This window comes from Pangasianodon hypophthalmus, chromosome 19, assembly GCF_027358585.1.
Source record: "Pangasianodon hypophthalmus isolate fPanHyp1 chromosome 19, fPanHyp1.pri, whole genome shotgun sequence".
NCBI classification, from domain to species: Eukaryota; Metazoa; Chordata; class Actinopteri; order Siluriformes; family Pangasiidae; genus Pangasianodon; species Pangasianodon hypophthalmus.
The window spans coordinates 1,170,935-1,453,066 of record NC_069728.1 but is presented as its reverse complement, the minus strand read 5'-3'; the positions used below and the strand labels follow the sequence as shown (position 1 = coordinate 1,453,066).

The 282,132-nt window shown below is 41.1% G+C and overlaps 5 protein-coding genes, 2 long non-coding RNA genes, 76 other non-coding genes and 1 pseudogene across 85 annotated transcripts; 81 read left to right on the top strand and 3 right to left on the bottom strand.

Annotated features, from left to right (window-relative positions):
• Positions 1-24,619: 24,619 nt before the first annotated feature.
• On the top strand, positions 24,620-26,877 carry LOC117597786 (uncharacterized). Its single transcript, XM_053242346.1, has 2 exons — positions 24,620-26,163; positions 26,308-26,877. The coding sequence occupies exons 1-2, from the start codon at positions 25,423-25,425 to the stop codon at positions 26,875-26,877; spliced, it is 1,311 nt and encodes a 436-aa protein (XP_053098321.1). The 5' UTR covers positions 24,620-25,422.
• A 4,922-nt stretch (positions 26,878-31,799) lies between these two features.
• On the top strand, positions 31,800-36,676 carry LOC128321653 (uncharacterized). 3 transcript variants are annotated; one of them, XM_053241970.1, is made up of 3 exons: positions 31,800-32,442; positions 33,237-33,344; positions 33,489-36,676. In XM_053241970.1, exon 3 carries the CDS (start codon positions 34,232-34,234, stop codon positions 36,440-36,442), a length of 2,211 nt encoding a protein of 736 aa, XP_053097945.1. In that variant the 5' UTR covers positions 31,800-32,442; positions 33,237-33,344; positions 33,489-34,231; the 3' UTR covers positions 36,443-36,676. The 3 variants fall into 3 exon arrangements, with proteins under 3 accessions (XP_053097945.1, XP_053097944.1, XP_053097946.1); XM_053241969.1 differs by having other exon boundaries at positions 31,800-32,511; XM_053241971.1 differs by having other exon boundaries at positions 31,800-33,344.
• A 32,804-nt stretch (positions 36,677-69,480) lies between these two features.
• On the bottom strand, positions 69,481-72,454 carry LOC117596813 (uncharacterized). Its single transcript, XR_008305237.1, has 3 exons — positions 71,833-72,454; positions 71,001-71,108; positions 69,481-70,856 (listed from the first exon to the last, which is right to left on the bottom strand). It is a non-coding gene; the product is annotated as an uncharacterized LOC117596813 (long non-coding RNA).
• Positions 72,455-92,713: 20,259 nt separating this feature from the next.
• Positions 92,714-95,624, top strand: LOC117596742 (uncharacterized protein DDB_G0283697-like). Its single transcript, XM_053241995.1, has 5 exons — positions 92,714-92,851; positions 92,948-94,392; positions 94,476-94,557; positions 94,950-95,302; positions 95,461-95,624. Coding segments are annotated over exons 2-3 (1,386 nt in total). The 5' UTR covers positions 92,714-92,851; positions 92,948-93,008; the 3' UTR covers positions 94,478-94,557; positions 94,950-95,302; positions 95,461-95,624.
• Positions 95,625-109,966: 14,342 nt separating this feature from the next.
• Positions 109,967-110,152, top strand: LOC128321804 (U2 spliceosomal RNA). The gene has a single exon (XR_008305322.1). It is a non-coding gene; the product is annotated as a U2 spliceosomal RNA (small nuclear RNA).
• Positions 110,153-111,164: 1,012 nt separating this feature from the next.
• LOC128321828 (U2 spliceosomal RNA) lies at positions 111,165-111,350 on the top strand. Its single transcript, XR_008305348.1, has one exon. It is a non-coding gene; the product is annotated as a U2 spliceosomal RNA (small nuclear RNA).
• A 681-nt stretch (positions 111,351-112,031) lies between these two features.
• LOC128321803 (U2 spliceosomal RNA) lies at positions 112,032-112,217 on the top strand. The gene has a single exon (XR_008305321.1). It is a non-coding gene; the product is annotated as a U2 spliceosomal RNA (small nuclear RNA).
• Positions 112,218-113,186: 969 nt separating this feature from the next.
• LOC128321802 (U2 spliceosomal RNA) lies at positions 113,187-113,372 on the top strand. Its single transcript, XR_008305320.1, has one exon. It is a non-coding gene; the product is annotated as a U2 spliceosomal RNA (small nuclear RNA).
• A 969-nt stretch (positions 113,373-114,341) lies between these two features.
• Positions 114,342-114,527, top strand: LOC128321801 (U2 spliceosomal RNA). The gene has a single exon (XR_008305319.1). It is a non-coding gene; the product is annotated as a U2 spliceosomal RNA (small nuclear RNA).
• A 973-nt stretch (positions 114,528-115,500) lies between these two features.
• On the top strand, positions 115,501-115,686 carry LOC128321800 (U2 spliceosomal RNA). Its single transcript, XR_008305317.1, has one exon. It is a non-coding gene; the product is annotated as a U2 spliceosomal RNA (small nuclear RNA).
• Positions 115,687-116,667: 981 nt separating this feature from the next.
• Positions 116,668-116,853, top strand: LOC128321799 (U2 spliceosomal RNA). The gene has a single exon (XR_008305316.1). It is a non-coding gene; the product is annotated as a U2 spliceosomal RNA (small nuclear RNA).
• A 982-nt stretch (positions 116,854-117,835) lies between these two features.
• Positions 117,836-118,021, top strand: LOC128321798 (U2 spliceosomal RNA). Its single transcript, XR_008305315.1, has one exon. It is a non-coding gene; the product is annotated as a U2 spliceosomal RNA (small nuclear RNA).
• A 983-nt stretch (positions 118,022-119,004) lies between these two features.
• Positions 119,005-119,190, top strand: LOC128321797 (U2 spliceosomal RNA). Its single transcript, XR_008305314.1, has one exon. It is a non-coding gene; the product is annotated as a U2 spliceosomal RNA (small nuclear RNA).
• A 969-nt stretch (positions 119,191-120,159) lies between these two features.
• LOC128321868 (U2 spliceosomal RNA) lies at positions 120,160-120,345 on the top strand. Its single transcript, XR_008305387.1, has one exon. It is a non-coding gene; the product is annotated as a U2 spliceosomal RNA (small nuclear RNA).
• A 983-nt stretch (positions 120,346-121,328) lies between these two features.
• LOC128321796 (U2 spliceosomal RNA) lies at positions 121,329-121,514 on the top strand. Its single transcript, XR_008305313.1, has one exon. It is a non-coding gene; the product is annotated as a U2 spliceosomal RNA (small nuclear RNA).
• Positions 121,515-122,486: 972 nt separating this feature from the next.
• On the top strand, positions 122,487-122,672 carry LOC128321808 (U2 spliceosomal RNA). Its single transcript, XR_008305327.1, has one exon. It is a non-coding gene; the product is annotated as a U2 spliceosomal RNA (small nuclear RNA).
• A 971-nt stretch (positions 122,673-123,643) lies between these two features.
• LOC128321795 (U2 spliceosomal RNA) lies at positions 123,644-123,829 on the top strand. The gene has a single exon (XR_008305312.1). It is a non-coding gene; the product is annotated as a U2 spliceosomal RNA (small nuclear RNA).
• Positions 123,830-124,798: 969 nt separating this feature from the next.
• On the top strand, positions 124,799-124,984 carry LOC128321794 (U2 spliceosomal RNA). Its single transcript, XR_008305311.1, has one exon. It is a non-coding gene; the product is annotated as a U2 spliceosomal RNA (small nuclear RNA).
• A 969-nt stretch (positions 124,985-125,953) lies between these two features.
• Positions 125,954-126,139, top strand: LOC128321793 (U2 spliceosomal RNA). Its single transcript, XR_008305310.1, has one exon. It is a non-coding gene; the product is annotated as a U2 spliceosomal RNA (small nuclear RNA).
• A 983-nt stretch (positions 126,140-127,122) lies between these two features.
• On the top strand, positions 127,123-127,308 carry LOC128321791 (U2 spliceosomal RNA). The gene has a single exon (XR_008305308.1). It is a non-coding gene; the product is annotated as a U2 spliceosomal RNA (small nuclear RNA).
• A 978-nt stretch (positions 127,309-128,286) lies between these two features.
• LOC128321807 (U2 spliceosomal RNA) lies at positions 128,287-128,472 on the top strand. Its single transcript, XR_008305326.1, has one exon. It is a non-coding gene; the product is annotated as a U2 spliceosomal RNA (small nuclear RNA).
• A 971-nt stretch (positions 128,473-129,443) lies between these two features.
• LOC128321790 (U2 spliceosomal RNA) lies at positions 129,444-129,629 on the top strand. The gene has a single exon (XR_008305307.1). It is a non-coding gene; the product is annotated as a U2 spliceosomal RNA (small nuclear RNA).
• A 969-nt stretch (positions 129,630-130,598) lies between these two features.
• LOC128321789 (U2 spliceosomal RNA) lies at positions 130,599-130,784 on the top strand. Its single transcript, XR_008305306.1, has one exon. It is a non-coding gene; the product is annotated as a U2 spliceosomal RNA (small nuclear RNA).
• A 969-nt stretch (positions 130,785-131,753) lies between these two features.
• Positions 131,754-131,939, top strand: LOC128321788 (U2 spliceosomal RNA). Its single transcript, XR_008305305.1, has one exon. It is a non-coding gene; the product is annotated as a U2 spliceosomal RNA (small nuclear RNA).
• A 983-nt stretch (positions 131,940-132,922) lies between these two features.
• On the top strand, positions 132,923-133,108 carry LOC128321787 (U2 spliceosomal RNA). The gene has a single exon (XR_008305304.1). It is a non-coding gene; the product is annotated as a U2 spliceosomal RNA (small nuclear RNA).
• Positions 133,109-134,080: 972 nt separating this feature from the next.
• On the top strand, positions 134,081-134,266 carry LOC128321806 (U2 spliceosomal RNA). Its single transcript, XR_008305325.1, has one exon. It is a non-coding gene; the product is annotated as a U2 spliceosomal RNA (small nuclear RNA).
• Positions 134,267-135,237: 971 nt separating this feature from the next.
• LOC128321861 (U2 spliceosomal RNA) lies at positions 135,238-135,423 on the top strand. The gene has a single exon (XR_008305380.1). It is a non-coding gene; the product is annotated as a U2 spliceosomal RNA (small nuclear RNA).
• Positions 135,424-136,389: 966 nt separating this feature from the next.
• Positions 136,390-136,575, top strand: LOC128321825 (U2 spliceosomal RNA). Its single transcript, XR_008305345.1, has one exon. It is a non-coding gene; the product is annotated as a U2 spliceosomal RNA (small nuclear RNA).
• A 965-nt stretch (positions 136,576-137,540) lies between these two features.
• Positions 137,541-137,726, top strand: LOC128321827 (U2 spliceosomal RNA). Its single transcript, XR_008305347.1, has one exon. It is a non-coding gene; the product is annotated as a U2 spliceosomal RNA (small nuclear RNA).
• A 961-nt stretch (positions 137,727-138,687) lies between these two features.
• On the top strand, positions 138,688-138,873 carry LOC128321824 (U2 spliceosomal RNA). The gene has a single exon (XR_008305344.1). It is a non-coding gene; the product is annotated as a U2 spliceosomal RNA (small nuclear RNA).
• Positions 138,874-139,835: 962 nt separating this feature from the next.
• On the top strand, positions 139,836-140,021 carry LOC128321869 (U2 spliceosomal RNA). The gene has a single exon (XR_008305388.1). It is a non-coding gene; the product is annotated as a U2 spliceosomal RNA (small nuclear RNA).
• A 965-nt stretch (positions 140,022-140,986) lies between these two features.
• LOC128321892 (U2 spliceosomal RNA) lies at positions 140,987-141,172 on the top strand. Its single transcript, XR_008305411.1, has one exon. It is a non-coding gene; the product is annotated as a U2 spliceosomal RNA (small nuclear RNA).
• Positions 141,173-142,454: 1,282 nt separating this feature from the next.
• LOC128321822 (U2 spliceosomal RNA) lies at positions 142,455-142,640 on the top strand. Its single transcript, XR_008305342.1, has one exon. It is a non-coding gene; the product is annotated as a U2 spliceosomal RNA (small nuclear RNA).
• A 965-nt stretch (positions 142,641-143,605) lies between these two features.
• Positions 143,606-143,791, top strand: LOC128321891 (U2 spliceosomal RNA). Its single transcript, XR_008305410.1, has one exon. It is a non-coding gene; the product is annotated as a U2 spliceosomal RNA (small nuclear RNA).
• Positions 143,792-145,073: 1,282 nt separating this feature from the next.
• Positions 145,074-145,259, top strand: LOC128321821 (U2 spliceosomal RNA). The gene has a single exon (XR_008305341.1). It is a non-coding gene; the product is annotated as a U2 spliceosomal RNA (small nuclear RNA).
• A 965-nt stretch (positions 145,260-146,224) lies between these two features.
• On the top strand, positions 146,225-146,410 carry LOC128321890 (U2 spliceosomal RNA). The gene has a single exon (XR_008305409.1). It is a non-coding gene; the product is annotated as a U2 spliceosomal RNA (small nuclear RNA).
• A 1,288-nt stretch (positions 146,411-147,698) lies between these two features.
• LOC128321820 (U2 spliceosomal RNA) lies at positions 147,699-147,884 on the top strand. Its single transcript, XR_008305340.1, has one exon. It is a non-coding gene; the product is annotated as a U2 spliceosomal RNA (small nuclear RNA).
• A 965-nt stretch (positions 147,885-148,849) lies between these two features.
• On the top strand, positions 148,850-149,035 carry LOC128321889 (U2 spliceosomal RNA). Its single transcript, XR_008305408.1, has one exon. It is a non-coding gene; the product is annotated as a U2 spliceosomal RNA (small nuclear RNA).
• Positions 149,036-150,317: 1,282 nt separating this feature from the next.
• Positions 150,318-150,503, top strand: LOC128321819 (U2 spliceosomal RNA). Its single transcript, XR_008305339.1, has one exon. It is a non-coding gene; the product is annotated as a U2 spliceosomal RNA (small nuclear RNA).
• A 965-nt stretch (positions 150,504-151,468) lies between these two features.
• LOC128321888 (U2 spliceosomal RNA) lies at positions 151,469-151,654 on the top strand. The gene has a single exon (XR_008305407.1). It is a non-coding gene; the product is annotated as a U2 spliceosomal RNA (small nuclear RNA).
• Positions 151,655-152,936: 1,282 nt separating this feature from the next.
• Positions 152,937-153,122, top strand: LOC128321818 (U2 spliceosomal RNA). Its single transcript, XR_008305338.1, has one exon. It is a non-coding gene; the product is annotated as a U2 spliceosomal RNA (small nuclear RNA).
• A 965-nt stretch (positions 153,123-154,087) lies between these two features.
• Positions 154,088-154,273, top strand: LOC128321886 (U2 spliceosomal RNA). The gene has a single exon (XR_008305405.1). It is a non-coding gene; the product is annotated as a U2 spliceosomal RNA (small nuclear RNA).
• A 1,276-nt stretch (positions 154,274-155,549) lies between these two features.
• LOC128321817 (U2 spliceosomal RNA) lies at positions 155,550-155,735 on the top strand. The gene has a single exon (XR_008305337.1). It is a non-coding gene; the product is annotated as a U2 spliceosomal RNA (small nuclear RNA).
• Positions 155,736-156,700: 965 nt separating this feature from the next.
• LOC128321885 (U2 spliceosomal RNA) lies at positions 156,701-156,886 on the top strand. Its single transcript, XR_008305404.1, has one exon. It is a non-coding gene; the product is annotated as a U2 spliceosomal RNA (small nuclear RNA).
• A 1,295-nt stretch (positions 156,887-158,181) lies between these two features.
• Positions 158,182-158,367, top strand: LOC128321884 (U2 spliceosomal RNA). Its single transcript, XR_008305403.1, has one exon. It is a non-coding gene; the product is annotated as a U2 spliceosomal RNA (small nuclear RNA).
• A 969-nt stretch (positions 158,368-159,336) lies between these two features.
• Positions 159,337-159,522, top strand: LOC128321883 (U2 spliceosomal RNA). The gene has a single exon (XR_008305402.1). It is a non-coding gene; the product is annotated as a U2 spliceosomal RNA (small nuclear RNA).
• Positions 159,523-160,810: 1,288 nt separating this feature from the next.
• On the top strand, positions 160,811-160,996 carry LOC128321816 (U2 spliceosomal RNA). Its single transcript, XR_008305336.1, has one exon. It is a non-coding gene; the product is annotated as a U2 spliceosomal RNA (small nuclear RNA).
• A 964-nt stretch (positions 160,997-161,960) lies between these two features.
• Positions 161,961-162,146, top strand: LOC128321882 (U2 spliceosomal RNA). Its single transcript, XR_008305401.1, has one exon. It is a non-coding gene; the product is annotated as a U2 spliceosomal RNA (small nuclear RNA).
• A 1,288-nt stretch (positions 162,147-163,434) lies between these two features.
• Positions 163,435-163,620, top strand: LOC128321815 (U2 spliceosomal RNA). The gene has a single exon (XR_008305335.1). It is a non-coding gene; the product is annotated as a U2 spliceosomal RNA (small nuclear RNA).
• A 965-nt stretch (positions 163,621-164,585) lies between these two features.
• On the top strand, positions 164,586-164,771 carry LOC128321881 (U2 spliceosomal RNA). Its single transcript, XR_008305400.1, has one exon. It is a non-coding gene; the product is annotated as a U2 spliceosomal RNA (small nuclear RNA).
• A 920-nt stretch (positions 164,772-165,691) lies between these two features.
• On the top strand, positions 165,692-165,877 carry LOC128321814 (U2 spliceosomal RNA). Its single transcript, XR_008305334.1, has one exon. It is a non-coding gene; the product is annotated as a U2 spliceosomal RNA (small nuclear RNA).
• A 964-nt stretch (positions 165,878-166,841) lies between these two features.
• Positions 166,842-167,027, top strand: LOC128321880 (U2 spliceosomal RNA). Its single transcript, XR_008305399.1, has one exon. It is a non-coding gene; the product is annotated as a U2 spliceosomal RNA (small nuclear RNA).
• Positions 167,028-168,309: 1,282 nt separating this feature from the next.
• Positions 168,310-168,495, top strand: LOC128321813 (U2 spliceosomal RNA). The gene has a single exon (XR_008305333.1). It is a non-coding gene; the product is annotated as a U2 spliceosomal RNA (small nuclear RNA).
• Positions 168,496-169,459: 964 nt separating this feature from the next.
• Positions 169,460-169,645, top strand: LOC128321879 (U2 spliceosomal RNA). Its single transcript, XR_008305398.1, has one exon. It is a non-coding gene; the product is annotated as a U2 spliceosomal RNA (small nuclear RNA).
• Positions 169,646-170,608: 963 nt separating this feature from the next.
• LOC128321878 (U2 spliceosomal RNA) lies at positions 170,609-170,794 on the top strand. The gene has a single exon (XR_008305397.1). It is a non-coding gene; the product is annotated as a U2 spliceosomal RNA (small nuclear RNA).
• A 980-nt stretch (positions 170,795-171,774) lies between these two features.
• Positions 171,775-171,960, top strand: LOC128321877 (U2 spliceosomal RNA). The gene has a single exon (XR_008305396.1). It is a non-coding gene; the product is annotated as a U2 spliceosomal RNA (small nuclear RNA).
• A 981-nt stretch (positions 171,961-172,941) lies between these two features.
• Positions 172,942-173,127, top strand: LOC128321867 (U2 spliceosomal RNA). Its single transcript, XR_008305386.1, has one exon. It is a non-coding gene; the product is annotated as a U2 spliceosomal RNA (small nuclear RNA).
• A 964-nt stretch (positions 173,128-174,091) lies between these two features.
• Positions 174,092-174,277, top strand: LOC128321875 (U2 spliceosomal RNA). The gene has a single exon (XR_008305394.1). It is a non-coding gene; the product is annotated as a U2 spliceosomal RNA (small nuclear RNA).
• A 1,288-nt stretch (positions 174,278-175,565) lies between these two features.
• Positions 175,566-175,751, top strand: LOC128321812 (U2 spliceosomal RNA). The gene has a single exon (XR_008305332.1). It is a non-coding gene; the product is annotated as a U2 spliceosomal RNA (small nuclear RNA).
• A 965-nt stretch (positions 175,752-176,716) lies between these two features.
• On the top strand, positions 176,717-176,902 carry LOC128321874 (U2 spliceosomal RNA). The gene has a single exon (XR_008305393.1). It is a non-coding gene; the product is annotated as a U2 spliceosomal RNA (small nuclear RNA).
• A 920-nt stretch (positions 176,903-177,822) lies between these two features.
• On the top strand, positions 177,823-178,008 carry LOC128321811 (U2 spliceosomal RNA). Its single transcript, XR_008305331.1, has one exon. It is a non-coding gene; the product is annotated as a U2 spliceosomal RNA (small nuclear RNA).
• Positions 178,009-178,972: 964 nt separating this feature from the next.
• Positions 178,973-179,158, top strand: LOC128321873 (U2 spliceosomal RNA). Its single transcript, XR_008305392.1, has one exon. It is a non-coding gene; the product is annotated as a U2 spliceosomal RNA (small nuclear RNA).
• Positions 179,159-180,440: 1,282 nt separating this feature from the next.
• On the top strand, positions 180,441-180,626 carry LOC128321810 (U2 spliceosomal RNA). The gene has a single exon (XR_008305330.1). It is a non-coding gene; the product is annotated as a U2 spliceosomal RNA (small nuclear RNA).
• A 964-nt stretch (positions 180,627-181,590) lies between these two features.
• Positions 181,591-181,776, top strand: LOC128321872 (U2 spliceosomal RNA). Its single transcript, XR_008305391.1, has one exon. It is a non-coding gene; the product is annotated as a U2 spliceosomal RNA (small nuclear RNA).
• Positions 181,777-182,739: 963 nt separating this feature from the next.
• LOC128321871 (U2 spliceosomal RNA) lies at positions 182,740-182,925 on the top strand. Its single transcript, XR_008305390.1, has one exon. It is a non-coding gene; the product is annotated as a U2 spliceosomal RNA (small nuclear RNA).
• Positions 182,926-183,905: 980 nt separating this feature from the next.
• LOC128321870 (U2 spliceosomal RNA) lies at positions 183,906-184,091 on the top strand. Its single transcript, XR_008305389.1, has one exon. It is a non-coding gene; the product is annotated as a U2 spliceosomal RNA (small nuclear RNA).
• A 981-nt stretch (positions 184,092-185,072) lies between these two features.
• Positions 185,073-185,258, top strand: LOC128321866 (U2 spliceosomal RNA). Its single transcript, XR_008305385.1, has one exon. It is a non-coding gene; the product is annotated as a U2 spliceosomal RNA (small nuclear RNA).
• A 1,278-nt stretch (positions 185,259-186,536) lies between these two features.
• Positions 186,537-186,722, top strand: LOC128321864 (U2 spliceosomal RNA). Its single transcript, XR_008305383.1, has one exon. It is a non-coding gene; the product is annotated as a U2 spliceosomal RNA (small nuclear RNA).
• Positions 186,723-188,000: 1,278 nt separating this feature from the next.
• On the top strand, positions 188,001-188,186 carry LOC128321826 (U2 spliceosomal RNA). Its single transcript, XR_008305346.1, has one exon. It is a non-coding gene; the product is annotated as a U2 spliceosomal RNA (small nuclear RNA).
• A 1,261-nt stretch (positions 188,187-189,447) lies between these two features.
• On the top strand, positions 189,448-189,633 carry LOC128321863 (U2 spliceosomal RNA). Its single transcript, XR_008305382.1, has one exon. It is a non-coding gene; the product is annotated as a U2 spliceosomal RNA (small nuclear RNA).
• A 1,284-nt stretch (positions 189,634-190,917) lies between these two features.
• LOC128321809 (U2 spliceosomal RNA) lies at positions 190,918-191,103 on the top strand. Its single transcript, XR_008305328.1, has one exon. It is a non-coding gene; the product is annotated as a U2 spliceosomal RNA (small nuclear RNA).
• A 958-nt stretch (positions 191,104-192,061) lies between these two features.
• On the top strand, positions 192,062-192,247 carry LOC128321805 (U2 spliceosomal RNA). Its single transcript, XR_008305324.1, has one exon. It is a non-coding gene; the product is annotated as a U2 spliceosomal RNA (small nuclear RNA).
• Positions 192,248-193,225: 978 nt separating this feature from the next.
• LOC128321860 (U2 spliceosomal RNA) lies at positions 193,226-193,411 on the top strand. Its single transcript, XR_008305379.1, has one exon. It is a non-coding gene; the product is annotated as a U2 spliceosomal RNA (small nuclear RNA).
• A 972-nt stretch (positions 193,412-194,383) lies between these two features.
• Positions 194,384-194,567, top strand: LOC128321862 (U2 spliceosomal RNA). Its single transcript, XR_008305381.1, has one exon. It is a non-coding gene; the product is annotated as a U2 spliceosomal RNA (small nuclear RNA).
• A 1,046-nt stretch (positions 194,568-195,613) lies between these two features.
• On the top strand, positions 195,614-195,797 carry LOC128321857 (U2 spliceosomal RNA). Its single transcript, XR_008305376.1, has one exon. It is a non-coding gene; the product is annotated as a U2 spliceosomal RNA (small nuclear RNA).
• A 1,041-nt stretch (positions 195,798-196,838) lies between these two features.
• On the top strand, positions 196,839-197,022 carry LOC128321856 (U2 spliceosomal RNA). Its single transcript, XR_008305375.1, has one exon. It is a non-coding gene; the product is annotated as a U2 spliceosomal RNA (small nuclear RNA).
• Positions 197,023-197,979: 957 nt separating this feature from the next.
• LOC128321855 (U2 spliceosomal RNA) lies at positions 197,980-198,163 on the top strand. Its single transcript, XR_008305374.1, has one exon. It is a non-coding gene; the product is annotated as a U2 spliceosomal RNA (small nuclear RNA).
• A 957-nt stretch (positions 198,164-199,120) lies between these two features.
• On the top strand, positions 199,121-199,304 carry LOC128321853 (U2 spliceosomal RNA). Its single transcript, XR_008305372.1, has one exon. It is a non-coding gene; the product is annotated as a U2 spliceosomal RNA (small nuclear RNA).
• A 1,058-nt stretch (positions 199,305-200,362) lies between these two features.
• Positions 200,363-200,548, top strand: LOC128321858 (U2 spliceosomal RNA). The gene has a single exon (XR_008305377.1). It is a non-coding gene; the product is annotated as a U2 spliceosomal RNA (small nuclear RNA).
• A 968-nt stretch (positions 200,549-201,516) lies between these two features.
• Positions 201,517-201,700, top strand: LOC128321859 (U2 spliceosomal RNA). The gene has a single exon (XR_008305378.1). It is a non-coding gene; the product is annotated as a U2 spliceosomal RNA (small nuclear RNA).
• Positions 201,701-214,175: 12,475 nt separating this feature from the next.
• On the bottom strand, positions 214,176-219,040 carry LOC117599785 (cytolytic toxin-alpha-like; annotated as a pseudogene).
• A 19,691-nt stretch (positions 219,041-238,731) lies between these two features.
• On the top strand, positions 238,732-243,340 carry LOC117599750 (uncharacterized). Its single transcript, XM_053242383.1, has 2 exons — positions 238,732-238,984; positions 239,199-243,340. Exons 1-2 carry the CDS (start codon positions 238,891-238,893, stop codon positions 242,948-242,950), a joined length of 3,846 nt encoding a protein of 1,281 aa, XP_053098358.1. The 5' UTR covers positions 238,732-238,890; the 3' UTR covers positions 242,951-243,340.
• An 8,915-nt stretch (positions 243,341-252,255) lies between these two features.
• Positions 252,256-255,614, top strand: LOC128321735 (uncharacterized). The gene is made up of 3 exons (XR_008305284.1): positions 252,256-252,595; positions 253,835-254,455; positions 254,615-255,614. It is a non-coding gene; the product is annotated as an uncharacterized LOC128321735 (long non-coding RNA).
• Positions 255,615-265,485: 9,871 nt separating this feature from the next.
• Positions 265,486-274,797, bottom strand: LOC128321780 (NLR family CARD domain-containing protein 3-like). The gene is made up of 6 exons (XM_053242345.1): positions 274,721-274,797; positions 274,440-274,561; positions 270,490-270,544; positions 270,118-270,322; positions 268,079-269,829; positions 265,486-265,713 (listed from the first exon to the last, which is right to left on the bottom strand). The coding sequence occupies exons 2-6, from the start codon at positions 274,478-274,480 to the stop codon at positions 265,486-265,488; spliced, it is 2,280 nt and encodes a 759-aa protein (XP_053098320.1). The 5' UTR covers positions 274,481-274,561; positions 274,721-274,797.
• Between the last annotated feature and the right edge of the window lie 7,335 nt (positions 274,798-282,132).

Genomic DNA, 282,132 nt, shown 5'->3' with positions numbered 1-282,132 from the left:
ACAGAAAAACAAAAATGCAAGGATAAGAAGGTGAAGCTCAGCTGTTTTAGAATGAACAAGGTGTGTAAAGCATCAGTAGATACACAAATAAATTATGAAGAGTTACAGTAATGAGGATATTCCATCAATGCAGCTAATAAAAGCTGTGCTCTCTTGAAAAAGCCTGGCTTCAATTAACATTGACTTTCACTGCAGGCTCAAGCCATTCCACTTACATAATTTAGCCATGTCTAGTCAACGTTGACTTTAACCAGGCTTGAATAAGCGTGTATTGTGCTTGTGCATGGAGTACATAAGCAACCCTGTAGAGTTCAGTAAATTTTAAGTCTTGTGTCATGCAGACACTGCTGTTCCTCAAACAAATTGATGAATTGATCCTTTCTTTCCTCCGTCCAAAACTTCGACCAGCTGAAAGTTTAGTAACTTGACCAGCTGACTTGCTGACTGGCTGTTGAAACAGGTGCCATGCCTTGTATTCTAAAATCAGCATCTGGCAAACTGACAAGCTGAGTTGCAGCGACGGCATCAGTCCGCTTTGAGTCGAGCTGAGACGGGGTAGTTGACTTTGCTGCAACTTTTCGCTGCAATGTTCCTAAGCCAGGCTTTTCCTTATCCACCTTGATGGAACATCCCCGGTCTATTTTTGAGAACAAACATACATATGAATAAATTAATTACCTAAATTGTGTTTTCTTCCTCACTGGTGTCTGGACTACTGAGGCCAATTTGATCTTCTGCTTCAACATGTAGAAGGGCAGAGGCCTCAGGGCCTAAAGCAGTCTTGTACTTTTGGAGGACCACTTGCAACCTTTCTGACACCTCTGACAGTCTTCTTCTTAAGAGACAGCGAAGTCCCTCATTTCCCTTGTCTACATCTCAAAATACAAAAGAGATAACATTAAGGACAACTACATATTAAGACTGCTTCATGAGGCCAACGAACTTCAGTGGAGTAAAAATATTTCACCCATTCAAATCTATATACCAGGATGGCTGGCATTTTATGTGTATCATTGTCATACTACCTGGCTACCTTCTGTATAAACTCTGATGGCTCACTGAGGCGACTTTATGCAGCGAGGCCCAAAGCAGCAGAAAAGCGTGTTGCAGCCAATGTCTAATAGCTAACATCTTTCTTCTTCACTACAGTTGTGCTAAAGTAACACCTTGTGTAACATTCAAGAAGTTACATCAAGAAAAAGGTGTGTTTGATGATGCTGTCCAGCTAGATTTTCTATGTTGACTGGAGGAGATAATAATAAGCTTAATCTTGACGTTATGCTAACCTCGTGTAACACACCAGGACACAAATTCTAATTTTCCAAATTATTTTGTTAATTTCAGCTTTCACAACAAATCACAACAAATCTCTCAAGCAAATGTGACACACTTTAAAGCCTTACTGACTTGTTACCATAGTCAACAACTATAGTCCCCTTTTTATTATGTGCAAGCCAAATGACCATGGCAAACAGAGCAATAACTGTTCTACTCCATCCAAGTTCTGTGACTGAGACTGATATGTTTTTTATTTATTTATTTGAAATTCATACTTTAAATGGACAGGGTTTTTATTCAACTTACCCTCCTCAGCTATTTTGTTCTTCAGAACCACTGCCAGGCTCTGCAACTATGTGCAGTGTTGTGCCATCTCCAATACCAAAATGCTTTTTTCCTCTTGCAGTCGCATTGTCAACATCACTTAGTTATGCAGTTGTTTCTTGATTGAAATGTTTGCTAAGAATCAACAACAGTTATATGTATATATGAGACAATCTATACATGAGCATAATAGCATTGCAATGTTTTGTTACTACAAACGTACTTTTTTTAATCAAATTGATACATGAGAAAACTGAAAATGCATCCATAAACTAAATGAACATTACAACACTCAATATGTTACATGCATGTCTTAGTTCAGTGTACTCTATATAGCAGAACTGTAAATAACTTCTTGTGAAGCATCTGAAAACTGACATACCACTGTCATGAACCTCCCACGGCCATATTTGAGACACAGTGCTCTCTCCAGTCAGGGAATGCTCCATCACAGCTACATCAGTGTTAGTGGCAGAGTCTAGTACAAGACCATTGTATTTCTCTATCTCCCGAAGAAGGAGATTTTTGTCTTCTGCCAGCTTCCTTCGAAGGCGGTGGCGAAGTTTGATGCTGTCTAGAAAGACAGGAGGTACAGGTGTAGAGGTTTGTAAAGGAAAGATATATTGCACCCAAAAAAAAAATTAAAGCAAAGCTACAGTAATTGAAGTATGTGAAAATTAAAATTTAGATTTACAAACAGATAACTCAAAGGTCCAGTGTGTAACATTTAGGGGATACACACAGTCCTGAAAATAAGAATTGCTGTGCTTTAATTACTTTAGAATGGGCAGTTTTTATCTAAATACGGTCCCCTTCCACAGAGGCCACCATGTTCCCACAGTAGACCACAATGGATAAACAAACACTGGCTCTAGATAGGACCACTCACTTTTTCTCGTCTGCCACAGTAGTTCTACTACAGCTTGGAAAGGGAGAGGTGAGGGGAGTTGGTTGCATCTACAACCTCACCGCTAGTTACCACTAATTCCTACAGACTGGACATTTAAAGCACAGAACTCAATGATTAAGCTTAGCTGCTACTGAATTATGTGTTAATTACATGTATTTTTGGTGGAGTAGGATGCATACAATAGTTTGAATATATTGACCTATTATATTCTATAGTTATACCATTCTGATGGTAAAGGGTTTGCTTCTGCTGCCTCACACTAAGGTAAAGCCCCTCAATTGACTGCTGAAGTCCTCTGTGTGTGGTGCCTTGACTGGCATGAGATGTATCTGGTGTCTCTGTAGAAGTAATAGTAAAAGCAAATTCACTGTGAAACCAGCATAGAACTGTTTCAGTGTTTGAATTTGTATTTGTATATAAAACCCCTTCACTGAACTTGGTGATGAAATCTAGCTTCATTGAACTTGGTATGTGCACTTCCTGCAGGGAAACTGAAATACCCAACATAAATGTGGCAAAACATCTGATGTTGACATGTAGTTTGCTGTAATCAATAGATGATCAGCCTATTATCTTTAGCTGCTCTTTAATATCAAACTTAAAATTTCAGATAGTAGTGGAAAAGGATATTTGCTGTTTCTTTTATCTGGTCATGCTTACCACCAGCTGCCCATTCCTTCAAATCAGAAAGCCACTGTGACACCAATTCATCTGTGCAAACCAACTCAGTTTTTAGTTCAGCTAGCCTTGCTGTTTCATCTTGGAGTCTCTGACAAGTCTGATAAACAGTGTTATACAATAACAGGGTTTCTGCACACTTTGTAAAATCATATTTAAGACTTTTTAAGACCTTTTTAAGACCCAAACCAAGAAAAATTAATACAGTTTTTGCACAGCAGAACAAACAGCCATTAACACAGTTTTAACGTATGTAACATTTTTATTCAACAAAGCAACATAAAAACTGATACATCTCAGCAATATATTGTTTGAAAACTGATTCAACTCAGCAATATATTGTTTGAAAACTGATTCAACTCAGCATTATATTGTTTGAAAACTGATACATCTCAGCATTATATTGTTCGTAGCTCAGAAGCCCTTCTCTGAATTTCATTATCCAATTCATCTAGCTCCTCTCTCTTTTCCTTATAGCGTCTTCTTAGTGTGTTAGACTTTGTAATCAGTTCTGCCATCTTCGTCCCTGCCATACTCTCAGCTTTTTCGGCAAAGCTGTCTGCATCTTTTTCTAGGGTTTCACATACACTTTGGATGGTTCTTCTTTTCTTCCGCAGAGCTTCAAGTTCATCTCCAGCAGCTTTTCTTTTGGTGATCTGCTCATCCTTTTCCTTTTTCCTTTTTTCCTCATCAAGGTGCATTCTGTACCTGGTCCGTGCAGTTGCACAATAGTTTAGCAACTCTTTTGTCAGAGGTACTTGGCTTCACCATACACTCTCACATAGTCACAGATAAGTCTTTGGGCAACAACTGTTTCTTCATCCATGTTACATGTTTCTACCTCTTTGTTGACAGAGAACCCATGCTCTACTGTTGCTTGGCCATGGGAGAGCATCAGGAGCTTCTTCATAAAACTCCAGAGCTCAGGGGAAGAGGTGCTCATGTGCTGATGTAAAAACATGTCAACTCTGGAGTTTGGTTCTGTGGGACTGAAGTTCTTGAAGCTTTCTGCTCTGGCATCATTAAAGAGGAATGTCTCAAACTGCTGTGCAATCACATCACCTGTATTTGAAAAAGAAAAGTTAATATTGGCAGTTGCTCATACATCAGACCTTATTCTGATGTAGTCTAGCTGTGTGGTGGTGCCTGTTTGACAAGAAATTCTACCCACTGCCTGTATTTAATTTTTTCTGAATTTTAGATATTTCCTGAATGTTTCCACTGCTGGCAAATTTTCCAGCCAGCGATGCCCACAAAAAGGTAGGGGAAATTTTGTGGACTTTGTCACTAAAGTGAAGTCTTGCCGCCTTGCAGGGGCACAGTGAAAACGGTAGTGCAGGGCCTTAAGAAGCTTCTCTACTTGCCACACTCCAAAACCACTCTTGATAGAGTTGTGCATGATGTGAAGACCACAGCTTAACAACCACAGTCTTGGTATCCAAGTTTTCTCCCACCCCAAAACACATGCATCCTAGCCTATAAAGCAGGGCACTGAGCATTAATTTTCAGCAAGCCTACCCTGGGTAATTAAAGTTTATCATTAATGAAAACCAACCTAATAATAGCAGGCTCGTGGCAAAGCCAACACAAGGGATGACCAACAACCTCTTTTACAATAAGGCATTTTAGGTGGTATGGTCTTGCTTCTTTCCAGCGCTCTGAGGCTTTCTGCTGCCGAAAAGACCATGTTGATGCAGAGCTTCAGAGCTCAGCAGAAGGATATTTCACATTATTAATGTGCTTATAAACATTACAAATGTACATATGATGCCAAAATACCAAAATATCAGAAAGCCTCTCCATATTTTTTTCTGTAAAGAAAATACAAAATAAAGCTGTAAGACAATTTAGATGAGGACCAATTAAAAGTCAACTGATCAATATTTAGAATAAACACACCATGATTCAGTATCAAACTAGCCTAAATCTTTACTAAATTGTGTTCTTAATCCATCTACTGCACTGGCAGTTTTGTCTAAGGGGATTTTCTTTAATTACTTTTCTTACACATGGATTTTAGATTTAAACTTAAATTCATCACTTTGATTTACCAAATTGCTGTTTAGGATTTAGTTCTGCTGAGGGTACAGTAAGTGGAACCTCCACACTGGATGACAGGGGGCACTCAACCGGGGTGTGTGTGACTGTAAAAAAGTACATAGAAGAATAAAAACATGTTAGGCTATCACTGCATGTTTTTTTTTTTACCCCAAACTGAACAATTTATTAAATCAGACATACTTCTGTTAAGTACTTGGTAATGTCTTCTACTATAATGCCACTGAAAGGTTTATGTACTTTTTAATGTCTTTTTAGATAATGGAATATTACAGTGTTCTAATTTGATTTGGACCAACATTTACATAGTAAATTCCTACAAATATAAAATAATTCAGATATAACCTGTAGCTGAAGCTAACCCTAACCCTAACCCTAGCCTCCCCTTGGCTTGCCATGTCCTAAAAATTCCCTTTTAGAGGTCTGTGGAGGGTCTCCTACAGAGCGTGGACGTTTCCTCTCCACAGCTGCTGTCTCTGTGTTGGAGTGAATATTTTTTGTAAGACTGATGTTGTTAAAGGTACTGGATCCAAAAGACAGGTGATTAGTGAAAGGAAAACACAACATAGTGTGTTAGTAAGGTGTTGAATGGCTTAAATAAGCCTTGCCATAGATTCTCCAAGTCTCTGTAACTCAGGGGAATGGAGCTCCATTTTTCCAAAATATATTCCCTCAGTTACACATGCCAAAGAGCATTACAGGATGTTAATGCATCATGCAGTGTACCTGCATGTAATCTCCTGCACTCATCCTTCTTCTACATTCATCACATTTTTACTTTAATTTGTCACCCATCCGCATGTTCAAGCATAACATGATTGAGGTATATAAAAACTCTTACCCTGGCTTCAGCTAGAACACGGTCTAGTTTCCGTTCAAGAGCCATGTGTCTCCCCTCTTGGTAGTGGGGATCCTGTGAATCAAGTTTATGTTTGGTGGCCATTGCAACGCAAACAGATACAGACAGACAGATGAACACACAGCCAGCCAGACAGACACAAACAGACAGAAGTACTGTATACACAGAGGTTGCGAGAGTTAGACAGAGATAGATAGATAGATAGATAGATAGATAGAATGTTGTGTAGAGTAGTTATGTTAAAATAAGGTTTAAAAAGTGTACCCCAGTAGTGAGAGGTTCCCATTTTCTTATAAATACTTCAGGTAAATTAATAAAAATTCAAGATTTTCCAATTTCCTGTATGACAGTTAAAAGGCATGTAACATGCTTCTGGGGTTTCTCATTCCAGATTTAAAGGAAACTTTATGTACAGTAACTTTAGCCAAAGTTATATTGTTATTACTGACACATTACAGTGAAGTTGTGGGTGAACCACGATGATTGAGAGAAAATGACATCATCTAGAGCTCACACAATAATGCAATGCTCCATGCTAAGTTACCCTTCATCTGATATAACTTAAACTACACTTAGCTTTTACTAGTAATCATTACTAGTATGATTGGTTTTTTTATATTTTTAATTTGTGTAGGTCCCCCTGTAATGGTTCTTTTCTTCCAACTTCACTGACTAATTATATCTACACCTGTTAATTATACGCATACTCTGAGGAAGGCCAAAATGCATCAGTGTGCAGTGTTTTAGTTATGTTTCTATTAATAGTGATGATGGCCAAGAAGTGAATAAAGGCATTTAACTTTTTTGTACCGAAAGAAGTGCCTTGGATTTCTTTCTATTAATAGAGTTAGCTTATACTGAAGTTTAGCAAGTATTAGCCCCGTTTAGCAAGCGTAATTTCATAAGTGTTTTTTTTTTTTTTTCGCTGATAAGGAGTAAACCATTGGTCGGGTTTTAACTGTTGCTCTAACATTTAAACCATGTGGGTTTAATGGCAAAGAAAGGCATCAATTACAACATTTAAACAAAACGTGATCAATGAGCTCGTGACTTACCTGGACAGTGGTTTGAGCGCAATGAGAAGATGTATAGTATATTTGACTGCAAGGAACCACTGACGATGGTTTATAATAGCGAGTAGCTTACAGAATATAAAGCAATAAAAACAAGGATAAAATCTCCTGATTAAATGTTGAGTAATAGTGCTTGAATATAAAAAAAATTAATAACAAATCAGGAAAAAAAATACAGCATCTGTGGTACCCAGTGGCAAAAAGAAAAACGTGGTGGAGGGCACGAAATATATTTCCTACTGAAATACATTAGATGGAAAGTCGTGCTGAGTGATACGAAAAAAGAGGGAAATTCGTGTCCATGAACACGAATCAATAGATTACATTTCGTGACTATATCACGAACTGCCTTGAGACTGGGTTGGTTTGCTTTTTGGCACACACTTCAGCTGTGTCTCTGCTGCATTGCCTTCATCCTTTCTTGGTCGTATGACAAAAGATGGTTTGTGCCGGAAATGCCCCTGTTAAAAAAAAAGTGTAAAAATGTGAATACTGTCAATGCAAACAAGTGGCCATGAAGTACCCTCAGTTACTGAGGGACTCTATAACTGAAAGAAGCAGTCTGTTATTACAGACACTATAATAACAATAATAATATAATGGAAGGAACACTGTGCCATTTGTATTTAGCAGGGATTAGGAACAGGACAGTGTTACACTGTGCTGAACTTTTGAACACACACCGCAGATTTATGTCAGTACTCACTCGTTTTCTCTCTGGTCCCGGCAGGAACAGCAGTGTGTTTTTGAGCCAGACGCAGCCAGATGTCAGAATCATCTGCAGAGAGGAGGCAAAAAAGCGTACCAAGCTTTGTATGAACTTTACATGCATTTCTTCAGCCTTGAGGAATTCTGGCAGCTAGTTGACCCTGATGCTGCTCATGATGTTTCGTGTGTGGCTTCTTGTTACATGGCACTACTTACAGACTTCCATAAGCTGTGGTGCGCAATTTTCATAACCAGCGTCATTTCTGGCCTGGCAGTGGTACTCCCCTGCATCTTCTTTCCTCACTGCTCTGAATTTCTGAAAAGAATAATATGCAGAGTTTAATACTTGAACCAGGAGAGGTCACTGCTGGTCAAAAAAAACTTGAATGGCACCTCCTATTTAATATTTTTAGTTTCAGACAAAAAAAAAAAAAAAACCAAAAGTGTCCAAAAGTTTTCTGTGGCATTCCTAAAAAATATAATAAACTGATGATAGCTACTGATGATAGCTATATACTTGTCTAATGTTAATTAAGTCAAACATACAATGGTAGAATTTATTTTGATTTTAATTATTCACCTTGACACAAAATGGACAGCATGTGAGACAGGAAAGAGAAATTTGTACACCTGCACAAATTGTTCCAGATTCATATGATAGTTGGCTCACTTCCCGTTTTACTGGGAAGAAAAAGTGATAACTCAGACGTGCATAATCTGATGTTAAATTGCAGAGCATCTACAAAAAAATGTGTAAAGTGTGGCAGGTCTGATAATCCAATATAATCGGCATAAACGTCACTGGATGTTGTGACAGTGTAATAACGTGTAGGGGCAATAAAACCGTGTAAGCCTAATTTCTAGCATGTCCATTTATTTAGTGTACACTAGAATGTACCTAGTTCAGTGTGGCTGAAAAATGTTGCTTACTAACCCTAATGTTGACACTAGCAAGTGACAAAGCAACAGACACCCATTCATTTTCTACATTTGTATGTGTGTGACACCGAGCTACAATTTCACTGACAGCAGCAAGCATCAAAGCAACAAATGACATGTGAATGGTGATATTCTCAATTCTATTCCAGTTATGCCAATTAGGTATGATGCAATAAAGAGACAAATCCAAACAATCAGCTGTAGCAAGCAGAATAAACTCCGGCACTGTAGGAGAGGGGGAGCAGTTTGTGTATAAATATAAGTTAATTGTTTTATCTCAACATGTTATTTCTGATGAGAAGTCGCTGGTGTAGTCAGAGAATAGTTGTTCTGTTTTCCCAACATTACTTTATTTGGCAGCGTTGTGATGTATGGTGCCCTTGAGGCCAGTATTAAACAATTTTTTTTTAATAACTGGTATCTTTGAAGCTATCAAATCATTGCAGCTGCCTTCTGTTTCAGACACACTTTGTGCCTTAGAATATAGCATGGCAGTTGATGCCCAGTGTGCTAGTTCCATATGTTGTCATTGTTGTCATGGGCTTTTAATGATCATTTGTTGCATGATAATGCAAAAAGGCCATGTCACTATGTTATGTGTTCACATGAAAAGCTGGCAGTGCTAGTAATCCTGGCACATATTGGGGAACTGATGCTCATTAATGTCATTCTAGAGGTGCTCCTGCATTTAAGCACATTTTAAAGAAAAAAACATACTAAAATATTTGACTTTCTTCTAACGAATCCAAGTATTTAATTTAGTATAACAATAAATCAGTTACAACATTTTCAACTACCTGTGCTTACCAGTGAGCCAGGCTTAGCATTCATGACATATGAGGAGTTGTAGAAGCGGATGCTGGTTTTGGGGTCCTAAGGCAGCTCCTCGTTGTCGCGAAACCACTGAGAGTGAGACAGATGGTAGCCCTGGCTCTTCTTGCACCCTAGTTCAGTAGAAGAGTCTGCAGCAACCGAACTTGGAACGCTGCACTGTGGCACCACCGGTTTCACGGAAAGCCAATCAAAATCAGAGAAGAATTAATATAAAGATGCAGAATTGCATCTATGGTTGTGGTCTTTGTGGAGTCCCCAAAGAAAGAGCCAATGCAAACAATGAGGGATGGCAGAAAAATTACTAGCCAGGGATGTGGCTGTACCAAAGAAAAAAAAACAGTTTAAAAGTGCTTGACATAACCCCGTTAGTAAATATTTGTGCTTTGGGGCAGTTAAATATGGGTTTAAAATATCCAATAAACTTAAAGCAGAAATTCATGGCTTCTAAGGTTGCAAAAAGAAAAGTAGGCTTGATTCTCTCAAAAGCCTTTTCAGCATCCATAGACAGAATAAACATGGGTATATTCTGCTTTTGGGCAATATGAATTATATGAAGGAGCCTTCTGACATTATCAGCTCCTTGTCTATTCTTAACAAAGCCCATCTGATCTGGATGTATTACTTTGGATATAATAGTCTCCAGCCTTAGGGCAAGCAATTTGGTCAGAACATGATAATCCATATTGAGGAGACTTAACGGCCTGTAAGACCCACATTTCTGCCTGTCTTTACCTGGTTTAGGAAGTAGTGTTATTGTTGACAGTTCTAGAGAATGTGGAAGTTATCCTCTCTCAAGCAATTCTTTAATCATGTTTGTTAGGGGAGGTACTAATATATTGGAAAAAGCATTAAACTGTTCTATTGGGAAGCTATCTGGTCCTGGAGCCTTGTTGTTTTCCAGTGCATTACTGGCTCGGAGGACCTCTTACTCAGTTATGTCTGCATTCAGTAGTTTATTGTTTTCATCATAGATCTCGGGAATATGTATTTTACTTAAAAAACCTTTAGCACCAACATTTTCCTGGTTGTGATCAGTTTTGTATAAAGATTCAGAAAAATCCTTAAATAAAGTATTACTTTTCCTCAGGATCTAATATAGAATGAATGTCCCGATCGGATTCTTCTTTTTTGATTTGCCATAACAACATCCTGCTAGTCAGAATCACCTTTATTGCCAAGTACCGTGGGTTTACATGTACAAGAAATTTGTCTTGGTGTACTGGTGCTTAATAATATAATAAAATACAAGAAATAAAAATAATACTGATGAGGTAAACAAATATAAAAATATAAAAATTTAGGAAAATAAAAATAGAGACATTAACTGTACATTAGTGCAGGATGTGCAAAAGTGGGCCAGTGCAAATGCTCACAGTTTGAAGTAAGAAGGTGCAGTATAGCAGTCTGAGTTGTGTGTTAATGTAATGCATATGAAACAGCAAAGTGGGGTTTTTCATTAATGTAATGTGTAATGTCCATGGAGGCAGATAAGAGACCATGGTGGATCCTGGGTATTGTTGATGAGGCCAGTTGCGGATGGAAAGAAACCGTTTTTGTGGCATGAGGTTTTAGTCTTGGTGGACCTCAGCCAAAAAAAGTTTGTGTCCAGGGTGAGACGGGTCAGCCACAATCTTAACTGCCCGCTTCAGGGTCGTGGAAGTATACAGGTCCTGAAGAGGTGGCAGATTTCAGCACATCACCTTCTCAGCAGAATGAATGACACTCAGCTTTTGTCCTTGGCAGTGGCAGCAGCGTACCAAATGCTGATGGAGGAGGTGAGTATGGACTCGATAATGGAGGTGTAGAAGTGCACCATTATTGTCTTCGGTAGGTTGAACTTCTTTAGCTGATGCAGGAAGTACATCTGTTGGTGCGCTTTTTTAATCAGGGAGTTGATGTTCAGCACCCAATTGAGGTCCTGGGTGATGATGGTTCCCAGGAAGTGGAAGGAGTCCACAGTATTTACTGGGGAGTCACACAGGATGTTGGGGGCGGGTGGGGCTGGGTTCTTCCTGAAGTCTAACACCATCTCCACTGTTTTCACAGCATTGAGCTCCACTTTGTTCTGACTGCACCAGGTCACCAGATGGTCAATCTCCCACCTGTAGGCAGACTCATCCCCCTCAGAGATGAGCCCAATGAGGATGGTGCTATCTGCAAACTTCAATAGTTTGACGGACTGGTGACTGGAGGTGCTGCTGTTGGTGTACAGGGAGAAGAGTAGAAAGAACACAGTCTTGTACTGGGCGGAACCAGTACTGATGATCCTGGAGTCAGAGACATGTTTTCCCTGTCTCACATACTGCCTCCTCTCAGTCAGGAAGTCTGTGATCCACCTGCAGGTAGAATCAGGCAAACACAGCTGGGAGATCTTGTCCTTGTCCAGAGCTGGGATGATTGTATTGAAAGCACAACCCCACCTCCACCCTGATATCTTTTATAGCTCCTGCAGAAGAAAAATTGTATTGCAGTACCTCCACGAATGGTGCACCTTCTTAAAATGTTGAAAGAAAGAAGTTGTTTTTTTCTTTGGTGCAGCCACATCCCTTGCTAATAATTCTTCCCCCATCCCTCATTGTTTGCATTGGCTCTTTCTTTGGGGACACCACAAAGACCACAACCATAGGAGTGGCTAGAAAGAAGTAAGGGAAGCAACTCCAACCCCACAGACAGCTTTAGGATGCTTAAACACTGACTGAGTGAGTGGGTGGGTGATGGCTATCTCTATAAATGAATGGGAACTAGTAATCTGGCTCAGTGTAAAGTGACTTGAGCAACCCCATCCCCACCCTGATATCTTTTGTAGCTCCCACAGAAGAAAAAGAGCAGAGTGCCATATGGTACTCAGTAACAGGTTTTAATACAAACTATAGCCCATTGCTAAATCTAATCAAATCCTACACCTATAGCTACTGCTTTGCCTGTTTCCAATAGTTATCAAGGTGACAAAAGAGATTGCCCGGTATCTGTTGGGGGTGGAGTCTGGCTACCATTTTGGAGTCACAGCTTTAGGATGGCTTAAACACTGACTGACTGAGTGAGTGACTGACTGAGTGGGTAGGTGGGTTGGCTGGGTGATGGCTATCTCTATAGGTGATAGGGAACTAGTTATCTAGCTCAGTGTAGGGTGACTTGAGCAACCCTCCCCCCACAGAAGAAAAAGAGCAGGGTGCCAGAATTAGGATTAGGGTTATGGGTTAGGGTTAGTGTTAGGGGTTGGGGTAAAGGGTTAGGATTAGGGTTGGGGTTAGAATTAGGTTTTGGATTAGGTTTAAGGTTAGGTTTAGGATTGGGATTAGGGTTGGGTGTAAGATTAGGGTTGGGGTTAGGGTTGGGGTTATGCTTAGGTTTAGGGTTGGGATTAGGGTTGAGGTTAGGGTTGGGGTTGGGGTTAGAGTTAGGGCTAAGGTTAGGGTTAGGGTTATGGTTAAGGGTTTGGATTAGGTTTAGGGTGTTAGGGTAAGGGTTAGGGTGTTAGGGTTAGAGTTAGTGGTCAGGTTTAGCGTTAGGGTGTTAGGTTTAGGGTCAGGGTTAGGGTTAGATGTAAACACTGAGTGAGTGGGTGGGTTGGATGGGTGATGGCTATCTCTATAAGTGAATGGGAACTAGTAATCTGGCTCAGTGTTAGGTGACTTGAACAACCTCACCCCCACCCTGATATCTTTTATAGCTCCCACAGAAGAAAGAGAGCAGAGTTCCAGAATTAGGGTAAGGGTTAGGGTTATGGGTTAAGGTTAGGGTTAGAGTTAGGTGTTGGGGTTAAGGGTTAGCATTAGGGTTGGGGTTAGGGTTAGGATTAGGGTTGGGTTAGGGTCGGGGTTAGAGTTGGGTTAGGGTTGTGGTTGGGGTTAGGGTTAGGTTTGTTGAATTTACAATGACCCCCCCCATCACAGTACGAAAACTGTGTGGTTGTCTAGGGAGCCAAGGGAATTGCACGGGCCGGCGCCTGTTAAGCACTGCTATAGCTCTGGTAGCTACTGGGTCTTTTCAATTGCCACTGGTGCCGGTTAGGGTAGAGGGTTAGCAGTTAGGTTTAGGTGTTAGAATTGGGGTTCAGGATGGGAGATAGAGGTTGGGGTAGGGAGGGGGAAGGGAAAAAGGCTAGAATTGGGGTTAAAGTGAAGATCTTGGTTAGGGTTAGGATTAGGGTTCAGGGTGGGAGGTAGAGATTAGGGTTAGGGTTGGGTTTAGGGTTAAGTAGGGTTATGGGTTGGGGTTGGGGTTAGGGTTAGGGTTGGGGTTCGGGTTAGGGTCAGGGTAGGAGATTGAGGTTAGGGTTAGGGGTTAGGGTTAGGGTTAGAGTTGGGTTAGGGTTAGGGGGTTAGGGGTTAGGATTAGGGTTAGAGTTGGGGTTAGGATTAGGGTTGGGGTTAGGGTTGGGGTTAGGATCACGGTTGGGGTTAGGATCAGGGTTGGGATTAGGGTTGGGGTTGGGATTAGGGTTAGGATTAGGGTTGGGGTTAGGTTTAGGGTTGGGATTAGGGTTGGGGTTGGGGTTAGGGTTAGGGTTAGGGTTAGGATTAGGGTTGGGGTTAGGGTTAGGATTAGGGTTGGGGTTAGGTTAGGGAAAGATCAAGTCCTCATATGTTGAGTGTATGCTCTTTAGTGCACAGGCTCACTTTATTCTATTCTAGAGTTAAAAAGAACGAGGCCAGACCCGTTTTCTTATACAAATACAAAAAAAAATTTTTTATATATATAAATTGGATCCCTGGGTAAGGGTGATCCTTAAAACAGTGCAAATTTAAAATCCCCAAATGGTAAATGAGTAAATAAAAAATATAAATTTAAAAAACATAAAATATATAAATAAATAAAATAAAAAGAAAGGATGCTTTTTTAAAATATGATTAAGAAAATAAAATCAATAAAGTTAAAATGAGAGAGCTAAATAAAAATACCCACTAAGTTCAAAAGGAACAGTGACCTGGAAAGGGACCAGGAGTCCCCGTAAAGAAAGTAAAAATGGAGGGGGGGGGGGAAAGACAACATTATTTAAATAAAACAAGGAACCTAAGGGACCGGATAGGGCGTGCAGTTTTTCCCAAGTCAGATCCACACCCCATATCCGGCTGAGTGATCAAAGCACAGGATCCCGGGTGAAAGCTCCATTCAATGTCTGCACACTCCCATGTCCACATACAGCTCACATTTACCTGTAGATGTATCCATCTCATGGGGCAGATTTGGGAGTTAAGTTTATATCCTTGGAGCCAGGGTACCCACTCCAGTAGAAGAGCAGGGAAACAAAAGAGGGTCAAGATAGAGAAGGGGGAAGATTAGGGTTAGGGTAGGAATAAGGCTTGGGGTTAGGGTAGGGGGTTAGCAGTTAGGGTTAGGTGTTAGAATTGGGGTTCAAGATGGGAGATTGAGGTTGGGGTAGGGAGGGGGAAGGGAAAAGGGTTAGAATTGGGCTTGAAGTGAAGGTCATGGTTCGGGTTAGGATTAGGGTTAAATAGGGTTATGGGGTTGGGGTTAGGGTTGGGGTTCAGGGTAGGACGTTGGGGTTCGGGTTAGGATTAGGGTCAGGGTAGGAGGGTGGGGTTTGGGTTAGGGTTAGGTAGGGTTAAGGGTTAGGGTTCGGGTTCCGGGTAGGAGGTTGAGGTTGAGGTTAGGGTTAGGGTTCATGGTAGGAGGCTGAGGTTAGGGTAAGGGTCAGGGTAGGAGGTTGAGGTTAGGGTTAGGGTTAGGGTTAGGGTTAGGGTCAGGGTTAGGATCAGGGTAGAAGGTTGAGGTTAGGGTTAGGGTCAGGGTAGAAGGTTGAGGTTAGGGTTAGGGTTAGGGTCAGGGTAGAAGGTTGCGGTTAGGGTTAGGGTTAGGGTCAGGGTTAGGGTCAGGGTTAGGGTTAGGGGGTTAGGGTTAGGGGTTAGGGTTAGGGTTAGGGTTAGGGGGTTAGGGTTAGGGGTTAGGGTTAGGGTTAGGGTTAGGGTTAGGGTTAGGGGTTAGGGTTAGGGGGTTGAGGTTAGGATTCGAAATAAGGTTTTGGAGTTGAGGTTCCGGTCCAACCCAGGTGCGGAATGATGGTTGAGGTTGAGGTAAAAGCTGAGAAATTGTGTGGAAATAAAGTAAAGCATCACAATATTGTGGTTTTATAAAAAGTTATTCAATTTATTTTACTGGATCAACCCATGGCATTGTCCGTCCCAGTGGAAGAAGTGCTGAAACCTAGAAAAAGTGCTGTAAGTGCTAGTAAAAGTGCTAACAATTGAGTCAAGTGAAAAGTGCTAATAATCAAAACAAGTGCTATATAAATACTTTAAACCATATTTACAAAGTGTGTATTTGTACGTGCACAAATCCCCCAAGTTGTGTTTAATCATCAAACCAAATCAAAACAAAACCAAACGCTCCACCGAGACGTCCATTATACAACGGATTGCTCCAGTATCAAGTGCTATTTTTACTCACAATAAATGTGACAGAATGGGTATAAAAAAGAACAAAGAAAAGAAAGGAGAAGAAGAAGAAGGAAAAGAATAGGAAAAGAAGAAGAAAAGAAGAAAAAGAAGAACAAGGTAAAGAAAAAGAGCAGAGGACAAAAGAAAAACAACGGGGGAAAGAAGAGAATACTGTAAAAAGAAGAATGGGTTAGCCCTATTTCCTCTCTCTATATGGGTATCTCTGGTTCCAAGTCTCCAAGTCTAAGATGTTCTCCTAGTATTGAAGCCATGAGGATGGTCTGTGTGCAGTTTACTTATCCAATATGCTTCTCTTCTTCTTCTCTGTTCCCTGTTCCATGCCCTATTGGCCTCCAAACCCGAGATCCTGAGCTTCTGTATCCCAACCCTTGCAAAATGGCATATTAAGTGTGTGTTGCGTGGTCTGTGTTGAATGGAGTAAATGTGTTGTTTCAGCCTTTGTTCCAGACTGTATTCAGTTTCTCCAATATATCTCTTATGGCAGTGTGTGCAAGTGATCATGTAAATGATATTCGTGGTCTTGAGGTTTGTTCTTTGTGGCACTAGGTGTCCCTTGTTTCCCATCTCCACTGACCTGAGCTGTTGAAAATGTGTTGCTAGTATAGGAGGAATCACTCGTCGGTCTGATTTCAAACTGGCCCTGACCAGGAGATCCCGTAGATTTTTATTTCTTCTATAAGCTGATATTGGTTTGAATGACCGAAGTGGTGCGTATAGTTCTTGTGTTTTTTGGAATTGTTGTTTAAGCTTATTGTTGAGGATTTTGGATGTTTCTGAAAAAGTCGTGACTATGGGGATGACATCCTTGGGTTCCGGCACCAATCGTGTTGGGTTATTTCTGAGATCCTGCAACGTGTCTCTTTTAATGGCTCTCAAGAATCTCTTAGAATACCCTCGGGGTCTAAGGGCTTTGAATAGAGTTTGTGTTGCTTCATGGAAATGTTGATCAAATGAGCAAATTCTATGAAATCGGATGATTTGTGATTTGATTACCCCCTTGAAAGTATGTCTAGGATGATAACTTGTTTTAAATAGTAGAGAGTGGGAATCAGTGGGTTTGAAAAACACTTTAGTATGTAGTGTTTTGGAATTATTCTCCGTCGGGATGGCAAAAACTGTAGTGTCTAAAAAGTTAATGTTCTCCGAATTAAGAGTTGCTTTGACTTTAATGTGTTTATGATGGGAATTGGCCAAATTCAAAAAGGTGTCAAAATGTTCCCTGTCATGGTGCCAGACCCCAAAGATGTCATCCAGATATCGATAATACACTGCGGGTAAGTGGGGACACTTTGGAAACAATGTTTCTTCCCACTCAGACATATAAATGTTCGCGTAGGCTGGAGCAAATTTCTTCCCCATAGCGGTTCCTTGAACCTGTAAATATAATTGAGAGTTAAATTCAAAGTCATTGCGGGTTAAATTTATTTCCAACAGCTGAAGAAGTTCTGCATCTGGCCGGCTTGAATCTGGATACCTGTTAAAACATTTCGTTATTGCCTGCAATCCTGCCTCTGTACTGATATTTGTGTAAAGGCTTTCCACATCCACAGTGAATAGGAAGGCCGAGTCTGGAATTGTCATGTTCTTGATTTTGTTTGTAAAGTCATATGTATCTTTTAAGTAACTGGGATGAAGTTGTGAGACAGGATTGAGGAAATAATCAATGTATTGTGCCACATTGTAGGTCTCACTCCCACAATCCGACACAATCGGGCGTCCCTGTGGAACCTCGGAAGGGACTGTCCACGCCTGTGGGTCTTTATGAATTTTGGGCAATAGATAAAATTTCCGCTGCCTTGGTGGGTTTGGACCAATAAGGTAATTAAACTGTTTAGTATTAATGAAGCCTTTCTGTTTTAAGTCCTGTAAAATGGATGTTACCAATGATTGTGTTTCCTGTTGTAATGAGTGTGGAAGTAAAGTGTAATGATTGGTATTGTTTAATTGTCTATTTGCTTCTAGTAAGTATTGTTGTTTGTCCATTATGACGATCGCTGAGCCTTTATCTGCCGGTTTAATTATTATGTCTTTGTTGGTTTGTAATTCTTTGAGTGCTCTGCGTTCTGTGGCGGTTAAATTATCTGCTTGATTGTTGGAAAAATCTGAAAGAGAATTGATAATCATCCTGTTCTTTTTAATCAACTGCTTTATAGGTAAACTGGTCTGTTCGGTGCTCGGTTCCCATCTGGATTTTTCTGTGAACTGTAAGTGTTCTTTACATTTTGTGTATTGGAAGTGGTCTAAAATTTTAAGTTGTCTATTGTAAGCGTGGACATCCCTCCCCAGCTCCCCCAAGTCTGTACCGCATGGCGTCGGGATGAAGGTGAGACCCTTGCTGAGTAAATCCTCCTGCGGACCTGTGAGACAAAACGTTTTGGATAGGTTAATGATGTTGGTGTGCTTTTTGTTGTCTGTTTTATTGCACTTCACCATTCCTAAAAGTTTAACTGATCCAACCAGTATGTAAACATTTGCGAAGCCGTTTCCGTGGTCCAGTGGATAGGGTCCCTCGGGTTCACCTTGAACCTAAGTGGGTGAAGTTCCTGCAGTGGATTACCATGTGCCAGTATATGAGTGTTCAGTTTTGTTAGAGTTTCTTGTTGTCGTCTAGGTAGGATATCTGAGTAGTTTAATAATGGGGTGTAGATCGTGGCATTGGGAAAAACCACTGCAGCAATTCTCCACAGCTCTTGCAACTGTTTTTTTGTTGTACTTTCGAATGTTTGTTCTCTATTATTGATTCCTAATGATAGGACGACTTTTTGAGTATTTGGGTTAGGGGTTAATTTTTGTAACACCTTGGCTATATGTAAAAAGTTGGCTCCAGGGTAACTATCCACCTGAACATTTTCGTCACTAAAATAGGGAATTCTGGACAGGTTGGAGTCCCCTATAAACAAAACTGGTTTCTTTACTTCCAGTGTCCAATCTGCAATCTTTCTAGTGGTGTTAGGATGTCTAGTAGGAACCCAATGGTTCCTCACTTCACAGGTTTTTATTTGGGGCTCCACCCTGTCCGGATGTTCCACATGCAGGGGAGTCAACGAGAAAGAGGAAGGGGAAAGGGAAAGGGAGGATTCAGATCGGGCTTTTCTCAAGGACGTGGTCTTCCTTTCTGTAGACCCATTCATCACCTCCTTCCTCTCCTGCTTCCTATCCCCCTGGGTCGGCTCCCCCTGTGAATCAGCAATAGTAGGTTCTATTAGAACACTAACATTATTTAGGATTGCTGTTCTGTGAGTTGTGGATGGAGTGTTAGCTCTCTGTTCTTGCTGCTTAAGTGTATTCAAAGGAACTTCATGTATTAATACACTAACTACCTTGGTCTTATTGGAGTTGTTGTTTAAAGGCCGAGGTGTTCCATTGCTTTTCGACAAATGCATCTGTGGAGAACTTGCCACAAGGTTTGTGTCGTCTTTACTCGGACTCTGTTTGGAGGAAGAAGAGGAAGAGATTGAAGAAGACAACGAAGAAGAAAAAGAAGAGGCGGCAGTGGAAGAAGGATTAGAGGAGCTGTTTGATACTTGGATAGGCAAACATGCAGTTCCTCCATTTTCTGTTTCCACTAGATTCTGTTCCATTTGTGTTTTGGCCTTTTCTATTATGTCTTCCCTCAATTTGTGTTTGAATCTACCTTTGGCCCATTTAACTGCTATCTGCCATTCTGTTTCCTCCATTTTGTGGATTCGATTCAGTAGTTCTGCTTTCACTTGAACGTAATGGTCTTTGAGGATCTGCATATTTGCCTTCATCCAATTTTGTGTGTTTTCCGTAATTCTATGTAGAGTTTGTTGCTTGGGGCATGCCGGTTTGATAAACTGTGTAAGTTTGTGTGTTTGTTTAGACATGCCCTTTGGAAAAATTTGCGTATGTAGAGCTGTTGTCACAATGTCTTCATGGTGTGTGGCCTGTAAGAATTTAAAATACAACTTCCTCAAATGTCTATCTAAAAATTCCCTGGGTTTTGAGTTGTGTAGATGCTGGTCTGTGTGTAGTGTTTGTTCCACCCCATCTGTTTCCAAAGTCTTCAACACTGTGAATCTGTTTGTTAAGGGAATCATTGTGCCTGTAAAAAAAAACTCCTTTCGAGGAAAAAAAAGGTTAAAAGAAAGGAAAGATAAAAACAAAAGGAGAAAAGTCTTCATTGGTCTTACCCCATGAGTATGCTGATAAGAATCCTTGGGACAAGGATCCTGTAGCTGATTAACAACTCAGTTCCTTACCAGAAGGCCTAAGCGGCCTAGGAGTTCACCAAACAGGAAGTTTTGTAGGCCCCTCTGGCTTGGGTGTTGTACTCCAAAAAGAAGGGGGAATAAAACCGAAAAAAAAGGAGGGGGGAATAAAAACCCAAAAAAAAGGAAGGGTTTAAAAATGTGAGTACTCACAAAACGGTTTAAAAAGGATTTTTCTCCATTAAAAATTTTTTTTGTGTAAAACAGGACACAAAAATTGGCAATGTTTTCCCCGTCCAACAGTATCTTTTTGATGTATCTAGCATTAGGGTTGGGGTTAGGGTTAGGATTAGGGTTGGGTTAGGGTCGGGGTTAGAGTTGGGTTAGGGTTGTGGTTGGGGTTAGGGTTAGGTTTGTTGAATTTACAATGACCCCCCCCATCACAGTACGAAAACTGTGTGGTTGTCTAGGGAGCCAAGGGAATTGCACGGGCCGGCGCCTGTTAAGCACTGCTATAGCTCTGGTAGCTACTGGGTCTTTTCAATTGCCACTGGTGCCGGTTAGGGTAGGGGGTTAGCAGTTAGGTTTAGGTGTTAGAATTTCAAGCCGGCCAGATGCAGAACTTCTTCAGCTGTTGGAAATAAATTTAACCCACAATGACTTTGAATTTAACTCTCAATTATATTTACAGGTTCAAGGAACCGCTATGGGGAAGAAATTTGCTCCAGCCTACGCGAACATTTATATGTCTGAGTGGGAAGAAACATTGTTTCCAAAGTGTCCCCACTTACCCGCAGTGTATTATCGATATCTGGATGACATCTTTGGGGTCTGGCACCATGACAGGGAACATTTTGACACCTTTTTGAATTTGGCCAATTCCCATCATAAACACATTAAAGTCAAAGCAACTCTTAATTCGGAGAACATTAACTTTTTAGACACTACAGTTTTTGCCATCCCGACGGAGAATAATTCCAAAACACTACATACTAAAGTGTTTTTCAAACCCACTGATTCCCACTCTCTACTATTTAAAACAAGTTATCATCCTAGACATACTTTCAAGGGGGTAATCAAATCACAAATCATCCGATTTCATAGAATTTGCTCATTTGATCAACATTTCCATGAAGCAACACAAACTCTATTCAAAGCCCTTAGACCCCGAGGGTATTCTAAGAGATTCTTGAGAGCCATTAAAAGAGACACGTTGCAGGATCTCAGAAATAACCCAACACGATTGGTGCCGGAACCCAAGGATGTCATCCCCATAGTCACGACTTTTTCAGAAACATCCAAAATCCTCAACAATAAGCTTAAACAACAATTCCAAAAAACACAAGAACTATACGCACCACTTCGGTCATTCAAACCAATATCAGCTTATAGAAGAAATAAAAATCTACGGGATCTCCTGGTCAGGGCCAGTTTGAAATCAGACCGACGAGTGATTCCTCCTATACTAGCAACACATTTTCAACAGCTCAGGTCAGTGGAGATGGGAAACAAGGGACACCTAGTGCCACAAAGAACAAACCTCAAGACCACGAATATCATTTACATGATCACTTGCACACACTGCCATAAGAGATATATTGGAGAAACTGAATACAGTCTGGAACAAAGGCTGAAACAACACATTTACTCCATTCAACACAGACCACGCAACACACACTTAATATGCCATTTTGCAAGGGTTGGGATACAGAAGCTCAGGATCTCGGGTTTGGAGGCCAATAGGGCATGGAACAGGGAACAGAGAAGAAGAAGAGAAGCATATTGGATAAGTAAACTGCACACAGACCATCCTCATGGCTTCAATACTAGGAGAACATCTTAGACTTGGAGACTTGGAACCAGAGATACCCATATAGAGAGAGGAAATAGGGCTAACCCATTCTTCTTTTTACAGTATTCTCTTCTTTCCCCTGTTGTTTTTCTTTTGTCCTCTGCTCTTTTTCTTTACCTTGTTCTTCTTTTTTTTCTTCTTTTCTTCTTCTTTTCCTTCTTCTTCTTCTCCTTTCTTTTCTTTGTTCTTTTTTATACCCATTCTGTCACATTTATTGTGAGTAAAAATAGCACTTGATACTGGAGCAATCCGTTGTATAATGGACGTCTCGGTGGAGCGTTTGGTTTTGTTTTGATTTGGTTTGATGATTAAACACAACTTGGTGGATTTGTGCACGCACAAATACACACTTTGTAAATATGGTTTAAAGTATTTATATAGCACTTGTTTTGATTATTAGCACTTTTCACTTGACTCAATTGTTAGCACTTTTACTAGCACTTACAGCACTTTTTTTAGGTTTCAGCACTTCTTCCACTGGGACGGTCAATGCCATGGTTTGATCCAGTAAAATAAATTGAATAACTTTTTATAAAACCACAATATTGTGATGCTTTACTTTATTTCCAGACAATTTCTGAGCTTTTACCTCAACTCCAACCATCATTCCGCACCTGGGTTGGACCGGAACCTCAACTCCAAAACCTTATTTCGAATCCTAACCTCAACCCCCTAACCCTAACCCCCTAACCCTAACCCCCTAACCCTAACCCCCTAACCCTAACCCTAACCCTAACCCCAACCCTAACCCTAACCTCAACCTTCTACCCTGACCCTAACCCTAACCTCAACCTTCTACCCTGACCCTAACCCTAACCTCAACCTTCTACCCTGACCCTAACCCTAACCCTAACCCTAACCTCAACCTTCTACCCTGACCCTAACCCTAACCCTAACCCTAACCTCAACCTTCTACCCTGACCCTAACCCTAACCTCAACCTTCTACCCTGATCCTAACCCTAACCCTGACCCTAACCCCTAACCCTAACCTAACCCCTAACTCCCAACCCTCCTACTCTAACCCTAATCCGCTTACCCTAACCCTAACCCCTAACCCCTAACCCCTAACCCTAACCCCTAACCCTAACCTCAACCTTCTACCCTAACCCTAACCCCTAACCCTAACCTCAACCTCCTACCCTGACCCTAACCCTAACCCTGACCCTTACCCTAACCTCAGCCTCCTACCATGAACCCTAACCCTAACCTCAACCTCAACCTCCTACCAGGAACCCGAACCCTAATCCCAACCCCATAACCCTACTTAACCCTAACTCCTAACCCTAATCTCTCCCTCCTACCCTGAACCCTAATCCTAACCCGAACCATGACCTTCACTTCAAGCCCAATTCTAACCCTTTTCCCTTCCCCCTCCCTACCCCAACCTCAATCTCCCATCTTGAACCCCAATTCTAACACTTAACCCTAACTGCTAACCCCCTACCCTAACCCCAAGCCTTATTCCTACCCTAACCCTAATCTTCCCCCTTCTCTATCTTGACCCTCTTTTGTTTCCCTGCTCTTCTACTGGAGTGGGTACCCTGGCTCCAAGGATATAAACTTAACTCCCAAATCTGCCCCATGAGATGAATACATTTACAGGTAAATGTGAGCTGTATGTGGACATGGGAGTGTGCAGACATTGAATGGAGCTTTCACCCGGGATCCTGTGCTTTGATCACTCAGCCGGATATGGGGTGTGGATCTGACTTGGGAAAAACTGCACGCCCTATCCGGTCCCTTAGGTTCCTTGTTTTATTTAAATAATGTTGTCTTTTTCCCCCCCCCTCCATTTTTACTTTCTTTATGGGGACTCCTGGTCCCTTTCCAGGTCACTGTTCCTTTTGAACTTAGTGGGTATTTTTATTTAGCTCTCTCATTTTAACTTTATTGATTTTATTTTCTTAATCATATTTTAAAAAAGCATCCTTTCTTTTTATTTTATTTATTTATATATTTTATGTTTTTTAAATTTATATTTTTTATTTTTTATTTACTCATTTACCATTTGGGGATTTTAAATTTGCACTGTTTAAGGATCACCCTTACCCAGGGATCCAATTTATATATAAAAAAATTTTTTTTTGTATTTGTATAAGAAAACGGGTCTGGCCTCGTTCTTTTTAACTCTAGAATAGAACAAAGTGAGCCTGTGCACTAAAGAGCATACACTCAACATATGAGGACTTGATCTTTCCCTAACCTAACCTAGCCTGTGCCACTACAAACAAAAGAGAGGAACAGACCATATTCTTAGTACACACCTTACATATTTAGTTATATTTTAATTATTTTAATCTCTTAATCTTTATCCTATTCGGTTTTATCACCTTTTTTTTTTTTTTTTTTATTATTCCATTTTTATCCTTTCCCCCCCCCCCTTTTTTTTCCTTACTATTCTTTATTTCTAAGGTTTTTTATTTTTTTAATACCCACTCTTTTTCCGGTACATTTGTGTTCAATGGCAGTCTTCTTATTTTTGGCTCTCTTCTCTTGCCTGCTGTGGGTCTTGAACCAGGGAGGCTAGGTGTAGGAGACTATTGTCTATACCACTACACCACACAGACTACTGGGAAGACCTGGTGGAAAATAAGAGAACCAAGGTTTACAAAAACAGTTTTAAACTACATTATCCAGGTAAAGTCATTACCCATAAAGCCACACACTTCCTTCAGACTCACAACCAATAGATAGGCAGTTTTGAGACAGACAGGTATAGTTACCAATTATACAGAACCTCCTTATTTTAGCTCCACCCCTAATTTAACCTAGATCCCACCCCAGAGCTTATTTAAGGATATGGATGGGAACAAAAAGCGTATGTCCTCTGAAGAAGCAGGATTCCCTGCGAAACGTTAGGACGTCGAACTCAAAAAGCACCGTGAACTGCACATCAAAAAGATACTGTTTGACGGGGAAAACATTGCCAATTTTTGTGTCCTGTTTTACACAAAAAATTTTTTTAATGGAGAAAAATCCTTTTTAAACTGTTTTGTGAGTACTCACATTTTTAAACCCTTCCTTTTTTTTGGGTTTTTATTCCCCCCTCCTTTTTTTTCGGTTTTATTCCCCCTTCTTTTTGGAGTACAACACCCAAGCCAGAGGGGCCTACAAAACTTCCTGTTTGGTGAACTCCTAGGCCGCTTAGGCCTTCTGGTAAGGAACTGAGTTGTTAATCAGCTACAGGATCCTTTTCCCAAGGATTCTTATCAGCATACTCATGGGGTAAGACCAATGAAGACTTTTCTCCTTTTGGTTTTTATCTTTCCTTTCTTTTAACCTTTTTTTTCCTCGAAAGGAGTTTTTTTACAGGCACAATGATTCCCTTAACAAACAGATTCACAGTGTTGGAGACTTTGGAAACAGATGGGGTGGAACAAACACTACACACAGACCAGCATCTACACAACTCAAAACCCAGGGAATTTTTAGATAGACATTTGAGGAAGTTGTATTTTAAATTCTTACAGGCCACACACCATGAAGACATTGTGACAACAGCTCTACATACGCAAATTTTTCCAAAGGGCATGTCTAAACAAACACACAAACTTACACAGTTTATCAAACCGGCATGCCCCAAGCAACAAACTCTACATAGAATTACGGAAAACACACAAAATTGGATGAAGGCAAATATGCAGATCCTCAAAGACCATTACGTTCAAGTGAAAGCAGAACTACTGAATCGAATCCACAAAATGGAGGAAACAGAATGGCAGATAGCAGTTAAATGGGCCAAAGGTAGATTCAAACACAAATTGAGGGAAGACATAATAGAAAAGGCCAAAACACAAATGGAACAGAATCTAGTGGAAACAGAAAATGGAGGAACTGCATGTTTGCCTATCCAAGTATCAAACAGCTCCTCTAATCCTTCTTCCACTGCCGCCTCTTCTTTTTCTTCTTCGTTGTCTTCTTCAATCTCTTCCTCTTCTTCCTCCAAACAGAGTCCGAGTAAAGACGACACAAACCTTGTGGCAAGTTCTCCACAGATGCATTTATCGAAAAGCAATGGAACACCTCGGCCTTTAAACAACAACTCCGATAAGACCAAGGTAGTTAGTGTATTAATACATGAAGTTCCTTTGAATACACTTAAGCAGCAAGAACAGAGAGCTAACACTCCATCCACAATTCACAGAACAGCAATCCTAAATAATGTTAGTGTTCTAATAGAACCTACTATTGCTGATTCACAGGGGGAGCCGACCCAGGGGGATAGGAAGCAGGAGAGGAAGGAGGTGATGAATGGGTCTACAGAAAGGAAGACCACGTCCTTGAGAAAAGCCCGATCTGAATCCTCCCTTTCCCTTTCCCCTTCCTCTTTCTCGTTGACTCCCCTGCATGTGGAACATCCGGACAGGGTGGAGCCCCAAATAAAAACCTGTGAAGTGAGGAACCATTGGGTTCCTACTAGACATCCTAACACCACTAGAAAGATTGCAGATTGGACACTGGAAGTAAAGAAACCAGTTTTGTTTATAGGGGACTCCAACCTGTCCAGAATTCCCTATTTTAGTGACGAAAATGTTCAGGTGGATAGTTACCCTGGAGCCAACTTTTTACATATAGCCAAGGTGTTACAAAAATTAACCCCTAATCCAAACACTCAAAAAGTCGTCCTATCATTAGGAATCAATAATAGAGAACAAACATTCGAAAACAACAACAAAAAAACAGTTGCAAGAGCTGTGGAGAATTGCTGCAGTGGTTTTTCCCAATGCCACGATCTACACCCCATTATTAAACTACTCGGATATCCTACCTAGACGACAACAAGAAACTCTAACAAAACTGAACACTCATATACTGGCACATGGTAATCCATTGCAGGAACTTCACCCACTTAGGTTCAAGGTGAACCCGAGGGACCCTATCCACTGGACCACGGAAACGGCTTCGCAAATGTTTACATACTGGTTGGATCAGTTAAACTTTTAGGAATGGTGAAGTGCAATAAAACAGACAACAAAAAGCACACCAACATCATTAACCTATCCAAAACGTTTTGTCTCACAGGTCCGCAGGAGGATTTACTCAGCAAGGGTCTCACCTTCATCCCGACGCCATGCGGTACGGACTTGGGGGAGCTGGGGAGGGATGTCCACGCTTACAATAGACAACTTAAAATTTTAGACCACTTCCAATACACAAAATGTAAAGAACACTTACAGTTTACAGAAAAATCCAGATGGGAACCGAGCACCGAACAGACCAGTTTACCTATAAAGCAGTTGATTAAAAAGAACAGGATGATTATCAATTCTCTTTCAGATTTTTCCAACAATCAAGCAGATAATTTAACCGCCACAGAACGCAGAGCACTCAAAGAATTACAAACCAACAAAGATATAATAATTAAACCGGCAGATAAAGGCTCAGCGATCGTCATAATGGACAAACAACAATACTTACTAGAAGCAAATAGACAATTAAACAATACCAATCATTACACTTTACTTCCACACTCATTACAACAGGAAACACAATCATTGGTAACATCCATTTTACAGGACTTAAAACAGAAAGGCTTCATTAACACTAAACAGTTTAATTACCTTATTGGTCCAAACCCACCAAGGCAGCGGAAATTTTATCTATTGCCCAAAATTCATAAAGACCCACAGGCGTGGACAGTCCCTTCCGAGGTTCCACAGGGACGCCCGATTGTGTCGGATTGTGGGAGTGAGACCTACAATGTGGCACAATACATTGATTATTTCCTCAATCCTGTCTCACAACTCCATCCCAGTTACTTAAAAGATACATATGACTTTATAAACAAAATCAAGAACATGACAATTCCAGACTCGGCCTTCCTATTCACTGTGGATGTGGAAAGCCTTTACACAAATATCAGTACAGAGGCAGGATTGCAGGCAATAACGAAATGTTTTAACAGGTATCCAGATTCAAGCCGGCCAGATGCAGAACTTCTTCAGCTGTTGGAAATAAATTTAACCCGCAATGACTTTGAATTTAATTCTCAATTATATTTACAGGTTCAAGGAACCGCTATGGGGAAGAAATTTGCTCCAGCCTACGCGAATATTTATATGTCTGAGTGGGAAGAAACATTGTTTCCAAAGTGTCCCCACTTACCCGCAGTGTATTATCGATATCTGGATGACATCTTTGGGGTCTGGCACCATGACAGGGAACATTTTGACACCTTTTTGAATTTGGCCAATTCCCATCATAAACACATTAAAGTCAAAGCAACTCTTAATTCGGATAACATTAACTTTTTAGACACCACAGTTTTTGCCATCCCGACGGAGAATAATTCCAAAACACTACATACTAAAGTGTTTTTCAAACCCACTGATTCCCACTCTCTACTATTTAAAACAAGTTATCATCCTAGACATACTTTCAAGGGGGTAATCAAATCACAAATCATTCGATTTCATAGAATTTGCTCATTTGATCAACATTTCCATGAAGCAACACAAACTCTATTCAAAGCCCTTAGACCCCGAGGGTATTCTAAGAGATTCTTGAGAGCCATTAAAAGAGACACGTTGCAGGATCTCAGAAATAACCCAACACGATTGGTGCCGGAACCCAAGGATGTCATCCCCATAGTCACGACTTTTTCAGAAACATCCAAAATCCTCAACAATAAGCTTAAACAACAATTCCAAAAAACACAAGAACTATACGCACCACTTCGGTCATTCAAACCAATATCAGCTTATAGAAGAAATAAAAATCTACGGGATCTCCTGGTCAGGGCCAGTTTGAAATCAGACCGACGAGTGATTCCTCCTATATTAGCAACACATTTTCAACAGCTCAGGTCAGTGGAGATGGGAAACAAGGGACACCTAGTGCCACAAAGAACAAACCTCAAGACCACGAATATCATTTACATGATCACTTGCACACACTGCCATAAGAGATATATTGGAGAAACTGAATACAGTCTGGAACAAAGGCTGAAACAACACATTTACTCCATTCAACACAGACCACGCAACACACACTTAATATGCCATTTTGCAAGGGTTGGGATACAGAAGCTCAGGATCTCGGGTTTGGAGGCCAATAGGGCATGGAACAGGGAACAGAGAAGAAGAAGAGAAGCATATTGGATAAGTAAACTGCACACAGACCATCCTCATGGCTTCAATACTAGGAGAACATCTTAGACTTGGAGACTTGGAACCAGAGATACCCATATAGAGAGAGGAAATAGGGCTAACCCATTCTTCTTTTTACAGTATTCTCTTCTTTCCCCCGTTGTTTTTCTTTTGTCCTCTGCTCTTTTTCTTTACCTTGTTCTTCTTTTTTTTCTTCTTTTCTTCTTCTTTTCCTTCTTCTTCTTCTCCTTTCTTTTCTTTGTTCTTTTTTATACCCATTCTGTCACATTTATTGTGAGTAAAAATAGCACTTGATACTGGAGCAATCCGTTGTATAATGGACGTCTCGGTGGAGCGTTTGGTTTTGTTTTGATTTGGTTTGATGATTAAACACAACTTGGTGGATTTGTGCACGCACAAATACACACTTTGTAAATATGGTTTAAAGTATTTATATAGCACTTGTTTTGATTATTAGCACTTTTCACTTGACTCAATTGTTAGCACTTTTACTAGCACTTACAGCACTTTTTTTAGGTTTCAGCACTTCTTCCACTGGGACGGTCAATGCCATGGTTTGATCCAGTAAAATAAATTGAATAACTTTTTATAAAACCACAATATTGTGATGCTTTACTTTATTTCCAGACAATTTCTGAGCTTTTACCTCAACTCCAACCATCATTCCGCACCTGGGTTGGACCGGAACCTCAACTCCAAAACCTTATTTCGAATCCTAACCTCAACCCCCTAACCCTAACCCCCTAACCCTAACCCCCTAACCCTAACCCCCTAACCCTAACCCTAACCCTAACCCCAACCCTAACCCTAACCTCAACCTTCTACCCTGACCCTAACCCTAACCTCAACCTTCTACCCTGACCCTAACCCTAACCTCAACCTTCTACCCTGACCCTAACCCTAACCCTAACCCTAACCTCAACCTTCTACCCTGACCCTAACCCTAACCCTAACCCTAACCTCAACCTTCTACCCTGACCCTAACCCTAACCTCAACCTTCTACCCTGATCCTAACCCTAACCCTGACCCTAACCCCTAACCCTAACCTAACCCCTAACTCCCAACCCTCCTACTCTAACCCTAATCCGCTTACCCTAACCCTAACCCCTAACCCCTAACCCCTAACCCTAACCCCTAACCCTAACCTCAACCTTCTACCCTAACCCTAACCCCTAACCCTAACCTCAACCTCCTACCCTGACCCTAACCCTAACCCTGACCCTTACCCTAACCTCAGCCTCCTACCATGAACCCTAACCCTAACCTCAACCTCAACCTCCTACCAGGAACCCGAACCCTAATCCCAACCCCATAACCCTACTTAACCCTAACTCCTAACCCTAATCTCTCCCTCCTACCCTGAACCCTAATCCTAACCCGAACCATGACCTTCACTTCAAGCCCAATTCTAACCCTTTTCCCTTCCCCCTCCCTACCCCAACCTCAATCTCCCATCTTGAACCCCAATTCTAACACTTAACCCTAACTGCTAACCCCCTACCCTAACCCCAAGCCTTATTCCTACCCTAACCCTAATCTTCCCCCTTCTCTATCTTGACCCTCTTTTGTTTCCCTGCTCTTCTACTGGAGTGGGTACCCTGGCTCCAAGGATATAAACTTAACTCCCAAATCTGCCCCATGAGATGAATACATTTACAGGTAAATGTGAGCTGTATGTGGACATGGGAGTGTGCAGACATTGAATGGAGCTTTCACCCGGGATCCTGTGCTTTGATCACTCAGCCGGATATGGGGTGTGGATCTGACTTGGGAAAAACTGCACGCCCTATCCGGTCCCTTAGGTTCCTTGTTTTATTTAAATAATGTTGTCTTTTCCCCCCCCCCTCCATTTTTACTTTCTTTATGGGGACTCCTGGTCCCTTTCCAGGTCACTGTTCCTTTTGAACTTAGTGGGTATTTTTATTTAGCTCTCTCATTTTAACTTTATTGATTTTATTTTCTTAATCATATTTTAAAAAAGCATCCTTTCTTTTTATTTTATTTATTTATATATTTTATGTTTTTTAAATTTATATTTTTTATTTTTTATTTACTCATTTACCATTTGGGGATTTTAAATTTGCACTGTTTAAGGATCACCCTTACCCAGGGATCCAATTTATATATAAAAAAATTTTTTTTTGTATTTGTATAAGAAAACGGGTCTGGCCTCGTTCTTTTTAACTCTAGAATAGAACAAAGTGAGCCTGTGCACTAAAGAGCATACACTCAACATATGAGGACTTGATCTTTCCCTAACCTAACCTAGCCTGTGCCACTACAAACAAAAGAGAGGAACAGACCATATTCTTAGTACACACCTTACATATTTAGTTATATTTTAATTATTTTACTTTTATTGTTTTAATCTCTTAATCTTTATCCTATTTGGTTTTATCACCTTTTTTTTTTTTTTTTTTTATTATTCCATTTTTATCCTTTCCCCCCCCCCTTTTTTTTCCTTACTATTCTTTATTTCTAAGGTTTTTTATTTTTTTAATACCCACTCTTTTTCCGGTACATTTGTGTTCAATGGCAGTCTTCTTATTTTTGGCTCTCTTCTCTTGCCTGCTGTGGGTCTTGAACCAGGGAGGCTAGGTGTAGGAGACTATTGTCTATACCACTACACCACACAGACTACTGGGAAGACCTGGTGGAAAATAAGAGAACCAAGGTTTACAAAAACAGTTTTAAACTACATTATCCAGGTAAAGTCATTACCCATAAAGCCACACACTTCCTTCAGACTCACAACCAATAGATAGGCAGTTTTGAGACAGACAGGTATAGTTACCAATTATACAGAACCTCCTTATTTTAGCTCCACCCCTAATTTAACCTAGATCCCACCCCAGAGCTTATTTAAGGATATGGATGGGAACAAAAAGCGTATGTCCTCTGAAGAAGCAGGATTCCCTGCGAAACGTTAGGACGTCGAACTCAAAAAGCACCGTGAACTGCACATCAAAAAGATACTGTTTGACGGGGAAAACATTGCCAATTTTTGTGTCCTGTTTTACACAAAAAATTTTTTTAATGGAGAAAAATCCTTTTTAAACTGTTTTGTGAGTACTCACATTTTTAAACCCTTCCTTTTTTTTGGGTTTTTATTCCCCCCTCCTTTTTTTTCGGTTTTATTCCCCCTTCTTTTTGGAGTACAACACCCAAGCCAGAGGGGCCTACAAAACTTCCTGTTTGGTGAACTCCTAGGCCGCTTAGGCCTTCTGGTAAGGAACTGAGTTGTTAATCAGCTACAGGATCCTTTTCCCAAGGATTCTTATCAGCATACTCATGGGGTAAGACCAATGAAGACTTTTCTCCTTTTGGTTTTTATCTTTCCTTTCTTTTAACCTTTTTTTTCCTCGAAAGGAGTTTTTTTACAGGCACAATGATTCCCTTAACAAACAGATTCACAGTGTTGGAGACTTTGGAAACAGATGGGGTGGAACAAACACTACACACAGACCAGCATCTACACAACTCAAAACCCAGGGAATTTTTAGATAGACATTTGAGGAAGTTGTATTTTAAATTCTTACAGGCCACACACCATGAAGACATTGTGACAACAGCTCTACATACGCAAATTTTTCCAAAGGGCATGTCTAAACAAACACACAAACTTACACAGTTTATCAAACCGGCATGCCCCAAGCAACAAACTCTACATAGAATTACGGAAAACACACAAAATTGGATGAAGGCAAATATGCAGATCCTCAAAGACCATTACGTTCAAGTGAAAGCAGAACTACTGAATCGAATCCACAAAATGGAGGAAACAGAATGGCAGATAGCAGTTAAATGGGCCAAAGGTAGATTCAAACACAAATTGAGGGAAGACATAATAGAAAAGGCCAAAACACAAATGGAACAGAATCTAGTGGAAACAGAAAATGGAGGAACTGCATGTTTGCCTATCCAAGTATCAAACAGCTCCTCTAATCCTTCTTCCACTGCCGCCTCTTCTTTTTCTTCTTCGTTGTCTTCTTCAATCTCTTCCTCTTCTTCCTCCAAACAGAGTCCGAGTAAAGACGACACAAACCTTGTGGCAAGTTCTCCACAGATGCATTTATCGAAAAGCAATGGAACACCTCGGCCTTTAAACAACAACTCCGATAAGACCAAGGTAGTTAGTGTATTAATACATGAAGTTCCTTTGAATACACTTAAGCAGCAAGAACAGAGAGCTAACACTCCATCCACAATTCACAGAACAGCAATCCTAAATAATGTTAGTGTTCTAATAGAACCTACTATTGCTGATTCACAGGGGGAGCCGACCCAGGGGGATAGGAAGCAGGAGAGGAAGGAGGTGATGAATGGGTCTACAGAAAGGAAGACCACGTCCTTGAGAAAAGCCCGATCTGAATCCTCCCTTTCCCTTTCCCCTTCCTCTTTCTCGTTGACTCCCCTGCATGTGGAACATCCGGACAGGGTGGAGCCCCAAATAAAAACCTGTGAAGTGAGGAACCATTGGGTTCCTACTAGACATCCTAACACCACTAGAAAGATTGCAGATTGGACACTGGAAGTAAAGAAACCAGTTTTGTTTATAGGGGACTCCAACCTGTCCAGAATTCCCTATTTTAGTGACGAAAATGTTCAGGTGGATAGTTACCCTGGAGCCAACTTTTTACATATAGCCAAGGTGTTACAAAAATTAACCCCTAATCCAAACACTCAAAAAGTCGTCCTATCATTAGGAATCAATAATAGAGAACAAACATTCGAAAGTACAACAAAAAAACAGTTGCAAGAGCTGTGGAGAATTGCTGCAGTGGTTTTTCCCAATGCCACGATCTACACCCCATTATTAAACTACTCGGATATCCTACCTAGACGACAACAAGAAACTCTAACAAAACTGAACACTCATATACTGGCACATGGTAATCCATTGCAGGAACTTCACCCACTTAGGTTCAAGGTGAACCCGAGGGACCCTATCCACTGGACCACGGAAACGGCTTCGCAAATGTTTACATACTGGTTGGATCAGTTAAACTTTTAGGAATGGTGAAGTGCAATAAAACAGACAACAAAAAGCACACCAACATCATTAACCTATCCAAAACGTTTTGTCTCACAGGTCCGCAGGAGGATTTACTCAGCAAGGGTCTCACCTTCATCCCGACGCCATGCGGTACGGACTTGGGGGAGCTGGGGAGGGATGTCCACGCTTACAATAGACAACTTAAAATTTTAGACCACTTCCAATACACAAAATGTAAAGAACACTTACAGTTTACAGAAAAATCCAGATGGGAACCGAGCACCGAACAGACCAGTTTACCTATAAAGCAGTTGATTAAAAAGAACAGGATGATTATCAATTCTCTTTCAGATTTTTCCAACAATCAAGCAGATAATTTAACCGCCACAGAACGCAGAGCACTCAAAGAATTACAAACCAACAAAGATATAATAATTAAACCGGCAGATAAAGGCTCAGCGATCGTCATAATGGACAAACAACAATACTTACTAGAAGCAAATAGACAATTAAACAATACCAATCATTACACTTTACTTCCACACTCATTACAACAGGAAACACAATCATTGGTAACATCCATTTTACAGGACTTAAAACAGAAAGGCTTCATTAACACTAAACAGTTTAATTACCTTATTGGTCCAAACCCACCAAGGCAGCGGAAATTTTATCTATTGCCCAAAATTCATAAAGACCCACAGGCGTGGACAGTCCCTTCCGAGGTTCCACAGGGACGCCCGATTGTGTCGGATTGTGGGAGTGAGACCTACAATGTGGCACAATACATTGATTATTTCCTCAATCCTGTCTCACAACTCCATCCCAGTTACTTAAAAGATACATATGACTTTATAAACAAAATCAAGAACATGACAATTCCAGACTCGGCCTTCCTATTCACTGTGGATGTGGAAAGCCTTTACACAAATATCAGTACAGAGGCAGGATTGCAGGCAATAACGAAATGTTTTAACAGGTATCCAGATTCAAGCCGGCCAGATGCAGAACTTCTTCAGCTGTTGGAAATAAATTTAACCCGCAATGACTTTGAATTTAATTCTCAATTATATTTACAGGTTCAAGGAACCGCTATGGGGAAGAAATTTGCTCCAGCCTACGCGAATATTTATATGTCTGAGTGGGAAGAAACATTGTTTCCAAAGTGTCCCCACTTACCCGCAGTGTATTATCGATATCTGGATGACATCTTTGGGGTCTGGCACCATGACAGGGAACATTTTGACACCTTTTTGAATTTGGCCAATTCCCATCATAAACACATTAAAGTCAAAGCAACTCTTAATTCGGATAACATTAACTTTTTAGACACCACAGTTTTTGCCATCCCGACGGAGAATAATTCCAAAACACTACATACTAAAGTGTTTTTCAAACCCACTGATTCCCACTCTCTACTATTTAAAACAAGTTATCATCCTAGACATACTTTCAAGGGGGTAATCAAATCACAAATCATTCGATTTCATAGAATTTGCTCATTTGATCAACATTTCCATGAAGCAACACAAACTCTATTCAAAGCCCTTAGACCCCGAGGGTATTCTAAGAGATTCTTGAGAGCCATTAAAAGAGACACGTTGCAGGATCTCAGAAATAACCCAACACGATTGGTGCCGGAACCCAAGGATGTCATCCCCATAGTCACGACTTTTTCAGAAACATCCAAAATCCTCAACAATAAGCTTAAACAACAATTCCAAAAAACACAAGAACTATACGCACCACTTCGGTCATTCAAACCAATATCAGCTTATAGAAGAAATAAAAATCTACGGGATCTCCTGGTCAGGGCCAGTTTGAAATCAGACCGACGAGTGATTCCTCCTATATTAGCAACACATTTTCAACAGCTCAGGTCAGTGGAGATGGGAAACAAGGGACACCTAGTGCCACAAAGAACAAACCTCAAGACCACGAATATCATTTACATGATCACTTGCACACACTGCCATAAGAGATATATTGGAGAAACTGAATACAGTCTGGAACAAAGGCTGAAACAACACATTTACTCCATTCAACACAGACCACGCAACACACACTTAATATGCCATTTTGCAAGGGTTGGGATACAGAAGCTCAGGATCTCGGGTTTGGAGGCCAATAGGGCATGGAACAGGGAACAGAGAAGAAGAAGAGAAGCATATTGGATAAGTAAACTGCACACAGACCATCCTCATGGCTTCAATACTAGGAGAACATCTTAGACTTGGAGACTTGGAACCAGAGATACCCATATAGAGAGAGGAAATAGGGCTAACCCATTCTTCTTTTTACAGTATTCTCTTCTTTCCCCCGTTGTTTTTCTTTTGTCCTCTGCTCTTTTTCTTTACCTTGTTCTTCTTTTTTTTCTTCTTTTCTTCTTCTTTTCCTTCTTCTTCTTCTCCTTTCTTTTCTTTGTTCTTTTTTATACCCATTCTGTCACATTTATTGTGAGTAAAAATAGCACTTGATACTGGAGCAATCCGTTGTATAATGGACGTCTCGGTGGAGCGTTTGGTTTTGTTTTGATTTGGTTTGATGATTAAACACAACTTGGTGGATTTGTGCACGCACAAATACACACTTTGTAAATATGGTTTAAAGTATTTATATAGCACTTGTTTTGATTATTAGCACTTTTCACTTGACTCAATTGTTAGCACTTTTACTAGCACTTACAGCACTTTTTTTAGGTTTCAGCACTTCTTCCACTGGGACGGTCAATGCCATGGTTTGATCCAGTAAAATAAATTGAATAACTTTTTATAAAACCACAATATTGTGATGCTTTACTTTATTTCCAGACAATTTCTGAGCTTTTACCTCAACTCCAACCATCATTCCGCACCTGGGTTGGACCGGAACCTCAACTCCAAAACCTTATTTCGAATCCTAACCTCAACCCCCTAACCCTAACCCCCTAACCCTAACCCCCTAACCCTAACCCCCTAACCCTAACCCTAACCCTAACCCCAACCCTAACCCTAACCTCAACCTTCTACCCTGACCCTAACCCTAACCTCAACCTTCTACCCTGACCCTAACCCTAACCTCAACCTTCTACCCTGACCCTAACCCTAACCCTAACCCTAACCTCAACCTTCTACCCTGACCCTAACCCTAACCCTAACCCTAACCTCAACCTTCTACCCTGACCCTAACCCTAACCTCAACCTTCTACCCTGATCCTAACCCTAACCCTGACCCTAACCCCTAACCCTAACCTAACCCCTAACTCCCAACCCTCCTACTCTAACCCTAATCCGCTTACCCTAACCCTAACCCCTAACCCCTAACCCCTAACCCTAACCCCTAACCCTAACCTCAACCTTCTACCCTAACCCTAACCCCTAACCCTAACCTCAACCTCCTACCCTGACCCTAACCCTAACCCTGACCCTTACCCTAACCTCAGCCTCCTACCATGAACCCTAACCCTAACCTCAACCTCAACCTCCTACCAGGAACCCGAACCCTAATCCCAACCCCATAACCCTACTTAACCCTAACTCCTAACCCTAATCTCTCCCTCCTACCCTGAACCCTAATCCTAACCCGAACCATGACCTTCACTTCAAGCCCAATTCTAACCCTTTTCCCTTCCCCCTCCCTACCCCAACCTCAATCTCCCATCTTGAACCCCAATTCTAACACTTAACCCTAACTGCTAACCCCCTACCCTAACCCCAAGCCTTATTCCTACCCTAACCCTAATCTTCCCCCTTCTCTATCTTGACCCTCTTTTGTTTCCCTGCTCTTCTACTGGAGTGGGTACCCTGGCTCCAAGGATATAAACTTAACTCCCAAATCTGCCCCATGAGATGAATACATTTACAGGTAAATGTGAGCTGTATGTGGACATGGGAGTGTGCAGACATTGAATGGAGCTTTCACCCGGGATCCTGTGCTTTGATCACTCAGCCGGATATGGGGTGTGGATCTGACTTGGGAAAAACTGCACGCCCTATCCGGTCCCTTAGGTTCCTTGTTTTATTTAAATAATGTTGTCTTTTTCTCCCCCCCTCCATTTTTACTTTCTTTATGGGGACTCCTGGTCCCTTTCCAGGTCACTGTTCCTTTTGAACTTAGTGGGTATTTTTATTTAGCTCTCTCATTTTAACTTTATTGATTTTATTTTCTTAATCATATTTTAAAAAAGCATCCTTTCTTTTTATTTTATTTATTTATATATTTTATGTTTTTTAAATTTATATTTTTTATTTTTTATTTACTCATTTACCATTTGGGGATTTTAAATTTGCACTGTTTAAGGATCACCCTTACCCAGGGATCCAATTTATATATAAAAAAATTTTTTTTGTATTTGTATAAGAAAACGGGTCTGGCCTCGTTCTTTTTAACTCTAGAATAGAACAAAGTGAGCCTGTGCACTAAAGAGCATACACTCAACATATGAGGACTTGATCTTTCCCTAACCTAACCCTAACCGCAACCTTCTACCCTGACCCTAACCCTAACCCTAACCTCAACCTTCTACCCTGACCCTAACCCTAACCTCAACCTTCTACCCTGATCCTAACCCTGACCCTAACCCTAACCCTAACCCTAACCCTAACCTCAACCTCCTACCCTGACCCTTACCCTAACCTCAGCCTCCTACCATGAACCCTAACCTCAACCTCAACCTCCTACCCGGAACCCGAACCCTAACCCTTAACCCTACCTAACCCTAACCCGAACCCCACCCTCCTACCCTGACCCTAATCCTAACCCGAACCCCAACGTCCTACCCTGAACCCCAACCCTAACCCCAACCCCATAACCCTATTTAACCCTAATCCTAACCCGAACCATGACCTTCACTTCAAGCCCAATTCTAACCCTTTTCCCTTCCCCCTCCCTACCCCAACCTCAATCTCCCATCTTGAACCCCAATTCTAACACCTAACCCTAACTGCTAACCCCCTACCCTAACCCCAAGCCTTATTCCTACCCTAACCCTAATCTTCCCCCTTCTCTATCTTGACCCTCTTTTGTTTCCCTGCTCTTCTACTGGAGTGGGTACCCTGGCTCCAAGGATATAAACTTAACTCCCAAATCTGCCCCATGAGATGGATACATCTACAGGTAAATGTGAGCTGTATGTGGACATGGGAGTGTGCAGACATTGAATGGAGCTTTCACCCGGGATCCTGTGCTTTGATCACTCAGCCGGATATGGGGTGTGGATCTGACTTGGGAAAAACTGCACGCCCTATCCGGTCCCTTAGGTTCCTTGTTTTATTTAAATAATGTTGTCTTTCCCCCCCCCCCTCCATTTTTACTTTCTTTACGGGGACTCCTGGTCCCTTTCCAGGTCACTGTTCCTTTTGAACTTAGTGGGTATTTTTATTTAGCTCTCTCATTTTAACTTTATTGATTTTATTTTCTTAATCATATTTTAAAAAAGCATCCTTTCTTTTTATTTTATTTATTTATATATTTTATGTTTTTTAAATTTGTATTTTTTATTTACTCATTTACCATTTGGGGATTTTAAATTTGCACTGTTTTAAGGATCACCCTTACCCAGGGATCCAATTTATATATATAAAAAAATTTTTTTTGTATTTGTATAAGAAAACGGGTCTGGCCTCGTTCTTTTTAACTCTAGAATAGAACAAAGTGAGCCTGTGCACTAAAGAGCATACACTCAACATATGAGGACTTGATCTTTCCCTAACCTAACCCTAACCCTAACCCTAACCCAACCTTAACCCTAATCTTAACCCCAACCCTAACCTCAACCCTAATTCTAACCCCAACGCTAACCATAACCACGTAGTTTTCGGACTGTGATCGGGGGTCATTGTAATTTCACTAAACCTAACCCCAACCCTAACCCTAACCCTAACCTAACCCCAACCCTAACCCAAAACCGAACCCAAAACTTAACCCTAATCTTAACCCCAACACTAAACCTAACCCTAGCTCTAACCCCAACTCTAATTCTAACCCTAACCCTAACCCTAACCCTAACCCCAACCCTAACCTAACCCCAACCCTAACCCAAAACCTAACCCTAATCTTAACCCTAATCCCAACCCTAAACCTAACCCTAAACCTAATACTAACCTAACCCAAACACTAACCCTAACCCTAACGCTCACCCTAACCCTAACCCGAAACCTAACCCCAACCCTAATCCTAAACCGAACCCAACCCTAAAGTCAACCCTAATTCTAACCACGACCCTAACAACCCTAATCTCAACCCTAATTCTAACACCGACCCTAACCCCAACCCTAATCCTAACCCTAACCCCAACCCTAACCCTAACCCTAACCACAACACTAAACCTAACCCTAGCTTTAAACCCAACTCTAATTCTAGCCTCAACCCTATCCCTAATACTGACCCCAACCCCAACCCCAAACCCAACCCTAATTCTAACCCCAACCTTAACCCTAATCCTAACCCCAACCCTAAGCTCCACCATAATTCTAACCCCAACCCTAACCCCAACCCCAACCCTAACCTCAACCCCTACCCTAACCCCAACCCCAACCCTAATCCTAACCCTAACCCTAACCCTAACCCAACCCTAATCCCTATCCTAACCCTAACCCGAACCCTAATTTTAACCCCATCCTTAACCCTAATCCTAACCCCAACCCTAACCTCAACCCTAATTCTAACCCCAACCCTAACCCAAAACCTAACCTCAACCCCAACCCTAACCCCAACCCCAACCCCAACCCAAATCCTAACCCCAACCCCAACCCCAACCCTAACCCTAACCCTAACCCCAACCTTAACCCCAACCCTAATCCTAACCCCAACACCAACCCCAACCCTAACCCTAACCCCAACCCCAACCCAACCCAACCCTAATCCCTATCCTAACCCTAACCCCAACCCTAATTCTAACCCCAACCCTAACACCAACCACAACCGTAATCCTAACCCTAACCCTTGGGCCTAACCCTAATATCTTAGCATTTAACCTAAAACTAACACCTAACACTAACCTTAACCCCGACCCTAATCCTAATTCTAACCCTAACCTAACTCCAACCCTAATTCTAACACCAACCCTTACCCAAACCCTAACCCGAACCCTAACCCCAACCCTAATCCTAAACTGAACCCAACCCTAATCTCAACCCTAATTCTGACCACGACCCTAATCCCAACCCTAATCCCAACCCTAATCTCAACCCTAATTCTAACACCGACCCTAACCCCAACCATAATCCTAACCCTAACCCTAAACCTAACCCCAACACTAAACCTAACCCTAACCTTAACCCTCAGTCTAACCCAAACACTAACTCCAACCCTAACCCCAACCCTAACCCTAATCTTAACCCTAATCCCAACCCTAACCCTTAACCTAATCCTAACCTGACCCAAACACTAACCCTTACCCTAACTCTCACCCTAAACCTAACCCCAACCCTAATCCTAAACCGAACCCAACCCTAATCTCAACCCTAATCCTAACCACGACCCTAACCACAACCCTAATCTCAACCCTAATCTCAACCCTAATTCTAACACCGACGCTAACCCCAACCCTAATCCTAACCCTAACCCAAACCCTAACCCTAACCCTAAACATAACCCGAACACTAAACCTAACCCTAGCTCTAACCCCAACTCTAATTCTAACCTCAACCCTAACCCTAATCCTAACCCCAACCCTAAGCTCCACCATAATTCTAACCCCAACCCTAACCCCAACCCCAACCCTAACCCCAACCCTAACCCCAACCCCAACCCTAATTCTAACAACAACCTTAACCCTAATCTTAACCCCAACCCTAACCTCAAACCTAATTCTAACCCCAACCCTAACCATAACCACGTAGTTTTCGGACTGTGATCGGGGGTCATTGTAATTTCACTAAACCTAACCCCAACCCTAACCCTAACCCTAACCTAACCTCAACCCTAACCCAAAACCTAACCCAAAACCTAACCCTAATCTTAACCCCAACACTAAACCTAACCCTAGCTCTAACCCCAACTCTAATTCTAACCTCAACCCTAACTCTAACCCCAACCCTAACCTAAGCCCAACCCTAACCCTAACCCTAATCCCAACCCTAACCCTAATCCCAACCCTAACCCTAACCCTAAACCTAATACTAGCCTAACCCAAACAATAACCCTAACCCTAACGCTCACCCTAACCCTAACCCGAAACCTAACCCCAACCCTAATCCTAAACCGAACCCAACCCTAATCTCAACCCTAATTCTAACCACGACCCTAACAACAACCCTAATCTCAACCCTAATTCTAACACCGACGCTAACCCCAACCCTAATCCTAACCCTAACCCCAACCCTAACCCTAACCCCAACACTAAACCTAACCCTAGCTCTAAACCCAACTCTAATTCTAACCTCAACCCTATCGCTAATACTGACCCCAACCCCAACCCTAACCCCAACCCTAACCCCAAACCAAACCCTAATTCTAACCCCAACCTTAACCCTAATCCTAACCCCAACCCTAAGCTAAACCATAATTCTAACCCCAACCCTAACCCCAACCCCAACCCTAACCTCAACCCCAACCCTAACCCCAACCCCAACCCTAATCCTAACCCTAACCCTAACCCTAAACCTAACCCTGTTCAGGTGGATAGTTACCCTGGAGCCAACTTTTTACATATAGCCAAGGTGTTACAAAAATTAACCCCTAATCCAAATACTCAAAAAGTCGTCCTATCATTAGGAATCAATAATAGAGAACAAACATTCGAAAGTACAACAAAAAAACAGTTGCAAGAGCTGTGGAGAATTGCTGCAGTGGTTTTTCCCAATGCCACGATCTACACCCCATTATTAAACTACTCGGATATCCTACCTAGACGACAACAAGAAACTCTAACAAAACTGAACACTCATATACTGGCACATGGTAATCCATTGCAGGAACTTCACCCACTTAGGTTCAAGGTGAACCCGAGGGACCCTATCCACTGGACCACGGAAACGGCTTCGCAAATGTTTACATACTGGTTGGATCAGTTAAACTTTTAGGAATGGTGAAGTGCAATAAAACAGACAACAAAAAGCACACCAACATCATTAACCTATCCAAAACGTTTTGTCTCACAGGTCCGCAGGAGGATTTACTCAGCAAGGGTCTCACCTTCATCCCGACGCCATGCGGTACAGACTTGGGGGAGCTGGGGAGGGATGTCCACGCTTACAATAGACAACTTAAAATTTTAGACCACTTCCAATACACAAAATGTAAAGAACACTTACAGTTCACAGAAAAATCCAGATGGGAACCGAGCACCGAACAGACCAGTTTACCTATAAAGCAGTTGATTAAAAAGAACAGGATGATTATCAATTCTCTTTCAGATTTTTCCAACAATCAAGCAGATAATTTAACCGCCACAGAACGCAGAGCACTCAAAGAATTACAAACCAACAAAGATATAATAATTAAACCGGCAGATAAAGGCTCAGCGATCGTCATAATGGACAAACAACAATACTTACTAGAAGCAAATAGACAATTAAACAATACCAATCATTACACTTTACTTCCACACTCATTACAACAGGAAACACAATCATTGGTAACATCCATTTTACAGGACTTAAAACAGAAAGGCTTCATTAACACTAAACAGTTTAATTACCTTATTGGTCCAAACCCACCAAGGCAGCGGAAATTTTATCTATTGCCCAAAATTCATAAAGACCCACAGGCGTGGACAGTCCCTTCCGAGGTTCCACAGGGACGCCCGATTGTGTCGGATTGTGGGAGTGAGACCTACAATGTGGCACAATACATTGATTATTTCCTCAATCCTGTCTCACAACTTCATCCCAGTTACTTAAAAGATACATATGACTTTATAAACAAAATCAAGAACATGACAATTCCAGACTCGGCCTTCCTATTCACTGTGGATGTGGAAAGCCTTTACACAAATATCAGTACAGAGGCAGGATTGCAGGCAATAACGAAATGTTTTAACAGGTATCCAGATTCAAGCCGGCCAGATGCAGAACTTCTTCAGCTGTTGGAAATAAATTTAACCCGCAATGACTTTGAATTTAATTCTCAATTATATTTACAGGTTCAAGGAACTGCTATGGGGAAGAAATTTGCTCCAGCCTACGCGAATATTTATATGTCTGAGTGGGAAGAAACATTGTTTCCAAAGTGTCCCCACTTACCCGCAGTGTATTATCGATATCTGGATGACATCTTTGGGGTCTGGCACCATGACAGGGAACATTTTGACACCTTTTTGAATTTGGCCAATTCCCATCATAAACACATTAAAGTCAAAGCAACTCTTAATTCGGATAACATTAACTTTTTAGACACTACAGTTTTTGCCATCCCGACGGAGAATAATTCCAAAATACTACATACTAAAGTGTTTTTCAAACCCACTGATTCCCACTCTCTACTATTTAAAACAAGTTATCATTCTAGACATACTTTCAAGGGGGTGATCAAATCACAAATCATCCGATTTCATAGAATTTGCTCATTTGATCAACATTTCCATGAAGCAACACAAACTCTATTCAAAGCCCTTAGAACCCGAGGGTATTCTAAGAGATTCTTGAGAGCCATTAAAAGAGACACGTTGCAGGATCTCAGAAATAACCCAACACGATTGGTGCCGGAACCCAAGGATGTCATCCCCATAGTCACGACTTTTTCAGAAACATCCAAAATCCTCAACAATAAGCTTAAACAACAATTCCAAAAAACACAAGAACTATACGCACCACTTCGGTCATTCAAACCAATATCAGCTTATAGAAGAAATAAAAATCTACGGGATCTCCTGGTCAGGGCCAGTTTGAAATCAGACCGACGAGTGATTCCTCCTATATTAGCAACACATTTTCAACAGCTCAGGTCAGTGGAGATGGGAAACAAGGGACACCTAGTGCCACAAAGAACAAACCTCAAGACCACGAATATCATTTACATGATCACTTGCACACACTGCCATAAGAGATATATTGGAGAAACTGAATACAGTCTGGAACAAAGGCTGAAACAACACATTTACTCCATTCAACACAGACCACGCAACACACACTTAATATGCCATTTTGCAAGGGTTGGGATACAGAAGCTCAGGATCTCGGGTTTGGAGGCCAATAGGGCATGGAACAGGGAACTGAGAAGAAGAAGAGAAGCATATTGGATAAGTAAACTGCACACAGACCATCCTCATGGCTTCAATACTAGGAGAACATCTTAGACTTGGAGACTTGGAACCAGAGATACCCATATAGAGAGAGGAAATAGGGCTAACCCATTCTTCTTTTTACAGTATTCTCTTCTTTCCCCCGTTGTTTTTCTTTTGTCCTCTGCTCTTTTTCTTTACATTGTTCTTCTTTTTCTTCTTTTCTTCTTCTTTTCTTCTTCTTTTCCTTCTTCTTCTTCTCCTTTCTTTTCTTTGTTCTTTTTTATACCCATTCTGTCACATTTATTGTGAGTAAAAATAGCACTTGATACTGGAGCAATCCGTTGTATAATGTACGTCTCGGTGGAGCGTTTGGTTTTGTTTTGATTTGGTTTGATGATTAAACACAACTTGGTGGATTTGTGCACGTACAAATACACACTTTGTAAATATGGTTTAAAGTATTTATATAGCACTTGTTTTGATTATTAGCACTTTTCATTTGACTCAATTGTTAGCACTTTTACTAGCACTTATAGCACTTTTTTTAGGTTTCAGCACTTCTTCCACTGGGACGGGCAATGCCATGGGTTGATCCAGTAAAATAAATTGAATAACTTTTTATAAAACCACAATATTGTGATGCTTTACTTTATTCCCACACAATTTCTCAGCTTCTACCTCAACCCCAACCATCATTCCGCACCTGGGTTGGACCGGAACCTGAACTCCAACACCTTATTTCGAATCCTAACCTCAACCCCCTAACCCTAACCCTAACCCTAACGCCAACACCATAACCCTAACCCTAACCCTAACCCTAACCCCAACCCCTAACCCTAACCCTAACCCCTAACCCCTAACCCCTAACCCTAACCCTAACCCTAACCTCAACCTTCTACCCTGACCCTAACCCTAACCCTAACCCTAACCTCAACCTTCTACCCTGACCCTAACCCTAACCCTAACCTCAAACTTCTACCCTGATCCTAACCCCTACCCTGACCCCAATCCCTAACCCCTAACCCTAACCTAACCCTAACTCCCAACCCTCCTACTCTAACCCTAATCCTCTTACCCTAACCCTAACCCCTAACCCTAACCTCAACCTTCTACCCTAACCCTAACCCCTAACCCTAACCTCAACCGCCTACCCTGACCCTAACCCTAACCCTGACCCTTACCCTAACCTCAGCCTCCTACCATGAACCCTAACCCTAACCTCAACCTCAACCTCCTACCCGGAACCCGAACCCTAACCCTTAACCCTACCTAACCCTAACCCGAACCCCACCCTCCTACCCTGACCCTAATCCTAACCCGAACCCCAACGTCCTACCCTGAACCCCAACCCTAACCCCAACCCCATAACCCTACTTAACCCTAATCCTAACTCGAACCATGACCTTCACTTCAAGCCCAATTCTAACCCTTTTCCCTTCCCCCTCCCTACCCCAACCTCAATCTCCCATCTTGAACCCCAATTCTAACACCTAACCCTAACTGCTAACCCCCTACCCTAACCCCAAGCCTTATTCCTACCCTAACCCTAATCTTCCCCCTTCTCTATCTTGACCCTCTTTTGTTTCCCTGCTCTTCTACTGGAGTGGGCACCCTGGCTCCAAGGATATAAACTTAACTCCCAAATCTGCCCCATGAGATGGATACATTTACAGGTAAATGTGAGCTGTATGTGGACATGGGAGTGTGCAGACATTGAATGGAGCTTTCACCCGGGATCCTGTGCTTTGATCACCCAGCCGGATATGGGGTGTGGATCTGACTTGGGAAAAACTGCACGCCCTATCCGGTCCCTTAGGTTCCTTGTTTTATTTAAATAATGTTGTCTTTTCCCCCCCCTCCATTTTTACTTTCTTTATGGGGACTCCTGGTCCCTTTCCAGGTCACTGTTCCTTTTGAACTTAGTGGGTATTTTTATTTTTATTTAGCTCTCTCATTTTAACTTTATTGATTTTATTTTCTTAATCATATTTTAAAAAAAGCATCCTTTCTTTTTATTTTATTTATTTATTTATATATTTTATGTTTTTTAAATTTTTATTTTTTATTTTTTATTTACTCATTTACCATTTGGGGATTTTAAATTTGCACTGTTTAAGGATCACCCTTACCCAGGGATCCAACCCTAACCCTAACCCTAACCCTAACCCTAACCCAACCCTAACCCTAACCCCTAACCCCTAACCCCTAACCCTAACCCTAACCCTAACCTCAACCTTCTACCCTGACCCTAACCCTAACCCTAACCCTAACCCTAACCTCAACCTTCTACCCTGACCCTAACCCTAACCCTAACCTCAAACTTCTACCCTGATCCTAACCCCTACCCTGACCCCAATCCCTAACCCCTAACCCTAACCTAACCCTAACTCCCAACCCTCCTACTCTAACCCTAATCCTCTTACCCTAACCCTAACCCCTAACCCTAACCTCAACCTTCTACCCTAACCCTAACCCCTAACCCTAACCTCAACCTCCTACCCTGACCCTAACCCTAACCCTGACCCTTACCCTAACCTCAGCCTCCTACCATGAACCCTAACCCTAACCTCAACCTCAACCTCCTACCCGGAACCCGAACCCTAACCCTTAACCCTACCTAACCCTAACCCGAACCCCACCCTCCTACCCTGACCCTAATCCTAACCCGAACCCCAACGTCCTACCCTGAACCCCAACCCTAACCCCAACCCCATAACCCTACTTAACTCTAATCCTAACTCGAACCATGACCTTCACTTCAAGCCCAATTCTAACCCTTTTCCCTTCCCCCTCCCTACCCCAACCTCAATCTCCCATCTTGAACCCCAATTCTAACACCTAACCCTAACTGCTAACCCCCTACCCTAACCCCAAGCCTTATTCCTACCCTAACCCTAATCTTCCCCCTTCTCTATCTTGACCCTCTTTTGTTTCCCTGCTCTTCTACTGGAGTGGGCACCCTGGCTCCAAGGATATAAACTTAACTCCCAAATCTGCCCCATGAGATGGATACATTTACAGGTAAATGTGAGCTGTATGTGGACATGGGAGTGTGCAGACATTGAATGGAGCTTTCACCCGGGATCCTGTGCTTTGATCACCCAGCCGGATATGGGGTGTGGATCTGACTTGGGAAAAACTGCACGCCCTATCCGGTCCCTTAGGTTCCTTGTTTTATTTAAATAATGTTGTCTTTTCCCCCCCCCTCCATTTTTACTTTCTTTATGGGGACTCCTGGTCCCTTTCCAGGTCACTGTTCCTTTTGAACTTAGTGGGTATTTTTATTTTTATTTAGCTCTCTCATTTTAACTTTATTGATTTTATTTTCTTAATCATATTTTAAAAAAAGCATCCTTTCTTTTTATTTTATTTATTTATTTATATATTTTATGTTTTTTAAATTTATATTTTTTATTTTTTATTTACTCATTTACCATTTGGGGATTTTAAATTTGCACTGTTTAAGGATCACCCTTACCCAGGGATCCAATTTTATATATATAAAAAATTTTTTTTGTATTTGTATAAGAAAACGGGTCTGGCCTCATTCTTTTTAACTCTAGAATAGAACAAAGTGAGCCTGTGCACTAAAGAGCATACACTCAACATATGAGGACTTGATCTTTCGCTAACCTAACCCTAACCAAAACCCCAACCCCAACCCTAATCCTAACCCCAACCCAACCCTAATCCCTATCCTAACCCTAACCCGAACCCTAATTTTAACCCCATCCTTAACCCTAATCCTAACCCCAACCCTAACCTCAACCCTAATTCTAACCCCAACCCTAACCCCAACCCCAACCCTAATCCTAACCCCAACCCCAACCCCAACCCTAACCCCAACCTCAACCCTAATCCTAACCCCAACCCTAACCCCAACCCCAACCCCAACCCCAACCCCAACCCAACCCTAATCCCTATCCTAACCCCAACCCTAATTCTAACCCCAACCCTAACACCAACCACAACCCTAATCCTAACCCTAACCCTTGGGCCTAACCCTAATATCTTAGCATTTAACCTAAAACTAACAGCTAACACTAACCTTAACCCCAACCCTAATCCTAATTCTAACCCTAACCTAACTCCAACCCTAATTCTAACACCAACCCTTACCCAAACCCTAACCCGAAACCTAACCCCAACCCTAATCCTAAACTGAACCCAACCCTAATCTCAACCCTAATTCTGACCACGACCCTAATCCCAACCCTAATCCCAACCCTAATTCTAACACCGGCCCTAACCCCAACCCTAATCATAACCCTAACCCCAACCCTAACCCTAAACCTAACCCCAACACTAAACCTAACCCTAACCTTAACCCTCACTCTAACCCAAGCACTAACTCTAACTCCAACCCTAACCCCAACCCTAACCCTAATCTTATCCCTAATCCCAACCCTAACCCTAATCCTAACCTAACCTAAACACTAACCCTAACTCTCACCCTAACCCTAACCCCAACCCTAACCCTAAACCGAACCCAACCCTAATCTCAACCCTAATCCTAACCACGACCCTAACCACAACCCTAATCTCAACCCTAATTCTAACACCGACCCTAACCCCAACCCTAATCCTAACCCCAACCCCAACCCTAATTCTAACCACAACCTTAACCCTAATCTTAACCCCAACCCTAACCTCAACCCTAATTCTAACCCCAACCCTAACCATAACCACGTAGTTTTCGGACTGTGATCGGGGGTCATTGTAATTTCACTAAACCTAACCCCAACCCTAACCCTAACCCTAACCTAACCCAAAACCTAACCCAAAACCTAACCCTAATCTTAACCCCAACACTAAACCTAACCTTAGCTCTAACCCCAACTCTAATTCTAACCTCAACCCTAACCCTAACCCCAACCATAACCTAACCCCAACCCTAACCCAAAACCTAACCCTAATCTTAATCCCAACCCTAAACCTAACCCCAACCCCAACTTTAATCCTAATCCAGCCAGTGCCGCCTGGAGCCATTTCTGGACATCCACCCAGGTCTCTTATTGGGCCAATCACCAGCACCTGGAAGGAAAAGAAAGAACAAAATATTAGATCATAATAACACAATTAATAAATAGGGAATTAACTGAACTAGGACATCAGTGACACACATTTGAGGACTATCATATCCCGGTCTAGGGAGAATCCTCATTGTAAATAATTAATATAGTATATTATTTTATTTTATTATATCATTATCCTATTATTATAACAGTGACATGTTCATTGAATGCTGTAGATAATTTTTAGGCACCATGTTTTCATTGTTAAACTCTCTAATATAAGAAAGTAGCTAAATTTATAAAGAAAAAACATACAGAATTATTTTTCCAAATATTTTCAGTTTGAATTCAGAACCCTTTTTATATTAGCCAATAGTGGCCAAGAGTTTTTTGAATTTGGTCCATTGGAGGAAAAGGGGCGGAGCCTCCTCTTTAAATAGACAGCAGCCTCTACCAGGCACTCATTTGCCAGACCGAATTGTGCAGCAGCTATCACATTGCCATTGAGCCTTTAAGTTTAGAACCCACCCATCTTACTGTTTGATTTAATTGTTTGTCACCATTTTCATTTTATTCAAGATTCATTTGATTTTTTTTTCTTTAAAGAATCTTTAATTTTAGCTTCCCCTTAAAAACCCCCTTTTTTCCCTTTTATTTTTTGTTTAATTTAATTATTTGCCACCCCCCCCTTTTTTCATTCAAGACTCATTTGATTTATCTCATTTAAAGAATCCTTAATTAATTTCATCCTTCTTTTTTAAAAAAAAACATTTTTGTTCTGTATATTTATCTTTCACTTATTTTTCAACTTTTTTCTGAGAGAATAATTTCCATTCCAAAACACTATTTCTTTTAAGACCCATTTGATTTCATTTCTATTCCAAAACACTCTATAAAAAAGTTTTCCTTTTTTTATTATAAGGCAAGTCAATGGCTGATGAAGGTTTGAGATAAACCGAAACGTTCCGCAACTGACTTGCCTTTTCATTTCATTTCATTTAATCCAAAATGTCTTTTTATTTAGGACCAAGGGCTGGTCAATATAGACCAACTTCTAGACCAGCTTCTAGGCCTAATTATGTTTCTCCTCACCCCAGACTAGAACGGCATGAGCCTCTGTCTTTACAGAGGAGTTACAGTGATGTTGTGGCTGGGAGATAAAGACCCCCACATAATACACAAATTTACTCTCAAGTGAGAAATTTTTGGAACCATGGGGATCGCCCCTCCAGGCGATCCCCACAAAGAATAACCCCTTCTTCTCAATGGCTAAGATCTGCACCTAGATCTTTGAGTGCAGGTCATAAGGGTGTGGTTTTCCAGAGACCTAGATCTCTCTCAATAAATTCACACAAAAACAATCCCAACAAAAAGTGAGGTTTGAGAGCATGGTTCAGAGATCCCACAGTAGATAAAATAACAAACCCTCACTTACTCACAATAAACAGGACCCACATTACCAAAAGTTCAGATCGCTAGTTAAAAAAACATTCGAACTTCTTAGGTCACACCACCATCATCAAAAAGTCTTAAGGGACCAAAACACAGAGCCCACTACCTTTTCACAGCTCACACACTACCTTACAGAGGTGATTAAACCAGCTAAAATGACATCCCGAACCAAAACATTAATAGAGGGTAATGCAAAGAACTGGGCCTATACAACCAAGTTGATCTTACAGGATCATTACGCCCAGTGCATTGCTGGGGAGGGAGAGCTTTTGGCTGATTGGATCGTGGATGACCATTGCCGTAAAATGGTATCAGAATAAATTCAAAAAGACACATGGCAGAGCCGATCGAGGAGGTAAAAGCGCTGCTCACCTCACTAGCACGCAAACCTGATCAAGCTCCCCCCACCCACTGACATTGCCCCACAGGGGGAGGAAATTCCAAACGCCACAGAATTTCCACCCCTCGCCCGAAACTGGTACTCCCCTCCACCAAGCCCTGACACACCACCACCTCTGCAACCTAGCTTTTTACCACCTACACCGCTCCCACCTAGGATGCCCAGAAAGCCCAGAGTGGCCGTTAACAAACCAAAACCCCTAAAACAAAATCCGGCAGTAGTGAACGTGGATGACATCTCAGATATGTTCACAATCAGTACATGTCCGACGACCCATGAGGTCACTGTGGCGGCCACTCCAGCAGGTATTCTGAAGCCTCGGAGTGCCACCCAGGACGTACTGTCACAAATTGTAACAGTTCACCACGAAATGCCCAATCCCCAACTCGACCAGGAAACTGATCAGAACCCTCAGACAACTACTGCCGGTGATCTGTCAATAGACTCTCTGCTCTGCATCTCAGAGCGGGACATAGAGCAGAGTCCTCTACGTATGCCCCAACTGACCCCAGTTGTAAAGCGATCCCCATCACCTAGGGTATTCAAAGCCACCAGACATTTGAGCACCTCTAGAAAAATGGTAAATTGGATGTTTACTGCCAAAAAAAAGTGGTGCATTGTGGGTGACTCTAATCTGAGCAGGATCTTTCCTGTAGGGAAATTTAGCTCATTTAGATTAAGCTGATGTATTCTCCACCAATATATGTACGAGATTAGCAGATCAGCTCAGAAGGGGAAATTTGTAAACTTAATCTTTTAATAGCTAATCAACTATTCGTCCAGCGATAAGTTGAAATGAGTGTATTTATTAATTTTGTATGGGATATTACCTCCGTGGCCACCGGCAATAATATCCTAAATATAGTGAAACACTATATTAAGAGCACAGTAACAAGATCGGCAGTTTAAGGAAATAAATTTGAAGCACAGGGACACAAGACACTGGCCTTTATAAAATCAGACGAGACTTTATTACTATTCTAAAACACAGAAACTAATCTAACACACACACACACACACGTAAACGGGGTGAAAATGGCTTTGAAAAGAGAGTGAATGAAATTCCAAGTTACTAGCAGTTTCTCAGACCATGACCTGAATGAACCATCAACTTATGAGTTTGATTTAACATTCGCTTCATTTAGAAGGGCTTTAAACTTGTATTAAATGCACCAGTTCAGTGAGAATCTGGAGGTACTATACTTGCGTTTGTGTTGCCTGGGATTCCCTCGTTGCGTTGTTGTTTGGAAGGAGTTTCCAGCGATGTTGATTGGTCGGCGGTCTGGTTGGCCTTATGTAGCGTCTCGAAAGACCAATGAGGAAAATAAACAGAGTGAGGCGCGAACCCGGCGGAGTCTCGTAGGTGGGTTGCAAAACTTTGAAGAATGGTTCACAGCGGTGCGAAGGCGAGAGTTGGAGGCTTTGCAAGAACCAGTCTGGATGCGGAGTCTCGGAGCAAGGATGATCCCCTCGTGATGAACTTCTAAAGCTCTTGGTTGATGAGACTTCCTTCAGATGTGGATGGAGACTCTTGCAGAGATGTAGTGGATGAGACTCCAAAGATGTGTTGGACTCTCTCAAAGATGGATCGGATGAGACTCTTGCAGAGATGTAGTGGATGAGACTCCAAAGATGTGTTGGACCCTCTCAAAGTTGGATCGGATGAGACTCTTAGAAGATGTTGTGGATGAGACTCCAAAGATGTGTTGGACTCTCTCAAGGATGGATAGGATGAGACTCAGAGTTTCCTTTGTGTCAGGGGGTTTTAACCCTTTCCAGTTGGGCTGACCCCAAAGTGTTTGCTCCAATCAGCAGGATCTTGGGGCAGGGTGTAAATTGTATTCTCCTCCTCTGACACTAATTAACATTCTGGTCTCTGAGTTATGTGCTTTGCAAACTTTGCATAAGGTTAAGTTAGAACTTTGTTAGGGAATTTGGTAACATGCATGTAATACATCGTACTCAACTTTATACATTATACCAACCCTTAGGAAATTCAATAGTGATCACACACATACCAAACATGACATACCTGCTGTTATTGATACACACACAAACACTATGGTCCCTGTTAAACGATCAAAAGGCATCATAATGACTTGGTGGCTATAAGCATGACACACACGGAATGACATTAAAAGAGGCAACAAGTTTCCAAACTATGGTGTATCATCTTAAAAGTCATTGTCCTTATAGGAGATGTAAAGTAGCCTTATGCAGTCTGTTAAAGCTGGGTTCTGTGGAATGTGTGAAGGGTGGTGAACTTTGTGTTCCTGGGGAGAACAAAGGTCTCATTCCATGAGGGTCCTTGGGTAAGTCCCCCCCCCCTTTTCTGTAGTTATCAGTTTTAGCATCATGTTGGGTGAGCCATCTGGTCTTGGCCAGCGATCTAGATCAACAAGTTTGACAGAGGTTCCTCTTGGCTAAGAGGGTTCGTCCTCTGGTCAGGGATGTCCTATCAGTTGCTGATTGTTCACAGGGCAGTTGAAATCCAGCAATCAGTAAACAAGTGGTAATTAACTTGGGTCTGCAAAGTCTGGGAGCAGGATTCCTAGTTTTATGGCTTCTTTGCTTTCCTTGCCTGTTCACTTCAGATCCTACACTCCACATCTGGAGATCTGGAGAACCTGCAAATAGACAGTTACCCGGGGACTTCATTTAGACATGCAGAGGCATTCATATCCAGGGCCAGTATACAAACCGAGGTGGAGACGATAGTCCTGGCCTTCGGTATAAACCACAGGGGTCAAAAGCAGAGGGAGATGGCAGTCAAACAACTCCAGAGGGCCGTAAAGATGACAAAAGAACGTTTTCCTCAAGCTGCCATATGGATCCCTCTGATCAATTGCAGCCAAAACCTGAAAAAGGAAGAAAGAGATGTATTAGCAGGGTTAAATGCACACATTAAAAAAACATGCCATACTTACCTCTGTTACCGGAGGCTCAATTCCAGGTCGGTCAGGACCAGATCCATTGGACGCCGGGCTGTGCTAAGTCAGTGTTGGAACACTGGTGCAACCACCTAAACTTCAAAGCCCTGTAAACCCTAGTTGGGGGCTACAGAGGGGTCTTGAGGTGATAAACCTTTCTAAACACTTCAGACCCACTAAAGACCAATACAGGGTTCTGAACAAGGGCTTAACATTTGTTCCAACACCAAAAATCGATAGGGACATGAAAAAACAACTCGGGGTTGATATGCAGCAGTATCATAGAAGACTGCTGCTAATGTCCCTCTTCCCTTCACTCCAAAAGCCAGTTGGACTCCCAGGCTGTCCCAAGTCCCCAATCAGGTCAGCAAATTAATCAGGGCCGATAAATATGAATTCAAAAGCCTATCGTGGAATCGGTCACAAAAATCTAACTTGAGTATCCCTGAAAGACGGGCGTTAGTCCAGCTCAGAAAAAACGAAAATGTGGTTATTAAACCGGCTGATAAAGGCAGTGCGGCAGTGATTATGGATAGAACTGCCTATATCCGGGAAGCTTATTGCCAACTAAATCAGCAAAACTATTATCGGAAGCTGGACGAACCCCTATTTTTAAAAACAGGCCCAGAAATCAGGAGAATCCTGGAAAATTTGAAAGAAGAGGGTTTTATAAACAAAAAACAGTTAACTTACCTGATGGGATCCGACAATCCACGCCCAAGACTTTTTTACCTCCTTCCCAAGATCCACAAGGATCCCAAATCATGGAGCATCCCATTTGAGATGCCTCCGGGCCGCCCCATTGTCTCCGACTGTGGTAGTGACACCTATGCGACAGCGGAGTACATTGAACATTTTCTGAACCCCCTCAGCACCCGACACCCCAGCTATATTAAGGACACCTACGACTTCATTGATAAAATCCGAACACTGCGCTTACCTGTAGAATGTCTATTGTTCACGATAGACATAGACACGTCGACAGGGCTGGAGTGGTTTACCAGGTACCCGGATAAAAGCAGACCAGACAAACATTTATTAGATTCGTTAGAAATTAATTTGACAAAAAATGATTTTGAATTCAATTCGGAACTCTTTCTGCAAATTAAGGGAACGGCTATGGGAAAGCGATTTGCCCCCTCCTATGCCAATATTTTTATGGCTAAATGGGAGGAGGAAGCCCTGGCAGTCTGGCCTGTTAAACCACTTCACTATTACAGGTTCCTGGACGACATCTGGGGGGTCTGGCAGGGGTCAGAACAAGAATTTGAAAAATTTGTCAATCATCTTAATCACTTCAGCAAATCTATACGAGTCAAATACACACTACACTCATCCGAAGTTAATTTCTTGGACACAGTTACATACAAAGGGGATGATTTCATAGAAACTCAACAATTGTAGGTCAGGGTCTACTTTAAGGACACAGACACCCACGCACTCCTACATAAGGAGAGCTTTCACCCGAAGCATACCTTTAAAGGGGTGATAAAGTCTCAGCTCCTGAGATTCCACAGAATATGCTCCAGGACCGAGGAATTTTGGAGGGCAACCAAAACACTATTTGGGGCACTCAGGAAACGGGGATATTCCCGCTCATTCCTGAGAGGGTGCCTGAAGAGATTCCTGACCTGCATAAGACGGAATGAGCAGACCCCACGAGAGGGCACTGAAATCATCCCCTTTGTGTCCACGTTCTCTGACGGCAGTACAGCCTTAAATAGAAGAATTAAAGAAAATTTCGACAAATTCATGACAGAGGGGGAAATCTTACATAAATACAGAGTCATTTCAGCCTATAGGAAAAACAACAATCTGAAAGATCTGTTGGTTAAAAGCAAATTAAGACCGCTACAGAAGAACAGAACGAGGGACATTACGAGGACCAGATTTCGACCCAAACGCTACATTACTAATCCCAACACAAAAGAAATTTTTACAATTCGGCCAATTTTAAATCTACGGGTCTCCAATTGTGTTTATTTAATTTATTGCAATAAATGCAATGTGCAATATGTGGGGGAAACGGGGAATGCCCTGTCAGTGAGAATGACCCAACACCTCTATAATATCAGGAAGGGGAAGGAGACACACACATGGATCGTGCGGCATTTTCTGCACCATGGCCTGGGAGAACTGAGGTTTATGGGACTCCAACACAACAGGAACTGGTCCTGTAATGCCCGAAGACGGGCGGGAAGGGGACTGGATCCAAAAGTTGGGCTCAAAACATCCGTGGGGACTGAATGAAAAGGGACAATGAGGATGACCAGTGATCTGACACTAGGCAGGCCCGTGCCAAACATTGGTCTCAGTCCCGACTGGGACCACGGTTTGGGGACCCTAATCCTAACCCTAATCCTAATCTAACCTTAAACCTAACCCCAACCCCAATCCTAATCCCAGCCCTAAACCTAACCTCAACCAAAACCATAATCACAACCCTAACCCTAATTCTAAACCCAACCCTAACCCCAACCCCAACCCTAAACCTAACCCCAACCCTAAACCTAACCCCTAACCTAACCCCTAACCTAACCCTGATCCTAACCCTAACCCCAACCCTAATCCTAACCCCAACCCTAACCCCAACCCAAACCCCAACCCTAAACCTAACCCCAACCCTAATCCTAACCCTAACTCCAACCCTAATCCCAACCCTGATCCTAACCCCAACCCTAACCCTGATCCTAACCCCAACCCTGATCCTAACCCTAATCCTAAACCTAATCCTAACTCTAACCCCAACCCCAACCCTGAATTCTAACCTGTTAGGGTTAGGGTTGGGGTTGGGGTCAGTATTAGGGTTAGGGTTGAGGTTAGAATTAGAGTTGGGGTTAGAGCTAGGGTTAGGGTTAGGGTTAGGGTTAGGATTAGGGTTGGGGTTAGCGTCGGTGTTAGAATTAGGGTTGAGATTAGGGTTGAGATTAGGGTTGTGGTTAGGGTCGTGGTTAGGATTAGGGTTGAGATTAGGGTTGGGTTCGGTTTAGGATTAGGGTTGGGGTTAGGGTTAGGGTGAGAGTTAGGGTTAGGGTTAGTGTTTGGGTTAGGGTTAGGATTAGGTTTTGGGTTAGGGTTGGGGTTAGGTTAGGGTTAGGGTTAGGGTTGGGGTTAGGTTTAGTGAAATTACAATGACCCCCGATCACAGTCCGAAAACTACGTGGTTATGGTTAGCGTTGGGGTTAGAATTAGGGTTGAGGTTAGGGTTGGGGTTAAGATTAGGGTTAAGGTTGTGGTTAGAATTAAGGTTGGTGTTGGGGTTAGGGTTGGGGTTAGGGTTGGGGTTGGGGTCAGTATTAGGGTTAGGGTTGAGGTTAGAATTAGAGTTGAGGTTAGAGCTAGGGTTAGGTTTAGTGTTGGGGTTAGGTTTAGGGTTAGGGTTTGGGTTAGGGTTAGGATTAGGGTTGGGGTTAGCGTCGGTGTTAGAATTAGGGTTGAGATTAGGGTTGTGGTTAGGATCGTGGTTAGGATTAGGGTTGAGATTAGGGTTGGGTTCGGTTTAGGATTAGGGTTAGGGTTAGGGTGAGAGTTAGGGTTAGGGTTAGTGTTTGGGTTAGGGTTAGGATTAGGTTTAGGGTTAGGGTTGGGATTAGGGTTAAGATTAGGGTTAGGGTTGGGGTTAGGGTTGGAGTTAGTGTTTGGGTTAGACTGAGGGTTAAGGTTAGGGTTAGGTTTAGTGTTGGGGTTAGGTTTAGGGTTAGGGTTAGGATTCGGGTTGGGGTTAGGGTCGGTGTTAGAATTAGGGTTGAGATTAGGGTTGGGATTAGGGTCGTGGTCAGAATTAGGGTTGAGATTAGGGTTGGGTTCAGTTTAGGATTAGGGTTGGGGTTAGGTTTCGGGTTAGTGTTTGGGTAAGGGTTGGTGTTAGAATTAGGGTTGGAGTTAGGTTAGGGTTAGAATTAGGATTAGGGTCGGGGTTAAGGTTAGTGTTAGGTGTTAGTTTTAGGTTAAATGCTAAGATATTAGGGTTAGGCCCAAGGGTTAGGGTTAGGATTACGGTTGTGGTTGGTGTTAGGGTTGGGGTTAGAATTAGGGTTGGGGTTAGGGTTAGGATAGGGATTAGGGTTGGGTTGGGTTGGGTTGGGGTTGGGGTTAGGGTTAGGGTTGGGGTTGGTGTTGGGGTTAGGATTAGGGTTGGGGTTAAGGTTGGGGTTAGGGTTAGGGTTGGGGTTGGGGTTGGGGTTAGGATTTGGGTTGGGGTTGGGGTTAGGGTTGGGGTTGAGGTTAGGTTTTGGGTTAGGGTTGGGGTTAGAATTAGGGTTGAGGTTAGGGTTGGGGTTAGGATTAGGGTTAAGGATGGGGTTAAAATTAGGGTTCGGGTTAGGGTTAGGATAGGGATTAGGGTTGGGTTAGGGTTAGGGTTAGGGTTAGGGTTAGGGTTAGGATTAGGGTTGGGGTTGGGGTTAGGGTAGGGGTTGAGGTTAGGGTTGGGGTTGGGGTTAGGTTTGGGGTTAGAATTATGGTGGAGCTTAGGGTTGGGGTTAGGATTAGGGTTAAGGTTGGGGTTAGAATTATGGTTGGGTTTGGGGTTAGGGTTGGGGTTAGGGTTGGGGTTGGGGTCAGTATTAGGGATAGGGTTGAGGTTAGAATTAGAGTTGGGTTTAAAGCTAGGGTTAGGTTTAGTGTTGGGGTTAGGGTTAGGGTTAGGGTTGGGGTTAGGGTTAGGATTAGGGTTGGGGTTAGGGTCGGTGTTAGAATTAGGGTTGAGATTAGGGTTGTTAGGGTCGTGGTTAGAATTAGGGTTGACATTAGGGTTGGGTTCGGTTTAGGATTAGGGTTGGGGTTAGGTTTCGGGTTAGGGTTAGGGTGAGCGTTAGGGTTAGGGTTAGTGTTTGGGTTAGGTTAGTATTAGGTTTAGGGTTAGGTTTAGGGTTGGGATTAGGGTTAAGATTAGGGTTAGGTTTTGGGTTAGGGTTGGGGTTAGGTTAGGGTTGGGGTTAGGGTTAGGGTTAGGGTTGAGGTTAGAATTAGAGTTGGGGTTAGAGCTAGGGTTAGGTTTAGTGTTGGGGTTAAGATTAGGGTTAAGTTTTGGGTTCGGTTTTGGGTTAGGGTTGGGGTTAGGTTAGGGTTAGGGTTAGGGTTGGGGTTAGGTTTAGTGAAATTACAATGACCCCCGATCACAGTCCGAAAACTACGTGGTTATGGTTAGCGTTGGGGTTAGAATTAGGGTTGAGGTTAGGGTTGGGGTTAGAATTAGGATTAGGGTCGGGGTTAAGGTTAGTGTTAGGTGTTAGTTTTAGGTTAAATGCTAAGATATTAGGGTTAGGCCCAAGGGTTAGGGTTAGGATTACGGTTGTGGTTGGTGTTAGGGTTGGGGTTAGAATTAGGGTTGGGGTTAGGGTTAGGATAGGGATTAGGGTTGGGTTGGGTTGGGGTTGGGGTTAGGGTTAGGGTTAGGGTTGGGGTTGGTGTTGGGGTTAGGATTAGGGTTGGGGTTAAGGTTGGGGTTAGGGTTAGGGTTGGGGTTGGGGTTGGGGTTGGGGTTAGGATTTGGGTTGGGGTTGGGGTTAGGGTTGGGGTTGAGGTTAGGTTTTGGGTTAGGGTTGGGGTTAGAATTAGGGTTGAGGTTAGGGTTGGGGTTAGGATTAGGGTTAAGGATGGGGTTAAAATTAGGGTTCGGGTTAGGGTTAGGATAGGGATTAGGGTTGGGTTAGGGTTAGGGTTAGGGTTAGGGTTGAGGTTAGAATTAGAGTTGGGGTTAGAGCTAGGGTTAGGTTTAGTGTTGGGGTTAAGATTAGGGTTAAGTTTTGGGTTCGGTTTTGGGTTAGGGTTGGGGTTAGGTTAGGGTTAGGGTTAGGGTTGGGGTTAGGTTTAGTGAAATTACAATGACCCCCGATCACAGTCCGAAAACTACGTGGTTATGGTTAGCGTTGGGGTTAGAATTAGGGTTGAGGTTAGGGTTGGGGTTAAGATTAGGGTTAAGGTTGTGGTTAGAATTAAGGTTGGTGTTGGGGTTAGGGTTGGGGTTAGGGTTGGGGTTGGGGTCAGTATTAGGGTTAGGGTTGAGGTTAGAATTAGAGTTGGGGTTAGAGCTAGGGTTAGGTTTAGTGTTGGGGTTATGTTTAGGGTTAGGGTTTGGGTTAGGGTTAGGATTAGGGTTGGGGTTAGCGTCGGTGTTAGAATTAGGGTTGAGATTAGGGTTGTGGTTAGGATCGTGGTTAGGATTAGGGTTGAGATTAGGGTTGGGTTTGGTTTAGGATTAGGGTTAGGGTTAGGGTGAGAGTTAGGGTTAGGTTTAGTGTTTGGGTTAGGGTTAGGATTAGGTTTAGGGTTAGGGTTGGGATTAGGGTTAAGATTAGGGTTAGGGTTGGGGTTAGGGTTGGAGTTAGTGTTTGGGTTAGACTGAGGGTTAAGGTTAGGGTTAGGTTTAGTGTTGGGGTTAGGTTTAGGGTTAGGGTTAGGATTCGGGTTGGGGTTAGGGTCGGTGTTAGAATTAGGGTTGAGATTAGGGTTGGGATTAGGGTCGTGGTCAGAATTAGGGTTGAGATTAGGGTTGGGTTCAGTTTAGGATTAGGGTTGGGGTTAGGTTTCGGGTTAGGGTTTGGGTAAGGGTTGGTGTTAGAATTAGGGTTAGGGTTAGGTTAGGGTTAGAATTAGGATTAGGGTCGGGGTTAAGGTTAGTGTTAGGTGTTAGTTTTAGGTTAAATGCTAAGATATTAGGGTTAGGCCCAAGGGTTAGGGTTAGGATTACGGTTGTGGTTGGTGTTAGGGTTGGGGTTAGAATTAGGGTTGGGGTTAGGGTTAGGATAGGGATTAGGGTTGGGTTGGGTTGGGGTTGGGGTTAGGGTTAGGGTTAGGGTTGGGGTTGGTGTTGGGGTTAGGATTAGGGTTGGGGTTAAGGTTGGGGTTAGGGTTAGGGTTGGGGTTGGGGTTGGGGTTGGGGTTGGGGTTAGGATTTGGGTTGGGGTTGGGGTTAGGGTTGGGGTTGAGGTTAGGTTTTGGGATAGGGTTGGGGTTAGAATTAGGGTTGAGGTTAGGGTTGGGGTTAGGATTAGGGTTAAGGATGGGGTTAAAATTAGGGTTCGGGTTAGGGTTAGGATAGGGATTAGGGTTGGGTTAGGGTTAGGGTTAGGGTTAGGGTTAGGATTAGGGTTGGGGTTGGGGTTGGGGTTAGGGTAGGGGTTGGGGTTAGGGTTGGGGTTGGGGTTAGAATTATGGTGGAGCTTAGGGTTGGGGTTAGGATTAGGGTTAAGGTTGGGGTTAGAATTATGGTTGGGTTTGGGGTTAGGGTTGGGGTTAGGGTTGGGGTTAGGGTTAGGGTTGGGGTTAGGGTTAGGATTAGGGTTGGGGTTAGGGTCAGTGTTAGAATTAGGGTTGAGATTAGGGTTGTTAGGGTCGTGGTTAGAATTAGGGTTGACATTAGGGTTGGGTTCGGTTTAGGATTAGGGTTGGGGTTAGGTTTCGGGTTAGGGTTAGGGTGAGCGTTAGGGTTAGGGTTAGTGTTTGGGTTAGGTTAGTATTAGGTTTAGGGTTAGGTTTAGGGTTGGGATTAGGGTTAAGATTAGGGTTAGGTTTTGGGTTAGGGTTGGGGTTAGGTTAGGGTTGGGGTTAGGGTTAGGGTTGAGGTTAGAATTAGAGTTGAGGTTAGAGCTAGGGTTAGGTTTAGTGTTGGGGTTAGGTTTAGGGTTAGGGTTTGGGTTAGGGTTAGGATTAGGGTTGGGGTTAGCGTCGGTGTTAGAATTAGGGTTGAGATTAGGGTTGTGGTTAGGATCGTGGTTAGGATTAGGGTTGAGATTAGGGTTGGGTTCGGTTTAGGATTAGGGTTAGGGTTAGGGTGAGAGTTAGGGTTAGGGTTAGTGTTTGGGTTAGGGTTAGGATTAGGTTTAGGGTTAGGGTTGGGATTAGGGTTAAGATTAGGGTTAGGGTTGGGGTTAGGGTTGGAGTTAGTGTTTGGGTTAGACTGAGGGTTAAGGTTAGGGTTAGGTTTAGTGTTGGGGTTAGGTTTAGGGTTAGGGTTAGGATTCGGGTTGGGGTTAGGGTCGGTGTTAGAATTAGGGTTGAGATTAGGGTTGGGATTAGGGTCGTGGTCAGAATTAGGGTTGAGATTAGGGTTGGGTTCAGTTTAGGATTAGGGTTGGGGTTAGGTTTCGGGTTAGGGTTTGGGTAAGGGTTGGTGTTAGAATTAGGGTTGGAGTTAGGTTAGGGTTAGAATTAGGATTAGGGTCGGGGTTAAGGTTAGTGTTAGGTGTTAGTTTTAGGTTAAATGCTAAGATATTAGGGTTAGGCCCAAGGGTTAGGGTTAGGATTACGGTTGTGGTTGGTGTTAGGGTTGGGGTTAGAATTAGGGTTGGGGTTAGGGTTAGGATAGGGATTAGGGTTGGGTTGGGTTGGGGTTGGGGTTAGGGTTAGGGTTAGGGTTGGGGTTGGTGTTGGGGTTAGGATTAGGGTTGGGGTTAAGGTTGGGGTTAGGGTTGGGGTTGGGGTTGGGGTTGGGGTTGGGGTTAGGATTTGGGTTGGGGTTGGGGTTAGGGTTGGGGTTGAGGTTAGGTTTTGGGTTAGGGTTGGGGTTAGAATTAGGGTTGAGGTTAGGGTTGGGGTTAGGATTAGGGTTAAGGATGGGGTTAAAATTAGGGTTCGGGTTAGGGTTAGGATAGGGATTAGGGTTTGGTTAGGGTTAGGGTTAGGGTTAGGGTTAGGATTAGGGTTGGGGTTGGGGTTGGGGTTGGGGTTAGGGTAGGGGTTGAGGTTAGGGTTGGGGTTGGGGTTAGGGTTGGGGTTAGAATTATGGTTGAGCTTAGGGTTGGGGTTAGGATTAGGGTTAAGGTTGGGGTTAGAATTAGGGTTGGGTTTGGGGTTAGGGTTGGGGTTGGGGTTAGGGTTAGGGTTAGGGTTAGGGTTAGGGTTAGGGTTGGGGTTGGGGTTGGGGTAGGGGTTGTGGTTAGGGTTGGGGTTGGGGTTAGGGTTGGGGTTAGAATTATGGTGGAGCTTAGGGTTGGGGTTAGGATTAGGGTTAAGGTTGGGGTTAGAATTAGAGTTGGGTTTGGGGTTAGGGTTGGGGTTAGGGTTGGGGTTGGGGTCAGTATTAGGGATAGGGTTGAGGTTAAAATTAGAGTTGGGTTTAAAGCTAGGGTTAGGTTTAGTGTTGGGGTTAGGGTTAGGGTTAGGGTTGGGGTTAGGGTTAGGATTAGGGTTGGGGTTAGGGTCGGTGTTAGAATTAGGGTTGAGATTAGGGTTGTTAGGGTCGTGGTTAGAATTAGGGTTGACATTAGGGTTGGGTTCGGTTTAGGATTAGGGTTGGGGTTAGGTTTCGGGTTAGGGTTAGGGTGAGCGTTAGGGTTAGGGTTAGTGTTTGGGTTAGGTTAGTATTAGGTTTAGGGTTAGGTTTAGGGTTGGGATTAGGGTTAAGATTAGGGTTAGGTTTTGGGTTAGGGTTGGGGTTAGGTTAGGGTTGGGGTTAGGGTTAGGGTTAGGGTTGAGGTTAGAATTAGAGTTGGGGTTAGAGCTAGGGTTAGGTTTAGTGTTGGGGTTAAGATTAGGGTTAAGTTTTGGGTTCGGTTTTGGGTTAGGGTTGGGGTTAGGTTAGGGTTAGGGTTAGGGTTGGGGTTAGGTTTAGTGAAATTACAATGACCCCCGATCACAGTCCGAAAACTACGTGGTTATGGTTAGCGTTGGGGTTAGAATTAGGGTTGAGGTTAGGGTTGGGGTTAAGATTAGGGTTAAGGTTGTGGTTAGAATTAAGGTTGGTGTTGGGGTTAGGGTTGGGGTTGGGGTCAGTATTAGGGTTAGGGTTGAGGTTAGAATTAGAGTTGGGGTTAGAGCTAGGGTTAGGTTTAGTGTTGGGGTTATGTTTAGGGTTAGGGTTTGGGTTAGGGTTAGGATTAGGGTTGGGGTTAGCGTCGGTGTTAGAATTAGGGTTGAGATTAGGGTTGTGGTTAGGATCGTGGTTAGGATTAGGGTTGAGATTAGGGTTGGGTTCGGTTTAGGATTAGGGTTAGGTTTACGGTTGGGATTAGGGTTAAGATTAGGGTTAGGGTTGGGGTTAGGGTTGGAGTTAGTGTTGGGGTTAGGTTTAGGGTTAGGGTTAGGATTCGGGTTGGGGTTAGGGTCGGTGTTAGAATTAGGGTTGAGATTAGGGTTGGGATTAGGGTCGTGGTCAGAATTAGGGTTGAGATTAGGGTTGGGTTCAGTTTAGGATTAGGGTTGGGGTTAGGTTTCGGGTTAGGGTTTGGGTAAGGGTTGGTGTTAGAATTAGGGTTGGAGTTAGGTTAGGGTTAGAATTAGGATTAGGGTCGGGGTTAAGGTTAGTGTTAGGTGTTAGTTTTAGGTTAAATGCTAAGATATTAGGGTTAGGCCCAAGGGTTAGGGTTAGGATTACGGTTGTGGTTGGTGTTAGGGTTGGGGTTAGAATTAGGGTTGGGGTTAGGGTTAGGATAGGGATTAGGGTTGGGTTGGGTTGGGGTTGGGGTTAGGGTTAGGGTTAGGGTTGGGGTTGGTGTTGGGGTTAGGATTAGGGTTGGGGTTAAGGTTGGGGTTAGGGTTAGGGTTGGGGTTGGGGTTGGGGTTGGGGTTAGGATTTGGGTTGGGGTTGGGGTTAGGGTTGGGGTTGAGGTTAGGTTTTGGTTAGGGAAAGATCAAGTCCTCATATGTTGAGTGTATGCTCTTTAGTGCACAGGCTCACTTTGTTCTATTCTAGAGTTAAAAAGAACGAGGCCAGACCCGTTTTCTTATACAAATACAAAAAAAATTTTTTTTATATATATAAATTGGATCCCTGGGTAAGGGTGATCCTTAAACAGTGCAAATTTAAAATCCCCAAATGGTAAATGAGTAAATAAAAAATAAAAAATATAAATTTAAAAAACATAAAATATATAAATAAATAAAATAAAATAAAAAGAAAGGATGCTTTTTTAAAATATGATTAAGAAAATAAAATCAATAAAGTTAAAATGAGAGAGCTAAATAAAAATACCCACTAAGTTCAAAAGGAACAGTGACCTGGAAAGGGACCAGGAGTCCCCATAAAGAAAGTAAAAATGAAGGGGGGGGAAAAAGACAACATTATTTAAATAAAACAAGGAACCTAAGGGACCGGATAGGGCGTGCAGTTTTTCCCAAGTCAGATCCACACCCCATATCCGGCTGAGTGATCAAAGCACAGGATCCCGGGTGAAAGCTCCATTCAATGTCTGCACACTCCCATGTCCACATACAGCTCACATTTACCTGTAAATGTATTCATCTCATGGGGCAGATTTGGGAGTTAAGATTATATCCTTGGAGCCAGGGTACCCACTCCAGTAGAAGAGCAGGGAAACAAAAGAGGGTCAAGATAGAGAAGGGGGAAGATTAGGGTTAGGGTAGGAATAAGGCTTGGGGTTAGGGTAGGGGGTTAGCAGTTAGGGTTAAGTGTTAGAATTGGGGTTCAAGATGGGAGATTGAGGTTGGGGTAGGGAGGGGGAAGGGAAAAGGGTTAGAATTGGGCTTGAAGTGAAGGTCATGGTTCGGGTTAGGATTAGGGTTCAGGGTAGGAGGGAGAGATTAGGGTTAGGAGTTAGGGTTAAGTAGGGTTATGGGGTTAGGGTTAGGGTTCGGGTTCCTGGTAGGAGGTTGAGGTTGAGGTTAGGGTTAGGGTTCATGGTAGGAGGCTGAGGTTAGGGTAAGGGTCAGGGTTAGGGTTAGGGTCAGGGTAGGAGGTTGAGGTTAGGGTTAGGGGTTAGGGTTAGGGTAGAAGGTTGAGGTTAGGGTTAGGGGTTAGGGTTAGGGGTTAGGGGTTAGGGTTAGGGTAAGCGGATTAGGGTTAGAGTAGGAGGGTTGGGAGTTAGGGGTTAGGTTAGGGTTAGGGGTTAGGGTCAGGGTTAGGGTTAGGATCAGGGTAGAAGGTTGAGGTTAGGGTTAGGGTTAGGGTCAGGGTAGAAGGTTGAGGTTAGGGTTAGGGTCAGGGTAGAAGGTTGAGGTTAGGGTTAGGGTTAGGGTCAGGGTAGAAGGTTGAGGTTAGGGTTAGGGTCAGGGTAGAAGGTTGAGGTTAGGGTTAGGGTTAGGGTCAGGGTAGAAGGTTGAGGTTAGGGTTAGGGTTAGAGTTAGGGTTTTGGTTAGGGTTAGGGGGTTAGGGTTAGGGGGTTAGGGTTAGGGGGTTGAGGTTAGGATTCGAAATAAGGTTTTGGAGTTGACGTTCCGGTCCAACCCAGGTGCGGAATGATGGTTGGGGTTGAGGTAAAAGCTCAGAAATTGTCTGGAAATAAAGTAAAGCATCACAATATTGTGGTTTTATAAAAAGTTATTCAATTTATTTTACTGGATCAAACCATGGCATTGACCGTCCCAGTGGAAGAAGTGCTGAAACCTAAAAAAAGTGCTGTAAGTGCTAGTAAAAGTGCTAACAATTGAGTCAAGTGAAAAGTGCTAATAATCAAAACAAGTGCTATATAAATACTTTAAACCATATTTACAAAGTGTGTATTTGTGCGTGCACAAATCCACCAAGTTGTGTTTAATCATCAAACCAAATCAAAACAAAACCAAACGCTCCACCGAGACGTCCATTATACAACGGATTGCTCCAGTATCAAGTGCTATTTTTACTCACAATAAATGTGACAGAATGGGTATAAAAAAGAAAAAAGAAAAGAAAGGAGAAGAAGAAGAAGGAAAAGAAGAAGAAAAGAAGAAAAAAAAGAAGAACAAGGTAAAGAAAAAGAGCAGAGGACAAAAGAAAAACAACGGGAGAAAGAAGAGAATACTGTAAAAAGAAGAATGGGTTAGCCCTATTTCCTCTCTCTATATGGGTATCTCTGGTTCCAAGTCTCCAAGTCTAAGATGTTCTCCTAGTATTGAAGCCATGAGGATGGTCTGTGTGCAGTTTACTTATCCAATATGCTTCTCTTCTTCTTCTCTGTTCCCTGTTCCATGCCCTATTGGCCTCCAAACCCGAGATCCTGAGCTTCTGTATCCCAACCCTTGCAAAATGGCATATTAAGTGTGTGTTGCGTGGTCTGTGTTGAATGGAGTAAATGTGTTGTTTCAGCCTTTGTTCCAGACTGTATTCAGTTTCTCCAATATATCTCTTATGGCAGTGTGTGCAAGTGATCATGTAAATGATATTCGTGGTCTTGAGGTTTGTTCTTTGTGGCACTAGGTGTCCCTTGTTTCCCATCTCCACTGACCTGAGCTGTTGAAAATGTGTTGCTAATATAGGAGGAATCACTCGTCGGTCTGATTTCAAACTGGCCCTGACCAGGAGATCCCGTAGATTTTTATTTCTTCTATAAGCTGATATTGGTTTGAATGACCGAAGTGGTGCGTATAGTTCTTGTGTTTTTTGGAATTGTTGTTTAAGCTTATTGTTGAGGATTTTGGATGTTTCTGAAAAAGTCGTGACTATGGGGATGACATCCTTGGGTTCCGGCACCAATCGTGTTGGGTTATTTCTGAGATCCTGCAACGTGTCTCTTTTAATGGCTCTCAAGAATCTCTTAGAATACCCTCGGGGTCTAAGGGCTTTGAATAGAGTTTGTGTTGCTTCATGGAAATGTTGATCAAATGAGCAAATTCTATGAAATCGAATGATTTGTGATTTGATTACCCCCTTGAAAGTATGTCTAGGATGATAACTTGTTTTGAATAGTAGAGAGTGGGAATCAGTGGGTTTGAAAAACACTTTAGTATGTAGTGTTTTGGAATTATTCTCCGTCGGGATGGCAAAAACTGTGGTGTCTAAAAAGTTAATGTTATCCGAATTAAGAGTTGCTTTGACTTTAATGTGTTTATGATGGGAATTGGCCAAATTCAAAAAGGTGTCAAAATGTTCCCTGTCATGGTGCCAGACCCCAAAGATGTCATCCAGATATCGATAATACACTGCGGGTAAGTGGGGACACTTTGGAAACAATGTTTCTTCCCACTCAGACATATAAATATTCGCGTAGGCTGGAGCAAATTTCTTCCCCATAGCGGTTCCTTGAACCTGTAAATATAATTGAGAATTAAATTCAAAGTCATTGCGGGTTAAATTTATTTCCAACAGCTGAAGAAGTTCTGCATCTGGCCGGCTTGAATCTGGATACCTGTTAAAACATTTCGTTATTGCCTGCAATCCTGCCTCTGTACTGATATTTGTGTAAAGGCTTTCCACATCCACAGTGAATAGGAAGGCCGAGTCTGGAATTGTCATGTTCTTGATTTTGTTTATAAAGTCATATGTATCTTTTAAGTAACTGGGATGAAGTTGTGAGACAGGATTGAGGAAATAATCAATGTATTGTGCCACATTGTAGGTCTCACTCCCACAATCCGACACAATCGGGCGTCCCTGTGGAACCTCGGAAGGGACTGTCCACGCCTGTGGGTCTTTATGAATTTTGGGCAATAGATAAAATTTCCGCTGCCTTGGTGGGTTTGGACCAATAAGATAATTAAACTGTTTAGTGTTAATGAAGCCTTTCTGTTTTAAGTCCTGTAAAATGGATGTTACCAATGATTGTGTTTCCTGTTGTAATGAGTGTGGAAGTAAAGTGTAATGACTGGTATTGTTTAATTGTCTATTTGCTTCTAGTAAGTATTGTTGTTTGTCCATTATGACGATCGCTGAGCCTTTATCTGCCGGTTTAATTATTATATCTTTGTTGGTTTGTAATTCTTTGAGTGCTCTGCGTTCTGTGGCGGTTAAATTATCTGCTTGATTGTTGGAAAAATCTGAAAGAGAATTGATAATCATCCTGTTCTTTTTAATCAACTGCTTTATAGGTAAACTGGTCTGTTCGGTGCTCGGTTCCCATCTGGATTTTTCTGTAAACTGTAAGTGTTCTTTACATTTTGTGTATTGGAAGTGGTCTAAAATTTTAAGTTGTCTATTGTAAGCGTGGACATCCCTCCCCAGCTCCCCCAAGTCCGTACCGCATGGCGTCGGGATGAAGGTGAGACCCTTGCTGAGTAAATCCTCCTGCGGACCTGTGAGACAAAACGTTTTGGATAGGTTAATGATGTTGGTGTGCTTTTTGTTGTCTGTTTTATTGCACTTCACCATTCCTAAAAGTTTAACTGATCCAACCAGTATGTAAACATTTGCGAAGCCGTTTCCGTGGTCCAGTGGATAGGGTCCCTCGGGTTCACCTTGAACCTAAGTGGGTGAAGTTCCTGCAATGGATTACCATGTGCCAGTATATGAGTGTTCAGTTTTGTTAGAGTTTCTTGTTGTCGTCTAGGTAGGATATCCGAGTAGTTTAATAATGGGGTGTAGATCGTGGCATTGGGAAAAACCACTGCAGCAATTCTCCACAGCTCTTGCAACTGTTTTTTTGTTGTACTTTCGAATGTTTGTTCTCTATTATTGATTCCTAATGATAGGACGACTTTTTGAGTGTTTGGATTAGGGGTTAATTTTTGTAACACTTTGGCTATATGTAAAAAGTTGGCTCCAGGGTAACTATCCACCTGAACATTTTCGTCACTAAAATAGGGAATTCTGGACAGGTTGGAGTCCCCTATAAACAAAACTGGTTTCTTTACTTCCAGTGTCCAATCTGCAATCTTTCTAGTGGTGTTAGGATGTCTAGTAGGAACCCAATGGTTCCTCACTTCACAGGTTTTTATTTGGGGCTCCACCCTGTCCGGATGTTCCACATGCAGGGGAGTCAACGAGAAAGAGGAAGGGGAAAGGGAAAGGGAGGATTCAGATCGGGCTTTTCTCAAGGACGTGGTCTTCCTTTCTGTAGACCCATTCATCACCTCCTTCCTCTCCTGCTTCCTATCCCCCTGGGTCGGCTCCCCCTGTGAATCAGCAATAGTAGGTTCTATTAGAACACTAACATTATTTAGGATTGCTGTTCTGTGAACTGTGGATGGAGTGTTAGCTCTCTGTTCTTGCTGCTTAAGTGTATTCAAAGGAACTTCATGTATTAATACACTAACTACCTTGGTCTTATCGGAGTTGTTGTTTAAAGGCCGAGGTGTTCCATTGCTTTTCGATAAATGCATCTGTGGAGAACTTGCCACAAGGTTTGTGTCGTCTTTACTCGGACTCTGTTTGGAGGAAGAAGAGGAAGAGATTGAAGAAGACGACGAAGAAGAAAAAGAAGAGGCGGCAGTGGAAGAAGGATTAGAGGAGCTGTTTGATACTTGGATAGGCAAACATGCAGTTCCTCCATTTTCTGTTTCCACTAGATTCTGTTCCATTTGTGTTTTGGCCTTTTCTATTATGTCTTCCCTCAATTTGTGTTTGAATCTACCTTTGGCCCATTTAACTGCTATCTGCCATTCTGTTTCCTCCATTTTGTGGATTCGATTCAGTAGTTCTGCTTTCACTTGAACGTAATGGTCTTTGAGGATCTGCATATTTGCCTTCATCCAATTTTGTGTGTTTTCCGTAATTCTATGTAGAGTTTGTTGCTTGGGGCATGCTGGTTTGATAAACTGTGTAAGTTTGTGTGTTTGTTTAGACATGCCCTTTGGAAAAATTTGCGTATGTAGAGCTGTTGTCACAATGTCTTCATGGTGTGTGGCCTGTAAGAATTTAAAATACAACTTCCTCAAATGTCTATCTAAAAATTCCCTGGGTTTTGAGTTGTGTAGATGCTGGACTGTGTGTAGTGTTTGTTCCACCCCATCTGTTTCCAAAGTCTCCAACACTGTGAATCTGTTTGTTAAGGGAATCATTGTGCCTGTAAAAAAACTCCTTTCGAGGAAAAAAAAGGTTAAAAGAAAGGAAAGATAAAAACAAAAGGAGAAAAGTCTTCATTGGTCTTACCCCATGAGTATGCTGATAAGAATCCTTGGGACAAGGATCCTGTAGCTGATTAACAACTCAGTTCCTTACCAGAAGGCCTAAGCGGCCTAGGAGTTCACCAAACAGGAAGTTTTGTAGGCCCCTCTGGCTTGGGTGTTGTACTCCAAAAAGAAGGGGGAATAAAACCGAAAAAAAGGGAGGGGGGAATAAAAACCCAAAAAAAAGAAAGGGTTTAAAAATGTGAGTACTCACAAAACGGTTTAAAAAGGATTTTTCTCCATTAAAAAATTTTTTTGTGTAAAACAGGACACAAAAATTGGCAATGTTTTCCCCGTCAAACAGTATCTTTTTGATGTGCAGTTCACGGTGCTTTTTGAGTTCGACGTCCTAACGTTTCGCAGGGAATCCTGCTTCTTCAGAGGACATATGCTTTTTGTTCCCATCCATATCCTTAAATAAGCTCTGGGGTGGGATCTAGGTTAAATTAGGGGTGGAGCTAAAATAAGGAGGTTCTGTATAATTGGTAACTATACCTGTCTGTCTCAAAACTGCCTATCTATTGGTTGTGAGTCTGAAGGAAGTGTGTGGCTTTATGGGTAATGACTTTACCTGGATAATGTAGTTTAAAACTGTTTTTGTAAACCTTGGTTCTCTTATTTTCCACCAGGTTTTCCCAGTAGTCTGTGTGGTGTAGTGGTATAGACAATAGTCTCCTACACCTAGCCTCCCTGGTTCAAGACCCACAGCAGGCAAGAGAAGAGAGCCAAGAATAAGAAGACTGCCATTGAACACAAATGTACTGGAAAAAGAGTGGGTATTAAAAAAATAAAAAACCTTAGAAATAAAGAATAGTAAGGAAAAAAAAGGGGGGGAAAGGATAAAAATGGAATAATAAAAAAAAAAAAAAAAAAAAAAAAAAGGTGATAAAACCAAATAGGATAAAGATTAAGAGATTAAAACAATAAAAGTAAAATAATTAAAATATAACTAAATATGTAAGGTGTGTACTAAGAATATGGTCTGTTCCTCTCTTTTGTTTGTAGTGGCACAGGCTAGGTTAGGTTAGGGAAAGATCAAGTCCTCATATGTTGAGTGTATGCTCTTTAGTGCACAGGCTCACTTTGTTCTATTCTAGAGTTAAAAAGAACGAGGCCAGACCCGTTTTCTTATACAAATACAAAAAAATTTTTTTTTATATATATAAATTGGATCCCTGGGTAAGGGTGATCCTTAAACAGTGCAAATTTAAAATCCCCAAATGGTAAATGAGTAAATAAAAAATAAAAAATATAAATTTAAAAAACATAAAATATATAAATAAATAAAATAAAATAAAAAGAAAGGATGCTTTTTTAAAATATGATTAAGAAAATAAAATCAATAAAGTTAAAATGAGAGAGCTAAATAAAAATACCCACTAAGTTCAAAAGGAACAGTGACCTGGAAAGGGACCAGGAGTCCCCATAAAGAAAGTAAAAATGAAGGGGGGGGAAAAAGACAACATTATTTAAATAAAACAAGGAACCTAAGGGACCGGATAGGGCGTGCAGTTTTTCCCAAGTCAGATCCACACCCCATATCCGGCTGAGTGATCAAAGCACAGGATCCCGGGTGAAAGCTCCATTCAATGTCTGCACACTCCCATGTCCACATACAGCTCACATTTACCTGTAAATGTATTCATCTCATGGGGCAGATTTGGGAGTTAAGATTATATCCTTGGAGCCAGGGTACCCACTCCAGTAGAAGAGCAGGGAAACAAAAGAGGGTCAAGATAGAGAAGGGGGAAGATTAGGGTTAGGGTAGGAATAAGGCTTGGGGTTAGGGTAGGGGGTTAGCAGTTAGGGTTAAGTGTTAGAATTGGGGTTCAAGATGGGAGATTGAGGTTGGGGTAGGGAGGGGGAAGGGAAAAGGGTTAGAATTGGGCTTGAAGTGAAGGTCATGGTTCGGGTTAGGATTAGGGTTCAGGGTAGGAGGGAGAGATTAGGGTTAGGAGTTAGGGTTAAGTAGGGTTATGGGGTTAGGGTTAGGGTTCGGGTTCCTGGTAGGAGGTTGAGGTTGAGGTTAGGGTTAGGGTTCATGGTAGGAGGCTGAGGTTAGGGTAAGGGTCAGGGTTAGGGTTAGGGTCAGGGTAGGAGGTTGAGGTTAGGGTTAGGGGTTAGGGTTAGGGTAGAAGGTTGAGGTTAGGGTTAGGGGTTAGGGTTAGGGGTTAGGGGTTAGGGTTAGGGTAAGCGGATTAGGGTTAGAGTAGGAGGGTTGGGAGTTAGGGGTTAGGTTAGGGTTAGGGGTTAGGGTCAGGGTTAGGGTTAGGATCAGGGTAGAAGGTTGAGGTTAGGGTTAGGGTTAGGGTCAGGGTAGAAGGTTGAGGTTAGGGTTAGGGTTAGGGTTAGGGTCAGGGTAGAAGGTTGAGGTTAGGGTTAGGGTCAGGGTAGAAGGTTGAGGTTAGGGTTAGGGTCAGGGTAGAAGGTTGAGGTTAGGGTTAGGGTTAGGGTTGGGGTTAGGGTTGGGGTTAGGGTTAGGGGGTTAGGGTTAGGGGGTTAGGGTTAGGGGGTTGAGGTTAGGATTCGAAATAAGGTTTTGGAGTTGACGTTCCGGTCCAACCCAGGTGCGGAATGATGGTTGGGGTTGAGGTAAAAGCTCAGAAATTGTCTGGAAATAAAGTAAAGCATCACAATATTGTGGTTTTATAAAAAGTTATTCAATTTATTTTACTGGATCAAACCATGGCATTGACCGTCCCAGTGGAAGAAGTGCTGAAACCTAAAAAAAGTGCTGTAAGTGCTAGTAAAAGTGCTAACAATTGAGTCAAGTGAAAAGTGCTAATAATCAAAACAAGTGCTATATAAATACTTTAAACCATATTTACAAAGTGTGTATTTGTGCGTGCACAAATCCACCAAGTTGTGTTTAATCATCAAACCAAATCAAAACAAAACCAAACGCTCCACCGAGACGTCCATTATACAACGGATTGCTCCAGTATCAAGTGCTATTTTTACTCACAATAAATGTGACAGAATGGGTATAAAAAAGAAAAAAGAAAAGAAAGGAGAAGAAGAAGAAGGAAAAGAAGAAGAAAAGAAGAAAAAAAAGAAGAACAAGGTAAAGAAAAAGAGCAGAGGACAAAAGAAAAACAACGGGAGAAAGAAGAGAATACTGTAAAAAGAAGAATGGGTTAGCCCTATTTCCTCTCTCTATATGGGTATCTCTGGTTCCAAGTCTCCAAGTCTAAGATGTTCTCCTAGTATTGAAGCCATGAGGATGGTCTGTGTGCAGTTTACTTATCTAATATGCTTCTCTTCTTCTTCTCTGTTCCCTGTTCCATGCCCTATTGGCCTCCAAACCCGAGATCCTGAGCTTCTGTATCCCAACCCTTGCAAAATGGCATATTAAGTGTGTGTTGCGTGGTCTGTGTTGAATGGAGTAAATGTGTTGTTTCAGCCTTTGTTCCAGACTGTATTCAGTTTCTCCAATATATCTCTTATGGCAGTGTGTGCAAGTGATCATGTAAATGATATTCGTGGTCTTGAGGTTTGTTCTTTGTGGCACTAGGTGTCCCTTGTTTCCCATCTCCACTGACCTGAGCTGTTGAAAATGTGTTGCTAATATAGGAGGAATCACTCGTCGGTCTGATTTCAAACTGGCCCTGACCAGGAGATCCCGTAGATTTTTATTTCTTCTATAAGCTGATATTGGTTTGAATGACCGAAGTGGTGCGTATAGTTCTTGTGTTTTTTGGAATTGTTGTTTAAGCTTATTGTTGAGGATTTTGGATGTTTCTGAAAAAGTCGTGACTATGGGGATGACATCCTTGGGTTCCGGCACCAATCGTGTTGGGTTATTTCTGAGATCCTGCAACGTGTCTCTTTTAATGGCTCTCAAGAATCTCTTAGAATACCCTCGGGGTCTAAGGGCTTTGAATAGAGTTTGTGTTGCTTCATGGAAATGTTGATCAAATGAGCAAATTCTATGAAATCGAATGATTTGTGATTTGATTACCCCCTTGAAAGTATGTCTAGGATGATAACTTGTTTTGAATAGTAGAGAGTGGGAATCAGTGGGTTTGAAAAACACTTTAGTATGTAGTGTTTTGGAATTATTCTCCGTCGGGATGGCAAAAACTGTGGTGTCTAAAAAGTTAATGTTATCCGAATTAAGAGTTGCTTTGACTTTAATGTGTTTATGATGGGAATTGGCCAAATTCAAAAAGGTGTCAAAATGTTCCCTGTCATGGTGCCAGACCCCAAAGATGTCATCCAGATATCGATAATACACTGCGGGTAAGTGGGGACACTTTGGAAACAATGTTTCTTCCCACTCAGACATATAAATATTCGCGTAGGCTGGAGCAAATTTCTTCCCCATAGCGGTTCCTTGAACCTGTAAATATAATTGAGAATTAAATTCAAAGTCATTGCGGGTTAAATTTATTTCCAACAGCTGAAGAAGTTCTGCATCTGGCCGGCTTGAATCTGGATACCTGTTAAAACATTTCGTTATTGCCTGCAATCCTGCCTCTGTACTGATATTTGTGTAAAGGCTTTCCACATCCACAGTGAATAGGAAGGCCGAGTCTGGAATTGTCATGTTCTTGATTTTGTTTATAAAGTCATATGTATCTTTTAAGTAACTGGGATGAAGTTGTGAGACAGGATTGAGGAAATAATCAATGTATTGTGCCACATTGTAGGTCTCACTCCCACAATCCGACACAATCGGGCGTCCCTGTGGAACCTCGGAAGGGACTGTCCACGCCTGTGGGTCTTTATGAATTTTGGGCAATAGATAAAATTTCCGCTGCCTTGGTGGGTTTGGACCAATAAGATAATTAAACTGTTTAGTGTTAATGAAGCCTTTCTGTTTTAAGTCCTGTAAAATGGATGTTACCAATGATTGTGTTTCCTGTTGTAATGAGTGTGGAAGTAAAGTGTAATGATTGGTATTGTTTAATTGTCTATTTGCTTCTAGTAAGTATTGTTGTTTGTCCATTATGACGATCGCTGAGCCTTTATCTTCCGGTTTAATTATTATATCTTTGTTGGTTTGTAATTCTTTGAGTGCTCTGCGTTCTGTGGCAGTTAAATTGTCTGCTTGATTGTTGGAAAAATCTGAAAGAGAATTGATAATCATCCTGTTCTTTTTAATCAACTGCTTTATAGGTAAACTGGTCTGTTCGGTGCTCGGTTCCCATCTGGATTTTTCTGTAAACTGTAAGTGTTCTTTACATTTTGTGTATTGGAAGTGGTCTAAAATTTTAAGTTGTCTATTGTAAGCGTGGACATCCCTCCCCAGCTCCCCCAAGTCCGTACCGCATGGCGTCGGGATGAAGGTGAGACCCTTGCTGAGTAAATCCTCCTGCGGACCTGTGAGACAAAACGTTTTGGATAGGTTAATGATGTTGGTGTGCTTTTTGTTGTCTGTTTTATTGCACTTCACCATTCCTAAAAGTTTAACTGATCCAACCAGTATGTAAACATTTGCGAAGCCGTTTCCGTGGTCCAGTGGATAGGGTCCCTCGGGTTCACCTTGAACCTAAGTGGGTGAAGTTCCTGCAATGGATTACCATGTGCCAGTATATGAGTGTTCAGTTTTGTTAGAGTTTCTTGTTGTCGTCTAGGTAGGATATCCGAGTAGTTTAATAATGGGGTGTAGATCGTGGCATTGGGAAAAACCACTGCAGCAATTCTCCACAGCTCTTGCAACTGTTTTTTTGTTGTACTTTCGAATGTTTGTTCTCTATTATTGATTCCTAATGATAGGACGGGTTAGGGTTAGGGTTAGGGTTGGGGTTGGGGTTGGGGTTAGGATTAGGGTTGGGGTTGGGGTTAGGGTTGGTGTTGAGGTTAGGTTTTGGGTTAGGGTTGGGGTTAGAATTAGGGTTGAGGTTAGGGTTGGGGTTAGGATTAAGGTTAAGGATGGGGTTAGGGTTAGGGTTAGGGTTAGGTTTCGGGTTAGGGTTAGGGTGAGCGTAAGGGTTAGGTTTAGTGTTTGGGTTAGGTTAGTATTAGGTTTAGGGTTAGGGTTGGGATTAGGGTTAAGATTAGGGTTAGGTTTTGGGTTAGGGTTGGGGTTAGGGTTAGGGTTGAGGTTAGAATTAGAGTTGGGGTTAGAGCTATGGTTAGGTTTAGTGTTGGGGTTAAGATTAGGGTTAGGTTTTGGGTTAGGTTTTGGGTTAGGTTTTGGGTTAGGGTTGGGGTTAGGTTAGGGTTAGGGTTGGGGTTAGGTTTAGTGAAATTTCAATGACCCCCGATCACAGTCCGAAAACTACGTGGTTATGGCTAGGGTTGGGGTTAGAATTAGGGTTGGGGTTAAGATTAGGGTTAAGGTTGTTGTTAGAATTAGGGTTGGGGTTGGGGTTAGGGTTGGGGTTGGGGTCAGTATTAGGGTTAGGGTTGAGGTTAGGGTTCGAGTTGGGGTTAGAGTTAGGGTTAGGTTTAGTGTTGGGGTTATGTTTAGGGTTAGGGTTTGGGTTAGGGTTAGGATTAGGGTTGGGGTTAGCGTCGGTGTTAGAATTAGGGTTGAGATTAGGGTTGAGATTAGGGTTGTGGTTAGGGTCGTGGTTAGGATTAGGGTTGAGATTAGGGTTGGGTTCGGTTTAGGATTAGGGTTGGGGTTAGGGTTAGGGTGAGAGTTAGGGTTAGGGTTAGTGTTTGGGTTAGGTTAGGATTAGGGTTAGGGTTAGGGTTAGGATTAGGGTTAAGATTAGGGTTAGGGTTGGGGTTAGGGTTGGAGTTAGTGTTTGGGTTAGAGTGAGGGTTAAGGTTAGGGTTAGGTTTAGTGTTGGGGTTAGGTTTAGTGTTAGGGTTAGGATTAGGGTTGGGGTTAGGGTCGGTGTTAGAATTAGGGTTGAGATTAGGGTTGGGATTAGGGTCGTGGTCAGAATTAGGGTTGAGATTAGGGTTGGGTTCAGTTTAGGATTAGGGTTGGGGTTAGGTTTCGGGTTAGGGTTTGGGTAAGGTTTGGTGTTAGAATTAGGGTTGGAGTTAGGTTAGGGTTAGAATTAGGATTAGGGTTGGGGTTAAGGTTAGTGTTAGGTGTTAGTTTTAGGTTAAATGCTAAGATATTAGGGTTAGGCCCAAGGGTTAGGGTTAGGATTACGGTTAGGGTTAGGGTAGGGATTAGGGTTGGGTTGGGGTTGGGGTTAGGGTTAGGTTTAGGGTTAGGGTTGGGGTTGGGGTTGGGGTTGGGATTAGGGTTGGGGTTGGGGTTAGGATTAGGGTTGGGGTTGGGGTTGGGGTTAGGATTAGGGTTGGGGTTGGGGTTAGGGTTGGTGTCGAGGTTAGGTTTTGGGTTAGGGTTGGGGTTAGAATTAGGGTTGAGGTTAGGGTTGGGGTTAGGATTAGGGTTAAGGATGGGGTTAGGGTTAGGGTTAGGGTTAGGTTTCGGGTTAGGGTTAGGGTGAGCGTTAGGGTTAGGTTTAGTGTTTGGGTTAGGTTAGTATTAGGTTTAGGGTTAGGGTTAGGGTTGGGATTAGGGTTAAGATTAGGGTTAGGTTTTGTGTTAGGGTTGGGGTTAGGGTTAGGGTTGAGCTTAGAATTAGAGTTGGGGTTAGAGCTAGGGTTAGGTTTAGTGTTGGGGTTAAGATTAGGGTTAGGTTTTGGGTTAGGGTTAGGATTAGGGTTGGGGTTAGCGTCGGTGTTAGAATTAGGGTTGAGATTAGGGTTGAGATTAGGGTTGTGGTTAGGGTCGTGGTTAGGATTAGGGTTGAGATTAGGGTTGGGTTCGGTTTAGGATTAGGGTTGGGGTTAGGGTTAGGGTGAGAGTTAGGGTTAGGGTTAGTGTTTGGGTTAGGTTAGGATTAGGGTTAGGGTTAGGGTTGGGATTAGGGTTAAGATTAGGGTTAGGGTTGGGGTTAGGGTTGGGGTTAGGGTTGGAGTTAGTGTTTGGGTTAGAGTGAGGGTTAAGGTTAGGGTTAGGTTTAGTGTTGGGGTTAGGTTTAGTGTTAGGGTTAGGATTAGGGTTGGGGTTAGGGTCGGTGTTAGGGTTAGGGTTGGGGTTGGGGTTGGGGTTAGGATTAGGGTTGGGGTTAAGGTTGGGGTTAGGGTTAGGGTTGGGGTTGGGGTTGGGGTTAGGATTAGGGTTGGGGTTGGGGTTAGGGTTGGTGTTGAGGTTAGGTTTTGGGTTAGGGTTGGGGTTAGAATTAGGGTTGAGGTTAGGGTTGGGGTTAGGATTAGGGTTAAGGATGGGGTTAGGGTTAGGGTTAGGGTTAGGTTTCGGGTTAGGGTTAGGGTCCATACCTTTAACTTGGAAATTTTAACATGGGCCGGAATAGGCAATCTGGATTATTTCCAAGTAATCATTTAGCAGCCAATTTGCCCATTCAAAAGTATAAGTACCTTGGAACCAAAAATTTGATCTGGATCAAACTTTTGTCCGGCGACCAGATGGCGCTATGGAGCACATTATTGGATCGTTTTCTTGGAATTACCAGAAATCATCTTTTTGGAAAGGTTAGGAAAAACACTTCTATGATGTCAGAAGCTCATTTGCATATTCCAAGTTAATTCATTAATCAAATCAATGATTTGATTTTGTAATTTGATGGAACTTGTTCATGTACATTGTTCATTGATTGGCTTTGAGTTACTGATCAGAAGGTCGGGAGTTCAAGCCCCAGCACTGCCAAGCTGCCACTGTTGGGCCCTTGAGCAATGCCCTTGACCCTATCTGCTCCAAGGGTGCTGTATCATGGCTGATCATGCACTTTGACCTCAGCTTCCTGAGAAGCTGCAATATGCAAAATGTATATGTGACAAATAAAGGCTTCTACTTAATGATCTGATACATTTGCTTTCACTTTGGAATTTGATGCTGAACTTCTTGTATGGTCCTGACCATACCTTTAACTTGGAAATTTTAACATGGGCCGGAATAGGCAATCTGGATTTTTTCCAAGAAATCGTTTAGCAGCCAATTTGCCCATTCAAAATTATAAGTACCTTGGAACCAAAAATTTGATCTGGATCAAACTTTTGTCCGGCGACCAGATGGCACCATGGAGCACATTATTGGATCGTTTTCTTGGAATTACCAGAAATCATCTTTTTGGAAAGGTTAGGAAAAACACTTCTATGATGTCAGAAGCTCATTTGCATATTCCAAGTTAATGATCTTTTCCCTAACTTTTAAATTTTCTGATTTTTTAAAATCTTTTATTCATTGGTTTTGATTTTTCCTTTTGATTTTACCTCATCTGATTTAATTTTTTTATATTTGTTGAATGCTACCTTGTACATTCTTGCTCTTTAAGGTAAATCTATTAATTTAAAATAAAAAAAAAGAAACACTTCCTGTGATGTGGCAGCGGTTAAAAAACTAACTTCCTGTCATGTGGCAGCTCATTTTCATAATCCAAAATTATTATTCTTTTCTCTAATTTTTTCAAATATTTTCTCTGTCTTTTTTACTTTGACTTACCCCTCAAATGCTTGATTGTACGATTGAGATAAATATAAGTCACTCTGGATAAGGGCGTCTGCCAAATTCCATAAATGTACATTAAAAATCAAAGAATCTTTTGATAATCATCTGATATATTTGTATGTACTTTATAAGCTGATGATTGATTGGTCACGTACATTCCAAATCAATGAACATTTTTCCCTATTCACCTAGACTTTTTGTTTTGATTTTGTAATTTGATGGAACTTGTTCATGTACATTGTTCATTGATTGGCTTTGGGTTACTGATCAGAAGGTCGGGAGTTCAAGCCCCAGCACTGCCAAGCTGCCACTGTTGGGCCCTTGAGCAATGCCCTTGACCCTATCTGCTCCAAGGGTGCTGTATCATGGCTGATCATGCACTCTGACCTCAGCTTCCTGAGAAGCTGCAATATGCAAAATGTATATGTGACAAATAAAGGCTTCTACTTAATGATCTGATACATTTGCTTTCACTTTGGAATTTGATGCTCAACTTCTTGTACCTTCCAAATAAAAGAATCTTTTGATAATCATCTGATATTATTTGTATTGATGTTATAAATGTGACGATTGATTGTTTATGTAGATTCCAAATCAAAGAATGTTTTCCCCTATTCAGCTATACTTTTCTTTCGACTTTGTAATTTGATGAGAAATGTTCATATGATTTCCCTATCAAATAATATTTTCATAATCATCTGATACTTTTGCTCTGACTTTGGAATTTGATGATAACTTCTTGTACCTTCCAAATAAAAGAATCTTTTGATAATTATCTGTTATTATTTGTATTGACATTATAAATGTGATGATTGATTGGTAATGTACATTCCAAATCAAAGAACATTTTCCCCTATTCAACTATACTTTTCTTTTGACTTTGTAATTTGTGAGAATTGTTCATGTACATTTCATGTCAAATAAAATTTTCATAATCATCTGATACCTTTGCTTTGACTTTGGAATTTGATGATATCTGTTCTTGTACATTCCATATCAAATAATATTTTCATAATCATCTGATATCTTTGCTTTGACTTTGGAAATTGATGATAACTGTTCTTGTACATTACAAATTAAAGAATCTTTTGATAATCATCTGATATATGTGTATTGACTTTATATGAATCACTGGTCATGTAGATTCCAAATCTAAGAGTAGTTTCCCCTATTCATCTATACTTTTGTTTTGACTTTCCAATTTGATGAGAATTGTTCATATAATTTCCATATTAAATAATATTTTAATAATCATCTGATACTTTTGCTTTAACTTTGGAATTTGATGATAATTTCTTGTACATTCCAAATAAAATAATCTTTTGATAATTATCTGATACCTTTGCTTTGGCTATGGAATTTGATGATAACTGTTCTTGTACATTCCAAATCAAAAATATTTTCATAATCATCTAATATATTTGTACTGACTTTATATGATCGATCATGTAGGTTCCAAATCAAAGAGCATTTTCCCCTATTCATCTATACTTTTGTTTTGACTTTGTAATTTGATGAGAATTGTACATATACTTTCTATATCAAATAATATTTTCATAATCATCTGATACATTTGCTTTGACTTTGGAATTTTGGGATCATTTTTCCAACCAAGCCAAGACATGCCTCCAACATTAGGGCCTTATTTGGATGTCCCAAATCAATGAAACTTACAGCTATGTTTGGAATTAGAATCATTATTTGCACAAGTGTTATATAGGGTATTGGGACAACTATTGGCTTTTGAAATGAAGGCCATGAATATTAAATGAAGATGAATATTTTTAGAAGAATTGAGAGCTCTTATATGCATAAAGATTAGTATATTGGAATGTTTAGGAGCCAGATTACGTCTTTGGTAGGGCTGGGCTTATGTTCCTCCAAAAAAAAGGAACATTTCTCCTAAGTAACATTTTTTCATTGAATTTAGGGATTTAGGGGCAAATATTGTCTTTTTGGAACTGGAATTCAAAACTTGAAATCTGAATTTACAGTTGTTTATTTATCCTGACAGATTTCATTTTTGGAATTCAGGATGTAAATTTTGGATTCTTCAAATCATGATTTTGCAATATTTAGGGGCAAATATCAAATATTTGGAATTCTAGAGCTTTAAAATGGAAATCGGGATCAAAATCTTGGAATAATTAGGGACAAATGTCATCTTTTGGGAATTGGATCATATTCTTGAATTTAGGGATCGGAATCTTGGAATTGCACAACAGATCTCCTTTTTGGAATTCTGTATCAAGAACTTGGATTTTTTTAGATCATAGTCTTGGAATTATTAGGGGCAAATATCCCCTTTTTGGAATTTTGAGATCATAAAATTGGAAAAAGAGATCAAGATCTTGGAATATTTAAGGACTGAAATATCCCTTTTTTGGAATTTTAAGATCAAAAACCTGGTAACAATCTATATATTTAGGGGCAAATATCCCTTTTTTGGAATTTGAGTTCCAAAATTTAGAACCAAGAACTCAAGTTTTTGAGATGAAAAACTTGGAATGAAGATATTGTGAAAGGCATAAAATATCCCTTTGAAAACAACAGACCATACATTTGGAATCAACTCATCAGAGCAAAATGCAGAATGCAAAACTCTGTAACCATTTACACTTTTAAGTAGCACAGACCCATCTTTTTGTTTTTTAGGAATTTCTATTTATTTTTTGGAATTTCCAACATTAACTAAAGAAAATGCAATTTATTGTGCAAATTCTGAATTGTGCGGTCTGTTTCACCAATATACTCCGTTTGCTCTAGAATTAGTTCACGTGTTCACGGTTATGTGAAGGGCCCCCAAATTGTCACTCGATCCTTTCAAAGGTATTTGGGCCTAAAATAACTTAATGAAAGAGTCGTAAAATGCCAAGGGTGCGACATAGTTCTCCCGAACTTACCTCTTGTCCTAACATGCAGTAAGTCCAGTGCTAAGAATGGAGCACAATTATTCCACAGCTTATTTCTCAGCAACGGACAGACCTAGAGACACCAGGTCGCTTGAGGCAGGAAGCCTGGGTCTCCCTCTGATGCTCTCTGTCGGCGCCTGTTGGGGGCAGGCCTCCGGGGAGTTAGAACCAGTGTTCGGGTTGATTTCTGACATCCTACATAAAATCTGACCGCAGAATTGAACTCCTGGTCTTGGAGAAAGCTGTGACCAGTATGAAAACTTAGGAATTTAGGGATTTATATTTACTTTTGTGGAATTTCCGACATTAATTAAGGGAAATGAATCAACCCTAGGCCTAGTTCATATTTTCACAGTTCTGTGAAGGGCCCCCAAATTGTCACTTGATAACTTGAAAGGTATTTGGGCCTAAAATAACTAAACGAAAGGGTCGTAAAATGCCAATGGTGCTGCGTACTTCCCCAAAACTCGGCATGCCACGTCACCTTGTGGCCTACTTTGGGTATGTCAGGTTTGGGGCCTTCAGGTGCCACAGTTATCTAGCTGGTCCCAGAAACACTTGGCAGGTGTTTCATTGTGTTGTCTGGCTCTATACTAGCTACAGCCTCATGTTGTAAGTCCAAGGCTGAGAACAGAGCACAATTTTTCTACAGCTTCTTTCTCAGCAACGGGAAAAAAAAGGTCTAGAGACACCAGGTCGCTTGAGGCAGGAAGCCCGGGTCTCCCTCCGATGCCGTCCGTCTGTGCCGAAAGGGGGCCGGCCTCTGGCAGTGTTCGAACCCTCGTTCAGGGTGCTTCCCTACAGCCTACATAAAATCCGACCCCAGAATCGAGCTGCTGGCCTTGGAGAATACTGTGACCCCTTCGAAAACTTTTGTTGTTTGGGATTTAGGGATTTTTATTTATTTTTTGGAATCCATGACGTTAACTTAGGAAATGAATTTTATTTTACAAATTATGAATTTGCACCCTGTTTCACCAGTGTACTCTGTGTACTCAAGGCCTAGTTCACGTCTGCCAGGTTTGGGGCCTTCTGGAGCCACGCTTCTGTGAAGGGCCCCCTAAATGTCATTTGATCCCTTCAAAGGTATTTGAGCCTAAGATAACTTGATTCAAGGATCATAAAATGCCAACGGTGCGACGTACCTCCTCAAAACTCAGCAGCCCACATCATCTCTTGGCCTAGATCATGGGTCACAGGGGTGGGGTCTCCAGAAGCCAAGGTATTTGGGCCTAAAATAACTAAACGAAAGGGTAGTAAAATGCCAATGGTACTGCGTACTTCCCCCAAACTCGGCATGCCACGTCACCTTGTGGCCTACTTTGGGTACTTTGGGGCCTTCGAGTGCCACAGTTATCTAGCTGGTCCCAGAAACACTTGGCAGTTGTTTCAATGTGTTGTGTTTCTGGCTCTAAACTAGCTACTGCCTCATGCTGTAAGTCCAGGGCTGAGAAGAGAACACAATTTTTACACAGCTTCTTTCTCAGCAACGGGGAAAAAAAGGCATAGAGACACCACGTTGCTTGAGGCAGGAAGCCCGGGGCTACCTCTTATGCCGTATGTCGGCGCCCGTAGGGGGCCGGCCTCTGTCAGGGTTCTAACCTGCTTTCGAGGGTTTTCCTGAAATGCTACATAAAATCCGAGAGGGTCTCCCTCTGATGCCATCTGTCGATGGCCATCGGGGGCCAGCCTCTACCGGGGTTCGAACCCGCGTTCGGGGTGCTTCCTGACATCCTACAGAAAATCTGACCCCAGAATTGAGCTCCTAGCCTCGGAGAACCCTGTGACCTCTCTGAAAACTTTTGTTGTTAAGGAATTAGGGATTTCTATTTATTTTTTGGAATTCCCAATGTTAACTAAAAGAAATACATTTTATTGTGCAAACTATGAATTGTGCAGCCTGTTTCACCAGTGTTCTCCGTGTACTCGAGGCCTAGTTCACGTGGAGTGGGTTTGGGGCCTTCTGGAGACACGGTTCACGGTCCTTCGATCCCTTCAAAGGAATTTGGGCCTAAAATAACTTAACCAAAGGGTTGTAAATTGCCAACGGTGCAACATAGTTCCCTTGAACTCAGCAGGCCACATCACCGCATGGCCTACTTCACGTGTGTGGGGTTTGGTGCCTCCAGGAGCCACAGTTCTGTGAAAGACCCCTAAAATGTCACTTCATCCCTTCACGGTATTTGAGCCTAAAATAACGTAATGAAAGGGTCATAAATTCCCAAGGGTGCAATGTAGCTCCACAAAACTCAGCATGCCACAGCATCTTGTGGGCTACTTCAGGTATGCCAGGTTAGGGGCTTCCAGGTGCCACAGTTATCTAACTAGTCCCAGAAACACATGGCGGGTGTTTCAATGTGTTGTGTGACTCTATACTAGCTACTGGATCATGCTGAAAGTCCAGGGCTGAGAACAGAGCACATTTTTTCCAATCCAATTCTTTCTCAGCAACGGACAAAAAGGCCTAGAGACACCAGGTCGCTTGAGGCAGGAAGACCGGGTCTCCCTCTGATGCCATCTGTCGATGGCCATCGGGGGCCAGCCTCTACCGGGGTTCGAACCCGCGTTCGGGGTGCTTCCTGACATCCTACAGAAAATCTGACCCCAGTATTGAACTTCTGGCCTAGGAGAACCCTGTGACCTATCTAAAAACTGTGTTGCTAGGGATTTAGGGATTTCTATTTATTTTTTGGAATTCCTGACACTAACCAAAGGAAATGCATTTTATTGTGCAAATTATGAATTGTGCACCCTGTTTCATCAGTGTACTCTGTGTATTTGAGACCTAGTCCAATTGTGCCAGATTTGGGGCCTTCTGGAGACACGGTTCTGTGAAGGGCCCCCAAAATGTCACTCGATCCCTTCAAAGGTATTTGGGCCTAAAATAACTTAACCAAGAGTTGTAAATTGCCAACGGTGCGACAAAGTTCCCCCAACCTCAGCAGGCCGTGTCACCTTGTGGCCTATTTCACGTGTGTTGTTTGGTGTCTCCAGGTGCCACAGTTCTGTGAAGGACCCCTAAAATGTCACTCGGCCTAGTTCACTTAGGGCCACTTCAAGGTATTTGAGCTTAAAATAACATAATGAAAGGGTCATAAAATTCCAAGGGTGAGACCTAGCTCCACCAAACTCGGCAGCCCGCATCATCCAATGGCCTAGTCCATGTTTGCCAAGTTTGGAGCCTCCAGGAGCCATGGTTCTGTGAAGAATCCACAAAATGTCACTCGATCCCTTCATTTGGGCCTAAAATAATGTGAATTAAAGGGTCACAAAATGCCAACAGTGCAACGTAGCTCCACCAAACGTGGCATGCCATGTCATCTCATAGCCTCGTTCACATATGCCAGGTTTGGGGCCTCCAGGTGCCACAATAATCTAACTGGTCCCAGAACAACTTGTCAGGTGTTTCAATGTGCTGTGTGGCTCTGTACTAGCTACTGCTTCAAGTCCAGGGCTGAGAAAGGAGCACATTTTTTCCACAGCTTATTTCTCAGCAATGGAAAAGCCTAGAGACACTACATCTTATGTAAAATCAGGTTGCTTGCGGCAGGAAGCAAACTCGTGTCAAACTCGTGCTTCCCGGCGTCCTGCATAAAATCTGACCACAGAATTGAGTCCCTCGCCTCAAAGAACTTGCCTGAAAACTTTCAGTGGTGAGCTTCTGGTTTGACTCCAAAATACCCAAATTTTAGAGATTAATATTTTAAATGTACAAAGTTATCCCTAGGGTTTAGTCTTATTATAAATAATTCCCTTATATAACTGTGTAATAATTTATATATTTCTGTAAAGCAGCTTTGTGAAAATGACCATTGTTAAAATCGCTATACAAATAAAATTGAATTGAATTTAATATTTCTCTCTGGGAATGTCATAATTCTAAATAGTTTTTAAGATATCATTCCATAACACCAGCCAGAGTAAAGACTTTGAAAGCCACCAGAATTAATTAACTCCTAATTCCCTTACGAACATCTTGGTGCATCTTTGACTGTGCAGGATGAAGTATATTTGCACATATACTTGCAATATAATACAATTACTAAGGACTAAGTCCTGTCTCTGTGTAATATTAATAATTATTAATTATTAATATTGATCACATTTGATACACACTACCCATACTACTACATTGTGTGTAAAATCTGACCCCAGAATTGAGGTCCTCATCTCAGAGAACTTGACTGAAAATCTTTGATGGTGAGCTTCCAGTTTGAACCCACTACCTGATTTTTAGAGATTAAATGTTAAATAGTTTAATTGTATAAATTTATCCCTGATGAGCAAGCCAGAGGAGACTGTGGCAATGAAAGACTCCCAGAGAACTTGAGAAGAACTGACTCGAAAGGCAAGCCATCCTCATCTAGGTGACACCAGATAATGCAATTATAAATAAATCCCTTTTATAACAGTGCACTATATGGTCATAAAGTGCAAAAATGTATATATTTCTGTAAAGCTGCTTTGTGTCCATTGTTAAAAGCGCTATATACAAATAAAATTGAATAATTCTAATTAGGTTTAAGATATCACTCCATGCTGCAATGAGCCAATTTGCAGTTTTAATTGTAATTCTGGTGGCTTCCACAGTATTTAGTGTGCCTGGAATGAGTAGGTAAGGGGATTAGGTGTAAGTACCAAGTTTGTGAACTTTGCTTCCAATTATAGCTTCTTGCTCTTATTGGCTGGTCAATGATAAATGCTAATTTTAGGGAGCGCGTTAATTGGTGCAAACTCCCGCTCTGCTCTGCTTTGCTCCACTCTCCTAATTAGCTCCGTTTTCCCTGCAGGCTGAAGGTAGGCCCCAGGTTATTGCTTTTAGTTTCCAAAAATCTGATATTTACCACTAATCATTCCACAAAATGTATATCAATCCCTAATCCAATCCATCTAGATTTATGCAGTCGTTTTCATTTCTCTTTTCATTATGCGCGATTATTGGAACATAATTTTGAGGCCTTAACTTTGCTGTTACAGTATTTAATGGCGTCACCACCCGAACCGGATAGCACCACTGATCATTTCAATTCTGTAAGTAAAAAATAATTCATACACACAGTCTCTCTCTCACACACACACGCACGCACGCACTAAAGGAATCGCTGTTTTTTTATTTGTTTAGGTGTCTTTAGTCTCGCACGCGCACGCGCACACACACGCGCGCACACACCCTAATTAAATGAATCGTTCTCTTTAATTTGTTTAGGTAACTTCAGACAGTGAAACAGGAACTGTTGCCTTTACAGAAGAGCCAGAGGAACCATTGCTTGTGAGTTAAAATAGTATCTAATATATAATCACACACACACACACACACTGATTAAAGGAATAATTGTTTTTGATTTGTTTAGGTGTCTGTAGACCGTGCTACACACACTGTTGTATTTAAACAAGAGCCAGAGGAACCATTGTCTGTGAGTAACATTATATATCTAATGCATAAGTATATATATATATATATATAAGTTCTGAAAAAACTGGACAGTTTCCAGAAAAATATCATTCTTTATATGAAAACAGTAATTCCACCAATGATTAATGTAGGGAATACTGTTTTTATTGTGGAAAGGCAATTCTAATTTTTTTTTGAAAATCACACATACTAAGAAAATATTTTGAATGATTAAGGTTGATACAGACTCATCAGGCTCAGAGTTTGAGGGGCTCCCACGATACGCTCCATGCCCTGTAAGTAAAACTACAGTGGAACTGATCAATTCTTGCACATGTACATGCTAATAAGTATATTCTGCATAGGGCCAACGCAGGAGACTCTTTTATTCAAGAGAGTTTGATTCCCTGTTGAGACACCACTTTCAAAGAGATTTGAAAGAAAAATTCATAACATACAGGCGAGTAAGTTGAGTTCCTTATGACTGTGCATCCTTGTGGTCGTAACAGAAATATTACTGTATGCTTGCAGTCCTAAACTTTAGTTATTGGCTTCTACACATTTCTTTTTGTTTCAGTTAATACACGTTCTGAAAAAAACCCCAGAGCTAGTGGAGGAGGCCAGACGTCTCCATCTGACAACAGAGAATATAAGAAGTCGGCTGAGGAAGCTGGCTTTCCGTTACGAAGAAGTTATTCGTAAGGATGCCTGGGTTTGAGGTTTAAGTTTTCCAACATTTTGATGTTATAAATAAAGGTTTCTGTGTTTAGCATTTTGTACAGGTTTTGGGGGAAAATAATTAGTCCACACTGTTTTCACAGAATATGTATCGGGCCTCCACCTCCAGTTTGCAAAGAAAGCCAAAAAAAAGTGCACCGTGCCCTCTCTGTGGCGTCTCCTTCCGAAATGTCCGCCAACATCTTATAAAGCTCCATAAAGTACTCAACAAAATGGAGCTCAGGATCTTGCTGCAGTACACGTCTGGCACGTAAGTTGTCTTCTTATAAAATCAGACCTGAATCCTCAACATTTTCAAATGGTATAGATTAACATAACTGCAAATAATAATAAATGTCTTTTTGTCTGTGATTTTAAGGTATAATGGCCTCAATGATTGCCCTATCTGCAAAAGGTCTAACTTTGTGCGTTTAGATAAACACATGAAACTATGCCATTCAGATATGACAGTAAGTATTGTCATTTATAACTTAAGTGCACTAATGCCCTGGGATGATGAGTTCATTGTTTTGAACAATGCACACTTTTTTTTTTTTTTAATTTTTATACCTTTTATTAATGTTGGTTGTGTGTCTGAATATCAGTGACTGATTTAATATCATTCTGGTACGAAATCTGAGGGGAGCTTGTTTCCAATTGTGAAAGGTCAGCTTTCATTATGGTTGTTTTATTCTTCGCTTCAGGAAGTGCAGCAGAAGGAACTTCTTACGAAAGCTAAAAAACAGACAAATCTTTTGGAACTGAAAACATTACGGGCCAAAAATCCATCCCCTCCCTTGGTTAGTACCCTCGATGTGGAGATGTTGGCCGAGTCAGATGATGAAACAAGCTCCCCTCAGCAATTGATTATGGCACAGAAGGACGTCATTACACACCAGGTTGCTCCCCACCAAGGACCAGAGGAAGGAGACACCAGAGAGAGGGAGGACACTGCTCCAACCACACAACCAAACTGCAAGGGCTGCAAGGTACAGAAAGCAGTTGTCAAACAACTGAAAGAAGAGATAAACACATTAAAAAATAAAAACCCTGTCTCTCTTGTTCACCTTGTGATGTCAAGCTTATAATCGTGTGAATTTTCTTTCGGTGCAGAAAAAGTCCTTCAGACCTGGCTTAATCATATTGAAGGCGTCACGTATCGCCAGAACGAGAACGCACGCCAGAGAGTCACACGTGTGCGATCCTGGTTGGCTTACATGAGTGATGGAGGGGTGCCAACCATGGATTTTGCTTTCTTATCAGACCCCAGCAAGCTTGTAAAGTAAGTATAGATTTAACAGGTCAACATTTTAGAATAATTAAGAATTAATGTGCCTTTCTCACTTTCCTTACAGCTGGGCGCACTCTTTGAGGAATTTTGCTGTAACAACACAAAGAATATACATAAGCTATGTGAGGTCTTTCCTGAAATTTCTCCTTGAAGCACGACTGGACACTGTGAGAGCCTCTAAAAAGAAATTGAAGGGGGCAATTTTCAGCCTAGACAGGCTTCGGAGGAAACTAACGAGCAGGCTTGTTGTACACAAACAAGCTGTTAAGGCCAAAAAATCAAGTAATTGCTTTTTGTGTTTCTTCACTTTTTTATATTTCATGGTATGTCACTTGTAATGTAGAATGCTTTTTCATGATGTTTTAATTACATTTCAGAAAACATTCTGGATGCAGTACACATACAGACCTTCCTGGAAAAGGCTAGACGAGCAATACCGAATGCTTTAGGTAAGGACACATTGGTTATGAAAACATTGCCTCTTTTAGGAGTCCCTGTACATTCATACCCTTTGTTTCATCTTCCAGTCACTCTGGAGCAAAATCCCCTGCCACAAAACCTTTACCACCTATTTGGCCTGTTGTCAGGGTTCATAATTTGCCTGACAGGGCACCGTAGGGGAGTCTTGTTGGGAATGGAGGCAGAAGAAGTCCACGCTGCACCTAAAGACAAAAATGGACGTCGAGTTATTATGGTAAGCTTTCACCTTTTACTGAATTGTCCGTTTTCCTACATATAACTTTTATGGGTCTAAAAAGGTAATATTAGTGTGAGATGAAAACATCGGTGTTAATTCCAAAGTATAAAAAAGAAACAGTACTTAAAGTAAATTTAGGGAGTAACATTTTTCATTTGGAATTGCATTTCCAAAATATAAATAGTATCCCCTAAACTGAGGAATTGATGGAATTATTCCTTTTTAAATGGTCATCTTGCTTGTCAATGGCACACGTAGAGAATATCTTTTGGAAACTTTCCAGCTTTTTGGGAATGTTAATGTAGGTATTATTTATAATTTGTCCCTTGCTTTGTGTCATGTCTTTCTTTTCACAGGTGGCAAAACACAAAACATCCTCAAAATATGGCCATGCCCTTGTCCCTTTGGAAAAGGAGGAATATGTCTGGTTTGCCAGGTTTTTATATCATAGGCACAAATATCCCATGGGCGAGTCCAAATTGTTTTTTGCAAACACAAATGGGGGTCCATTCTCCCGCTTAGCAGGCACTTTCCAGGAGTGCTGGAAGGAGTTTGGGCTGCCAGGAAAACCAACATTTGGCCTCATACGAACAAGCATCAGCACCTATGTAAGACTTGTTTCATTTAAAAATTGAACGTTATATCATTTTAATTTTGAGTACTAATTTGTTACCTCTCTGTATTGTGCACATGATGCGTTTCAGGTTGGCCGTGAACTGGATTACAAGCAGAAGGAGCAGGTACGGAAGGGAGTAAGATGAGGACATGCACAGAAGTAAGAAAAGATGCATCTCCAAGACACGCATGAGAAATTACAAAGGTGACAAGAAATATCCCGAAAGTGACATCAAGGACACCAGTACTGAAGACAGTGATGACACCACAGAAGAAACAGAGGAGGAGGATGAGGACAGAATAAGGAGGAAGGTTGCTGGCAAGACAGATGACAAACGTGACAGGAAATATCCTAAAAGAGAGACCAAAAGCACCAGTGTTGACAGCAGTGATGACACCACAGAAGAAACAGAGGAGGATGATGATGAGGACAGAATAAGCAAGAAAGTTTCTGGCAAGACACGCAAGACAGTTGACAAACGTGACAAGAAATATCCTAAAAGAAAGACCGAAGGCACCAGTGTTGACACCACAGAAGAAACAGAGGAGGAGGATGATGAGGACAGAATAAGCAGGAAAGTTTCTGGCAAGACACGCAAGACAGATGACAAACGTGACAAGAAATATCCTAAAAGAAAGACCGAAGGCACCAGTGATGACACCACAGAAGAAACAGAGGACAGGATAAGGAGGAAAGGTGCTGGCAAGACACGCAAGACGGATGAAAACAGCAACAAAGAAATAGTTGTGATACTGGACAGTAACGAAGAAGACCAGACACAAGGCAAAGACAAGAAGGATGAACAAAACAACAAAGATAGCTCAAGTATTCGAAAGGATGACGCAGGACGTAGTACAGATTCATTCCCGTGTTCAGTAATTTTCCATTCCACTAATCCTCCGCCGAGTCACAGGAGAACCAGGAGCATATCCCAGCGAGCTCGAGGCAAAAGGCTGGGGACAGCCTGGAAGGGGTGCCAACCCATCACAGGGCGCAATCGCCGACCCACTCGCACACCCCTTCACACACTACAGAAGATTGGGAAATGTGGGAGAGGAAACCATAGTCATAAAGACAATGACAAAGATGAACAACACACTGATGCAGACATGCCAGGTGAAGGAAAGGACAAAACCAGGAACAGAACAGACACAGCTGATGGAGACATGCCAAGCGAAGGAAATGAGACGGGGCACAGGAAAGACACAGCTGATGGAGATAAAGATGAACAGCAACATGCTGATGCAGACATGCCAAGCGAAGGAAATGAGACGGGGCACAGGAAAGACACAGCTGATGGAGACAAAGATGAACAGCAACATGCTGATGCAGACATGCCAAGTGAAGGAAATGAGACGGGGCACAGGAAAGACACAGCTGATGGAGACAAAGATGAACAGCAACATGCTGATGCAGACATGCCTATTGAAGGAAATAATGAGACTGGGCACAGGAAAGACACAGCTGATGGAGACAAAGATGAACAGCAACATGCTGATGCAGACATGCCAAGTGAAGGAAATGAGACGGGGTGTAAGTATCAAATTTTTGAACTTTGCTTCCAATTTATCGCTCCTTGCTGTTATTGGATGGCCAATTGTATATGCTAATTTCAGGAGTGTGCTAATTGGGGCAAACTCCAGCTCAGCTCAACTCTGCTCTGCTCTCCTATAGCACCATTTTCCCTGCAGGCTGAAGGTAGGCTGTAATTTTATTGCTTTTAGATTCCAAGAATCTGATATTTACCACTAATCATTCCAAGAAATATATATCAACCCCTAATTCTATAATAGGGGTGTCTGATCCACAAAGAGCCAGTGTGGCTGCAGCTTTTCTTTCCAAACAAGCAGGAGCACACCTCATTCTACTCGTTTAATCAGTTGGTCTCAATTATCAAACAATTCATGTGTGATCCTGTTTGTATGGAACAAAAACCTACAACCACACCGGCACTTTGCAGCTAAGATTGGACACTACTGCTCAATACACTTTTAAACATCCTGTGTAATCCTGAAAATACAAAAATAATGCAGGCACAGTCATATGACAATAACAAATGCATGTTGTTTTACTTTGATGTACACATACAGATGTTTGCAAACAACCATCCACCAGCACGAGACCAACACTTGTACACTTTGGTGGTCCGGGGGAGGAAGATGTATGAGCTACTCAGTGGCATCAATGATGCTATGGAGACCCTCGACAAGATTCAAGCAGCCTTTAACAATGTTAATGAAGCCCTCATCCAGAGCATCAATCCTTTTAAGGAGGCCTCTGACGATGGTCGTGGATCCACTGGCCACAGTGCGAGTGATATTATGGAGGCCCCTGACGATGGTCAAGTGTCCCCCGATGATGTTCATGGATCCCCTGGCCACACTCTGAGTAATTGTATGGAGGCTAGGACTGCTGAGAAGGATGGTAACAAAGGTCCATGAAGGTGAGTGTGTTTCTGTTTGAAACATTTGAAACATCAGCTGATACTTTGCCCCCAACATTGCGTTTACATTTGTAATAGAACCATCTCTTTTCTATACCAACCAGTGTGGTGTGAAGATTTACTGAGATTAATTTATTCTTTTGATTTTTTTTCTGCAGAGGAAGCCATGGTAAAGAGTGCACCTTCAGACTGAGATTCATAAACATGCACATACATGTGATCATACACACAAATCATCCACATGTACACCACACAACACTCTCTATAGACAGACAGATAGACACACAGACACACACACACACAATATTGACTTTAAATAAAATCCCAGTAAAGAAATTTTGGTCTCAATGTGTTTATTTAAAAGGTTTCAGCACTGAAAGATGTTCTAAGAGTTTCCATGAAATCAAAAAAGGGATCATACAGCCTAGGATACATCCAGATGTTCATAGGTAGAGGGTGAGGTGGTTAACATAAGTTATATAGGCCTCAAATGAAGACATTTAGAGAACAATCAGCATTCAATCCACAACCAGCAGGCTGAAGAACAGTTTCTACCCGCAGGCCATCAGGATGAATAAGGTGAATAAACTCTAATCCAGTGATTACTCCTTCTTCCACCCTTTTGCTCATGCCTCCATTACCTCCCACACACTGATCCCCTCACTGACAGCTCACAGACACTCATGCACAACCTCTTCGCCTGCTTTTGTCACTTTTGGGCATATTGCAATATTCCTAAGGGCACTATTACCACTTAACTCCTGCTAAGGACTAAGTCCTGTCTCTGCAATATATTGATTGTATTTAATACACACTATGCATACTACTGTATTACCGTGTCCTTATAAATATTTATTATATATGTGGGCAATTTCAATACTTTAATGCCTACATTATGTTTTTATCTTTTTTTTAAAAAAATACTCTCTTTTTTCTATGTAAATTCTATTTTATGTCACGAACAGTCATAAAAAGCATTTCACTACATGTTGCAGTGTGTGTGGTTGTGTGTGTGAGACAAATAAAAATTTAATTTGAATTTTATGAGAAACTGTCCCAATGAATTTCAATGGACATATTAGGGATATTTATTTAATTTTTGGAAATGCATGAAATTAATTTTATTGTGCAAATTCTGAATTGTGTGGCCTGTTTCACTAGTGTACTCCGTCTTCTCGAGGCCTATTTCATGTGTGCCATGTTTGGGGCCTTCTTGAGCCACAGTTCTGTGAAGGGACCCCAAAATGTCCCCCTATCCCTTCAATGGTTTTTGGGCCTAAAATAACTTCTTGAAAGGGTTGTAAAATGCCACCAGTGTGATGTAGTTTCCCCAAACTCAGCATGCCAAATCATCTCGTGGCCTACTTCACATATACCAAGTTTGGGGCCTCCAGGAGCCACGATTCTGTGAAAGGCCCCCAAAATGTCACTCGATCCCTTAAAGGTATTTGGGTCTAAATTAATGTAATGAAAGGGTCGTAAAATGCCATCTGTACTACGTAGCTCCACCAAATTCAGCAGCCCATGTCATCCCGTGGCCTACATCATGTTTGCCGGATTTGGGGCCTCTAGGAGCCACGGTTCTGTGAAGGGCACCAAAATTTTTACTCAATCCCTTTAAGGTCTTTGGGCCTAAAATAACTTAACCAAAGGGTTGTGAAATGCCAACGGTGTGACATAACTCAGCATACTGCATCATCTTGTGGCCTAGTTTATGTGTGCCAGGTTTGGGTCCTCCAGGTGCCACTTTGTTGTTGGTCCGAGAACAACTTGTCAGGTGTTTCACTCTGCTGTGTGGCTCTATGCTAGCTACTGCATCAAGTCCAGGGCTGAGAAAGGAGCACATTTTTTCCACAGCTTATTTCTCAGCAATGGAAAGGCAACAGGTCACTTGCGGCAGGAAGCCCAGGTCTCCTGCTGATGCTGACTACCGGTGCCCATCGGAGCCAGCCTCCGGTGGGGTCGAACTTGCGTTCGGGTGCTTCCCGACATCATATGTAAAATTGGACTCCAGAATCGAGTTCTTCGCCTCAGAGAACTTGTCTGATATCTTTCGGTGGTGAGCTTCTGGTTTGACTCCACAATACCTGATTTTTTAGAAATTAATATTTTAAATGTATAAATTTATCCCTAGGGTTTCTTCTTCTTCAGTTATAAATAATTCCCTTGTATAATTGTGTATTATATGGTCAGAAAAGTGCCAAAATGTATATATTTCTTTAAAGCAGCTTTGTGACAATGTCCATTGTTAAAAGCACTACACAAATAAAATTGAATTGAATTGAATATTTCCCTCTTGGAATGTTTAATTCATAATTCTAGTTAGTTTTTTAAGATATTGTTCCATGCTGCACAGCCAATGATAATTTGCATTTTTAATTGTAATTCTGGTGGCTTCCACAGTTTTTACTGTGCCTGGAATGAGTAGGTTAGGAGATTAGGAATAAGTATTAAATTTTTGAACTTTGCTTCCAATTTATCGCTCCTTGCTTTTATTGGATGGCCAATTGTATATGCTAATTTTAGGGAGCGTGCTAGTTGGTGCAAACTCCAACTCAGCTATGCTCTCCTATAGCACCATTTTCCCTGCAGGCTGAAGGTAGGCTCTAATTTATTGTTTTAGATGCCAACAATCTGATATTTACCACTAATCATTCCAAGAAATATACATCAACCCCTAATCCTATAAACAGGGGTGTCTAATCCACAAAGAGCCAGTGTGGCTGCAGCTTTTCTTTCCAAACAATCAGGATCACACCTCATTCTACTCGTTTAATCAGTTGGTCTCAATTATCAAACAATTCATGTGTGATCCTGTTTGTATGGAACAAAAACCTACAACCACACCGGCACTTTGCGGCTAAGATTGGACACTGCTCAATACGTACAAATGCACACACTTTTAAACATCCTGTGTAATCCTGTAAATACAAAATAATACAAACACAGTCATACAACAGTTACAAATGCAACAGATGCATGTTTTACTTGTTTAACTTGTTTTTGACTCATGTATTTTATTTTTAGTTTGATATACACATACAGATGTTTACAAACAACTGTCCACCAGCACCAGGCCAATGCTCGTGCACTTTGGCGGTCCAGGGGAGGAGGCTGTGTGAGCTAGTCCGTGGCATCAATGATGCTCTGGATTCCCTTGACAAGATTCAAGCAGCCCTTAACAATGTTACCGAAGTCCTTACCCACATTGTGAGTCATTTTATGGAGTCCCTTGATGTAGGTCAAGTGTCCGCCGATGATGATCATGGATCCACTGGCCACAGTCCGAGTCCTTTTATGGAGGCCCCTGACGATGGTCAAGTGTCCCCCGATGATGTTCATGGATCCCCTGGCCACAGTCTGAATCATTTTATGGAGGCTGGGACTGCTGAGGAGGATGGTAACCCAGTCCATGAAGGTGAGTGTGTTTCTGTTTGAAACATTCGAAACATCAGCTGATACTTTGTCCCCAACATTGCGTTTACATTTGTAATAGAACCATCTCTTTTCTATACCAACCAGTGTGATGTGAAGATTTTACTGAGATTAATTTATTCTTTTAAATTTATTTTTCCACAGAGGGAGCCATGGTACACAGCACACGTTCAGACTGAGACTCATAAACATGCACATACATGTGATCATCCACACAAATCATCCACATGTACACCACACAACACTCTCTATAGACAGACAGACACACATACACACAATATTGACTTTAAATAAAATCCCAGTAAAGAAATTTCGGTCTCAGTGTGTTTATTTAAAAGGTTTCAGCACCGAAAGAGGTTCCAAGAGTTTCCATCAAATCAAAAAAGGGATCATACAGCCTAGGATACATCCAGATGTTCATAGGTAGAGGGTGAGGTGGTTAACATAAGTTATATAGGCCTCAAATGAAGACATTTAGAGAACAATCTGTAAGTCCTGCTGTAGAAAACATGGTGTAAGTCCAGGACTGAGAAGGGAGCACAATGTTTGCACAGCTTATTTCTCATCAACGGAAAGGCAACAGGTCACTTGCGGCAGGAAGCCCAGGTCTCCTGCTGATGCTGACTACCGGTGCCCATCGGAGCCAGCCTTCGGTGGGATCGAACTTGCGTTTGGGGTGCTTCCCGACATCGTGCGTAAAACTGGACTCCAGAATCGAGTTCTTCGCCTCAGAGAACTTGTCTGACATCTTTCGGTGGTGAGCTTCTGGTTTGACTCCACAATACCTGATTTTTTAGAAATTAATATTTTAAATGTATAAATTTATCCCTAGGGTTTCTTCTTCTTCAGTTATAAATAATTCCCTTGTATAATTGTGTATTATATGGTCAGAAAAGTGCCAAAATGTATATATTTCTTTAAAGCAGCTTTGTGACAATGTCCATTGTTAAAAGCACTACACAAATAAAATTGAATTGAATTGAATATTTCCCTCTTGGAATGTTTAATTCATAATTCTAGTTAGTTTTTAAGATATTGTTCCATGCTGCACAGCCAATGATAATTTGCATTTTTAATTGTAATTCTGGTGGCTTCCACAGTTTTTACTGTGCCTGGAATGAGTAGGTTAGGAGATTAGGAATAAGTATTACATTTTTGAACTTTGCTTCCAATTTATCACTCCTTGCTCTTATTGGATGGCCAATTGTATATGCTAATTTTAGGGAGCGTGCTAGTTGGTGCAAACTCCAACTCAGCTATGCTCTCCTATAGCACCATTTTCCCTGCAGGCTGAAGGTAGGCTCTAATTTATTGTTTTAGATGCCAACAATCTGATATTTACCACTAATCATTCCAAGAAATATACATCAACCCCTAATCCTATAAACAGGGGTGTCTAATCCACAAAGAGCCAGTGTGGCTGCAGCTTTTCTTTCCAAACAATCAGGATCACACCTCATTCTACTCGTTTAATCAGTTGGTCTCAATTATCAAACAATTCATGTGTGATCCTGTTTGTATGGAACAAAAACCTACAACCACACCGGCACTTTGCGGCTAAGATTGGACACCACTGCTCAATACGTACAAATGCACACACTTTTAAACATCCTGTGTAATCCTGTAAATACAAAAATAATGCAGGCACAGTCATACAACAGTTACAAATGCAACAGATGCATGTTTTACTTGTTTAACTTGTTTTTTCCTTGTGTATTTTATTTTTACTTTGATATACACATACAGATGTTTACAAACAACCGTCCACCAGCATCAGGCCAATGCTCGTGCACTTTGGCGATCCGGGCGAGCAGGCTGAGTGAGCTATTCGATGGCATCAGTGATGCTCTGGATACCCTTGACAAGATTCAAGCAGCCCTGAACAATGTTAACGAAGCCCTTACCCACATTCTGAGTCATTTTATGGAGTCCCTTGATGAAGGTCAAGTGTCCCCCGGTGATGTTCATGGATCCACTGGCCACAGTCCGAGTGATTTTATGGAGGCCCCTGATGATGGTCAAGTGTCCCCCGGTGATGTTCGTGGATCCACTGGCCACAGTCCGAGTGATTTTATGGAGGCCCCTGATGTTGGTCAAGTGTCCCCCGGTGATGTTCGTGGATCCACTGGCCACAGTCCGAGTCCTTTTATGGAGGCCCCTGATGATGGTCAAGTGTCCCCCGATGATGTTCATGGATCCCCTGGCCACAGTCTGAATCATTTTATAGAGGCTGGGACTGCTGAGGAGGATGGTAACCCAGTCCATGAAGGTGAGTGTGTTTCTGTTTGAAACATTCGAAACATCAGCTGATACTTTGTCCCCAACATTGCGTTTACATTTGTAATAGAACCATCTCTTTTCTATACCAACCAGTGTGGTGTGAAGATTTTACTGAGATTAATTTATTCTTTTAATTTTTTTTTTCCACAGAGGGAGCCATGGTACACAGCACACGTTCAGACTGAGACTCATAAACATGCACATATATGTGATCATCCACACAAATCATCCACATGTACACCACACAACACTCTCTATAGACAGACAGACACACACACACATACACACAATATTGACTTTAAATAAAATCCCAGTAAAGAAATTTCGGTCTCAGTGTGTAAGTCCAGGACTGAGAAGGGAGCACAATGTTTGCACAGCTTATTTCTCATCAACGGAAAGGCAACAGGTCACTTGCGGCAGGAAGCCCAGGTCTCCTGCTGATGCTGACTACCGGTGCCCATCGGAGCCAGCCTTCAGTGGGGTCGAACTTGCGTTTGGGGTGCTTCCCGACATCGTGCGTAAAACTGGACTCCAGAATCGAGTTCTTCGCCTCAGAGAACTTGTCTGAAAACTTTCGGTGGTGAGCTTCTGGTTTGACTCCACAATATCTGATTTTTTAGAAATTAACATTTTAAATGTATAAATTTATTCCTAGGGTTTCTTCTTTTTCAATTATAAATAATTCCCTTGTATAATTGTGTATTATATGGTCAGAAAAGTGCAAAAATTTATATATTTCTTTAAAGCAGCTTTGTGACAATGTCCATTGTTAAAAGCACTACACAAATAAAATTTAATTGAATTGAATATTTCCCTCTTGGAATATTTAATTCATAATTCTAGTTAGTTTTTAAGATATTGTTCCATGCTGCCCAGCCAATGATAATTTGCATTTTTAACTGTAATTCTGGTGGCTTCCACAGTTTTTTCTGTGCCTGGAATGAGTAGGTTAGGAGATTAGAAATAAGTATTACATTTTTGAACTTTGCTTCCAATTTATCACTCCTTGCTTTTATTGGATGGCCAATTGTATATGCTAATTTTAGGGAGCGTGCTAGTTGGTGCAAACTCCAACTCAGCTATGCTCTCCTATAGCACCATTTTCCCTGCAGGCTGAAGGTAGGCTCTAATTTATTGTTATAGATGCCAACAATCTGATATTTACCACTAATCATTCCAAGAAATATACATCAACCCCTAATCCTATAACAGGGGTGTCTAATCCACAAAGAGCCAGTGTGGCTGCAGCTTTTCTTTCCAAACAAGCAGGATCACACCTCATTCTACTCGTTTAATCAGTTGGTCTCAATTATCAAACAGTTGATCATGTGTGATCCTGTTTGTATGGAACAAAAACCTACAACCACACCGGCACTTTGCGGCTAAGATTGGACACCACTGCTCAATACATACAAATGCACACACTTTTAAACATCCTGTGTAATCCTGTAAATACAAAAATAATGCAGGCACAGTCATACAACAGTTACAAATGCAACAGATGCATGTTTTACTTGATTATTTCTTTATTCTTTGTGTATTTTATTTTTAGTTTGATGTACACATACAGATGTTTACAAACAATCATCCACCAGCACCAGACCAATGCTCGTACACTTTGGAGGTCCGGGGGAGGAAGATGTATGAGCTACTCAGTGGCATCAATGATGCTATAGAGACCCTCGACAACATTCAAGCTTCCATTAACAATGATATTAATGATGTTCATGAAGCCCTTGGCCAAAGACTGAGTCATGTTATGGAGGCTGAGAGCCCTAAGGAGGATGCCAACCCAGTCCATGAAGGTGAGTGTGTTTCTGTTTGAAACATTTGAAACATATTGTCAGGTTACTGATACATGTCCCCAACTTTGAGTTTACATTTGTAATAGAACGATTTCATCTCTATACCAACCAGTGTGGTGTGAAGACTTTACTGAAAAAAATGTATTCTTTTTTTTTTTTCAGAGGGAGCCATGGTACAGAGAGCACCTAGGGTTAGGGTTATCATACACACAAATATCATCATACACATGTACACACACACACACACACACACACACACACACACACACACACACACTGCTTTCATGTCGTATTTCAGTTATTTTCTGCTCCCACAGGCTGATGGAAATCTTCTTGTTAGTTCCAACTGCCCTCAACGTGTAGCGCTTAATGTAAGTTTTATTGCCTGTTATCAGTCAGGATTACTTTTGATATTTAATTTATTTTTTGACCTTTACAGCGGAATGATGATTATGAGGTAATGGCTAGTATAGAAATTTATGAAGAGCCTTGTTCATCCCAAGAGCCTAAAAAAGAGGTAGGCACAAATTTTAGCAGCACACATCTTATTTTCTCAAGTATCTAGGATGTTTTGATGGAGTTATTTTTATTCTCTGTACGCTCCACAGCGGGATGCCACACACCATCCATCCCAGGAAGAGGTACTATGCATATTTTAACAATCAAAAGGCTCTTATCAATCATCAATATTGTCTCGACTGTTATTTATTTAATTTTCTATCTGTACAGATTTCCGGTAAGCCTGTGAGCGGTAGGACAAAACGCCAACTGATACGTGTGCCCTCAACTGTGAGTGTACATTTGTAAAAGAGCCATCTATTCTATAACCAACCCATATGGTGTGAAGATTTTACTGAGATAATTTTTTTTTTTTTTTTTTGCAGCTGGAGCCATGGTACAGAGAGCACCTTCAGACTCAGACTCATAGAGAGCACCATCACACACACATACACACATATACTTGCAGTTGCAACATAATATAATTCTTAACAGACAATTCACACACGCACACACACACACACACACAATATTGACTTTAAATAAAATCCCAGTAAAGACATTTTGGTCTCAGTGTGTTTATTTAAAAGTTTTCAGCACCGAAAGAGGTTCCAAGAGTTTCCATCAAATCAAAAAAGGGATCATACAGCCTAGGATACATCCAGATGTTCATAGGTAGAGAGTGAGGTGGTTAACATAAGTTATATAGGCCTCAAATGAAGACATTTAGAGAACAATCAGCATTCAATCCACAACCAGCAGGCTGAAGAACAGTTTCTACCCGCAGGCCATAAGGATCCTGAATAAACTCTAATCCAGTGATTTAGTTGTAAAATATCACAATTAGTAAAATAATGGACAATATCACAAATTATGCAAAATTCAAATAAAGAAAATTCCCATGCACCTAAGCCATATTTGAATGATGTATTCACAATAAAGAAAGTCAAAAAAGAGATTAATTCAATACATTAAAAAAAAAATAGACGAATTTTAGGCGATTAGGGAAATAGATCACATTCCAAAAAGGCAATCCGCAAATGAGTGATATGCAAATCACATTTTATTGACCTTTCCAAAAAATTGATCTAATTCCAAAAATATGCTCTTGAGAGTTACCATGGAGCAACAGCGCCATGGCCAAATGGTGAACTGCAACAAAAGTGCAATTTTTGACATTTAATATCTCGAAAACGAAAAGAGATAGACCAAAATTTTTTTTTGATTCTTCAAGAGCTGAGGCAAGACTGTATTATGAGCACATTTGGGGATTTTATTAAAAATTGCAAAAATTCATATTGAATTAGGGATTTACGTCCAAGCTGGCATTCCCTGGGCCCTAATTAGGGTTGGGGTTAGGTTTCGGGTTAGGGTTAGGGTGAGCATTAGGGTTAGGGTTAGTGTTTGGGTTAGGTTAGGATTAGGTTTAGGGTTAGGTTAGGGAAAGATCAAGTCCTCATATGTTGAGTGTATGCTCTTTAGTGCACAGGCTCACTTTGTTCTATTCTAGAGTTAAAAAGAACGAGGCCAGACCCGTTTTCTTATACAAATACAAAAAAAATTTTTTTTATATATATAAAAAAATTGGATCCCTGGGTAAGGGTGATCCTTAAAACAGTGCAAATTTAAAATCCCCAAATGGTAAATGAGTAAATAAAAAATATAAATTTAAAAAAACATAAAATATATAAATAAATAAAATAAAAAGAAAGGATGCTTTTTTAAAATATGATTAAGAAAATAAAATCAATAAAGTTAAAATGAGAGAGCTAAATAAAAATACCCACTAAGTTCAAAAGGAACAGTGACCTGGAAAGGGACCAGGAGTCCCCATAAAGAAAGTAAAAATGGAGGTGGGGGGGGAAAAGACAACATTATTTAAATAAAACAAGGAACCTAAGGGACCGGATAGGGCGTGCAGTTTTTCCCAAGTCAGATCCACACCCCATATCTGGCTGAGTGATCAAAGCACAGGATCCCGGGTGAAAGCTCCATTCAATGTCTGCACACTCCCATGTCCACATACAGCTCACATTTACCTGTAGATGTATCCATCTCATGGGGCAGATTTGGGAGTTAAGTTTATATCCTTGGAGCCAGGGTACCCACTCCAGTAGAAGAGCAGGGAAACAAAAGAGGGTCAAGATAGAGAAGGGGGAAGATTAGGGTTAGGGTAGGAATAAGGCTTGGGGTTAGGGTAGGGGGTTAGCAGTTAGGGTTAGGTGTTAGAATTGGGGTTCAAGATGGGAGATTGAGGTTGGGGTAGGGAGGGGGAAGGGAAAAGGGTTAGAATTGGGCTTGAAGTGAAGGTCATGGTTCGAGTTAGGATTAGGGTTAAATAGGGTTATGGGGTTGGGGTTAGGGTTGGGGTTCAGGGTAGGACGTTGGGGTTCGGGTTAGGATTAGGGTCAGGGTAGGAGGGTGGGGTTCGGGTTAGGGTTAGGTAGGGTTAAGGGTTAGGGTTCGGGTTCCGGGTAGGAGGTTGAGGTTGAGGTTAGGGTTAGGGTTCATGGTAGGAGGCTGAGGTTAGGGTAAGGGTCAGGGTAGGAGGTTGAGGTTAGGGTTAGGGTTAGGTTAGGGTTAGGGTTAGGGTTAGGGTCAGGGTAGGGGTTAGGATCAGGGTAGAAGGTTGAGGTTAGGGTTAGGGATAGGGTTAGGGTAGAAGGTTGAGGTTAGGGTTAGGGTTAGGGTCAGGGTAGAAGGTTGCGGTTAGGGTTAGGGTTAGGGGGTTAGGGTTAGGGGTTAGGGGTTAGGGTTAGGGTTAGGGGTTAGGGTTAGGGGTTAGGGTTAGGGGTTAGGGTTAGGGTTAGGGGGTTAGGGTTAGGGTTAGGGGGTTAGGGTTAGGGGTTAGGGTTAGGGGGTTGAGGTTAGGATTCGAAATAAGGTTTTGGAGTTGAGGTTCCGGTCCAACCCAGGTGCGGAATGATGGTTGAGGTTGAGGTAAAAGCTGAGAAATTGTGTGGAAATAAAGTAAAGCATCACAATATTGTGGTTTTATAAAAAGTTATTCAATTTATTTTACTGGATCAACCCATGGCATTGTCCGTCCCAGTGGAAGAAGTGCTGAAACCTAAAAAAAGTGCTCTAAGTGCTAGTAAAAGTGCTAACAATTGAGTCAAGTGAAAAGTGCTAATAATCAAAACAAGTGCTATATAAATACTTTAAACCATATTTACAAAGTGTGTATTTGTACGTGCACAAATCCACCAAGTTGTGTTTAATCATCAAACCAAATCAAAACAAAACCAAACGCTCCACCGAGACGTCCATTATACAACGGATTGCTCCAGTATCAAGTGCTATTTTTACTCACAATAAATGTGACAGAATGGGTATAAAAAAGAACAAAGAAAAGAAAGGAGAAGAAGAAGAAGGAAAAGAAGAGGAAAAGAAGAAGAAAAGAAGAAAAAGAAGAACAAGGTAAAGAAAAAGAGCAGAGGACAAAAGAAAAACAACGGGGGAAAGAAGAGAATACTGTAAAAAGAAGAATGGGTTAGCCCTATTTCCTCTCTCTATATGGGTATCTCTGGTTCCAAGTCTCCAAGTCTAAGATGTTCTCCTAGTATTGAAGCCATGAGGATGGTCTGTGTGCAGTTTATTTATCCAATATACTTCTCTTCTTCTTCTCTGTTCCCTGTTCCATGCCCTATTGGCCTCCAAACCCGAGATCCTGAGCTTCTGTATCCCAACCCTTGCAAAATGGCATATTAAGTGTGTGTTGCGTGGTCTGTGTTGAATGGAGTAAATGTGTTGTTTCAGCCTTTGTTCCAGACTGTACTCAGTTTCTCCAATATATCTCTTATGGCAGTGTGTGCAAGTGATCATGTAAATGATATTCGTGGTCTTGAGGTTTGTTCTTTGTGGCACTAGGTGTCCCTTGTTTCCCATCTCCACTGACCTGAGCTGTTGAAAATGTGTTGCTAATATAGGAGGAATCACTCGTCGGTCTGATTTCAAACTGGCCCTGACCAGGAGATCCCGTAGATTTTTATTTCTTCTATAAGCTGATATTGGTTTGAATGACCGAAGTGGTGCGTATAGTTCTTGTGTTTTTTGGAATTGTTGTTTAAGCTTATTGTTGAGGATTTTGGATGTTTCTGAAAAAGTCGTGACTATGGGGATGACATCCTTGGGTTCCGGCACCAATCGTGTTGGGTTATTTCTGAGATCCTGCAACGTGTCTCTTTTGATGGCTCTCAAGAATCTGTTAGAAAATCCTCGGGATCTAAGGGCTTTGAATAGAGTTTGTGTTGCTTCATGGAAATGTTGATCAAGTGAGCAAATTCTATGAAATCGAATGATTTGTGATTTGATTACCCCCTTGAAAGTATGTCTAGGATGATAACTTGTTTTAAATAGTAGAGAGTGGGAATCAGTGGGTTTGAAAAACACTTTAGTATGTAGTGTTTTGGAATTATTCTCCGTCGGGATGGCAAAAACTGTAATGTCTAAAAAGTTAATGTTATCCGAATTAAGAGTTGCTTTGACTTTAATGTGTTTATGATGGGAATTGGCCAAATTCAAAAAGGTGTCAAAATGTTCCCTGTCATGGTGCCAGACCCCAAAGATGTCATCCAGATATCGATAATACACTGCGGGTAAGTGGGGACACTTTGGAAACAATGTTTCTTCCCACTCAGACATATAAATATTCGCGTAGGCTGGAGCAAATTTCTTCCCCATAGCAGTTCCTTGAACCTGTAAATATAATTGAGAGTTAAATTCAAAGTCATTGCAGGTTAAATTTATTTCCAACAGCTGAAGAAGTTCTGCATCTGGCCGGCTTGAATCTGGATACCTGTTAAAACATTTCGTTATTGCCTGCAATCCTGCCTCTGTACTGATATTTGTGTAAAGGCTTTCCACATCCACAGTGAATAGGAAGGCCGAGTCTGGAATTGTCATGTTCTTGATTTTGTTTATAAAGTCATATGTATCTTTTAAGTAACTGGGATGAAGTTGTGAGACAGGATTGAGGAAATAATCAATGTATTGTGCCACATTGTAGGTCTCACTCCCACAATCCGACACAATCGGGCGTCCCTGTGGAACCTCGGAAGGGACTGTCCACGCCTGTGGGTCTTTATGAATTTTGGGCAATAGATAAAATTTCCGCTGCCTTGGTGGGTTTGGACAAATAAGGTAATTAAACTGTTTAGTGTTAATGAAGCCTTTCTGTTTTAAGTCCTGTAAAATGGATGTTACCAATGATTGTGTTTCCTGTTGTAATGAGTGTGGAAGTAAAGTGTAATGATTGGTATTGTTTAATTGTCTATTTGCTTCTAGTAAGTATTGTTGTTTGTCCATTATGACGATCACAGAGCCTTTATCTGCCGGTTTAATTATTATATCTTTGTTGGTTTGTAATTCTTTGAGTGCTCTGCGTTCTGTGGCGGTTAAATTATCTGCTTGATTGTTGGAAAAGTCTGAAAGAGAATTGATAATCCTCCTGTTCTTTTTAATCAACTGCTTTATAGGTGAACTGGTCTGTTTGGTGCTCGGTTCCCATCTGGATTTTTCTGTGAATTGTACTTGTTCTTTACATTTTGTGTACTGGAAGTGGTCTAAAATTTTAAGTTGTCTATTGTAAGCGTGGACATCCCTCCCCAGCTCCCCCAAGTCTGTACTGCATGGCGTCAGGATGAAGGTGAGACCCTTGTTGACCTGTGAGACAAAAAGTTTTGGATAGGTTACTGATGTTGGTGTGCTTTTTATTGTCTGTTTTATTGCACTTCACCATTCCTAAAAGTTTAACTGATCCAACCAGTATGTAAACATTTGTGAATCCGTGGTCCAGTGGATCGGGTCCCTTGGGTACACCTTGAACCTAAGTGGGTGAAGTTCCTGCAATGGATTACCATGTGCCAGTATATGAGTGTTCAGTTTTGTTAGAGTTTCTTGTTGTCGTCTAGGTAGGATATCTGAGTAGTTTAATAATGGGGTGTAGATCGGGGCATTGGGAAAAACCACTGCAGCAATTCTCCACAACTCTTGCAACTGTTTTTTTGTTGTACTTTCTAAAGTTTGTTCTCTATTATTAATTCCTAATGATAGGACGATTTTTTGAGCATTTGGGTTAGGAGTTAATTTTTGAAACACCTTGGCTATATGTAAAAAGTTGGCTCCAGGGTTAGGGTTGGGGTTAGGGTTAAGATTAGGGTTAGGGTTAGGGTTGGGGTTTGGTTCAGAGTTAGGGTTGGGGTTTGAGTTAGTGTTTGGGTTAGAGTGAAGGTTAGGATTAAGGTTAGGGTTGGGGTTAGGGTTGGGGTTAGAATTAGGGTTGGGGTTAGGGTTAGAGTTGGGGTAGGGGTTAGGGATAGAATTAATGTTGCAGTTGGGGTTAGGAAAGGGATTAGCGTTGGGGTTAGGATTAGAGTTGGAGTTAGAATTAGGATTAGGGTTGGGGTTAGGGTTAGGGTAAGGGTTAGGATTAGGGTTGGGGTTGGGGTTAGGGTTGGGTTAGGGTTAGGGTTACCACACTCCCACTCTGACACTCAACCTGATAGGTTAGGTATGTTAGGGCTAGGGTTATGGTAAGGGGCAACCCCACCCCCACCCCCACCCCCACCCTGATATCTTTTATTGGTCCCACAGAAGAAAAAGAACAGAGTGCAATATGATACTAAAAAAAAAGAAAATGCTGGTTGTTGCTTCTCGGCCTTTTGGCTACGATCAGTTGTCCTATCTGTTCTTGTGTTTATTGAATGTCTGATACATTCTCTCCTCGAGGACTCTATATTAAATGGATTTTTAGAGCTGAGAGAGGGGCTGGCTCCATCCACTCCACACATCAACCTGGTATTACAGTACCTCCACGGATGGTGCACCTTCTCAAAATGTTGAAAGAAAGAAGTTGTTTTATTTTCTCTTCTTTCACAAAGACCACAACCATAAGAGTGGCTAGAAAGAAGTAAGGGAAGCAACTCCAACCCCACAGACAGCTTTAGGATGGCTTAAACACTGAGTGAGTGAGTGAGTGAGTGAGTGACTGAGTGATTGAGTGAGTGAGTGGGTGATGGCTATCTCTAAAAGTGATTGGGAACTAGTAATCTGGCTCAGTGTAAGGTGACTTGAGCAACCCCATCCCCACCCTGATATCTTTTATAGCTCCCACAGAAGAAAAAAGAGCACAGTGCCATATGGTACTTAAAAAAAGGGAACAGATGTAATTTGTAAATGTTTCAGCTGTGCTTAGTGAGAAAGGAGGGAGAATAACAGGTTTTAATACAAACTATAGCCCATTGCATAAACACTAACTAACTGAGTGACTGACTGACTGGCTGACTGACTAAGTGAGTGGATGGGTGTATGATGGCTATCTCTATAAGTGATTGGGAACTAGTAATCTGGCTCAGTGTAAGGTGACTTGAGCAACCCCACCCCCAGCCCCACCCTGATATCTTTTATAGATCCCACAGAAGAAAAAGAACAGAGTGCCATATGATACTTTAAAAAAAAAAAAAAAAAAAAAAAAAAAAAAGAAGAGATATAATTTGTAAATGTTCCAGCTGTGCTTAGTGAGAAAGGTGGGAGAATAACAGGTTTTAATACAATCTAGAGCCCATTGCTAAATCTAATCAAATCCTACACCTATAGCGACTGCTCTGCCTGTTTCCAATAGCTATCAAGGTGACAAAAGACATTGCCCAGTATCTGTTGGGGGTGGAGTCTGCCTACCACTCTGGAGTCACCGCTTTACTGTGGGGTGTTCTTCAGGCCAGAGGAAAATGCTGGTTGGGTAGACTATGATCCTGCCCCACACTGCTTGTCAGTAGGTGGCAGTAATGTAGCTAAAAGTTGTATGGCATCTGCCATTAAACACCAAGAAGAAGAAAATGCTGGTTGTTGCTTCTCGGCCTTTTGGCTACAATCAGTTGTCCTATCTGTTCTTGTGTTTATTGAATGTCTGATACATTCTCTCCTCGAGGACTCTATATTAAATGGATTTTTAGAGCTGAGAGAGGGGCTGGCTCCATCCACTCCACACATCAACCTGGTATTACAGTACCTCCACGGATGGTGCACCTTCTCAAAATGTTGAAAGAAAGAAGTTGTTTTATTTTCTCTTCTTTCACAAAGACCACAACCATAAGAGTGGCTAGAAAGAAGTAAGGGAAGCAACTCCAACCCCACAGACAGCTTTAGGATGGCTTAAACACTGAGTGAGTGAGTGAGTGAGTGATGGCTATCTCTATAAGTGATTGGGAACTAGTAATCTGGCTCAGTGGAAGGTGACTTGAGCAACCCCACCCCCAGCCCCACCCTGATATATTTTATAGATCCCACAGAAGAAAAAGAACAGAGTGCCATATGATACTTTAAAAAAAAAAAAAAAAAAAAAAAAAAAGAAGAGATATAATTTGTAAATGTTCCAGCTGTGCTTAGTGAGAAAGGTGGGAGAATAACAGGTTTTAATACAATCTAGAGCCCATTGCTAAATCTAATCAAATCCTACACCTATAGCGACTGCTCTGCCTGTTTCCAATAGCTATCAAGGTGACAAAAGACATTGCCCAGTATCTGTTGGGGGTGGAGTCTGCCTACCACTCTGGAGTCACCGCTTTACTGTGGGGTGTTCTTCAGGCCAGAGGAAAATGCTGGTTGGGTAGACTATGATCCTGCCCCACACTGCTTGTCAGTAGGTGGCAGTAATGTAGCTAAAAGTTGTATGGCATCTGCCATTAAACACCAAGAAGAAGAAAATGCTGGTTGTTGCTTCTCGGCCTTTTGGCTACGATCAGTTGTCCTATCTGTTCTTGTGTTTATTGAATGTCTGATACATTCTCTCCTCGAGGACTCTATATTAAATGGATTTTTAGAGCTGAGAGAGGGGCTGGCTCCATCCACTCCACACATCAACCTGGTATTACAGTACCTCCACGGATGGTGCACCTTCTCAAAATGTTGAAAGAAAGAAGTTGTTTTATTTTCTCTTCTTTCACAAAGACCACAACCATAAGAGTGGCTAGAAAGAAGTAAGGGAAGCAACTCCAACCCCACAGACAGCTTTAGGATGGCTTAAACACTGAGTGAGTGAGTGAGTGAGTGATGGCTATCTCTATAAGTGATTGGGAACTAGTAATCTGGCTCAGTGTAAGGTGACTTGAGCAACCCCATCCCCACCCTGATATCTTTTATAGATCCCACAGAAGAAAAAAGAGCACAGTGCCATATGGTACTTAAAAAAAGGGAACAGATGTAATTTGTAAATGTTTCAGCTGTGCTTAGTGAGAAAGGAGGGAGAATAACAGGTTTTAATACAAACTATAGCCCATTGCATAAACACTAACTAACTGAGTGACTGACTGACTGGCTGACTGACTAAGTGAGTGGATGGGTGTATGATGGCTATCTCTATAAGTGATTGGGAACTAGTAATCTGGCTCAGTGTAAGGTGACTTGAGCAACCCCACCCCCAGCCCCACCCTGATATCTTTTATAGATCCCACAGAAGAAAAAGAACAGAGTGCCATATGATACTTTAAAAAAAAAAAAAAAAAAAGAAGAGATATAATTTGTAAATGTTCCAGCTGTGCTTAGTGAGAAAGGTGGGAGAATAACAGGTTTTAATACAATCTAGAGCCCATTGCTAAATCTAATCAAATCCTACACCTATAGCGACTGCTCTGCCTGTTTCCAATAGCTATCAAGGTGACAAAAGACATTGCCCAGTATCTGTTGGGGGTGGAGTCTGCCTACCACTCTGGAGTCACCGCTTTACTGTGGGGTGTTCTTCAGGCCAGAGGAAAATGCTGGTTGGGTAGACTATGATCCTGCCCCACACTGCTTGTCAGTAGGTGGCAGTAATGTAGCTAAAAGTTGTATGGCATCTGCCATTAAACACCAAGAAGAAGAAAATGCTGGTTGTTGCTTCTCGGCCTTTTGGCTACGATCAGTTGTCCTATCTGTTCTTGTGTTTATTGAATGTCTGATACATTCTCTCCTCGAGGACTCTATATTAAATGGATTTTTAGAGCTGAGAGAGGGGCTGGCTCCATCCACTCCACACATCAACCTGGTATTACAGTACCTCCACGGATGGTGCACCTTCTCAAAATGTTGAAAGAAAGAAGTTGTTTTATTTTCTCTTCTTTCACAAAGACCACAACCATAAGAGTGGCTAGAAAGAAGTAAGGGAAGCAACTCCAACCCCACAGACAGCTTTAGGATGGCTTAAACACTGAGTGAGTGAGTGAGTGAGTGATGGCTATCTCTATAAGTGATTGGGAACTAGTAATCTGGCTCAGTGTAAGGTGACTTGAGCAACCCCATCCCCACCCTGATATCTTTTATAGATCCCACAGAAGAAAAAAGAGCACAGTGCCATATGGTACTTAAAAAAAGGGAACAGATGTAATTTGTAAATGTTTCAGCTGTGCTTAGTGAGAAAGGAGGGAGAATAACAGGTTTTAATACAAACTATAGCCCATTGCATAAACACTAACTAACTGAGTGACTGACTGACTGGCTGACTGACTAAGTGAGTGGATGGGTGTATGATGGCTATCTCTATAAGTGATTGGGAACTAGTAATCTGGCTCAGTGTAAGGTGACTTGAGCAACCCCACCCCCAGCCCCACCCTGATATCTTTTATAGATCCCACAGAAGAAAAAGAACAGAGTGCCATATGATACTTTAAAAAAAAAAAAAAAAAAAGAAGAGATATAATTTGTAAATGTTCCAGCTGTGCTTAGTGAGAAAGGTGGGAGAATAACAGGTTTTAATACAATCTAGAGCCCATTGCTAAATCTAATCAAATCCTACACCTATAGCGACTGCTCTGCCTGTTTCCAATAGCTATCAAGGTGACAAAAGACATTGCCCAGTATCTGTTGGGGGTGGAGTCTGCCTACCACTCTGGAGTCACCGCTTTACTGTGGGGTGTTCTTCAGGCCAGAGGAAAATGCTGGTTGGGTAGACTATGATCCTGCCCCACACTGCTTGTCAGTAGGTGGCAGTAATGTAGCTAAAAGTTGTATGGCATCTGCCATTAAACACCAAGAAGAAGAAAATGCTGGTTGTTGCTTCTCGGCCTTTTGGCTACGATCAGTTGTCCTATCTGTTCTTGTGTTTATTGAATGTCTGATACATTCTCTCCTCGAGGACTCTATATTAAATGGATTTTTAGAGCTGAGAGAGGGGCTGGCTCCATCCACTCCACACATCAACCTGGTATTACAGTACCTCCACGGATGGTGCACCTTCTCAAAATGTTGAAAGAAAGAAGTTGTTTTATTTTCTCTTCTTTCACAAAGACCACAACCATAAGAGTGGCTAGAAAGAAGTAAGGGAAGCAACTCCAACCCCACAGACAGCTTTAGGATGGCTTAAACACTGAGTGAGTGAGTGAGTGAGTGAGTGATGGCTATCTCTATAAGTGATTGGGAACTAGTAATCTGGCTCAGTGTAAGGTGACTTGAGCAACCCCATCCCCACCCTGATATCTTTTATAGATCCCACAGAAGAAAAAAGAGCACAGTGCCATATGGTACTTAAAAAAAGGGAACAGATGTAATTTGTAAATGTTTCAGCTGTGCTTAGTGAGAAAGGAGGGAGAATAACAGGTTTTAATACAAACTATAGCCCATTGCATAAACACTAACTAACTGAGTGACTGACTGACTGGCTGACTGACTAAGTGAGTGGATGGGTGTATGATGGCTATCTCTATAAGTGATTGGGAACTAGTAATCTGGCTCAGTGTAAGGTGACTTGAGCAACCCCACCCCCAGCCCCACCCTGATATCTTTTATAGATCCCACAGAAGAAAAAGAACAGAGTGCCATATGATACTTTAAAAAAAAAAAAAAAAAAAGAAGAGATATAATTTGTAAATGTTCCAGCTGTGCTTAGTGAGAAAGGTGGGAGAATAACAGGTTTTAATACAATCTAGAGCCCATTGCTAAATCTAATCAAATCCTACACCTATAGCGACTGCTCTGCCTGTTTCCAATAGCTATCAAGGTGACAAAAGACATTGCCCAGTATCTGTTGGGGGTGGAGTCTGCCTACCACTCTGGAGTCACCGCTTTACTGTGGGGTGTTCTTCAGGCCAGAGGAAAATGCTGGTTGGGTAGACTATGATCCTGCCCCACACTGCTTGTCAGTAGGTGGCAGTAATGTAGCTAAAAGTTGTATGGCATCTGCCATTAAACACCAAGAAGAAGAAAATGCTGGTTGTTGCTTCTCGGCCTTTTGGCTACGATCAGTTGTCCTATCTGTTCTTGTGTTTATTGAATGTCTGATACATTCTCTCCTCGAGGACTCTATATTAAATGGATTTTTAGAGCTGAGAGAGGGGCTGGCTCCATCCACTCCACACATCAACCTGGTATTACAGTACCTCCACGGATGGTGCACCTTCTCAAAATGTTGAAAGAAAGAAGTTGTTTTATTTTCTCTTCTTTCACAAAGACCACAACCATAAGAGTGGCTAGAAAGAAGTAAGGGAAGCAACTCCAACCCCACAGACAGCTTTAGGATGGCTTAAACACTGAGTGAGTGAGTGAGTGAGTGATGGCTATCTCTATAAGTGATTGGGAACTAGTAATCTGGCTCAGTGTAAGGTGACTTGAGCAACCCCATCCCCACCCTGATATCTTTTATAGATCCCACAGAAGAAAAAAGAGCACAGTGCCATATGGTACTTAAAAAAAGGGAACAGATGTAATTTGTAAATGTTTCAGCTGTGCTTAGTGAGAAAGGAGGGAGAATAACAGGTTTTAATACAAACTATAGCCCATTGCATAAACACTAACTAACTGAGTGACTGACTGACTGGCTGACTGACTAAGTGAGTGGATGGGTGTATGATGGCTATCTCTATAAGTGATTGGGAACTAGTAATCTGGCTCAGTGTAAGGTGACTTGAGCAACCCCACCCCCAGCCCCACCCTGATATCTTTTATAGATCCCACAGAAGAAAAAGAACAGAGTGCCATATGATACTTTAAAAAAAAAAAAAAAAAAAAAAAAAAAAAAAGAAGAGATATAATTTGTAAATGTTCCAGCTGTGCTTAGTGAGAAAGGTGGGAGAATAACAGGTTTTAATACAATCTAGAGCCCATTGCTAAATCTAATCAAATCCTACACCTATAGCGACTGCTCTGCCTGTTTCCAATAGCTATCAAGGTGACAAAAGACATTGCCCAGTATCTGTTGGGGGTGGAGTCTGCCTACCACTCTGGAGTCACCGCTTTACTGTGGGGTGTTCTTCAGGCCAGAGGAAAATGCTGGTTGGGTAGACTATGATCCTGCCCCACACTGCTTGTCAGTAGGTGGCAGTAATGTAGCTAAAAGTTGTATGGCATCTGCCATTAAACACCAAGAAGAAGAAAATGCTGGTTGTTGCTTCTCGGCCTTTTGGCTACGATCAGTTGTCCTATCTGTTCTTGTGTTTATTGAATGTCTGATACATTCTCTCCTCGAGGACTCTATATTAAATGGATTTTTAGAGCTGAGAGAGGGGCTGGCTCCATCCACTCCACACATCAACCTGGTATTACAGTACCTCCACGGATGGTGCACCTTCTCAAAATGTTGAAAGAAAGAAGTTGTTTTATTTTCTCTTCTTTCACAAAGACCACAACCATAAGAGTGGCTAGAAAGAAGTAAGGGAAGCAACTCCAACCCCACAGACAGCTTTAGGATGGCTTAAACACTGAGTGAGTGAGTGAGTGAGTGAGTGATGGCTATCTCTATAAGTGATTGGGAACTAGTAATCTGGCTCAGTGTAAGGTGACTTGAGCAACCCCATCCCCACCCTGATATCTTTTATAGATCCCACAGAAGAAAAAAGAGCACAGTGCCATATGGTACTTAAAAAAAGGGAACAGATGTAATTTGTAAATGTTTCAGCTGTGCTTAGTGAGAAAGGAGGGAGAATAACAGGTTTTAATACAAACTATAGCCCATTGCATAAACACTAACTAACTGAGTGACTGACTGACTGGCTGACTGACTAAGTGAGTGGATGGGTGTATGATGGCTATCTCTATAAGTGATTGGGAACTAGTAATCTGGCTCAGTGTAAGGTGACTTGAGCAACCCCACCCCCACCCCCACCCTGATATCTTTTATAGATCCCACAGAAGAAAAAGAACAGAGTGCCATATGATACTTTAAAAAAAAAAAAAAAAAAAAAAAAAAAAGAAGAGATATAATTTGTAAATGTTCCAGCTGTGCTTAGTGAGAAAGGTGGGAGAATAACAGGTTTTAATACAATCTAGAGCCCATTGCTAAATCTAATCAAATCCTACACCTATAGCGACTGCTCTGCCTGTTTCCAATAGCTATCAAGGTGACAAAAGACATTGCCCAGTATCTGTTGGGGGTGGAGTCTGCCTACCACTCTGGAGTCACCGCTTTACTGTGGGGTGTTCTTCAGGCCAGAGGAAAATGCTGGTTGGGTAGACTATGATCCTGCCCCACACTGCTTGTCAGTAGGTGGCAGTAATGTAGCTAAAAGTTGTATGGCATCTGCCATTAAACACCAAGAAGAAGAAAATGCTGGTTGTTGCTTCTCGGCCTTTTGGCTACGATCAGTTGTCCTATCTGTTCTTGTGTTTATTGAATGTCTGATACATTCTCTCCTCGAGGACTCTATATTAAATGGATTTTTAGAGCTGAGAGAGGGGCTGGCTCCATCCACTCCACACATCAACCTGGTATTACAGTACCTCCACGGATGGTGCACCTTCTCAAAATGTTGAAAGAAAGAAGTTGTTTTATTTTCTCTTCTTTCACAAAGACCACAACCATAAGAGTGGCTAGAAAGAAGTAAGGGAAGCAACTCCAACCCCACAGACAGCTTTAGGATGGCTTAAACACTGAGTGAGTGAGTGAGTGAGTGAGTGATGGCTATCTCTATAAGTGATTGGGAACTAGTAATCTGGCTCAGTGTAAGGTGACTTGAGCAACCCCATCCCCACCCTGATATCTTTTATAGATCCCACAGAAGAAAAAAGAGCACAGTGCCATATGGTACTTAAAAAAAGGGAACAGATGTAATTTGTAAATGTTTCAGCTGTGCTTAGTGAGAAAGGAGGGAGAATAACAGGTTTTAATACAAACTATAGCCCATTGCATAAACACTAACTAACTGAGTGACTGACTGACTGGCTGACTGACTAAGTGAGTGGATGGGTGTATGATGGCTATCTCTATAAGTGATTGGGAACTAGTAATCTGGCTCAGTGTAAGGTGACTTGAGCAACCCCACCCCCAGCCCCACCCTGATATCTTTTATAGATCCCACAGAAGAAAAAGAACAGAGTGCCATATGATACTTTAAAAAAAAAAAAAAAAAAAAAAAAAAAAAGAAGAGATATAATTTGTAAATGTTCCAGCTGTGCTTAGTGAGAAAGGTGGGAGAATAACAGGTTTTAATACAATCTAGAGCCCATTGCTAAATCTAATCAAATCCTACACCTATAGCGACTGCTCTGCCTGTTTCCAATAGCTATCAAGGTGACAAAAGACATTGCCCAGTATCTGTTGGGGGTGGAGTCTGCCTACCACTCTGGAGTCACCGCTTTACTGTGGGGTGTTCTTCAGGCCAGAGGAAAATGCTGGTTGGGTAGACTATGATCCTGCCCCACACTGCTTGTCAGTAGGTGGCAGTAATGTAGCTAAAAGTTGTATGGCATCTGCCATTAAACACCAAGAAGAAGAAAATGCTGGTTGTTGCTTCTCGGCCTTTTGGCTACGATCAGTTGTCCTATCTGTTCTTGTGTTTATTGAATGTCTGATACATTCTCTCCTCGAGGACTCTATATTAAATGGATTTTTAGAGCTGAGAGAGGGGCTGGCTCCATCCACTCCACACATCAACCTGGTATTACAGTACCTCCACGGATGGTGCACCTTCTCAAAATGTTGAAAGAAAGAAGTTGTTTTATTTTCTCTTCTTTCACAAAGACCACAACCATAAGAGTGGCTAGAAAGAAGTAAGGGAAGCAACTCCAACCCCACAGACAGCTTTAGGATGGCTTAAACACTGAGTGAGTGAGTGAGTGAGTGATGGCTATCTCTATAAGTGATTGGGAACTAGTAATCTGGCTCAGTGTAAGGTGACTTGAGCAACCCCATCCCCACCCTGATATCTTTTATAGATCCCACAGAAGAAAAAAGAGCACAGTGCCATATGGTACTTAAAAAAAGGGAACAGATGTAATTTGTAAATGTTTCAGCTGTGCTTAGTGAGAAAGGAGGGAGAATAACAGGTTTTAATACAAACTATAGCCCATTGCATAAACACTAACTAACTGAGTGACTGACTGACTGGCTGACTGACTAAGTGAGTGGATGGGTGTATGATGGCTATCTCTATAAGTGATTGGGAACTAGTAATCTGGCTCAGTGTAAGGTGACTTGAGCAACCCCACCCCCAGCCCCACCCTGATATCTTTTATAGATCCCACAGAAGAAAAAGAACAGAGTGCCATATGATACTTTAAAAAAAAAAAAAAAAAAAGAAGAGATATAATTTGTAAATGTTCCAGCTGTGCTTAGTGAGAAAGGTGGGAGAATAACAGGTTTTAATACAATCTAGAGCCCATTGCTAAATCTAATCAAATCCTACACCTATAGCGACTGCTCTGCCTGTTTCCAATAGCTATCAAGGTGACAAAAGACATTGCCCAGTATCTGTTGGGGGTGGAGTCTGCCTACCACTCTGGAGTCACCGCTTTACTGTGGGGTGTTCTTCAGGCCAGAGGAAAATGCTGGTTGGGTAGACTATGATCCTGCCCCACACTGCTTGTCAGTAGGTGGCAGTAATGTAGCTAAAAGTTGTATGGCATCTGCCATTAAACACCAAGAAGAAGAAAATGCTGGTTGTTGCTTCTCGGCCTTTTGGCTATGATCAGTTGTCCTATCTGTTCTTGTGTTTATTGAATGTCTGATACATTCTCTCCTCGAGGACTCTATATTAAATGGATTTTTAGAGCTGAGAGAGGGGCTGGCTCCATCCACTCCACACATCAACCTGGTATTACAGTACCTCCACGGATGGTGCACCTTCTCAAAATGTTGAAAGAAAGAAGTTGTTTTATTTTCTCTTCTTTCACAAAGACCACAACCATAAGAGTGGCTAGAAAGAAGTAAGGGAAGCAACTCCAACCCCACAGACAGCTTTAGGATGGCTTAAACACTGAGTGAGTGAGTGAGTGAGTGAGTGATGGCTATCTCTATAAGTGATTGGGAACTAGTAATCTGGCTCAGTGTAAGGTGACTTGAGCAACCCCATCCCCACCCTGATATCTTTTATAGATCCCACAGAAGAAAAAAGAGCACAGTGCCATATGGTACTTAAAAAAAGGGAACAGATGTAATTTGTAAATGTTTCAGCTGTGCTTAGTGAGAAAGGAGGGAGAATAACAGGTTTTAATACAAACTATAGCCCATTGCATAAACACTAACTAACTGAGTGACTGACTGACTGGCTGACTGACTAAGTGAGTGGATGGGTGTATGATGGCTATCTCTATAAGTGATTGGGAACTAGTAATCTGGCTCAGTGTAAGGTGACTTGAGCAACCCCACCCCCAGCCCCACCCTGATATCTTTTATAGATCCCACAGAAGAAAAAGAACAGAGTGCCATATGATACTTTAAAAAAAAAAAAAAAAAAAAAAAAAAAAAGAAGAGATATAATTTGTAAATGTTCCAGCTGTGCTTAGTGAGAAAGGTGGGAGAATAACAGGTTTTAATACAATCTAGAGCCCATTGCTAAATCTAATCAAATCCTACACCTATAGCGACTGCTCTGCCTGTTTCCAATAGCTATCAAGGTGACAAAAGACATTGCCCAGTATCTGTTGGGGGTGGAGTCTGCCTACCACTCTGGAGTCACCGCTTTACTGTGGGGTGTTCTTCAGGCCAGAGGAAAATGCTGGTTGGGTAGACTATGATCCTGCCCCACACTGCTTGTCAGTAGGTGGCAGTAATGTAGCTAAAAGTTGTATGGCATCTGCCATTAAACACCAAGAAGAAGAAAATGCTGGTTGTTGCTTCTCGGCCTTTTGGCTACGATCAGTTGTCCTATCTGTTCTTGTGTTTATTGAATGTCTGATACATTCTCTCCTCGAGGACTCTATATTAAATGGATTTTTAGAGCTGAGAGAGGGGCTGGCTCCATCCACTCCACACATCAACCTGGTATTACAGTACCTCCACGGATGGTGCACCTTCTCAAAATGTTGAAAGAAAGAAGTTGTTTTATTTTCTCTTCTTTCACAAAGACCACAACCATAAGAGTGGCTAGAAAGAAGTAAGGGAAGCAACTCCAACCCCACAGACAGCTTTAGGATGGCTTAAACACTGAGTGAGTGAGTGAGTGAGTGATGGCTATCTCTATAAGTGATTGGGAACTAGTAATCTGGCTCAGTGTAAGGTGACTTGAGCAACCCCATCCCCACCCTGATATCTTTTATAGATCCCACAGAAGAAAAAAGAGCACAGTGCCATATGGTACTTAAAAAAAGGGAACAGATGTAATTTGTAAATGTTTCAGCTGTGCTTAGTGAGAAAGGAGGGAGAATAACAGGTTTTAATACAAACTATAGCCCATTGCATAAACACTAACTAACTGAGTGACTGGCTGACTGACTAAGTGAGTGAATGGGTGGATGATGGCTATCTCTATAAGTGATTGGGAACTAGTAATCTGGCTCAGTGTAAGGTGACTTGAGCAACCCCACCCCCACCCCCACCCCCACCCCCACCCTGATATCTTTTATAGGTCCCACAGAAGAAAAAGAACAGAGTGCCATATGATACTTTAAAAAAAAAAAAAAAAAAGAAGAGATATAATTTGTAAATGTTCCAGCTGTGCTTAGTGAGAAAGGTGGGAGAATAACAGGTTTTAATACAATCTAGAGCCCATTGCTAAATCTAATCAAATCCTACACCTATAGCTACTGCTCTGCCTGTTTCCAATAGCTATCAAGGTGACAAAAGAGATTGCCCAGTATCTGTTGGGGGTGGAGTCTGCCTACCACTCTGGAGTCACCGCTTTACCGTGGGGTGTTCTTCAGGCCAGAGGAAAATGCTGGTTGGGAAGACTATGATCCTGCCCCACACTGCTTGTCAGTAAGTGGCAGTAATGAAGCTAAAAGTTGTATGGCATCTGCCATTAAACACCAAGAAGAAGAAAATGCTGGTTGTTGCTTCTCAGCCTTTTGGCTACGATCAGTTGTCCTATCTGTTCTTGTGTTTATTGAATGTCTGATACATTCTCTACTCGAGGACTCTATATTAAATGGATTTTTAGAGCTGAGAGAGGGTCTTGCTCCATCCACTGCACACATCAACCTGGTATTACAGTACCTCCACGAATGGTGCACCTTCTCAAAATGTTGAAAGAAAGAAGTTGTTTTATTTTCTCTTCTTTCACAAAGACCACAACCATAAGAGTGGCTAGAAAGAAGTAAGGGAAGCAACTCCAACCCCACAGACAGCTTTAGGATGGCTTAAACACTGAGTAAGTGAGTGAGTGAGTGATGGCTATCTCTATAAGTGATTGGGAACTAGTAATCTGGCTCAGTGTAAGGTGACTTGAGCAACCCCATCCCCACCCTGATATCTTTTATAGCTCCCACAGAAGAAAAAAGAGCACAGTGCCATATGGTACTTGAAAAAAGGGAACAGATGTAATTTGTAAATGTTTCAGCTGTGCTTAGTGAGAAAGGAGGGAGAATAACAGGTTTTAATACAAACTATAGCCCATTGCATAAACACTAACTAACTGAGTGACTGGCTGACTGACTAAGTGAGTGGATGGGTGGATGATGGCTATCTCTATAAGTGATTGGGAACTAGTAATCTGGCTCAGTGTAAGGTGACTTGAGCAACCCCACCCCCACCCCCACCCCCACCCCCACCCTGATATCTTTGATAGGTCCCACAGAAGAAAAAGAACAGAGTGCCATATGATACTTTAAAAAAAAAAAAAAAAAGAAGAGATATAATTTGTAAATGTTCCAGCTGTGCTTAGTGAGAAAGGTGGGAGAATAACAGGTTTTAATACAATCTAGAGCCCATTGCTAAATCTAATCAAATCCTACACCTATAGCGACTGCTCTGCCTGTTTCCAATAGCTATCAAGGTGACAAAAGACATTGCCCAGTATCTGTTGGGGGTGGAGTCTGCCTACCACTCTGGAGTCACCGCTTTACTGTGGGGTGTTCTTCAGGCCAGAGGAAAATGCTGGTTGGGTAGACTATGATCCTGCCCCACACTGCTTGTCAGTAGGTGGCAGTAATGTAGCTAAAAGTTGTATGGCATCTGCCATTAAACACCAAGAAGAAGAAAATGCTGGTTGTTGCTTCTCGGCCTTTTGGCTACGATCAGTTGTCCTATCTGTTCTTGTGTTTATTGAATGTCTGATACATTCTCTCCTCGAGGACTCTATATTAAATGGATTTTTAGAGCTGAGAGAGGGGCTGGCTCCATCCACTCCACACATCAACCTGGTATTACAGTACCTCCACGGATGGTGCACCTTCTCAAAATGTTGAAAGAAAGAAGTTGTTTTATTTTCTCTTCTTTCACAAAGACCACAACCATAAGAGTGGCTAGAAAGAAGTAAGGGAAGCAACTCCAACCCCACAGACAGCTTTAGGATGGCTTAAACACTGAGTGAGTGAGTGAGTGAGTGATGGCTATCTCTATAAGTGATTGGGAACTAGTAATCTGGCTCAGTGTAAGGTGACTTGAGCAACCCCATCCCCACCCTGATATCTTTTATAGATCCCACAGAAGAAAAAAGAGCACAGTGCCATATGGTACTTAAAAAAAGGGAACAGATGTAATTTGTAAATGTTTCAGCTGTGCTTAGTGAGAAAGGAGGGAGAATAACAGGTTTTAATACAAACTATAGCCCATTGCATAAACACTAACTAACTGAGTGACTGACTGACTGGCTGACTGACTAAGTGAGTGGATGGGTGGATGATGGCTATCTCTATAAGTGATTGGGAACTAGTAATCTGGCTCAGTGTAAGGTGACTTGAGCAACCCCACCCCCAGCCCCACCCTGATATCTTTTATAGATCCCACAGAAGAAAAAGAACAGAGTGCCATATGATACTTTAAAAAAAAAAAAAAAAAAAGAAGAGATATAATTTGTAAATGTTCCAGCTGTGCTTAGTGAGAAAGGTGGGAGAATAACAGGTTTTAATACAATCTAGAGCCCATTGCTAAATCTAATCAAATCCTACACCTATAGCGACTGCTCTGCCTGTTTCCAATAGCTATCAAGGTGACAAAAGACATTGCCCAGTATCTGTTGGGGGTGGAGTCTGCCTACCACTCTGGAGTCACCGCTTTACTGTGGGGTGTTCTTCAGGCCAGAGGAAAATGCTGGTTGGGTAGACTATGATCCTGCCCCACACTGCTTGTCAGTAGGTGGCAGTAATGTAGCTAAAAGTTGTATGGCATCTGCCATTAAACACCAAGAAGAAGAAAATGCTGGTTGTTGCTTCTCGGCCTTTTGGCTACGATCAGTTGTCCTATCTGTTCTTGTGTTTATTGAATGTCTGATACATTCTCTCCTCGAGGACTCTATATTAAATGGATTTTTAGAGCTGAGAGAGGGGCTGGCTCCATCCACTCCACACATCAACCTGGTATTACAGTACCTCCACGGATGGTGCACCTTCTCAAAATGTTGAAAGAAAGAAGTTGTTTTATTTTCTCTTCTTTCACAAAGACCACAACCATAAGAGTGGCTAGAAAGAAGTAAGGGAAGCAACTCCAACCCCACAGACAGCTTTAGGATGGCTTAAACACTGAGTGAGTGAGTGAGTGAGTGATGGCTATCTCTATAAGTGATTGGGAACTAGTAATCTGGCTCAGTGTAAGGTGACTTGAGCAACCCCATCCCCACCCTGATATCTTTTATAGATCCCACAGAAGAAAAAAGAGCACAGTGCCATATGGTACTTAAAAAAAGGGAACAGATGTAATTTGTAAATGTTTCAGCTGTGCTTAGTGAGAAAGGAGGGAGAATAACAGGTTTTAATACAAACTATAGCCCATTGCATAAACACTAACTAACTGAGTGACTGACTGACTGGCTGACTGACTAAGTGAGTGGATGGGTGTATGATGGCTATCTCTATAAGTGATTGGGAACTAGTAATCTGGCTCAGTGTAAGGTGACTTGAGCAACCCCACCCCCAGCCCCACCCTGATATCTTTTATAGATCCCACAGAAGAAAAAGAACAGAGTGCCATATGATACTTTAAAAAAAAAAAAAAAAAAAGAAGAGATATAATTTGTAAATGTTCCAGCTGTGCTTAGTGAGAAAGGTGGGAGAATAACAGGTTTTAATACAATCTAGAGCCCATTGCTAAATCTAATCAAATCCTACACCTATAGCGACTGCTCTGCCTGTTTCCAATAGCTATCAAGGTGACAAAAGACATTGCCCAGTATCTGTTGGGGGTGGAGTCTGCCTACCACTCTGGAGTCACCGCTTTACTGTGGGGTGTTCTTCAGGCCAGAGGAAAATGCTGGTTGGGTAGACTATGATCCTGCCCCACACTGCTTGTCAGTAGGTGGCAGTAATGTAGCTAAAAGTTGTATGGCATCTGCCATTAAACACCAAGAAGAAGAAAATGCTGGTTGTTGCTTCTCGGCCTTTTGGCTACGATCAGTTGTCCTATCTGTTCTTGTGTTTATTGAATGTCTGATACATTCTCTCCTCGAGGACTCTATATTAAATGGATTTTTAGAGCTGAGAGAGGGGCTGGCTCCATCCACTCCACACATCAACCTGGTATTACAGTACCTCCACGGATGGTGCACCTTCTCAAAATGTTGAAAGAAAGAAGTTGTTTTATTTTCTCTTCTTTCACAAAGACCACAACCATAAGAGTGGCTAGAAAGAAGTAAGGGAAGCAACTCCAACCCCACAGACAGCTTTAGGATGGCTTAAACACTGAGTGAGTGAGTGAGTGAGTGAGTGATGGCTATCTCTATAAGTGATTGGGAACTAGTAATCTGGCTCAGTGTAAGGTGACTTGAGCAACCCCATCCCCACCCTGATATCTTTTATAGATCCCACAGAAGAAAAAAGAGCACAGTGCCATATGGTACTTAAAAAAAGGGAACAGATGTAATTTGTAAATGTTTCAGCTGTGCTTAGTGAGAAAGGAGGGAGAATAACAGGTTTTAATACAAACTATAGCCCATTGCATAAACACTAACTAACTGAGTGACTGACTGACTGGCTGACTGACTAAGTGAGTGGATGGGTGTATGATGGCTATCTCTATAAGTGATTGGGAACTAGTAATCTGGCTCAGTGTAAGGTGACTTGAGCAACCCCACCCCCAGCCCCACCCTGATATCTTTTATAGATCCCACAGAAGAAAAAGAACAGAGTGCCATATGATACTTTAAAAAAAAAAAAAAAAAAAAAAAAAAAAAGAAGAGATATAATTTGTAAATGTTCCAGCTGTGCTTAGTGAGAAAGGTGGGAGAATAACAGGTTTTAATACAATCTAGAGCCCATTGCTAAATCTAATCAAATCCTACACCTATAGCGACTGCTCTGCCTGTTTCCAATAGCTATCAAGGTGACAAAAGACATTGCCCAGTATCTGTTGGGGGTGGAGTCTGCCTACCACTCTGGAGTCACCGCTTTACTGTGGGGTGTTCTTCAGGCCAGAGGAAAATGCTGGTTGGGTAGACTATGATCCTGCCCCACACTGCTTGTCAGTAGGTGGCAGTAATGTAGCTAAAAGTTGTATGGCATCTGCCATTAAACACCAAGAAGAAGAAAATGCTGGTTGTTGCTTCTCGGCCTTTTGGCTACGATCAGTTGTCCTATCTGTTCTTGTGTTTATTGAATGTCTGATACATTCTCTCCTCGAGGACTCTATATTAAATGGATTTTTAGAGCTGAGAGAGGGGCTGGCTCCATCCACTCCACACATCAACCTGGTATTACAGTACCTCCACGGATGGTGCACCTTCTCAAAATGTTGAAAGAAAGAAGTTGTTTTATTTTCTCTTCTTTCACAAAGACCACAACCATAAGAGTGGCTAGAAAGAAGTAAGGGAAGCAACTCCAACCCCACAGACAGCTTTAGGATGGCTTAAACACTGAGTGAGTGAGTGAGTGAGTGATGGCTATCTCTATAAGTGATTGGGAACTAGTAATCTGGCTCAGTGTAAGGTGACTTGAGCAACCCCATCCCCACCCTGATATCTTTTATAGATCCCACAGAAGAAAAAAGAGCACAGTGCCATATGGTACTTAAAAAAAGGGAACAGATGTAATTTGTAAATGTTTCAGCTGTGCTTAGTGAGAAAGGAGGGAGAATAACAGGTTTTAATACAAACTATAGCCCATTGCATAAACACTAACTAACTGAGTGACTGGCTGACTGACTAAGTGAGTGAATGGGTGGATGATGGCTATCTCTATAAGTGATTGGGAACTAGTAATCTGGCTCAGTGTAAGGTGACTTGAGCAACCCCACCCCCACCCCCACCCCCACCCCCACCCCCACCCTGATATCTTTTATAGGTCCCACAGAAGAAAAAGAACAGAGTGCCATATGATACTTTAAAAAAAAAAAAAAAAAAGAAGAGATATAATTTGTAAATGTTCCAGCTGTGCTTAGTGAGAAAGGTGGGAGAATAACAGGTTTTAATACAATCTAGAGCCCATTGCTAAATCTAATCAAATCCTACACCTATAGCTACTGCTCTGCCTGTTTCCAATAGCTATCAAGGTGACAAAAGAGATTGCCCAGTATCTGTTGGGGGTGGAGTCTGCCTACCACTCTGGAGTCACCGCTTTACCGTGGGGTGTTCTTCAGGCCAGAGGAAAATGCTGGTTGGGAAGACTATGATCCTGCCCCACACTGCTTGTCAGTAAGTGGCAGTAATGAAGCTAAAAGTTGTATGGCATCTGCCATTAAACACCAAGAAGAAGAAAATGCTGGTTGTTGCTTCTCAGCCTTTTGGCTACGATCAGTTGTCCTATCTGTTCTTGTGTTTATTGAATGTCTGATACATTCTCTACTCGAGGACTCTATATTAAATGGATTTTTAGAGCTGAGAGAGGGTCTTGCTCCATCCACTGCACACATCAACCTGGTATTACAGTACCTCCACGAATGGTGCACCTTCTCAAAATGTTGAAAGAAAGAAGTTGTTTTATTTTCTCTTCTTTCACAAAGACCACAACCATAAGAGTGGCTAGAAAGAAGTAAGGGAAGCAACTCCAACCCCACAGACAGCTTTAGGATGGCTTAAACACTGAGTAAGTGAGTGAGTGAGTGATGGCTATCTCTATAAGTGATTGGGAACTAGTAATCTGGCTCAGTGTAAGGTGACTTGAGCAACCCCATCCCCACCCTGATATCTTTTATAGCTCCCACAGAAGAAAAAAGAGCACAGTGCCATATGGTACTTGAAAAAAGGGAACAGATGTAATTTGTAAATGTTTCAGCTGTGCTTAGTGAGAAAGGAGGGAGAATAACAGGTTTTAATACAAACTATAGCCCATTGCATAAACACTAACTAACTGAGTGACTGGCTGACTGACTAAGTGAGTGGATGGGTGGATGATGGCTATCTCTATAAGTGATTGGGAACTAGTAATCTGGCTCAGTGTAAGGTGACTTGAGCAACCCCACCCCCACCCCCACCCCCACCCCCACCCTGATATCTTTGATAGGTCCCACAGAAGAAAAAGAACAGAGTGCCATATGATACTTTAAAAAAAAAAAAAAAAAGAAGAGATATAATTTGTAAATGTTCCAGCTGTGCTTAGTGAGAAAGGTGGGAGAATAACAGGTTTTAATACAATCTAGAGCCCATTGCTAAATCTAATCAAATCCTACACCTATAGCGACTGCTCTGCCTGTTTCCAATAGCTATCAAGGTGACAAAAGACATTGCCCAGTATCTGTTGGGGGTGGAGTCTGCCTACCACTCTGGAGTCACCGCTTTACTGTGGGGTGTTCTTCAGGCCAGAGGAAAATGCTGGTTGGGTAGACTATGATCCTGCCCCACACTGCTTGTCAGTAGGTGGCAGTAATGTAGCTAAAAGTTGTATGGCATCTGCCATTAAACACCAAGAAGAAGAAAATGCTGGTTGTTGCTTCTCGGCCTTTTGGCTACGATCAGTTGTCCTATCTGTTCTTGTGTTTATTGAATGTCTGATACATTCTCTCCTCGAGGACTCTATATTAAATGGATTTTTAGAGCTGAGAGAGGGGCTGGCTCCATCCACTCCACACATCAACCTGGTATTACAGTACCTCCACGGATGGTGCACCTTCTCAAAATGTTGAAAGAAAGAAGTTGTTTTATTTTCTCTTCTTTCACAAAGACCACAACCATAAGAGTGGCTAGAAAGAAGTAAGGGAAGCAACTCCAACCCCACAGACAGCTTTAGGATGGCTTAAACACTGAGTGAGTGAGTGAGTGAGTGATGGCTATCTCTATAAGTGATTGGGAACTAGTAATCTGGCTCAGTGTAAGGTGACTTGAGCAACCCCATCCCCACCCTGATATCTTTTATAGATCCCACAGAAGAAAAAAGAGCACAGTGCCATATGGTACTTAAAAAAAGGGAACAGATGTAATTTGTAAATGTTTCAGCTGTGCTTAGTGAGAAAGGAGGGAGAATAACAGGTTTTAATACAAACTATAGCCCATTGCATAAACACTAACTAACTGAGTGACTGACTGACTGGCTGACTGACTAAGTGAGTGGATGGGTGGATGATGGCTATCTCTATAAGTGATTGGGAACTAGTAATCTGGCTCAGTGTAAGGTGACTTGAGCAACCCCACCCCCAGCCCCACCCTGATATCTTTTATAGATCCCACAGAAGAAAAAGAACAGAGTGCCATATGATACTTTAAAAAAAAAAAAAAAAAAAGAAGAGATATAATTTGTAAATGTTCCAGCTGTGCTTAGTGAGAAAGGTGGGAGAATAACAGGTTTTAATACAATCTAGAGCCCATTGCTAAATCTAATCAAATCCTACACCTATAGCGACTGCTCTGCCTGTTTCCAATAGCTATCAAGGTGACAAAAGACATTGCCCAGTATCTGTTGGGGGTGGAGTCTGCCTACCACTCTGGAGTCACCGCTTTACTGTGGGGTGTTCTTCAGGCCAGAGGAAAATGCTGGTTGGGTAGACTATGATCCTGCCCCACACTGCTTGTCAGTAGGTGGCAGTAATGTAGCTAAAAGTTGTATGGCATCTGCCATTAAACACCAAGAAGAAGAAAATGCTGGTTGTTGCTTCTCGGCCTTTTGGCTACGATCAGTTGTCCTATCTGTTCTTGTGTTTATTGAATGTCTGATACATTCTCTCCTCGAGGACTCTATATTAAATGGATTTTTAGAGCTGAGAGAGGGGCTGGCTCCATCCACTCCACACATCAACCTGGTATTACAGTACCTCCACGGATGGTGCACCTTCTCAAAATGTTGAAAGAAAGAAGTTGTTTTATTTTCTCTTCTTTCACAAAGACCACAACCATAAGAGTGGCTAGAAAGAAGTAAGGGAAGCAACTCCAACCCCACAGACAGCTTTAGGATGGCTTAAACACTGAGTGAGTGAGTGAGTGAGTGATGGCTATCTCTATAAGTGATTGGGAACTAGTAATCTGGCTCAGTGTAAGGTGACTTGAGCAACCCCATCCCCACCCTGATATCTTTTATAGATCCCACAGAAGAAAAAAGAGCACAGTGCCATATGGTACTTAAAAAAAGGGAACAGATGTAATTTGTAAATGTTTCAGCTGTGCTTAGTGAGAAAGGAGGGAGAATAACAGGTTTTAATACAAACTATAGCCCATTGCATAAACACTAACTAACTGAGTGACTGACTGACTGGCTGACTGACTAAGTGAGTGGATGGGTGTATGATGGCTATCTCTATAAGTGATTGGGAACTAGTAATCTGGCTCAGTGTAAGGTGACTTGAGCAACCCCACCCCCAGCCCCACCCTGATATCTTTTATAGATCCCACAGAAGAAAAAGAACAGAGTGCCATATGATACTTTAAAAAAAAAAAAAAAAAAAGAAGAGATATAATTTGTAAATGTTCCAGCTGTGCTTAGTGAGAAAGGTGGGAGAATAACAGGTTTTAATACAATCTAGAGCCCATTGCTAAATCTAATCAAATCCTACACCTATAGCGACTGCTCTGCCTGTTTCCAATAGCTATCAAGGTGACAAAAGACATTGCCCAGTATCTGTTGGGGGTGGAGTCTGCCTACCACTCTGGAGTCACCGCTTTACTGTGGGGTGTTCTTCAGGCCAGAGGAAAATGCTGGTTGGGTAGACTATGATCCTGCCCCACACTGCTTGTCAGTAGGTGGCAGTAATGTAGCTAAAAGTTGTATGGCATCTGCCATTAAACACCAAGAAGAAGAAAATGCTGGTTGTTGCTTCTCGGCCTTTTGGCTACGATCAGTTGTCCTATCTGTTCTTGTGTTTATTGAATGTCTGATACATTCTCTCCTCGAGGACTCTATATTAAATGGATTTTTAGAGCTGAGAGAGGGGCTGGCTCCATCCACTCCACACATCAACCTGGTATTACAGTACCTCCACGGATGGTGCACCTTCTCAAAATGTTGAAAGAAAGAAGTTGTTTTATTTTCTCTTCTTTCACAAAGACCACAACCATAAGAGTGGCTAGAAAGAAGTAAGGGAAGCAACTCCAACCCCACAGACAGCTTTAGGATGGCTTAAACACTGAGTGAGTGAGTGAGTGAGTGAGTGATGGCTATCTCTATAAGTGATTGGGAACTAGTAATCTGGCTCAGTGTAAGGTGACTTGAGCAACCCCATCCCCACCCTGATATCTTTTATAGATCCCACAGAAGAAAAAAGAGCACAGTGCCATATGGTACTTAAAAAAAGGGAACAGATGTAATTTGTAAATGTTTCAGCTGTGCTTAGTGAGAAAGGAGGGAGAATAACAGGTTTTAATACAAACTATAGCCCATTGCATAAACACTAACTAACTGAGTGACTGACTGACTGGCTGACTGACTAAGTGAGTGGATGGGTGTATGATGGCTATCTCTATAAGTGATTGGGAACTAGTAATCTGGCTCAGTGTAAGGTGACTTGAGCAACCCCACCCCCAGCCCCACCCTGATATCTTTTATAGATCCCACAGAAGAAAAAGAACAGAGTGCCATATGATACTTTAAAAAAAAAAAAAAAAAAAAAAAAAAAAAGAAGAGATATAATTTGTAAATGTTCCAGCTGTGCTTAGTGAGAAAGGTGGGAGAATAACAGGTTTTAATACAATCTAGAGCCCATTGCTAAATCTAATCAAATCCTACACCTATAGCGACTGCTCTGCCTGTTTCCAATAGCTATCAAGGTGACAAAAGACATTGCCCAGTATCTGTTGGGGGTGGAGTCTGCCTACCACTCTGGAGTCACCGCTTTACTGTGGGGTGTTCTTCAGGCCAGAGGAAAATGCTGGTTGGGTAGACTATGATCCTGCCCCACACTGCTTGTCAGTAGGTGGCAGTAATGTAGCTAAAAGTTGTATGGCATCTGCCATTAAACACCAAGAAGAAGAAAATGCTGGTTGTTGCTTCTCGGCCTTTTGGCTACGATCAGTTGTCCTATCTGTTCTTGTGTTTATTGAATGTCTGATACATTCTCTCCTCGAGGACTCTATATTAAATGGATTTTTAGAGCTGAGAGAGGGGCTGGCTCCATCCACTCCACACATCAACCTGGTATTACAGTACCTCCACGGATGGTGCACCTTCTCAAAATGTTGAAAGAAAGAAGTTGTTTTATTTTCTCTTCTTTCACAAAGACCACAACCATAAGAGTGGCTAGAAAGAAGTAAGGGAAGCAACTCCAACCCCACAGACAGCTTTAGGATGGCTTAAACACTGAGTGAGTGAGTGAGTGAGTGATGGCTATCTCTATAAGTGATTGGGAACTAGTAATCTGGCTCAGTGTAAGGTGACTTGAGCAACCCCATCCCCACCCTGATATCTTTTATAGATCCCACAGAAGAAAAAAGAGCACAGTGCCATATGGTACTTAAAAAAAGGGAACAGATGTAATTTGTAAATGTTTCAGCTGTGCTTAGTGAGAAAGGAGGGAGAATAACAGGTTTTAATACAAACTATAGCCCATTGCATAAACACTAACTAACTGAGTGACTGGCTGACTGACTAAGTGAGTGAATGGGTGGATGATGGCTATCTCTATAAGTGATTGGGAACTAGTAATCTGGCTCAGTGTAAGGTGACTTGAGCAACCCCACCCCCACCCCCACCCCCACCCCCACCCTGATATCTTTTATAGGTCCCACAGAAGAAAAAGAACAGAGTGCCATATGATACTTTAAAAAAAAAAAAAAAAAAGAAGAGATATAATTTGTAAATGTTCCAGCTGTGCTTAGTGAGAAAGGTGGGAGAATAACAGGTTTTAATACAATCTAGAGCCCATTGCTAAATCTAATCAAATCCTACACCTATAGCTACTGCTCTGCCTGTTTCCAATAGCTATCAAGGTGACAAAAGAGATTGCCCAGTATCTGTTGGGGGTGGAGTCTGCCTACCACTCTGGAGTCACCGCTTTACCGTGGGGTGTTCTTCAGGCCAGAGGAAAATGCTGGTTGGGAAGACTATGATCCTGCCCCACACTGCTTGTCAGTAAGTGGCAGTAATGAAGCTAAAAGTTGTATGGCATCTGCCATTAAACACCAAGAAGAAGAAAATGCTGGTTGTTGCTTCTCAGCCTTTTGGCTACGATCAGTTGTCCTATCTGTTCTTGTGTTTATTGAATGTCTGATACATTCTCTACTCGAGGACTCTATATTAAATGGATTTTTAGAGCTGAGAGAGGGTCTTGCTCCATCCACTGCACACATCAACCTGGTATTACAGTACCTCCACGAATGGTGCACCTTCTCAAAATGTTGAAAGAAAGAAGTTGTTTTATTTTCTCTTCTTTCACAAAGACCACAACCATAAGAGTGGCTAGAAAGAAGTAAGGGAAGCAACTCCAACCCCACAGACAGCTTTAGGATGGCTTAAACACTGAGTAAGTGAGTGAGTGAGTGATGGCTATCTCTATAAGTGATTGGGAACTAGTAATCTGGCTCAGTGTAAGGTGACTTGAGCAACCCCATCCCCACCCTGATATCTTTTATAGCTCCCACAGAAGAAAAAAGAGCACAGTGCCATATGGTACTTGAAAAAAGGGAACAGATGTAATTTGTAAATGTTTCAGCTGTGCTTAGTGAGAAAGGAGGGAGAATAACAGGTTTTAATACAAACTATAGCCCATTGCATAAACACTAACTAACTGAGTGACTGGCTGACTGACTAAGTGAGTGGATGGGTGGATGATGGCTATCTCTATAAGTGATTGGGAACTAGTAATCTGGCTCAGTGTAAGGTGACTTGAGCAACCCCACCCCCACCCCCACCCCCACCCCCACCCTGATATCTTTGATAGGTCCCACAGAAGAAAAAGAACAGAGTGCCATATGATACTTTAAAAAAAAAAAAAAAAAGAAGAGATATAATTTGTAAATGTTCCAGCTGTGCTTAGTGAGAAAGGTGGGAGAATAACAGGTTTTAATACAATCTAGAGCCCATTGCTAAATCTAATCAAATCCTACACCTATAGCTACTGCTCTGCCTGTTTCCAATAGCTATCAAGGTGACAAAAGAGATTGCCCAGTATCTGTTGGGGGTGGAGTCTGCCTACCACTCTGGAGTCACCGCTTTACCGTGGAGTGTTCTTCAGGCCAGAGGAAAATGCTGGTTGGGAAGACTATGATCCTGCCCCACACTGCTTGTCAGTAGGTGGCAGTAATGTAGCTAAAAGTTGTATGGCATCTGCCATTAAACACCAAGAAGAAGAAAATGCTGGTTGTTGCTTCTCAGCCTTTTGGCTACGATCAGTTGTCCTATCTGTTCTTGTGTTTATTGAATGTCTGATACATTCTCTACTCGAGGACTCTATATTAAATGGATTTTTAGAGCTGAGAGAGGGGCTTGCTCCATCCACTCCACACATCAACCTGGTATTACAGTACCTCCACGAATGGTGCACCTTCTCAAAATGTTGAAAGAAAGAAGTTGTTTTATTTTCTCTTTTTTCACAAAGACCACAACCATAAGAGTGGCTAGAAAGAAGTAAGGGAAGCAACTCCAACCCCACAGACAGCTTTAGGATGGCTTAAACACTGAGTAAGTGAGTGAGTGAGTGATGGCGATCTCTATAAGTGATTGGGAACTAGTAATCTGGCTCAGTGTAAGGTGACTTGAGCAACCCCATCCCCACCCTGATATCTTTTATAGCTCCCACAGAAGAAAAAAGAGCACAGTGCCATATGGTACTTAAAAAAAGGGAACAGATGTAATTTGTAAATGTTTCAGCTGTGCTTAGTGAGAAAGGAGGGAGAATAACAGGTTTTAATACAAACTATAGCCCATTGCATAAACACTAACTAACTGAGTGACTGGCTGACTGACTAAGTGAGTGGATGGGTGGATGATGGCTATCTCTATAAGTGATTGGGAACTAGTAATCTGGCTCAGTGTAAGGTGACTTGAGCAACCCCACCCCCACCCCCACCCCCACCCTGATATCTTTTATAGGTCCCACAGAAGAAAAAGAACAGAGTGCCATATGATACTTTAAAAAAAAAAAAAAAAAAGAAGAGATATAATTTGTAAATGTTCCAGCTGTGCTTAGTGAGAAAGGTGGGAGAATAACAGGTTTTAATACAATCTAGAGCCCATTGCTAAATCTAATCAAATCCTACACCTATAGCTACTGCTCTGCCTGTTTCCAATAGCTATCAAGGTGACAAAAGAGATTGCCCAGTATCTGTTGGGGGTGGAGTCTGCCTACCACTCTGGAGTCACCGCTTTACCGTGGGGTGTTCTTCAGGCCAGAGGAAAATGCTGGTTGGGAAGACTATGATCCTGTCCCACACTGCTTGTCAGTAAGTGGCAGTAATGAAGCTAAAAGTTGTATGGCATCTGCCATTAAACACCAAGAAGAAGAAAATGCTGGTTGTTGCTTCTCAGCCTTTTGGCTACGATCAGTTGTCCTATCTGTTCTTGTGTTTATTGAATGTCTGATACATTCTCTACTCGAGGACTCTATATCAAATGGACTTTTAGAGCTGAGAGAGGGTCTTGCTCCATCCACTCCACACATCAACCTGGTATTACAGTACCTCCACGAATGGTGCACCTTCTCAAAATGTTGAAAGAAAGAAGTTGTTTTATTTTCTCTTCTTTCACAAAGACCACAACCATAAGAGTGGCTAGAAAGAAGTAAGGGAAGCAACTCCAACCCCACAGACAGCTTTAGGATGGCTTAAACACTGAGTAAGTGAGTGAGTGAGTGATGGCTATCTCTATAAGTGATTGGGAACTAGTAATCTGGCTCAGTGTAAGGTTACTTGAGCAACCCCATCCCCACCCTGATATCTTTTATAGCTCCCACAGAAGAAAAAAGAGCACAGTGCCATATGGTACTTAAAAAAAGGGAACAGATGTAATTTGTAAATGTTTCAGCTGTGCTTAGTGAGAAAGGAGGGAGAATAACAGGTTTTAATACAAACTATAGCCCATTGCATAAACACTAACTAACTGAGTGACTGGCTAACTGACTAAGTGAGTGGATGGGTGGATGATGGCTATCTCTATAAGTGATTGGGAACTAGTAATCTGGCTCAGTGTAAGGTGACTTGAGCAACCCCACCCCCACCCCCACCCCCACCCTGATATCTTTTATAGGTCCCACAGAAGAAAAAGAACAGAGTGCCATATGATACTTTAAAAAAAAAAAAAAAAAGAAGAGATATAATTTGTAAATGTTCCAGCTGTGCTTAGTGAGAAAGGTGGGAGAATAACAGGTTTTAATACAATCTAGAGCCCATTGCTAAATCTAATCAAATCCTACACCTATAGCTACTGCTCTGCCTGTTTCCAATAGCTATCAAGGTGACAAAAGAGATTGCCCAGTATCTGTTGGGGGTGGAGTCTGCCTACCACTCTGGAGTCACCGCTTTACCGTGGGGTGTTCTTCAGGCCAGAGGAAAATGCTGGTTGGGAAGACTATGATCCTGCCCCACACTGCTTGTCAGTAAGTGGTAGTAATGAAGCTAAAAGTTGTATGGCATCTGCCATTAAACACCAAGAAGAAGAAAATGCTGGTTGTTGCTTCTCAGCCTTTTGGCTACAATCAGTTGTCCTATCTGTTCTTGTGTTTATTGTATGTCTGATACATTCTCTACTCGAGGACTCTATATTAAATGGATTTTTAGAGCTGAGAGAGGGTCTTGCTCCATCCACTCCACACATCAACCTGGTATTACAGTACCTCCACGAATGGTGCACCTTCTCAAAATGTTGAAAGAAAGAAGTTGTTTTATTTTCTCTTCTTTCACAAAGACCACAACCATAAGAGTGGCTAGAAAGAAGTAAGGGAAGCAACTCCAACCCCACAGACAGCTTTAGGATGGCTTAAACACTGAGTAAGTGAGTGAGTGAGTGATGGCTATCTCTATAAGTGATTGGGAACTAGTAATCTGGCTCAGTGTAAGGTGACTTGAGCAACCCCATCCCCACCCTGATATCTTTTATAGCTCCCACACAAGAAAAAAGAGCACAGTGCCATATGGTACTTAAAAAAAGGGAACAGATGTAATTTGTAAATGTTTCAGCTGTGCTTAGTGAGAAAGGAGGGAGAATAACAGGTTTTAATACAAACTATAGCCCATTGCATAAACACTAACTAACTGAGTGACCGGCTGACTGACTAAGTGAGTGGATGGGTGTATGATGGCTATCTCTATAAGTGATTGGGAACTAGTAATCTGGCTCAGTGTAAGGTGACTTGAGCAACACCACCCCCAGCCCCACCCTGATATCTTTTATAGATCCCACAGAAGAAAAAGAACAGAGTGCCATATGATACTTTAAAAAAAAAAAAAAAAAAAGAAGAGATATAATTTGTAAATGTTCCAGCTGTGCTTAGTGAGAAAGGTGGGAGAATAACAGGTTTTAATACAATCTAGAGCCCATTGCTAAATCTAATCAAATCCTACACCTATAGCGACTGCTCTGCCTGTTTCCAATAGCTATCAAGGTGACAAAAGACATTGCCCAGTATCTGTTGGGGGTGGAGTCTGCCTACCACTCTGGAGTCACCGCTTTACTGTGGGGTGTTCTTCAGGCCAGAGGAAAATGCTGGTTGGGTAGACTATGATCCTGCCCCACACTGCTTGTCAGTAGGTGGCAGTAATGTAGCTAAAAGTTGTATGGCATCTGCCATTAAACACCAAGAAGAAGAAAATGCTGGTTGTTGCTTCTCGGCCTTTTGGCTACGATCAGTTGTCCTATCTGTTCTTGTGTTTATTGAATGTCTGATACATTCTCTCCTCGAGGACTCTATATTAAATGGAATTTTAGAGCTGAGAGAGGGGCTGGCTCCATCCACTCCACACATCAACCTGGTATTACAGTACCTCCACGGATGGTGCACCTTCTCAAAATGTTGAAAGAAAGAAGTTGTTTTATTTTCTCTTCTTTCACAAAGACCACAACCATAAGAGTGGCTAGAAAGAAGTAAGGGAAGCAACTCCAACCCCACAGACAGCTTTAGGATGGCTTAAACACTGAGTGAGTGAGTGAGTGAGTGATGGCTATCTCTATAAGTGATTGGGAACTAGTAATCTGGCTCAGTGTAAGGTGACTTGAGCAACCCCATCCCCACCCTGATATCTTTTATAGCTCCCACAGAAGAAAAAAGAGCACAGTGCCATATGGTACTTAAAAAAAGGGAACAGATGTAATTTGTAAATGTTGCAGCTGTGCTTAGTGAGAAAGGAGGAAGAATAACAGGTTTTAATACAAACTATAGCCCATTGCATAAACACTAACTAACTGAGTGACTGAGTGACTGGCTGACTGACTAAGTGAGTGGATGGGTGGATGATGGCTATCTCTATAAGTGATTGGGAACTAGTAATCTGGCTCAGTGTAAGGTGACTTGAGCAACCCCACCCCCACCCTGATATCTTTTATAGGTCCCACAGAAGAAAAAGAACAGAGTGCCATATGATACTTTAAAAAAAAAAAAAAAAAAGAAGAGATATAATTTGTAAATGTTCCAGCTGTGCTTAGTGAGAAAGGTGGGAGAATAACAGGTTTTAATACAATCTAGAGCCCATTGCTAAATCTAATCAAATCCTACACCTATAGCTACTGCTCTGCCTGTTTCCAATAGCTATCAAGGTGACAAAAGAGATTGCCCAGTATCTGTTGGGGGTGGAGTCTGCCTACCACTCTGGAGTCACCGCTTTACCGTGGAGTGTTCTTCAGGCCAGAGGAAAATGCTGGTTGGGAAGACTATGATCCTGCCCCACACTGCTTGTCAGTAGGTGGCAGTAATGTAGCTAAAAGTTGTATGGCATCTGCCATTAAACACCAAGTAGAAGAAAATGCTGGTTGTTGCTTCTCGGCCTTTTGGCTACGATCAGTTGTCCTATCTGTTCTTGTGTTTATTGTATGTCTGATACATTCTCTACTCGAGGACTCTATATTAAATGGATTTTTAGAGCTGAGAGAGGGGCTTACTCCATCCACTCCACACATCAACCTGGTATTACAGTACCTCCACGAATGGTGCACCTTCTCCAAATGTTGAAAGAAAGTTGTTGTTTTATTTTCTCTTCTTTCACAAAGACCACAACCATAAGAGTGGCTAGAAAGAAGTAAGGGAAGCAACTCCAACCCCACAGACAGCTTTAGGATGGCTTAAACACTGAGTGAGTGAGAGAGTGATGGCTATCTCTATAAGTGATTGGGAACTAGTAATCTGGCTCAGTGTAAGGTGACTTGAGCAACCCCATCCCCACCCTGATATCTTTTATAGCTCCCACAGAAGAAAAAAGAGCACAGTGCCATATGGTACTTAAAAAAAGGGAACAGATGTAATTTGTAAATGTTGCAGCTGTGCTTAGTGAGAAAGGAGGGAGAATAACAGGTTTTAATACAAACTATAGCCCATTGCATAAACACTAACTAACTGAGTGACTGACTGACTGGCTGACTGACTAAGTGAGTGGATGGGTGGATGATGGCTATCTCTATAAGTGATTGGGAACTAGTAATCTGGCTCAGTGTAAGGTGACTTGAGCAACCCCACCCCCAGCCCCACCCTGATATCTTTTATAGATCCCACAGAAGAAAAAGAACAGAGTGCCATATGATACTTTAAAAAAAAAAAAAAAAAAAGAAGAGATATAATTTGTAAATGTTCCAGCTGTGCTTAGTGAGAAAGGTGGGAGAATAACAGGTTTTAATACAATCTAGAGCCCATTGCTAAATCTAATCAAATCCTACACCTATAGCGACTGCTCTGCCTGTTTCCAATAGCTATCAAGGTGACAAAAGACATTGCCCAGTATCTGTTGGGGGTGGAGTCTGCCTACCACTCTGGAGTCACCGCTTTACTGTGGGGTGTTCTTCAGGCCAGAGGAAAATGCTGGTTGGGTAGACTATGATCCTGCCCCACACTGCTTGTCAGTAGGTGGCAGTAATGTAGCTAAAAGTTGTATGGCATCTGCCATTAAACACCAAGAAGAAGAAAATGCTGGTTGTTGCTTCTCGGCCTTTTGGCTACGATCAGTTGTCCTATCTGTTCTTGTGTTTATTGAATGTCTGATACATTCTCTCCTCGAGGACTCTATATTAAATGGATTTTTAGAGCTGAGAGAGGGGCTGGCTCCATCCACTCCACACATCAACCTGGTATTACAGTACCTCCACGGATGGTGCACCTTCTCAAAATGTTGAAAGAAAGAAGTTGTTTTATTTTCTCTTCTTTCACAAAGACCACAACCATAAGAGTGGCTAGAAAGAAGTAAGGGAAGCAACTCCAACCCCACAGACAGCTTTAGGATGGCTTAAACACTGAGTGAGTGAGTGAGTGAGTGATGGCTATCTCTATAAGTGATTGGGAACTAGTAATCTGGCTCAGTGTAAGGTGACTTGAGCAACCCCATCCCCACCCTGATATCTTTTATAGATCCCACAGAAGAAAAAAGAGCACAGTGCCATATGGTACTTAAAAAAAGGGAACAGATGTAATTTGTAAATGTTTCAGCTGTGCTTAGTGAGAAAGGAGGGAGAATAACAGGTTTTAATACAAACTATAGCCCATTGCATAAACACTAACTAACTGAGTGACTGACTGACTGGCTGACTGACTAAGTGAGTGGATGGGTGTATGATGGCTATCTCTATAAGTGATTGGGAACTAGTAATCTGGCTCAGTGTAAGGTGACTTGAGCAACCCCACCCCCAGCCCCACCCCCACCCCCACCCCCACCCTGATATCTTTTATAGGTCCCACAGAAGAAAAAAGAGCACAGTGCCATATGGTACTTAAAAAAAGGGAACAGATGTAATTTGTAAATGTTGCAGCTGTGCTTAGTGAGAAAGGAGGAAGAATAACAGGTTTTAATACAAACTATAGCCCATTGCATAAACACTAACTAACTGAGTGACTGAGTGACTGGCTGACTGACTAAGTGAGTGGATGGGTGGATGATGGCTATCTCTATAAGTGATTGGGAACTAGTAATCTGGCTCAGTGTAAGGTGACTTGAGCAACCCCACCCCCACCCTGATATCTTTTATAGGTCCCACAGAAGAAAAAGAACAGAGTGCCATATGATACTTTAAAAAAAAAAAAAAAAAAGAAGAGATATAATTTGTAAATGTTCCAGCTGTGCTTAGTGAGAAAGGTGGGAGAATAACAGGTTTTAATACAATCTAGAGCCCATTGCTAAATCTAATCAAATCCTACACCTATAGCTACTGCTCTGCCTGTTTCCAATAGCTATCAAGGTGACAAAAGAGATTGCCCAGTATCTGTTGGGGGTGGAGTCTGCCTACCACTCTGGAGTCACCGCTTTACCGTGGAGTGTTCTTCAGGCCAGAGGAAAATGCTGGTTGGGAAGACTATGATCCTGCCCCACACTGCTTGTCAGTAGGTGGCAGTAATGTAGCTAAAAGTTGTATGGCATCTGCCATTAAACACCAAGAAGAAGAAAATGCTGGTTGTTGCTTCTCAGCCTTTTGGCTACGATCAGTTGTCCTATCTGTTCTTGTGTTTATTGTATGTCTGATACATTCTCTACTCGAGGACTCTATATTAAATGGCTTTTTAGAGCTGAGAGAGGGGCTTACTCCATCCACTCCACACATCAACCTGGTATTACAGTACCTCCACGAATGGTGCACCTTCTCAAAATGTTGAAAGAAAGAAGTTGTTTTATTTTCTCTTCTTTCACAAAGACCACAACCATAAGAGTGGCTAGAAAGAAGTAAGGGAAGCAACTCCAACCCCACAGACAGCTTTAGGATGGCTTAAACACTGAGTGAGTGAGAGAGTGATGGCTATCTCTATAAGTGATTGGGAACTAGTAATCTGGCTCAGTGTAAGGTGACTTGAGCAACCCCATCCCCACCCTGATATCTTTTATAGCTCCCACAGAAGAAAAAAGAGCACAGTGCCATACGGTACTTAAAAAAAGGGAACAGATGTAATTTGTAAATGTTGCAGCTGTGCTTAGTGAGAAAGGAGGGAGAATAACAGGTTTTAATACAAACTATAGCCCATTGCATAAACACTAACTAACTGAGTGACTGACTGACTGGCTGACTGACTAAGTGAGTGGATGGGTGGATGATGGCTATCTCTATAAGTGATTGGGAACTAGTAATCTGGCTCAGTGTAAGGTGACTTGAGCAACCCCACCCCCAGCCCCACCCTGATATCTTTTATAGATCCCACAGAAGAAAAAGAACAGAGTGCCATATGATACTTTAAAAAAAAAAAAAAAAAAAGAAGAGATATAATTTGTAAATGTTCCAGCTGTGCTTAGTGAGAAAGGTGGGAGAATAACAGGTTTTAATACAATCTAGAGCCCATTGCTAAATCTAATCAAATCCTACACCTATAGCGACTGCTCTGCCTGTTTCCAATAGCTATCAAGGTGACAAAAGACATTGCCCAGTATCTGTTGGGGGTGGAGTCTGCCTACCACTCTGGAGTCACCGCTTTACTGTGGGGTGTTCTTCAGGCCAGAGGAAAATGCTGGTTGGGTAGACTATGATCCTGCCCCACACTGCTTGTCAGTAGGTGGCAGTAATGTAGCTAAAAGTTGTATGGCATCTGCCATTAAACACCAAGAAGAAGAAAATGCTGGTTGTTGCTTCTCGGCCTTTTGGCTACGATCAGTTGTCCTATCTGTTCTTGTGTTTATTGAATGTCTGATACATTCTCTCCTCGAGGACTCTATATTAAATGGATTTTTAGAGCTGAGAGAGGGGCTGGCTCCATCCACTCCACACATCAACCTGGTATTACAGTACCTCCACGGATGGTGCACCTTCTCAAAATGTTGAAAGAAAGAAGTTGTTTTATTTTCTCTTCTTTCACAAAGACCACAACCATAAGAGTGGCTAGAAAGAAGTAAGGGAAGCAACTCCAACCCCACAGACAGCTTTAGGATGGCTTAAACACTGAGTGAGTGAGTGAGTGAGTGATGGCTATCTCTATAAGTGATTGGGAACTAGTAATCTGGCTCAGTGTAAGGTGACTTGAGCAACCCCATCCCCACCCTGATATCTTTTATAGATCCCACAGAAGAAAAAAGAGCACAGTGCCATATGGTACTTAAAAAAAGGGAACAGATGTAATTTGTAAATGTTTCAGCTGTGCTTAGTGAGAAAGGAGGGAGAATAACAGGTTTTAATACAAACTATAGCCCATTGCATAAACACTAACTAACTGAGTGACTGACTGACTGGCTGACTGACTAAGTGAGTGGATGGGTGTATGATGGCTATCTCTATAAGTGATTGGGAACTAGTAATCTGGCTCAGTGTAAGGTGACTTGAGCAACCCCACCCCCAGCCCCACCCCCACCCCCACCCCCACCCTGATATCTTTTATAGGTCCCACAGAAGAAAAAAGAGCACAGTGCCATATGGTACTTAAAAAAAGGGAACAGATGTAATTTGTAAATGTTGCAGCTGTGCTTAGTGAGAAAGGAGGAAGAATAACAGGTTTTAATACAAACTATAGCCCATTGCATAAACACTAACTAACTGAGTGACTGAGTGACTGGCTGACTGACTAAGTGAGTGGATGGGTGGATGATGGCTATCTCTATAAGTGATTGGGAACTAGTAATCTGGCTCAGTGTAAGGTGACTTGAGCAACCCCACCCCCACCCTGATATCTTTTATAGGTCCCACAGAAGAAAAAGAACAGAGTGCCATATGATACTTTAAAAAAAAAAAAAAAAAAGAAGAGATATAATTTGTAAATGTTCCAGCTGTGCTTAGTGAGAAAGGTGGGAGAATAACAGGTTTTAATACAATCTAGAGCCCATTGCTAAATCTAATCAAATCCTACACCTATAGCTACTGCTCTGCCTGTTTCCAATAGCTATCAAGGTGACAAAAGAGATTGCCCAGTATCTGTTGGGGGTGGAGTCTGCCTACCACTCTGGAGTCACCGCTTTACCGTGGAGTGTTCTTCAGGCCAGAGGAAAATGCTGGTTGGGAAGACTATGATCCTGCCCCACACTGCTTGTCAGTAGGTGGCAGTAATGTAGCTAAAAGTTGTATGGCATCTGCCATTAAACACCAAGAAGAAGAAAATGCTGGTTGTTGCTTCTCAGCCTTTTGGCTACGATCAGTTGTCCTATCTGTTCTTGTGTTTATTGTATGTCTGATACATTCTCTACTCGAGGACTCTATATTAAATGGCTTTTTAGAGCTGAGAGAGGGGCTTACTCCATCCACTCCACACATCAACCTGGTATTACAGTACCTCCACGAATGGTGCACCTTCTCAAAATGTTGAAAGAAAGAAGTTGTTTTATTTTCTCTTCTTTCACAAAGACCACAACCATAAGAGTGGCTAGAAAGAAGTAAGGGAAGCAACTCCAACCCCACAGACAGCTTTAGGATGGCTTAAACACTGAGTGAGTGAGAGAGTGATGGCTATCTCTATAAGTGATTGGGAACTAGTAATCTGGCTCAGTGTAAGGTGACTTGAGCAACCCCATCCCCACCCTGATATCTTTTATAGCTCCCACAGAAGAAAAAAGAGCACAGTGCCATACGGTACTTAAAAAAAGGGAACAGATGTAATTTGTAAATGTTGCAGCTGTGCTTAGTGAGAAAGGAGGGAGAATAACAGGTTTTAATACAAACTATAGCCCATTGCATAAACACTAACTAACTGAGTGACTGACTGACTGGCTGACTGACTAAGTGAGTGGATGGGTGGATGATGGCTATCTCTATAAGTGATTGGGAACTAGTAATCTGGCTCAGTGTAAGGTGACTTGAGCAACCCCACCCCCAGCCCCACCCTGATATCTTTTATAGATCCCACAGAAGAAAAAGAACAGAGTGCCATATGATACTTTAAAAAAAAAAAAAAAAAAAGAAGAGATATAATTTGTAAATGTTCCAGCTGTGCTTAGTGAGAAAGGTGGGAGAATAACAGGTTTTAATACAATCTAGAGCCCATTGCTAAATCTAATCAAATCCTACACCTATAGCGACTGCTCTGCCTGTTTCCAATAGCTATCAAGGTGACAAAAGACATTGCCCAGTATCTGTTGGGGGTGGAGTCTGCCTACCACTCTGGAGTCACCGCTTTACTGTGGGGTGTTCTTCAGGCCAGAGGAAAATGCTGGTTGGGTAGACTATGATCCTGCCCCACACTGCTTGTCAGTAGGTGGCAGTAATGTAGCTAAAAGTTGTATGGCATCTGCCATTAAACACCAAGAAGAAGAAAATGCTGGTTGTTGCTTCTCGGCCTTTTGGCTACGATCAGTTGTCCTATCTGTTCTTGTGTTTATTGAATGTCTGATACATTCTCTCCTCGAGGACTCTATATTAAATGGATTTTTAGAGCTGAGAGAGGGGCTGGCTCCATCCACTCCACACATCAACCTGGTATTACAGTACCTCCACGGATGGTGCACCTTCTCAAAATGTTGAAAGAAAGAAGTTGTTTTATTTTCTCTTCTTTCACAAAGACCACAACCATAAGAGTGGCTAGAAAGAAGTAAGGGAAGCAACTCCAACCCCACAGACAGCTTTAGGATGGCTTAAACACTGAGTGAGTGAGTGAGTGAGTGATGGCTATCTCTATAAGTGATTGGGAACTAGTAATCTGGCTCAGTGTAAGGTGACTTGAGCAACCCCATCCCCACCCTGATATCTTTTATAGATCCCACAGAAGAAAAAAGAGCACAGTGCCATATGGTACTTAAAAAAAGGGAACAGATGTAATTTGTAAATGTTTCAGCTGTGCTTAGTGAGAAAGGAGGGAGAATAACAGGTTTTAATACAAACTATAGCCCATTGCATAAACACTAACTAACTGAGTGACTGACTGACTGGCTGACTGACTAAGTGAGTGGATGGGTGTATGATGGCTATCTCTATAAGTGATTGGGAACTAGTAATCTGGCTCAGTGTAAGGTGACTTGAGCAACCCCACCCCCAGCCCCACCCCCACCCCCACCCCCACCCCCACCCTGATATCTTTTATAGGTCCCACAGAAGAAAAAAGAGCACAGTGCCATATGGTACTTAAAAAAAGGGAACAGATGTAATTTGTAAATGTTGCAGCTGTGCTTAGTGAGAAAGGAGGAAGAATAACAGGTTTTAATACAAACTATAGCCCATTGCATAAACACTAACTAACTGAGTGACTGAGTGACTGGCTGACTGACTAAGTGAGTGGATGGGTGGATGATGGCTATCTCTATAAGTGATTGGGAACTAGTAATCTGGCTCAGTGTAAGGTGACTTGAGCAACCCCACCCCCACCCTGATATCTTTTATAGGTCCCACAGAAGAAAAAGAACAGAGTGCCATATGATACTTTAAAAAAAAAAAAAAAAAAGAAGAGATATAATTTGTAAATGTTCCAGCTGTGCTTAGTGAGAAAGGTGGGAGAATAACAGGTTTTAATACAATCTAGAGCCCATTGCTAAATCTAATCAAATCCTACACCTATAGCTACTGCTCTGCCTGTTTCCAATAGCTATCAAGGTGACAAAAGAGATTGCCCAGTATCTGTTGGGGGTGGAGTCTGCCTACCACTCTGGAGTCACCGCTTTACCGTGGAGTGTTCTTCAGGCCAGAGGAAAATGCTGGTTGGGAAGACTATGATCCTGCCCCACACTGCTTGTCAGTAGGTGGCAGTAATGTAGCTAAAAGTTGTATGGCATCTGCCATTAAACACCAAGAAGAAGAAAATGCTGGTTGTTGCTTCTCAGCCTTTTGGCTACGATCAGTTGTCCTATCTGTTCTTGTGTTTATTGTATGTCTGATACATTCTCTACTCGAGGACTCTATATTAAATGGCTTTTTAGAGCTGAGAGAGGGGCTTACTCCATCCACTCCACACATCAACCTGGTATTACAGTACCTCCACGAATGGTGCACCTTCTCAAAATGTTGAAAGAAAGAAGTTGTTTTATTTTCTCTTCTTTCACAAAGACCACAACCATAAGAGTGGCTAGAAAGAAGTAAGGGAAGCAACTCCAACCCCACAGACAGCTTTAGGATGGCTTAAACACTGAGTGAGTGAGAGAGTGATGGCTATCTCTATAAGTGATTGGGAACTAGTAATCTGGCTCAGTGTAAGGTGACTTGAGCAACCCCATCCCCACCCTGATATCTTTTATAGCTCCCACAGAAGAAAAAAGAGCACAGTGCCATACGGTACTTAAAAAAAGGGAACAGATGTAATTTGTAAATGTTGCAGCTGTGCTTAGTGAGAAAGGAGGGAGAATAACAGGTTTTAATACAAACTATAGCCCATTGCATAAACACTAACTAACTGAGTGACTGACTGACTGGCTGACTGACTAAGTGAGTGGATGGGTGGATGATGGCTATCTCTATAAGTGATTGGGAACTAGTAATCTGGCTCAGTGTAAGGTGACTTGAGCAACCCCACCCCCAGCCCCACCCTGATATCTTTTATAGATCCCACAGAAGAAAAAGAACAGAGTGCCATATGATACTTTAAAAAAAAAAAAAAAAAAAGAAGAGATATAATTTGTAAATGTTCCAGCTGTGCTTAGTGAGAAAGGTGGGAGAATAACAGGTTTTAATACAATCTAGAGCCCATTGCTAAATCTAATCAAATCCTACACCTATAGCGACTGCTCTGCCTGTTTCCAATAGCTATCAAGGTGACAAAAGACATTGCCCAGTATCTGTTGGGGGTGGAGTCTGCCTACCACTCTGGAGTCACCGCTTTACTGTGGGGTGTTCTTCAGGCCAGAGGAAAATGCTGGTTGGGTAGACTATGATCCTGCCCCACACTGCTTGTCAGTAGGTGGCAGTAATGTAGCTAAAAGTTGTATGGCATCTGCCATTAAACACCAAGAAGAAGAAAATGCTGGTTGTTGCTTCTCGGCCTTTTGGCTACGATCAGTTGTCCTATCTGTTCTTGTGTTTATTGAATGTCTGATACATTCTCTCCTCGAGGACTCTATATTAAATGGATTTTTAGAGCTGAGAGAGGGGCTGGCTCCATCCACTCCACACATCAACCTGGTATTACAGTACCTCCACGGATGGTGCACCTTCTCAAAATGTTGAAAGAAAGAAGTTGTTTTATTTTCTCTTCTTTCACAAAGACCACAACCATAAGAGTGGCTAGAAAGAAGTAAGGGAAGCAACTCCAACCCCACAGACAGCTTTAGGATGGCTTAAACACTGAGTGAGTGAGTGAGTGAGTGATGGCTATCTCTATAAGTGATTGGGAACTAGTAATCTGGCTCAGTGTAAGGTGACTTGAGCAACCCCATCCCCACCCTGATATCTTTTATAGATCCCACAGAAGAAAAAAGAGCACAGTGCCATATGGTACTTAAAAAAAGGGAACAGATGTAATTTGTAAATGTTTCAGCTGTGCTTAGTGAGAAAGGAGGGAGAATAACAGGTTTTAATACAAACTATAGCCCATTGCATAAACACTAACTAACTGAGTGACTGACTGACTGGCTGACTGACTAAGTGAGTGGATGGGTGTATGATGGCTATCTCTATAAGTGATTGGGAACTAGTAATCTGGCTCAGTGTAAGGTGACTTGAGCAACCCCACCCCCAGCCCCACCCCCACCCCCACCCCCACCCTGATATCTTTTATAGGTCCCACAGAAGAAAAAAGAGCACAGTGCCATATGGTACTTAAAAAAAGGGAACAGATGTAATTTGTAAATGTTGCAGCTGTGCTTAGTGAGAAAGGAGGAAGAATAACAGGTTTTAATACAAACTATAGCCCATTGCATAAACACTAACTAACTGAGTGACTGAGTGACTGGCTGACTGACTAAGTGAGTGGATGGGTGGATGATGGCTATCTCTATAAGTGATTGGGAACTAGTAATCTGGCTCAGTGTAAGGTGACTTGAGCAACCCCACCCCCACCCTGATATCTTTTATAGGTCCCACAGAAGAAAAAGAACAGAGTGCCATATGATACTTTAAAAAAAAAAAAAAAAAAGAAGAGATATAATTTGTAAATGTTCCAGCTGTGCTTAGTGAGAAAGGTGGGAGAATAACAGGTTTTAATACAATCTAGAGCCCATTGCTAAATCTAATCAAATCCTACACCTATAGCTACTGCTCTGCCTGTTTCCAATAGCTATCAAGGTGACAAAAGAGATTGCCCAGTATCTGTTGGGGGTGGAGTCTGCCTACCACTCTGGAGTCACCGCTTTACCGTGGAGTGTTCTTCAGGCCAGAGGGAAATGCTGGTTGGGAAGACTATGATCCTGCCCCACACTGCTTGTCAGTAGGTGGCAGTAATGTAGCTAAAAGTTGTATGGCATCTGCCATTAAACACCAAGAAGAAGAAAATGCTGGTTGTTGCTTCTCAGCCTTTTGGCTACGATCAGTTGTCCTATCTGTTCTTGTGTTTATTGTATGTCTGATACATTCTCTACTCGAGGACTCTATATTAAATGGCTTTTTAGAGCTGAGAGAGGGGCTTACTCCATCCACTCCACACATCAACCTGGTATTACAGTACCTCCACGAATGGTGCACCTTCTCAAAATGTTGAAAGAAAGAAGTTGTTTTATTTTCTCTTCTTTCACAAAGACCACAACCATAAGAGTGGCTAGAAAGAAGTAAGGGAAGCAACTCCAACCCCACAGACAGCTTTAGGATGGCTTAAACACTGAGTGAGTGAGAGAGTGATGGCTATCTCTATAAGTGATTGGGAACTAGTAATCTGGCTCAGTGTAAGGTGACTTGAGCAACCCCATCCCCACCCTGATATCTTTTATAGCTCCCACAGAAGAAAAAAGAGCACAGTGCCATATGGTACTTAAAAAAAGGGAACAGATGTAATTTGTAAATGTTGCAGCTGTGCTTAGTGAGAAAGGAGGGAGAATAACAGGTTTTAATACAAACTATAGCCCATTGCATAAACACTAACTAACTGAGTGACTGACTGACTGGCTGACTGACTAAGTGAGTGGATGGGTGGATGATGGCTATCTCTATAAGTGATTGGGAACTAGTAATCTGGCTCAGTGTAAGGTGACTTGAGCAACCCCACCCCCAGCCCCACCCTGATATCTTTTATAGATCCCACAGAAGAAAAAGAACAGAGTGCCATATGATACTTTAAAAAAAAAAAAAAAAAAAGAAGAGATATAATTTGTAAATGTTCCAGCTGTGCTTAGTGAGAAAGGTGGGAGAATAACAGGTTTTAATACAATCTAGAGCCCATTGCTAAATCTAATCAAATCCTACACCTATAGCGACTGCTCTGCCTGTTTCCAATAGCTATCAAGGTGACAAAAGACATTGCCCAGTATCTGTTGGGGGTGGAGTCTGCCTACCACTCTGGAGTCACCGCTTTACTGTGGGGTGTTCTTCAGGCCAGAGGAAAATGCTGGTTGGGTAGACTATGATCCTGCCCCACACTGCTTGTCAGTAGGTGGCAGTAATGTAGCTAAAAGTTGTATGGCATCTGCCATTAAACACCAAGAAGAAGAAAATGCTGGTTGTTGCTTCTCGGCCTTTTGGCTACGATCAGTTGTCCTATCTGTTCTTGTGTTTATTGAATGTCTGATACATTCTCTCCTCGAGGACTCTATATTAAATGGATTTTTAGAGCTGAGAGAGGGGCTGGCTCCATCCACTCCACACATCAACCTGGTATTACAGTACCTCCACGGATGGTGCACCTTCTCAAAATGTTGAAAGAAAGAAGTTGTTTTATTTTCTCTTCTTTCACAAAGACCACAACCATAAGAGTGGCTAGAAAGAAGTAAGGGAAGCAACTCCAACCCCACAGACAGCTTTAGGATGGCTTAAACACTGAGTGAGTGAGTGAGTGAGTGATGGCTATCTCTATAAGTGATTGGGAACTAGTAATCTGGCTCAGTGTAAGGTGACTTGAGCAACCCCATCCCCACCCTGATATCTTTTATAGATCCCACAGAAGAAAAAAGAGCACAGTGCCATATGGTACTTAAAAAAAGGGAACAGATGTAATTTGTAAATGTTTCAGCTGTGCTTAGTGAGAAAGGAGGGAGAATAACAGGTTTTAATACAAACTATAGCCCATTGCATAAACACTAACTAACTGAGTGACTGACTGACTGGCTGACTGACTAAGTGAGTGGATGGGTGTATGATGGCTATCTCTATAAGTGATTGGGAACTAGTAATCTGGCTCAGTGTAAGGTGACTTGAGCAACCCCACCCCCAGCCCCACCCCCACCCCCACCCCCACCCTGATATCTTTTATAGGTCCCACAGAAGAAAAAAGAGCACAGTGCCATATGGTACTTAAAAAAAGGGAACAGATGTAATTTGTAAATGTTGCAGCTGTGCTTAGTGAGAAAGGAGGAAGAATAACAGGTTTTAATACAAACTATAGCCCATTGCATAAACACTAACTAACTGAGTGACTGAGTGACTGGCTGACTGACTAAGTGAGTGGATGGGTGGATGATGGCTATCTCTATAAGTGATTGGGAACTAGTAATCTGGCTCAGTGTAAGGTGACTTGAGCAACCCCACCCCCACCCTGATATCTTTTATAGGTCCCACAGAAGAAAAAGAACAGAGTGCCATATGATACTTTAAAAAAAAAAAAAAAAAAGAAGAGATATAATTTGTAAATGTTCCAGCTGTGCTTAGTGAGAAAGGTGGGAGAATAACAGGTTTTAATACAATCTAGAGCCCATTGCTAAATCTAATCAAATCCTACACCTATAGCTACTGCTCTGCCTGTTTCCAATAGCTATCAAGGTGACAAAAGAGATTGCCCAGTATCTGTTGGGGGTGGAGTCTGCCTACCACTCTGGAGTCACCGCTTTACCGTGGAGTGTTCTTCAGGCCAGAGGAAAATGCTGGTTGGGAAGACTATGATCCTGCCCCACACTGCTTGTCAGTAGGTGGCAGTAATGTAGCTAAAAGTTGTATGGCATCTGCCATTAAACACCAAGAAGAAGAAAATGCTGGTTGTTGCTTCTCAGCCTTTTGGCTACGATCAGTTGTCCTATCTGTTCTTGTGTTTATTGTATGTCTGATACATTCTCTACTCGAGGACTCTATATTAAATGGCTTTTTAGAGCTGAGAGAGGGGCTTACTCCATCCACTCCACACATCAACCTGGTATTACAGTACCTCCACGAATGGTGCACCTTCTCAAAATGTTGAAAGAAAGAAGTTGTTTTATTTTCTCTTCTTTCACAAAGACCACAACCATAAGAGTGGCTAGAAAGAAGTAAGGGAAGCAACTCCAACCCCACAGACAGCTTTAGGATGGCTTAAACACTGAGTGAGTGAGAGAGTGATGGCTATCTCTATAAGTGATTGGGAACTAGTAATCTGGCTCAGTGTAAGGTGACTTGAGCAACCCCATCCCCACCCTGATATCTTTTATAGCTCCCACAGAAGAAAAAAGAGCACAGTGCCATATGGTACTTAAAAAAAGGGAACAGATGTAATTTGTAAATGTTGCAGCTGTGCTTAGTGAGAAAGGAGGGAGAATAACAGGTTTTAATACAAACTATAGCCCATTGCATAAACACTAACTAACTGAGTGACTGACTGACTGGCTGACTGACTAAGTGAGTGGATGGGTGGATGATGGCTATCTCTATAAGTGATTGGGAACTAGTAATCTGGCTCAGTGTAAGGTGACTTGAGCAACCCCACCCCCAGCCCCACCCTGATATCTTTTATAGATCCCACAGAAGAAAAAGAACAGAGTGCCATATGATACTTTAAAAAAAAAAAAAAAAAAAGAAGAGATATAATTTGTAAATGTTCCAGCTGTGCTTAGTGAGAAAGGTGGGAGAATAACAGGTTTTAATACAATCTAGAGCCCATTGCTAAATCTAATCAAATCCTACACCTATAGCGACTGCTCTGCCTGTTTCCAATAGCTATCAAGGTGACAAAAGACATTGCCCAGTATCTGTTGGGGGTGGAGTCTGCCTACCACTCTGGAGTCACCGCTTTACTGTGGGGTGTTCTTCAGGCCAGAGGAAAATGCTGGTTGGGTAGACTATGATCCTGCCCCACACTGCTTGTCAGTAGGTGGCAGTAATGTAGCTAAAAGTTGTATGGCATCTGCCATTAAACACCAAGAAGAAGAAAATGCTGGTTGTTGCTTCTCGGCCTTTTGGCTACGATCAGTTGTCCTATCTGTTCTTGTGTTTATTGAATGTCTGATACATTCTCTCCTCGAGGACTCTATATTAAATGGATTTTTAGAGCTGAGAGAGGGGCTGGCTCCATCCACTCCACACATCAACCTGGTATTACAGTACCTCCACGGATGGTGCACCTTCTCAAAATGTTGAAAGAAAGAAGTTGTTTTATTTTCTCTTCTTTCACAAAGACCACAACCATAAGAGTGGCTAGAAAGAAGTAAGGGAAGCAACTCCAACCCCACAGACAGCTTTAGGTTGGCTTAAACACTGAGTGAGTGAGTGAGTGAGTGATGGCTATCTCTATAAGTGATTGGGAACTAGTAATCTGGCTCAGTGTAAGGTGACTTGAGCAACCCCATCCCCACCCTGATATCTTTTATAGATCCCACAGAAGAAAAAAGAGCACAGTGCCATATGGTACTTAAAAAAAGGGAACAGATGTAATTTGTAAATGTTTCAGCTGTGCTTAGTGAGAAAGGAGGGAGAATAACAGGTTTTAATACAAACTATAGCCCATTGCATAAACACTAACTAACTGAGTGACTGACTGACTGGCTGACTGACTAAGTGAGTGGATGGGTGTATGATGGCTATCTCTATAAGTGATTGGGAACTAGTAATCTGGCTCAGTGTAAGGTGACTTGAGCAACCCCACCCCCAGCCCCACCCCCACCCCCACCCTGATATCTTTTATAGGTCCCACAGAAGAAAAAAGAGCACAGTGCCATATGGTACTTAAAAAAAGGGAACAGATGTAATTTGTAAATGTTGCAGCTGTGCTTAGTGAGAAAGGAGGAAGAATAACAGGTTTTAATACAAACTATAGCCCATTGCATAAACACTAACTAACTGAGTGACTGAGTGACTGGCTGACTGACTAAGTGAGTGGATGGGTGGATGATGGCTATCTCTATAAGTGATTGGGAACTAGTAATCTGGCTCAGTGTAAGGTGACTTGAGCAACCCCACCCCCACCCTGATATCTTTTATAGGTCCCACAGAAGAAAAAGAACAGAGTGCCATATGATACTTTAAAAAAAAAAAAAAAAAAGAAGAGATATAATTTGTAAATGTTCCAGCTGTGCTTAGTGAGAAAGGTGGGAGAATAACAGGTTTTAATACAATCTAGAGCCCATTGCTAAATCTAATCAAATCCTACACCTATAGCTACTGCTCTGCCTGTTTCCAATAGCTATCAAGGTGACAAAAGAGATTGCCCAGTATCTGTTGGGGGTGGAGTCTGCCTACCACTCTGGAGTCACCGCTTTACCGTGGAGTGTTCTTCAGGCCAGAGGAAAATGCTGGTTGGGAAGACTATGATCCTGCCCCACACTGCTTGTCAGTAGGTGGCAGTAATGTAGCTAAAAGTTGTATGGCATCTGCCATTAAACACCAAGAAGAAGAAAATGCTGGTTGTTGCTTCTCAGCCTTTTGGCTACGATCAGTTGTCCTATCTGTTCTTGTGTTTATTGTATGTCTGATACATTCTCTACTCGAGGACTCTATATTAAATGGCTTTTTAGAGCTGAGAGAGGGGCTTACTCCATCCACTCCACACATCAACCTGGTATTACAGTACCTCCACGAATGGTGCACCTTCTCAAAATGTTGAAAGAAAGAAGTTGTTTTATTTTCTCTTCTTTCACAAAGACCACAACCATAAGAGTGGCTAGAAAGAAGTAAGGGAAGCAACTCCAACCCCACAGACAGCTTTAGGATGGCTTAAACACTGAGTGAGTGAGAGAGTGATGGCTATCTCTATAAGTGATTGGGAACTAGTAATCTGGCTCAGTGTAAGGTGACTTGAGCAACCCCATCCCCACCCTGATATCTTTTATAGCTCCCACAGAAGAAAAAAGAGCACAGTGCCATATGGTACTTAAAAAAAGGGAACAGATGTAATTTGTAAATGTTGCAGCTGTGCTTAGTGAGAAAGGAGGGAGAATAACAGGTTTTAATACAAACTATAGCCCATTGCATAAACACTAACTAACTGAGTGACTGACTGACTGGCTGACTGACTAAGTGAGTGGATGGGTGGATGATGGCTATCTCTATAAGTGATTGGGAACTAGTAATCTGGCTCAGTGTAAGGTGACTTGAGCAACCCCACCCCCAGCCCCACCCTGATATCTTTTATAGATCCCACAGAAGAAAAAGAACAGAGTGCCATATGATACTTTAAAAAAAAAAAAAAAAAAAGAAGAGATATAATTTGTAAATGTTCCAGCTGTGCTTAGTGAGAAAGGTGGGAGAATAACAGGTTTTAATACAATCTAGAGCCCATTGCTAAATCTAATCAAATCCTACACCTATAGCGACTGCTCTGCCTGTTTCCAATAGCTATCAAGGTGACAAAAGACATTGCCCAGTATCTGTTGGGGGTGGAGTCTGCCTACCACTCTGGAGTCACCGCTTTACTGTGGGGTGTTCTTCAGGCCAGAGGAAAATGCTGGTTGGGTAGACTATGATCCTGCCCCACACTGCTTGTCAGTAGGTGGCAGTAATGTAGCTAAAAGTTGTATGGCATCTGCCATTAAACACCAAGAAGAAGAAAATGCTGGTTGTTGCTTCTCGGCCTTTTGGCTACGATCAGTTGTCCTATCTGTTCTTGTGTTTATTGAATGTCTGATACATTCTCTCCTCGAGGACTCTATATTAAATGGATTTTTAGAGCTGAGAGAGGGGCTGGCTCCATCCACTCCACACATCAACCTGGTATTACAGTACCTCCACGGATGGTGCACCTTCTCAAAATGTTGAAAGAAAGAAGTTGTTTTATTTTCTCTTCTTTCACAAAGACCACAACCATAAGAGTGGCTAGAAAGAAGTAAGGGAAGCAACTCCAACCCCACAGACAGCTTTAGGATGGCTTAAACACTGAGTGAGTGAGTGAGTGAGTGATGGCTATCTCTATAAGTGATTGGGAACTAGTAATCTGGCTCAGTGTAAGGTGACTTGAGCAACCCCATCCCCACCCTGATATCTTTTATAGATCCCACAGAAGAAAAAAGAGCACAGTGCCATATGGTACTTAAAAAAAGGGAACAGATGTAATTTGTAAATGTTTCAGCTGTGCTTAGTGAGAAAGGAGGGAGAATAACAGGTTTTAATACAAACTATAGCCCATTGCATAAACACTAACTAACTGAGTGACTGACTGACTGGCTGACTGACTAAGTGAGTGGATGGGTGTATGATGGCTATCTCTATAAGTGATTGGGAACTAGTAATCTGGCTCAGTGTAAGGTGACTTGAGCAACCCCACCCCCAGCCCCACCCCCACCCCCACCCCCACCCCCACCCTGATATCTTTTATAGGTCCCACAGAAGAAAAAAGAGCACAGTGCCATATGGTACTTAAAAAAAGGGAACAGATGTAATTTGTAAATGTTGCAGCTGTGCTTAGTGAGAAAGGAGGGAGAATAACAGGTTTTAATACAAACTATAGCCCATTGCATAAACACTAACTAACTGAGTGACTGACTGACTGGCTGACTGACTAAGTGAGTGGATGGGTGGATGATGGCTATCTCTATAAGTGATTGGGAACTAGTAATCTGGCTCAGTGTAAGGTGACTTGAGCAACCCCACCCCCAGCCCCACCCTGATATCTTTTATAGATCCCACAGAAGAAAAAGAACAGAGTGCCATATGATACTTTAAAAAAAAAAAAAAAAAAAGAAGAGATATAATTTGTAAATGTTCCAGCTGTGCTTAGTGAGAAAGGTGGGAGAATAACAGGTTTTAATACAATCTAGAGCCCATTGCTAAATCTAATCAAATCCTACACCTATAGCGACTGCTCTGCCTGTTTCCAATAGCTATCAAGGTGACAAAAGACATTGCCCAGTATCTGTTGGGGGTGGAGTCTGCCTACCACTCTGGAGTCACCGCTTTACTGTGGGGTGTTCTTCAGGCCAGAGGAAAATGCTGGTTGGGTAGACTATGATCCTGCCCCACACTGCTTGTCAGTAGGTGGCAGTAATGTAGCTAAAAGTTGTATGGCATCTGCCATTAAACACCAAGAAGAAGAAAATGCTGGTTGTTGCTTCTCGGCCTTTTGGCTACGATCAGTTGTCCTATCTGTTCTTGTGTTTATTGAATGTCTGATACATTCTCTCCTCGAGGACTCTATATTAAATGGATTTTTAGAGCTGAGAGAGGGGCTGGCTCCATCCACTCCACACATCAACCTGGTATTACAGTACCTCCACGGATGGTGCACCTTCTCAAAATGTTGAAAGAAAGAAGTTGTTTTATTTTCTCTTCTTTCACAAAGACCACAACCATAAGAGTGGCTAGAAAGAAGTAAGGGAAGCAACTCCAACCCCACAGACAGCTTTAGGATGGCTTAAACACTGAGTGAGTGAGTGAGTGAGTGATGGCTATCTCTATAAGTGATTGGGAACTAGTAATCTGGCTCAGTGTAAGGTGACTTGAGCAACCCCATCCCCACCCTGATATCTTTTATAGATCCCACAGAAGAAAAAAGAGCACAGTGCCATATGGTACTTAAAAAAAGGGAACAGATGTAATTTGTAAATGTTTCAGCTGTGCTTAGTGAGAAAGGAGGGAGAATAACAGGTTTTAATACAAACTATAGCCCATTGCATAAACACTAACTAACTGAGTGACTGACTGACTGGCTGACTGACTAAGTGAGTGGATGGGTGTATGATGGCTATCTCTATAAGTGATTGGGAACTAGTAATCTGGCTCAGTGTAAGGTGACTTGAGCAACCCCACCCCCAGCCCCACCCTGATATCTTTTATAGATCCCACAGAAGAAAAAGAACAGAGTGCCATATGATACTTTAAAAAAAAAAAAAAAAAAAGAAGAGATATAATTTGTAAATGTTCCAGCTGTGCTTAGTGAGAAAGGTGGGAGAATAACAGGTTTTAATACAATCTAGAGCCCATTGCTAAATCTAATCAAATCCTACACCTATAGCGACTGCTCTGCCTGTTTCCAATAGCTATCAAGGTGACAAAAGACATTGCCCAGTATCTGTTGGGGGTGGAGTCTGCCTACCACTCTGGAGTCACCGCTTTACTGTGGGGTGTTCTTCAGGCCAGAGGAAAATGCTGGTTGGGTAGACTATGATCCTGCCCCACACTGCTTGTCAGTAGGTGGCAGTAATGTAGCTAAAAGTTGTATGGCATCTGCCATTAAACACCAAGAAGAAGAAAATGCTGGTTGTTGCTTCTCGGCCTTTTGGCTACGATCAGTTGTCCTATCTGTTCTTGTGTTTATTGAATGTCTGATACATTCTCTCCTCGAGGACTCTATATTAAATGGATTTTTAGAGCTGAGAGAGGGGCTGGCTCCATCCACTCCACACATCAACCTGGTATTACAGTACCTCCACGGATGGTGCACCTTCTCAAAATGTTGAAAGAAAGAAGTTGTTTTATTTTCTCTTCTTTCACAAAGACCACAACCATAAGAGTGGCTAGAAAGAAGTAAGGGAAGCAACTCCAACCCCACAGACAGCTTTAGGATGGCTTAAACACTGAGTGAGTGAGTGAGTGAGTGATGGCTATCTCTATAAGTGATTGGGAACTAGTAATCTGGCTCAGTGTAAGGTGACTTGAGCAACCCCATCCCCACCCTGATATCTTTTATAGATCCCACAGAAGAAAAAAGAGCACAGTGCCATATGGTACTTAAAAAAAGGGAACAGATGTAATTTGTAAATGTTTCAGCTGTGCTTAGTGAGAAAGGAGGGAGAATAACAGGTTTTAATACAAACTATAGCCCATTGCATAAACACTAACTAACTGAGTGACTGACTGACTGGCTGACTGACTAAGTGAGTGGATGGGTGTATGATGGCTATCTCTATAAGTGATTGGGAACTAGTAATCTGGCTCAGTGTAAGGTGACTTGAGCAACCCCACCCCCAGCCCCACCCCCACCCCCACCCCCACCCTGATATCTTTTATAGGTCCCACAGAAGAAAAAAGAGCACAGTGCCATATGGTACTTAAAAAAAGGGAACAGATGTAATTTGTAAATGTTGCAGCTGTGCTTAGTGAGAAAGGAGGAAGAATAACAGGTTTTAATACAAACTATAGCCCATTGCATAAACACTAACTAACTGAGTGACTGAGTGACTGGCTGACTGACTAAGTGAGTGGATGGGTGGATGATGGCTATCTCTATAAGTGATTGGGAACTAGTAATCTGGCTCAGTGTAAGGTGACTTGAGCAACCCCACCCCCACCCCCACCCTGATATCTTTTATAGGTCCCACAGAAGAAAAAGAACAGAGTGCCATATGATACTTTAAAAAAAAAAAAAAAAAAGAAGAGATATAATTTGTAAATGTTCCAGCTGTGCTTAGTGAGAAAGGTGGGAGAATAACAGGTTTTAATACAATCTAGAGCCCATTGCTAAATCTAATCAAATCCTACACCTATAGCTACTGCTCTGCCTGTTTCCAATAGCTATCAAGGTGACAAAAGAGATTGCCCAGTATCTGTTGGGGGTGGAGTCTGCCTACCACTCTGGAGTCACCGCTTTACCGTGGAGTGTTCTTCAGGCCAGAGGAAAATGCTGGTTGGGAAGACTATGATCCTGCCCCACACTGCTTGTCAGTAGGTGGCAGTAATGTAGCTAAAAGTTGTATGGCATCTGCCATTAAACACCAAGAAGAAGAAAATGCTGGTTGTTGCTTCTCAGCCTTTTGGCTACGATCAGTTGTCCTATCTGTTCTTGTGTTTATTGTATGTCTGATACATTCTCTACTCGAGGACTCTATATTAAATGGCTTTTTAGAGCTGAGAGAGGGGCTTACTCCATCCACTCCACACATCAACCTGGTATTACAGTACCTCCACGAATGGTGCACCTTCTCAAAATGTTGAAAGAAAGAAGTTGTTTTATTTTCTCTTCTTTCACAAAGACCACAACCATAAGAGTGGCTAGAAAGAAGTAAGGGAAGCAACTCCAACCCCACAGACAGCTTTAGGATGGCTTAAACACTGAGTGAGTGAGAGAGTGATGGCTATCTCTATAAGTGATTGGGAACTAGTAATCTGGCTCAGTGTAAGGTGACTTGAGCAACCCCATCCCCACCCTGATATCTTTTATAGCTCCCACAGAAGAAAAAAGAGCACAGTGCCATATGGTACTTAAAAAAAGGGAACAGATGTAATTTGTAAATGTTTCAGCTGTGCTTAGTGAGAAAGGAGGGAGAATAACAGGTTTTAATACAAACTATAGCCCATTGCATAAACACTAACTAACTGAGTGACTGACTGACTGGCTGACTGACTAAGTGAGTGGATGGGTGGATGATGGCTATCTCTATAAGTGATTGGGAACTAGTAATCTGGCTCAGTGTAAGGTGACTTGAGCAACCCCACCCCCAGCCCCACCCTGATATCTTTTATAGATCCCACAGAAGAAAAAGAACAGAGTGCCATATGATACTTTAAAAAAAAAAAAAAAAAAGAAGAGATATAATTTGTAAATGTTCCAGCTGTGCTTAGTGAGAAAGGTGGGAGAATAACAGGTTTTAATACAATCTAGAGCCCATTGCTAAATCTAATCAAATCCTACACCTATAGCGACTGCTCTGCCTGTTTCCAATAGCTATCAAGGTGACAAAAGACATTGCCCAGTATCTGTTGGGGGTGGAGTCTGCCTACCACTCTGGAGTCACCGCTTTACTGTGGGGTGTTCTTCAGGCCAGAGGAAAATGCTGGTTGGGTAGACTATGATCCTGCCCCACACTGCTTGTCAGTAGGTGGCAGTAATGTAGCTAAAAGTTGTATGGCATCTGCCATTAAACACCAAGAAGAAGAAAATGCTGGTTGTTGCTTCTCGGCCTTTTGGCTACGATCAGTTGTCCTATCTGTTCTTGTGTTTATTGAATGTCTGATACATTCTCTCCTCGAGGACTCTATATTAAATGGATTTTTAGAGCTGAGAGAGGGGCTGGCTCCATCCACTCCACACATCAACCTGGTATTACAGTACCTCCACGGATGGTGCACCTTCTCAAAATGTTGAAAGAAAGAAGTTGTTTTATTTTCTCTTCTTTCACAAAGACCACAACCATAAGAGTGGCTAGAAAGAAGTAAGGGAAGCAACTCCAACCCCACAGACAGCTTTAGGATGGCTTAAACACTGAGTGAGTGAGTGAGTGAGTGATGGCTATCTCTATAAGTGATTGGGAACTAGTAATCTGGCTCAGTGTAAGGTGACTTGAGCAACCCCATCCCCACCCTGATATCTTTTATAGATCCCACAGAAGAAAAAAGAGCACAGTGCCATATGGTACTTAAAAAAAGGGAACAGATGTAATTTGTAAATGTTTCAGCTGTGCTTAGTGAGAAAGGAGGGAGAATAACAGGTTTTAATACAAACTATAGCCCATTGCATAAACACTAACTAACTGAGTGACTGACTGACTGGCTGACTGACTAAGTGAGTGGATGGGTGTATGATGGCTATCTCTATAAGTGATTGGGAACTAGTAATCTGGCTCAGTGTAAGGTGACTTGAGCAACCCCACCCCCAGCCCCACCCCCACCCCCACCCCCACCCCCACCCTGATATCTTTTATAGGTCCCACAGAAGAAAAAAGAGCACAGTGCCATATGGTACTTAAAAAAAGGGAACAGATGTAATTTGTAAATGTTGCAGCTGTGCTTAGTGAGAAAGGAGGAAGAATAACAGGTTTTAATACAAACTATAGCCCATTGCATAAACACTAACTAACTGAGTGACTGAGTGACTGGCTGACTGACTAAGTGAGTGGATGGGTGGATGATGGCTATCTCTATAAGTGATTGGGAACTAGTAATCTGGCTCAGTGTAAGGTGACTTGAGCAACCCCACCCCCACCCTGATATCTTTTATAGGTCCCACAGAAGAAAAAGAACAGAGTGCCATATGATACTTTAAAAAAAAAAAAAAAAAAGAAGAGATATAATTTGTAAATGTTCCAGCTGTGCTTAGTGAGAAAGGTGGGAGAATAACAGGTTTTAATACAATCTAGAGCCCATTGCTAAATCTAATCAAATCCTACACCTATAGCTACTGCTCTGCCTGTTTCCAATAGCTATCAAGGTGACAAAAGAGATTGCCCAGTATCTGTTGGGGGTGGAGTCTGCCTACCACTCTGGAGTCACCGCTTTACCGTGGAGTGTTCTTCAGGCCAGAGGAAAATGCTGGTTGGGAAGACTATGATCCTGCCCCACACTGCTTGTCAGTAGGTGGCAGTAATGTAGCTAAAAGTTGTATGGCATCTGCCATTAAACACCAAGAAGAAGAAAATGCTGGTTGTTGCTTCTCAGCCTTTTGGCTACGATCAGTTGTCCTATCTGTTCTTGTGTTTATTGTATGTCTGATACATTCTCTACTCGAGGACTCTATATTAAATGGCTTTTTAGAGCTGAGAGAGGGGCTTACTCCATCCACTCCACACATCAACCTGGTATTACAGTACCTCCACGAATGGTGCACCTTCTCAAAATGTTGAAAGAAAGAAGTTGTTTTATTTTCTCTTCTTTCACAAAGACCACAACCATAAGAGTGGCTAGAAAGAAGTAAGGGAAGCAACTCCAACCCCACAGACAGCTTTAGGATGGCTTAAACACTGAGTGAGTGAGAGAGTGATGGCTATCTCTATAAGTGATTGGGAACTAGTAATCTGGCTCAGTGTAAGGTGACTTGAGCAACCCCATCCCCACCCTGATATCTTTTATAGCTCCCACAGAAGAAAAAAGAGCACAGTGCCATATGGTACTTAAAAAAAGGGAACAGATGTAATTTGTAAATGTTGCAGCTGTGCTTAGTGAGAAAGGAGGGAGAATAACAGGTTTTAATACAAACTATAGCCCATTGCATAAACACTAACTAACTGAGTGACTGACTGACTGGCTGACTGACTAAGTGAGTGGATGGGTGGATGATGGCTATCTCTATAAGTGATTGGGAACTAGTAATCTGGCTCAGTGTAAGGTGACTTGAGCAACCCCACCCCCAGCCCCACCCTGATATCTTTTATAGATCCCACAGAAGAAAAAGAACAGAGTGCCATATGATACTTTAAAAAAAAAAAAAAAAAAAGAAGAGATATAATTTGTAAATGTTCCAGCTGTGCTTAGTGAGAAAGGTGGGAGAATAACAGGTTTTAATACAATCTAGAGCCCATTGCTAAATCTAATCAAATCCTACACCTATAGCGACTGCTCTGCCTGTTTCCAATAGCTATCAAGGTGACAAAAGACATTGCCCAGTATCTGTTGGGGGTGGAGTCTGCCTACCACTCTGGAGTCACCGCTTTACTGTGGGGTGTTCTTCAGGCCAGAGGAAAATGCTGGTTGGGTAGACTATGATCCTGCCCCACATTGCTTGTCAGTAGGTGGCAGTAATGTAGCTAAAAGTTGTATGGCATCTGCCATTAAACACCAAGAAGAAGAAAATGCTGGTTGTTGCTTCTCGGCCTTTTGGCTACGATCAGTTGTCCTATCTGTTCTTGTGTTTATTGAATGTCTGATACATTCTCTCCTCGAGGACTCTATATTAAATGGATTTTTAGAGCTGAGAGAGGGGCTGGCTCCATCCACTCCACACATCAACCTGGTATTACAGTACCTCCACGGATGGTGCACCTTCTCAAAATGTTGAAAGAAAGAAGTTGTTTTATTTTCTCTTCTTTCACAAAGACCACAACCATAAGAGTGGCTAGAAAGAAGTAAGGGAAGCAACTCCAACCCCACAGACAGCTTTAGGATGGCTTAAACACTGAGTGAGTGAGTGAGTGAGTGATGGCTATCTCTATAAGTGATTGGGAACTAGTAATCTGGCTCAGTGTAAGGTGACTTGAGCAACCCCATCCCCACCCTGATATCTTTTATAGATCCCACAGAAGAAAAAAGAGCACAGTGCCATATGGTACTTAAAAAAAGGGAACAGATGTAATTTGTAAATGTTGCAGCTGTGCTTAGTGAGAAAGGAGGAAGAATAACAGGTTTTAATACAAACTATAGCCCATTGCATAAACACTAACTAACTGAGTGACTGGCTGACTGACTAAGTGAGTGGATGGGTGGATGATGGCTATCTCTATAAGTGACTTGAGCAACCCCACCCCCACCCTGATATCTTTTATAGGTCCCACAGAAGAAAAAGAACAGAGTGCCATATGATACTTTAAAAAAAAAAAAAAAAAAGAAGAGATATAATTTGTAAATGTTCCAGCTGTGCTTAGTGAGAAAGGTGGGAGAATAACAGGTTTTAATACAATCTAGAGCCCATTGCTAAATCTAATCAAATCCTACACCTATAGCTACTGCTCTGCCTGTTTCCAATAGCTATCAAGGTGACAAAAGAGATTGCCCAGTATCTGTTGGGGGTGGAGTCTGCCTACCACTCTGGAGTCACCGCTTTACCGTGGAGTGTTCTTCAGGCCAGAGGAAAATGCTGGTTGGGAAGACTATGATCCTGCCCCACACTGCTTGTCAGTAGGTGGCAGTAATGTAGCTAAAAGTTGTATGGCATCTGCCATTAAACACCAAGAAGAAGAAAATGCTGGTTGTTGCTTCTCAGCCTTTTGGCTACGATCAGTTGTCCTATCTGTTCTTGTGTTTATTGTATGTCTGATACATTCTCTACTCGAGGACTCTATATTAAATGGCTTTTTAGAGCTGAGAGAGGGGCTTACTCCATCCACTCCACACATCAACCTGGTATTACAGTACCTCCACGAATGGTGCACCTTCTCAAAATGTTGAAAGAAAGAAGTTGTTTTATTTTCTCTTCTTTCACAAAGACCACAACCATAAGAGTGGCTAGAAAGAAGTAAGGGAAGCAACTCCAACCCCACAGACAGCTTTAGGATGGCTTAAACACTGAGTGAGTGAGAGAGTGATGGCTATCTCTATAAGTGATTGGGAACTAGTAATCTGGCTCAGTGTAAGGTGACTTGAGCAACCCCATCCCCACCCTGATATCTTTTATAGCTCCCACAGAAGAAAAAAGAGCACAGTGCCATATGGTACTTAAAAAAAGGGAACAGATGTAATTTGTAAATGTTTCAGCTGTGCTTAGTGAGAAAGGAGGGAGAATAACAGGTTTTAATACAAACTATAGCCCATTGCATAAACACTAACTAACTGAGTGACTGACTGACTGGCTGACTGACTAAGTGAGTGGATGGGTGGATGATGGCTATCTCTATAAGTGATTGGGAACTAGTAATCTGGCTCAGTGTAAGGTGACTTGAGCAACCCCACCCCCAGCCCCACCCTGATATCTTTTATAGATCCCACAGAAGAAAAAGAACAGAGTGCCATATGATACTTTAAAAAAAAAAAAAAAAAAGAAGAGATATAATTTGTAAATGTTCCAGCTGTGCTTAGTGAGAAAGGTGGGAGAATAACAGGTTTTAATACAATCTAGAGCCCATTGCTAAATCTAATCAAATCCTACACCTATAGCGACTGCTCTGCCTGTTTCCAATAGCTATCAAGGTGACAAAAGACATTGCCCAGTATCTGTTGGGGGTGGAGTCTGCCTACCACTCTGGAGTCACCGCTTTACTGTGGGGTGTTCTTCAGGCCAGAGGAAAATGCTGGTTGGGTAGACTATGATCCTGCCCCACACTGCTTGTCAGTAGGTGGCAGTAATGTAGCTAAAAGTTGTATGGCATCTGCCATTAAACACCAAGAAGAAGAAAATGCTGGTTGTTGCTTCTCGGCCTTTTGGCTACGATCAGTTGTCCTATCTGTTCTTGTGTTTATTGAATGTCTGATACATTCTCTCCTCGAGGACTCTATATTAAATGGATTTTTAGAGCTGAGAGAGGGGCTGGCTCCATCCACTCCACACATCAACCTGGTATTACAGTACCTCCACGGATGGTGCACCTTCTCAAAATGTTGAAAGAAAGAAGTTGTTTTATTTTCTCTTCTTTCACAAAGACCACAACCATAAGAGTGGCTAGAAAGAAGTAAGGGAAGCAACTCCAACCCCACAGACAGCTTTAGGATGGCTTAAACACTGAGTGAGTGAGTGAGTGAGTGATGGCTATCTCTATAAGTGATTGGGAACTAGTAATCTGGCTCAGTGTAAGGTGACTTGAGCAACCCCATCCCCACCCTGATATCTTTTATAGATCCCACAGAAGAAAAAAGAGCACAGTGCCATATGGTACTTAAAAAAAGGGAACAGATGTAATTTGTAAATGTTTCAGCTGTGCTTAGTGAGAAAGGAGGGAGAATAACAGGTTTTAATACAAACTATAGCCCATTGCATAAACACTAACTAACTGAGTGACTGACTGACTGGCTGACTGACTAAGTGAGGGGATGGGTGTATGATGGCTATCTCTATAAGTGATTGGGAACTAGTAATCTGGCTCAGTGTAAGGTGACTTGAGCAACCCCACCCCCAGCCCCACCCCCACCCCCACCCCCACCCTGATATCTTTTATAGGTCCCACAGAAGAAAAAAGAGCACAGTGCCATATGGTACTTAAAAAAAGGGAACAGATGTAATTTGTAAATGTTGCAGCTGTGCTTAGTGAGAAAGGAGGAAGAATAACAGGTTTTAATACAAACTATAGCCCATTGCATAAACACTAACTAACTGAGTGACTGAGTGACTGGCTGACTGACTAAGTGAGTGGATGGGTGGATGATGGCTATCTCTATAAGTGATTGGGAACTAGTAATCTGGCTCAGTGTAAGGTGACTTGAGCAACCCCACCCCCACCCTGATATCTTTTATAGGTCCCACAGAAGAAAAAGAACAGAGTGCCATATGATACTTTAAAAAAAAAAAAAAAAAAGAAGAGATATAATTTGTAAATGTTCCAGCTGTGCTTAGTGAGAAAGGTGGGAGAATAACAGGTTTTAATACAATCTAGAGCCCATTGCTAAATCTAATCAAATCCTACACCTATAGCTACTGCTCTGCCTGTTTCCAATAGCTATCAAGGTGACAAAAGAGATTGCCCAGTATCTGTTGGGGGTGGAGTCTGCCTACCACTCTGGAGTCACCGCTTTACCGTGGAGTGTTCTTCAGGCCAGAGGAAAATGCTGGTTGGGAAGACTATGATCCTGCCCCACACTGCTTGTCAGTAGGTGGCAGTAATGTAGCTAAAAGTTGTATGGCATCTGCCATTAAACACCAAGAAGAAGAAAATGCTGGTTGTTGCTTCTCAGCCTTTTGGCTACGATCAGTTGTCCTATCTGTTCTTGTGTTTATTGTATGTCTGATACATTCTCTACTCGAGGACTCTATATTAAATGGCTTTTTAGAGCTGAGAGAGGGGCTTACTCCATCCACTCCACACATCAACCTGGTATTACAGTACCTCCACGAATGGTGCACCTTCTCAAAATGTTGAAAGAAAGAAGTTGTTTTATTTTCTCTTCTTTCACAAAGACCACAACCATAAGAGTGGCTAGAAAGAAGTAAGGGAAGCAACTCCAACCCCACAGACAGCTTTAGGATGGCTTAAACACTGAGTGAGTGAGAGAGTGATGGCTATCTCTATAAGTGATTGGGAACTAGTAATCTGGCTCAGTGTAAGGTGACTTGAGCAACCCCATCCCCACCCTGATATCTTTTATAGCTCCCACAGAAGAAAAAAGAGCACAGTGCCATATGGTACTTAAAAAAAGGGAACAGATGTAATTTGTAAATGTTGCAGCTGTGCTTAGTGAGAAAGGAGGGAGAATAACAGGTTTTAATACAAACTATAGCCCATTGCATAAACACTAACTAACTGAGTGACTGACTGACTGGCTGACTGACTAAGTGAGTGGATGGGTGGATGATGGCTATCTCTATAAGTGATTGGGAACTAGTAATCTGGCTCAGTGTAAGGTGACTTGAGCAACCCCACCCCCAGCCCCACCCTGATATCTTTTATAGATCCCACAGAAGAAAAAGAACAGAGTGCCATATGATACTTTAAAAAAAAAAAAAAAAAAGAAGAGATATAATTTGTAAATGTTCCAGCTGTGCTTAGTGAGAAAGGTGGGAGAATAACAGGTTTTAATACAATCTAGAGCCCATTGCTAAATCTAATCAAATCCTACACCTATAGCGACTGCTCTGCCTGTTTCCAATAGCTATCAAGGTGACAAAAGACATTGCCCAGTATCTGTTGGGGGTGGAGTCTGCCTACCACTCTGGAGTCACCGCTTTACTGTGGGGTGTTCTTCAGGCCAGAGGAAAATGCTGGTTGGGTAGACTATGATCCTGCCCCACACTGCTTGTCAGTAGGTGGCAGTAATGTAGCTAAAAGTTGTATGGCATCTGCCATTAAACACCAAGAAGAAGAAAATGCTGGTTGTTGCTTCTCGGCCTTTTGGCTACGATCAGTTGTCCTATCTGTTCTTGTGTTTATTGAATGTCTGATACATTCTCTCCTCGAGGACTCTATATTAAATGGATTTTTAGAGCTGAGAGAGGGGCTGGCTCCATCCACTCCACACATCAACCTGGTATTACAGTACCTCCACGGATGGTGCACCTTCTCAAAATGTTGAAAGAAAGAAGTTGTTTTATTTTCTCTTCTTTCACAAAGACCACAACCATAAGAGTGGCTAGAAAGAAGTAAGGGAAGCAACTCCAACCCCACAGACAGCTTTAGGATGGCTTAAACACTGAGTGAGTGAGTGAGTGAGTGATGGCTATCTCTATAAGTGATTGGGAACTAGTAATCTGGCTCAGTGTAAGGTGACTTGAGCAACCCCATCCCCACCCTGATATCTTTTATAGATCCCACAGAAGAAAAAAGAGCACAGTGCCATATGGTACTTAAAAAAAGGGAACAGATGTAATTTGTAAATGTTTCAGCTGTGCTTAGTGAGAAAGGAGGGAGAATAACAGGTTTTAATACAAACTATAGCCCATTGCATAAACACTAACTAACTGAGTGACTGACTGACTGGCTGACTGACTAAGTGAGTGGATGGGTGTATGATGGCTATCTCTATAAGTGATTGGGAACTAGTAATCTGGCTCAGTGTAAGGTGACTTGAGCAACCCCACCCCCACCCTGATATCTTTTATAGGTCCCACAGAAGAAAAAGAACAGAGTGCCATATGATACTTTAAAAAAAAAAAAAAAAAAAGAAGAGATATAATTTGTAAATGTTCCAGCTGTGCTTAGTGAGAAAGGTGGGAGAATAACAGGTTTTAATACAATCTAGAGCCCATTGCTAAATCTAATCAAATCCTACACCTATAGCGACTGCTCTGCCTGTTTCCAATAGCTATCAAGGTGACAAAAGAGATTGCCCAGTATCTGTTGGGGGTGGAGTCTGCCTACCACTCTGGAGTCACCGCTTTACTGTGGGGTGTTCTTCAGGCCAGAGGAAAATGCTGGTTGGGTAGACTATGATCCTGCCCCACACTGCTTGTCAGTAGGTGGCAGTAATGTAGCTAAAAGTTGTATGGCATCTGCCATTAAACACCAAGAAGAAGAAAATGCTGGTTGTTGCTTCTCGGCCTTTTGGCTACGATCAGTTGTCCTATCTGTTCTTGTGTTTATTGAATGTCTGATACATTCTCTCCTCGAGGACTCTATATTAAATGGATTTTTAGAGCTGAGAGAGGGGCTGGCTCCATCCACTCCACACATCAACCTGGTATTACAGTACCTCCACGGATGGTGCACCTTCTCAAAATGTTGAAAGAAAGAAGTTGTTTTATTTTCTCTTCTTTCACAAAGACCACAACCATAAGAGTGGCTAGAAAGAAGTAAGGGAAGCAACTCCAACCCCACAGACAGCTTTAGGATGGCTTAAACACTGAGTGAGTGAGTGAGTGAGTGATGGCTATCTCTATAAGTGATTGGGAACTAGTAATTTGGCTCAGTGTAAGGTGACTTGAGCAACCCCATCCCCACCCTGATATCTTTTATAGATCCCACAGAAGAAAAAAGAGCACAGTGCCATATGGTACTTAAAAAAAGGGAACAGATGTAATTTGTAAATGTTTCAGCTGTGCTTAGTGAGAAAGGAGGGAGAATAACAGGTTTTAATACAAACTATAGCCCATTGCATAAACACTAACTAACTGAGTGACTGACTGACTGGCTGACTGACTAAGTGAGTGGATGGGTGTATGATGGCTATCTCTATAAGTGATTGGGAACTAGTAATCTGGCTCAGTGTAAGGTGACTTGAGTAACCCCACCCCCACCCCCACCCTGATATCTTTTATAGATCCCACAGAAGAAAAAGAACAGAGTGCCATATGATACTTTAAAAAAAAAAAAAAAAAAAAAAAAAAAAAAGAAGAGATATAATTTGTAAATGTTCCAGCTGTGCTTAGTGAGAAAGGTGGGAGAATAACAGGTTTTAATACAATCTAGAGCCCATTGCTAAATCTAATCAAATCCTACACCTATAGCTACTGCTCTGCCTGTTTCCAATAGCTATCAAGGTGACAAAAGACATTGCCCAGTATCTGTTGGGGGTGGAGTCTGCCTACCACTCTGGAGTCACCGCTTTACTGTGGGGTGTTCTTCAGGCCAGAGGAAAATGCTGGTTGGGTAGACTATGATCCTGCCCCACACTGCTTGTCAGTAGGTGGCAGTAATGTAGCTAAAAGTTGTATGGCATCTGCCATTAAACACCAAGAAGAAGAAAATGCTGGTTGTTGCTTCTCGGCCTTTTGGCTACGATCAGTTGTCCTATCTGTTCTTGTGTTTATTGAATGTCTGATACATTCTCTCCTCGAGGACTCTATATTAAATGGATTTTTAGAGCTGAGAGAGGGGCTGGCTCCATCCACTCCACACATCAACCTGGTATTACAGTACCTCCACGGATGGTGCACCTTCTCAAAATGTTGAAAGAAAGAAGTTGTTTTATTTTCTCTTCTTTCACAAAGACCACAACCATAAGAGTGGCTAGAAAGAAGTAAGGGAAGCAACTCCAACCCCACAGACAGCTTTAGGATGGCTTAAACACTGAGTGAGTGAGTGAGTGAGTGATGGCTATCTCTATAAGTGATTGGGAACTAGTAATCTGGCTCAGTGTAAGGTGACTTGAGCAACCCCATCCCCACCCTGATATCTTTTATAGATCCCACAGAAGAAAAAAGAGCACAGTGCCATATGGTACTTAAAAAAAGGGAACAGATGTAATTTGTAAATGTTTCAGCTGTGCTTAGTGAGAAAGGAGGGAGAATAACAGGTTTTAATACAAACTATAGCCCATTGCATAAACACTAACTAACTGAGTGACTGACTGACTGGCTGACTGACTAAGTGAGTGGATGGGTGTATGATGGCTATCTCTATAAGTGATTGGGAACTAGTAATCTGGCTCAGTGTAAGGTGACTTGAGCAACCCCACCCCCAGCCCCACCCTGATATCTTTTATAGATCCCACAGAAGAAAAAGAACAGAGTGCCATATGATACTTTAAAAAAAAAAAAAAAAAAAAAAAAAAAAAAAGAAGAGATATAATTTGTAAATGTTCCAGCTGTGCTTAGTGAGAAAGGTGGGAGAATAACAGGTTTTAATACAATCTAGAGCCCATTGCTAAATCTAATCAAATCCTACACCTATAGCGACTGCTCTGCCTGTTTCCAATAGCTATCAAGGTGACAAAAGACATTGCCCAGTATCTGTTGGGGGTGGAGTCTGCCTACCACTCTGGAGTCACCGCTTTACTGTGGGGTGTTCTTCAGGCCAGAGGAACATGCTGGTTGGGTAGACTATGATCCTGCCCCACACTGCTTGTCAGTAGGTGGCAGTAATGTAGCTAAAAGTTGTATGGCATCTGCCATTAAACACCAAGAAGAAGAAAATGCTGGTTGTTGCTTCTCGGCCTTTTGGCTACGATCAGTTGTCCTATCTGTTCTTGTGTTTATTGAATGTCTGATACATTCTCTACTCGAGGACTCTATATTAAATGGATTTTTAGAGCTGAGAGAGGGGCTGGCTCCATCCACTCCACACATCAACCTGGTATTACAGTACCTCCACGGATGGTGCACCTTCTCAAAATGTTGAAAGAAAGAAGTTGTTTTATTTTCTCTTCTTTCACAAAGACCACAACCATAAGAGTGGCTAGAAAGAAGTAAGGGAAGCAACTCCAACCCCACAGACAGCTTTAGGATGGCTTAAACACTGAGTGAGTGAGTGAGTGATGGCTATCTCTATAAGTGATTGGGAACTAGTAATCTGGCTCAGTGTAAGGTGACTTGAGCAACCCCATCCCCACCCTGATATCTTTTATAGATCCCACAGAAGAAAAAAGAGCACAGTGCCATATGGTACTTAAAAAAAGGGAACAGATGTAATTTGTAAATGTTTCAGCTGTGCTTAGTGAGAAAGGAGGGAGAATAACAGGTTTTAATACAAACTATAGCCCATTGCATAAACACTAACTAACTGAGTGACTGACTGACTGGCTGACTGACTAAGTGAGTGGATGGGTGGATGATGGCTATCTCTATAAGTGATTGGGAACTAGTAATCTGGCTCAGTGTAAGGTGACTTGAGCAACCCCACCCCCAGCCCCACCCTGATATCTTTTATAGATCCCACAGAAGAAAAAGAACAGAGTGCCATATGATACTTTAAAAAAAAAAAAAAAAAAGAAGAGATATAATTTGTAAATGTTCCAGCTGTGCTTAGTGAGAAAGGTGGGAGAATAACAGGTTTTAATACAATCTAGAGCCCATTGCTAAATCTAATCAAATCCTACACCTATAGCGACTGCTCTGCCTGTTTCCAATAGCTATCAAGGTGACAAAAGACATTGCCCAGTATCTGTTGGGGGTGGAGTCTGCCTACCACTCTGGAGTCACCGCTTTACTGTGGGGTGTTCTTCAGGCCAGAGGAAAATGCTGGTTGGGTAGACTATGATCCTGCCCCACACTGCTTGTCAGTAGGTGGCAGTAATGTAGCTAAAAGTTGTATGGCATCTGCCATTAAACACCAAGAAGAAGAAAATGCTGGTTGTTGCTTCTCGGCCTTTTGGCTACGATCAGTTGTCCTATCTGTTCTTGTGTTTATTGAATGTCTGATACATTCTCTCCTCGAGGACTCTATATTAAATGGATTTTTAGAGCTGAGAGAGGGGCTGGCTCCATCCACTCCACACATCAACCTGGTATTACAGTACCTCCACGGATGGTGCACCTTCTCAAAATGTTGAAAGAAAGAAGTTGTTTTATTTTCTCTTCTTTCACAAAGACCACAACCATAAGAGTGGCTAGAAAGAAGTAAGGGAAGCAACTCCAACCCCACAGACAGCTTTAGGATGGCTTAAACACTGAGTGAGTGAGTGAGTGAGTGATGGCTATCTCTATAAGTGATTGGGAACTAGTAATCTGGCTCAGTGTAAGGTGACTTGAGCAACCCCATCCCCACCCTGATATCTTTTATAGATCCCACAGAAGAAAAAAGAGCACAGTGCCATATGGTACTTAAAAAAAGGGAACAGATGTAATTTGTAAATGTTTCAGCTGTGCTTAGTGAGAAAGGAGGGAGAATAACAGGTTTTAATACAAACTATAGCCCATTGCATAAACACTAACTAACTGAGTGACTGACTGACTGGCTGACTGACTAAGTGAGTGGATGGGTGTATGATGGCTATCTCTATAAGTGATTGGGAACTAGTAATCTGGCTCAGTGTAAGGTGACTTGAGCAACCCCACCCCCAGCCCCACCCCCACCCCCACCCCCACCCCCACCCTGATATCTTTTATAGGTCCCACAGAAGAAAAAAGAGCACAGTGCCATATGGTACTTAAAAAAAGGGAACAGATGTAATTTGTAAATGTTGCAGCTGTGCTTAGTGAGAAAGGAGGAAGAATAACAGGTTTTAATACAAACTATAGCCCATTGCATAAACACTAACTAACTGAGTGACTGAGTGACTGGCTGACTGACTAAGTGAGTGGATGGGTGGATGATGGCTATCTCTATAAGTGATTGGGAACTAGTAATCTGGCTCAGTGTAAGGTGACTTGAGCAACCCCACCCCCACCCTGATATCTTTTATAGGTCCCACAGAAGAAAAAGAACAGAGTGCCATATGATACTTTAAAAAAAAAAAAAAAAAAGAAGAGATATAATTTGTAAATGTTCCAGCTGTGCTTAGTGAGAAAGGTGGGAGAATAACAGGTTTTAATACAATCTAGAGCCCATTGCTAAATCTAATCAAATCCTACACCTATAGCTACTGCTCTGCCTGTTTCCAATAGCTATCAAGGTGACAAAAGAGATTGCCCAGTATCTGTTGGGGGTGGAGTCTGCCTACCACTCTGGAGTCACCGCTTTACCGTGGAGTGTTCTTCAGGCCAGAGGAAAATGCTGGTTGGGAAGACTATGATCCTGCCCCACACTGCTTGTCAGTAGGTGGCAGTAATGTAGCTAAAAGTTGTATGGCATCTGCCATTAAACACCAAGAAGAAGAAAATGCTGGTTGTTGCTTCTCAGCCTTTTGGCTACGATCAGTTGTCCTATCTGTTCTTGTGTTTATTGTATGTCTGATACATTCTCTACTCGAGGACTCTATATTAAATGGCTTTTTAGAGCTGAGAGAGGGGCTTACTCCATCCACTCCACACATCAACCTGGTATTACAGTACCTCCACGAATGGTGCACCTTCTCAAAATGTTGAAAGAAAGAAGTTGTTTTATTTTCTCTTCTTTCACAAAGACCACAACCATAAGAGTGGCTAGAAAGAAGTAAGGGAAGCAACTCCAACCCCACAGACAGCTTTAGGATGGCTTAAACACTGAGTGAGTGAGAGAGTGATGGCTATCTCTATAAGTGATTGGGAACTAGTAATCTGGCTCAGTGTAAGGTGACTTGAGCAACCCCATCCCCACCCTGATATCTTTTATAGCTCCCACAGAAGAAAAAAGAGCACAGTGCCATATGGTACTTAAAAAAAGGGAACAGATGTAATTTGTAAATGTTGCAGCTGTGCTTAGTGAGAAAGGAGGGAGAATAACAGGTTTTAATACAAACTATAGCCCATTGCATAAACACTAACTAACTGAGTGACTGACTGACTGGCTGACTGACTAAGTGAGTGGATGGGTGGATGATGGCTATCTCTATAAGTGATTGGGAACTAGTAATCTGGCTCAGTGTAAGGTGACTTGAGCAACCCCACCCCCAGCCCCACCCTGATATCTTTTATAGATCCCACAGAAGAAAAAGAACAGAGTGCCATATGATACTTTAAAAAAAAAAAAAAAAAAAGAAGAGATATAATTTGTAAATGTTCCAGCTGTGCTTAGTGAGAAAGGTGGGAGAATAACAGGTTTTAATACAATCTAGAGCCCATTGCTAAATCTAATCAAATCCTACACCTATAGCGACTGCTCTGCCTGTTTCCAATAGCTATCAAGGTGACAAAAGACATTGCCCAGTATCTGTTGGGGGTGGAGTCTGCCTACCACTCTGGAGTCACCGCTTTACTGTGGGGTGTTCTTCAGGCCAGAGGAAAATGCTGGTTGGGTAGACTATGATCCTGCCCCACATTGCTTGTCAGTAGGTGGCAGTAATGTAGCTAAAAGTTGTATGGCATCTGCCATTAAACACCAAGAAGAAGAAAATGCTGGTTGTTGCTTCTCGGCCTTTTGGCTACGATCAGTTGTCCTATCTGTTCTTGTGTTTATTGAATGTCTGATACATTCTCTCCTCGAGGACTCTATATTAAATGGATTTTTAGAGCTGAGAGAGGGGCTGGCTCCATCCACTCCACACATCAACCTGGTATTACAGTACCTCCACGGATGGTGCACCTTCTCAAAATGTTGAAAGAAAGAAGTTGTTTTATTTTCTCTTCTTTCACAAAGACCACAACCATAAGAGTGGCTAGAAAGAAGTAAGGGAAGCAACTCCAACCCCACAGACAGCTTTAGGATGGCTTAAACACTGAGTGAGTGAGTGAGTGAGTGATGGCTATCTCTATAAGTGATTGGGAACTAGTAATCTGGCTCAGTGTAAGGTGACTTGAGCAACCCCATCCCCACCCTGATATCTTTTATAGATCCCACAGAAGAAAAAAGAGCACAGTGCCATATGGTACTTAAAAAAAGGGAACAGATGTAATTTGTAAATGTTGCAGCTGTGCTTAGTGAGAAAGGAGGAAGAATAACAGGTTTTAATACAAACTATAGCCCATTGCATAAACACTAACTAACTGAGTGACTGGCTGACTGACTAAGTGAGTGGATGGGTGGATGATGGCTATCTCTATAAGTGACTTGAGCAACCCCACCCCCACCCTGATATCTTTTATAGGTCCCACAGAAGAAAAAGAACAGAGTGCCATATGATACTTTAAAAAAAAAAAAAAAAAAGAAGAGATATAATTTGTAAATGTTCCAGCTGTGCTTAGTGAGAAAGGTGGGAGAATAACAGGTTTTAATACAATCTAGAGCCCATTGCTAAATCTAATCAAATCCTACACCTATAGCTACTGCTCTGCCTGTTTCCAATAGCTATCAAGGTGACAAAAGAGATTGCCCAGTATCTGTTGGGGGTGGAGTCTGCCTACCACTCTGGAGTCACCGCTTTACCGTGGAGTGTTCTTCAGGCCAGAGGAAAATGCTGGTTGGGAAGACTATGATCCTGCCCCACACTGCTTGTCAGTAGGTGGCAGTAATGTAGCTAAAAGTTGTATGGCATCTGCCATTAAACACCAAGAAGAAGAAAATGCTGGTTGTTGCTTCTCAGCCTTTTGGCTACGATCAGTTGTCCTATCTGTTCTTGTGTTTATTGTATGTCTGATACATTCTCTACTCGAGGACTCTATATTAAATGGCTTTTTAGAGCTGAGAGAGGGGCTTACTCCATCCACTCCACACATCAACCTGGTATTACAGTACCTCCACGAATGGTGCACCTTCTCAAAATGTTGAAAGAAAGAAGTTGTTTTATTTTCTCTTCTTTCACAAAGACCACAACCATAAGAGTGGCTAGAAAGAAGTAAGGGAAGCAACTCCAACCCCACAGACAGCTTTAGGATGGCTTAAACACTGAGTGAGTGAGAGAGTGATGGCTATCTCTATAAGTGATTGGGAACTAGTAATCTGGCTCAGTGTAAGGTGACTTGAGCAACCCCATCCCCACCCTGATATCTTTTATAGCTCCCACAGAAGAAAAAAGAGCACAGTGCCATATGGTACTTAAAAAAAGGGAACAGATGTAATTTGTAAATGTTTCAGCTGTGCTTAGTGAGAAAGGAGGGAGAATAACAGGTTTTAATACAAACTATAGCCCATTGCATAAACACTAACTAACTGAGTGACTGACTGACTGGCTGACTGACTAAGTGAGTGGATGGGTGGATGATGGCTATCTCTATAAGTGATTGGGAACTAGTAATCTGGCTCAGTGTAAGGTGACTTGAGCAACCCCACCCCCAGCCCCACCCTGATATCTTTTATAGATCCCACAGAAGAAAAAGAACAGAGTGCCATATGATACTTTAAAAAAAAAAAAAAAAAAGAAGAGATATAATTTGTAAATGTTCCAGCTGTGCTTAGTGAGAAAGGTGGGAGAATAACAGGTTTTAATACAATCTAGAGCCCATTGCTAAATCTAATCAAATCCTACACCTATAGCGACTGCTCTGCCTGTTTCCAATAGCTATCAAGGTGACAAAAGACATTGCCCAGTATCTGTTGGGGGTGGAGTCTGCCTACCACTCTGGAGTCACCGCTTTACTGTGGGGTGTTCTTCAGGCCAGAGGAAAATGCTGGTTGGGTAGACTATGATCCTGCCCCACACTGCTTGTCAGTAGGTGGCAGTAATGTAGCTAAAAGTTGTATGGCATCTGCCATTAAACACCAAGAAGAAGAAAATGCTGGTTGTTGCTTCTCGGCCTTTTGGCTACGATCAGTTGTCCTATCTGTTCTTGTGTTTATTGAATGTCTGATACATTCTCTCCTCGAGGACTCTATATTAAATGGATTTTTAGAGCTGAGAGAGGGGCTGGCTCCATCCACTCCACACATCAACCTGGTATTACAGTACCTCCACGGATGGTGCACCTTCTCAAAATGTTGAAAGAAAGAAGTTGTTTTATTTTCTCTTCTTTCACAAAGACCACAACCATAAGAGTGGCTAGAAAGAAGTAAGGGAAGCAACTCCAACCCCACAGACAGCTTTAGGATGGCTTAAACACTGAGTGAGTGAGTGAGTGAGTGATGGCTATCTCTATAAGTGATTGGGAACTAGTAATCTGGCTCAGTGTAAGGTGACTTGAGCAACCCCATCCCCACCCTGATATCTTTTATAGATCCCACAGAAGAAAAAAGAGCACAGTGCCATATGGTACTTAAAAAAAGGGAACAGATGTAATTTGTAAATGTTTCAGCTGTGCTTAGTGAGAAAGGAGGGAGAATAACAGGTTTTAATACAAACTATAGCCCATTGCATAAACACTAACTAACTGAGTGACTGACTGACTGGCTGACTGACTAAGTGAGGGGATGGGTGTATGATGGCTATCTCTATAAGTGATTGGGAACTAGTAATCTGGCTCAGTGTAAGGTGACTTGAGCAACCCCACCCCCAGCCCCACCCCCACCCCCACCCCCACCCTGATATCTTTTATAGGTCCCACAGAAGAAAAAAGAGCACAGTGCCATATGGTACTTAAAAAAAGGGAACAGATGTAATTTGTAAATGTTGCAGCTGTGCTTAGTGAGAAAGGAGGAAGAATAACAGGTTTTAATACAAACTATAGCCCATTGCATAAACACTAACTAACTGAGTGACTGAGTGACTGGCTGACTGACTAAGTGAGTGGATGGGTGGATGATGGCTATCTCTATAAGTGATTGGGAACTAGTAATCTGGCTCAGTGTAAGGTGACTTGAGCAACCCCACCCCCACCCTGATATCTTTTATAGGTCCCACAGAAGAAAAAGAACAGAGTGCCATATGATACTTTAAAAAAAAAAAAAAAAAAGAAGAGATATAATTTGTAAATGTTCCAGCTGTGCTTAGTGAGAAAGGTGGGAGAATAACAGGTTTTAATACAATCTAGAGCCCATTGCTAAATCTAATCAAATCCTACACCTATAGCTACTGCTCTGCCTGTTTCCAATAGCTATCAAGGTGACAAAAGAGATTGCCCAGTATCTGTTGGGGGTGGAGTCTGCCTACCACTCTGGAGTCACCGCTTTACCGTGGAGTGTTCTTCAGGCCAGAGGAAAATGCTGGTTGGGAAGACTATGATCCTGCCCCACACTGCTTGTCAGTAGGTGGCAGTAATGTAGCTAAAAGTTGTATGGCATCTGCCATTAAACACCAAGAAGAAGAAAATGCTGGTTGTTGCTTCTCAGCCTTTTGGCTACGATCAGTTGTCCTATCTGTTCTTGTGTTTATTGTATGTCTGATACATTCTCTACTCGAGGACTCTATATTAAATGGCTTTTTAGAGCTGAGAGAGGGGCTTACTCCATCCACTCCACACATCAACCTGGTATTACAGTACCTCCACGAATGGTGCACCTTCTCAAAATGTTGAAAGAAAGAAGTTGTTTTATTTTCTCTTCTTTCACAAAGACCACAACCATAAGAGTGGCTAGAAAGAAGTAAGGGAAGCAACTCCAACCCCACAGACAGCTTTAGGATGGCTTAAACACTGAGTGAGTGAGAGAGTGATGGCTATCTCTATAAGTGATTGGGAACTAGTAATCTGGCTCAGTGTAAGGTGACTTGAGCAACCCCATCCCCACCCTGATATCTTTTATAGCTCCCACAGAAGAAAAAAGAGCACAGTGCCATATGGTACTTAAAAAAAGGGAACAGATGTAATTTGTAAATGTTGCAGCTGTGCTTAGTGAGAAAGGAGGGAGAATAACAGGTTTTAATACAAACTATAGCCCATTGCATAAACACTAACTAACTGAGTGACTGACTGACTGGCTGACTGACTAAGTGAGTGGATGGGTGGATGATGGCTATCTCTATAAGTGATTGGGAACTAGTAATCTGGCTCAGTGTAAGGTGACTTGAGCAACCCCACCCCCAGCCCCACCCTGATATCTTTTATAGATCCCACAGAAGAAAAAGAACAGAGTGCCATATGATACTTTAAAAAAAAAAAAAAAAAAGAAGAGATATAATTTGTAAATGTTCCAGCTGTGCTTAGTGAGAAAGGTGGGAGAATAACAGGTTTTAATACAATCTAGAGCCCATTGCTAAATCTAATCAAATCCTACACCTATAGCGACTGCTCTGCCTGTTTCCAATAGCTATCAAGGTGACAAAAGACATTGCCCAGTATCTGTTGGGGGTGGAGTCTGCCTACCACTCTGGAGTCACCGCTTTACTGTGGGGTGTTCTTCAGGCCAGAGGAAAATGCTGGTTGGGTAGACTATGATCCTGCCCCACACTGCTTGTCAGTAGGTGGCAGTAATGTAGCTAAAAGTTGTATGGCATCTGCCATTAAACACCAAGAAGAAGAAAATGCTGGTTGTTGCTTCTCGGCCTTTTGGCTACGATCAGTTGTCCTATCTGTTCTTGTGTTTATTGAATGTCTGATACATTCTCTCCTCGAGGACTCTATATTAAATGGATTTTTAGAGCTGAGAGAGGGGCTGGCTCCATCCACTCCACACATCAACCTGGTATTACAGTACCTCCACGGATGGTGCACCTTCTCAAAATGTTGAAAGAAAGAAGTTGTTTTATTTTCTCTTCTTTCACAAAGACCACAACCATAAGAGTGGCTAGAAAGAAGTAAGGGAAGCAACTCCAACCCCACAGACAGCTTTAGGATGGCTTAAACACTGAGTGAGTGAGTGAGTGAGTGATGGCTATCTCTATAAGTGATTGGGAACTAGTAATCTGGCTCAGTGTAAGGTGACTTGAGCAACCCCATCCCCACCCTGATATCTTTTATAGATCCCACAGAAGAAAAAAGAGCACAGTGCCATATGGTACTTAAAAAAAGGGAACAGATGTAATTTGTAAATGTTTCAGCTGTGCTTAGTGAGAAAGGAGGGAGAATAACAGGTTTTAATACAAACTATAGCCCATTGCATAAACACTAACTAACTGAGTGACTGACTGACTGGCTGACTGACTAAGTGAGTGGATGGGTGTATGATGGCTATCTCTATAAGTGATTGGGAACTAGTAATCTGGCTCAGTGTAAGGTGACTTGAGCAACCCCACCCCCACCCTGATATCTTTTATAGGTCCCACAGAAGAAAAAGAACAGAGTGCCATATGATACTTTAAAAAAAAAAAAAAAAAAAGAAGAGATATAATTTGTAAATGTTCCAGCTGTGCTTAGTGAGAAAGGTGGGAGAATAACAGGTTTTAATACAATCTAGAGCCCATTGCTAAATCTAATCAAATCCTACACCTATAGCGACTGCTCTGCCTGTTTCCAATAGCTATCAAGGTGACAAAAGAGATTGCCCAGTATCTGTTGGGGGTGGAGTCTGCCTACCACTCTGGAGTCACCGCTTTACTGTGGGGTGTTCTTCAGGCCAGAGGAAAATGCTGGTTGGGTAGACTATGATCCTGCCCCACACTGCTTGTCAGTAGGTGGCAGTAATGTAGCTAAAAGTTGTATGGCATCTGCCATTAAACACCAAGAAGAAGAAAATGCTGGTTGTTGCTTCTCGGCCTTTTGGCTACGATCAGTTGTCCTATCTGTTCTTGTGTTTATTGAATGTCTGATACATTCTCTCCTCGAGGACTCTATATTAAATGGATTTTTAGAGCTGAGAGAGGGGCTGGCTCCATCCACTCCACACATCAACCTGGTATTACAGTACCTCCACGGATGGTGCACCTTCTCAAAATGTTGAAAGAAAGAAGTTGTTTTATTTTCTCTTCTTTCACAAAGACCACAACCATAAGAGTGGCTAGAAAGAAGTAAGGGAAGCAACTCCAACCCCACAGACAGCTTTAGGATGGCTTAAACACTGAGTGAGTGAGTGAGTGAGTGATGGCTATCTCTATAAGTGATTGGGAACTAGTAATTTGGCTCAGTGTAAGGTGACTTGAGCAACCCCATCCCCACCCTGATATCTTTTATAGATCCCACAGAAGAAAAAAGAGCACAGTGCCATATGGTACTTAAAAAAAGGGAACAGATGTAATTTGTAAATGTTTCAGCTGTGCTTAGTGAGAAAGGAGGGAGAATAACAGGTTTTAATACAAACTATAGCCCATTGCATAAACACTAACTAACTGAGTGACTGACTGACTGGCTGACTGACTAAGTGAGTGGATGGGTGTATGATGGCTATCTCTATAAGTGATTGGGAACTAGTAATCTGGCTCAGTGTAAGGTGACTTGAGTAACCCCACCCCCACCCCCACCCTGATATCTTTTATAGATCCCACAGAAGAAAAAGAACAGAGTGCCATATGATACTTTAAAAAAAAAAAAAAAAAAAAAAAAAAAAAAGAAGAGATATAATTTGTAAATGTTCCAGCTGTGCTTAGTGAGAAAGGTGGGAGAATAACAGGTTTTAATACAATCTAGAGCCCATTGCTAAATCTAATCAAATCCTACACCTATAGCGACTGCTCTGCCTGTTTCCAATAGCTATCAAGGTGACAAAAGACATTGCCCAGTATCTGTTGGGGGTGGAGTCTGCCTACCACTCTGGAGTCACCGCTTTACTGTGGGGTGTTCTTCAGGCCAGAGGAAAATGCTGGTTGGGTAGACTATGATCCTGCCCCACACTGCTTGTCAGTAGGTGGCAGTAATGTAGCTAAAAGTTGTATGGCATCTGCCATTAAACACCAAGAAGAAGAAAATGCTGGTTGTTGCTTCTCGGCCTTTTGGCTACGATCAGTTGTCCTATCTGTTCTTGTGTTTATTGAATGTCTGATACATTCTCTCCTCGAGGACTCTATATTAAATGGATTTTTAGAGCTGAGAGAGGGGCTGGCTCCATCCACTCCACACATCAACCTGGTATTACAGTACCTCCACGGATGGTGCACCTTCTCAAAATGTTGAAAGAAAGAAGTTGTTTTATTTTCTCTTCTTTCACAAAGACCACAACCATAAGAGTGGCTAGAAAGAAGTAAGGGAAGCAACTCCAACCCCACAGACAGCTTTAGGATGGCTTAAACACTGAGTGAGTGAGTGAGTGAGTGATGGCTATCTCTATAAGTGATTGGGAACTAGTAATCTGGCTCAGTGTAAGGTGACTTGAGCAACCCCATCCCCACCCTGATATCTTTTATAGATCCCACAGAAGAAAAAAGAGCACAGTGCCATATGGTACTTAAAAAAAGGGAACAGATGTAATTTGTAAATGTTTCAGCTGTGCTTAGTGAGAAAGGAGGGAGAATAACAGGTTTTAATACAAACTATAGCCCATTGCATAAACACTAACTAACTGAGTGACTGACTGACTGGCTGACTGACTAAGTGAGTGGATGGGTGTATGATGGCTATCTCTATAAGTGATTGGGAACTAGTAATCTGGCTCAGTGTAAGGTGACTTGAGCAACCCCACCCCCAGCCCCACCCTGATATCTTTTATAGATCCCACAGAAGAAAAAGAACAGAGTGCCATATGATACTTTAAAAAAAAAAAAAAAAAAAAAAAAAAAAAAAGAAGAGATATAATTTGTAAATGTTCCAGCTGTGCTTAGTGAGAAAGGTGGGAGAATAACAGGTTTTAATACAATCTAGAGCCCATTGCTAAATCTAATCAAATCCTACACCTATAGCGACTGCTCTGCCTGTTTCCAATAGCTATCAAGGTGACAAAAGACATTGCCCAGTATCTGTTGGGGGTGGAGTCTGCCTACCACTCTGGAGTCACCGCTTTACTGTGGGGTGTTCTTCAGGCCAGAGGAACATGCTGGTTGGGTAGACTATGATCCTGCCCCACACTGCTTGTCAGTAGGTGGCAGTAATGTAGCTAAAAGTTGTATGGCATCTGCCATTAAACACCAAGAAGAAGAAAATGCTGGTTGTTGCTTCTCGGCCTTTTGGCTACGATCAGTTGTCCTATCTGTTCTTGTGTTTATTGAATGTCTGATACATTCTCTACTCGAGGACTCTATATTAAATGGATTTTTAGAGCTGAGAGAGGGGCTGGCTCCATCCACTCCACACATCAACCTGGTATTACAGTACCTCCACGGATGGTGCACCTTCTCAAAATGTTGAAAGAAAGAAGTTGTTTTATTTTCTCTTCTTTCACAAAGACCACAACCATAAGAGTGGCTAGAAAGAAGTAAGGGAAGCAACTCCAACCCCACAGACAGCTTTAGGATGGCTTAAACACTGAGTGAGTGAGTGAGTGATGGCTATCTCTATAAGTGATTGGGAACTAGTAATCTGGCTCAGTGTAAGGTGACTTGAGCAACCCCATCCCCACCCTGATATCTTTTATAGATCCCACAGAAGAAAAAAGAGCACAGTGCCATATGGTACTTAAAAAAAGGGAACAGATGTAATTTGTAAATGTTTCAGCTGTGCTTAGTGAGAAAGGAGGGAGAATAACAGGTTTTAATACAAACTATAGCCCATTGCATAAACACTAACTAACTGAGTGACTGACTGACTGGCTGACTGACTAAGTGAGTGGATGGGTGTATGATGGCTATCTCTATAAGTGATTGGGAACTAGTAATCTGGCTCAGTGTAAGGTGACTAGAGCAACCCCACCCCCAGCCCCACCCCCACCCCCACCCCCACCCTGATATCTTTTATAGGTCCCACAGAAGAAAAAAGAGCACAGTGCCATATGGTACTTAAAAAAAGGGAACAGATGTAATTTGTAAATGTTGCAGCTGTGCTTAGTGAGAAAGGAGGAAGAATAACAGGTTTTAATACAAACTATAGCCCATTGCATAAACACTAACTAACTGAGTGACTGAGTGACTGGCTGACTGACTAAGTGAGTGGATGGGTGGATGATGGCTATCTCTATAAGTGATTGGGAACTAGTAATCTGGCTCAGTGTAAGGTGACTTGAGCAACCCCACCCCCACCCTGATATCTTTTATAGGTCCCACAGAAGAAAAAGAACAGAGTGCCATATGATACTTTAAAAAAAAAAAAAAAAAAGAAGAGATATAATTTGTAAATGTTCCAGCTGTGCTTAGTGAGAAAGGTGGGAGAATAACAGGTTTTAATACAATCTAGAGCCCATTGCTAAATCTAATCAAATCCTACACCTATAGCGACTGCTCTGCCTGTTTCCAATAGCTATCAAGGTGACAAAAGACATTGCCCAGTATCTGTTGGGGGTGGAGTCTGCCTACCACTCTGGAGTCACCGCTTTACTGTGGGGTGTTCTTCAGGCCAGAGGAACATGCTGGTTGGGTAGACTATGATCCTGCCCCACACTGCTTGTCAGTAGGTGGCAGTAATGTAGCTAAAAGTTGTATGGCATCTGCCATTAAACACCAAGAAGAAGAAAATGCTGGTTGTTGCTTCTCGGCCTTTTGGCTACGATCAGTTGTCCTATCTGTTCTTGTGTTTATTGAATGTCTGATACATTCTCTACTCGAGGACTCTATATTAAATGGATTTTTAGAGCTGAGAGAGGGGCTGGCTCCATCCACTCCACACATCAACCTGGTATTACAGTACCTCCACGGATGGTGCACCTTCTCAAAATGTTGAAAGAAAGAAGTTGTTTTATTTTCTCTTCTTTCACAAAGACCACAACCATAAGAGTGGCTAGAAAGAAGTAAGGGAAGCAACTCCAACCCCACAGACAGCTTTAGGATGGCTTAAACACTGAGTGAGTGAGTGAGTGATGGCTATCTCTATAAGTGATTGGGAACTAGTAATCTGGCTCAGTGTAAGGTGACTTGAGCAACCCCATCCCCACCCTGATATCTTTTATAGATCCCACAGAAGAAAAAAGAGCACAGTGCCATATGGTACTTAAAAAAAGGGAACAGATGTAATTTGTAAATGTTTCAGCTGTGCTTAGTGAGAAAGGAGGGAGAATAACAGGTTTTAATACAAACTATAGCCCATTGCATAAACACTAACTAACTGAGTGACTGACTGACTGGCTGACTGACTAAGTGAGTGGATGGGTGTATGATGGCTATCTCTATAAGTGATTGGGAACTAGTAATCTGGCTCAGTGTAAGGTGACTAGAGCAACCCCACCCCCAGCCCCACCCCCACCCCCACCCCCACCCTGATATCTTTTATAGGTCCCACAGAAGAAAAAAGAGCACAGTGCCATATGGTACTTAAAAAAAGGGAACAGATGTAATTTGTAAATGTTGCAGCTGTGCTTAGTGAGAAAGGAGGAAGAATAACAGGTTTTAATACAAACTATAGCCCATTGCATAAACACTAACTAACTGAGTGACTGAGTGACTGGCTGACTGACTAAGTGAGTGGATGGGTGGATGATGGCTATCTCTATAAGTGATTGGGAACTAGTAATCTGGCTCAGTGTAAGGTGACTTGAGCAACCCCACCCCCACCCTGATATCTTTTATAGGTCCCACAGAAGAAAAAGAACAGAGTGCCATATGATACTTTAAAAAAAAAAAAAAAAAAGAAGAGATATAATTTGTAAATGTTCCAGCTGTGCTTAGTGAGAAAGGTGGGAGAATAACAGGTTTTAATACAATCTAGAGCCCATTGCTAAATCTAATCAAATCCTACACCTATAGCTACTGCTCTGCCTGTTTCCAATAGCTATCAAGGTGACAAAAGAGATTGCCCAGTATCTGTTGGGGGTGGAGTCTGCCTACCACTCTGGAGTCACCGCTTTACCGTGGAGTGTTCTTCAGGCCAGAGGAAAATGCTGGTTGGGAAGACTATGATCCTGCCCCACACTGCTTGTCAGTAGGTGGCAGTAATGTAGCTAAAAGTTGTATGGCATCTGCCATTAAACACCAAGAAGAAGAAAATGCTGGTTGTTGCTTCTCAGCCTTTTGGCTACGATCAGTTGTCCTATCTGTTCTTGTGTTTATTGTATGTCTGATACATTCTCTACTCGAGGACTCTATATTAAATGGCTTTTTAGAGCTGAGAGAGGGGCTTACTCCATCCACTCCACACATCAACCTGGTATTATAGTACCTCCACGAATGGTGCACCTTCTCAAAATGTTGAAAGAAAGAAGTTGTTTTATTTTCTCTTCTTTCACAAAGACCACAACCATAAGAGTGGCTAGAAAGAAGTAAGGGAAGCAACTCCAACCCCACAGACAGCTTTAGGATGGCTTAAACACTGAGTGAGTGAGAGAGTGATGGCTATCTCTATAAGTGATTGGGAACTAGTAATCTGGCTCAGTGTAAGGTGACTTGAGCAACCCCATCCCCACCCTGATATCTTTTATAGCTCCCACAGAAGAAAAAAGAGCACAGTGCCATATGGTACTTAAAAAAAGGGAACAGATGTAATTTGTAAATGTTTCAGCTGTGCTTAGTGAGAAAGGAGGGAGAATAACAGGTTTTAATACAAACTATAGCCCATTGCATAAACACTAACTAACTGAGTGACTGACTGACTGGCTGACTGACTAAGTGAGTGGATGGGTGTATGATGGCTATCTCTATAAGTGATTGGGAACTAGTAATCTGGCTCAGTGTAAGGTGACTTGAGCAACCCCACCCCCAGCCCCACCCCCACCCCCACCCTGATATCTTTTATAGGTCCCACAGAAGAAAAAAGAGCACAGTGCCATATGGTACTTAAAAAAAGGGAACAGATGTAATTTGTAAATGTTGCAGCTGTGCTTAGTGAGAAAGGAGGGAGAATAACAGGTTTTAATACAAACTATAGCCCATTGCATAACTGAGTGACTGACTGACTGGCTGACTGACTAAGTGAGTGGATGGGTGGATGATGGCTATCTCTATAAGTGATTGGGAACTAGTAATCTGGCTCAGTGTAAGGTGACTTGAGCAACCCCACCCCCACCCTGATATCTTTTATAGGTCCCACAGAAGAAAAAGAACAGAGTGCCATATGATACTTTAAAAAAAAAAAAAAAAAAGAAGAGATATAATTTGTAAATGTTCCAGCTGTGCTTAGTGAGAAAGGTGGGAGAATAACAGGTTTTAATACAATCTAGAGCCCATTGCTAAATCTAATCAAATCCTACACCTATAGCTACTGCTCTGCCTGTTTCCAATAGCTATCAAGGTGACAAAAGACATTGCCCAGTATCTGTTGGGGGTGGAGTCTGCCTACCACTCTGGAGTCACCGCTTTACCGTGGGGTGTTCTTCAGGCCAGAGGAACATGCTGGTTGGGTAGACTATGATCCTGCCCCACACTGCTTGTCAGTAGGTGGCAGTAATGTAGCTAAAAGTTGTATGGCATCTGCCATTAAACACCAAGAAGAAGAAAATGCTGGTTGTTGCTTCTCGGCCTTTTGGCTACGATCAGTTGTCCTATCTGTTCTTGTGTTTATTGAATGTCTGATACATTCTCTACTCGAGGACTCTATATTAAATGGATTTTTAGAGCTGAGAGAGGGGCTGGCTCCATCCACTCCACACATCAACCTGGTATTACAGTACCTCCACGGATGGTGCACCTTCTCAAAATGTTGAAAGAAAGAAGTTGTTTTATTTTCTCTTCTTTCACAAAGACCACAACCATAAGAGTGGCTAGAAAGAAGTAAGGGAAGCAACTCCAACCCCACAGACAGCTTTAGGATGGCTTAAACACTGAGTGAGTGAGTGAGTGATGGCTATCTCTATAAGTGATTGGGAACTAGTAATCTGGCTCAGTGTAAGGTGACTTGAGCAACCCCATCCCCACCCTGATATCTTTTATAGATCCCACAGAAGAAAAAAGAGCACAGTGCCATATGGTACTTAAAAAAAGGGAACAGATGTAATTTGTAAATGTTTCAGCTGTGCTTAGTGAGAAAGGAGGGAGAATAACAGGTTTTAATACAAACTATAGCCCATTGCATAAACACTAACTAACTGAGTGACTGACTGACTGGCTGACTGACTAAGTGAGTGGATGGGTGTATGATGGCTATCTCTATAAGTGATTGGGAACTAGTAATCTGGCTCAGTGTAAGGTGACTTGAGCAACCCCACCCCCAGCCCCACCCCCACCCCCACCCCCACCCTGATATCTTTTATAGGTCCCACAGAAGAAAAAAGAGCACAGTGCCATATGGTACTTAAAAAAAGGGAACAGATGTAATTTGTAAATGTTGCAGCTGTGCTTAGTGAGAAAGGAGGAAGAATAACAGGTTTTAATACAAACTATAGCCCATTGCATAAACACTAACTAACTGAGTGACTGAGTGACTGGCTGACTGACTAAGTGAGTGGATGGGTGGATGATGGCTATCTCTATAAGTGATTGGGAACTAGTAATCTGGCTCAGTGTAAGGTGACTTGAGCAACCCCACCCCCACCCCCACCCTGATATCTTTTATAGGTCCCACAGAAGAAAAAGAACAGAGTGCCATATGATACTTTAAAAAAAAAAAAAAAAAAGAAGAGATATAATTTGTAAATGTTCCAGCTGTGCTTAGTGAGAAAGGTGGGAGAATAACAGGTTTTAATACAATCTAGAGCCCATTGCTAAATCTAATCAAATCCTACACCTATAGCTACTGCTCTGCCTGTTTCCAATAGCTATCAAGGTGACAAAAGAGATTGCCCAGTATCTGTTGGGGGTGGAGTCTGCCTACCACTCTGGAGTCACCGCTTTACCGTGGAGTGTTCTTCAGGCCAGAGGAAAATGCTGGTTGGGAAGACTATGATCCTGCCCCACACTGCTTGTCAGTAGGTGGCAGTAATGTAGCTAAAAGTTGTATGGCATCTGCCATTAAACACCAAGAAGAAGAAAATGCTGGTTGTTGCTTCTCAGCCTTTTGGCTACGATCAGTTGTCCTATCTGTTCTTGTGTTTATTGTATGTCTGATACATTCTCTACTCGAGGACTCTATATTAAATGGCTTTTTAGAGCTGAGAGAGGGGCTTACTCCATCCACTCCACACATCAACCTGGTATTACAGTACCTCCACGAATGGTGCACCTTCTCAAAATGTTGAAAGAAAGAAGTTGTTTTATTTTCTCTTCTTTCACAAAGACCACAACCATAAGAGTGGCTAGAAAGAAGTAAGGGAAGCAACTCCAACCCCACAGACAGCTTTAGGATGGCTTAAACACTGAGTGAGTGAGAGAGTGATGGCTATCTCTATAAGTGATTGGGAACTAGTAATCTGGCTCAGTGTAAGGTGACTTGAGCAACCCCATCCCCACCCTGATATCTTTTATAGCTCCCACAGAAGAAAAAAGAGCACAGTGCCATATGGTACTTAAAAAAAGGGAACAGATGTAATTTGTAAATGTTGCAGCTGTGCTTAGTGAGAAAGGAGGGAGAATAACAGGTTTTAATACAAACTATAGCCCATTGCATAAACACTAACTAACTGAGTGACTGACTGACTGGCTGACTGACTAAGTGAGTGGATGGGTGGATGATGGCTATCTCTATAAGTGATTGGGAACTAGTAATCTGGCTCAGTGTAAGGTGACTTGAGCAACCCCACCCCCACCCTGATATCTTTTATAGGTCCCACAGAAGAAAAAGAACAGAGTGCCATATGATACTTTAAAAAAAAAAAAAAAAAAGAAGAGATATAATTTGTAAATGTTCCAGCTGTGCTTAGTGAGAAAGGTGGGAGAATAACAGGTTTTAATACAATCTAGAGCCCATTGCTAAATCTAATCAAATCCTACACCTATAGCGACTGCTCTGCCTGTTTCCAATAGCTATCAAGGTGACAAAAGAGATTGCCCAGTATCTGTTGGGGGTGGAGTCTGCCTACCACTCTGGAGTCACCGCTTTACCGTGGGGTGTTCTTCAGGCCAGAGGAACATGCTGGTTGGGAAGACTATGATCCTGCCCCACACTGCTTGTCAGTAAGTGGCAGTAATGAAGCTAAAAGTTGTATGGCATCTGCCATTAAACACCAAGAAGAAGAAAATGCTGGTTGTTGCTTCTCAGCCTTTTGGCTACGATCAGTTGTCCTATCTGTTCTTGTGTTTATTGAATGTCTGATACATTCTCTACTCGAGGACTCTATATTAAATGGATTTTTAGAGCTGAGAGAGGGTCTTGCTCCATCCACTGCACACATCAACCTGGTATTACAGTACCTCCACGAATGGTGCACCTTCTCAAAATGTTGAAAGAAAGAAGTTGTTTTATTTTCTCTTCTTTCACAAAGACCACAACCATAAGAGTGGCTAGAAAGAAGTAAGGGAAGCAACTCCAACCCCACAGACAGCTTTAGGATGGCTTAAACACTGAGTGAGTGAGTGAGTGAGTGATGGCTATCTCTATAAGTGATTGGGAACTAGTAATCTGGCTCAGTGTAAGGTGACTTGAGCAACCCCATCCCCACCCTGATATCTTTTATAGCTCCCACAGAAGAAAAAAGAGCACAGTGCCATATGGTACTTAAAAAAAGGGAACAGATGTAATTTGTAAATGTTTCAGCTGTGCTTAGTGAGAAAGGAGGGAGAATAACAGGTTTTAATACAAACTATAGCCCATTGCATAAACACTAACTAACTGAGTGACTGGCTGACTGACTAAGTGAGTGGATGGGTGGATGATGGCTATCTCTATAAGTGATTGGGAACTAGTAATCTGTCTCAGTGTAAGGTGACTTGAGCAACCCCACCCCCACCCCCACCCCCACCCCCACCCCCACCCTGATATCTTTTATAGGTCCCACAGAAGAAAAAGAACAGAGTGCCATATGATACTTTAAAAAAAAAAAAAAAAAAGAAGAGATATAATTTGTAAATGTTCCAGCTGTGCTTAGTGAGAAAGGTGGGAGAATAACAGGTTTTAATACAATCTAGAGCCCATTGCTAAATCTAATCAAATCCTACACCTATAGCTACTGCTCTGCCTGTTTCCAATAGCTATCAAGGTGACAAAAGAGATTGCCCAGTATCTGTTGGGGGTGGAGTCTGCCTACCACTCTGGAGTCACCGCTTTACCGTGGAGTGTTCTTCAGGCCAGAGGAAAATGCTGGTTGGGAAGACTATGATCCTGCCCCACACTGCTTGTCAGTAGGTGGCAGTAATGTAGCTAAAAGTTGTATGGCATCTGCCATTAAACACCAAGAAGAAGAAAATGCTGGTTGTTGCTTCTCAGCCTTTTGGCTACGATCAGTTGTCCTATCTGTTCTTGTGTTTATTGAATGTCTGATACATTCTCTACTCGAGGACTCTATATTAAATGGATTTTTAGAGCTGAGAGAGGGGCTTGCTCCATCCACTCCACACATCAACCTGGTATTACAGTACCTCCACGAATGGTGCACCTTCTCAAAATGTTGAAAGAAAGAAGTTGTTTTATTTTCTCTTTTTTCACAAAGACCACAACCATAAGAGTGGCTAGAAAGAAGTAAGGGAAGCAACTCCAACCCCACAGACAGCTTTAGGATGGCTTAAACACTGAGTAAGTGAGTGAGTGAGTGATGGCGATCTCTATAAGTGATTGGGAACTAGTAATCTGGCTCAGTGTAAGGTGACTTGAGCAACCCCATCCCCACCCTGATATCTTTTATAGCTCCCACAGAAGAAAAAAGAGCACAGTGCCATATGGTACTTAAAAAAAGGGAACAGATGTAATTTGTAAATGTTTCAGCTGTGCTTAGTGAGAAAGGAGGGAGAATAACAGGTTTTAATACAAACTATAGCCCATTGCATAAACACTAACTAACTGAGTGACTGGCTGACTGACTAAGTGAGTGGATGGGTGGATGATGGCTATCTCTATAAGTGATTGGGAACTAGTAATCTGGCTCAGTGTAAGGTGACTTGAGCAACCCCACCCCCACCCCCACCCCCACCCTGATATCTTTTATAGGTCCCACAGAAGAAAAAGAACAGAGTGACATATGATACTTTAAAAAAAAAAAAAAAAAAAAAAAAGAAGAGATATAATTTGTAAATGTTCCAGCTGTTCTTAGTGAGAAAGGTGGGAGAATAACAGGTTTTAATACAATCTAGAGCCCATTGCTAAATCTAATCAAATCCTACACCTATAGCTTCTGCTCTGCCTGTTTCCAATAGCTATCAAGGTGACAAAAGAGATTGCCCAGTATCTGTTGGGGGTGGAGTCTGCCTACCACTCTGGAGTCACCGCTTTACCGTGGGGTGTTCTTCAGGCCAGAGGAAAATGCTGGTTGGGTAGACTATGATCCTGCCCCACACTGCTTGTCAGTAGGTGGCAGTAATGTAGCTAAAAGTTGTATGGCATCTGCCATTAAACACCAAGAAGAAGAAAATGCTGGTTGTTGCTTCTCAGCCTTTTGACTACGATCAGTTGTCGTATCTGTTCTTGTGTATTGTATGTCTGATACATTCTCTATTCGAGGACTCTATATTAAATGGATTTTTAGAGCTGAGAGAGGGGCTTGCTCCATCCACTCCACACATCAACCTGGTATTACAGTACCTCCACGAATGGTGCACCTTCTCAAAATGTTGAAAGAAAGAAGTTGTTTTATTTTCTCTTTTTTCACAAAGACCACAACCATAAGAGTGGCTAGAAAGAAGTAAGGGAAGCAACTCCAACCCCACAGGCAGCTTTAGGATGGCTTAAACACTGAGTGAGTGAGTGAGTGGGTGATGGCTATCTCTATAAGTGATTGGGAACTAGTAATCTGGCTCAGTGTAAGGTGACTTGAGCAACCCCATCCCCACCCTGATATCTTTTATAGCTCCCACAGAAGAAAAAAGAGCACAGTGCCATATGGTACTTAAAAAAAAGGGAACAGATGTAATTTGTAAATGTTTCAGCTGTGCTTAGTGAGAAAGGAGGGAGAATAACAGGTTTTAATACAAACTATAGCCCATTGCACAAACACTAACTAACTGAGTGACTGGCTGACTGGCTGACTGACTAAGTGAGTGGATGGGTGGATGATGGCTATCTCTATAAGTGATTGGGAACTAGTAATCTGGCTCAGTGTAAGGTGACTTGAGCAACCACACTCCCACCCTCACACTCAACCTGATAGGTTAGGTAGGTTAGGGCTAGGGTTATGGTTAGGGGCAACCCCACCCCCACCCCCACCCTGATATCTTTTATAGGTCCCACAGAAGAAAAAGAACAGAGTGACATATGATACTTTAAAAAAAAAAAAAAAAAAAAAAAAAGAAGAGATATAATTTGTAAATGTTCCAGCTGTGCTTAGTGAGAAAGGTGGGAGAATAACAGGTTTTAATACAATCTAGAGCCCATTGCTAAATCTAATCAAATCCTACACCTATAGCTTCTGCTCTGCCTGTTTCCAATAGCTATCAAGGTGACAAAAGAGATTGCCCAGTATCTGTTGGGGGTGGAGTCTGCCTACCACTCTGGAGTCACCGCTTTACCGTGGGGTGTTCTTCAGGCCAGAGGAAAATGCTGGTTGGGTAGACTATGATCCTGCCCCACACTGCTTGTCAGTAGGTGGCAGTAATGTAGCTAAAAGTTGTATGGCATCTGCCGTTAAACACCAAGAAGAAGAAAATGCTGGTTGTTGCTTCTCAGCCTTTTGGCTACGATCAGTTGTCGTATCTGTTCTTGTGTATTGTATGTCTGATACATTCTCTATTCGAGGACTCTATATTAAATGGATTTTTAGAGCTGAGAGAGGGGCTTGCTCCATCCACTCCACACATCAACCTGGTATTACAGTACCTCCACGAATGGTGCACCTTCTCAAAATGTTGAAAGAAAGAAGTTGTTTTATTTTCTCTTTTTTCACAAAGACCACAACCATAAGAGTGGCTAGAAAGAAGTAAGGGAAGCAACTCCAACCCCACAGACAGCTTTAGGATGGCTTAAACACTGAGTGAGTGAGTGAGTGGGTGATGGCTATCTCTATAAGTGATTGGGAACTAGTAATCTGGCTCAGTGTAAGGTGACTTGAGCAACCCCATCCCCACCCTGATATCTTTTATAGCTCCCACAGAAGAAAAAAGAGCACAGTGCCATATGGTACTTAAAAAAAAGGGAACAGATGTAATTTGTAAATGTTTCAGCTGTGCTTAGTGAGAAAGGAGGGAGAATAACAGGTTTTAATACAAACTATAGCCCATTGCACAAACACTAACTAACTGAGTGACTGGCTGACTGGCTGACTGACTAAGTGAGTGGATGGGTGTATGATGGCTATCTCTATAAGTGATTGGGAACTAGTAATCTGGCTCAGTGTAAGGTGACTTGAGCAACCACACTCCCACCCTCACACTCAACCTGATAGGTTAGGTAGGTTAGGGCTAGGGTTATGGTTAGGGGCAACCCCACCCCCACCCCCACCCTGATATCTTTTATAGGTCCCACAGAAGAAAAAGAACAGAGTGCCATATGATACTTTAAAAAAAAAAAAAAAAAAAAGAAGAGATATAATTTGCAAATGTTCCAGCTGTGCTTAGTGAGAAAGGTGGGAGAATAACAGGTTTTAATACAATCTAGAGCCCATTGCTAAATCTAATCAAATCCTACACCTATAGCTTCTGCTCTGCCTGTTTCCAATAGCTATCAAGGTGACAAAAGAGATTGCCCAGTATCTGTTGGGGGTGGAGTCTGCCTACCACTCTGGAGTCACCGCTTTACCGTGGGGTGTTCTTCAGGCCAGAGGAAAATGCTGGTTGGGTAGACTATGATCCTGCCCCACGCTGCTTGTCAGTAGGTGGCAGTAATGTAGCTAAAAGTTGTATGGCATCTGCCATTAAACACCAAGAAGAAGAAAATGCTGGTTGTTGCTTCTCAGCCTTTTGGCTACGATCAGTTGTCGTATCTGTTCTTGTGTATTGTATGTCTGATACATTCTCTATTCGAGGACTCTATATTAAATGGATTTTTAGAGCTGAGAGAGGGGCTTGCTCCATCCACTCCACACATCAACCTGGTATTACAGTACCTCCACGAATGGTGCACCTTCTCAAAATGTTGAAAGAAAGAAGTTGTTTTATTTTCTCTTTTTTCACAAAAACCACAACCATAAGAGTGGCTAGAAAGAAGTAAGGGAAGCAACTCCAACCCCACAGACAGCTTTAGGATGGCTTAAACACTGAGTGAGTGAGTGAGTGGGTGATGGCTATCTCTATAAGTGATTGGGAACTAGTAATCTGGCTCAGTGTAAGGTGACTTGAGCAACCCCATCCCCACCCTGATATCTTTTATAGCTCCCACAGAAGAAAAAAGAGCACAGTGCCATATGGTACTTAAAAAAAAAAGGGAACAGATGTAATTTGTAAATGTTTCAGCTGTGCTTAGTGAGAAAGGAGGGAGAACAACAGGTTTTAATACAAACTATAGCCCATTGCACAAACACTAACTAACTGAGTGACTGGCTGACTGGCTGACTGACTAAGTGAGTGGATGGGTGGATGATGGCTATCTCTATAAGTGATTGGGAACTAGTAATCTGGCTCAGTGTAAGGTGACTTGAGCAACCCCATCCCCACCCTGATATCTTTTATAGCTCCCACAGAAGAAAAAAGAGCACAGTGCCATATGGTACTTAAAAAAAAAAGAAGAGATATAATTTGTAAATGTTCCAGCTGTGCTTAGTGAGAAAGGTGGGAGAATAACAGGTTTTAATACAATCTAGAGCCCATTGCTAAATCTAATCAAATCCTACACCTATAGCTTCTGCTCTGCCTGTTTCCAATAGCTATCAAGGTGACAAAAGAGATTGCCCAGTATCTGTTGGGGGTGGAGTCTGCCTACCACTCTGGAGTCACCGCTTTACCGTGGGGTGTTCTTCATGCCAGAGGAAAATGCTGGTTGGGTAGACTATGATCCTGCCCCACACTGCTTGTCAGTAGGTGGCAGTAATGTAGCTAAAAGTTGTATGGCATCTGCCATCAAACACCAAGAAGAAGAAAATGCTGGTTGTTGCTTCTCAGCCTTTTGGCTACGATCAGTTGTCGTATCTGTTCTTGTGTATTGTATGTCTGATACATTCTCTATTCGAGGACTCTATATTAAATGGATTTTTAGAGCTGAGAGAGGGGCTTGCTCCATCCACTCCACACATCAACCTGGTATTACAGTACCTCCACGAATGGTGCACCTTCTCAAAATGTTGAAAGAAAGAAGTTGTTTTATTTTCTCTTTTTTCACAAAAACCACAACCATAAGAGTGGCTAGAAAGAAGTAAGGGAAGCAACTCCAACCCCACAGACAGCTTTAGGATGGCTTAAACACTGAGTGAGTGAGTGAGTGGGTGATGGCTATCTCTATAAGTGATTGGGAACTAGTAATCTGGCTCAGTGTAAGGTGACTTGAGCAACCCCATCCCCACCCTGATATCTTTTATAGCTCCCACAGAAGAAAAAAGAGCACAGTGCCATATGGTACTTAAAAAAAAAAGGGAACAGATGTAATTTGTAAATGTTTCAGCTGTGCTTAGTGAGAAAGGAGGGAGAACAACAGGTTTTAATACAAACTATAGCCCATTGCACAAACACTAACTAACTGAGTGACTGGCTGACTGGCTGACTGACTAAGTGAGTGGATGGGTGGATGATGGCTATCTCTATAAGTGATTGGGAACTAGTAATCTGGCTCAGTGTAAGGTGACTTGAGCAACCCCATCCCCACCCTGATATCTTTTATAGCTCCCACAGAAGAAAAAAGAGCACAGTGCCATATGGTACTTAAAAAAAAAAGAAGAGATATAATTTGTAAATGTTCCAGCTGTGCTTAGTGAGAAAGGTGGGAGAATAACAGGTTTTAATACAATCTAGAGCCCATTGCTAAATCTAATCAAATCCTACACCTATAGCTTCTGCTCTGCCTGTTTCCAATAGCTATCAAGGTGACAAAAGAGATTGCCCAGTATCTGTTGGGGGTGGAGTCTGCCTACCACTCTGGAGTCACCGCTTTACCGTGGGGTGTTCTTCATGCCAGAGGAAAATGCTGGTTGGGTAGACTATGATCCTGCCCCACACTGCTTGTCAGTAGGTGGCAGTAATGTAGCTAAAAGTTGTATGGCATCTGCCATCAAACACCAAGAAGAAGAAAATGCTGGTTGTTGCTTCTCAGCCTTTTGGCTACGATCAGTTGTCGTATCTGTTCTTGTGTATTGTATGTCTGATACATTCTCTATTTGAGGACTCTATATTAAATGGATTTTTAGAGCTGAGAGAGGGGCTTGCTCCATCCACTCCACACATCAACCTGGTATTACAGTACCTCCACGAATGGTGCACCTTCTCAAAATGTTGAAAGAAAGAAGTTGTTTTATTTTCTCTTTTTTCACAAAGACCACAACCATAAGAGTGGCTAGAAAGAAGTAAGGGAAGCAACTCCAACCCCACAGACAGCTTTAGGATGGCTTAAACACTGAGTGAGTGAGTGAGTGGGTGATGGCTATCTCTATAAGTGATTGGGAACTAGTAATCTGGCTCAGTGTAAGGTGACTTGAGCAACCCCATCCCCACCCTGATATCTTTTATAGCTCCCACAGAAGAAAAAAGAGCACAGTGCCATATGGTACTTAAAAAAAAGGGAACAGATGTAATTTGTAAATGTTTCAGCTGTGCTTAGTGAGAAAGGAGGGAGAATAACAGGTTTTAATACAAACTATAGCCCATTGCACAAACACTAACTAACTGAGTGACTGGCTGACTGGCTGACTGACTAAGTGAGTGGATGGGTGGATGGGTGGATGATGGCTATCTCTATAAGTGATTGGGAACTAGTAATCTGGCTCAGTGTAAGGTGACTTGAGCAACCACACTCCCACCCTCACACTCAACCTGATAGGTTAGGTAGGTTAGGGCTAGGGTTATGCTTAGGCGCAACCCCAACCCCACCCCCACCCCCACCCCCACCCTGATATCTTTTATAGGTCCCACAGAAGAAAAAGAACAGAGTGCCATATGATACTTTAAAAAAAAAAAAAAAAAGAAGAGATATAATTTGTAAATGTTCCAGCTGTGCTTAGTGAGAAAGGTGGGAGAATAACAGGTTTTAATACAATCTAGAGCCCATTGCTAAATCTAATCAAATCCTACACCTATAGCTTCTGCTCTGCCTGTTTCCAATAGCTATCAAGGTGACAAAAGAGATTGCCCAGTATCTGTTGGGGGTGGAGTCTGCCTACCACTCTGGAGTCACCGCTTTACCGTGGGGTGTTCTTCAGGCCAGAGGAAAATGCTGGTTGGGTAGACTATGATCCTGCCCCACACTGCTTGTCCGTAGGTGGCAGTAATGTAGCTAAAAGTTGTATGGCATCTGCCATTAAACACCAAGAAGAAGAAAATGCTGGTTGTTGCTTCTCAGCCTTTTGGCTACGATCAGTTGTCGTATCTGTTCTTGTGTATATTGAATGTCTGATACATTCTCTACTTGAGGACTCTATATTAAATTGGTTTTTAGAGCTGAGAGAGGGGCTTGCTCCATCCACTCCACACATCAACCTGGTATTACAGTACCTCCATGAATGGTGCACCTTCTCACAATGTTGAAAGAAAGAAGTTGTTTTATTTTCTCTTCTTTCACAAAGACCACAACCATAAGAGTGGCTAGAAAGAAGTAAGGGAAGCAACTTCAACCCCACAGACAACTTTAGGATGGCTTAAACACTGAGTGAGTGAGTGAGTGAGTGGGTGGGTGATGGCTATCTCTATAAGTGATTGGGAACTAGTAATCTGGCTCAGTGTAAGGTGACTTGAGCAACCCCATCCCTACCCTGATATCTTTTATAGCTCCCACAGAAGAAAAAAGAGCACAGTGCCATATGGTACTTAAAAAAAGGGAACAGATGTAATTTGTAAATGTTTCAGCTGTGCTTAGTGAGAAAGGAGGGAGAATAACAGGTTTTAATACAAACTATAGCCCATTGCATAAACACTAACTAACTGAGTGACTGACGGACTGGCTGACTGACTGAGTGGATGGGTGTATGATGGCTATCTCTATAAGTGATTGGGAACTAGTAATCTGGCTCAGTGTAAGGTGACTTGAGCAACCCCACCCCCACCCCCACCCCCACCCTGATATCTTTTATAGGTCCCACAGAAGAAAAAGAACAGAGTGATACTTTAAAAAAAAAAAAAAAGAAGAGATATAATTTGTAAATGTTCCAGCTGTGCTTAGTGAGAAAGGTGGGAGAATAACAGGTTTTAATACAATCTAGAGCCCATTGCTAAATCTAATCAAATCCTACACCTATAGCTACTGCTCTGCCTGTTTCCAATAGCTATCAAGGTGACAAAAGAGATTGCCCAGTATCTGTTGGGGGTGGAGTCTGCCTACCACTCTGGAGTCACCGCTTTACCGTGGGGTGTTGTTCAGGCCAGAGGAAAATGCTGTTTGGGTAGACTATGATCCTGCCCCACACTCCTTGTCAGTAGGTGGCAGTAATGTAGCTAAAAGTTGTATGGCATCTGCTATTAAACACCAAGAAGAAGAAAATGCTGGTTGTTGCTTCTCAGCCTTTTGGCTGCGATCAGTTGTCGTATCTGTTCTTGTGTATTGTATGTCTGATACATTCTCTATTCGAGGACTCTATATTAAATGGATTTTTAGAGCTGAGAGAGGGGCTTGCTCCATCTACTCCACACATCAACCTGGTATTACAGTACCTCCACGAATGGTGCACCTTCTCAAAATGTTGAAAGAAAGAAGTTGTTTTATTTTCTCTTCTTTCACAAAGACCACAACCATAAGAGTGGCTAGAAAGAAGTTAGGGAAGCAACTCCAACCCCACAGACAGCTTTAGGATGGCTTAAACACTGAATGAGTGAGTGAGTGATGGCTATCTCTATAAGTGATAGAGATCGTTTAGGTTAGGTTTGGCTAGGGGCTAGGGGCTAGGCCCACCCCCACCCTGTTATCTTTTATAGGTTCCACAGAAGAAAAAGAGCAGAGTGCCGTATGATACTTGTGATATATGTATAAAATTAAATTTTATTTGTACAGCGCTTTTAAAAACGGACATTGTCACAAAGCAGCTTTACAGAAATAAATGGATTCACAAAAATATATTGTAAATATTTCAATTTATCACTGTGAATTTATTTATCCCTAATCAGCAAGCCAGTGGCGACGGTGGCAAGGAAAAACTCCGAGATGATATGAGGAAGAAACCTTGAGAGGAACCAGGCTCAAAAGGGAACCCATCCTCATCTGGGTGCAACAGACAGTGCGATTATAAATAAATCCCTTCTATTATTGTGTACTATACGCACTAATAGTGCAATTGTGCAACCAATAAATTCATCACAGTTTTTGCAAGAAGTCCAGCTGGTTAAAATCTATCCACGGTCCACTGATGGAGTCCTGAGTACAAATCTGCTCCTGGCAACTGCAGCCCCAAAGCCACTACAGCAATCGCAGTCCCAAGCCATTACAGTCCAGCTCCCCATATGTGACCCCCATGCCATCTCCTCAGCCCCCAGGTGGCACCATCCCCAGCAATCCAATTCAGTTCTTCAGGCAGTCCATATGGGGCCACCCCCAGCAGCAGCGAGCGAAATCAACCGATGAGAACTCCAACCAGAAGTAGGGCATCAGGATAGGTCAGGCAGTGAGGAGGAGCAGAAGGGGTCAGAATCACTGGCATCTCTGGCATCTCAGAAGTAGCATGTGTAGCTCGACAGAGAGTTAGGGAGAGAGAGAGATGGAGAGAAAGGAAGAGATTGTTAGGTCAGCTTTTGTCCTCTAATGTTTAAGCACGATGTACTTTGCATGCAGAGTGCAAGCAGGGACTCCGGCAAGACTAGCTATGACAGCATAACTAAAAGGGAGAGCCAGAAGCTAACACAGAGATGAGGGCACCCTGGGACATAAGGCAGCCAGCCACTCCACCGTCAACAAACCTGAGTGAACGTGTGAGATTGGGGGGGGCGACAGCATCCAAACATCCCAGTTCACCACAACACTCAATGCCTGTGAAACCCTCCAGACCTGCCCCTGTACCTAAGAAAACTATTCACAAAAGGCTTGACTAAACAAATATGTTTTTAGCCTAGACTTAAACATTGAGACTGTGTCTGAGCCCCGAACACTAAGTGGAAGGCTGCTCCATAACTGTGGGGCTTTGTAAGCGAAAGCTTTAGCCCCAGCTGTAGCCCGCATTATTCGAGGTACCAACAAATAGCCTGCACCTTTTGATCTAAGTAGGTGTGGCAGATCATAAAAGACCAAAAGTTTGCACGGGTACTGTGGCGCGAGATCATTTAGTGCTTTATAGATCAATAGTAGTATTTTATAATCAATACAAAATTTGATTGGGAGCCAATGCAGTGTGGATAAGATAGTGGTGATGTGGTCATGTCTTCTGATTATAGTAAGGACTCTCACTGCTGCATTCTGGACTAACTGGAGCTTGTTTATGCATCTACTGGAACATCCAGACAGTAAGGCATTACAATAATCCAACCTAGAGGTAACAAAAGCATGAACTAATTTTTCTGCATTGTGTAGTGACAATATATTTCTTATTTTAGCAATATTTCTGAGATGAAAGAAAGTGATCCTAGTGATATTATCTACATGAGCTTCAAAAGAAAGACTAGAGTTGATGATCACACCAAGGTCTTTTACTGCTGCACATGGTGAAACAGAAAGGCCATCCAGAGTTATTATGTAATCAGAAAGCCTACTTCAAACTGCATGTGGTCCTAGTACAAGTACTTCTGTCTTGTCAGAATTAAGTAAGAGAAAGTTAATAAACATCCAGTTTCTAATGTCTTTTACACATTCCTCAACTTTATTAAGCTGGTGTCTGTCATCTGGCTTTGCTGAAACATACAACTGTGTGTCATCAGCGTAACATTGGAAGCTGATACCATGGTTACGAATAATTTTGCCCAGAGGTAGCATATATAAAGAAAAGAGCAGTGGGTCTAAAACAGAGCCTTGTGGAACACCAAACTTTACCTTAGTATGAGAAGTCACCATTTAAATCTACAAACTGATTATGATCAGGTAAATAAGACCTGAGTCAGGAAAGGGCCATTCCCTTAATGCCTACTGTGTTTTCTAATCTATCGAGGAGAATAGCATGATCAGTGGTATCAAAAGCTGCACTAAGGTCAAGCAGCACAAGCAAGGAGACACAACCCTGATCAGAGGCCAGTAGTAAGTCATTTACCACTTTAACCAGCGCTGTCTCTGTGCTATGATGAGGCCTAAATCCTGACTGATACATAGGAGTAACATTCATGAAATGTAAGTATGAGCATAGCTTTTCCTTTTCTAGGACCTGGGAGATAAAGGGGAGGTTTGATATTGGTCTATAATTAGACAGGGGTCAAGGTCAGGTTTTTTTAATCAAGGGCTTTATAACTACTAGTTTAAAAGATTTAGGTACATAGCCAATGTTAAGGGAAGAATTGATTATATTTAAAAGAGGTTTGATTGTTTCAGGAATTATCTGTTTGAAGAAACAAGTAGGTAAAGGATCTAGTATACAGGTTGATGATTTTGATGGTGAAATTAGTTAAATTAGTTTGGTCTCTTCAAGGGGAGTAAAACATTGTAATTGTTGATCTGATATTATATTATCATTTACAGGGTTAGTTATAAAACTGTCTGGTTTTAAATTAATAGTTTGAATTTTTTGCCTGATATTTTCAATTTTGAAAAAACCATTGAAAAAATTCATGAAGTCATCGCTGCTATATAATGATTGTGTGCATGTTTCTATTGTGGTCTTATTCCTAGTTAATTTTGCTACAGTATTAAATAAGAATCTAGGATTATTTCTGTTATCTTCAATTAGTGTGGAAAGATACATTGATCTAGCAGCACTAAGAGCTTTCCTATAGCTCAAAAGGTTCTCCTTCCATGCTATTTGAAAACTACTGATTTAGTTTGAGGCCATTTATGTTCTAGTTTTCGAGTGGTCTGTTTTAAAGTTCGTGTGTGATCGCTATACCAGGGTGCTAGCTTTTTCTCCCTAATTATTTTTCTTTTAAGTGGAGCTACCTTATCTAGCGAGTTGCAGAATGTTGATTCTAAGCATTCAGTTGCCTGGTCAAGTTCTTCGGGATCAGATGGTGATCCAATCATGGTTGATAAATCTGGGGGATTACTGATAAAACTCTGTGCAGTTGTTGACGTGAACATACGTTTGAAACGGTGACTTGGCAAGGTGCATATATTATGATCAAGACACAATTTAAATGAGATGAGGTAATGATATGAGAGTTTCAGACTGTGGAAATGAGACTATATTTTCTATATTTAATCCGAATGTTAGTATTAAATCAAGCGTGTGACCACCACTATGAGTGGGTCCTATTACATTCTGATTAACCCCTACCGAATCTAGAATAGACACAACTGCTGTTCTTAGGAGGGTCTTCTGGATTATCAGAATGAATATTAAAGTCTCCACAATTAATGATTTGTCTAAGGAAACAACCAGGATAGAAATGGAATCCGCAAATTCACATAGGAATTCCGAATATGGCCCTGTGGGTCTGTAAATAATAATTACTGGAATCACCTGGGTAGACTTATTTTTAGTGGCTATGTATGTTATGTTAGTATAAAGAACTTTGAATGCATTGAATTTATGACTAGGTTTTTGTGTCACACCTAGATTATCATTATAGATGACTGCGACGCCTCCTCCTTTGCCAGTTAGACGGGGCTGATGTATGTAACTGTACCCGGGAGGAGTAGCTTCATTTAATGCTACAAACTCATTTGGTTTAATCCACATTTCTGTTAAACACAGTACATCAAACTCCTGATCAGTAATGGTTTCATTAACAGCAAGAGCTTTAGACGTAAGAGATCTAATATTCAATAGTCCTAGCTTCAGATCAACGGTGCTGGCTACACATTCGGTTTGATTTAATTTTATGTTAATTAGGTTACTAAGACAAACTCTGAGTATCTATAAATTTGTTTATCTTGGGGAACAGACACAGTCTCAATTCGATGGAACCTAAGTGACGACTCAGTGCAGCTAGCAGACGGTCAGTTTAGCCTGCTTGTCTGCTCCCTGGCCTTGGCCCTGGATTGTCACCGATTAACTAGGCCAACTGTGTTGGATTTTCCTTTCTTATCTGACCCCAGCAAGCTTATATCACTTACCTTACAGCTGGGTGCACTCTAAGTAACTTTGCTGTAACAATGCAAAGAATATATATGAGCAATGTGAGGTCTTTCCTGAAATTTCTCCTTGAAGCATGACTGGCTGCTGTGAGAGCCTCCAAAAGGAGATTGAAAGGGGCAATTTTCAGCCTAAACAGGCTTAAAAAAAACAAGAAGGCTTGTTGTACACAAACAAGCTGTTAAGGCCAAAAAAATCAAGTAATTGCTTTTACCTTTCCTCACTTTAGTTTTTATATATCATGGTATGTCATCTGTAATGTACAATGATTTTCATGATGATTTAATTGCGTTTCAGAAAACATTCTGGATGCAGTACACATACAGACCTTCCCGGAAAAGGCCAGACAAGCAATGTGACAGGGCAGGCAAAGACGGCCTCCTTGGCCGTGACAGGGCAGGCAGAGGGTTCAGTAGCAGATGCCGCAGACTCGGGAGTTGGAGCGGTCTCTGGAGCGGATTCGAGGACTGGAGCGGTCTCTGGAGCGGATTCGAGGACTGGAGCGGTCTCTGGAGCGGATTCGAGGACTGGAGCGGTCTCTGGAGCGGATTCGAGGACTGGAGCGAGAACAGAGCAGTGTGTAGTCCAAACACACAGGATGGCGACCGCCATTACAGGGAGCACTGAGGATAGAGGAAGTGTCTCTGTGAAGACCAGTGTTGAAGCTCTTGGAGAGCCTGCTGCATGCACCGACATCAACGGTGGGTCTGTCAGACTGGACACCAGCCTCAAATGCCCCTGGAAAGCCTTGGAAAGTCTTCAAACGCAACATCCACGATGCTAGGGAATACTGGAGTGGCATCCGTGATGGCTGAAGCCTGAGGCTTGACATCCATAACAGCTGGAGGCTCTGGACTGGCGGCCATCTTGGGACGAGGCTCTGGACTGGCGGCCATCTTGGGATGAGGCATCACAGAACAGGAAGCTGCAGAGAACACAGGAGTGGCGACCATAATTACAGGACCTGCTGGTGGCTTGATGAGTCAAGCTCTGCTGCTGCCAGAGCTTGCCACTGTTGGCCCCTCCCTAAAAAATTCTTTGGGGTTTCAAAGTCCTCTGCCTCTCCCACAGTAAAAGGAGGGCCACATGACAACAGTGCATAGTCCATAAAGTCTCTTAAACTACAGTTGAACTCCCCTCCAGATGACAATGACTTTGTTGGCTCCTTGAGTCCAAAACAGAACAAGTTCTTAAACAAAATCTCATCATAAATCGTACTTGATATGGCAACTCACAGAATAGATGAACGTATTCCTCATTGGATAGGTCCTTTTGCTAAAGGTGCAGTAGTTGGTCGACTGGGTCCATGATTGGCCTGGAATGCTGAAAAAGCCACTGGATCCAGGTGTGGCTGATTATTCTATAATGTGGAGAGTTGTGACAACAGCATTGGGGATCCAAGTGCAAGGCTTTATTTACAAACGTGGTCAAAACAGGCAGGGTTGAGCACCAGCAAACAGTATAATCTGAGGCAGAGGCAAAAGAGTAATCCAAAACACAGGCAATGATCAGGGCAGGCAACAAACAATCAAAAATGAGGAAAACAGGCCGAGAGTCAAAAACACAGGGAAACATAGGAAACATAGAATGGCTAAACACACAGACAAACAATAATCAGCAACCTAGGAGCATGTGTGAGCAACTTTTATACAAAACAAGGAGAACACATGACAAAACCAACCAATGGGAACAAGACACATGAACCCAAGGAACCAATCAGAACATAACACAGAAACAAGGGTAGCACATGACAAGATCACAGGTGGGGCAAGGAACACATGGGAAATGGAGTCCAGAGAACAATAGCAAGAGTCTGGGGTGGAGTGCCCTCTAGTGGAGTTCGTGGGCACTCCAGCTGGTGATCGTATTACATACGGACAAGCATCAACACCTATGTAAGACTTATGTTACATTTAATTTTTAAATTATATATTATCAGTTTAATTTCAACTACTAATTTGTTACCTTTCTGTATTGCGCTGATTTTGCGTTGCAGGTTGGTGAGGGGTTTTATGAAGCCAACCAAAACCTTACAGATGCCTTCAAGTCCTGCTGGGCCACAGCAACAGCTGTCCAAAAGCAGACCAGCAATCCTAGGGAAGGAAGTGACTAAGATGAGGACGTGCACAGAAGTAAGAAGAGATGTGTCTCCAGTACATGCACGAGAAATTACAAAGGTGACAAAAAATATCTCAGAAGAAACAAAAACACCAGTATTGAAGACAGTGATAATAGTGATGATGATGACACAGAAGAAACAGAGGACGATAAAGATGAGGACAGAATAAGGAGAAAGGTTGCTGGCAAGCCATGCAAGACAGATGAAAACAGCAACAAAGAAATAGTTGTGATACTGGACAGTAATGAAGAAGACCAGACACAAGACAAAGACAAGGATGAACAAAGCAACAAAGATGTCTCAAGTGTTCGAAAGGATGACACAGGACGTAGTACAGATTCGTTTCTGTATTATTAATTTTCCATTCCACTAATCCTCCACGGAGTCACAGGAGAGCCAGGAGCATATCCAATTGAGACAAAGATGAAGAACAGCAACAAGCTGCTGCAGACATGCCAAGCGAAGGAAATAATGAGACAGGGCACAAGACAGACACAGCCAATGGAGGCAAAGATGAAGAACAGCAACACGCTGATACAGACATGCCAAGCGAAGGAAAGGGCAAGATCAAATTTACAAACGAGACTGATGGAATTAATGAAATGGATGTGGGATGCAGCACAGAGCAGACTGATGTAAACATAGACTTGCCAAAAGATAAGAATGAGATTATTTCCTATCAGACTGAACAACACACAGATCAAGTCACCCAACCATCCATACCCCAAAAGTGTAAGAAAACACTTTTGGAAGAATTCAACCCTCCACAAATGTGCCCAAAAAATTTCCAGTGATGAGTCACCTGTCAAAGAAAAGTCATTGGTGTCACCTCACAGACTCTGGAAGAGCAGGTGGATTAAGCCCAGTTGCTGTGTCCAGGATGAATAGACCACTGAAAATACTTGCAAGAAAAAGGGGACAAAAAATTAGGGCCTAAAATAAATTCATTCATATGTTTCTCATAAACTCTGAACATTATTGATGCTCAATAAGAAATTAAAGAAAAACAGAAAAATTTATCAATAATGGTCTGTGATTCTTGTTTTATTTAAAAATTTGGATTTTTTTTAAACTAATTCGGGACAGACTCAGAATCAGAAAACCTTCGTTTCAAAGGAAGTGGTAAATGCTCATTTTCCTGTTAAAAAAAGTTAAATTTGTAATTAAAAATATATATATATATATATATATATATATATATATATATATATATATATATATATATATAATGGTTTTGTATTGGAGAAACAAAAGCAAAAATAAATTCTTTATTTTGTATTAATGTTTTGAAAAGAGTATTATTGTTCTGGCATTTGCTACATTTTAATTATTCAATTTAAAAATATTTAGCTGTAAGCACTGCAGAAATTGTGATCATAGTTCCTGATAATTGGTGGGTGAGGATTATCTTGCATGTCACTGTACTTCACTGACATACATAAATGATGGGAACATTTAGTCCTGTGTCTCAGATTATTAAGTAATTCAGAGGTCAATGGTAATATGCTGGTCTAAGTTGTTCATTTTGTGAACAGTGCATTAGATGTTATAAACTATTTTAGAATTATGATTTAAAGATATCACTCCATGCTGCACACCCAATGCTGCACACGATGTATGTTGGGTAGTTCGCAGTTTTTAATCAAAATCCTGGTGGCTTCTACAGTTTTTACTGCACATGGAAGTAGGCAAGGGGATTAGGTGTAAGTATCACATTTTTGAACTTTGCTTCCAATTTATCGCTGCTTGCTCTTATTGGATGGCCAATTGTATATGCTAATTTTAGGAGCGTGCTAATTGGTGCAAACTCCAGCTCAGCTCAACTCTGCTCTGCTCTCCTTATAGCTCCATTTTCACTGGAGGCTGAAGGTAGGCTCTTATTTTATTGCTTTTAGATGCCAAAAATGTGATATTTACCACTAATCATTCCAAGAAATATATATCAACCCCTAATTCTATAACAGGGGTGTCTAATCTGCAAATGGCTGGTGTGGCTGCAGCTTTTCTTTCCAAACAAGCAGGAGCACACATTCTGCTCGTTTAATCAGTTGGTCTCAGTTATCAAACAATTGATCATGTGTGATCCTGTTTGGTTGGAACAAAAACCTGCAACCACACTGCTGGACACTACTGCTTAATACATACATACACACATATGTTTAGACATCCTGTGAATTTATTTCTGTAAAGCTGGTTTGTGACAATGTCCATTGTTAAAAGCGCTATACAAATAAAATTGAATTGAATTGAATTGAACTGTGCAATCTTGTAAATGCAAAAATAAAGCAGGCACAGTCATATGACGATAACAAATGCATGTTATTTTACTTGATTACTTGTTTTTTCCTTGTGCACTTTATTTATACTTTGATGTACACATAGAGATGTTTGCAAAGAGCCTTCCACCAGCACCAGACCAAAGCTTTTATACTTTGGAGGTCCGGGGGAGGAAGATGTATGAGCTACTCAGTGGCATCAGTGATGCTATGGAGACCCTCGACAAGATTCAAGCGTCCCTTAACAATGTTAACAAAGCCCTTATCCAGAGCATCAATCCTTTTAAGGAGGCCCCTGGTGCTGCTCATGGAGCCACTGGCCACAGTCTGAGTCATTTTATGGAGGCTGGGACCTCTGAGGAGGATGTTAACACAGTCCATGAAGGTGACTGTGTTTCTGTTCGAAACATTTGAAACATCAGTTAATACTTTGTCCTCAACATTGAGTTTGTACTCGTAATAGAACCATCTCTTCTCTGTACCAACCAGTGTGGTGTGAAGATTTTACTGAGATTAATTTATTCTTTTTTTTTCCGCAGAGGGAGACATGGTACAGAGTGCACCTTCAGACTGAGACTCATAAACATTTGCATACATGTGATTATACACACAAATCATCCAAATGTACACCACACAACACTCTCTACAGTCAGTCAGACACACACACACACACACACACACACACACATGCAATATTGACTTTGAATAATATCCCAGTAAAAGAAATTTTGGTCTCAATGTGATTATTTAAAAGTTTTTAGCACTGAAAGAGGTTCCAAGGGTTTCCATCAAATCAAAAAAGGGATCATACAGCCAAGGATACATCCAGATGTTCATAGGTAGAGGGTCAGGTGGTTAACGTAAGTTATATAGGCCTCAAATGAAGGCATTTAGAGAACAATCAGCATTCAGTCCACAACCAGCAGGCTGACGAACAGTTTCTACCTGCAGGCAATCAGGATCCTTTATAAACTCTAAATCTAGTGATTACTCCTTCTTCCACTCTTTCACTCATGCCTCCACTACCTTCCACACACTGATCCCCTCACTGACAGCTCACAGACACTCATGGACAACCTCTTCGCATGCTTGTGTCACTTTTGGGCATATAGCAATATTCCTAAGGGCGCTATTACCACTTAACTGCTACTAAGGACTAAGTCCTGTCTCTGTGCAATATATTGATCATATTTAATACACACTATGCATACTACTGTATTACCCGTTCTTTATAAATATTTATCATATATGTGAGCAATTTCAATATTTTAATGCCTACATTATGTTTTTATAGTTTTTTTTTTTTTTTTTTAAACTTTCTCTTTTTTCTAACTGTATACGAGTAAATTCTGGTCTATGCAAATTCTATTTTATGTCACGGACAGTCATAAAAAGTATTTCACTACATGTTGCAGTGTGTATGGTTGTGTGTGAGACAAAAAAAATGAATTTTAATTTTATGAGAATCTGTCCCAATGAATTTCAATGGACATATTAGGGATTTTTATTTATTTTTTGGAAATGGATGAAATGTATTTTATTGTGCAAATTCTGAATTGTGTGGCCTGTTTCACCAGTGTACTCCGTGTCCTCAAGGCCTATTTCATGAATGCCGGGTTTGGGGCCTTCTGGAGCCACGGTTCTGTGAAGGGCCCCCAAAATGTCCCTCTATCCCTTCAAACGTTTTTGGGCCTAAACTAACTTAATGAAAGGGTCTAAAACTCCAGGGCCTGTATTGACAAAGCTTCCTAAGCCTAAAAGTTGCTCCTAGTGACGAAATTCTAAGAAAATTCTTAGAATTATGACGTTTTCTTAGAATTTCCCCTTAAATTTAGGACAAAATTTTAGTAAAGATAAAACTGATTCACAAAACATCTTAGCCCTAAAAACAGCTCCTAAGGTAAAAATTATTAAGAGTAGAGAGGAGGACTTTTAAGAGGCTTAAGAGTTTCTATAGCAGAGGACAAAATGGTGGAAAGAAGAAATATTCTCCAAACACTCTTCTGTCCATTTGGTTTTCTTGTTCTTTTACTTCCTTCCATCTCTCTTGGATTGTTGGCTACATACCATCCAAGAGTGCAGCTTAAACAGACTGTCCTGCAATCATGTAAACTGGTAAAAGGTGAGCCATTTTGATCACATCAATCTGAAATGGATTACTAATAAAATCAGTATGGTAAATAAATGTAAGAACTTAAATATAGTAACTACTGCGTGGAAACTGGTTGCTTCAAAAGTAGACACATTTTCAACATTTGGCTGTTTTAATTAACTTTAAGATATTTAGCCTATAATAGAAACTTTGCATAAAGTAGCCTGTATTCATGATTATACAATTTCTTAATACAAACATTTTATGATTTCACTGTCCATTCTATTATCATATATTCTATTTTCACAAAGAGCGCATTTTAAGACCTTTACAGATAGATTTTTATCAACCAATCACAGTCCTTGAATTGCTGCGTCATCCCTAGCAACGGGGTCAACCACACCTCCTCACTAAGATAAAGGCTTTTGTACTTTCCTTACCCAGAGTTGCTCTGGAGAATTTCCTAAATCACTTTTAGTCTAGGACTCCCAGCTAGGACTTTTTAGGCTAAGATAGAGCTCTCTGAGAGAATTCTAAGAAGCTTTGTGAATACGGGGCCTGCACAATAGGTCAATATTCACTATATTAACCAAACGCTTTTCACCTGTCTCAACACCTCTTACTGTTTACACTCCGACTGATGCAAGTGAGTAAACTGACAGTGCAATTGTACACTTATTACAGTACATTTTATTCCTTTCTTTTAATCCGTAACAGAGAGCGTGTTGCGCGTGCCTCAAGATCTCTCACTGTTTACAGCCTCCGGACACTGCGACTGACGCACGTGATGTTTAAGGTCACCTTGGCTGTGGCATGTTCTGTGACAGCTGCCCCTAGATAGATCTGACTGGTGAAGTGTCATCTGGGGCAGGCAGAATAGGAGTATCGGCATTTTCTGTTATGTCACGTGCATCAATCGGAGTGTAAACAGACTGACATACTGATATACAGAACGTGTAGATTTGCACTGTTTGTTTGCTTACATGCATCAGTCAGAGTGTAAACAGTGGCAGATGGCGAGACAGGTGAAAAGCGTTTGGCTAATAGTGAATATTGACCTATTGTGCGTGCTGTTGTGGCTCCCGCTGTTAGCAGGGGATAATCGCTGCATTTGGGGTAAAAAAGACAGAATTATTTATTGTGCCAAGAAGGTTTCACTGTCTGTTCGTTCACACACAGACACGAACTGATTGGCAGCTGCCTTTAGCGGAGCCTTTACCGATTACCTCCATTGATCAAAGCATTCGGCACCGTCGTCTCTGAGTGACGTCACCTCCCAAAACAAACATGCCCCATACTATAGTCCCGCCCCTGACAATGATTGGCAGCTTTCAGTGTAGACATCGGAAATTCAAATGCAAAAAGAATAGCGATTCCATGTGAGTTTTGACAGGTTACATGCAGGTTGACAGGTTATTTGACAGGTTATATTGCTATTTAAATATGACAGGCTCATAACTCGTAAGACATGGGAAATACAATTGCAAATGGACTTTGGACTTTAGCCAAGCGCCCGCAAAGGCTTAAAAGGCACTGCTGATGTCTGGCAGTTGAGCCTCTGTTAGAATTTAAAATGGTGATGGTGAGAACAGTGGAAGTCAATTTCCAGTAACAATTCAGAGAAAGTTACTGAGCTGAGTGATGTCATCTTGATTATGCGTTTGTTAGTAAGTAACTATCCCCACCGTGTACCTAATACACCTAATGGGTGGTTATTAATATAGTAGCTGTTCAAATAATGAATATGCTGCTGTGTGAACAGCACAGTTTGGTAGTCACACCTGGTAAATACAGTCTCAAACATAATAATGTAATAAATGTTGACTGTTTGAACATAGCAAATGTTTTGAGTAAATTTTTTAAAAGAAAGAAAGTGTTGATAAAAATGTACAGATGACACTTACTTGAAGAGACTGTAGGGCTGACATTCTCACTGGCTTCAATCACTCCCACTTTACCCACTATCCTGTAGCGGATCAGGTACTGCTTTCCAGGTTCCAATCCAGTCAGCTTGAATTCTTCATCAGCTGTGTCTATAGCAAGCCAATGTTCCTCAGCTCCCCAATCTGCTTTGACCTGCTTGTACTGCACTCTGTACTTCACTGTTTCTCCAGTTGGGGACTTCTGCAGTTTCAGGGTCACAGTTTGCTCCAAGACATTCTTTACTGTTGGTGGGGGCGGCTTGGACACGAGCTGGAACTTTGGGTCTGTCAGTTTCCCATTTTCATACAAATAGATGGAGGAGCCTGGAATGGAGGGATTGGAGATGGCAGAAATAATGAATCGGATACTCTTCTCATCTTTATTGGCCTCTGAAAATCTCTTGAAGAGAGATAAGTTCTCTCTCATCGATGCAATGACATCAGGATCTTTGAACCACTGTCTATCTGATGCCACAGAAAGCGGTTTTTCTTTTTTTATCAAGCTCATTAAACTCTGTAGATTTTAGAAACTCTGTCAGGGTTGAAAGATTTGGGTCTTCATATTTTAGAGATGTGAAGGCCAAGCACAGTACTACATCAGTATCAGGATTAAGAAGGATGGCGTTGAGCCCGTCTGAATCTTTAATGTTGATCTCATTCAGGATCTTGCTGTGATTATTCAATAAGTAAAGTTCAGACTTTACATCATCTAACCATTGGTTAAGCAAGTCATGGGAGTTGTAGTGGATGATCATGATTTCTTCCAGGGATTGTTCCTCCATACCTCCTCCTCGAATGGCAGGCAAGACCCTGGCCAGTGCTTTCTGGAGCACCATCTTTTAAATGCTAAATGAATCCTGAAATGAGTGCAGCCTTTCTTTGATGTCACTGAAAACATTTACCTCTGTTCTTCTGGACAGGTCACTGCATGTCCTCTCTACCTCCACCAGCTCCTCCATCACATCTTCAGTGTTGGAAATCAAGCGTGTGCTGATTTCTCTCACCAACTTAGCTGCTTTTGTATCCAGTAAACTTAGAGGATAGAGCCAGACTTTTATTGGCACTGCATTCTGTGGATTTTCCTTCAGCTGTTTGGGGAGGTTCTTGTACACCTCTAGGGCCTCCATGTACATGGTGGGATTCTGCTCAAGATGGAAGTCACCATGAAATGTGCAGATAATATTCTCAGCCTTTTTATTATCCTCATCTGTCATTTTTAAAGCTCCTTTTCCCTCAATGGAAAATCCAGAGATCTTCTTGACCATGACATTCAGTTCTCCTTCAATCTCCTGCTTGTTTTTATCTTCTGCAAATGACCGATCAAACACCATGAAAGCTTGAGCTCCATACAGCGCAGCCATGACCACATGAGTTGCAGTTTTCTGGTCAAACACCTGAGGGTGGGTGATCTGGCCCAGCTGAGTCATAGTGAGTTGTTCGAATCTTGAGGTTTCACTGTAATGCATTATCACTCTGGACTGTTGGTTGGAGGATTTGTTGTCACGCAGGAACTTGGCAGATCTTCCCACCTCCACCAGCCCTCCCTCAAAAGCTGGCCTTCAGGGAAGCACTTACATCTAGGAGATTGGACTTACTAGAGAGAGAGTCAGAGCTACTGAATTTCACATCTGTCATGAGCTTTGAACGAGTGTCCATATCTTCACTCAGTGATTGCTTATCCCACAGAGTAACACCTGAAATGAGAAATGGTTTGTATGAGTATACAATGTACAACTGAAGTAAAAATGCATCCTGTATCTGTAAGACAATTTTAAACTATTAAATGTAATATTTGTGTGCTTAATTTTATTGTGTCTCGAATTAGTTATATAAGTACTTCTAGTAACACTTTATAATAACTTTCATTATTAAGTCATTAACAAACAATATGTAATGCTCAACAGATCATTAGTTAATATATAGTCATACAGCTTGCAACCAACCACAGTACGGTTACTTTTTTTTATGTTTTTTTTTTTTTGTGTGTGTAGTTCCTCTACTGCACTCTATACTGCAGCCCTATAGTCTGTTTTCCGTTTGGGTATAAAACGTAGGTAGGTAGTAAAGTAACTGTGTTTTCAGCCCTAGTTAGCTCCCCAAAAGCCCAAAAGCAATCAGAATCGTACAGTTTGTTTGTGGGTCCGTTTGTCAAGTCAAGTCAAGTCACCTTTATTTATATAGTGCTTTATACATTACTGATTGTGTCAAAGTTAGCTTTACAGTGTCGAACAGGAAACTTGTTTGTCAATAATTGCAAAAGGACAGTGGACCGGATGTATGACCTGGTATGTATGTATAACACTCTAGCCAATCTGTTATCTTAAGAGAGCCTTGGAGAGCAGTTTATAGTCACTACGAGTCGCCAGCTCTTTATGACAGTCAGATCTCCTTTTTTTTAGGTATGAGGGTTATTATTGCACTACGGCAACTCAATGGCATCATACCTTCTGACAAGCTGCTATTCAGTACTTGCAACAAATCCACTCCCAGCTCTGTCCAGAATGACTTATAAAAATCAACTGGAAGGCCATCAATTCCGAGAATCCTCCCAGACTTCATGCCCTGCAGGGCCTTATACAGCTCTCCCAGGCTCAAAGCACCTGAGAGGGCTGCATTACCCTCTTCAGACAACTGTGGTAGGGAGGCAAAAAAAGCACTCTCTTCTTTGCTCTCCGACTTAAACTTACTTCTGTAAAGGTTCTGATAAAAATTAATTGCTCTCCTTCAGATATCAACAGGATCTAGCAACACCTGCCCATCTTCAGAGCACAAGGCCACAATTAACTGCCTCTACCCATTCTTTTTCTCAAGGCTGAAACTGTATTTGGACGGTGCATCCATCTGAACTATACTTTGAAGCTGACGCTCACAAGTCCAGGGTAAGTATACAGTGCGATACTAACACTCCCACCACCTCTACTCCGGGTGTTTCTCTGCACAGGCCCCGCGCACCCAGGACACGATCTTCCCAGATCTCCTTCACTCCGGCACCGGGACACCACGGACCCTGGGTGCACCAGCAGCGGAAGACGTGAGCCAGCACATCGCCCGCAACGACGATCTTTGTGTCAGGACCACTTCCCACATATCGATGTGGACATGAAAGGTTCAGTAGACTTTTTGCTTTAAATGCATGCTTATTGTCATGGTGTAAAGAACAGAAACTGCTCTTTGTTAATAGTTGGAGTTTTTTCTGGGAGAGACCTAGGCTTTATAGTGCTGATGGCCTGCACCCCAGCAGAGTCGGTGCGGAACTCCTGTCAGACAACATCTCCAGGACACTACGCTCCATATGACTAGTAGGTCAAATCTCAAATAACTGCTATGGTGACTTTTGTTCCACCCACTTAACTGATAAAAGTGCTTGTGTTGTCCAATCTATAGAGACTGTGTCTGTTCCCCGAATAGTGAGATCAAAATATAAATTTAATGCAGGATCTAGAAAAAATCTGATCGTGATTAAACCGGAAAAATGCTAAATAAATGAACAAAAACAATTTTTAAAGCTTGGGCTCCTAAACATTAGATCATTTGCACCCAAAGCAGTTATTGTAAATGAAATGCTCACAGAGAATAGTTTTGATGTACTCTGCTTGACTGAAACCTGGCTCAAGCCAAATGACTATATTGGTTTAAATAAGTCTACTCCACCAAGCTGCTGTTATAAGCATGAGCCCCGTCGGATTGGTCGTGGAGGCAGTGCTGCAGTAATATATAGTGATATTCTCAGTGTTACTCAGAAAACAGGATACAGGTTTAACTCATTCGAAATACTTCTGCTTAATGTTACACTGTTAGATATGCAAAAGAAATCTCTCCTATCTCTTGCTCTGTCTACTGTGTATAGACCGTGTCGAGAAAAATGATAAAAAAAATTCACTTAATTAGCTTATGGGCAGCTTAGTAGCCAGCTTTGACTATATTAGGGGACATAAGGAGTTTATGGTTTGTGTACTCTTATCAGAAATAGGGGTCTGGTACACGGTGCGTGGAAGGGAGAAGAAGTGGGCGGGTGGACAAGTGCAAGAGCAGACAGTTAAACAGAGAATAAAATTAAAATTAAAACCAAGGGAGTATAAATGAGCATTAAAGCTAGCTTTAGGGCAAGATATGTTAGAAGCGTTATCTCTTGGTACAAATTAATCAAACATAGGTGGCCATACAGACCACGCATAATCTAGGAAGTATAAGCAGGAAATATAAACAAGCAAAGATGCATTTTAATCACATAATAGCTGCAGCCATAAAACAACAAAATGAGAGTAAAGCAAAACTCTCATGTAGCAGAAAATAAATCTACGCGTTGTCAATTCGGTATAAAAAGTACAAAATAAAGCGAATAGAGGAAGCGAGGGCTTCTATATAGTAGTTTACTAACTAGGCCAGGGGTCAGGAGACATCCCAAAACAGGATGCAGAGTCTCAGAAAACAGAAGTGTCTGGGTAACTCACCTTCCTTGAGCTCATTGGAACGTGTTGTACTATTTTTGCAATAAAGAAGTTTGCTCCTTCTCATCCAACGACTGGCGATTCTTCATTAAGGCTAATTCTTGAGTGAGTACAATAAGTGAGATATAGGTAATTGGCAGATGTTACAGTCCACCCATTGATGTGTCCACTCACAAGGGGACTCTGAGTTCCGACAACCGCCAGGGCCATATACAGATTTCCTAAAAGAATTTGCAGATTTCCTCTCAGACCTATTGGTTAATGTCGATAAAGCGCTAATTGTCGAAGACTTTAACATTCATGTTGATAATACAAATGATGCGTTAAGACTTGCGTTTACAGACTTGATAAACTCTTTTGGAGTCAAGAAAAACATCACTGGGCCCACTCATCATTTTAATCATACACTAGATTTAATTATATCACATGGAATTGATCTTACTGATTATAGGTATTGTACCTGTAACTGACCACTACCTTGCATCGTGCATGCTGCGTATTACTAATATTAACTAAATGGCTCTGCGTTATCGTCCGGGCAGTACTATTGTTCCAGCCACCAAAGACAGGTTCACAAATAACCTGCCTGATTTACCTCAACTGCTCTGTGTACCCATAAATACACATGAACTAGACGAAATGACTAGCAATATGGTTCGTATAATCAGCATCATGGCCCTACACGACAATTTTTCCGTGCCTACTCATCCTAGTAAGACTGTTAATAAGGACTTTACCATCAAATTTTTTAGACAGAGATGTCTTATTATTCTTTTGTAGTTGATGTCAGGGAATATTCATTCAAATCCCGGGCCACTTGATTGTTCATTTTCTGATAATTTGGTAAACAAATCTATACATTCGTTAACTTTTGACTGTTTTTGTAATCGTAAAAGTCTTGGACTAATGCATTTGAACATACGTAGTCTTCTCCCTAAAGTTGCTGAGCTCACCGCATATGTTCACACTGCAAATCCTGATATTTTTGTCATCTCTGAATCATGGCTTAAGAAATCTATTCCCAATTCTGCTGTCTCCATTCCTGGTTACAATATTTTTCGTCAAGATAGAATTTCTAAAGGTGGGGGGGTTGTTGTCTATTGTAAGGATAATTTACAGTGCTCTGTAATTACCTCAAAATCTGTTGCTAAACAGTTTGAGTTAATACTTTTAAAAATCACTTTATCCAAAAACTTTTTTATCACTGTAGCTGGTTGTTATAGCCGCCTTCTGCTCCTGCATGTGCTTTGACTGTTTTAAGTGAAACAATTGCTCCTTACATCTCCTCTGAGTTTATTATGTTAGGGGATTTGAATTGGGATATGTTTGAGCCTCCATCATCCTTACAATTGCAACTGGATGCTTTAAACTTGGCCCAGATTGTGCAGGCTCCTACAAGATATAACACCAAGACTATGGAATCTGGTACATTAATTGATATTATCCTCACTAATAGGCCAGAGAGGTATACATCTGGAGTGTTCTGTCAAAGCTTTAGTGATCACTGTAATATAGTCTGTGTTCGCAAGGGCACCACCTTAAGAAACCCTCCTGTGCTCGTTTTCAAACGTTTTTTGAAAAATTTAAATGAACAGGCTTTCTTGTATGACCTGGCTGATATGGACTGGTACAGAATTGGGCTTATTCCTGAAGTCGAAGAGGCTTGGGCATATTTTAAATTCTTGTTCAGAACTGTTTTGAACAAACATGCCCTTCTTAAAAAGATTAGAGTAAAAAACCGTCTTAGCCCTTGGTTCAGTCCAAATTTGTCTGAGCTTATTCGCCAAAAACATACTTTATGGCGTAGAGCAAAGACATCTAATAATATATCTGACTGGCAATCATATAGGGCTATGAGAAATAAATGTACTCAGTCTATTAGACAGGCAAAATTGAGTTATTTTAAACATCATTTGACTGTTAATGGTCCTGATCCCCCAAAATTTTGGAATACCATCAAAAAAATGGAAAATCAAAACATTTCTTCCAGTTTGCTTACTGTAATTAAATATGATGGTGTTGTTATCACAGATAAATCCAAAATGGTGGATCAATTCAATAGACATTTTGTCAATGCTGGTTGTGCCTACGAGAATAGTTCTGGTACATCTAGTTGTTCTCCTGTCAACTTGGCATCTGTTATTCATTCACCTGCCTTAGGTCCCCCCTCCTTCTCTTTTCAGTCAATACAGGAGACAGAGGTACTCGAGGAATTGCTCAACCTGGATACTTGTAAATCTGCTGGATTGGATGAATTAGACCCATTATTTTTAAAGAAAGCAGCTTATATTATCGCAGCGCCCATCACTTGCATTTTTAATCTTTCTCTCCAAACTGGTGTCTTCCCGAGGGACTGGAAATCTGCTGCTGTAACCCCATTTTTTAAAGGGGGTGATAAATCAGATTTAAATTGTTATAGACCCATTTCCGTTTTGGCCTGTCTCTCTAAAATATTAGAGAAATTGGTCAACAAGCAGCTTATGCACCATTTGGAGACTTATAATGTCCTTAATCAGGTTCAGTCTGGCTTCAGATCTGGGCATAGCTGTATTACTGCTACACTGAAGGTTCTCAATGACATTATCTGTGCCATTGACAAGAAGGAGTACTGTGTAGCTGCATTCGTTGATCTGGCAAAGGCTTTCGACTCTGTGGACCATGAAATATTGATGGATAGGCTAAGAGGAATAGGACTCTCTGAGAGCTGTCTGGCCTGGTTCAAGAGTTATTGTTCTGGTCATTTACAATCAGTAAGGGTGGAGGGGCTTCTGTCAGATCCCTTGCCCCTATTCAAAGGGGTCCCACAAGGAAGCATATTGGGGCCTATACTTTTTAATATTTATGTTAATGACATTATTCTTGATGCACGTGATTCTCATGTACATTTATACGCTGATGACACTATCATTTATACATTTAATTCTTCCCTGACTACTGCACTATTTTTATTGTGGGCCAGTTTTACTCGCATCCAACATGCTTTCTCTAGTCTTCATTTAGTTTTAAATACAAATAAAACAAAATGTATGGTCTTTAACAGAAATCTTCCACATGTTGAGTATCCGCCTAAAATTTTTACATTGGATGGCTCTGAGATCGATTATGTTGAATGCTATAAATATCTTGGTATCTGGCTCGATAGCAAACTGTCATTTGAAACTCACATAAATGTACTGCTCACAAAGGTTAAAACTCGTATTGGTTTTCTTTATCGTAACAAATCTTCTTTTACGCATTCTTCAAAACAGCTTCTGGTTAAAATGACAGTGCTCCCAATTCTGGATTATGGTGATGTAGTTTATAGGTTTGCTTCAAAAACTCTCCTTCATAAACTGGATGTTATTTACCACGCTGCAATCCGCTTTGTGACTGGAGCTTCATTTAACACTCACCATTGTCACTTGTATTCTTTATTGAACTGGCCTTCTCTTCATTCTCGTAGACAAATTCACTGGTTTTTGTTTATTTACAAAACTCTTATTGGGAAAACTCCGCTATATTTACAGTGACTTCTTAATATTCATAATACAAGTCATAATTTGCGCTCTAGTAGTTTTATTAATTTCTGCATACCTAAAGTCCGTACCTCTTTTGGTCGTTCCTCTTTTCAGTTTTCTGCTGCTGATGACTGGAATCATCTGCAGCAGACCTTAAAGCTTAGTTCATTCATTTCGCTTACTTCCTTTAAAAATTTAATTCAGTCAATAGTACAGGATCATTGTACTTGTTTTTAGTTATTTGTTCGTTTTTATGTCACTGTTTATAATTGTGTTAATTGTATAATGTCTTTATTGTTGTACCTGCTTTTTATGTTGCCTCTTGGCCAGGTTGTCATTGTAAATGAGAACTGGTTCTCAATTGACTTACCTGGTTAAATAAAGGTTATTAATATGGGCACTATCCTCTCTAATACATTAGAAGCTGTTGCCCCCTCAAATTAAAAAAGGTTAGAGAAAAACGTACTGCGCCATGGTACAACAGCAATACCCATTCTCTCAAGAAAGAAACTTAAAACAACTATTCTATTAGAAGAAGGTAGCTTATTATAATAATGATCTCCTAGCTAAAAGGGATACTCAAAGAGAAATCAAAAGGCAAATTATTGTAGAGAAGGCCCTATTTAAACAAAAAATTTAAACTAAAATGTCACAGAGAAATTCTAGACAGGCCTGGGAAGGAATTAGAACAATGATCAGTGTCCCACATACGAGTAAAGGGAAGAAACAATTTGAGGGAAATAACGAAGGAAGTGATATAAATGAAGGAACTTTCATGACATCGACTAGCAATTTTCCTATTGCAGAGGCTGATGTCAAGAAAATTTTTCAAAACTATAATATATACAAGAGTCCTGGGCCTGATGATATTTGCGCCCGTGTGTTGAAAACCTGTGCAGAGCAATTATCCACAGTCTTCACTCAGTTGTTTCAAAAGTCTCGACCAGCATGTTGTGCCAACTATATGGAAAACTTCAACCATAATACCTGTTCCTAAAGTAAACAAAACATTAGAGCTTGGTGATTATCGACCAATTGCATTAACCTCTCTGGTGTTTAAATGCTGTGAAAAGATTGTTAAAAGGTACATAGTGGAAAAAACACAGCACTTATTGGACCCTTTTCAATTTGGTTACCAGTCAAATAAGGGAGTAGATGATGCCATTTGAACATTGTTGCATATTGTTTACTTGCATCTTGAGGGTTCCAAAAATCATGTGAAAATCGTTTTTGCTGACTTTTCTTCAGCTTTTAATAATATTTTGTCATCTGTTCTGGTCAAAAGACTATCTGTAGATTTCTCCCTTGATGGAGGACTGATTTTGTGGTTGCAGGACTTCTTATGTAGTAGGATTCAACGAGTGTGTGTAGGTAGGAGTGTGTGTATTGTCTGGTAAACACATTACGAATGTTCCCAGCAAACACGTTAATGTGGGACCCACATGGGATACAAATGGGCTACAGGGGTACAGAGTGGGCATGGGCTCAAAATGGGCATCTTATCTGGGGCCCACTTGGGTGACCCAGCTAAGACCCACATGGGTGAACCCAGACGAGCTCCCCATGTGGTTCCTAGTTGGGTAATTAAAGGGAAATGTGTGCATGGGCTCACAATGGGCTACACAAGGGACCCTATTTGTTTTATCAAATATACAAGTGCAAACATAATTAATCCCATATAGGGTGATTACATGGATATATACTGCACATATGTGTCTTTAAAATTATTTTTGTTGTTGATTTGACACTTAATTTAATCAAAACCTAAAAATTCCAACACTCATGCATTTGTATCAAAATTTCCACTGACATTTAGCAAAACAAACAAACAAAAAAAACAGCCACTTTAATTGTGCTGACAACTTTCTCGCGAGATCCCATCCCCCACCACCTCAGGCTTGTTCGAGATGCTTTTTTAAAAAAAAATTTTTATTGCAAGACAAAAGAAAACAACACAAAACAGCACTGCATTGACATACAATAACAAAGGGGAAAAGAAAAGAAAAAACAAAACAAAAAAAACAATGACAATCAATCAGTAAGAAAAATATTTTTATAAGCCTTTAAAAAACTTGTTATTCTTATTGTTATTAATGCGCAATAAGCATTATTAATAACTTATTGTTATTAATGTTAACAATAAGCAAAATCTCTGCAAGAAAGACATCAAATCTAGGTAACATATTGACAAATTTGGTTTTATGAATAAAAAATTTACAATGCAAAACAAAAAAAATTAACAACAAGATCGATAGCATGGTCACTACCAGAAAAATACAGAAATATATGTTTCAGTGAAAATTTTAAATCACATTTTATAAAAGTAGATAAATAACAACTTAAGTTCTCCCAAAGAGATTTAACCTGATTACAGTGATAGAATAAATAAAGTAAAGTTTCTTCCTCAACTTTGCAGAATACACATAAGTTAGAGAGATCAAAAAAGAAGCAATTTGAGAATTCGTTGGATAAACATTATGCAAAATCTTAAAATGTACCTCTCTAATTTTATTAGAAATGCAGAATTTCTCAGGGAGTAACCATGCTTTCTTCCAATGAATACTGTCAAAAAAAATTGGTCCAGAAAAATTTACATCTAGGGGAGGTATATACTGAATAATGTAACATTCTCTTTATATATGTACTGTTACATTTTTTAGCAAAAAGACAAACTCCATCCAATAAAGGTTTGGGCATAACTGTTTTCCTCTCATTAAAGCAAAGGTATGTTTTAAATAAATGCACATAACTTGCAGACAAACTTTTGATGACAGAATTGAAAGATCTAGCTGGCAGAGGAAGACTATACAAAGTCATAAATTCTTCATACTCCAGTGTAGTACCATCATCTTTAAATAATTCCACAACAAAGACAATACCTCTGTCATACCACTTGTCAATAAACAAAGAATTTCTTTGTGGGGAGAAAAGTTGTGCACGTAACACAGTTTCCAAGCAAGTAAAGCTTGTTGGTGAAAATTAGAGAGAGAAATCGGCAATTTAGAAGGGGTGAAATCGCATTTTAAAAGAAAATCTAGACCACCTAATCTACGGAGTATAGTATTGGGGATATAGTACCAAATCGAATTATTACTACAGAGCCATCTTTTTAACCAACCAATTCTAAATGAACTAATTAATTCTTTGAAATCTAAAACTTCCAATCCACCCTCAGAACGCCTGTTAGACCAAACAGATTTCCTAATTTATGGGACTTATTCTTCCAAATAAAATTCAGTAACATTTTATTTATATCATCAGCAATTTTGTCCCTAATAAATAAAGATAAAGCAGGGTAAACACAACGGGACAACCCCTCTGCTTTAGATATAAGAACTCTGCCATAGATGAATAGATCTTGTTGAAGCCAAGAATTAAAGATTATTCGAGTTTTCTTTATTTTAGGAGAAAAATTGAGATGTTGACGAGCCAATCTATCTTTAGTAAGGAAATTCCCCAGGTACTTGACACAGTCTTTAACAGGTATATGATGTATTGATGATTGTTGGGTATCATAGAGACAAAATAATTCACACTTTGATAAATTTATATATAAGCCTGAGGCTTCAGAGAAAGATTGAATAATATAAATACTTAAAGGAATTTGGCTTTGATCTTCAAGAAATAAGGTAGTATCGTCAGCAAGCTGAGATATTTTAAATTCTTTACCAAATACAGAAATACCTTTCAAAGTAGGATTTTGTAAAATATCAAGTGATAACAATTCAACAGCCAAAAGAAAAAGAAATGGAGAAATGGGACAACACTGACGCACTCCTCTGTCACAATTAAAACGTTTAGTAGTTTGCAAGCTAACCAAAACTGAAGAATTAATATCATTATAAAGCATTCTCACCATGTTAATACATTTATTTCTGAAACCAAAAACACTAAGAGATTTAAACAAAAATTGGTGCTCTAATGAATCAAGTGCTTTATAAAAATCCAAAAACATTATAATAGAATCTGAATCAATATTCTCTGAATAGTCAATGAGATCAAGTACAGGTCTTATATTGGAACTAATGTGTCTATTCTTCATAAACCCATTTTGCGTTTCGCCAATTATACTATTAAGACCAGATTTTAAACGAGTTGCAAATATTAAAGTAAGTAGTTTATAATCAACATTTAACAATGATATTGCTCTCCAGTTTTCAATTAAAAGTGGATCTTTATCTGATTTGGGGATCAAAGAAATTAGTCCCTGCTTCATTGTGGGTGTCATCTCTCCTTTGTGAATACATTCTTTAAACAAACAATATAAAGGCTGCTTTAAGAGATCCCAAAAATGTAAATCAAATTCAACAAACAGGCCATCAGTACCTGGAGATTTTCCCCTTTTCATAGATTTCAGTGCCACTTCCATTTCAGTAATAGAAAGGTCAGAGTCACATAGTAATTTATTAACACCTCATTAACACCTGAAACTTTATCACAGACACACAAAAGAAAAGAATCACATTTTTCTTGAGAAAACGGAGAAGTATACAGTTCTTTGTAAAAATTGTATACAAAAGTTGAGATCATTCCTGGATCTGTACATAAATCACCATTAATCTTTAGAGCAGAGAGAGATGTTTTTTTTACGATTTCTTTTCTCTAGAGCAAAAAAGGAATTAGTGTTTCTTTCACCCTTCTCGATCCATTTTGCTCTAGAACGTATGAAAGCCCCTTTAGCAATCTCTGTGTACATATTTTCAATTTTCATTTGACAGACACTATATTCTACCTCATCCTCTTTACTGGGATAATGTTCGAGATGCTTCGGCACTTCGCGTCTCAGCGTATGACATCAAACTACCGCGAGATGCAGCCCTGCCTCGATCTGCTTGCAGGATGGATCCCGCGAGATTTCATTCAGCAATTCCCCTCCCCCACGCGGCACACCCTGGATCGCGCCGGCGCCGTTACTCACTCACCGCTTTGCTGTCACTTTCGGGAGGAGGCGTTTGCCGTCAGTGTATCCAAGGTAAGAATTACAGTTTTAAAACTGAAAATGTAGAGCTCCAATGTAACTACATTGTTTACAAACCATAATGTTAACCGAAACACAGTTAGGCTTTTTTGTCACATTAGAATTTAGACATCATACACAGATTGCGCCATATTTTTCCTCTTATTTCTGGCGTTAATGTGTAAACGATGGTGCTGTGTTCCTTGGTGTTCCCTGCGCCCTCGAAAAGTAAAAGACAGTTAAACAAAAAAGCTCATAGTTAAACTGCAGAGTTTGGCACCGGGCTGTGCGCTCACGATGCAGGAAGATTACAGCGCTGATGTCAAACGGCTCATATAGCAGAGAAGCTGGTGTAAATAAGGCAGCCTGGGACAGATCTCCATCTGAAGAGTAAACAATAAGGCTGCTGTACTTTTAACAATACATAAAATACAATAATATCCCAACAGTATTGAATATTTATAATGCAGACAGGAGTTTCTGCCTTATATAAATCTGCATCATTTTGCATTCGGGTGTTATTACAAATCATACAAATTGTTCTGACTCTACAAATGTTTTTGCCGAAATTAGAATTTGAACTTTTTTAAAGTAATAAGCATTTTTTCTTACAGAAGGTAATCGGACGGTCTCGGATTAGACAAGATTCACCTAACGAGTCAACTACCCTAAGTTTGCTCTGCTGTTAATTCTCGCAAAATCAGTTTGTTCTTCGCTGCTATTGGAGACTTTCAGTAAAACATACGGGTAACACTTTAGAACACTGTTTCTTACTTAATCCATAACTAATAAGGAAATCCTGTAAAACTAATAACATGGAAGTCACTGTTATTAATTACTAAGGAATGCATGTTAACCAATCAGTATGTTACAGCATTTTATGATTCTGTTAAATAACAGTTAGGTAATCAAAAACTAATAAATAACTATTCAATTCTGTCATGTCCCCTGAAGAATTACTATTAATTATCTACTAATTCCAGTTAGAAAAATAACTACCAAGTAACCACTAATGAACAGTCATATACAATTTTTATGATGAAGATGCAAGAGTAATAAATACAAATGTATAACAAATTGTATATAAGTTTTTGCCTGTATGGTAAATAATTGCTTTGTGAGTGTGTTCTGCATCCGGAAATTAACTTCGGAAAGGAACCCCACCCCTCCCTCTAAAGCATCCTTAATAATAGGGCACATACTTTATTAATTAGGAACGAATTTTCTGATTTATTTATTTATTTATTTATTTATTTATTTATTTAAACAAGTGTTTTACTTACATTATGTTGTGTTTTAGAGTTAATGGAAATGACCGTAAAAATGAATGGATAATGTCCCGGTCATGAGCTGCCAGTACTTTTCCTGTTATTTTACAGATTTCTTTCTTATTTCTTATTTTACAGATTTCTTTCCTCCCGCGGAATGCCGCTGAATCCTGTGAGCTCGTTGTTTAGAATTGAAATAAATGTCTTGTGCTTCACAGAATATCCACCAGATGGCGCATGGAACAACACACTGTATCTACAGGCCAGAGCAAAATCGCTTATAAACACTTTGCAATTATTTGTCTTGGAGCGATTGTTAAATATGCTTATAGATTATTACAGTACGCTTCATTTTACAAATAGAATTAACATAATTATCATCAGTGTCTGATAAATTATTAACGGCATGTAATGTGATTGTGAGAAAACCTCCACAATAAAATATAAATCATGGTAATAGGTAAATATGGTAATAGGGACATTGAAAACTGTGTTTACACACGACTGCATGAGTGTAAAGCGGATCATTATTTGATGTGCTTTGTAAACAGTTTATTGCACTAGCGCTGCATTTGGGAGATCATGTTTACTGTAGGCTACACAACTAATTGATTGTGTATATTTAACTTTATTCAGCTGTTAAAGTTATTTGAAAAATATCGTGCCTACCAGCTCATTATTTATTATTATTATTATTATTTTGTTGCTGTTTTTGTTCAAATCTAAAGATGCATGCGTGTGCGTGCATAAAGAGAATGTCCTTTTAGCAGTACAGTTTCCATAGTAGTGAAATGTTGTGTATAACTGTAGAATTAGCCTAATTATTAATTTAACCAAAGTTTAAATCATTACTCGCTCCGAAATGAATGCTGTTCATGAAATCATCGAAATATTTGCAGTTATCCTACTGTATGAATAAAACACTATAACAAAATCACATAAACAGTGAATAAACTGTACATGGCAGATGAAGGTATATATGTATACAAAGCATAAATCTTTATTCAGATTTAAAATGAGCACTTTGTCATTTGTAATACATATGTTGAGGATCTCACCCGTCCGATGTTCGCCCATGTTCTTCTGATGTACGCTAATGCATGTAGCTTTTTAATAAACTGGGTAAATTCCCGACATGAAACAAACAGTTTACATGCTTAGGACGTTTGCGCTGTACGAATGTCCAGACTTCTACGGTGACTGGGAAGGGACATGTTCGGTAGTTTTGTCGTGGCCACAGCATTAACTCGTGGGAACGTGATAATACACTATATTACCAAAAGTATTCGGTCACCTGCCTTGACTCACATATGAACTTAAGTGCCATCCCATTCCTAACCCATAGGGTTCAATATGATGTCGGTCCACCTTTTGCAGCTATTACAGCTTCAACTCTTCTGGGAAGGCTCTCCACAAGGTTGAGGAGTGTGTTTATAGGAATTTTTGACCATTCTTCCAAAAGCGCATTGGTGAGGTCACACACTGATGTTGGTCGAGAAGGCCTGGCTCTCAGTCTCCGCTCTAATTCATCCCAAAGGTGTTCTATCGGGTTCAGGTCAGGACTCTGTGCAGGCCAGTCAAGTTCATCCACACCAGACTCTGTCATCCATGTCTTTATGGACCTTGCTTTGTGCACTGGTGCACAGTCATGTTGGAAGAGGAAGGGGCCCGCTCCAAACTGTTCCCACAAGGTTGGGAGGATGGAATTGTCCAAAATGTTTTGGTATCCTGAAGCATTCAAAGTTCCTTTCACTGGAACTAAGGGGCCAAGCCCAACTCCTGAAAAACAACCCCACACCATAATTCCTCCTCCACCAAATTTCACACTCGGCACAATGCAGTCCGAAATGTACCGTTCTCCTGGCAACCTCCAAACCCAGACTCATCCATCAGATTGCCAGAAGGAAAAGCGTGATTCATCACTCCAGAGAACGCGTCTCCACTGCTCTAGAGTCCAGTGGCGGCGTGCTTTACACCACTGCATCCGACGCTTTGCATTGCACTTGATGATGTGTGGCTTGGATGCAGCTGCTCGGCCATGGAAACCCATTCCATGAAGCTCTCTGCGTACTGTACTTGGGCTAATCTGAAGGTCACATGAAGTTTGGAGCTCTGTAGCAATTGACTGTGAAGAAAGTCGACGACCTCTGCACTATGCGCTTCAGCATCCGCTGACCCCTCTCCGTCAGTTTAGGTGGCCTACCACTTCGTGGCTGAGTTGCTGTTGTTCCCAAACTCTTCCATTTTGTTATGATAAAGCTGACAGTTGACTGTGGAATATTTAGGAGCGAGGAAATTTCACGACTGGATTTGTTGCACAGGTGGCATCCTATGACAGTTCCACGCTGGAATTCACTGAGCTCCTGAGAGCGGCCGATTCTTTCACAAATATTTGTAAAAACAGTCTGCATGCCTAAGTGCTTGATTTTATACACCTGTGGCCAGGCCAAGTGATTAGGACACCTGATTCTGATCATTTGGATGGGTGACCGAATACTTTTGGTAATATAGTGTATGTCGTGGTCACGAGTTCATTTTGTCGAAGCAACGACATCCTTTTCTCGTGGCCACGACTTCTTATGTTTGAGGGAACAACTTATTTTTCTCGTGGCCACGAGTTTAATGCGTAAACAAACATGATCCTAGAAACCCGGGATTATTCGAAATAGATATATAGATATATATTATTTTTTTTATTTTCAATGTTTCGTTTCATTTGCATTTTAAAACTATGCAAATGAAATGAAGAACTGCTAGTGTTTTATGGCGTAGTCCTATTAATTACTAGCTGAAACAGAATGAAATATTACAGCCTACACTGTAAAGACCTGCGCTGTAAAATAACAGTAACTTACTGGCAGCTGTGGTTGCCAGCGTTGTACTGTTAATTTACAGCTCTTCATTTTTACAGTATGTTACTGTTATTATACCATGTGGTAACTCATTTCATTTTGGAAACCGATTGCTTTAAACCATTCGAGTTAAAAAAAACTAGTGTTTATATGGTGTTAGTACAGTGAACGTATTTCATTTGAGTCCACTAAGAAGAGATATTTCTTAATATAAAACCGCAAACACTTAAAGTGTAATAATAAAGCAACCAAAACATGACTTTTACTCGAATCTTTGTAGCTCGTCATTAACCAGCAACAGCACACATTTATGTAGTAAAACACTTGGTAAAGAGACTGTCACTGCATCAGCAACTCCACAGTTACTGCTTTTAAATAAAGCAGCAGAACATCAGTGTTTGTGGCTCATCACTGACTGAAGCACAGGCTCTACTCTCCAGCACAATGATGAGCCACAGCACTAAAGTAAACTAACACACCTCTCTTGTGCATTAATACAGTTCAGGTTAATATTTACTCTCCTTAGCAGTTAATGATTTTGCATAAATTTTTCTCTATGAACATTCACTAATATTTTAGTGAAATTAACTTGTTTTGTTTGGTAAATCTGACTGTTATGTTTTACAGTATATTAACGCTAATCTACTGGCAGCTCTGGTTGCCAGCATGCTACTGTTTTTCTACAGTTTGTTGCCGTAAATTAATTAGTTTATTACTGTTAAATTACGTTTCATGCTGTTTTTTTTCCCTTCATCTTACATCTTTAACCCTTTAAACCCCACAGCAAAATGCTCGGTTTAAATGAACACTTATAATGTGTCCACACCACAGAGTGTTAGAGTGACACTGAATCAGTGCTGAAGTTAATGAGATAATTATGTGATTAATTAAGTGCTGATTGAGCGTTAGTGATGAACACCTGCTGAACCTGATGAACACAAGAACTACAACTGACTTGTACTGCAGTGATTTTATTGGTTTTGAGGTTAAAACCAAGGACTAGTTCACAAAAGTAGGTTTTTTAAATAATCTCAAATATTTAATGAACAGTTTGATTGACAGCATTGGTCCCAGCAAAGTTGTTCAGAATGAGGAGATCTATTATACGATATGAAGATCTAGTGTATGTGTGAATATATGAACCTTTTTTTTTTTTTTTTTTGGTAATTTAAGGTCATTTACAACAGAAATATTGTGTTTTTAAAGACTTTTTAACTGTTATAGCGCCACCAATGGTCTGATATCCAGGAAGCTTTGCATGCTTGGTAAGAGTCATCTGACACATGTTTTCCCCAAGTTTCATAAAGTTCAAAGTGCAATCAATCTCCTCACAAATTAATAATGAAAAAAGAAAATCTACAAATGAAGGAAACGATTTTGGATATTCAGTCAAGGAGAGTGAGAGATAATCTCATATTCTCGGGTATTCCTGAAAATGACTCTAATAAGCCAGAATCTACAATTAAATACTTCATGCGCAATGAACTGAAACTACCTGCTGATATGGTAAACAATATTACCTTCCATCATGTGCATCGTCCTATCTGAAAGCTAGACCGCGTCCTAGAATCGCAAAGTTTGTACACTACAAGCAAAAAGAACTGGTCAAGAGCAGAGGAAGAGAGTTAAAAGGCACCGCTTTCGGGATAAACGACCAGTTTCCTCGCGAAATAATGGAGCGCCGGAAAAAACTGAATCCTGTTCTCAAGCAGCATCGGCAAGCCGGGAGCCGTGCTTCACTTGTGCTGGATAAACTATACAGAAATGGCCAATTGTACAGAGATTCTCAAATCACTCCTTGGCTCATCTAAGCTTGGAGTCAAGCAAGGGAATGAACAAACGAACAAACAAACAAACAAACAAACAAATAAATAACAAATGCCTTGGTGTAAAACTCTATCGATCCCTCAAAGCATATGTCCTCCCTCCCTAACCCTATTTGTCTGGTGAACACTTTTTTTTTTTGACCTAATACTCTACTGACTATTCATATTTTCAAAATGTCATTGTATTCAGTTGTCTTTTTTTTGTATTCAGTAGTCTTACTTTTTATTTCCTTCATTGGTATGTCTCACAGAGTTATGTCTTCTGCTTTACTACCCTTTTACATCACTTATATAGTCATTATTATAGGCAATCGGCAGACATCGTTTTTCTTTTTATCAGGTTCTGTAACATCAACTATATGGCTCTAGCCATCAAAATAATTTGATGGAATATAAGAGGAATCAGTTCTCCGGCAAAAAGAACAAAGATTTTAAATCACTTGCATATTTTAAATACAGACATTTGTTTCTTACAAGAAACCCATTTACCAGAAGCAGAATCTCGGAAACTAGCAGCTAAATGGATTGGCCTGACTTTTCATTCTACTTTTCCTCCAGAAAAAGAGGAATATCCATCTTAATCAGACGCAACACTCCATTTTCTCATGAGTCAACATTAACAGATAGTGAAGGTCGCTATATTATTATCAACGGAACTATAGGAAAAGACAATATTACTTTAGTAAACATATATGGACTAAATTGGGACAGGCCATCATTTTTTCACTGATTATTTTCAGAGATACTCACGTTCCCCAATTCAAATGTTATCATAGGCGGAGGTTTTAACACAGATTTGGACCCGAAAATAGACCGCTCAACAAATGCAACATGCAAAATAAATCATTCATCATCATTTATTAAAAGTTACATGTCAGACTATGGGCTGATAGCTATTTGGAGACTTAAGAATCCTAACAGGAATGAATATTCATATTATTCCCCACATCACAAGTCCTATTCCCATGTAGATTACTTTCTGACAATCTGTTCTATAATATCAAAATCACTGACCCAGCTATTCATGCTATTGCTATTTCTGACCATGTGCCCATTAGTATTACTTTTATTGCAGAACACCAGCCACTTTACCCACCCAGATGGCGTTCAAAGCATATTTACTGGTTTATTATACAGTTTGCTTGTGTCAAGTCAAGCACCCTTTATTAATATATTGTATATAGTTAAACATTTTGGTTATTAATGCCTTAAAATATGGTGATTTATTCACATTGTTGTTTATGTAACAGAAATACAAATAAAGAAAATAACATTTTGTAAATCAAGATTTTTTCTGTTTGTTCTCAGGCACTTCACTTTCAGCCTGAGACCTTCAGTATCATGTAATTATGATTAATTATCAATTTGTGATTCTTTCCATGTTTATATGGTGCTTAACTTGTGCAAGAACTTGAAAATATGTTGTGGCCACGAGATCATTTTGTGGAAAGAACCAATGTGTTTCCAGTAGCCATGAGTTGATGCGCAAACAAACCTGTGTGATTATAGCAATGTCAGATTATTAATATTAAAAAGAGATTTTTGAATTGCCAATATTATATTGCTTGTTTTTGTCACAGCAACTGAATGAAGTTCAAATAATTATATTAGGCCTATAATAAATTTATTTCATTGTCCGCTTCGTTTTATGTTTATTCTTACCCAGTTAAAGCCATTTATTGTCTATTTTTAATGAAGTTTTAAAAGTTATAATAGTAATGCAATTTATTTATTAGCAGACAAGTTTGCTACATTTAAGTGATAGGTGACGGTTTGGGGCTTCAGGGTTGGGGCTGCAGTCTGCTGGACGGTAGCTCTCCAGGAGCATGGTTGTAGATGCCTGTACTGGATACACTTAGTTTTTCAGGGAGGTTTGCAGGTAAGTTTCTTCTAGCGTCTTGGAGATATTGCCACAGTTCTTCTGGATTTAGTCAGTGTCAGTTTGTTCTGTTTCTTCATGTAATAATAGACATGACTGAATGATGGTGAGACCAGATCTCCGTGTGGAGCACCTATGTGATCTATTGTCACACTTCTTGTACATACAGAAATCTCACTGGATTATTGAAAATAATGGCAAAAGCAATGTTTGGAAATGTAAACTGATATTTCCTACTGACACACTACTGTAAATGATGTAAATAACTGACTTAAAACCATTTATTGGGGTGAAAATACCGACGTGCCTAAGACTTTTGCACAGTACTGTATATATGCATGTATGTGTGTATATTAATGCATATATATAAATATACACAGTACACACACATTATGTAAACACAGACTTTTATTTTGGATGATTAATCGATTTGCTATTAATCGATTTGACAGCCCTAATAAATAATATGCCGTATCTAATATTGAGAAAATGGTCTATTAGTGATTGTGATTTCAACTTTAGTGAAGTTACATTATTACACCATTAGATGGCAGCAAGGACAGTCTTTATGAGTAAGTAGCATACTTTTATATCGAAAGAGACCAAAACAGGGACATTGTCTTTACTTAAAACAACACATTATAAGACATAATTGACAAATACACTGAACAGTACTGTCATGGGAAATCCCCTTGACTGTTATAAAGATACAAAGATATGGCTTTTGAGTACTGAGTGTTGCATAACCATGGGAAACATCTAAGAGTTAGGAATGTAAACCCAGTTCCCTGAGAAGGGAATGAGACACTCTGTCAGTTGCTGACGCTATGGGCGATGTGTCCCATGGCACCTGGTGTCTGAATATTGTAAAATCACACCAAACCTATTGGCAGACAGCAGTCAGATGGCATCACAGGGAGTATCCTTTCACATAAAAGGGTGACTGTTTTACATCAGGTTTGTTTTTTCTGAATGGAGAAGCAATGGGATGCCTTAGAGAGGGCAACAAGGTGTAGCATCTCATTCCTTTCTTTGGGAACCAAGCTTGCATACAGAACACCTAGACATTCCCTTTTGAGGGAACTCAATGCTGTGTCCGTTGTTGACACATTTATTTAACCATTAATGAAACGGGCCCTTTTGCTTTAGCTATAGGACAGTCTAGAGCTCTTAAAACCATGGCTATCTTGGGAGATTACAAAAAGAGAAACACAAGCGTAATGGAAATGTCTGAAAACAGAGATCAGCCCATTTGCAAGGAGCATAATCGTGCTTCAATACCCAGTGTGATCATTTGGAGCATATCTTATCTTATTGGACGGCCGGAAAAAATCTCACACACTGGAAAAAAAAAACAAACAAACAAAAAAAACATTCAATGTGAAAGCATATATATCAGAGGTGCTCAATTCTGGACCCCGAGATCTACTTTCTTGCAGACTTTATCTCCAACCGTGATAAAATTCACCTACCTGCAACTTTCTAGTTATCCTGAAGTACAGATTGTTTCAACGGCAACAACACAGACAAACGCTTTGTGGCCCAAACTTAACTTCCGGTAGACTTCCACAAAGAATCAATAACAACAGAGTCCCTGTAGAGTTGATTATTTCATTGCAATTATTATAAGCTAAAATATACATATAAATTAAACATAATATAAATTGTTATATTATTAGCCACTAGCCAGACCGATAAACAAACACAGACCGGAAGTTAACTTCAGGCCAGACGCATGCGTCCGATGAAACTGTCTATAGCATCCAGAATATTAGCTTGTTCTGGTTTGACTGAATAGGGATGAAGCGAGACTTTTCTGGCTCAAGGATTAGCAGTTAATTTGGATTTGCTCTACCAGTGATGAGATGATTTCAATCAGTAGCTGTGGATACATGGACTCTAATAATCCAATTGTAATCAGACTAGTAGCACAATCGGAATTAAAAAAGTCACATGTAACCAAGTCAATCGGAATGAATTGCCAAATCCAGTTAAAAATTCAGTCATATTGTAAGGAGTGGTTTATTCCTCTTGTAATCCGATCGACAGGACATGTAAACAGGACATGTAAACACTTTGTATGTCACACAGAATGAGCTGCTGCTGTTGTGTCATTATAAAACTCACCTTTCGCTCAGCGTCTGTGAAGTGGGGAATGAAAATGTCATATCAGTCCTTGTTTCCAACTCTCAAGCACAGACAACAGAAAGGGGTGCTTTAACTGCATGATAAATATAAGCAGCACAGCACAACAGCTCTTGTGTTCATCATCCTCTAATTAGGACACAAAATCAGGGCTCGACCTTAAGCCTTGTCCTTAATACTTGCTCTAGCATGCCCTGAATGACCAATTCACTTGTCTAAATAAAAAAGTTACTTGTCTGGGGAAATATCATTTATTCCGAAGCAGTATTCTCATCAGTGTTCTATCAGCTTTTACATACTTCAGTCTGCTTATTTGTGATATTCACTGCATGGGCATTTTTAACCTTATTAACTGTAATCATCTTTCATCATCACGCACCTTTAACAAAATCACAAACTGATTCTTTGTTGGAAAAAAAAAATCACTTTGTGAACTTTTCAAAATAATTTAACAGTATTCTCTTTCTCTTTCTCTCTCTTCTGACATCACATATCTGAAAACTCGAAATATCTATGTCCATCGAAGAGAGACTCTGAAAATGGGTTCATATTGGTCACAATATCAACAATCCGAAGAGGAGAAAAAAAGAATCCAGGAAGAACTGGATCGAATTAAAAAAAAAGAAGAAGTAGAGAGAAAAGAAAATGAGAAGAAACTGAGAGAACTGGAAGATTTTAAAATGAAAGCAGAAGAAAAAAGAAAAATAGATGAGAACAACAGAGCTAGAGAACAAGAAGAAAAGAAAAGAATCCAAGCAAATAAAAACTGACGTCACAAACCAACACCTAATGTGCAACGACCTAATATAACAGTACATAAGGAGCATTAAAACTGTTATTAATGCAAGATATTTTAATGCAGTATGTTTAATCATCACATGCGATTACTAGTGGTGAATGCAGTAATTTGCTGGACTGCATTATACAGCATTCTTAATTTGATTTCCTTGTTGCAGAAGGATGACAAGTTGTGTATTCTTATCTTCCGTATGCTTCTGTAACTCCTAATTACAAATTAAAATGATTCATCCTTAAGATCTTTAGCAGTCATCTGGATGCATTTCATTTAAAGCATTGTATTTTCTTTTATGATGTGTTAAGCTGTATTGCTGTCAGATAAGAGCCTACCTGTGCTTTTTCCTTGTTGCACTGCTATAAAAACAACAACAAATATTCACCCACTAATTAAAAAACAAATCTTCTGAAATCCAAGTGTGTTTTCTTTTAGAAATTGCTTGTTCTTATTTTGAAAATGTGGGCATGTGGGATTTTATTTGTTGTTTTTCCATTTCTATTTTGGTATCATTTTAAACAGACTCAGAGAAGAGTTCAATTGTAAAAGTGTTACTCATTAAACAAATTCATATTTACACACATATAATTTATGTTCTAGAAAGGGAAGCCATATTTCAGAACAGAGACTACAACCAGCTTCATCAGAAACATGCCTCACTCGGAGACCATTGACCTGGCTTGTCTTGGCCGACCGTTTCAGCTGGGAATGCTGTATGATTGCAGAAAGGATTCTCTCATTCCAGGTATTAAAATCACAATATGCTAATATAGATATGAAATAAAACTATCCAGATAGACCTAAAACAGAGAATGGATGAATACTCTTGAAGCTATTACTAAAACATAAGCCAAAAATGCACTCAAAGTGAAATAAAATCGCATTTACAGTACATGTTCATAGCATGTTTCCATAGTTCTTGGCTTACTATAACAGGCAATTATATACTTTCTTTTAAGGAATAACTCTCTGGGACTCTGATATGCTGCAGAAGAATATTAATGTACATACACAGCCAAACACTGACTTCAAAATCATTGCTTCAGATTCAAGTGAAGACAAAGCAGAAGCTTTGAATGTCTCTGCATCTCTTGAAGCCAGCTTTCTATGTGGATTAGTCAGTGTGAAAGGCTCAGCTGACTATTTACATGACAAGAAGAAGTCCAAAAATCAGTCTCGAGTCACTTTACAGTATCGGACAACCACACGTTTTGAGCAGTTAACTATGGAGCATCTTGGAGTAGGGAACGTAAAGCACAGCCATGTATTTAAAGAGGGTTCGGCCACACATGTTGTTACGGCTCTACTGTATGGAGCTCAGGCATTCTTTATCTTTGATCGTGAGGTTTCATCCAGTGAAAGCCATCAAGACATACATGGCGACCTCCACGCAACAATCAAAAAGATTCCTACAATATCAATTGAGGGCCAGGCATCTTTGACCATGAAAGAACTGGACAAAGACAAAATAGACAAGTTCAGCTGCACTTTCCATGGAGATTTTGCTCTGGAAAATAATCCAGTTACTTACGTAGACGCCATCAAGGTGTACTCAGAGCTGCCGAAACTGTTGGGGGGAAAAGGAGAGAATGCTGTGCCCATGACCGTGTGGCTTTATCCTCTGAAAAAACTTGATTCAGCAGCTGCTCAGTTGGTCAGGGAGATCAGCGTTAGCCTGGTACGACGAGCACAACGGATCATGGATGGACTGGATGATTGTGACATTCGGTGTCAAGATCTGATGAGGGACAATGTCGCCATCCAGTTCCCTGAAATCAAAGCCAAGCTCAAAAACTTTAAGGACCTCTGCTCAGAGTACAAAGTCATTTTTCAGAAATATCTCTGCAGGCTTCTTCCATCTATAAGGGGTGGAGGAAAAGAAGAACAGGAGCTTTCAGATTTTCTGAACAGAAAAGAAATGTCCCCATTTCAGGGTGTTCTGATAAATAAGTACCTAAATGAGCGAGAGCGGGAGATCACTGTGGTTGGATCTTACCTCGACATCATGAAAGACATCCCTGTTCTTTCAACCAGCAATGACCTGGACAAGATTGTCTTGAAAGCATCCAATGACTATGTGGTAGCCTTTGCACTCTCCTCCTTAAATGAAAAGGAACTCTACCTTTCAGACTTAAAGAATTACCTTAAACAACAAACAAGTGACAAAGGGGAACAGCCAAGCTATGACCAAAGCTCTACAGAAAGGGCAAAAGAATGGTTTTCTTTGGAAGATGTAACTGCACAGAACAGGGAAAACATACAGGCCTTCGTAGATTTCAAAGAAGCCAATAAAGGAAGAAAGAACATTGAATTCTGCATTGTATCGATCCCAGATGAACTCAGCACTGCCTCTTCAATTCGTGTTTATGAACGAGCAAAACTCATCAGCTCAGAGGACGAGCTTCCCTCAAAACCCCCAATGCCCAATTTCTTGTGCGCCGCGCATGACTGCATACATCTGCAGATCACGCCTCCTGACCACGGCGTTAGTTGTGTGACCTCGTACTGTATTTCATACAAGTCTGCAGAGAGCTCTGAATGGACAGAGGTGTATACTGACGGAATTTCTGATCAGGTCACTGTCAAGCAGCTACAGCCGCATAAAGAATACTGTTTTACCTGTAAGGCAGTGTGTCGTCCAGGTGTGAGTCTGGCAAGTGACAAAACTCAGTTCTTCAAGACCCTTCCATGTGCTCCTCCAGGAGCACCCACAGTCAAAAGAGTAGAATCTGAGTCTGCAACATTAACTTGGGATGTCCCTAAATCTGTGGGCGAAGATATTATGGTCACTGGATACGTGTTGGAATTCAGAGAACGACCAAAGGATCAGGAAACCGAAAAGCCATGGACATCTGTGAAATCTGCAAGCAGGGATTACACTTTTCAGGGACTGAAAGCAAACACAGTCTACACAGCCAGAATTTTTGCAAACTGTGGAAGTGATGGAGTGAGTCTCCCCAGCCCTGAAACTGTGTTTTCTGCATGTTCAAAGAGCAAATCCTCAGACGAGGCTGGAAGTGGATTGTTCCTGGTTCAATCTTCACGCATACAGAAGGGGAATCCTTCAATTTATAAACTGACACTACGCAAAAAAATGAAAGAGAATGTAGAGTTTGATCAGTATGTCTTTGGAAAACAGGTGGAGGATGTGAAAAACAAAGTCATTCTTCTTGTAGGAGCGACAGGTGCAGGAAAAACCATGCTCATCAATGTGATGGCCAACTACATACTGGGCGTAAAGTGGGAGGAAGCGTATCGCTTCAAACTAATCCACGAAGAGACTCATCGCACACAGGCCGAGAGTCAGACATCTATCGTCTCATCTTATGAGCTGTACAGTCAGCCTGGCTTTAAAATTCCCTACCCGCTCACAATCATAGATACACCCGGCTTTGGTGATACAAGAGGAATCGAATATGATAAACTGATTACAAAGCAGCTGAAAAGCTTTCTTTGTAGCCCTTTGGGAATCGATCACATTGATGCCGTCTGCTTCGTCGTTCAGGCCTCTCTGGCTCGCCTGAGTGCCAATCAGAGGTACATCTTTGACTCAATTCTGTCCATTTTTGGCAAAGACATCGGAGAGAACATCATGATTATGGTGACATTTGCAGACAGTGAACAAATCCCAGTCCTGGAAGCCATCAAAGCAGCAGATCTGCCCTGTCAGAAAAATACAAAGGGAGAGCCCATGCATTTCAAGTTCAACAACACAGCTGTGTATGCAGACAAGACCATAAAAGAGCCTACAACCTCTGACAGTGATTCAGATGAAGATGGTGAAGCCAATGGTAATAAACTGTACAACATTGTCTGGACATCGACTTTCAAACAGATGAAGGCCTTTTTCAAGGCACTGGGCAAATCTGAAAATAAAGATCTGACACTAACCAAAAAAGTCCTGGAAGAACGAGAGCGCCTCGAAAAAGCCATGGCAGATCTGACCCCTCAAATCACTGCTGGCCTCACTAAACTGAGAGAAATTAACACAATTAAGGAACGTTTGAAAAATGAGAGAAATAGCATAAAACAAAGTGAGGATTTTGAGCAAGAAGTTGAGGTGATAATACCAAGAAGACACCCCATAGATAGTTTTGCCCTGAATTGCAACTTATGCTTATTCACATGCCACTCCACCTGCTTCCTCCCTGCAGAAGATTCTGTGAAGACTTGCGCTGTGATGGATGAATCTGGATGCTGTGTTGTCTGCCCTAACTCCTGCTCTCACACTTTTCATTTAAAGGAAAAGGCAAAGTGGACATATGAAAAGAAAATAGAGAAAAAAACCATTAACGAGCTGAAAGAAAACTTCATGAAGGCACACGGAAGAATTTTGCAAACACAGGATTTGATTGATGTCCTTGAAAAGGACTTAACTTCAATTCAGGCCAAACTGAGGAAGCTAATCAAAATGTCCTCTGATTGCTTGAATCAACTGAATAAAATTGCACTGAAGGCCAGCTCTCTCTCCACTGCAGAATACCTTGAAATCTTGATCAAAACGCAGAAGGCGGAGAAACGTCCTGGATTTGAAGAACGCATTGTTGAACTCGAGAGGATTAAAAATGAAATTCTTCTTCAGAAAAAAATCACAGAAGGAGATGATCTGCTCACAGAGGAAGAGCCACCGCCAATGAAATCTGGAGACTGTGGAAATTTCGAGTTCTTAACTTCAGTTTTTAATCATGACAGAGATGAAAATGACGACTGATGAGTTATAAAATCACCAGAAAGATTTTAATTTTTCTTCTTTTTTTTGCTCATATAATCACATAGAGGTCTGTGTCTGGACTCAGTCAAGAGGCTGACCTTACTATATTCAGCTTTTTAAAACTGGCAAATGGGATTGTGGGAATGTTATTTTATTTTCAGATCTGGTGCATGTCATACTGCTGTTTAATTGTGAAACATTCCATAATTGAAAAGTGTCAAAATGTTGGGGAAAAGTCTGTGAAAATCAACATCAAGCAAGAAAACGAACAAAGTTGTAGATTGATGATGTCTATATTCGTATATTGGTTTATCTATATGTGGTACTATAGTTAAAGGGGTAATATGTGGTTAACAATGAGTTAAATGATTGTGTGATAACTAATCAAAAAATAATAAAGATGAACAAATAAAATAGTCTGTTGTCTCATTTAAGTAGCATCAAAGTATGAAAGTGTTTGGTTTGTTCAGTATCTTCTTTAAAGTCTAATTATGCATCACTGGCTCATGACAGGATTGGTGGGGAGAAAGACTACTGAATGAGATCACTAAATACGATTTGGGGTGTTAGGCGATCCATCTTTGTCAAAACGTCATAAGCTATGAACCAAGCCAACCAGCTACGCGGTGAATCACAACACTATAACCTTTAAATTGAAGCAAAAATGTTTTGAAAACCAGCCAGAAAGATAAAGGTACAAGACTGTGTAATGTAGGTAAGAACTACTATCTTATGAGGCAGTGCAAAAGATAATCAAATTAAAAACAATGGAGAAATATATAAATATGCATATGTATAAATATATAGGCTGTACATAAAACAAATTGTCAAGTTGATCATGTGCATTTATATATGACTATATACTTGTATGTGTCATTATGTTAGATTTTGCATGAGCTTTTTACCAAAATCAAGCTCAAATTAAGTTTTTGACCAGCTAATTTTTCATCTTTAGAACAACTGTGTCTGAAGCCGTAACCCACATAGCAATTGTCGTCTGGCTCAGCTCTGGGCCAAACAACCAGTTACGCTCAGCCCACATGCAGTAAAGAGTTACGGCCCTTGTTCGGCCCAGATCTGGACTACAGGCATGAGCCACACATTAGCCATAACTGGCCCAAATCTCAGCCAAATAGTAACTTATTTTTATGTATAATCATGTTCTATTTTTAACTGTTTTAAATTCATTTTAAATCAATTTTTAAATCATTTTAAAAGTTTTTAAATTCCTTATTTTATTGTTATGATTATTTTTTTATGATTATTTTACTTCCTTTTATGTAAAGCACTTTGAATTACCATTGTGTATGAAATGTGCTATATAAATAAACTTGCCTTGCCTTGCTTTATAACCAGCCCTGAACTGGGCCAGAACAACTTTTAATAGTGCTACCCAATCTCCGCCTTCAGTAAACCATATAGAGAGCAGTCTTTAACCAGAAACCCCAAAACTGAGGTAGAAAAAAAAGCCAAAAAAAAAAAAAAACAACTCTGCCACGGATCCATCGATAGGCTGTAAAACACACAGTTACACCTTTAGACAATTAAGCATCTGTAATTCACACATCTTTAGACTGTGAAGGAAAAACTTTCTGGCTCAGCTGGGACTCGAACCAGTGATCTTGCTGTGAGGGGACAGCATTTCCCACTGAGCCGCTTATGCTGCACTTAGCCTCAGACATAAAGTACAGACACTTGTGGAATAATAATAAATAAAAAATTGCAAAACTTTTTTCATGATTGTATGTATATAAAATAAAATAATAAAAAAAAAACCATTTACAGGTACAAAAACTCTGTTTGGATGTACAACTGACACAGCAAAATCCTCAGTGAACACTGAGGAGATGAATGATCAAAACACGAGATGAATGATCAAATTAAATGATCAAATAACTGATGATTGAGCATTTGGTAAATTCAACTGCAAGTCAGATGCATTAAATCTCTGAAGATCTCAGCAGAGGATGATCAAACAACTCCACAAAACAGCATCACCAGCTTCACTCATTACTAACCAGACTGACTTTAGTTCTGTCAGACGTCTAGAGAAGCTCTTATTGAGAATTAATAGAGGTTTAGATATTGATATTTATTTCATTTGAAGTCACCATTGTGGTGGGCAGTGTTTGCCTTAGTTCTTGGTCCTCGTACTTCTTGTGTTAGCTTTTCTTCGGCTGCTGTAACTGTGTGTTTGTAAAGCACAGTTGTTGTGGCAAAGAAAGCCAAGATTGAATGGGATCAGGTACTATCTCCCTATCTTGCTTATTATGTTTTAAACGACAGTTACAGAACAATACAACAGACGTTATAAAGCCAGGGTAACAAAGGATAAAAGAAAAGAAAAGATTTTTTTTACAATCACAGACATGCATGACCTTTACATTACTCAAAGATTTTGAAGCTAGAACACAAAAGGACAGTTCTGATTGCCTTTCTGTTAGTACTGTGTTGAATAGCACAAAAGTAGATTAATAACAAAAACGTCGTTTTTCAGATTATCATAATTAAAACATCCAAAAACTACATTTTCCAAATGCAAATTAAAATTAAAGAGTACCTTTTCTTTGATAAACATAGAGGCATAACCCAACCAAAAGACATTAAATAATAAAGTTCAATATTTACATTAGGCAACTCAAATTAACACTCACTTCTCTCTAGGAAGTCTCAATCATAGATGTAAACAATGAGACAAGGGCAGAAGTTCTGCTTCAATGGTCTCAACACAACTGAGATAAAGATACACCAAATCACCAAACTAAAGTTTCACAACAACAGGTCTGGAGGTGAAGAGGAGTCCTCAGCTGCCACCAGCAACACTGCTCTGTGCGCAGCTGGAGTGTAAATCCTCTCTCTCCTCCGCCATCCCCCAATCACAGCAGAGCTCTAATGAACAGCGTCAGGTGGTGATACTGCTTCTGCAGGGAGAGAGAGAGAGAGAGAGAGAGAGAGAGAGAGAAACAAAGCATAGCTTGGCACAGCAACAAAACCTACGGCTCTGGACATAACAACATGTACACTTTGTTGTCATTCCGATTAAAATCATTCCGATTGAAAGATTCGGTGGACAGATTACATGAGACGTGTTTACATGTGCCGGCGCTTTCAGTCGGAATGACTTTGTGACATGCGCACATTAGCCTGTGTCCTGTTTGCCGCCTTTTATTCCTGTCAACATGGAGTTCCATTATTTCTTATGCGCGCTCTTTTTATGTAAAGTGTTGCTCTTAATCAAGCAACAGTGTGAATTTGTATGGCGTTATTTTAATGACAAATGTCGAGAGCACATTCTTGTTGTGCGAAAGCACATTAATATAATACGCGGATTGCCTTTGCAGATACACGCTGCTCTCGAGCAGAGAAGAGCGCGCGCACTTAAACCGTGTCTCTCCTCTCACTTAAACGGTGTCCTGTGCACTCGCACATCTCTCTGTGCTCACGCGCTAGATATTCATTCTTTTCACATCTGAATTAAACGTCAAAAGTTATAAACCAATCAGATTTCAAAGATGGATCTGTAATTTGTTTATAAATTTAACACTACTTAGTCATAATAGTCCAAAATGAGAAATGAAGCGGGTGCTTGGATGATTTGTAAATAACCGAGTTTAACAGTTTGGTCAACCCCCTCTGAGCGATTTATCTAAACACAACCAAAAAAAGTATATGATTCTTTAAAGTTCGTGAGGTCATACTGTCATTTCTATAGACATGTTGGTAGATTGTATTCAGTCTTAATTATTTGGTTTTACAACTGGAAATAACTTTAAATAACTTTTTCACCTCTTAGAGTCTAATGAAGAGTATTTGTAATGAACATTGTTTCATCCAGATTTAAAACTATTGCAAAAGGCTGAAAGGTATAAATAACACATTGATCTGTGGCCATGTAGTTATAGAAGTCATGTAGCAAATGCTGATGTTTTTTTGTCATTTTTTCCGCCTCCTCACTTCATTTAATATTTCACTGCTGCATTATTTATAATTAATCTGACATTTACATACACAAGGCCTTTATGTTATAAAGTCTGATACTGCACTGCTGTGTAATTACAGAAATATTTAGACATTTCTTAAAGTCATTATTATTTGGGTAAAATGTTCCTTAATTCTGTAAAAAGTTTAGTTTAACCATAATTACTGAATAATTCAAATGAGTTACTGAATGATATGTTTTAAAGTGAATAACTGAATAACAATCCATGGATTTTAGAGGTTCATTTCACATGTACTATAGAATAAGCGATGTTGTAGTCTGTGTGTGTAAATCTGTGTTATTGAGTGTATGTGTGTGAGTGAGGGTGTGTGTGAATCTGTGTTATTGAGTGTGTGTGTGTGTGAGGGTGTGTGTGAGTGAGTGTGTGTGTGAATCTGTGTTATTGAGTGTGTGTGTGTGTGTGTGTGTGTGTGTGTGTGTGAATCTGTGTTATTGAGTGTGTGTGTGTGTGAGGGTGTGTGTGAGTGAGTGTGTGTGTGAATCTGTGTTATTGAGTGTGTGTGTGTGTGTGTGTGTGTGAATCTGTGTTATTGAGTGTGTGTGTGTGTGAGGGTGTGTGTGAGTGAGTGTGTGTGTAAATCTGTGTTATTGTGTGTGTGTGTGTGTGAGTGTGTGTGAATCTGTGTACTGTGTATCATCGGGTCCTCGGCTCCTGGCTGCCAGGATTGTGGTCTGGATGGTGGAGTTCCCTGTGTAAAGTGTGTTATTATGTACATGTATGTAAGGATTTAATGAAAAAAAGGTATCGCGCTCATTGGTTATTTCACTGTCATGACCCGCCCACTTCATTGTATTTGTAAATCTGAAATGAAAAAGGGATGTTAGTTTTTGTCCCATTCTCTCCATCTTTTCTTCCTGCTTTGGGCATAGTGGATTTTAGACTGAGTTATTATCTAAAACTCAGCTGGCCTGTGGAATTCAAAAGTTGTTTGATTGGTACAAAGGAGCCCGGTGTGTGCTGAGAAAACATTCCCCACACCATTACACCACCTCCACCAGGCTGGACTGCTGACCCAGCAGGTTGGGACCATGGATTCATGCTGTTGATGCAGAATTTTTCTTTTCTTGTTTGTTTCCACTCGCGTTTCACAATATTTTTCACAGTAACTAATAAGTTTTTATTTTTTATTTCTAAAGCACTTTAGTAAACCCTTTTACAGCACTTCATAAATCTCATAAACCACAATCCATCACATGACTTACAACTTTACACATGAGGAGAAAAACAGGCTCCTGCTAAGAGGTATTAAAATCAGCACTGTCTACATGGCTTTTTAACAAGTTTCTTAATTATAGTATTAAATAAATTAATTCATAAATAAAATTCTACCAGTACATAATGATTTTATTTTCAAGCAGAAAAAAAGAGAAACGAAAAGGGAAAAAAGAGCACAAATGAGCTCAGTGTGTTATGAGTTGTGTGGAAATATCGTTTGAGAGGTTTGAAAAGCATTGAATTAAATTTCAGAGTCTTTACTGCCATCTACAGGAAAATGCACAAGTTCTCCATCTAACTGAACGTTTGGATGAAAAGTGAAGCCTTTGAGTCAACTTTGTGTTTTTGCTGCCATCTGCAGGAAACACGATGGTACTGTGCGCGTGCACGTGAAGGAGGGGGTAGGATCCAGCCGAGCAGTCGGACCTGACTTTCGCCATCGTTTATAAGTAAGTTCAGTAAGGGGTGTTCCTAATAAAGTGGCCTGTATGTGTGAGTAAGGGGTGTTCCTAATAAAGTGGCCTGTATGTGTGAGTAAGGGGTGTTCCTAATAAAGTGGCCTGTATGTGAGTAAGGGGTGTTCCTAATAAAGTGGCCTGTATGTGTGAGTAAGGGGTGTTCCTAATAAAGTGGCCTGTATGCGTGAGTAAGGGGTGTTCCTAATAAAGTGGCCTGTATGCGTGAGTAAGGGGTGTTCCTAATAAAGTGGCCTGTATGCGTGAGTAAGGGGTGTTCCTAATAGAGTGGCCTGTGTGTGTGAGTAAGGGGTGTTCCTAATAAAGTGGCTTGTATGTGTGAGTAAGGGGTGTTCCTAATAAAGTGGCCTGTATGTATGAGTAAGGGGTGTTCCTAATAAAGTGGCCTGTGTGTATGAGTAAGGGGTGTTCCTAATAAAGTGGCCTGTGTGTATGAGTAAGGGGTGTTCCTAATAAAGTGGTGTGTGTGTATGAGTAAGGGGTGTTCCTAATAAAGTGGCCTGTGTGTATGAGTAAGGGGTGTATGTAATAAAGACCTTTAAAATAAAACCTTGGATAATAGAATCACCGTTTTTCCACCTGATGATAAAAATATCAGCGATTAAACAAAATGTGCGCTTTATTTGGGGAAATAACAGAGAGGTGATGAAAATGGAAGTTTGATTTAAAGCTAAAGAACAAGGAGGACTGAATGCAGCTGAATTAGGAAATAAATGAAAGAGAGCATTTATAAGAGATTTATAAACACATTAATAACAGAACAGTGATTGTGAGAAATTGCAGTTCCTGGATTTGGCCACACGAGGGCAGTCAAGCTCCATCCAGCACAACACGCAGCGCCGCCTCAAACAGCCGGTAGGCCTCGTGTCCTTCCCACAGACACAGAGCTCATCAGCCTTATTACTGTGCACTGGATTATTCTGCCATAACAACTCCAACACACGCCTCTTCTCTATTCTTTACTACTACTACTATTATTATTATTATTATTAGTAGTAGTAGTAGTAGTATTATTTATTTATTTTTTATCCTTTTTTAAGAACATATCTTCAGGCCTCTCAGCACTTGACATGGAAATGTTAAAAAAAGGTTTAGATTTACTTTTTATATCCGGATATCTGTAACAACTGGTTTGTGACAAAAAGTCCATTGTTAAAAACTCTATATAATGAAATAAACGAGTGAAAGAATGAATAAATAAATAAAATTAAAACGCCTGTCTTGCATTTTTAAATCAAACTTTAAAAAGCTCACAATTTGTTACAGTAATTCTTCAACATTACAAACTTTTAAATATACAAAAATAACTATTTACAGCATAGTCCAATCATGTTATTATACCTACATAGTTATTTCCCTTAAATATGGACAGAGATCATATTTTTAATAAAGACCATGGAGATTTATTTTAAGATCTTCGCTCCATTGTCCTTTGTCTTTTTAGTTGATTTAAGATTAGTTTAAAAAGCGTCTCAGCTGGGAGATGGCATTGCTTACTGATCATTGCACCTTGTTTTCCACATTTTATACTTAACAATACACATTATAAGCCAATAAAAATCTTTTATATTTTTGGCTATTTTTTTTTTCAAATATTCCCTACATTATTGTCTTTTCATTTATGTTTATATTCAGCTCTAGATTTTTGTGGGTTTTTTTGCCATATCTCAGCAGAGTGTGAGCAATTTCACTGTAAAATGTAATAAGTTGACTTTACCTAGAAAAAGTGAGGAAACCTATTGCTTTAAAATTTTCAAGTAAGCTGAACTTCAAAAATTAATTTAAGACAAAAAGCAACAATAAACTCCGGCAAAACATTATTTATTTTTCTTCAGTTTTCTTCAGGCACTACAATGTACCAAACACTGCCATTCAGACATTCCTAAATGCCAAACATTATTCTTCAGTGTAACATTAACAATTCTTTGCACAACTCAAATGTGCAGTGCAACTAAAAACAATCTTTCTTTTACAATATAATCCAAATGCAGACTAATTACGACTGACGAGTGACTGTTTCAAACACAACACCCAAGAATCTGACTTTTGTACAACCACAAGCTTAACACAATCTCACACAGCATTGACTTCCATCAGCAGAAGGTTTTTAAGTGACTGTAGTTTTGGTTTCAGGGATTTATGTCCAAGGGAAAGAAACACTCTTTGCATAAAATCAAAGGTGTTCTTTAGTTGTAGAGGATACTCCAAATTTAGTGCATATATCAGCCCAAAAAGCGGCACATGGCATGTGGAAGATTTTCAGGATCATCCATCACTATGGCTCCTTCTAGAGTAATTGCTCTGTGCAAAGCCTCCAGATGCAGTGCTTGTGGAGAATCCTGGCTGTCTTCAGGCATCACGCTCAGAAATGTGGGCTGTGTCCCAATCACAGTCCTAATAAAGAACAGAAATATTACAATCCTAGTTACATTAAAAAGCACAGAGGACCGTCACCTCTCGCTCGAGCTTCACAACGCGCTTACATTTACATTTTCTCATTCTTCCTTCTCAAAACTAAAATGTGAACAAAAACAATAATGTCCTACTAAAGATGCCTTTAATATTTTTAATCTTTTTTTTAAGGCTCCTCATGAACGTGTTTGTCTTCCCCGCGTCTTTGCGCCCCTGCCGGTCACCTTCGCTAATGTTGGCGAGGTAAAGTAGTTTCTTGGTTAAAACAGAGCTTTAAGATTTTCATTTTTTTCTGATTTTTCTCCCATATGGAATGAACGGAGGATACACGGATTCTAGTAAATGTTAAACTGCTAATTTCCATCAACACAATCCAGCAATTTGATTATAATCCCACCACATCCACTGTCACTGTGTAACGCTAACTCATTTAATATGACTGTTACACGGTTGATTAATGTAAACTGACCAATTAACCAATTAAGCAATTAAACACTAGAACAAACAATATGCTTTTCCCCTCAGCTTCCAAATCGACTCCACCTGCAGGTAGAACTGCGCATGCGCCCCACAACTTTACAAAATCCTCATTATTTTAAGAAGAGGTTAATTGGATTTGATGCGTTTAATAAAACAAAGTTTAAAAAGTTGTCATTGCTTAGTACAGAAGGATCCTTTAATTGAAGCGCTATGTCGATGGCCCCAAGTCCAGCAGAAGCTGTAGGTTTGTAGAAAAGCTCCCGGTTCGTTACTTCCCTGTTATTGCCCCAGATAAAGCCAACGCAAAGCTTGTTTCATTTCATTCCGCATTTATTGTCGGGAGGGAAAATGGCAGCTAAAAACATCAGTTTACATCATATGAAGGTCTTGCTTATTTGAATCCTAGTTTTATAATTCAGCAGCTTTCCAATGATGGATTTCTGTCTTAATCTCCGCGACCACTCATTTTGCTGCTCAGATCCGGTTTAAGAACAACTCCGAAATAACAAGCGCTCCTCTCTCCGTGATAGAGCAACACAGCCGCTCTCTGATTGGCTGAGACCGTTGTGGCAGAAGGACCAATCACAAACACGCCGGCAAATTCCAGCGTCCGCCCACCGTTCTATTCTACTCTACACCCCTCCCACCCCCGTGTGTGACGCTGCCTCTGTGTGTGTGTGTGTGTGTGTGTGTGTGTGTGTGTGTGAGAGAGAGAGAGAGAGAGAGAGCATGAAAACAGACAGAAGGGAAAATAGACACACAAACGCACAAACTAACAAAACTATATACAGCGATATAGAGAAAAATAAATTCTTACTAGTTTGCCCATATGTTCATGTTATTCCTACAGCCTCTGTCACTGTTTTGGGATCAGGAATGAGGTTTTAGAAAGACGATCAGGAATCAAATCCACTAAAATCAACATCAGCCATCAGAGTATCATGTTATATAAGGCCTCTGGGCCGAGTTGAAGGAGAGCCGTGTCAGTGCTCTTGCTGTATTTGTGTTGTTTGTAGTCTTCTGAAGCTGCTGCCAGTGGTCAAAGCCTCCAGAACAGCTGAGTGAGTATTTTTATTTATAAATGTATTATTGCATGATTTGTTATGTTAATGTAACACTGAACGGCACTGTTTGGATTAAAGCTTGTTAGAAGTTACTCTAATCATCTTCAAATAAACACTTTTTACACTAACACATTATGGCTGCACTGAGGACTGGGCAAAAATCTTCATGATATGGATTATTTCAGAACTATTACAAATGAGAACACAAAAAAACATAACAATATGAATACAAATGATAAAAAGTAAATATTAAAATACTCTGCCTTTTAGGTAAAAGTTCCGTATCTTTTGTTCTGTGTGACACAGTGTTGTGCTGAGTTTCACTCTGTCATGCTCCTCCTTGTTTTTTGTTTTTTTTCAATTTTCTCCCTAATTTAGTTATGGCTGATTCCCACCCTACAGTTCAGTCTTACGCCAACTGCATCTTTTCAAACTGCTCATGCTCACAGACGCCCATGATCAGTTAGTATCACTGTGATTGATAGGGGAGAGAGAGTATGCCACCCCTCCCTCCCTGAGAGAATGGACTCACTTGCTCACTGGGACTCCAGACCAATGATGGCTGTGGCATCGTTGGGATTTGAACTCACGATTTCTGGAAAATAGGATGAAAGCTTTTCTGTTGTGCCACTCAGGAGCCTTATTTTTGTAACAGCACACCACTAGTAGCTCCTATCCCTAACCTTGGTGAATTAAATCAGCTGCCAAGAACTGGCTTTTACGGCATTGCTGATACAGAGGATACAGGAAAGATCTTTCAGTAGACATTATTCATTATTCTATTTTCTCATCCTACAATATGTATCACTATATCACCATATCATACAGCCCTGTCTGCACTGAGGGACACATGAGAGAGAATAAGGATGCTTTCACACCTAAATTTGTTTGGTTTGGACAGATCAAACTTTCTCTTTAGTTTGGATCAGTTTGGACGTATGTGACTCCACCTGTACTCGGGTCCACACCAAACACCTGATCCAGTGTCTTTGTAAAATCGGAGGTCTCGTGGTGACTGATTTGTCACTGTATGAGCAAAGAGAACAACACACCAACTCTTTTACCATCTTTGTGAAATTCAACACTCATTGTAACTCACTGTATAACTAACTGTAAAGTACAACTAGTATTGGCATGTTATTAACTCGTAGTGTACAGTTCTATAATCCTTTATTATCTGTAATAAAATGCACTGTTTGAGATCAGTGTTCTGATTTTTCATTATTTCTCTTCCAGGCTGTGTGAGTGTAATCTGACAGAGGAAAGCTGTAGAGTTCTGTCCTCAGTTCTCAGCTCAAACTCCTCCAGTCTGAGAGAACTGGACCTGAGTCACAATAAACTGCAGGATTCAGGAATGAAGCTGCTCTCTGCTGGACTGGAGAATCCAGACTGTACACTGGAGACACTGTGGCACACACACACACACACACACACACACACACAGAAAGAGAGAGAGAGAGGGGGCACAGAGTTTTAATACACACACGCACATACACAATTTTATTAAATGCAGCAATATCTAGTTTTTGTAGTAACTGTAATAGTAGTGATCAGATATATTTCCATTGGTTTGTGTGTGAGATGGAGAGTAAATGTACTGTATATAAAGATTTTGTGTAGTTCATGTTTTCAATGCTAAAACTGAGTGTGTTATGTGTGAGAAGGTTTTCTTTCTTGCAGGATGAGTTACTGCCGTATTACAGATGAAGGTTGTGCTGCTCTGGCTTCAGCTCTGAGGTCAAACTCCTCATCACACCTGAGAGAACTGAATCTGTACTATAATAATCCAGGAGAATCAGGAGTGAAGCTGCTCACTGATCTACTGAAGGATCCACACTGTAACCTGAAGAAACTACAGTGAGTTACTGACCTAATGTCTCTTTACTGTACTGTATGATTTTGAATAATATTCACTGTGTACTATATAACATTGACAGTTTGTGTGTGTGTGTGTGTGTGTGTGTGTGTTTATACTGATCTTGTTTGTTTACACTGATGCTCTTCTCTCTCTTTAAGCATAAAGTATGATAAACTCACCAGGACTGGCGTATGACAGGAGTCTCAGCTCAAAGCTCTTTTCCAGGATAAAGCAGTTTTGGTGAAGCGTTAGAACCCGTCCCACATTTCCAGCAGTTTGCGAGCTGAATCATTCATATTCACATGTAGAAGTTCCATAACAATAACCGTGACTGATCACATCCTTTTATCCACTCAGCTACAAGTTACTTCAGGCTATAATAACATATTTTACAATCCAAAGTCAAATCCTTCAGCATCTACACACAACACAGAGATATCATCACATCATCACACTGATTACACAAATACACATCCATGTGTTGTAGCTGTTTATAGCTTATTTTTAGCTCCGTATTTCTATCTGACATTTGTTTCTCCACTGATGATTGATTCACAGTTGTGATATTGATATATATTTTTTCCTCTTAAAATGATTTTCAGACCTCTGTTCTTTGTTTGCTAATCTGTGATTAATGGTAACCATGGTAACAGGTGGTTGCTTGATTTGTTGTTATAGTGATAAATTGACCTCACTTCTATCTGACTGGTTCCTTGGGTCCAGACCAGCAGGGTTCTTTTCCCAGACTTGAATAGTTTTTGCTGAACAATACCTAGATATTTTCTGGTGAAAAAGTACAGAACAGTTCCAGCACTGGTACCTTATTTCAGTACAAAAACATACACATTATCTGATTCTACATGAAAATATGTTTTGAGTTCAAAATGTAAGCTCACATAACTGAGCATGACATCACTTCCTGTACACATGACTACAATGAACAACTGAAGCTGAAGAATGCAGAAGCAGCTGAAATGTTATGATATCAGATTGTACTGATTTTTTCATCACAGAGAGTCTCATGAAGAACAGAAGCGTGAAATAAAACTCTGCCTTCCTTCCTGCTAATAATCATTATGATGATGTAAAGAGATTAATAATGTTCTTCTCTGGTGATCAGTTCACACCATGCCAGGATTCATTATTCTGTAATCTCACACCAGCTAATTACAGTAAACACGTATTTGAGTGTAAGTAAGCAACGTCTATCACTTCGTCAAAGTTTGACTGTTTAGGATGTTTAGATTTTTTAAAAACTGTAACTGAAAAGCTTTAAGTACATGCACTGTATGCATTCCTGTCATTTAATACAGTTTAGTATAAATGTTGTATACACTCACTGTCCACTTTATTAGGAACACCTGTACACACAGTCATGCAGTATATTGGTAATTTGTAACATGAAATATACAATATATAAGCAAATACGCAAAAAAAGAAAAAAAAAAAAAAGAAAAAAAAAAAAAAAAAAATATATATATATATATATATATATATATATATATATATATATATATATATATATATATATATAATTTTAATTTATTTATCCTCCTGAGACTCCATAGTGTTTACTGTGGGACACTGAGCCTCATTTTCTGTTTATTAACTGTAGCAAACCTTACGGGTTTGGGCGGAAATGAGGAAGCAGGAAGCAGGATTAGGAACGACTCAGGGGTTTTATTCTCCAGTTTCACTGTCGCTTTCAGAGGTCTATTTTATTTACACACACGGCTCTGTGCTGGTTAATTCATTCTCTCTCTCTCTCTCTCTCTCTCTCTCTCCTTCTGCACTCGTTAGTAGAATTCCCCACAGGTGTGCGTTCCTTACCGCTCACCTTCTCCGGCTCCGCCCTCCATTCACAAACTGGTGCTCGACCACGCCCCCGCTTCCACAGCACTTTTCTTTTTTGTGAACTCGGTGAAAGTGAACTCAATTTTAGCTTCATCTGATCATAGTATGTTTCTTATCTATGCTAATGAGAGTTCTGAGGTAGTTTTGGCTGAACAAGTTCTCATTAGTTTGGCCAATTTTACTTCATTAGTCAACACAACAGAGCAGCTTGTTCAGCAAAGTATGATTTAGTCACTAGCAGAATGGAGCAGTAAAAGGTTGAGTGCTATTGTAATCAGATACTTAAGTTTATTGAATTGAGAAGATGATTTGTTTATTTACAGCATAACGAACTCCAGCACTTATTCCATTTCAAGTACAGAAGCGATCCATAATTAACCAGAAGAAATAGGAATAGTGTCGCTCAGATTCAGTCACGTGTAGCAAACACTCCTGACATTTCCCCTGGATAATTCCCATCAGCTCGTCCTTCTGCATCGTATCACTGCGACAGATGTTGGAACAGCTGGCTTATGTGGATTACTGCAAACACACACATACACACTTCATCCACCTGATGATATGCTTCAGAACATTACTGCTGAAATATTGAACATGTGAGAGGAGAAAGAGTGTCTCACCTCATCAAAGGGCCAGGAAATGTTCAGTTCTTCCCATCAGACACGTATTTATCATCACATTGCAGGACATTGGACTCCATCTGGAGTTAAACTGAGGAAGAGCAGAGAAAGAAATTTTGTTCACCATGGCTGTAACTAGCTAAAAGTACACTGAGGTGTGGAGCTCAGGAGTTTCAGTATGTTCTACCTGTCCAGCATGAATGATGATCAGCTCCTTCTTCAGGATGAGAAATAAAAACCTCAGAACAGTTTTTCATCATGAGCAAGGCCATCATCTTCACTAAGCTTTTTGAAATCTATCAGTTTATATGGTTATGCTGATTTATATGCTTTAAATTATTTTGAATGAATTGAAAGGCAGTTTTATTTTTATTTTCACTATTCATTTTCATAAAAGTGAGAATTTCTCACTTATAAACTTGTCAATGTTAATAAACAGAAATGAGGCTTGTTGTCCCACACTAAACATCTCATGAGGATAAATAAATTAAAAACACCTTTATTTTTTGCTTATTTTCTTATATATTGTATATTTGATGTTATAAATTGTCAATATACTGCATGACTGTGTACAAGTGTTCCTAATAAAGTGGATAGTGAGTGTATACAGCATATATACAAAACTGTATTAAATGACAGGAATACATACAGTGCATGTACTTGCAAGCTTTTCAGTTACAGTTTTAAATATCTTAAATAGTCAAACCTAGATGCAGTGAGAGATGTTACTTTCTAGTTCAGCTCTTTCACTTATTTTATCACAAGAGCTTACTTACACTCAAATACATGTTTACTGTAATTAGCTGGTGTGAGATTACAGAATAATGAATCCTGGCATGGTATGAGCTGATCACCAGAGAAGAACATTATTAATCTCTTTACATCATCATAATGATTATTAGCAGGAAGGAAGGCAGAGATTTATTTCACGCTTCTGTTCTTCATGAGACTCTCTGTGATGAAAAAATCAGTACAATCTGATATCATAACATTTCAGCTGCTTCTACATTCTTCAGCTTCAGGTGTTCATTGTAGTTATGTGTACAAGTAGTGAGGTCATGGTAAGTATTGTGAGCTGACGTTTTGAACTCAAGACATATTTTCATGTTGAATCAGATAATGTGTATTTTTTTTTTAACTGAAATAAGGTACCACTGGAACCATTCTGTACTTTTCACCAGAAAATATCTACTTATCGTTCAGCAAAAACTATTCAAGTCTGGGAAAAGAACCCTGCTGGTCTGGACCCAAGGAACCAGTCAGATAGAAGTGAGGTCAATTTATCACCATAACAACAACTAAAGAAACAGAGCTCTTACCATGGTTACCATTAAAAACAGATTAACAACAAAGAACAGAGGTCTGAAAATCATTTTTAGAGGGAAAAAAAATTTAAATCAATATCACAACTGTGAATCAGTGATCAGTGGAGACACAAATGTTGATAAAGCTAAAAATAAGCTATAAACAGCTACAACACATGGATGTGTATTTGTGTAATCAGTGTGATGATGTGATGATATCTCTGTGTTGTGTGTAGACGCTGAAGGATTTGACTTTGGATTGTAAAATATGTTATTAAAGCCTGAAGTAACTTGTAGCTGAGTGGATAAAAGGATGTGATCAGTCACGGTTATTGTTATGGAACTTCTACATGTGAATATGAATGATTCAGCTCGCAAACTGCTGGAAATGTGGGACGGGTTCTAACGCTTCACCAAAACTGCTTTATCCTGGAAAAGAGCTTTGAGGTGAGACTTCCGTCATACGCCAGTACTGGTGAGTTTATAATACTTAATTCTGAAAGACAGAGAAGAGCATCAGTGTAAACAAACATCAGCATAAGCACCATCACATACAAACACACAGTAAAAGTGACAATATTATGCAGCATACAGTGAATATTATTTAAGCATTAAACAGAAGATATTTGTCTGTTCCTACTTTATTCCTAATCATCCATGAAGCAGCATGTTTATAATTTCATATCATACAATACAGTACAGTAAAGAGGCAGTAAGTCAGTAACTAACTGTAATGTCTCCAGTTTACAGTGTGGATCCTTCAGTAGATCAGAGAGCAGCTTCACTCCTGATTCTCCTGGATTATTATAGTACAGATTCAGTTCTCTCAGGTGTGATGAGGAGTTTGACCTCAGAGCTGAAGCCAGAGCAGCACAACCTTCATCTGTAATACGGCAGTAACTCATCCTGCAAGAAAGAAAACCTTCTCACACATAACACACTCAGTTTTAGCATTGAAAACATGAACTACACAAAATCTTTATATACAGTACATTTACTCTCCATCTCCCACACACAACTATGAAAATATGTCAAATCACTACAAGTATAATAAATTACCACAGGTGAAAACCGGATGTTTATTAAATTTCTCTGTGTGTGAGATAACAAATTCTGATAGCGTGTCCAGTGAACTTTTCTGATCCTTCTGGAATGTAACAAACACAGAAGCTGAAGTAACTTTGATAAAATATTATTAGGTGGCTGTTGTTGTCAACAGTAAATAACAGTTTCTTGATTTGGGAAAAATGTTGTTTTAAAACATAGTTAGCTTTTTTACTCAGTCACATTAGATAAGAAATAGAAAGCTTTCCAGAAAATTCCACAGGACATCTGGTTCAGGAGTTGAATAAAGTTATATAATTAACAAATGCTAATAAATAAATAAATGAATAAATAATGAATGAGTAAATAAATATGTTATAATTGTGAATGAAAAATGTTTTCTTTTTCAACAGCAATGATTTTTTCACTGTTTTAGGGTTCACATAAAAAACCCTTTGGTACAGACCACACCCACTTCCTGTTTAAACCTGAATAAGAAAACAGTTGCAAATATTTTGAGCACTAAACAGATAGAGATAATAGCATTGTGTTACACCTCTAGCAGAGACACAAGATCTAAACAGCTATAATTACAATTCATAAATATAATTTTTATTTATTCATGATATAAAATTAATCTAGAAAGTAAATCTGATCCTCACAAACACATTTCAGTTTCTTACAAACATTTAAATCATATTTTAAAATGTATAGCTACATAAAACACACAATCATTTCTGTATGTAACATTTGGTGGTAAAGTGATAATCTGTGTGTGTGTGTGTGTGTGTACCTCAGTATCTCCAGTGTACAGTGTGGAGTCTCCAGTCCAGCAGAGAGCAGCTTCACTCCTGAATCCTGCAGTTTATTGTCACTCAGGTCCAGTTCTCTCAGACTGGAGGAGGTTGAGTTGAGAACTGAGGACAGAACTCTACAGCTTTCCTCTGTCAGATTACACTCACACAGCCTGGAAGAGAAACGATGAAGTGTTTGATTTATTTATCTGATTGTGAAATGAGGTGTTTCCATCAGTTGGGAAATAAATTGTCTACCTGAAAACAAGGTTCTAATGTCAGGATAAAAATATAAAATGAACAGCCTGTGTATAAACTTGGACTGCTCTTGGACAGATCCATGTGTCTCAGCTCATAGGAAACGATTTATTTAACTTTCTGAAACAAGATAATAACAGAGAGGCCACTCTGAACAAACACGTCTCTTTTTTTCTAGCAGAGAGTTTTTCATACAGTGTGTTCAGCAGCTCTGGGGAAAGTTCTGCTGGAGATCATTTACACATTTAAACACTGTCCTTTACTGCTTCATTACAGTGTGTTTAATCTCACTTCATTTTTTGCTATCTGACAGAACCATACAGAAGAGAGGAGGAGAGGACAGAAGAGACAGAGACAGGGAGAAACGGAAAGAGATGGATAGAGGTAGAGACACAAGATCTAAACAGCTATAATTACAAGTAATAAGTACAGTTTTTATTTATTCATGATATAGAATCTAGAAAGTAAATCTGATTTTCACAAATACATCTCAGTTTCTTACAAACATTTAAAGCATATCCTAAAATTTACAGCTACATAAAAAACACACAATCATTTATGTACCTCAGTTTCTCCAGTGTACAATGTGGATTCTCCAGTCCAGCAGAGAGCAGCTTCACTCCTGAATCCTGCAGTTTATTGTCACTCAGGTCCAGTTCTCTCAGACTGGAGGAGTTTGAGCTGAGAACCGAGGAGAGAACTCTACAGCTTTCCCCTGTCAGATTACACTTCCACAGGCTGAAAGAGAAATGATGAAATATAAGAACACTGATCTCAAATACACAAACACAGCCATAATACAACTAAAATTTAACATGTAACAGAAATGTCTGTGTGTTTCTCTCACACACAGAAATCAGAGGGCCTGACACCACATCAACGCATTTACAGGCTAATACTAGTCATAGTGTACAATATATATATATATATATATATATATATATATATATATATATATATATATATATATATATATATATATAAGAATGTATTGTTCAACCCTAATAGTTTAATTATTGAGATATTGATCCCATCTAATCACCACCAGCCGCCACTGCTAATATGCCAATACTTGTTGTACTTTACAGTGAGGTCAATAGGCCAATTTCTCTGATGTTATCTGTCCTCATGTAACTGGTACCATGTCCAGCTTTATAACAGATTCTGATAGTGTGTCCAGTCAACTTTTCTGAGCTTTCTGGAATGTAACAAACACAAAAGCTAAAGTAAATCTGATCAAAAATTATTAGGTTGCTGTTGTTGTCAATAGTAAATAACAGTTTCTTGATTTGGGAAAGAAGTTGCTGTTCTGAAACATATTTAGCTTTTTTATTCATTGTGATGGCGGGCCGGCAACCCACGCGCAAAAGAAGCGCAGCGCTCCTCACATGACCGCCGGCAGGGTGCTGAACGGACAGAGCTGATTCAGCACCCCCATCATTTTGGACAGCCTGAGCACGCGTGACTGCGAGGCGGAGCGAGGAAACTCAACTTGGCTGGCAGCTAATGAGTGCGGCGGCTGCAATCTACCCTCCAGCAGAAGACAAGTATAAAAGGCCACTCTCAAGATAGATTAGGGGAGGCTATGCAGTGCACTAATCTCTGTTTCTTTCTCTCACATAGAGGCCGACGTCAGCGAGGAAGATGAGGGCAAACCTCTGCCTGGTGACCTCTGCCCTGTTTGAGAGCAACCGCCGCGCTCTTTATGTCTTGCTGCCACGCTGCTGCTGCCTGCTCCCTGCGCTCGTCTCGGGGATGACCACGCCCTCACCTCACTTCACCAGCCACCTTCACCTTCACCCCCACTTACTTGCTGCACCAACTTATAAAATAAAGAGCTTGTTCCCCTTCCTCCTGCCTCATGCTGTCTGTGTTCCCGTGTTGTTACAGTGGTGAAGAATGCGGGCATGAACAAAGACCCCGGCATCAAGATGGACCATGTATTCCAACAGTTCCTGCAAATCCATTTACAGCAGGAGGCGGTGACCCAGGAGCTGGGCTGAGGCCTCCCGTTTGCCACCTAAGAGCTGCTGGAACTGAGGAAAGGGCTGCCCGATACTGCAATCCCCCTCTCCAACCCCTGCCGAGAGGCCCAGTGCCCAACTCCCTTGAGTTGCCCAGCATGAAAACTGGCCCAAGGAGGACTGGGTCCACTCCCTTACTCCTTTCCTCATAGGGGAGGTCCAGCTGGCCTACCACACACTTTCCCCTGATAAGGCTGCCCAGTATGACCTGGTGAAGGAGATCCTCCTATGCTGCAGCCTCTCTCCAACCAGTGCAGCGGCAGAGCTCCTAGACTCAGGGAGCACCGTCACCTTGGCCCGGCCTTCCCTCCTGTCCGCCCCCAAGACCACTGGCTCCCTGACAGTCACCTGTGTGCATGGGGACTTGCGTGAGGTACTAGCGGCCTGAGTCAGCATGAGACACAAAGCCAGGGAATGGCCGCTGCTTGTGGGCCTCATGCCAGAACTCCCCGTGCCTTTGTTCCAGGGATGTTCCTGGGATGAACAACATGGCCGGGGGCCCAGGGGGCCTGCATGGTCCAGAGCGAGGGAGATGCCAGGGCAACCTCAGCAGATGAGACCGCCATCACCACTACCCCTGTCACCTCTGTGTTTTCCCAGGTCACCTGGGAGGGGAATTTCAGCCAGGAGCAGAAGGAGGAAGACTGACTGAAGCGCTGTTGGAGCCAGGTGCAGGTCATTGAGAGAGTGTCCCAGAATCCCGAGCAGTGACTCCCAGCAACCCACTTCCTGGTACACAGGGGGCCTCACGTACTACAAGACAGGGCATCAAGGGCAGCCCTGCGAGCTGCTGCTGGTTCCATGCAGCCAAACTATGCCCTCATGCACCTGAGGTCTATGCGTTCTGCCAGCAGTGCCCCCAGTGTCAAAGAACTACCCCCTATAGGCCTGCTCCTGCACCCCTCATTCCTCTACCCATTATCGGTGTTCCCTTCGAGAGTATAGGCATTGGCCTCATGGGGCCACTGCTGAAGTCTGCCCAGGGCCACAACCACATTCTCGTCATCATGCACTATGCCACTTGATACCCTGAAGCAGTCCCACTTTGGAAGACCACCTCCCGGAACATCGCCCATGAGCTCCTCCTCCTCTTCAGTCAGGTTGGAATTCCCAAGGACATCCTCACCGACCAAGTTACGTCCTTTATGTAAAACTAATGGCGGATCTGTGTCGGCTGTTACAGGTGAAGCACCTGAGGATGACCGTCTACCACCTCCCAGACAGATGGAAGGGTTCAACCAAACGTTGAAGAGGAGGAGGGTGGTAGACAAAGAGGGGAGGAACTCGGACCTTCTCCTCCTCTACGTCCTCTTCGCTGTCCGAGAGACACCCCGGGCTTCCACTGGGTTCAACCCCTTTGAACTTCTCTTTGGACGGAGACCTCGAGGACTGCTGTACGTGGACCGGGAGGCATGAGAAGAGCAGCCTTCCCCCTACCGTTCCCTCATCGATCACATCCAAGATATGCAAGAGCGGCTCAACAGAGAGACACCCATCATCTGGGAGCACATGGAGGCTGCTCAGCAAGAACAGAGGAGAACCTACAACAGACCAGCCCAACCCTGAAAATTATGGTCCGGAGACCAGGTCCTCCTCCTCCTTCCCAATGCCTCCTGTAAATTTCTGGCTCACTGGCAAGGCCCCTATACAGTCCTTGAAAAGGTGAGCACCGTCAACTACTGCCTGCAGCAACCAGGTAAGTGCGCCGACACCCAACTTTATCATATCAATTTGATGACGAAATGGACTGAACCTGTCCTTGAGGTGTCTGCGTTTGCGAGTCTTTCTACAGATCTTTCGGAGTGTACCTTGGTCCACTGAGGAGAGGAGCTCACCCCGGACCAAAGCCAGGAGATGTCAGAGCTGCTGGACTACAACATTAAAACCCCACCGGGAGCTGTGGTCAGGCAGCAGCCCTACTGCATCCCTGAGGCCCGCCGTAAGGCAATCAAGGAGCAAGTCAGCCGGATGCTTAGAGATGGTGCCATCGAGGAGTCCATCAGCCCCTGGTCAAGCCCCATAGTTGTGGTGCCCAAGCCCAATGGAAGCATCTGGATATGTAATGACTTCAGTCGGCTCAAACAGGTTTTGGAATTTGACAGCTACCCCCTTCCTATGGTTGACAACCTGGTGGAGCGTTTGGCGAGGACCCGGTTCATCTCTACCCTCAATCTGACAAAGGGGTACTGGCAGGTGGCCCTTAGCCCAGAGGCTAAACCGAAGATGGCATTCTCCACCTCCGGCGGCCACTGTCAATATCGGGTTCTCCCTTTTGGCCTGCATGGGGCTCCTGCTGCATTTCAACGACTAATGGACATCGTCCTGCGGCCCCACCATCAATACGCAGCCGATTATATCAATGATGAGGTGATCCACTCCTCCACCTGGTCTGACCACCTTCACCATCTCAGGGAGGTCCTGGGTGAGCTTCGGAAATCCGAGCTGACTGCCAACCCTTAGAAATGCTATCTGGGATTCACAGAGGCACAGAACCTGGGGTACCGCATCAGCAGGAGTCTTCTGAAACTGCAAAAGAAAAAGGTGGAGGCTGTCAGGGACTACCCACACCCAGCCACAAAGAAAGAGGTACGTGTAGTATTATTGCTGTTTTGTGCCCAACTTCTCCTCGATTGCGTCTCCCCTCTCAGAGCTTACTAGAAAAGGCCAGCCGGACCAGGTGCCCTGGAGTCGGGAAATCTAAGAAACCTTGAAGATGCTGAAACAGGCCCTGACAAGCTCTCCCGTCCTGAGAAATCCCGACTTCAAACTCCCTTTCATGGGACACACAGATATGTCGGAGATGGAACTGAGAGAGGTGCTGTCACAAACCTTTGAAGGAGAGGAGCATGCTAACGAGAAGTGTGCTGCCATTGAGAAGGAGGGCCTGGCCATCAAATGGGATGTGGAAGAGTTAAGATACTAGCTGGCTGGCCGACCCTTGACCCTGGTCACTGACCATGCCCTCCAACAGTGGATGGCCAAGGCCAAAGACACCAATTCCAGGGAAACACGTTAGTTCCTGTCCTTGCAGGACTTTAATTTCACTGTGCAACACCGAGCAGGGGCTCACCAAAGTAATCCACTCAAAGTAATGTGGATGGGCTCTCCTGTTGATTCTCCCTCTGGGCCCATCACATGCCAGCAGTAGGCTCGGAGCTGAGTGGGGGTACTGTGACGATGGGCCGGCAACCCACGCGCAAAAGAAGCGCAGCGCTCCTCACATGACTGCCGGCAGGGTGTTGAACGGACAGCGCCGGTTCAACACCCCCATCATTTTGGACAGCCTGAGCACACGTGGCTGCAAGGCGGAGCGAGGAAACTCGACTTTGCCGGCAACTAATGAGTGCAGCAGCTGCAATCTAACCTCCAGCAGAAGACAGAGGAGTATAAAAGGCCACTCTCAAGATAGATTAGGGGAGGCTATGCAGTGCACTAATCTCTGCTTCTCTATCTCAAATAGAGGGCAACGTTAGCGAGGAAGAAGAGAGCAAACCTCTGCCCAGTGACCTCTGCCCCATGTGAGAGCAACCGCCATGCTGTCTATATCCTGCCGCCATGCTGCTGCCGCCTGCTCCCCACACTTGGCTCTGGGACGACCACGCCCTCACCTCACTTCACCAGCCACCTCCACCTTCACCCCCACTTACTTGCTGCACCAACTTATAAAATAAAAAGCATGTTCCCCATACTCCTGCCTCATGGTGTCTGTGTTCCGTCCTTCTGGTGGTCCCGTGTTGTTACATCAGTCAAATTAGATAGAAGAAAGAAAGCTTTCCAGAAAGTTCCACAGGATGTTTGGTTCAGCAATAAGTTGAATCAAGTTATATAATTAAAATAAATAAATTAATAAGGAAGTAAGTAAATAAATAAATGTGTTATAATTTGTGAATGAAACATGTTTTCCTTTTGCAGCAGGCCCGAATTTTTCATAGTTTCACAGTTTTTATTTATTCATATGATTAATCTAGAAAGTAAATCTGATTCTCATAAATACATTTCAGTTATTTTTTAGAAACATTTAAACATCTATAAATGTAAGACCTAAAATTTACAGATACAAAAAAAATCAGTTAAAATGACACGTGTGTGCGTCAGAGAGAAAGAAAGAATGAATATATACTTGTATATCTGTCTCTCTCTCACACACACACAAATCATTTCTGCATGTAATATTTAGTGATAAAGTGATGCTGCTAGACTAGTATCTCTAGTTTAATATGTGTGTGTGTGCGTGTGTACCTCAGTATTTTGAGTGTACAGTGTGGATTCTCCAGTCCAGCAGAGAGCAGCTTCACTCCTGAATCCTGCAGTTTATTGTCACTCAGGTCCAGTTCTCTCAGACTGGAGGAGTTTGAGCTGAGAACCGAGGAGAGAACTCTACAGCTTTCCTCTGTCAGATTACACTTCCACAGGCTGGAAGAGAAATGATGAAATATCAGAACACTGATCTCCAACACACAAACACAGCCATAATGCATCTAAAGTTGAACATGTAACAGAAATGTCAGTGTGTTTCTCTCACACACAGAAATCAGAGGACAGGACACCACATCAGCACAGTTACAGGAGCAGGGACGTCTTTCTGCACTCCACAATCTCTCAGTGACAATTTATCATAAGACCATTAGGTCATGTACATAACACACGTGTTCACTTGTTCACACATGTTTCTACAACCAATACTGCAGATATAGTACATTTTATTATAGAAAATAAAGAATTATAGAACTGTACACTACCAGTTAATAACATGCCAGTACTAGTCGTACTAGTACTTTACAGTGAGTTATATGTTGAATTTCACAGAGACAGTAAAACAGTTGTGTGTTTTTCTTTGTGCTCTTACAGTTACAAATCTGTCACCTTGAGACCTCTGATTGTTGTTTGGTGTGGACCTAAGTACAGGTCCAGTGTTCACATACGTCTAAACAGATCCAAATTAAAAAGATTAAAGTATTAAATTAAAAGTTTGATCGGTGCAAACCGAACAAGGTATGTGTGAACATACATACATATCATAGAACAATGAAATAGAATAATGAATAATGTCTATTGATAGATATTTTCCTATATCCCCTATATTACCAATTGCCAAATGTCACAAAAGCTACTTTTCAGCAGCTGATTTATGTCACTAAGGTTGGCACTAGGAGCTACTAGCAGTGTGCTGTAACAAAAACAAAAACAAGCATGGAGGAGTGTGACAGAGTGAAACTCAGCTGAAATTAGCCCAAATAAAAGTTAAGGGACTGGTACCTAAAAAAGGAGGTGATAACATTAATTGCACCCCTGAAATTAAAAGAAAACAGTGTTTTAATATTTACTTTTTAAATTTTTTATTGATGTCTTGTTCCCATTTTGACAGTGTTATGTTTTTCTTGTTTTTATTTGGAAAGTTCTGTTCAATGTCATACTTCAACTTTCATATAAGTAGAAAAGAGAAAAGATAAAAAAAAATCAGGAATGCAAAAAGTTATTTTGTATAGATACTTTTTTCATCCATTTTAGACAAAACTTTATAAATCAAGATGTAAGATTTTGTGATATAAGAAGAGGTGAACCAATCTTCTGTAACACTACCATAGGATGTTTAAAGATGATTAGAGTAACTGTTAACAAGCATTAATCCAAACAGTGCAGGTCGGTGTTACATTAAAATAACAAAAGATGCAGTAATAAATTTATGAATAAAAATACTCACACAGCTTTTCTGGAGGCTTTGACCACTGGCAGCAGCCTCTGAAGACATTCAACTGATGGGTCATATTTCCTCAAATTAAACTCATCCAGCTCCTGTTCTGAGTTCAGTAACACAAACACCAGAGCTGACCACTGAGCAGGAGATTTTTTGATTCCACTCAGACGTCTGTAACCTCCTCTGTTCAGGTAATTTTGTACTTCCTGCACTAGAGAATGATCATTCAGTTCATTCAGACAATGGAATAGATTGATGGATTTCTCTGGAGATGGATTCTTCCTGATCTTCTCCTTGATGTACTTGACTGTTTCCTGTTTGCTGTGAGAGCTGCTTCCTGTCTGTGGCATTAAGCCTCGTAAGTGAGTCTGATTGGACTCCAGTGAGAGACCCAGAAGGAAGCGGAGGAACAGGTCCAGGTGTCCATTCTCACTCTGTAAGGCCTTGTCCACTGCACTCCTGAGGAAATCAAACATGTTTGACTTTGTGAAAAGATCAGACAGATCAGTCCTTTGTTGTTCTGTTACATTTCTGCTGATGAAGTAGAGAAATGTGTATAAAGCAGCCAGAAACTCCTGAACGCTCAGATGTACAAAGCTGAACATCTTCCCCAGGTGAAGCCCAAACTCCTCTCTGAAGATTTGGGTACACATTCCTGAGTACACTGACACTTCTCTGACATCAATGCCACACTCTCTCAGATCTTCCTCATAGAAGATCAGGTTTCCTTTCTCCAGCTGTTGGAAAGCCAGTTTTCCCAGTGCCAGGATACTCTCTCTGGTCTGCTGAGGATCAGGGTCACATTTCTGATGGTACTTTTGGTCCTTGTGTTTGATCTGAAAGATCAAGAAGTGTGTGAACATTTGAGTCAGAGTCGTTGGGATCTCTCCACTCTCTGCTTCACCCAAAATTCTCTCTAGAACAGTTGCTGAAATCCAGCAGAAGATTGGGACGTGGCACATGATGTAGAGGCTTATTGAAGACTTCACGTGTGTGATGATTTTACTGACCAGGCTCCGATCACTGATCTTCTTCCTGAAGTACTCCTCTTTCTGAGGATCACTGAAGCCTCGTACCACTGTTACCTGGTCTACACACTCAGGAGGGATCTGATTGGCTGCTCCTGGTCGAGAGGTTATCCAGAGGAGGGCAGAGGGAAGCAGATTCCCCTTGATGAGGTTTGTCAGCAGCACATCCACTGAGGCTGACTCTGTCACATCACACAATCTCTTATTGCTCTGGAAATTTAGAGGAAGTCGACACTCATCCAGACCATCAAAGATCAACACCACTTTGTAGGAGTCGCAATCTATTAATCTTAGTTTTCTGATTTCTGGGAAAAAGTGATGAAGAAGATTCATCAGACTGAGGTTTTGCTGCTTCATCAGATTCAGCTCTCTAAAGGGAAATGGAAACATGAAGAAGACGTCCTGATTTGCTTTTCCTTCTGCCCAGTCCAGAATGAACTTCTGCACAGAGACAGTTTTTCCAATTCCAGCAACTCCTTTAGTCAGCACAGTTCTGATGGACTTGTCTTTAAAGAGGTCATTACATTTGATGGATGTGTCCTGTGTTGATGATCTCCAGGACACTGTCTCAATCTGTCTGACCTCATGTTCATTATTGACGTCTCCACTCCAACTCTCTGTGATGTAGAGCTCTGTGTAGATCTCATTCAGAAGTGCTGAGCTTCCATGCTGTGAGATTCTTTCATTAATTCTTTTAAACTTCTCTCTCAGGTTGAATTTCAACCTTGGCTGATACACAGAGGCCACAGACTCTAATAAACAAAGTAATAACATGTTTTAATGCAAAATCACTGAACACAATATAAAATGTAAAATTCTTTCAAATGCTGATGTTCATTCCTGATTCATGTACTAAATATTATTGAAGGAACAGGACCATTGTACAGAGTAACCACAAGCTGGACCACGAACAGAACAGAAAAGCACCAGATGCACATGATACTAAAATCAAACTTAAAACTAAAAGTGTTAATATCTAAAACAATTTCCTCTCTCTAAAGTAAACCTGATGGAATAAAGTCATGATTCAGAGCTCTTACTGTTGTGCAGTGTGTTAGCGAGATCTGTGTGGTTCATGTTCTTCAGGACGTGCAGTGTGATCTTCAGCGCTCCCTCTCTGACACTGTATAGATCCTCCTCATCCTCCACCTCCGTCTCAGTGCATGCTGGGTAATCTGGACTCAGGAGCTTCTTATATCTCTTCAGCTCATTCTTTATCAGAGTGATGACTTTGTGTTCCAGCTCCTGGTTAGAAACACACAGAAACAGATCTAAATATTATAATGTTGCACAGTGAGAGATGCTTTTATTTTATGAAAAGAAAAAACTCTGCCTATTACCATATTTACAACTGTCTGATTACCCATAATGCTGCTGCACATTGATAAAAACATCATAAGTCACACACATACCATTAATATAGACTCCAACTGATTCCTGATGATGTTTGATTTCTTCTTTTGTGGTCTGCGAACAAACAAAACACATCCTGTAATATGGACTATATGTATTCATAGCTGAACAACACACACTAATAAATACAAAGTTAAAGATAAAGGTGCATGAGGTAAGTTAAGAACATTTTTAATATACCTCCTCTTTGGCCTTCTTCTTTGCCTCCTGCCTGGCAGCTCCATGTCCAACATTCTCCTACCAGTATACTCACTCTCCCTCTTCTGAACATGTCCAAACCATCTTAATCTGGCCTCCCTAACTTTGTCCCCCAAACGTCCAACATGAGCTGTCCCTCTGATGTTCCTAATCCTGTCCAACCTTGTCACTCCCAAAGAGAACCTCAACATCTTCAGCTCTGCTGCCTCTAGTTCTGACTCTTGTCTCTCCTCCACCTGCTCCCTGCTCTCACTACAGATCACAATGTCATCCGCAAACATCATTGTGCAAGTAGACTCCTGTCTGACCTCCTCTGATAACTGGTCCATCACCATAGCAAACAGAAAGGGGCTCAGAGCCGATCCCTGATGCAGTCCAACCTCCACTTTGAACTCCTCTGTCTGACCTACAGCACACCTCACCACTGTCTTACTCCTCTCATACATGTCCTGCCCCACTCTCACATACTTCTCTGCTACTCCCGACTTCTTCATACAGTACCACAGCTCTTCTCTTGGCACCCTGTCATATGCTTTCTCCAAGTCTACAAACACACAGTCCAACTCCCTCTGACCATCCCTATACTTCTCCATCAAAATTCTCAGAGCAAAAATTGCATCTGTTGTGCTCTTTCTGGGCATGAAGCCATACTGCTGCTCACAAATTTCCACTACTTTCCTTAACCTAGCTTCCACTCCTCTTTCCCATAGCTTCATTGTATGGCTCATCAACTTTATCCCCCTATAGTTGCTGCAACTCTGCATGTCACCCTTATTCTTAAAGATCGGCACTAATACACTACTTCTCCGGGATGTCGTCAGGACCAACTGCCTTCCCACTTTTCATCCACTTCAAAGCCTTCCTGACTTCATCCTTTCTAATCTTATCTACTTTCTGTTCCACAGAGGTCACCCCTTCTACTCTTTTTTCCCTCCCATTTTCCTCATTCATCAGCTCTTCAAAGTACTCCTTCCATCTCCTCTGTTCACTCCATTCACTTGTGAGCACCCTTCCATCTCTATCCTTAATAACTCTAACTTGCTGCACATCCTTCGAATCTTGATCCCTCTGCCTAGCTAACCTGTACAAGTCCGTCTGTCCTTCTCTAGTGTCTAACCTAGTGTACAACTCATCATATGCCTCCTGCTTGGCCTTAGACACCTCCCTCTTCACTCTGCGCTGTAACTCCTTGTATTTCTGTCTACTCTCTTCAGTCCTGTCCATGTCCCACTTCTTCTTGGCTGACCTCTTCCTCTGGATACTATCCTGAACTTCCTCATTCCACCACCAAGTCTCCTTATCTTCTTTCCTCCTTCCAGATGACACACCCAGCACCTTTCTTCCTGTCACCCTGATCACTTCTGCAGTAGTTTCCCAGTCATCTGGCAGCACCTGACCACCCACAGCCTGCCTCAACTTCTGTCTAAAGTCCTCACAACATGCCTCCTTTTCCAGCTTCCACCACTTAGTTTTCTTCTCTATCTCTATCTTTGACCTCTTCTTCTTACAGACCATCAAAGTCATCCTACAAAGTCATCTTTCTCCTCTGACTCACAACCTACCTGTGGGGCATAACCACTAACAACATTCAACATCACCCCTTCAATCTCTAACTTCAGACTCATCACCCTGTCTGACACTCTCTTCACCTCCAGAACATTCCTCCCAAACTCCTCCTTCAAGAACACACCTACCCCATTTCTCTTACTATCCACACCATAATAAAACAGCTTGAATCCTGCTCCTATACTACGAGCCTTGCTACCGTTCCACCTGGTCTCTTGTATACACAGTATATCCACCTTCCTTCTCTCCATCATATCAGCCAGCTCTCTACCTTTCCCTGTCATAGTACCAACATTCAGAGTTCCTATTCTCAGTCCTACACTCTTACCTTTCCTCTTCTCTCTCTGTCTACTCACTCTCCTCCCTCCTCTACTTCTTCGACCAACAGTAGCCCAATTTCCACCGAAGCCCTGTAGGTCACCGGCACCGATGGCGGTCGTTGTTAACCCGGGCCTCGACCGATCCGGTATGGAATTCAGAGTACTGACGATTCGCATGATTAAATTTGGCAATGTTTTACGCCGGATGCCCTTCCTGACGCAACTCTCTCTATTTATCTGGGCTTGGGACCGGCACAGAAGTCACTGGACTGTGACCCCCATGGCTAGATTAGTAGTAAGAATAATAATACATAGCATAAATGTAAGACACTGCAGAATAATAAGGAACTGATCTATGGAGCTCTCTCTCTCTATACAACAACTGACTTTAATTAATTATGCTTTATAATTTACCCAGCACACAGCTCTAATACAGAAGTAGGTGATAAAGTGAAAATCTTCCTCTGACTCGCTCGTTTTTCTTTTTCTTTTTCGACTTTGTTCCACTCGACGCCTCAATGCTGGACAATGCTGGAGCACATCTGTGGTTCTCTTTCATAGCTAAACCACTTTCACTAACTGTTAACAACAGTGACTAGCATGGCTATAGGCTAGTTTATATACAGGATGGCTGAATGAATTATTATCTAATCATGTTACACAGGTACTCTGCTTATTACATTTGTGAGCTTCACAGCTTCATGTCTTTGTGTCTCCAGGTGGCTTTTATTAGTATTTTAGCATTTAGCTTTTGTTCACACAGCCAAAAGCAGCATGAATGCCAAGTTATAATACTAGAAATAAGCAAAATTCCTCTCATAGTGATTTATGAGGATGGTCAAGAGTCCTCTTAATGCACCACCACTTATTTATAACGAGTTCTCAGTGATTTGTCAGGTAAACCTATTGCTATTAGAATTGTTAGCATAGCTATATAGTTATCTACCATTACAATATCAAGGTGGTTAATCCAAAGCACTTCTCTATTCGACTCTCTGAGTGATGAAAATCTATCTACTGGATTTGTTGAAGTGAAGGGACATTTAGGAGTGTCTATATGATGACTGACACGAGGCCCAGCCAAAAACCTCTAGCCTGGAAGGCAGATTTCCAAACAGTTTTTTTTTTTTACACTTTTACGCTGAGGCCATGCCCATTGTGTTTTTTTTTTTTTTTTTTTTTAAAAACCTTTTTTTTTAACTCATATTCTGCAAATTTCTAGGTGATGTAAAAATCATTTAGTGAACCTTTAACACTCTTCTCTTAACACAATATTTCACTCATTTCAGGATTTCCTAACTAACACAAACATATTTAGAAATAAATGAATGAATGAATGAATGAATGAATAAAATAGTTATATAGTCATTCATTTCCAAGGTGTAAATGTTCTTCTGTAGCACCACAGACCCTCCAGCTCAGGGACTGCAGGCTGAACTGAAATTTTAAAGCAGTTTTCCTCACTGCCAGTCCGAGACCTGCAACACTGCACAGTCTAGTGTTTTAGAATGATGGAGGGAATAATTATATTAATAATTAAACTGTTAAACAATGATTAATAATTTATTAATAATTATATTAAAAACCCTGTTAAACAATGTGTTCATCATTAAACACCAATATCTCCATCTTTTTAATTCAGCTACAGTCTGCACACTTATTCAAACAGGAGACTCGCCTCATACCTCATACAGTGAATGATTTCTCTAAACTGTTCTTACATCAGATCAGTGATATATTCACATCTTATTAAACATCTTAAAGCAAAGTTTAGTTCCTCTGTTAACTAGTGAGTGTTTAGAGATACAGATCTGTTCCCATGAGACGGTGTGTATTTATTGCTGGTGAATGGAAAAGTAACTCACCTCTCGTCTTTCTTTAAGTCCTGTTTTCCAGACACACTCATGTTGGAGGTCTTGTCTCCTTCTCCAGATTACAGCAGGACACACGTTTACTTCTCTCCAACATCGGTGTGTTAAATCAAACCCTGTATCAGCACAGAGTTCACTTACAGGAAATAGTCACGGTATCAAGCCATAAACCAACCTGTGTACATTAAAACTTCAGTACAAACCCACAAAACTCTTCTGCATCTAGTGTCAGTTCAGTGTGTTTATATATTATAGCTTTAGATTTAGATACTCACTGTGTTTTTAATCTTGAATAGTTTGTATTTTCTCCTCGTCACAAAATGGAGTCTGATGGCTTCTGAATCACTTTCACTGACAGCCTCGAACCTGGTTTTTCCAGCAGAGGGGGAAGGGCATGTTGCAGATTAAAAAAACATACATTTTAGGAAAGTTGCCAATCTATTCTTTAAAAAAACGGCTGTCACAGAATGCACTGAATCATACCTAACATTACATATCAAATGAATCCAGCAGCTAAACACATCACACAAAACAGAACATCACAAAATTGAACACAACTGGCTGTAGAAAATATTTGACAGTAAAGAGATGTTTATACTTCTGTGTTTTACAAGTGCTTTTAAAATTTCAGTAAGCCAACTAGAATTTCAGTGAAGAACCAGTTACAATTATCCAAAATGCTATAGCTATACAGCCAGCCTATGTGAAATTAAATCACAGATTTTGAGAGGTTTTCCCCAATCTATAGAGACACATCATAAATAAAAGGGTGGTCCCACCTTCAAGAACATTTTAATATTAGCCTATATAAAGTAGGTGTGCAGCTGTGGTCTCTTCTTATGCACTATGATTAGCTCTAACTTCTTGACACAGATGGAGGGGCTACTAGGTTCTGCAGTAGTTCAATTAATTAACTCAGTTAGAATAAGTAAAATGGACAGGGTGATGGACCAATTTCTTTCACCAAATATAAAATTCTTTAGTACAGTAGTCCATAACAGTACCATGTTACAGTACACCCTTCAAACGTAACACACTTTGTGCACTAGAACCTTCAGGATTTGAAAACATTCATTGTATGTCTCAGGTGCTCACACTATGTATAGGCAATGAACCATTTAAGGTCATTTAAGATGATATAAAATATAATAGTCTGAGTAGTAGTTGTATTGAGCTCTATAAAAAAAAGAAAAATGTTTTTTAATCAATTGGTCCTATTTAAACCAAAGTTCTCTGCTCTGAACATGTATAGCTAAGATGGCACTGGTGTTCACTCCTCAAGATGGCTGACTGGCTAATGCAGCGAAGACTCGCGAAAACGTGCTAGCTAAGAAATTCCTCACAATAATAAGAGATAAAAGAGATGGCTGATGTGATGTCCTACATGGAGAAGAGCACGTTTCACAAGAGAGATTTCTGGCATCCAGTCACATCCAGGAATGCATTATGCCACCGGCATCCATGATTTAGCTTAGAGGTCAAGTTCACAGTTAAACTCTCCTGAAACAGCATGAAGGCAAAAAAAAGAAAAGATTGGAGCTAACAGCTTACACAGCTTTGATTACCCAGCTATAACCAAACTAGATGAAATAAGTAAAGAATATTTTAAAATGAATCACACTTGGCTATCCTGCTGATGTCCCACCAGCTGGCTAACCTAGCATGGCCGACAAATTATTCACTCGTGGCTAACATCAAATCTGGTTAACGCATCAAATTTGTTTAAACATCGGACTTGTTTATATGCAATAAACACAGAAACAAATAGACAAAAAAATATACTAAAAAGGATTACAGAGAAACTAATACGCTTACAGGTAGAGGTCTAGTTCAACTCTTTTCCAGTGGTAGCTCAGTGGTTGAAGACTTCTGATCAGAAGGTCATGAGTTCAAATCCCAGCACTGCCAATCTGCCACTGCTGGGCCCCTGATTAACGCCCTTAACCCTCAAGTGCTCAGTTTTATAAAATAAGATGAATGTAAGTCACTCTGGATAAGGATGTCTTCCGAATCAGTATTGAAATATCAAAACAGAAAGAATTACAAAATAAATCCAGTTAGCTTAAATTCAGAAATACTAAAACCTTTACAATCCATACCATAATGATGTCATAAAAATAATCAAATGCTTTTGTTTAAATATAATTGACCCATATAGAAATCCATATTCAAAATACCCACATGTTATAAGTGCCATAATCAAGTCTAACAAGTCAAGTCATCTCCATGAGCAACACCATTACACGAAACAGAATGATTAACAATCTAAATTGGCTGGAGAGCTCATAAAAATACTATTCAGTGTACATGAACAATCATTATGATAATTATAGGGGTATTCTAGGACATCTGATTCAGGTTTTCCCACATTCCTGAGCTCTAACACAAGTGAAGAAAAAGTAAAACTACTCTAGCAATACTGTTTGAAAAGGCATCTTTGCTCAACTTCGATCACAAAATGTGCACAAACACCACAGCAAAATGTTCATAAATACAATACATGCATAAAAAACAGCACTTTGATATCTTAGCGGAAGAGAAAATGGACACAGGTATTGAAGTGAATAAAGCTCTGGTGTTCATGCTGTGACTTCTTCAGTGCCAGAGATATACTAAGCTTCTCCTCCTGTATGTCAGGCACTATCTACAGGCCGGGTTCCTCTACAAATACAAAGCTTGTATTTTCTTCTAATGTGACACTATATTGGACAAATGCATTAGAAAACTATTTCTAAGTTGTGGGAGGTTATACTGAAATCTGACTCCCGGACAAAACATACTCCCCTTCGCATGCACGCGCATCACACAGTTGAGTTTGAACGCTCCACTGATTACCATAGCCGTTGTCTAAACTTAAATTAATAAACAGAAATTGAATTAGTTTGGATAAAGGATGCAAAAAAAAAATTAAAAAATGGCAGATCCATTCAACTTGGAAAGTGGTGAGGCTTTGACAGCGTTAGGAATAAAGCTGCAGTTGCAAAAGCAAAAGTGTTCATTTCACATAGACATGATTGTCCTGCTGCCTGAACTTCACACCCAAGACGTTTGTGCTGTTGACATTTCTTAATAGTTGATGCAGTGTTTCTTAGTAAAGTACTGTATTACTCTTCCCTTTGCACTTGCGTATGAATGTTGTTAAAAACACTAATATTTAATCACATATAACATATAATTTTTTTTCATGAAAGTAGGCTTTATAAAGCATTCATCACACAATATATATTTCAATACATTGTCTAAGATACAAGGCAATTAAATGTTTGCAGTCTAACAATAGGACTGTAGATGGCCTACTCCCACATTTTTGAAAGCTGTATTTTAGTTACATGACAATGTTTCATTACTTAAAAAAAAAAAAAAACAGAAATAAACCAAATTATTAGTCACATCAGTGATGATTAACTCATAAAAAGACAAGGATGTAAAGAAACCTCAATTTTTTTTCTAAACTCATCACTATTTTCCAGCACATTAGGGCACAAAAAGCATTATGATGTTTTTCTTCAGATTTTTTTTCACTAATCAACCTACAGTAGAGATAACAGTAACAATTGCTTTGAGGTCAGCTGCTGTAAAAAAAAAAAAAAAAAACAGCTGCCATGTTGCTTAAAGAGATAAAGATTGATGAGTTCATTCCAGAGTTTAATACAATGCCACATGAATTCAGTATGTGCCTACTCAATTATTTTCTGACAGACACACTACATTTATGCTGCTAACACATCTTATTAGGGCTGTGTCCTCAGAAGCATTGGACTTCAATAGGATGGGTTTACCAGAGGGGAGCAGAATTTCCACAATTTTAAAATTACACCTGTTGAACTTATACTCCCCTCTCCAACAGAGGTGACATTTTCGCCCAGGCTCCCGTTGATTTCCAACTCTGTATCAGATGCATTTAATATTTTCTGTAAAAATCACATGACACCTGTGGGGGTGCTTCCTGGGGTAAAGTTGCCACATTCATGAAGCTACATTTCATATTTTCCTGGTACATATTGTTTTTACCAAATGGAACGCCTCTCCTGCGAGCCCAGTGTTGTCAGTTAAGTCATTTCTATTACTCAGACAAGTTTAAGTTCATCTGTAAATTGTTAGTTAAAAAAAAACAAAGTCTTATAAACGTATGTTCCTATCAACAGGAAGCAGAACAGTACAGCAGTGAGTGGTGGTATCACATATCAGGCCCAGGATGTGCTACAGGATGAGCCAGTGGAGTGTAAATTGAGGGCTATGTAGAAGGAGTGATTGGTCTAATGCTCTCATTCAGGCAAGTAGAAATCTATACATAGATTTGCATGTTATATTATTGCTGTTGTTATTTTTCCCTATTCTTCACTGCATAATGTAATATTGTGGCTAAATGTTTTAGATCTTTTTATTTTCACAAATTGTGCCTGTTCATTTACAGGGTGATCTTACTTTTAGGATGAGCCAATACAGTGGACAGTTGAGGTTTAGGGAGGAGGACAGATTGACGGGTTTCAACACTGGTGTCATCAACAAGAAACAGTAGGCCTCCTATGTTATGAAATGGCCATGCAAAAATTGCAAGTTCAGCACATAAAAACGTTTAGAGCTCTTAACGCATTATAGATTGAAACATCTACACACCGGTCAAGGCCAGTCAGAACCCTGCTTGTACTCAGATTGTCCTTGTTTAAGGACATTTAAAGGTTGGGGTGCACTTCACACACATTCGTCTAGAGATTCAAACAATACTGAAGGCACCTTTTAAAACTTGTTTCCAGATTTTACCAAGTCACATGGACTTGACTGATTCATTGTTGTTTAATGTTGACAAAATAAACTGTTTAATTGTATTGTATTTTAGTTGTGTGATTTGTGATAAACGTATGTTAAATGCATAGAGAAAATGAATACATTTATTTGGTAACATTTATCAAAAGGAAATTGGCAACATTTACATACAATTGAGGTCAAAAGTTTACATACCCCTTTCAGAATCTGCAAAATGTTTATTATTTTACCAAAATAAGAGGGATCATATAAAATGCACGTATAAAAATGACTCCGTTCAAAAGTTTACATCTCCTTGATTCTTAATACTGTGTTGTTACCCGAATGATCCACAGCTGTGTTTTTTGTTTACTGATAGTTGTTCAAGAGTCCCTTGTTCGTCCTGAACAGTTAAACTGCCTGCTGTTCTTCAGGAAAATCCTTCAGCTCCCACAAATTCTTTGGTTTTCCTGCATTTTTTGTGTATTTGAACCCTTTCCAACAAAGAATTTGTGGGACCTGAAGGATTTTTCTGAAGAACAGCAGGCAGTTTAACTGTTCAGGATGAACAAGGGACTCTTGAACAACTATCAGTAAACAAAAAACACAGCTGTGGATCATTCAGGTAACAACACAGTATTAAGAATCAAGGAGATGTAAACTTTTGAACGGAGTCATTTTTATAAATTCAACTATTATTTTCTCTTGTGGACTATATGTAAACATCTTTTATGTGAAATATCTTATTCAGGTCAGCACCAAATAAACAATAACATGCATTTTGTATGATCCCTCTTATTTTGGTAAAATAATAAACATTTTGCAGATTCTGAAAGGGGGATGTAAACTTTTGACCTCAACTGTAATTATATTGAGTAATATAACTTCATAGAGCTATTTTAAAATAGAAAAAAAAAATCTATTTATTTATTTCATAATAGTAGATAGTAAAATTTACTTCATATTTTGATGACAGCAACGTTCCTGTCTATGAAAAAAAATAAATTTTATTTAATTACTTTAAATAAATATAACTTATGACTTATAATTTATATAATTAAGTAACATTTACTTAATATCTTCACAAATGTTAAGTTCAGTGGTGAATAGATTTTACTTGATAGTGGCAAGCGAGTTGTACTTGAGTTTACAGCAGTAAAATTCACTTTTTTTTTTTACTTCAAGTTGTTGTACTTCAAATTGTAACAGGATTTTATTAAGTATATCCGTTTTGTTTTTGTGTTTTTCAGAATAGCAAGAGACAAAATGAGCAACATCACTGCATATGCAGATGATAGAAGTGTTTTTGTTAAAAATCAGACTAGAGGCCCCAAAAAAAAAAAGTTTTGAAATAGTATGAAGAAATGTCAGGAGCTAGATGAAATCAAAATCAAGCAGAAGCAGTGTGGATGGACAGCAGCACTTCTCCAGAAATTAAAGAAGAAATCAAATGACTGGCTCTGACTCTTACAAACACCAAATGCACTGAACACAACTGGGAGAAAAAAAGGAGCAGGAAATCAAATCCCAAACCCAGACTTGGAAAAGATCTCATTCTAAAACTAGAATCGAAATCATGAAGACTTTTGTTCTTTCTAAACTCCTATTCTTAGCCACTGTTTTTCCTCCTGACAATGCATGTCTAACAAAACTAAATGACATGTGTGTGGGATTTATCTGGGGAACAACAGAGAAGTAACAACACCGACACTTTTCTACAAACTAAAAGAGCTTGGAGGACTTCAGGCCATTGAACTAGGAAACAAATTCAAAAGAGCTTTCTGTAAAAATGAGACACAAACCAATGAATAGAGGAGCGGATTGGATAGGAGAGAGAAAATCATGGAAGAAAAAAGAGGAAGAGCAAGACAAAACATGCCCTTTTACTAATTAATATACAGAGATTTTACAATCAAACACGAAAACTTCAACTTAGACTGGTTTAATTTATCTAATAAATGTATTTATAAGTATTTATATTTGGTTAACTACTACAAGTGTAGATTTATAAACACCGCCATAAAATGCTTAATAACAGAACAGTGATTGTGGGAAATTGCAGTTCCTGGGTTTGGCCACACGAGGGCAGTCAAGCTCCATCCAGCACAACACGCAGCGCCGCCTCAAACAGCCGGTAGGCCTCGTGTCCTTCCCACAGACACAGAGCTCATCAGCCTTATTACTGTGCACTGGATTATTCTGCCATAACAACTCCAACACACGCCTCTTCTCTACTCTTTACTACTACTACTACTATTATTATTATTAGTAGTAGTAGTAGTAGTATTTTTAATTTATTTTGTATCCTTTATTAAGAACATATCTTCAGGCCTCTCAGCACTTGACATGGAAATGTTAAAAAAAGGTTTATATTTACTTTTTATATCCGGATATCTGTAACAACTGGTTTGTGACAAAAAGTCCATTGTTAAAAACTCTATATAATGAAATAAACGAGTGAACGAATGAATAAATAAATAAAATTAAAACGCCTGTCTTGCATTTTTAAATCAAACTTTAAAAAGTTACAAACTTTTAAATATACAAAAATAACTATTTACAGCATAGTCCAATCATGTTATTATACCTACATAGTTATTTCCCTTAAATATGGACAGAGATCATATTTTTAATAAAGACCATGGAGATTTATTTTAAGATCTTCGCTCCATTGTCCTTTGTCTTTTTAGTTCATTTAAGATTAGTTTAAAAAGCGTCTCAGCTGGGAGATGGCATTGCTTAGTGTCTTTAAAATCTCTTCTTTTTGCAGGATTGTCCCACATCTATCTTCCTTTAATTGCACAAGTCTGCTCTCTTTCCATTCTTTAGTTTAACGCGTGATTCATGCGGTTGATGAGGATTTTAGTGAGTATTTTATAATCGATATTCATGAGACTTATCTGCCTCCAGTTCTCCAGCTCATATGGCTCACCTTTCCTAAATC

Excerpts from the sequence above, each read along its gene's own strand:
- LOC128321780 (XM_053242345.1), bottom strand. The coding sequence starts at position 274,480 with ATGAGTGTGTCTGGAAAACAGGACTTAAAGAAAGACGAGAG. Across the intron at positions 270,545-274,439 it reads GACTTAAAGAAAGACGAGAG|ACCACAAAAGAAGAAATCAA; the intron begins GTGAGTTACTTT and ends GTTTGTTCGCAG. Across the intron at positions 270,323-270,489 it reads AGTTGGAGTCTATATTAATG|GAGCTGGAACACAAAGTCAT; the intron begins GTATGTGTGTGA and ends GTTTCTAACCAG.
- LOC117596742 (XM_053241995.1), top strand. The coding sequence starts at position 93,009 with ATGCACAGAAGTAAGAAAAGATGCATCTCCAAGACACGCATGAGAAAT.
- LOC117599750 (XM_053242383.1), top strand. The coding sequence starts at position 238,891 with ATGCCTCACTCGGAGACCATTGACCTGGCTTGTCTTGGCCGACCGTTT. Across the intron at positions 238,985-239,198 it reads AAAGGATTCTCTCATTCCAG|GAATAACTCTCTGGGACTCT; the intron begins GTATTAAAATCA and ends CTTTCTTTTAAG.
- LOC128321653 (XM_053241970.1), top strand. The coding sequence starts at position 34,232 with ATGGTGAAGTGCAATAAAACAGACAACAAAAAGCACACCAACATCATT.
- LOC117597786 (XM_053242346.1), top strand. The coding sequence starts at position 25,423 with ATGATTCCCTTAACAAACAGATTCACAGTGTTGGAGACTTTGGAAACA. Across the intron at positions 26,164-26,307 it reads ACAACTCCGATAAGACCAAG|GGGGAGCCGACCCAGGGGGA; the intron begins GTAGTTAGTGTA and ends GCTGATTCACAG.